General features: G+C 41.9%; 1 protein-coding gene and 2 long non-coding RNA genes across 15 annotated transcripts in view; 1 reads left to right on the forward strand and 2 right to left on the reverse strand.

Annotated features, from left to right (window-relative positions):
• LOC143940719 (uncharacterized) overlaps nt 1–11,380 on the reverse strand; it is a 60,671-nt gene extending 49,291 nt beyond the window's left edge. Inside the window, exon 1 of the long non-coding RNA XR_013263911.1 lies at nt 11,230–11,380. This is a non-coding gene — a long non-coding RNA (uncharacterized LOC143940719). The remainder of the gene's footprint in view (nt 1–11,229) is intronic.
• Nucleotides 11,381–22,358: 10,978 nt separating this feature from the next.
• NR2F1 (nuclear receptor subfamily 2 group F member 1) lies at nt 22,359–32,659 on the reverse strand. The gene is given in 5 exon segments (XM_077462397.1): nt 22,359–23,319; nt 29,857–30,384; nt 32,248–32,377; nt 32,379–32,608; nt 32,611–32,659. Coding segments are annotated over 5 exon segments (1,218 nt in total). The 3' UTR covers nt 22,359–23,038.
• Nucleotides 32,660–33,315: 656 nt separating this feature from the next.
• Nucleotides 33,316–180,356, forward strand: LOC143940721 (uncharacterized). 13 transcript variants are annotated; one of them, XR_013263919.1, is made up of 13 exons: nt 33,316–33,390; nt 33,433–34,132; nt 34,194–34,436; nt 42,752–42,866; nt 47,095–47,159; nt 87,183–87,216; nt 91,881–91,956; nt 95,909–96,062; nt 118,595–118,699; nt 120,384–120,470; nt 125,723–125,966; nt 127,047–127,173; nt 139,641–139,941. It is a non-coding gene; the product is annotated as an uncharacterized LOC143940721 (long non-coding RNA). The 13 variants fall into 13 exon arrangements; XR_013263913.1 differs by lacking the exon at nt 33,316–33,390 and having other exon boundaries at nt 33,668–34,090; XR_013263917.1 differs by lacking the exon at nt 33,316–33,390 and having other exon boundaries at nt 33,670–34,132; nt 42,752–42,815.
• Nucleotides 180,357–288,358: the final 108,002 nt, after the last annotated feature.

Consider the following 288,358-nt stretch of genomic DNA (forward strand, 5'->3'; position numbering starts at 1 on the left):
CAGATGTATTTACTACTTAGATCCTCCACCGTGAGACCACAACCTGATCAATACCAAGCTTTTCACTAACATATTTCTTTCCCCTCCACATGAGGAATCGCAGTAAATCAAGCACGGCATTATAAAGCAAAACGTGATGAAAGAGCAACCTAAATATAAAATTAGCCACTATTAATAAAACATCCAATTACGCATTTTATCACTTCCAGTTTTTTTTTTTTTTTTTTTTATTCATTAGAAATTGGCATAGATGGAGTAACTTGCTACTTTTATCAAATACAATTCCCTTTGTAAAGTCATAGCAAGGATCTTTATTTAATAACATCAAGAACAATATTAATGATAAAGAAGTATCTCATTTATAACCAGGACTGATGACCTAATGAGGAGCAGAGATTCAGTCTGTTGTGAGTTCAACTTTCTGAGTTTTATGAATGCTTGTTTTGGCATCTTTATCCACTTAGTTTAAGTTTTGGTTTATTAATATATGTAGAAGAATAAATAAACTGCAATATTTTATTAGGATCACAATCGTTCCATATCCATCTTTATACTTACTTACTCTCTCTCTCTCTCTCTTTGTTTATTATTCTACTATCTATTTATTTATTATTTTATTTTATCTATCTATCTATCTATCTATCTATCTATCTATCTATCTATCTATCTATCTATCTATCTATCTATCTATCTTTTATATATCTCTATCTCTCTATTTGTGTATTTATTATTCTACTATCAGAATAATTAATTGTATTCTTTCTATCTATCTATCTATCTATCTATCTATCTATCTATCTATCTATCTATCTATCTATCACTATTCGTCTACTTATCTATCTCTATATGTATGCATACATTCCATCCCTCTATCTATCTATTTTATGTCTATTTATCTATCTATCTAATTATTTTCTCTCTCTCTCTCTCTCTCTCTCTCTCTCTCTCTCTCTCTCTCTCTCTCTCTCTCTCCATCTCTCTCCATCTACTTATCTGTCTCTATATGTATGCATACATTCCATCTATCTGTCTACTTTATATCTATCTAATTATTTCATATCTATCTATCTCTCTCTTTATTTATTATTATTCTATCTATCTATCTATCTATCTATCTATCTATCTATCTATCTATCTATCTATCTATCTATCTATCTCTCTGTTTATTCTATCTATCTATCTATCTATCTATCTATCTATCTATCTATCTATCTATCTATCTATCTATCTATCTATCTATCTATCTATCTCTCTGTTTATTCTATCTATCTATCTATCTATCTATCTATCTATCTATCTCTCTATCTCTCTATCTCTCTATCTCTCTATCTCTCTATCTATCTATCTATCTATCTATCTATCTATCTATCTATCTATCTATCTATCTATCTATCTATCTATCTATCTATCTATCTCTCTGTTTTATCTATCTATCTATCTATCTATCTATCTATCTATCTATCTATCTATCTATCTATCTCTCTATCTCTCTATCTCTCTCTCTCTCTCTCTCTCTCTCTCTCTCTCTATCTATCTATCTATCTATCTATCTATCTATCTATCTATCTATCTATCTATCTATCTATCTATCTCTCTATCTCTCTATCTCTCTATCTCTCTATCTCTCTATCTATCCATCCATCCATCTTAATTTTGCTATTTGTGACACATCTTGGGGTCTGTAGATATAAACAAACTCCCAGAAGCCCCAGTGAGTGCATGGCCAATAATAGATGGCTGTGTTATTAATAAGCCATTGTCAGGGGGATTAGGCGACTAAACTGGCTTTTCAGTGTGGGGAGATGGGGAAATCTCCTCGCAGCTACGTGTCAGGTTTTGTTATCTAGAAAGTCCTGGAAGCTATGGGAGATATGGCATTTATTTTCCCATAAACACAGAATTGGAAATAAAGACCCCCTATCTCAAAGCGTGACTGCCCCTGCTGGCCTTGTCCACTCTCAGCCCTTTCCATCCACGTCAATGCCAACTTTTATTTCTCTCTTCCAAGATGTACCAATGCACAACAGAATGAGAGGGAGGGGAAAAAAAGCTGGAAAATCCCAAACCAGGGGTGTAGGAGAGTGTCGGCTCTCCCCTCAGTTCTGTGCTAGTAAACAAACTACTGCTGAGATACGTGGGAGCCAAGTGATGCCTGCAAATTCTCCTATTCATATTGGCAGCAGTGTGGCCTTTCTAAAGGGGTCCTGTCACTCAGGGAGAGGGGCATTTCTTTAACGTGCTGTCAGTACACCCACAAGGCAGACCCAGAAGCCATGCACACACAGACAGTGGGAAACAGGCAGACAGAACTGACAGAAGTGTACACCAACTATACAGACAGTACAAACACACACACATATAACAAGAGAACATATAGACAATATAGGCAGTGCAATACACACATAGATATAACAAGAGAACATATAGACAATATAGGCACTACAATAAACACATAGCTATAACAAGAGTACATATAGACAGTGCAATACACACATATATATAACAAGAGAACATATAGACAATATAGGCAGTACAATAAACACATAGCTATAACAAGAGTACATATAGACAGTGCAATACACACATATATATAGCAAGAGTGCCTATAGATAATGTAGACAGTGCAAAACACACACATATATAAACAGACAGTGCAATACACACATATAACAAGATTACATATAGACAGTGCAACACAGATATAACAAGAGTGCATTAAGACAATATAGACAGTGCAACACACACACATAGATATAACAAGAGTACATATAGACCATGTAGACAGTGAAAACCCCATAAATCTAACAATGGTACATACACAGAGAAATACACCGATGCTGCAGTAGAAAATATACAGATAGACCAAATAGAGAGTAATAAACAAAGACAGACTTACAATATTACAGACCCACCCCCCCCCCCCCTTTGAGGGGGGTAACATATATGTACCCCAATACACTCACAAGCTCATAGGGACACTATATGCCTTATTCAAGACTCAGTTTTTAATTCTTAACTGTAGAACAAATACAAAGTGAATTCAGATTGGTGACTACGGTTTAGTGCACTTAAGAATGAATAGTTAGGAATTAGGAAATCTGTATTGGATTTAGACCATATGTGGTCAAAGGGAAATAGGTTCATTAATTGACAAAAACACCGACAGAGAAAGATGACACAAATAACCGCAGGGTGACACTGTATAAACAATAACACATATACAGAACTGCAGGGTACCATTGTATATACTATAACACACACACACAGCACTGCAGGGTACCACTGTATAGACACTATCAAAAAAGTAATCCTGCAGGTGTGTGTGTCTTTTAGACAGTAACACACAGAAATGCAGGGTGAGAATATATAGACAGTAACACACAATTTCAGGATGACTTTTTTTATAGACAGTAACACACACACACACACTCACACACATGCAGGGTGACACTGTATAGACAGTAACACACACACATGCAGGGTGACACTGTATAGACAATAACACACACACACACATTCAGGATGACACTGTATAGATAGAAAACTACACAGTACCACTATATAGACAGTGAAACACACACACAACTGCAGGGTGACGTTTTATAGACAGTAACACACACATGCAAGGTGACAATGTATAGACAGTAACCAACATTAACACCGTGTGCATTATCACACTGATAACTGCAGGGTTACACTGTATAGGCAGTTACACACCACATACACACACCTGCAGGGTAACACTGTATAAATATCAATACACACAACTGTAGAGTGACTCTGCAAAGACAGTTACACATGCCTACTGAATGACACTTTATTAATAGTAATACACACACATACACAAATGCATACAAACGACTGCTGTGTGACCCTCTATGGACAATTGATGACAGGACATATACCAATGCAGTACAGAGGCAAACAATCACAAACACACAGATATACTTTCAAAAAATACACAACAGAGACAGTCAGACATACTGAGAGTAATGCAACGCACAAAAAGTGTCACAGTTACACAGCAACAGTGTAAAATGTAACACAACAGGCACATACAGACAGTAAATACCACAGTCCATGTATACACAGTGCAGTATACACAGTTTGTCAGGATTGTGTAGAAATATTATACAGAGAAAAACAGAGGACACACACACACACACACACACTAAATGTAAAATAAATACACGGAGGACATAGATCTACACATGCAGACACCCTGTGTACACACACTAACATATACACTGATCTGTACAAGCAGAATGGATATACACCAATCAGTTTAGTGGAGGGATTCCTCTCTCTGGCCCTGTAAACTGGTGACTAGTGATGTACAGGAGAGTCAGAGGAAGATCTCCTCCCTGTGATTGGATGGATGCAGAGAACAGACTGCCTGGGCTTATGAATAATGATTCCCTATACAGCACCAATGTACAGTACACTGTACAGGTACATGCTGGTCCGCATGACTCTCTCTGGACACACAAGAAAAGCTCAGCAGAAGTATACACACTGAGCATATACACCACTGCTGAACTACATATACATATTGTGGCAGAGGCTCACATGCAGCACTGTTGAAGATCATATACTCATACTGAAGCCATCACGGTGGAATATGAATATATATACACACTTCAGTTGGAGCTTATTTACCACTGGTAATGGTGAACGTGGTATACACACTCTCATGGGGTACATATACCTATGATATGATATACACACTATGGCAGAATTACACGTACATCACTGCTTATTGTATATACAATCCCAGAGGTACACGTACATCACTGCAGGGCTTGATATACATCCACAGAAAGAGGAACACATGCATCGCTGTATAAAATGTGTACACAGGTTAGGTTACACAGGAAAATAACTGCCAAGTATGATATAAATGCACTGGCATGGACTGGATGCATGAACACCACTGCAGAAAAAAAGATATACAAACATGTGTAGGGGTAAGCATACACCACTGCTCACTATGAGTATGATCTAAACATACCACTGAAGAATTTAAGAAATATACAAGGAAAGAGGTACACACACCACTGATTAATATTTTCTACATACACAGAAAGAGGGACACATAGCACTGATCAATAGAATGAACCTACACAGAAAGAGGGACATACAGTTTATGAATACAATAAACATACACAGAACGAGGCACACACACCACTGCTGAATATAATATACATACAAAGAAGAAGGTACACACACCACTGCTGAATATAATATACATACAAAGAAGGAGGTACACACACCACTGCTGAATATAATATACATACAAAGAAGGAGGTACACACACCACTGGTGAATATATTAAACATACACAGAAAGAGGTACACACACCACTGGTGAATAGATTATGCATACACAGAAAGAGGTACACATATCACTGGTGAATATAAAATACATATATAGAAAGAGGTACACACACCACTCCTGAATATATTACACATGCACAGGAAAGAAAATACACATACCACTGGTGAATAAAATATACACGCACAGAAAGAGATACACATACCACTAATGAATATATAACACACACACACACACACACACACACACACACACACACACACACACACACACACACACACACACACACACACACACACACACGTATACATAGCACTAATGAATCTAATATACATACACAGAAAGAGACACACGTATACACACTACTGCAAGACTATAATATACATACACAGAAAGAGGTACACATGCCACTACTGAATATAATATACATGCACACACAGAAAAGGGTACCCTTGTTGAATATAATGTACATACTCAAAAAGAGATAGACACCACTACTGTATATAACGTGTACACACAAAAGAGTTCACACCACTGATGAATATAACACAAAGAGGTGCACACACAACTGATAGATGTAATAAATATACAATAAAAGAACACATACCACTGCTGAATAATCATACACAGAAAGAAGTACACATACCACTACAGAATGTACCATACATACACAGAAGAGGATGCACACACCACTACAGAATATAACACACATACACAGAAAGAGGTACACACACCATGCTGAATATAATACACACGTAGTGGGAGTTACAGAAACAAATGGTTGTTTTTGTATTAAATATGATTTTCCACGCTTTTTGCTGTGAAAGTATCAGAGGGTTTGTGTTGTCAAGGTCAGTGCTATATAAAAGCCTCGAAGGACTAACTAGCAGCAAGTAATGCCCTCCCTGGGGTGAGGGATTTATCCTGTGTTCTCATCTGCCTCTCCCAGCACTGTACAGCTCTTCTTTACCCCTTCACTGCCAGGGGGCACCTCCATCCCTCACCCTCCCAGATCCCCCATCCATCCCAGCACACTGCACAGGGCTTCGGTGGGAGAATAATTTGGGAGGAAATTTGGGGTCAGTTCAGGTCTGAGTGGAACATCTGCAAAACATTGACACAGCCTGTGTAGACAAAAATGCCATTTGCTGTACAAACCAAGCACTAATGGCTGAAGTCCCCTCTCCAGCTCTAATGCCATCCTCTCCCTCTTTCAGGAAAGGTCACCATTAATTGCGTGAATAATATTATTGTGTTTGCCTAGCAAGTATAATAGCAATAATATGTATGTCTAAAACAAATAAAGGAGAAAAAAGGGGGTGCCCCCTGGGATCTGTAAACTTGTGTACATTCTCAACATGTCTTCAGATTAAATATAAACTCAAAGAAAATACATCTCCAGCACAAGAGGATTACAGGCTGTCTTGATATACAATTTAATTACAGCAAATTTATAATATCGTTTGATTCCCACTATAGGATTGGAGTATGGGTGAGGTTAAGTAGCTTTTAAAAGCGACACTTCGAAATGGCTTATTCAATAAATAGCACCTTTAAATCCTAAATTCCCCATTACAAACACGATCTACATATGGATGCCAGTTATATCTACATCATTTTTTTTTTCTTCAACGAGAAAAAGCATTCATAAAAATGCTGCTTGGCACTGGCTGCTTTAGGAAAGCAGATGTTAATTTTTTTCACGTATCTTTTATGGCCCTGTACATGTGTAACATTGGAAGCAATCCAGAACGCCTCTATTATTTGGTAAATGACTGTTGGTTGAAGCCCTACTATTCTCAGCAAAAAAACCCAACTATATTATATCAATAAACCAAGCATCTGGGCTCCAACCAGAGCTGCAAACCTGCAGGGAGGGCATTGGGAATTTAAAAAGGTAGACACCTTCAGCTGATGATCTTGTAATAATAATAATAATAATAATTATATATATATATATATATATATATATATATATATATATATATATATATATATATATATATATATATACTTGCAGTGGCCCATGCTATCTATGCATCTGGAGAAGAGAGGAAGGCGTTATGTAGTCCTAATACAGTGTTATGTAGTCCTTACACACTCTCTGTCCTAGGATGACAACGCTGCTCAGTATGGCTGTCACCCTAGGGCAGAAAGTATGTTAATGGCAGTGCCAGGTTCAAATAAAGAGTGTAAAAAATAAAAATAAAACTAACGCAGATACCACATCTAAGGACTGGCAAGTTGCAATATTATCAATTTTGGTTCTTGGGTTTAGATAACCTTTAAGAAGTTAATCTGGCACAGGTCTTTTTTACAAACTGTTGCCTGCAGTACTGGTCGGGTTAGTAAATATCAGCATTGTTCTTTTTTTTTGTATGTATAATCATTTGGGAATGTGGAATATATGTTGTATGTATGATCCTTAGGGATGTGGAATATTGTTTTGTATGTATGAACATTAGGGAATATGGAATTTATTTAGTATGTATGGTTATTATGATGATTTGGACTTTAATTTGTATGTATGACCATCAGGGGGGTGTGGACTTTATTTTGTATGTTATCATTAGGGGGATGTGGAATGTATTTTTGTAGGATCATTAGGGGAATATAAAAATAAAATCTACATTTCCCGAATGATCATAAGAAAATAAATCTTGAATGATCATACATACAAAACCAATTTCGCATCCCTAAATTATTACAAAAAATATTTGTATGTATGATAAATTGGGGATGTAGAATGTGGTTGTATATATGATGATTTGTGGATGTGGTCTTTATTGTGCATGTACGATCATTTGGGGATGTGGTATTTGGGTTGTATATATGATGATTTGTGGATGTGGTCTTTATTTTGTATGTATTTGTATTTTGTATGTAATTTGAGAAATGTGGTCAATATTGGATGTATTATCATTTGAGGAATGTGGTCTATATTGGATGTATGATCATTTGAGTAATGTGGTCTATATTGGATGTATGATCATTTGAGTAATGTGGTCTATATTGGATGTATGATCATTTGAGTAATGTGGTCTATATTGGATGTATGATCATTTGAGGAATATGGTCTATATTGGATGTATGATCATTTGAGGAATGTGGTCTATATTGGATGTATGATCATTTGAGGAATGTGGTCTATATTGGATGTATGATCATTTGAGGAATGTGGTCTATATTGGATGTATGATCATTTGAGGATTGTGGTCTATATTGGATGTAGGATCTTTAGGGGATGTGGAATTTAGGTTGTAAGTATGACCATTTGGGGATGTGGAATTTATTTTTTTATGTATGATCATTAGGGGTGTGTAATGTATTTGCATATATGATCATTAGGGGATGTTTATTCAGTTTTATATGTATGATGATAGGGGTGGGAAATTAATTTGTACATATGATTATTAAGAGATGTGGACTCTATCTGGTATGTATGATCCTTAGGGGAATGTGGAATTTATGTTGCATGTTTGAACATTTGGGGATGTGGGATTTGTGTTGTATGTATAATCATTAGGGGGATGGGGAATCCAAGTTGTTCTGAAGATCATTCTGCTTAAACTCCACTTGTTTCTGAAGGCACTTCGGTCGTCGTAATTTTGAGTGAATTATGTTACATCAGGAGTCTTGCGGTCGCCATTGACCTTTCCAGGAATGCATGTATTTATATTTAATGCACTTGGTGGATTCTCTCTAGAGTCAGCCTGACAGATCATGTCTGCCATGGGATGATGTACCCTTTGCATGGAGGCCGCAGAGAAAGGGTCTGAACATCAAATTTCTTCAAATATGAAAAATAGGTCACCAATAAAATTGGTCTCAGCATGGTGTGTAATTGCAACAAAATGCTGCTGAGTAAATGCTAAGAGCTGGCTGGCTGTGGGGACAGAGTCGCAAACCATCTGGTGTGTGTTAATGCAAGAGGCTCCTCAGCAATATTTACAACTCTGTGCTCTATCTGCTTTCTAGAAGTGCACAAGGCCTGCAAGCATCCCATATGTTGGCTGGAGAGGGGATGGAGGGGGACAGACTCTCCAGTACCGGGCTGGCTGGGGCAGGCACACTGCTTCCTAGCAGCAGCTGGAGAGCAAGGTAAGCACTGCCTGCCTGCCTGCGTCCACCCACCGGTCATGTGCTGCCGGCCGCCATAGGTTCCCACGGCGCTGACGTCACAGCACACTACAAGAGACTACATATTACTGAACCCATCTCTCATCTGTTTCCCATCACTTACACCGTGTCACCATTCACTGCAGGCTGGACAAGGGAACCTCTGCCGGCTATTTATATCCATTCCCAGGCCGGGTCATTGTGTCACCATCACAGATCACACAAATCACACAAATCACACATTCAAAGCAAGCAAAGTATAGGGAGCCTGGAGGAGGCAAACCTCTGCACCAGCCAGGCCTCTGACAGCTGATACCTACCCATCCATCCATCCATCCATTATATGTCTGTCTATCTATATACCAATCCATTATCTATCTATCCATCTATCTATTTTATGTCTATCTATCTACCAATCCATGATCTATCTATTTGTCTATCTATATATAATGGATCTATCTACCAATCCATGATATATCTGTCTATCTATATATAATCTATCTATCTATCTATCTACCAATCCATGATCTATCTGTCTATCTATATATAATCTATCTATCTATCTATCTATCTATCTATCTATCTATCTATCTATCTATCTACCAATCCATGATATATCTGTCTATCTATCTATCTATCTATCTATCTATCTATCTATTGTATGCCTGTCTATCTATCTATCTATCTATCTATCTATCTATCTATCTACCAATCCATGATATATCTGTCTATATAACTATCTATCTATTTATCTATCTATCTGTCTATCTATCTATCTATCTATCTATCTATCTATCTACCAATCCATGATCTATCTGTCTATCTATATATAATCTATCTATCTATCTATCTATCTATCTATCTATCTATCTATCTATCTACCAATCCATGATATATCTGTCTATCTAACTATCTATCTATCTATCTATCTATCTATCTATCTATCTATCTATCTACCAATCCATGATATATCTGTCTATATAACTATCTATCTATTTATCTATCTATCTATCTATCTATCTATCTATCTATCTATCTATCTATCTATCTATCTATCTATCTAACTATCTAACTATCTATCTATTTCATGTCTAACTATCTCTGTATAGCGATTTATCTACCAATCCATTATCTATCTATCTATCTATCTATCTATCTATCTATCTATCTATCTATCTATCTATCTATCTATCTATATCTATCCATCCATCTATCAATTTTCTATCTATCGTTCTATCTATCTGATTATCTATCCATCCATCTTTACATTTTCTATCTATCCATCTTTACATTTTCTATCTATCTATCTATCTATCTATCTATCTATCTATCTATCTATCTATCTATCTATCTATCTATCTATCTATCTATCTATCTATCTATCTATCTATCTATCTATCTACCTATCTATCCATCTATCTATCTTCCTATCTATCTGTCTATCTATCTATCTATCTATCTATCTATCTATCTATCTATCTATCTATCTATCTATCTATCTATCTATCTATCTATCTATCTATCTACCTATCTATCCATCTATCTATCTGTCTATCTATATGTCTATCTAATCATATTGATACCCCCCCCCTTTTGTCTTTGCCCCTCCCCTCTCATTACTTGGACTATGTTTAGTACAATGGAAGTAGCAGAGGCTGTTTTATTGTGTTTGGGATTAGTGATGACGTTAGACTCATAATAATAATTATAATGATGATGATGATGATGATGATGGAAAAAGATACAAAAAAAAAAAGAATAAAAGAAGGCTCTTACTTTTCTTCTGCGGGTGTGTGCCTCCTGCGCTGCCTGCTCTCATTATGTGGTCGGAGTTTTGGGTGGAAAGTGATTTGGAGTGAGGAGGGCTGCCCATGCCCACAGGCTCTGAGTGGAGTGCAGATTGAGACATATCTTGTTCCCTATAAAAGGATCATTTCATGTGGGAGGCTGGACACAAAGTTTGGACTCGTGACTGGCATTCCTGAGAGACATGCATATTTTACAACAACAAAGCAAGCTGGGAGAGGGCTTAGGGGAAGAAGCACAAAAAAAAAAAAAAAAAAAAAAAAAACTTGGGAAGAAGTTACTTAGTGACAAACATCTGTCAACATGGGGGTATTAGACTACAGAGACTGCTACAGCTCCTGGATGTAGACAGAACTACTTACCAGGTTACACCTATAATAAAAAAAGTTTATTAACTTTTACAAATAGACAGGAAAGTCACAAATAAAACAACAATAAATACATTTATAAATAGACTTTATTTAAACTTTAGTTTCTTAGTAGACATTGTACTGGATATCATATAGGATGTTGGGTATTGAAAACATAGCATTTGGTAACTAGGCTCTTGTAGGTAATAGTGCCTTGATAGATCAGATTTGGAATCCCCTGCCACATACCTAGAATCCCTTGGTGCAGATATGGAACCCCATGGAATTTATTCAAAACCTCTTGGCACTTATCTAGAAATCCCTGGCCCAAATCTAGATCCCCTGGCACAAGTCTATATCCCCTGGCGTAAATGTAATATCCCCTGGCACATATCTGGGATCCCATAGCACATATATACTGTAGAACCCCTGTCACATATGTGGGATCCCCTGGCACATATTTGAAACCCTCTGGCACATACTTGGAATCCCGTGAGACATGAGTAGAACCCCATGGCACATATCTGGAATCCCCTGGTACATGAGTAGAACCCCATGGCACATATCTGGAATCCCCTGACACATATATAGAATCCCCTGATACATAAGTAGAACCCCATGGCACATATCTGGAATCCCCTGGTACATAAGTAGAACCCCATGGCACATATCTGGAATCCCCTGACACATATGTAAAATCCCCTGATACATAAGTAGAACCCCCTGGCACATATCTGAAATCTCCTGGCAAACTGTAGAAGCCCTAACCCATAAGTAGAACCCCTTGGCACATATCTGGAATCTCCTGGCAAATTGTAGAAGCCCTAACCCATAAGTAGAACCCACTGGAACATATGTAGAACCACCTGGCAAATATCTGGAATCCTCTGGCACATATGTGTAATCCCCTGACACATATGTAGAACCGCCTGGCACATATGTAGAATCCCTGGCACACATGTAAAGTGTGCTTTTCATATCTCCAGTTGGGCTGAAGAGTATAGAGCACTTTCCAGCAGTGGCAGATAAATCTGTGGCTCTGAAGACAAAGGCAGACTAGGCCTAGTGGTGAGCTGGATATCTCTGTTAGTTGTCAGTGTAGGTCCATTGACAGAGAATGCTAATGAGTCTTTGCAGGGCTGGAGAAGACTGCATCTCTCTTGTCTCTGTCTCTCCCTGTCCCCTTATTCCCCTCCCCCACATCACTGACTTACATCCCACTCCCCTCCTCCTCCTAAAGCAGGGGGATCAATAACTGACCCCACCATTTTGCCAGTGCTTTATGTATCTGACCGAGCAGTGATATTATCAGTCTTAAACGTTATATACAGCAAATGTCTTCTTAAATCAACACCAAGAATCACTCAGAGCCTGGTTTGTCTTAAAGATCCCCCCCCCCCCCATCCTCACCCTTAACCCCTCATCCTCACCCTTGACCCCTCCTGCCATCTTCCCAAGCTGGAGAAATGTTTTATTCTTTACTTCTGGATCTGATCCACAAGAGGTTTGTGAAATCAAGAAGATGTATATGGAATTTTATACAGCCATCATCAGTGATTCTGCTGTCAGCAAGGTACAAATGCTCCACACTCCCCTATCATATCTATATTAGTAGCACAGAGCACCCACCAAGCCACACCAATACCAAACAGAATCATTTAGTCTTTCCCAGCAAATGGTTGGGAGTAACAAGCAGACCATTGCATTGTTTGCTGATAAGAATACAGCATGTTACATCTGCTGCTCACAACTGCTGCAAGCATTGAACATACAATATATTCAGGCACAGCCTCATGTCTTTGTTATGGGTCGTGGACGACAGGTTGCTGTGCAGGATATGAATCTATAGGGAGGACATAAGAAGGGATAGCATTAGTGATGACTGGCTGGGAGGGAAAGAGTTAACAGGTTAGGAGCCCAGGCCATCCAGAGAAAGGAAAAGTTAGGGGAGCAGATTTCCTGACAAGTTGGGATAATAAATGAGGGAGGCTTTCAGATAGATATCTCAGACGTGAAATTGCACCCAGCTGGTTGTGTAAGCAAACAAATAGTTTCATGTTAGAGAGCCTGGACTTGTGGCTTGATGAATGGAACACGACACAGGGAAATGGCACTTTAACTCATTTACCAATAAAACTGTTTGGCTTCCTAAGTAAAAGGGCCTGGTGACGCCATGTACCCCGAGCAAAGAGTTTAACAAGATTTTTATTAGGCCCCCCCTCCAAAACCAAGTGTTACATTACAGTCTATTACCAAGGATCATCATATGGGGGGAGCAAGCAAGCTGCAAGATCTTGTGCAATTCATATTAGTCTTCATGATCAGGAAATGCAGAAAATAAATCTCTACTTGACCTCTGGAGAGGAGGATTGTACATCAGTGTCATGATATAAGCTAGTTCGGTATGTCTGGGGGGTCACTGACCAGGAGGAGAAATTCAGACAAAACTTGAGTTTACAAATGGTAGTTAGATACAAATAGTCAGCCTCAAGTCTAAAAAAATAAAAATAAATAGTCTTGCTGCAGGGAAATTTAGGAATTAAAAAGTTTTCTTTGCTGTTGGCACCATGCACACTGGGCTTTAAAAAGTCTGTTCTCTTGGGAGTAAAAAAAACACTCATATAGAGCATTTTTTTGTACAAAGTTTAGAGGAGTTTAGAAGAGTTTTATGGGGTTTTTTTTCTGCCAGTAAGCTCCAATAAGAAACACCAGAACGGTTGAGCTTGAAATATGCCTGTAATCATCCTAATGTGTATGGACACATAGGGGGTTATTTATGAAAGGCAAATCCACTTTGCACTGCAAGTGCACTTAGAAGTGCAGTCTCTTGGGGTAAATCTGAAATGAATGTAAGCTCTGCTGATTTTATCATCCAATCATGTGCAAGCTAAAATGCGTTTTTTTATTTTCCTCGCATGTCCCCTTCGGATCTATAGCGACTTTATTTCCAAGTGCACTTTCAAATGCACTTCCAGTGCAAAGTGGATTTTCCTTTAGTAAATAACTCCCATAGGATAACAATGGGGGCTATTTACAAAAGACAAATCCACTTTGCACTACAAGTGCACTTGGACGTGCAGTCGCTGTAAATCCAAGGGGGTCATGCAAGGAAAATATAAAACAGCATTTTAGCTTGCACATGATTGGATAATAAAATCAGCTTCCCCTCATTTCAGCTCTTCCCCTCAGATTTACAGAGACTGCACTTCCAAGTGCACTTGTAGTGCAAAGTGGATTTGTCTTTTGTAAATGAACCGCATTGAGTTGCTTCTATAGGCAGAACACAAAACTCCCATAGAAGCAATGTTTTTTAAGCCATTATGCATGGAGCTGAGTTTAGGAGAGTTTTGCATTTTTTCTGCCAGAAAGTGCCAAACAAAAATGCAAACCAGTCAAGGTTAAGACTCCATGCACACTAGGAGCTTAAAAACATGACATAGACACAAATTAAAAGCATAAGTTTAGGAGAGTTTATGAGAGTTTAAGAGCATTTTATTTATAGGCATTTTTTGCACTACATGCCCCTCTGCAAAAGCCAGGAAATGATGTACAGTGAAAATACACCTTCTTTTTTTTTTTTTTTTTTTACTATAAAAGCGTTGAAACTCAACGTTCAGAAGAGATAAGAGGAGTTTAAGAGAGACTGACGTTTGTACAGCTCCTAATCTTCTCCAGAAAACGCCTGTAGTAGTCATAACGTGCAAAGACACATAGAACACAATAGAAGTGCTTCTAGAGGCAGGAGAAAAACACATCAAACGCCTGTAGAATCAATGTTTTTTTAAGTACAGTGTGCATGGAGCCTAAAATATGCCTTGCTCTATGGCTAAGGCTTAAAAAAAGTATTTTCTCTTGGGAGTAAAAAAACGCTCATAGGCTCCATACACACTGGGCTTAAAAAAAAGTCTGTTCTCTTGGAAGTAAAAAACGCTCATAGAGCATTTTTTGTACAAAGTCTAGAGGAGTTTTTTTTTACTTTTTTTTTTTACTTTTTTTTGTAAACTCCAATCAGAAACACAATCCAGAAGGGTTTTTTTTTCTGCCTCTATAATGTTTATCTCAAAATATGCCTCTTAACGTCCTAATGTGTATGGACACAAAGGATAATATTGAGTTGCTTCTATAGGCAGAACACAAAACTCCTGTAACCTTTTTTTTATGTTAGGCTCCATGTACACTGGACATTTTTTACAACCTCTCCTGAAAGATTTATAATTTCTTGACGATAGTAACCGAGGTTTAAAACGTCAGTTTTGCTGCGTTTACATGCCACATGTAGCGTTTAGAATTTTTTCAAATAGCCAAAAATGAAAAACGCCTGTAAATGAAATTACCGCGTTTACAAGCTGTTACTGGCATTTAGCATTTCAAATACCTCTGAACATCCCTCCTGAACGCAGTTTTTCCATTCCAAAAAATGCTTCCAAACTCATCTGCCTAGAAATGACTATCAACAACCCTGTGTACATGTACTGATAAGATAACATAGAGGAGAGTTTAGGGGCAGCTGAAACATACACACAACAGCTCCTAAACGTCCATTTACCAGCAACAGTGTACATGAGGCCTTAGGCTCTATGCATAATAGGAACAGAAAAAAAGTCAACGTTTTAGCTGGAAAATATGGCATAAAAAACACCAATTGAGAGCATATTGTACAAAGTTTAGGCAAGTTTTCCAGTAATTGAGTTTACAGGAGTTTTTGCACTTAACAACAATCCCCTCTGCAAAAGTTAACTCCCAAATAAAAAAAAAGTTAAAACCTTATGCTCAGGCTCCATGCACACTGGGCTCAAAAAAAAAGTCTGTTCTCTTTGGAGTAAAAAACAATAGAGTCATTTTTGTACAAAGTCTAGAAGACTTTTACGTTTTTCTGCCAGTAAGCTCCAATCAGACACTCAAACCAGAAGGGTTTTTTTTCCTGCTTCTAAACGTCCTAATGTGTATGGACACATAGGATAACATTGATCTGCTACTACAGGCAGAACACACAACTGTAGAAGCACCTTTTTTTTTTAAGCCAGTGAGCATGCAGCCCAAGAGATAATAGGCGTTTAGGAGCGATTTATGTTTTTACAGCTCCTAAACTTCTCCAGAAAATGCAAGAGAAGAGAGAAGAGTTTTTTTTTTCCAGCCTCTGATGTCCCTGTCAGAAAATGATTGTAGTCGTCATAATGTGCAAAGACCCATAGAATACAACAGAAGTGCTTCTATAGGCAACTGAAAAAACACATGAAACGCCTATAGAAACAACTTTTTTTTTTTGTTGCAAGTGTGTATGGAGCCTTAACGTCCTAATGTGCATGGACACATAGAATAACACTGAGCTGCTTCTACAGGCAAAGCACAAAACCCCTGTAGAAACAGGATTGTGATTATAATAAACAGTATCCACCAGTCTGCTAATGCACAGCATCCATGGCTGCTTCCTCCAGACTGGAAATCTTTATTACAATAGGGGGTTATAACTTACTAAAACTGGAGATGACAAAACCTGGTGCAGCTTTTCATGGTAGCCAATCAGCTTCTAGCTTTAGCTTGTTCAATTAAGCTTTGACAGTAAAACCTGGAAGCTGATTGGTTTCAGTGTAGAACTGCACACGATTTTGCAATGCCCAGTTTTAGTAAATATTTAAATAGATATATATAGATATATATCTCTATCTATAACAATATATATATATATATATATATATATTTCTGTATATAGATATATCTATCTCTCTCTCTATATCTATCTATCTATCTATCTATCTATATATCTATATATATATATATATATATATATATACATGTCTGTATATAGATATATATATATAGATAGATAGATAGATAGATAGATATAGATAGAGAGAGAGATAGATATATCTATATACAGAAATATATATGCGTGTCTGTATATATATATATATATATATATATATATATATATATATGCGTGTCTGTATATAGATATATCTATATATATATATATATCTATATACAGACACGCATATATATTTCTGTATATAGATATATCTATCTCTCTATCTATATCTAGCTATCTATCTAGCTATCTATCTATCTTGGGGAGAGATGTTGATATATATATATATATATATATATATATATATATATATATGCGTGTCTGTATATAGATATATCTATATATATATCTATATCTATATATCTATATATATATATATATATATATATATATATATATGCGTGTCTGTATATAGATATATCTATATATCTATATATATATATATATATATATATATATATATATATATATATATATATATATATATATATATATATATATATATATATATCTATCAACATCTCTCCCCAACAAAAAAGTAAAATAAATATAAATATGGTTGCACTTGTGTTTTTTGTTTGTTTATTTATTTTTTTGATTTTTTTTATTTTCACCTGGTGATGGGACCAGTAATACAGGTCTGTGTAGGGTGCTCCACTCTATGGAGTAGCAAATGGACCCTCTTTAGGCAGCAGTATCCTCAATATGGGGAGAGGGTGATGTTAGAAGTAATAGCAGATTTAGATTGACTGGACAAGCATTGGAGTTGAACTCCAGCTAACACCTTTTAATCGATTACTGCAAAAGTTTTTTTTTTTTTCCTTTTAGGACACAGGTTTTACAGAAATCAATGAAAACAGATCATGGTAAACACCCCTGTCAGTGTTAAATGGTTTGTCTCAACTCTCTAATTGCCACTTTTGCTGGACAGCTTGGTCTGTTAGAGAAAGATGGAAAATAACATACTTATTGGCAGGATCACCAGGTAAAAATAAAGGAAAAAGGAATGCAGTCACCACATCTAGGGATTGTTGAGATGCAGTTTAATCCATTTTTGTTTTGGGGTTTTTAATACCATTTTAAGTAAGACACTCAGTTCAAACCAGACAAGGCTGGTGCTTGACGCCACAAATCCCCACTCACATCAATTCGCTACACCAGTTGGCACATTCCCAACTACTGTTCCCATATTTACCAAAAAGAATACAGAAAGGGGGGGGGGGGGCTAAAAAAATACTCCAGCTATCATTTTACATTCCCACAAATGACATTCATTCCTTTGATGATTAAAATGGAGAACATCTAACCCCCCCCCCCCCCCCTTTCACTGTCCTAAATATGAAAGGTTGTTTGTACAAGATATGAACAACTAGAACATTTAAAAATTTAAAACACACAGTAATGTCAGCCTGTCTTTGCAATGTATAGTTTACCCACAGCAATTACATAGATGTGAGCTAATGCAATGAATGATGCGCTATACTGGCGCATAATGCTGGGCTACACATGCGCCACTTTCTTCAGCAGGTGACAACGCCCGCCGCAGCACACCTGTAAGGGAAGCAGGTTAATAATAAAGGGCACAGACATACATAGAGAATGTTTAATGACAGATAAAAGTCATTGTGCATTGTGCATAGGGAGATCGGAGCCGTGTGTCTCCCCACATCACGGGCGGCGGAGCTTTGACACATTTCCATGAGGTTTCAGCATGGACAGCTTTGAAATTGCCCTATTTATCAAAGTCAGAATATAATCCAAGCGTCCAGAGGAGGCTGGGGAAGTAAATCCCTGAATCAGCTGGGTAACCTTCCAATTTGCACGAGTACTGCTAAATATTTATCTGGAGTGGGTTGGCTGGTACTGGGGGAGCAGAACAGGCCATCAATAATCGTCATACACCATAGTGGGGAAAGAATCAGCATCTGAATATGGATTAGAGCCGCTGGAAGACACAAACCAGCTCACTATTGGCAGCTCAGTGGCCTAGGTTAAAAAATGAAATAGGAAAAAAATAAATAAATAAAAATTGCAAATAAATACCATACTACAGTATTGACAGGATTATACGTTGTAGGACAAATTAAAATTGCTGGAATAAATGAACAAAGAGAACACCAACACAATAATAAGGGATATGATATAAAAGAGCTTCACTAGTTAGGAAAGGAGCTCATAATGTAACATCAAACGGACGTGATTATACGTGTTCTGAGAAATAGATAAATAGCAACACATATAAGAAACAACAGAAAAGTATGTTCAGAACACGAGAAGCGCACTGTATAATGAAGGCTGATATCATGGGCGTATGGGCACTTATAGAATAGCCTATACACAATAATATACAATAGCACAGGCTATATAATATATGCTGAGGGGTATGGGGGTTTATAGCTATAGGCATAAGGAGAGAGGAAGAGGAATTCTGAGAATAATGGGGGAATGGAGACTTACAAGATAGTCCCTATATACCGTGGCACAGGCTATATATATATATATATATATACATACACATATCTATATATAGATATATATATATATATATATATATATATATAGAGAGAGAGAGAGAGAGAGAGAGAGAGGGAGAGAGACAGAGAGACTAATATATTTATATGTAAATACATGACAAAGTCAATACAGGAGTATAGGCTATATATATATATTCAGCTTGGGTATATATATATATATATATATATATATATATATATATATATATATATATATATATTATTTATACCCAAGCCGAAAATAAAAATTCTGGCACAGGCGAGAAAGAGAGCAAGAGAGAGAGAGGGGAGAGTCAAGAGTCACAAAAGCCATGCTGAACATGACAGTTTGGCAAAAAAGAATATATATATATATTCAAACATCACAAAGTCTGCACAGGTTTTCTCTCTCTCGCTATATATATATATATATATATATATATATATATATATATATATGTATATATATATATATGATGTGGAATCACCCAAGCAATATCCATTATATATATTTATATATATATATATATATATATATATAGTGACCCAAGCTATATCCATAATATATATATATATATATATATATATATATATATATATATAGAGTCACCCAAGCTATATCCATATAATATATATATATATATATATTTAGAGTCACCCAAGCTATATGCATATAATATATATATGTAGAGTCACCCAAGCTATATGCATATAATATATATATATATGTAGAGTCACCCAAGCTATATGCATATAATATATATATATATATATATATATGTAGAGTCACCCAAGCTATATGCATATAATATATATATATGTAGAGTCACCCAAGTTATATGCATATAATATATATATGTAGAGTCACCCAAGCTATATGCATATAATATATATATGTAGAGTCACCCAAGCTATATGCATATAATATATATATGTAGAGTCACCCAAGCTATATGCATATAATATATATATGTAGAGTCACCCAAGTTATATGCATATAATATATATATATATATATATATATATATGTAGAGTCACCCAAGCCCATGCTGAAAATGACAAAGTGTTGCTGCCTACACAACACGCAGTATATCAAGCTCACTTGTATAGCATCAAAAGACAAAACGCAGCCTTTGCTGAATAATTTGCAGGCTTTCTATTTATGAGACAAATGCCTAATTTGCACTTCAGTATTGGTGCTATGAGTAGAGGCCTCCCAAGATTATATCTCAATCTGAACAATACTTTGATGTGCCATCTCTCTATTCTACAGCCATAGCCCACTCCATGACGTCAGCCTTCCATCCTTCCAGCACACTTTCTTCATCTACCTGCCAAGTTTGGCCCGGGTTGCTTGAAAAGTCGCAGACATTTCAGTGTTACTTGGGCGCAGTGGTAGAGATTAACAGATGCACAATAGCAGAGTAGCAGTAAAAGCTCCAACACAAACGTGTAGACACCCATATATTTTCTAATGTTAAAAAAAAAAGTCAGCTTGTAGATTGAACAGCAGCTGACAGGAGGAAAACCATTGCCAATAACTCGTCAGATTGAAAATCCTTCCTTTCCGGGTGTTATTTTTAAAGATCCAGCGTTATTAATACGTTGAGAAAGGGCTCCCTTGGCAGTATGTGTTCTAACAGATCTGTCTCACATTCTATAAAACATTAATGCGCCCAAAGCTGTTACAGAGATCTGCACCAGGAGCCAGAAAGCATAGGGGAAGATTTTTACCTTCAAAGGAGCTCTATTATAAAAGCGATTTTTTTTTTCTAAATTAAAAATTGTGTGTGTGTGTGTGTGCTGGATGGGAACAAGGGAATGCACAGATCTCCCTTTCTCCATCCTACCAGCCGCAGTACAATGAGACCTATGGCATACATAGTTCTACCACCCAGTGAGAAAAACCTCGGGTAAGATATCTATATTAATAGATTGGGAATACCCTTTACACAGAGAGAAGAGAGCAGGAAATAATACGATTGCTCAAATAGGTAGCAAAAGAAATAGGGTCATATTAAGAAGCGCATTGTTAGCTTGTGAAAAGCCTTTTCTCAACCATTCTCATCATTCCCATAACTGTATCCATTACACTCGCCTTCTTTTTTTTCCCCCCTACAATAGCGCTCATATGTCGCATTAAAGCCCACAAACGTACAAAAAAAGTCAAACCAGCGACAAAATCCAACAATCACACAATTAGCAGTCAGCGCAATCCAAAAGCAATAACAAACCTGTTAAGACAAAGTATTTGTGGCCCTATGGATCATATAATTATAGATAACCATCAAAGCTTTTTTTTTTTTTGTGTAGCCTAACTTTGCAAGCTACATTATCATGTCACAACCCCCCCATTATCCAAACTAATTACATGACCCCCCCCCCCCCCTAAATTTATCAGGGTATTTTTTATTTTTTTTGGTGATGACCGTCCAGCAATAAACCACCATCTTTTGCTAAAGTCTTTTATTTTTGTTTTAAATTCTCACTTCAATTTTAATTCTTGAAGAACATAAGCTTGGACAACATATATCGCACTCATTATAAGAAGCAAAGGGTTATATCAAAAAATTATTAGTAGAGAATTACAGGAACCCTGGTTTAGAACCAGAAAAAAATACAAAACAGATATAGATACATAGACACAGGACGAGTTTTTTGTTTTTTTTGTTGTTTTTTTTTGTTTTTTATAATTATTTTGAATTATTTTCCCCCTAATTTTTTATGCCTTGCTTTCTTTATGCGCATACAATGTTTTCAATTTTACAAAAAAAAAATGAAAATAAAGACTAGTATATTACAAAATCAACAACAAATGTTCGTGGTGCTTATGTGCATGTGTAACTACACACAGGATTTATCACAAGTCTGTATTTTTTTTTTTTTTGTCTCCTGTACATAATAAATCCATCTCAGTCCACAGCGCATCCATTAGGGTTCTTGTCTGCATATTTTAATCATAGATCCCCTTGGTCCTTTTTTTTTTTTGTTTTTTTGTGTGTGTGTTCCCCAAAACACTCGGAGTTCATTATTGTTCACATCCTAAGGAGTTTTGTCTGTATTGTGTCTACGTCCACACCATGGTCGTTCGCACAGAGTTCTGTCGCAGGGATTGTCTCTCTGGCTGTTCTCTAGGAACACTGGATGGACATATAAGGCCAGTTGAAGCTACTTCCAGATAATAACATATCTCTGATGAGGGTCTCTATAGGGGTTTTACCTACCAAACGGACGAAGAAGAGCTGTTCAATGACTGAGGAGGATACAGTACGCAGGGAAGGCAGCCTCAGAAGAAGTTTGCCGAACCTGCTCGGTTGGTTGGGGTACTGGCTCCTGACATACTCCTCCAGGGCGCATTGGGACTTTTCCTGTAGACTCTCAATGTGAGCAGCATCTGAAAGGCCACAGGCGTCTGCATAGGAGCCCACCATGGAGGAGGAGAGACAGACAGGGCACACAGTTAGTATGGTACAAGGACTTTGTAGTCACATCATTCAAAAAAAAAAAAAAAAAAAAAATCACAAGAAATTAAAGGCTAAAGTACTAAACAAGTCATTTTTACACTGGCCAGGTCAATCTGTTGCTGATAAAAAAAATAACAAAAGCAAAAAAAATTAAAAATTAAAAAACAAACAAACAACAAAAAGAAAAAAGAAAAAAAAAAGCAATAATAATAATAATAAAAACTCTGGACCTGGCTGCATGTAAAAAATGCTCTTTTAGTAAATCAGATTTGCAGATGGATCTTAGCTTAAGAAATTATTTCATTTTCAAATACATTGTGCAATAAGTGATACACCAGTTTATAAGTATCTATTCTCCAAGTTCACAGTCATTGACTATAATAAATAAAAAAATAAATTAAAAAATGGACCTGGCTGTATGTAAAAATAAAATGCTTTTAATCAGATCTAAATATTTGCAGATGGATCTTGGCTTAAGGAGTGATTTCATTTCACTATACAATGTGCAATAAGGGATACTCCAGTTCATAAGTATCTATTCTCCAAGTTCACAGTCATTGACTATAATAAATAATAAATAAAATAAAAAATGGTTCTGGCTGTATGTAAAAAAAAAAAAATGCTTTTAATCAGATCTAAATATTTGCAGATGGATCTTGGCTTAAGGAGTAATTTAATTTCACTATACAAAGTGCAATGGGTGATTCACCAGTTCATAAGTATATATACCAGTTCTCCCAAGTTCACAGTCATGGAGTATAATAAATAAAGAATCAGAATAATGCAGTGTGATGTACTCCCTAGACACCAGAAGCACTCAGTCACTCAGACACTCATAAACCAGCGACCAGTCCTATTCATTAGTCCTACCACCCCCTCCCCCTTTTGCCCAATAGTACTAGCCCTATGCAGCCAATTCTGTAGCCCAAATGCAGCATTCTGGGTTTGTTTTGCTCTCTTATGATGGTGTAAATCACATCTTAGCTTAAGGTAGATGTAGGCATTAGCTTAAGGCACTAACTGCACCCCCTTCACCCAGTTTGCCAGCATGCATTTCATGCTGAATTTGGAAATCATGAAATGTTTATGGCTATAAAACACACCACGTGATCCCCTTAAATCAATCAACCCTCTCTGCAGGTTTCCCAGCTACATGGAGGCATAAAATCCACACTTCTCTATGGGATCAAGTGCTTGGATGGGGAACCCTACAGCTGACACTTTCTAGTAAAATGATATAATAAAGCAAGGATATATAATAAAGAGAATGGTGCCTCGTAGCTGTGCCCAGGAACTGTTTACAGCCCAGCCCAGGCAGTTGTAGGCATGCTGTACACAGACCCATGTCCTCTCCCTCCCATACACCAGCTATATCTGACCTCTGGAAATGAGGACCATAACAGCACCTATAAAGCTTCACCTATTAATTGCCAAGGGCTGCCAGAAGCATAAGGCTTGCTGCAGGAGGGCATGGTGGTTTGTCTCCCTCCCAGTCAATATTTTAAAATAAATTAAAATAAATCGAGCCAAGAAACTGTGACAAATTGGTTTCAAAGAGTGTGAACTGGAAAATAAAAAGTTAGATCTGATGTAAGCTATATCATTCTCCCTCTGCAAAAAGCGAATAACACACGACACATTCCAATAACAGGCAAAGTAAATAAATACAACTCATCATAAAAACTTCACAGTCGATAAAGGTTAGCTTGGTGTTATCTTTAAAAAAAAAGAAAAAAAAAACAAGAACAAGGAATGCAAAAAAAAAAAAAAATGATGAAAAGATGATCTCGGTTTGATATTACTAAAGCAAGGGATGAAAAGATTTGATGTAATTAAATTTATTTTGGCAGATCACTCCCTAAATAATTATTTTTTAGCCCAAGGCTAGAAATGCAAATAAAACAAATGACGATTCAGAACCTCTAATCAGTCTTCAGATGTATGTAATGATCCAGACGTGTTTTGTAGTGTTGATGTAATGTATGCATGTATATTTTATTGAGAGGAAGGGGAGATTGGTAAGGCCTGAGTCCTGGGTATAGCACACATCCACCCCCTGAACACTGCACTAGGGGGGCAGCTGACAGTCCTTTCAGCTAGCTTACCCTCTGCATGGATCTCAGCCTGCTTGCTTAGCTACCAGCCTAATATAATGCCTGTAATAGTCATCTGTATAGACATTTAGACCTCGGAGTATATTAGGAATACAGAGTGATGTTAACGTGATCTGAGTCCTATATCAGCATAATGCACTTTTTTTTTGCACTTGGAGATTAAGATCTAGCATAATCATGACAATGCAGGACTTTGTATGTGTCTGCATGTAGTTCCCAGAAACTTTCAACTCAGAGCAAACAGTTATGTCAATAAACTGAATAAACTGTGCAATCAGGTAAATAGCATTGGGAGGGGGAATTATAGACAGGAGAGGAGGCAGGACTGATCTATCCAGGAGAAAGTCTTCAGATTACATTCAAGTTCCACTTTAAATTGAACAATATTGTCAATGACAACACCACTAAAGGATGTATTTTTGTAGCAACTGCCACTAAGATCCTCTGATCCAATAAAATATAACACATTTTTTTAAATGCTCATTTTAGCTCATTTGTTTTATAGCAGTCTTGTAATGACTTTTAGTTCATTTTGTTGTTTTCATATTGCATCCCCTTCCATTACAGCCCTTTACACAGCATGTGAGCAGAAAGGGTTAAGTCATATGTGAGCTCCATAAATTAATAACGTTTAAAGGGGAAACACGGGTCATGACCTAACCCCTGGATGGAGTCCAATGTACAAAAGGTTGGAACTACTTTCCGGAGACTCCATGTGAAAACCACAAACTGAGCTCAGTGCCAGCTTTACATAGTTAGACCCTGCTAAAGTCGTTTTTAAATTATGCTTCAAAATGCTGTTTTCATCACTTGAGCCTGGTGGATGGGGTTGTAGGGGGGGGGGGTGTAGGGGGGATGTAGGGGGGGATCTCTCAGTAAATTCCCAATCGACTAGCAATCAAAACAAGTTTGCTGTAAAGTTGTAGTGTGCATAAGTGGGGGGAGGAGAATTTTCAACATAGGGGGGGGGGGGGGGAGAAAAAAAAATGCAACGAGGATTGACTGGTAAATCCAAGTTCAATTATTCAAGAGCATAAAGCACCCAATCCGTGTAAATCTGGCATCTTCGTGATTGAGCTGAATGGTGACAGAAAGAAATGCCCCTGTTTTCATCTTCCACATAAAATGACATTGGAGCTGATTTACTAAAGTAGTGCTATATTGCGCTGGGCGATAAGAGGACCTGTCCCTGTTGCAAACACCCATTTAGCTTAAATGGCCTTAAAAAATAACAGACATTTTCATGACATAACAGGCACAGGTTCGCCTGGCTAGCCTAACAAATGACATATTTGTATTTCAGACCCCCATATCCTACTAGCCAGAGGTATTCTTAACACAAAGGGCATTTAAAGTAAAATATTAGTGGTGTAACAGGCATGGGTTCGCTTGGCTAGCTTATATACGACTTATTTGTATTTCAGATATCCATATCCTACTAGCCAGAGGTATTCTTAATAATAAAAAAGCATTTAAAGTAACATCAATTTTAGAGCAATAACAAGCACAGGTTCGCTTGTCTAGCTTAAAATGATATATTTTGTAATTCAGACCCCATGTCCTGCCACTCAGAGGTATTAATATCAGAGAAGGGCATTTAAAATAATAAACATTTTAGTGAAACAGCAGGACCAGGTTTGCTTGACTAGCTTAAAAATGACATATTTTACATTACAGACCCATTCCCTATTAGTCAGAGGCATGGCAAAGAGGGCCATTTAAAGTAGCATCGTTTTTTTTTTACTGAAACAGCAAGCACAGGTAGGCTTGGCTAGCTTAAAAATGACCTATTTTATATTACAGACCCCATGGCCTATTAGTCAGAAGTACTCTTAGCAAAGAGGGACATTTAAGTAACAATTAGGTAACATCATTTTTTGTGAAACAGCAGGCTTGGCTAGCTTGAGATGACATATTTTGTATTTCAGAGCCCATGTTCTACTGTCAGGGGTATTAATAAAAAAAGAGGAGCATTAAAAGAAAACCGAAATGTTGGTGAAACAACAGGCACAGGTTCTCTTGGCTAGTCTAAAATGACATATAATGTATGTATTTGTGACAATGAGGGGCATTTAAGAACTCATGTTCTACTAGTCAGGGGTAATAAAAAATATGGGGGTATTTAAAGTAACTGAAATGCTAGTGAAACAACAGGCACAGGTTCTCTTGGCTAGCTTACGATGACATATTAGGTATGTATTAATGACAATGAGGGGCATTTTAAGTAACAGGAAATGTAGTGAAAAACAGGCACAGGTTCTCTTGGCTAGCTTAAAATTGCATATTAGGTGTGTATTAATGACAATGAGGGGCATTTAAGAACTCGTGTTCTACTAGACAGGGGTATTAAAAAAAGAAGAGTATTTAAAATAACTGAAATGGTAGTGAAACAACAGGCACAGGTTCTCTTGACTAGCTTAAAATGATATAATATGTATATATTAATGAGAATGAGGGGCATTTAAGAACTATGTTCTACTATTTAGGGGTATTAAAAAAAGAGGGGTATTTAAAATAACTGAAATGTTAGTGAAACAACAGCCACTTGGCTCCCTTGGCTAGCTTAAAATTATATATGTATATATTAATGACAATGAGGGGCATTTAAGACCCCATGTTCTACTAGTCAGGGGTATTAATAAAAAAATGGGTATTTAAGATAACTGAAACAGTGAAACGACAGGCACAGGTTCTCTTGGCTAGCTTATATTGACATATTATATATGTATTAATGGCAATGAGGGGGCATTTAAAACCCCATGTTCTACTAGTCAGGGGTATTAATAAAAAAAAGAGGGGTATTTAAGATAACTGAAATAGTGAAACAACGGGCACAGGTTCTCTTGGCTAGCTTAAATTGACATATTATATATGTATTAATGACAACGAGGGGCATTTAAAATAAGAGACACGTGTTTGCTTAGCTAGCTTAGAAATAAGCCCATTTATACATATACATAATGACCCCTTTTTTTTATATTTTAGACCCCATGTCCTACTCTTCTTAATAAGTGAATGTTTCTGATGACATTGTAAGCAGCACCTTCATTGCCCACACTGCTGCAATGCCTCCTATCACTGTACACTGTCTGTGTTCTACCCCAGCCCTGTCTGATGGAAGGAGATTATATGGGAAGATAATAAACAATATGCTGAAAACGTCTCTATTATCTTTCTGGATGTGACTCTCTATGGAAAGGCTCCCTTCAGAACTGCAGGGCTGCATTTGCACAGAATGTTAAAGGGGGGCAGTCAAAGTACACAGCTGCATCTGACCAGCCTGCATAGCAATGACATTCTCTAAAGAAATTATCTGATGTTCAAATCGATATTAATACGGCATTTGCTGCATTACAATATCGTGCACATTTAGGAGCCATTTAATGCAATGTAAATGTTATCCCCCCATGCATGGCATCTATGGAGCTGGGGGCTGGTGTGGGATCTGGGCCTTGCCATCTTTGTGTAGGGGGCTGATCCTGTCTTATTTATGTGCGGAATAAGCTCGCATTTCTAGAAATCACTGAATCAATATTGCAGAGAAAAAAAAAATATATCTCTTGGCATAATTAAAGGCGAAGCTAGGATGACCTTAAATGAATTTCAAATAGCAGCGTGCTTTTTTCCCCCCATCCTAGGCTTTGTTTACATGTGGCAGCCTAGCAAGCTGCTGCCTTCATTCATCTCTCATTAAAAATGTCCTTGTTCCTGTAATAGACACAGTTTAAAGGGCTGCCTTACTGATTACCTCTGAGATTGCTTTTTTTAAAAATCTAAAAAAAATATATATATATTCTACTGGGCGAAAATAAAAATAATAATAACAAATATTCAGTACATGTATGCATGCATGGAGTCGGTGCCTGCTCTTCAATTTGCTGTATTTTCAGACAATCTGTTAAATATTTAATAGGAGTATGGTTTCCATAGCAAAATGATTTATAACTGGAAATTGCCTGGTGTGTTTTTTTTTCCTCTACTGCCTTTATAGATCAGAAAGGATCTGAAGAACACAATCACAAGCGGTGGAAGGGGGGTAATAGTGGGGTTGATCTTTTGTTTTTTGTTTTTTTTTAAAACATGTAGGCTTCTCATTAATATCTGGATTAATATCTGGATAGAGATGCTTTAGGCATACATAAACATGCATGGCCTGCTGGATGGGATAATAAGGCACCCTTCACCATATAGAGCACCACATCTCCAGGGATGGCAGGGGAATGCCTTGTTTTGTGGGGGTGAGATATGGCTGGGGAAACATTCCAGCTGGGATGTGATTGCTGCCAACATGGGATTGAGGGGTGGGTGGAGGGGTGAGTTACAGTATTGTGTGTGCAATGGTCCCACCACCAGCCCAAGCTGTCTACTTACCTGATGTGAACAGGACGATGGCTTTGAGGCAGCTGTATTCTGCAGAGTCTACGTGCAAGGCCTTGAGCTTCTCCACCTGCTCCTGAAAGATACGGATGTGGTCCATAAAGGCCACCACTCGGTCGGCCGACATTGGAGAGGCATGGAGGCCAGCGGCGGCCAGTAGAGGGGCTACATGGAGAGGCATGGAGCATTGGGCTGCATTGAGGACAAACAGCTCACTCCAAGTCAGCCGGAGAAGAGACACCTGGTCAGTGATCTGAAGGTCGGGGAAAAAAGGAATATTCCTGGCCCATTCCACAGCACTGAACAGTAACCGGGCCGCCAGCTCGCAGATGTTCTCAATGCCCATGATGTTGTTGGGTTGCATGCACTGGCTGCCATAGCGGGAGGTGGGGTAGGGCTCTGCCCGAAGAAGGAGAGAGATGTATCCCGACAGATAGCAATGGCCGTTCAGGGGGTCACCATTCGTCAGGGCATATTGGCCTGGGTTCGGTTGTGTTGGAGGCATTCGTCCTCGCTGAACCGCTGACAAAAACAAAGAGAAAGAAGAGGAAATGTGCAACCAGGGCAGAAAATCACATCAATGGCACATATACAACTTTCACATAGACCACACTCTCTGCTATATATATATCTATATCTATATATATCTATATATAAAGATATAGATATATATTTATATTTATATATATATATATATATATATATATATATATATATATATATATATATATATATATATATATATATATATATTGCATGCATCATTTTTACAGCACAAGAAAACTCCACCATTATAATAATAAAAAACACAGCACACACAAAACACAATCACTTCATCATAACACAAAACACGATCACTTAAACATAACACAAAACACGCTCACTTGATATAAACACAACCGACTGATCAAAACACAATCACTTGTACACACCACAAAAAAAAAAAAAAACACAATCACACACTTGATCATACATCCTGACACCACAACAATACACTATGATATTTCTACACTGGGAGCCCTGAATAGGTTGTCATTTTCTGGATCCTCTTTTAAAAGATGATAAATGCTGCTTCTGATAATACTAATCTGAAATGTAATTAAAAAAAAAGGGCTCATTTAATGGAACATGCTGTTGTGCAACTTTAGCAATTCAGTTCATTGCTCAGCTCTAGGAGATGTCAGGATATGGTTAAAGAATAATAATAATAATAATAATAAAAAAAGGAGAACTTACAATAGTTAAACATTGTGGGAATTAATTCCTCAGCCAGCCAATTAATACAGGTAGTAATGCTTCCTGTGTGTGCAAAGCATACTATGAGGGCTGGCACACTGAGTGCCCACAGCTTTAGATGCAAAATGCTGTATTCATTAACTACACGGGAGCTGAACGTAAGCAAGCTTATTTATGCTTCAACTTGGTAAAGCTGACCAAAGTCTGATTTGTGTTTTTTTTTTTTTTTTTTTTTGGATGTGAGCTTATTTGACTCCAGAAGTGCCAGCTACCTCGCCATGTAAACAAGAAGTTTAACACACAACATGGCACACTTTGCTGTTTACATTTTTTTTTCCCACAGAAATTGGCAGCTTGGTACTATGTCACCTCTTCCATAAATCAGATCCATTTTTATCCTTGCTGATCCATGATGACATCCTTCCAGTTCCTTGGCCGTGACCCCCTACTTTTATTAATAAACATAAAATGAGATATTACACTCTTCCACTTATTATTAAAGTTATTTAAACACTTGGGTGATTTTAAGTTGCACAAGGTTTGGGAAAGGATGCATATCTGTTTTTAGTAAAAAAAAAAAATGAACTAATTCAAACTGATCTACATTTTTAGATGAAAAGGGGACATTTTTAGTTTTGCAAATGCTGAGTCAAAGAAAAAAAATGGAGACAAATATATCCCAGTGAGTTTCTCAATGGCTCATTAATGATGCTGTAAATTCCCCCCCCCCCCCCCCCCAAAAAAAAAAAATGATTCTTAGCTCTGCAGAGAGGGGTGGACGTTTTACAGCATGAGAATGGATAGCAGGAATGAAGTCATGTATAACAGAGTGCTGCAAGCCAAACTTCTCCCAGGGTATGTCATGGAGTGTGACAAGGCCAAATGCTGCCTGGAACAAGGGGCAAGGCTGATGTCACCCAAGTGTCAGCTCCAGAAGTTTGTGTTTATGGTGGAGGAGCACATCTCAGCCAACATCCCACAGCATGTATCCACAGACAAAACACAACACAAGGGGGGGGGGGGCTCTTATTATTAATATTAATGGCATCACAATGCATTAAAAAAAATGGGGGCACCATATGAGCATCAATATTTGAACAGGCACACCTAGCAGCAAAACACAGACATGTGCAGAGAAGAAATATTCACCTTCCCTCCTCATGCCCACTTTCAGGCACTTCTTGAGCCGGCAGTACTGGCACTGGTTCCGGTGGTGCTGGTCTATGGGACAGTTCCTATTGGCACGACATGTGTAGGTTAAGTTCCTGCGGACGCTCCTCCTTGAAGAAACTTTTGCAGCCCTCGCAGGTGAACTGACCGTAGTGTTTGCCGCTGGACTTGTCCCCGCACACCACGCACTCGATGTGCTGCTGGCTCTGGCCTGAACCCGGCTGACCCTTCTCCCCCGCCGCCCCGGGAGTGGACGGGGGTCCCGGCTGGCTGGGGGTCTGCGGCGTGTGCGGGGCGGCCGACGGAGCCTGCTGCTGCTCCCTGGCCGGGTTGGGCCTCCGCCGGCCACGTCCTCCTGCGGATCTCTCCAGCTGCTAACTACCATTGCCATATCTCGGGCCCAAAAAGTGCTGGAGAGCGAGGCGTGGGGGGGCTTGATCTTGGAGGAGGAGGAGGAGGAGGAGGAGAAGAAGAAGCTGGCCGTCTCTGCCGTGGTTGCCGCTGATGGGAGCCGTTTCCTTGGATGGGCTTTGCAGGGATTTCCCCCCCTTGCTTGCTAAAAAAAAGAGGGAAGAAATAAAAATGTAGCCGATGTGTGTGTGTGCCGATGGCGGCTCTCTCTTCTCCCCCCCTCTCTCCTCTCCTCTCTTCTCCTCTCTCCCTGTGTGTGTCTCCAGTGCCGGCTGGAGGAGGGAGCAGCAGTCTGATCAGACAGGGCTTGTCAGCCCCGATCTCCCATATAGGACGGCCAGGGGCAGGACCAATGTGGCTCAGCTTCTCCTGACCCCCGACGGGGTGGTGGAGGGGAGAAGAGGAGGATGCAAAGACAAAAAAAAAAAAAAAAGAGGAGAGCCGATCAGAGATTGTAAGTGTCCGGGGCCAAATCCAGGGCAGGAGAGCCATTCAGCTCCGAAGATCCAGAGGTGGCACACTCTTCTCTCTTTTGTCCTTTTCTCCTTTCCTCTCTCTCTCTCTCGCTTCCTTTCCTTTATGAGAAGATGCCTCGATGTGTCATGAAGAAGGTTAGCAAAAGTGATGAAAAGAACATTCCAAAAAAAAAAAAAAAAAGTGAGAGTCTATCCTGGATAAAAAAAAATAAAAATCAGACCATCAAGGAGGAAGGTGGTGGACTGAGTCCTGGGAGAAGATCAGGAGAAATCAGAGGTGGTGGACTGAGTCCTAGGAGAAGATCAGGAGAAATCAGATCATCAATGGTGAAGGTGGTGGACTGAGTCCTGGGAGAAGATCAGGAGAAATCAGATCATCAATGGTGAAGGTGGTGGACTGAGTCCTGGGAGAAGATCAGGAGAAATCAGATCATCAATGGTGAAGGTGGTGGACTGAGTCCTAGGAGAAGATCAGGAGAAATCAGACCATCAATGGTGAAGGTGGTGGACTGAGTCCTGGGAGAAGATCAGGAGAAATCAGATCATCAATGGTGAAGGTGGTGGACTGAGTCCTGGGAGAAGATCAGGAGAAATCAGATCATCAATGGTGAAGGTGGTGGACTGAGTCCTAGGAGAAGATCAGGAGAAATCAGAGGTGGTGGACTGAGTCCTAGGAGAAGATCAGGAGAAATCAGATCATCAATGGTGAAGGTGGTGGACTGAGTCCTGGGAGAAGATCAGGAGAAATCAGATCATCAATGGTGAAGGTGGTGGACTGAGTCCTAGGAGAAGATCAGGAGAAATCAGACCATCAATGGTGAAGGTGGTGGACTGAGTCCTGGGAGAAGATCAGGAGAAATCAGATCATCAATGGTGAAGGTGGTGGACTGAGTCCTGGGAGAAGATCAGGAGAAATCAGATCATCAATGGTGAAGGTGGTGGACTGAGTCCTAGGAGAAGATCAGGAGAAATCAGAGGTGGTGGACTGAGTCCTACGGTAGGAGAAGATCAGGAGAAATCAGATCATCAATGGTGAAGGTGGTGGACTGAGTCCTAGGAGAAGATCAGGAGAAATCAGACCATGAAGGAGGACTGAGCTTCGGCTTTTATTGTCAAGTCCAAGTGTGCGGTGGGGAGGACAGAAGTCAGCTCTGTGCGGTGGTGGTGATGATGGTTGCAGTCTGGAGGTGCGGAGAGGCGATCATCCCTCCTGGATGGAAGAAGAAGGAGCCCAGTGCTGGCTGGAAGCGAAGATCTCTGGGTGGAATGGAAGTGGAAGAGGTAAGGGGGGGGGGGGGGGGGGGGGGGGCGGTAAAAAAAAACTAAAAAAAAAAACTAAAAGAAAAACTAAAAAAAAAAAAAAAAAAAAGGAGCACAGCACTCACACACTAATAGAATATGCAATAAAGAGAGAGAGAGAGAGAGAGAGAGAGAGAGAGAGATGGGGAGAGGGAGAGGATGGCGGGGATAGAAGGAGACACACACACAGAAATGAATGCGTTTAAACGGGAAGCCTAGCAGAGCAATGTTTCCGAAAGGGGGATCTGCGCGAATGTCTGTATATAGTGAACTTTGACACTACTATTGAAACTGACACGTTTCTATGGAGATCGCTGCCTTATATGGAAGCTCATGTCAAGGAGCCAAGCGAGGGGCTGCTGGCAACTGATAATCAAAGGCGACTGACTGGTCAGAGCCCTGAATCGGGGGGAGAAGAGATGGGAGGTGAAGGTTAGCCCCGCCCCTCCTCACCTCATTGGTCGGATGGAGGCTGCCTCTTTTTTTTCTCCTCTTCCTCCCTTTCTCTCTCTATTGCCTTGTTACCTATGGCTGGAAGGAGGGGGGAGGGGGGATAGATGGGGGGTGACAACGCTCTGTGTTCATTCATAGCGCCCCCAGCCGCTGCTTATGGCTCCTCTATTGGGATCACTATTCTATCATAGGGGGGCATTAGGAGGAAACTTCACTGGAAAACTTCAACATGAAATAAAAAGTGCTGTGATTGAATGCAGAGCGCTGTGTAGTCACCTAGTGAGGGGATACAAGTTTCCCGGACCCCCCTCCCCATATAAAATTATCAGACTCCCCCTATATACAATGATCAGAACCCCATATACACAAGGATCAGCCCCCCATATAGAATGATCAGACCCCCTGTATACAATGATCAGTCCCTCATATAGAATGAACAGAACCCTATATACAATTATCAAACCCCATATATACAACAATCAGCCCCCTATATACAATGATCATACCCCCCTATATACAATGATCAGCCCCCCATATACAATGATCAGACCCCCTATATACAATGATCAGACCCCCTATATACAATGGTCAGACACCCTATATACAATGATCAGACCCCTATATACAATGATCAGACCCCCCTATATACTATGATCAGACCCCCTATATACAATGATCAGACCCCCTATATACAATGACCAGACCCCCTATATACAATGATCACCCCCCATATATAATGATCAGACCCCCCTATATACAATGATCAGCCCCTCCCTTATATACAATGATCAGACCCCCCACCATATACAATGATCAGCCACCCATATAGAATGATCAGACCCCTATATACAATGATCAGACCCCCTATATACAATGATCAGCCCCCAATATAGAATGATCAGACCCCCTATATACAATGATCAACCCCCAATATATAGAATGGTCAGACGCCCCATATACAATGATCAGACCCCCTATATACAATGATCAGCCCCCCATATACAATGATCAGTCCCCCCATATACAATGATCAGCCCCCCATATAGAATGATCAGCCCCCCCCATATACAATGATCAGACCCCCCATATACAATGATCAGACCCCCCATATAGAATGACCAGCCCCCTATATAAAATTATCAGCCTTCCATATACAATGATCAGCCCCCCTATACAATGATCAGCCCGGTGCTGCCTGCAGGGATCGGCGCTTTGTACAGTCCCAGGAAGAGGCGGAATTGCTGGATCGTGCTGCCACCTAGCGTCCAGTCAGCGTGGTGTATGCCAGCTCCCAGCATGGGCACCAGCACCATCCTCACACCTTACACAGCGCTACAGATCAAACTTTCCATCTCCTCCTCCTCCTCATACATGGAAGGGTCATCCTCATCCCCAGCTATAGAAGCACAGAGGACAAGTTCTGCACCCCCTCCCCCCCTCTGTGTACAGGGTGATGGAGGGTGGGGGGAAGGGGCAGCCTGAATCCATTACTGACACTTTCCGATCATTTCCAACCGAATAGTTACCGGTTATTTCTTCCCAGAAATAATGAAGAGATTTCAATGGGTGCACGGCCAGGCGCCCCTATTGTACGGCCATTGATAGCAAGGATGTTATTGACTATGCAACAGTGGGCTGCATTGCCGGCTCCCAATACTCCCCCCGTCTTCTGGCCACAGAAAAGGTGAAACCAATACGATTAAAGCACACAAAGATAACTCCCTGCCCATCACTTACATTGTAGTCGGGCTGTGAGGAGGCGCACTCACAGGAGGCTCAGCAGCTTCCACCCAGGGACTGCTATATACAGGGACTTCATACAGGGACTGCTATATACAGGGACTGCTATATACAGGGACTGCACTACAGGCTGCTGGACCACGAGCCGGGACCATTCATCCAACCCGGGACCGCACAGCAACCAACAGCTGCTTCCTTCTCCCACTGCAGGACCGACCACCTACCGGGCTCCTTTTTCCTCCCATCCTCATCCGTCCATCCTGCCTGCTGCTGTCTCTCTGTGCAGGTACAATGTACTCCACATCTGCAACTACACTCCTCTCACCATATATATATATATATATATATATATATATATATATATATATATATATATATATATAAGGGGGTGCACTTGATTTTTACTTTTACATTACTTGCTTGCAGAGTGCTACCCCCCCCCCCCCCCCCCACACATACACACACATCTTTGGAGAAAAAAAATAACATTGTGTTGTGTGTCTGCTCTGTGTACAATATACATATTTGAATTTACAACTGATAACACACACATACACACACACACACACACACACACATATATATATATATATATATATAATATATATATATATATATATATTTTTTTTTTTTTTATTATTCATTTCTCATTTAATACCCTGGGAGGAAAAAAAACGTCTGGGTTGTGTCTTTCTGTCGGTGTATGCAGGCATATTATAAATACATTCTATCTATCTATCTATCTATCTATCTATCTATCTATCTATCTATCTATCTATCTATCTATCTATCTCTGCTTTTCGGGGAGGGTGGTGGTTTATTGCATTTGATTTTTACTCTTACTTTGCCTGTTTGCAGAGTGCAAGTAACCCCCCCCCCCCTTCCACACACACTCACAGATCTTTGTAGAAGAAATGTGGGTGTGTCTCTCTGTGTATGCATGTGTACACCTGATTTACTATCTATCTATCTATCTATCTATCTATCTATCTATCTATCTATCTATCTATCTATCTATCTCTATATATTTTTTTATTTTCTTTACTTTTACCTTGTATAGTGCATGTACCCCCCCCCCCCCCCCCACACACACACACACACAGATCTTGAGAGAAAAATAGCTTCTGTGTTGTGTCTCTCTGTGTATGCAGGTACACTGTGAGTAGTTTCAATTACACTCTTTGCTTTTCTTGTGGGGATTGCATTTGTTTTTCTGCTTCTACTTGGCCTGTTTGTAGAGGGAAACTGTACAGACAGTTACACACACACACACACACACACACACACACACACACACACACACACACACACACACACACACACACATCTACTGAGTGACACTATTATTAAACACACTATTTATACACACACACCTACTGAACGACACTTTATGGCTATTTATACACACACACACACACTGTAAACTATTTATAGAAGATGAGTATAGAAATGTTTGTTTATATTGTGTTTTTATGGCACATATTACACAAGGGTACTGTATTACTATGTACTTTAAAAAGTAGTTAACGTTTCATATTATTTCCTTAAACAGTACAATTTCTATTTTCTACAGATTCTCCTGAACCTGATTGGATATTAGAAACGAATAGCTCAGCTGGGGGGGGGGGGGGGGGACTCTTTAGTAACTCAGCCCCCACCCCCTCTTCTCATCCTCACTTTTTATACACACATGTACTATGAGTATATACACACACATATGCATACATATGTTATATGTGTGTGTATGCATGCACACATATATAACAATCATACCAATAAACGATGTTCAATAATATAAGACACACACACACACACACACACACACACACACACACACACACACACACACACACACACACACACACACACACACACACACACACACACACACACACACACACACACACACACACACATATATTAATGTATTTGACCTTGATAATTTATTATTCTCCTCCATGTGTTGGGGCCCTGGGGCCTGACCAGGTATCCCAGTCCTAGCTAGATGAGCTGAATATCCATGTTTCAGTAATTAGTACAAGGGACATAAATGACATTTACCAATGACCCCAACACTCACCTGCATTCTACTGTTTGGCCACCGAATCACCGAATGTAAAGATCAATGTAGGGCACATTATCAGTGTTATAGTGCCAACAGATAAATGGAGGAGGCATATACACATGGAGGAGTGAAAAAGTGGAACACATGCTGACCTGGGTGTTTTTCATTTGTACTCTTCCTTTTTTTTTTTTTTTTACCATTGTTTGTATAGTAGTGTTATGATGTTATAAGCTGCATGTATTGAGTGCTGTGTCATTCCATACATGTGCTCTGATATTACAATGAACCTTCACTAGGGCTGCTCACTGATTGTGTAATGCACTCCATACACACTGTTTACCCGAGGATGACATACCTAAATATAGGCAGAAAGTCAAACATTAATCCAGCCTTGCTGTGACCCCTGGCTTCAGTCTGTTCACTTTTACTGGCATGCATTGATTTTGAAATACACTGGAAATATTAATGTATATGCTTCCATGTGACCACTGAGTGAGAAACTTACAGCTGAGTGTGAAAGTTTACATTGTGATGTCACTAAGAAATGAAATCATGCACATTCATATTACTGTCAGCGTAGAACAAACTGTAAGCAGTAAACAGACTTTAAAAAACAATTTGTCCTTTCTTAGTGAAATATACCCTGCATCAATAAGTTATGAAGGGGCTACAGTTACACTGAAAAACTAGATTGTTTATATCAGTTACACGTTATGCTGTATATATATATATATCAATTACACGTGTATAATGTTTATATTTGTTACAAGTTTTTATTGTTACAAGCACAGTTACAAGTAATTATTGCTACTATCAATTACAAGTTTATAGTAATTATATCAATTTATATCAAGTTCAGGTTTATATTGTTTACTATAACTTTATATCTGCAAGTTACAAGTTGCAAATAGTCAATGGCAGTTTTGTTTGGTTATGACCCAACCTGTAGTTATTAGCCTTATAAAATCACAACTATTGTGTTCAAAATAGAGACGTGGAATTAAATAGCTGTAAACTTTTATAAAAAGATTCACTGATATTGTTATAATAAACATTGTATATGCCTACACAAGTTATGTTGATCTCTTTAGATTGTATATCCAGTGTGTAAAGGCAAACTAAGTAAGTATATAATTTGCTTTTATATATATATATATATATATATATATATATATATATATATATATATATATATATATATATATATATATATATATATATATATATATATATATATATATATATATATATATATATATATATATATATATATATATATATATATATATATATATATATATATATATATATATATATATATATATATAAACTGTACATGCATGAGTTGTATTACTATGGAATTTATTATTATTATATGAATTTCACATACTTTTTAAGTGCTGAACTCAAAGCCTTGCTGATATTAATGCTTTTAGACAAACAATAAAAATGTCTCATTGTGTATAATCCACAATTGAATATATTAGATATGCATTGACACAGCTACACAAAAAAATAAAAAAATAAATAAAAAAGTTAACAGACTTTATTTAAAAGGAATAAACCTTTGATAAAACAAGTAGAATATACTAGCATGGAAGGGGAGACACACTGACCCATGTACAGGAAGGGAGGACCACAGGCTCAGGATGGGCAATTTAAATACGATATATTGCAATACAATTTAGTTAGTTAAATATGACATCATTATTACATGGTTTATTCCCACTCTTCATTAAAGCAAACATTCTCCTATTCTTTTTTTTTTTTTTTTTTATCACAGGGTATATCTGTTCTTATGTATTGTCCCAAGCAAAATATATATATTTTTTTTAAATATTCATAAAGTCAGCATCAATAGTTGTATGCAATTCAAATAGAATTTTAATAAAACTGTTCCCAGTTTTAAAGGCGTTTTCCCTTTTCTTTTCTCCTTGATTTCTTATAACCAGGACTTCTTCATTTAAATTCTATATCTCAATTAACTGAAGCAAGAAATCGCTTGAATGCATCTAGAGTGATTTTCCTCTCTCTGGTTCCATACAATAAATATACCTCTGCATTGTTGCCTGCTAGTTTTCTCTCTCTGGGGGAGAAAAGTGTGTCTAATTTAGCAGAACTAGTGAGGTCCTAAACAGCTTGAAGTGTCCCAACAGGTCTGCACAAAAAAAAAAAAAAAAGACTTGTGTGACCCGGCTCCAGCCCGGGGAGTGTGCTTGTTCTGTGTGTGAAAGTTGCAGGCTTGCATTAACCCTTCAGCCGGGTCCTGGGAGTCTGAAATGGAGAGCTCTATTGTAAGAGCTCAGGCTATTCTAGGCTCAGGTTGGTGTGAAAGAGACGAGAAGGTCACTTGAAGTCTCCTTTTATCTACTCCCATTTTCTCTCTGGATCAGCAACTCTGAATAGACACCATCTAATCGCTCTTAATAGGAAAAAAAGTCTGCCTCTAAACTAAAATGCCCTATTCTTTATAGGGCGCAAATGCATCTACACTGGGGCTCAAAGCAATTTAAACATTCCTTATTGAACCTCATTAGACTTAAAAAGAGAAAAAAAATCTATCTATCTATCTATCTATCTATCTATCTATCTATCTATCTATCTATCTATCTATCTATCTATCTATCCTTACAGTGTGCATTTATAATGTGTTACCCTTTAAAGTTTCTACAACTTTTATTTTGTTTTTTCATTGTGTATCATTTTATGTATAATTTATGTTTATTAGATTTTATACAGATAACAGCTTGAAGGAAATAAAAATAAATAAATAAAAAAAAACAAAAAACAATCTTGTGTGAGGGAGATAACTGTACAATATGTTATATTATATTATGGATAATTATGTTTATTACGTTTTATACATATAACATAATATAAAATGTATGTTATATAGGTTGGTATAGTATGGTATGGTATAAAGCAGGGACTGCACATTATATTATACTATATATTATTTTATGTATATGTTTTTCAAGTTATAGAGCACAGAGGAAATAAAAAAAAACATTGCATAAGGGAGAGACCTGTAGAATATGTTACATATTTTATGTATTATCTATGTATACAGGCATACCCCACTTTAAAGTACACAATGGGGTTTATTTACTAAAGCTAGAAAGTGCAAAATCAGGCTTACTTCTGCATAGAAACCAATGAGCTTCTAACTCCAGCTTGTTCAATGAATCTTTGGTAATAAAACCTGGAAGCTCATTGGTTTCTATGCAGAAGTGAGCCTGATTTTGCACATTCTAGCTTTAGTAAATAAACCCCATTGTGTACTTAAAAAGTGGGGTATGCCTGTATTAAGTCTTAAACAGAAAAGAGCATAGAGGAAAGCAATAAGACATTGTATAAAGCAGAGAACTGTACATGTTATATTGTATATCATTTTATGCAGAATTTATGTTTATTAAGTTAGATAACAGCATACATGAAATAAAAAAAGCCACACTATGCTATACTATGTATCATTTTATGTTTTATCTAAGTTCTTCAAATTTTATACAAATAACAGCATATAGGAAATAAAAAAGACACTGTATAAAGTAGAGACTTGTACAATATGTATATCATTTTATGTATAATTTAAGTTTATTAAGTTAAATAACAGCATACACGAAATAAACAAGCAATTGTAGGACCATACACTATGCTATACTGTATATTATTTTATGAATTAATCAAGTTTTATGCAGATAGCAGCATAGAGGAAACAAACAATCGTTATATAAGAGAGAAAACCGTTGCATTGTACATCATATTAATTGTACTATCAGTTTGATATTTTGACACACTTAACTAAAAAATACCAGGTTCAGCCCTAGTTTTGATTCAGCATGTATTATATTTGTAGGACACTGCATCTATTATTAAGTAAAAGCACTTGGTGCCTTTAGTTTGTATGTATTTTCCCTGTATAAGGGGCACAAATAGCGCAGCCCTATACTGGAGTGATGTCAGGACTCTCACTCACCCTGCCTGCCCAGGCACAGAAGAAATGCTGATGGTGTTTTTCTCTCTCTCCCCTTTTTTTTAGGTTCACAAGTTGATGTTAGAAGCTGACAAGCTGCCCCCAGAGCTCGGGCTACAGCCGCTATCAGGTCTGTCCTGGAAGGCAGTAAATTCCTTCAAGTGAATACTTTGTTACTAAGGTGACAATCCTCCTTCAGCTTTTTTTCCTAGAACCTTTAATTCACTATATATATATTTTAATCCTATGGGATAGTTGTGCCGAGGGAGCCTTGCTAAGGGATGGAAATAGTCAACCCTAACCCTGCCATCAAACTTATGCCTGCCCCGAATTGAACTGAATTGTATTTTCATTTTACCAGTTAAAAGAAAATAATGATGATTTCTGGATTTTTTTTTTTTTTTTTACACCACTGCTAATGATCTCACTATTTCTATTAGGATATTATTTTTGGAGGTTGTTAAATACATGTAGTTACTTTTTGTAATAGGCTTTTTGCTTTTTTATTTTTTACTTTTTTTTTTTTTTTACTTATTTTTTTTTGTAATGGAAATGTTACAGGCTGTTAAATTCTTAGACGTATTTTTACGAAATGCAATGGCAGTTTTTTTTATTTATTTTTTTTTAGACTTAACACAAACCTCAAAATATGGCATTTTGGACTCGTCTTGGCCAATAAGGTTGTTTTTTTTTATTTTTTTTAAATTTTTTTATTTTAGCCGACATACCACAAGTGGGCAAGTGATGGTGCGATCAGCAGAGCACATCGCTCCTGTTCCCTGTGATAACCTGTTGTTTATGGAAATGGTCAAATTAGCCTCAAAGCAGATAGTTGGGTGTAGTAGTTTAGCAAGACTAATTGGAGACAATGGAGATAAAATGACTTTTCCAATTAACTGCTGGTTGGAGTTTACTTAGAGGGACTGTCAGCCCAGGCGATGGGTAATTGCTTTATTGCTCACAAAACTATCATCCACTTAGAACATATGTGCTAATTATTCTGGCCGGCCTCAGGAATAGGCGCTACATATCTATTAATGTATATGGGTCCTTGCATGGGGAATCCAACACATCTATATGGAAAGGCATGGCAGCCTGAAAAGAGAGTCACTGGGGCTCAGTGAATAGGAGAACATGCGGTAACCCATAGCAACCCTACAAGAGTTCTGACTCTTCTGAAGTGAACAAAGCAATATGATTGGCTGTTGTGGGTAACAGGCAGTGGGGTTGATTTACTAAAACTGGAGAGTGCAAAATCTGGTGCAGCTGTGCATGGTAGCCAATCAGCTTCTAAGTTTTTTAGTTAAGCTTTGACAAAAAAAAAAGAAGCTGATTCGTCTCTATGCAGAGTAGTAGCAGATTTTGCATTGTCCATTTTTATTAAATCAACCCCACTACATTATAAAACATCTACACTCTTTTTTTTTAATGCACTTAAAGGCACAATGAACATGCCGTATGTATCCAGGGCACAATGGAGCACATATTTAAGTGATGGAGTTGATTTACTAAGGGCAAATAAGCTAGGTGGTGAAAAAGAATAGGCAATCACCTTCAAGAGAAAAAAAAAACAGTATTTTATTTGCACATGGTTGTAAGATGGAAGTCAGTACAGCTTCTCCACATCCACTAAGCTAAGGGAAAGTTCCTTGCAATGTGAACAGCTTATTTGCCTTTAGTAAGTTAAATAAAAGGGAAACTTTTGCCTATAGAATCCGATACTAATGGTTATTTGCCCAATGCTGTGCAACTGATGACCACAGGCAGCAGATACAACTTTTGTTTTGTTTGTAAACTTTTTTTTCCTTTATAAAAGTTTACAAACTTTTGTCTTTCATTTGTTACTTTCTTTTACTATCCACATCATCCAGTGTAAATAAATACGTTTAACCCTCTCAGTATTCAGTGTACTGATGACCGAGGTCTGTGTAGAGGACCATTTAGGGGTATTTGCCCATGCACTGATGGGGTTAAGCCTTGGCTTGCAGTCTGGGTGCGAAGCTTTGTGATCTGATGGCAGTTTCTGCCTCTCCTCACTATGAAGTCATCCTTTTTTTTTAAATAAACACTCACATTCCAAGCAAAGTTGAGGGTTTGCAGAGGGGGATGACGTCACACTAACACTTGTGTGTGCACAGGCTGTCATCTAATAGGTAGATCTCTTCACCCTGATCGCTGGAAGAAGTCTCCTGCCTGCCACATGGCAATGAGGATCAAGCTCCTTCATGCCCATGTGATTCCCAGACAGACAGGTGCATGCAGGGACAAGGACAGGCTGCTCAGGTGTCCCCATCAGACAGGGGGGAGAAGGGAAGCATATTGCCACTTACTGGGATCACCTTATTCTTCAGTTACACAAAATGCTTCATATACACCTGCTGTACTGGAGCTGAAATTATATGGTGTTCTATCCCCTTCAGAGCAGGTTTATAATATCTAGGGATACAGTTACCATGTTCTAGATATAATCACTGGGTGGGGAATGCTGGGTTATGTAGTATCACAACATCTGGCTGATAATTACATAGTCCATCTAGTTCAACCAATAGAAAAACATGAATCAATCAACTGAAATCCTGCTATATACAGTATACCAATAACATATATAACAATAATATTTAATTGTAAGCTCTTCTGAGCAGGGCCCTCTTATTCCTTTTGTATTTTATTGTATTATAACTGTATTGTCTCCCTTTTATATTGTAAAGCGCTGCATAAACAGTTGGCGCTATATAAATCCTGTATAATAATGATAATAATAATAATAATACCACTCACAGCTTATGAACCCTAAAGTGTAGAGCCATCTTTGCTGTCAACTTTGGGAAACTCCCATTATTTTTTTATGTGTCCGCATTCATACAGTATACCTAAAAATAAATTAAAACTATATATATTTCCTACCTTTTTAGTTGTTTCTTTGGAGCAGGATTATACACAGGACTGCAAGCTATTCTGAACAATTTCAGAGAGGCAAATTGGGGACAGAGTCAGACTGGCCATACATTATATCAATTTACAATTTTCCTTTAGATTTACCAAAACCATGATTTATGAGGTCAATCCTAAACACTTTCAATTTGTATGCAGTCAGGCAGGCCCTTGCACAACAGTTCAAGGTAAATCTAAATTGACCAAGAAAATTGTATAATGTATGTCCAGCTTCAGTCTCTCCTCATTAACATAAAATGCAGAATTCATTCCTCCGGGTCTTTAAAGCAGTATTAAATTCGAAAAACAAACATTTATTATAACGAAGCTTACCAATTCTTAGATGTGATGGCTGCATTTGTTTTCCTTTTTAGGCCTTTTTCTTCTATATTCTTCGGGTGATCCAGCCAGTAAGTCTGTTGTTTGTTAAAAATAACAAGCTCTATTCCAGATGTATCAGTTTGGAGGGTTGAGGCAAACCATTGTTAACTGGAGTTTGACTTCAGTTTGCTAGTGTATTTAAATCTGCTAGTTTAACATGACCCCCTCACCCCCAACACACACCCCCCTCCCCCCTACACTGAGCTTATTCAACCAGAGTGGAGTCATTCTAATACAGTAGGGGGTAAATGGGTACACACAGAACCAGGTGCAGCTGTGCATAGTAATTCATCTGATTCTAGGTTTTAGCTCTCGTTCACACTGAACACAGGGTTTGAAATCGTGTTCAGCTGAACTCGCACGATTTTCAACCCGCATTTCAGTGCGAGTTCAAGGGCGATTTGAAAGACATCTGTGCTGTTTCGTGCACAGATGTCTATTGAAATTGCCCCTGAAGTCACCAAAAGTAGTGCAGGAACTACTTTTGGAAATCGGTGCGGCGCCGCAAAAGTCGCATCACACTGATTGGAATGGTGTTGTTGCTGGCAATAGGCTGCGATTTGGCATGTCAAATGTGAATGGGGGCTGATTGTCAAAGCTTCATTGAACAAACTGAAGTTATAAGCTGATTAGTTACTATGCACAGCTGCAGCAGATTCTTTCTGCACCGGTTTTCGTAAATCTCCCCTGTGGGGTGCTACTGGCTAGATCACCAGGTGAAAACAGAGGGAAAAAGCCTAAAAAAACAAACAAAAAAACGAACAAATGCAACCACTAAATCTAATGATTGGTAAGCTGCAAATGTGTTACATTTTTGGTCTTGGGCTTAATATTACTTTAATCCTTTTTTGGGATTGATAGTATATACATCTAGTTTACAACTGATAGAGAGATCTGCTAGCAGAATACAGACAAGGTAATTGGGAACACGTAACAAAAAGTAGATGTTATCTTGATTTGACTGCAGACATGGAAATATATTTTAAACTGATGCACAGGAACAAGCTGAACATTAGGGACTTGTTTCCAGAAATGAAAATACATATTTTCATTTTTTTTTTTTTCATGCTTTGATTTTTCACTTTCTTTTAATACAGAGATCCGAAAATCCTGAATGACTTTACAGACCACTGAAATGCTCTGATTACACAGTATGTACAAAGTACGTGGAATATTTATAAGACGATCTTATTTGAATTACACCAAAATGGAATCCAAATGGTTGAAAATGATTTTGTGCTATATTACTATGCCTACATGTTTCTATGACTTATTAACCTTGAATCGTTTCCTATAACTGAACAAAGGGCTGTACAATTGTTAAAGTAAACCTGACCTGACTTAAAAATGTGTCTCAGGAAAGCGCAATGCTCTCCCGCAGAAACCTTGTGGTGTCCACATGTTTATGTGTTAAGGTGGCCATATGTCATGGAGTGACCCAATCCATTTATTTTGTATTTAGTCAGACAGGCCCTTGCACTGTATAGTGGTTGGTAGATCTGAAGAAGATTGTACAATCAGATTGCATAATATATGGTTAGCCTTTGCCTCCAAATTTATAACCGTGTCCCTGTGGAGCACTCAGGGGGGTTGATTTACTAAGACTGGAGAGTGGAAAATCTGGTGCAGCTCTGCATTGTAGCCAATCAGCTTCTAACATGAACTTGTTCAATTAAGCTTTGACAAAAAAAATGAAAACTGATTGGTTTATATGTACAGCTGCACCCGATTTTTGCACACTCTAGATTTAGTAAATCCATTGTCGTTAAAATCTAAAAACTTCACAGTGACAAAACAAATTAAGGGCTGATTCACACCACATACAGTCCAGTGCATTTTTCCTGCTTCAAAAATGCATGAATATTAGTAGTAGGTCATATGCTTTCCAGTGACATCATTTACACCAGTGAGGTCACTTCCAGGGTGTTCAAGTTCCAGACAAAAAAGTAGAACCTGCTGCATTTTGTTCTGCACTGAGCTGTACTGGGATGTGGTAAAATGCATAAAAATGCACCAGAGTGCACCTAAACACATAAAAAATGCACTTGTCCTTATTTAAGGGGAAGGAAAAAAAAGAGGGAAAAAATGCACTATAAAGCATCAAAAATGCATCAGAAATGCGTAAAAAACACACATGCAGAAGCACATCTGGAATGCATCCAGACTGCATTTCTATGCAGTGAAGAGCACTTTTTGCGATTCAGCACTGGATCGCTTTAACTGACAATTGCGCGGTCGTGCGACGTGGCTCCCAAACAAAATTCATGTCCTTTTTTTCCCCCACAAATAGACCTTTCTTTTGGTGATATTTGATTACCTCTTTATTTTTTGAGCTATAATAAATATCCCCAAAAAGTTTAGGCCGATATGTATTCTTCTACATATTTTTGGTAAAAAAAATCACAATAAGCGTTTAGTGATTGGTTTGCGCAAAAGTTATTGCGTCTACAAAATAGGGGATAATTTTATGGCATTTTTGTTGATATTTTTATTTTTCACCAGTAATGGTGGCAATCAGCGATTTTTATCGTGACTGTGACATTATGGCGGACACATCGGACAATTTTGACACATTTTTGGGACCGGTGGCATTAATACAGCGATCAATGCAAAAAAATTGCATTTATTACTGTAAAAATGTCACTGGTAGTGAAGGGGTTAACCACTAGGTGGCACTGTAGGGGTTAAGTGTGTCCTAGGGAGTGAATCTAACTGTGGTGGGGAGGGGCTGTGTGTGACACCTCACTGATCAGTGCTCCCGATTACAGGGAGCAGTATTCAGTGACAGTGTCATTAGGCAGAACGGGGAGGTGCTTGTTTACATTAGCAGCTCCCTGTTCTTCCTCACCATGAGACGATTGTGGGTATGCCCGCGGTCACCGGGCCCACGGGACCCGCGATCGCGGTCACAGAGCTCCCGGCGGGCACGTACGCTGGCGAGCCGCCTCTTAAAGGGCAATGTACAGGTAAATGAATCTGCCTGTACGTGCCCTTTTGCCGCAGTATATCTGCGTGAGGTGGTCGGGAAGCAATTAAACTCTCCATCATGTTATCCTATGTGTCCATGCACACATAGGCTATTATCAGCAATTTTGGGCAGTGGCGTTATTGAGCAGTAAAAAACAAAACAAAAAACTAGTGGGTTCTGAGACACGTTTTTCAGCTGTAAAAACGATCTAACGCCGATAAACGTTCATAAATGCTCAAAAACGTTTCTCACCAGTGTGTAACGTTTTTGACAAATTGAGAAAAGAAAACGCTAAAAAACACTATTGCAAAAACTTTGAAAAAAGTTGAAAAACTCACTGCAAAGCTACTGGCGTTTTTATAATGTTACTATACCGTCCAGCATGCATGAGGCCTAATTAAAGCATGGGAGGGGCTTTATGTTGACTTGGGCAGAAGTCAAGAAACCATGTGCAGTGTGGATCTAGAATTCAAGGGGCTGATCAATTTAAAGACTAAAACTGGCCATACACCTTAAGATTTGTCTTGTTCAGCCTCATGGGTTAAATGAGAGAAATCACTTATCCGCAATAAACAACTTTCATTCATGGAAGAATCTGCAGTGCTGGAGATTGTATTCTGTCAGAATACCCATATCTGATTGGATGCAGGCTGAGAATTTTCTGCTCCCCTCCTTCGACAAAATGTGATTTATTTATTTTTATTTCAGGTACTTATATAGCGCCGTCAATTTATGCAGCGCTTTACATATACATTGTACATTCACATCAGTCCCTACCCTCAAGGAGCTTACAATCTAAGGTCCCTAACTCACATTCATACATACTAGGGACAATTTAGACAGGATTCAATTAACCTACCAGCATGTCTTTGGAGTGTGGGAGGAAACCAGAGGAAACCCCACGCAGGCACAGGGAGAACATGCAAACTCCAGGCAGGTAGTGTCCTTGTTGGGATTCGAACCAGCAACCCTTCTTACTGCTAGGTGACAGTGTTATCCACCACACCACTGTGCCGCCCACAATTGAAAAATGTACTATTGTCAAACTGGGTTGTGATGACAGGGCCACCTACAGACCAAATTTCGGCTGATTAGCAGGAATTGGAAAAAAATAATAATGGGTGTATGGCCAGCTTAACAAGAGTTCCTGCAGTCAGCACAAACTATGCGCACTTGAGCACCTTCTTTTTAATTGACGTCAGGTTTGGAATCTTCAACACTTAAGTCCACAGTACTGTAGAGTGTAGACTGGAAGGGTACAGAAATAGTTATTATTGTAATTTGTGCTATTGAAGTGAATTGAATCTAGGAGTTGGGAGGGCCCATTTAGATATAGTATGTGTAGAGGTGTGTTTTTTGGAGTGTTAGGCAAGTTCTATGTCATGCGTTAATGTGTGTATCCTTTGTGCATTGACATGCATTGTTGATGTGTGTTAATGTGCAGGTTCAATGTGTTTTTCATTTTTGGTTTTGGAGTGGATAGAGTTCAAAGCCATTGACCAAGGCTTGTTAATACCTGTTACCATATTACATGCATTTTGATGCATTGCCTATGACTTTTATCAACCTCCCAGCACATGAAAAATGCAGGGAAAAACAGACATAATTCTATAAATGCACTGCACTAGAGAGATGAGATGGAAACAGATATTTATACTATTTTATACTATACTATTATACTATTTATATTATTTTTATTATGGAGAATTTGGACACATGCAATTTAACGTGTTGCAATGCTTGCATTAAAATGCAACCGTGTAAATGGACCCTTAAGGATATTTGGGAGATGGAACATACAGCAGCTCACTAATGAGATAAAATAAAAGATACATTTCTGCACACCCTGACAATGAAAAAAAAAAAAAATACAAAAAAAGCTTTGCATTTTTAAGTCCAAAAAACATCTGCAGTTGAACTATAGCAGGATTTCTCAACCAGGGTTCCTCCAGAGGTTGCTAAGGGTTCCTTGAGCAATGAGTAATTTCTGCCTCTCAGATAAGGTCCCACTGTCACCATTAATCTTTTTAGCTATCTGTAAGGGGGGAATTCTACCAAAGTCCACAAGTGTAAGGGCTCTTTCACATGGGACAGATCTGTGATGATCCGCCCCGTGGATATCCGCTTGCTCTGCGGGGATTGCTCCATCGATTCCCGCTGAGCAGGAAGATGACAGGTCCATCTCTGCTCACTGTGCAGGGACGGATCTGTCAGAGCGCCGCTCTCCCCTATGGGAGATCGGGTGACAACGGACCGCAGAGTCCGTTGTCACCCGATCTGATCCGATGACGGATGGAAAAGTAGGTTTTTCCTCCGTCACACTTTTTCGGATCAGAGAGGAATGGATGTCAGCGGACATGTCACCGCTGACATCCGACGCTCCAGTTAAGCTGGGGCAGGTCATATGTCCTGTGATGTTGCCTCAGCTTTTTCAAGCCATCTCCTCAGGCAGTGAATTGGAACTGTCAGTCAAGGATTTGATCCGTCCAAAGGTGTTGGTGGGAGGATCTTGACTGGCAGCTCTACTCTGATTTGCACAGCCTTGGGGGAGAGCTTGGGAAAAGCTTAATTGACTTCACAGGACACTTGAGCCACTTCAGCATAGCCCCACCTCCAACCTGGCCCATGCTACAGGAGACAAGGAACTCCACAAAGGACACTTTAAAAAGGTATTTAGCACAAAAATTCTACAGTATTTTGAATGGAAAATGAGTGGCTGCTAGTGTGCCCACTCCTGTCCTTTAGAGGTTGGAACACTGTTATGCCTTGTACTCACGGACGGACATTCCGACAACAAAATCCCTCGAATTTTTTCCGACGGATTTTGTCCGAAACTAGTCCTGCACACACATGGTCGCATAAAGTTGTCAGAAAATCCGATCGTTCGGAATGAGGTGACGTTCATAACGTACGACGGAACTACGTAGAGGCCAGTAGCCAATAGCTTTCGCCTCCAAATTGTTACTGAGCATACGTGGCACATTGTGCATCGGAATTCTCTACACACGATTGGAAAAAGTCCAATTGGATTTTGTTGTCGGAAATTTTTAGATCCTGCTCTCAAACTTTTTCCGTCGGAAATTCCGACAGAAAAAGTCTGATAGAGCCCACACACGATCAGATTTTCCGACAACATAATCCGATCGGACCTTTTCTGTCGGAATTTCTGACCATGTGTATGGGGCATTAGGGTTTAGATCCACTTTAAGTGCTCCAAATTGTTTTACCCGATGCCCAAAAATCTATAAATCCTTATTTTTAAAAGTACATGCTCATTCTGACTACATATTAGATAGATACCTGAACGACCGCAACAGACTTGTACCTACATTTTATTTTACAGTTTCAGATAGAGTAGGAAATGGCTGTGAGGTTATTATCTTTTATTATCTTTTAATAGGCTGCTTGTGTCCCTTTGGGAGATTTCCCTTCACTTTCTGTCCAATGTCAGACACAACAGGAAGTAAGAGGAAATCTCTACAAAGTGAAAGGAATTTCCTCTATGCCCTTGTACACGCGGTCGGAGAATCCGTCGGAATGTGTCCTATCGGACCGTGTCGTCGGATAATCCGACTGTGTGTGGTATGCATCTGACTGATTCCGTCAGAATATCCGTCGGACCCAATTTTCCAACATGCTGGAAATATTTCCCGACCAACTGGTTCGATCGGACATACTCCGATCATGTGTAGCGAATTTTGATCGGACCAAGTGCCACGCATGCTCAGATCAAATTCCTACATCAAAGCTATTGGCTACTAGCCTGAATGTAGTCCCATCGTAATGAAATTACGTCATCACGTTCTGAAAGATCTGATTTTTCGACAACTTAGTCCGACCGTGTGTATGCAACAGTTTCGGACACAATCCGTCAGACTACATCCGACGGACAAAATCAGACGGATTTGGTTGGCAGAATCTCTGACCGTGTGTACAGGGGCTAAGAAAGGTGTGCCCCAATAGAAGATTTTCACTGTACCTCTTTCTGGATTCATATTTCTTCCTGTCTCGGTGCCCACCTGGTCAAATAGAAGGGGTGAACCTACTTAGTTGGGACACAGACACAGCTTTAAAATCTTTGTATAACTTCCATGCTCTATCCAAAGAAAGATTTTTGGTTATAAATATTCTTGAGTGAATAAATGGTAGGCTCCATAACTGCTGGTCTTCAATTGCTGATTTGCTACACTTTAATATTCTATTTAGCTATGTAATAGCATGTTCCTTGTTTACATGAAACAATCTGTTCAAGCTGCCTACTCATATAACCAACCCAACACAGATTGTAGATTGAGATTCAGAAAAAGGTGATCATACATCCTATGGCCAAATCTTACCGATCCCATCTTAAAGAATCTATGGTGAACTTGTAATATGCAGGAAATCTATATTGGGGTTGATTTGATGCATATAAACCAATCAGCTTTGTTTTTTTTTGTTTTTTTCCAAAAGCTAAAGTCAGATTGGCTACAACGCAGAGCTGCAGCAGATTTGGCACTCTCCAGTTTTATTAAATCAACCCCATTGTTCAATAACTGCATATGCAAGCTAATGTGATCATCTTGTGACTTTACAACTCAACCCCTTGTCTTATGAGGAATTTACAAAACTGACCTAACTAATTGAAGGTAGGAGTATGGATTGCTTGGAGTGGTTTACTAAGGGCTGTCCAGATCACAGAATCTGGTTAATTTCATAGTTTTAATTAGGTTAACAGTATTGTCCATTTTTTATTTTATTTATTCTTTTTTATTAAGAGAAAAAAAATCAAATAAATTGATACACAACAGAGCATACAGACCGAATTAAAGTGCTGCGCAAACTGTTGGCGCTATATAAATCCTGAATAATAATAATAATATTGGACATACCCAGGCTCAATACATTTTCCCATTTCATTTCAATTCTCTTCTTTTCCTATTACAACTTATAAAAACAAACAACACCGACTAAAAACAAACAATGTAAAAAAAAAAAAATACACATTCTTCCCAAGCATATTATCACATCATAGCAGCATTTCATTGTTAGCTAATTTTTACTACCTATTTCCTTATTTTTCACCTTACCTTCATCATACACCTCTATATTACATCAATTTATATTCTTAACCCTTCCTTCCTACCTTCCTACAGAACTTACATCTCCCCTATATGTTTAAGGCCTATTTGGGGATAATTATCACTCTTAAATCCCCCTGTATCTTAAGGCTAATCTATCCACGCTTATTGTCCTGTCAGGTATTATGGAAAAAGGTGTCTAGCCAAGGCCTTACCATCCATGGTTCCCACATTTTTTGGAATTTATCTAGCAACGCCTTACTCTATTATACCTGTCTTTCTTTTAATAAGGCATCATTAACTTCTGACCTCCATTCCTCATCTGTAGGTGCACCAGAAGACACCTACTTTAGAGCTATCATTTTTCGGGCTCTAAATAACAACCTATTAATAGGTATTTTTACTTCCATTGAATATCTTTCCTTTTTTAATTAGCCCAGTATACACACCTTAGGGTTCAATTCTTTGCGGGTTTGATAAACACCATTAATGGTGTCTACCAAACTTTGTCAATATCGAAATAATTTAGAATATTTCCACAACATATGCAGTAAATATGGAGCATCTCGGGCAGTTTAATGTATTACGCCTACCCCACTTATACAGTTTAAGTGGAGTGTTATATACTCTATGGATTATAAATAGCTGAGATAAACTTTGTTGGGGTGATACAGACACCATGAGGGTTATTTACTAAAGGTAAATCCCTTTTGCACTGCAAGTGCACTTGAAAGTGCACTGAAAGTACACTTGGAAATAAAGTTGCTGTAGATCCGAGGGGGATATGCAAGGAAAATAAAAAAACAGCATTTTAGCTTGAACATGATTGGATGATAAAATCAGCAGAGCTTCCACTCATTTAAGATCTACCCCTTAGATTTAGAGTGACTGCACTTCCAAGTGCACTTGCAGTGCAAAGTGGATATGCCTTTTCGTAAATAACCCCCCCCATGGGTACTTGTTCTAATGTATCCTCCCATATTTCATCTGGCAGTGCACCCAGATCTTTTTCCCAACCCCGCCTACCCGGGTAGGTGGCTTTCCTCTGATATTGTCCAATCAAGCGGCCATATATAAAAGAAAATAGGCCCTTTCTAACCCATGACTTAGCAAATATATCTATAAGTGACATATTTTGTATCTTAGATTTTTTATCTTAACCCCCCCCCCCGGCGGTATTCCTGAGTCTGTCTCGGGGTGAAAATTCAGTACCATTAGCGGTAACCCCCGAGCATTGCATCGCTGAATCCAGGATGAGTGTGCTTACCTTGTCCCCTGGATCCAGCGATGTCTCCCCGCAGTGCGAGCGGCTCGTCCTCTGCTCGATCTGTCACAGTGCCGAGCTCCGTTCCCTGCGAGCGTTGTGACGCACGGAGATGGAGAACGGTGCCAAATTCAAAAAGTGAAACACACACATTACATTACTGTATATAATAATTTTACATCCCTTTTGTCCCCAGTGGTTTCTCCAGTGCCCTACATGCAGTTTTATATTATAAAAACTGTTCTTTCTGCCTGGAAACTGGAGATCCGTCATAAAATACTGAAAAGTAATAACAGTGACAATTCTGTAACTGAGTAAATTTCAGTATTTTTGATTTGATTACATTATTGAATAATTTTTATTATTATTATATTATTATTTGGTATAATTATTTAATTTTAATTTATGATTTTGTTTTTCAAACTTTATCATACCCGGGATGTCTAATAGACTCTTGTTTGGACAGATTTAAGTGAGTTATTCCTAAGAATTGCAGGCCTACAATATAAAACTCAAAATTTCCATGCAAAATAACTGTACCGCTTTCAGCACCTAAAATCCGACATAATCATACCGCCAGGGAGGTTAAACTGAGATTGTACGGCGTGTCACAACTGTAAATACTGAAAAAAAGCATGAGAGGGTAGTGCGTACATCGTCTGGAGATCCTGAAATGTTCCCAAGGTGTTATATTTATATAACTGTGCAATATAATGGATTCCCAGTGCACGCCAAGACTCAAACCCCTCTAATTTACATAATTCTGGATAGTTTTTATTTCCCCATATTGATGCATATTTTTTTTGCCATCTTTGTCCCATTGCAAAGATTTCCCTACACTTCCTGTCCCATAGCCAAACAGGCTATTAGGAAATTCCTTGGGGTCCCCCAGGTCACCAGAACTACTGTCCCCATTGAAAGATTTTATCAATTTTCTGGGGAAAATCCAAAATGTGTGATTTTGTATTAGTTTCTCTTTCAATGATAATATTAAACAGGGAAAATAGGGAGGGTGAATCTCCCTAATGGGGGAACAGCAATAAAAACTGACAGGGGTTCTAATGCTCTTTACGCTATCCAAAACTGCAAAAAAGTTTTGCCTTTAGTTATAAGCTAAACAAAAAGAGGGCACACTTCTTACAACTGCATTATTTTATATAGTTTTCTTTTTTCAGTTTTTGAAGGGATTGACTTACCTTGTTGGAGAGGGTACTGCTACTGGTTACCAGGAGCTATTGAAAGGTTAGGGGCCCTTGAAAGCTATAAGGTGGGGTAAACCTTTAAGGCAGTTTAAGACTTTTTTTTTCTAAGAAGCAGACCCTCCTCGCCAGTGAGCTGTGCCTTTGAAGATGTCTAGCCTCCCTTTAACCCCTCTGTATTAGTAAAATGATATTTAATGAAAGGTTTGGCCTTATTTCTTTGTGGGAAAAATATCTATAAAATGTATATCCAGCTAAGGCTTAAAAAAAAAAGAATAGAATAGAGCAGGGTTGAAGCCCCTGTCAGGCTATTGCAGCTGTCCATGGCTATTTTAGAGAGATTTACCCTTACTTCCTGTCCTGCTGACAACATTTTACTTGACAGGAAGCAAGGGGAACGCCAACACAGACAGAAATAAAATACTTTCTTTAATAGAGTAAAGCTGGCCATACATTGTAAATCTACTCCTATTCAGCCCTCAATTCCACCATCCAACTTAAACAGCCTTAAACCTGCAGCTGTTATAAATACCTACACAATGACTGTATCTGATTGGATGTAGCCAATGTTCAACTGAGAATGTCCCATCCAGCTCCTTTGATTTTTTTAGTTAGAAGGGCATCGGGAGGGAAAATGCCGATGGCCCCCGTCACAGCTTGGAACTCACCCAGTTCATCAGGAAATAGGCAAACTTCACTCTACCTATGGCTAGCTTTAGGCAGGAACCCTACCATATTAATATTTTCCTCACTTCCTGTCTGGTGAAATTGATGTCTGCAGATAAGGAAGTGAAGGTAAATCTCTCTCCCAAAAGCTCCAAATAGCATTAAAAAACCACCATAAGTTCAACTTGTGTATTCAACACTGTATTCAAAACTAAAATAAAAAGCTATTGGCTTGAAATATACTTTAAGGTTGAAATGGCACTCTTGAAAATTTGAACTTGCTGGGAAACTTCTGCAACACAAGAACATTTGACTTTAATTAACAGTTGATGGTTAACCTCTGCACTTACCAGATCATCACTAACACAGCTCATATCAGTCACTTAGCTCTCAATAACTGGATTCAATGGTCATCTTAGCTCTCTTGGGTTGGTTTTGATTTGAACAATTTATAACATTTTTATGCAGCCCTTACTATCTCTATTTATGATAAATGCCTTTTTAGTTTTAAACAGTGTGTTCAACCAAACACAAGTATACAACACTAATAATAATTAATAATTTAACAACCGAGATTCTTACCTTTCTCATTATCATTCTGCTACAAATGAACGTTAATGCATTTTTTTGTATGCATTTTCTGCTGATGGGAGAGTACAGAAACAATTATAGATATTGTTCTTCTGAATAAAACTAAAATTATTTAAGTGCACTAATCCAGAATGACAAGCCGCTACACGACTATGAATTCTGCAGAAAGAAATAATTTTACATTAATGTACATACATTGTTGAGAGATAAATCACTGGTGCTTCTATTAATTTTGTTGTCTGAGTGCTTCTCAAGAAGAATAATACATTTCAATTTTACTGGATGTTTTTCAGTAGAAAAAAAAAAAAACAGAAAAGGCTAATGGAAGTCCAGAGACGGAAATGAATAAAATATGAGAACATGGAGATACTCACGCGTATTGCAAATGGGAATATAATTTGGAATCAAAGGATACAATGACGAATAAGAACCAATTGGCCCATATAAACTTCAAGGCTTGCTTACAATCACAGAGAGGTCAGAATGCTAAGGCACACACACTGCATACAGATGTAGCTGGCACATGAATACAGTGAGCATGCATTCACACACAGACACATACTGGGGTTCATTTATAGAGTAGAGCCTGTTTACTTAGCTTAGTAAAAAAGACCAAGCTGTGTTCAATTTAAACACCCAATCATGTGCAAGGGAAATGGAAAAAAAAAACCTTAATCTTTCCCATGATTGCATCAATAAAGTGAACACAAAGAACATTCATTTTGAAAAGTGAACACACACTTTTTAGCTTGAAAAGGCTTTATTTCTTTAGTAAATCCACCCCACAGATTTATGGAGTTATCATTTGTAACGTTGGTTACACACAAATCCAGTTTTGGCCAATTCTTGTTGACTTGTCTGAAAGTTGATTCTGAGTTCGTCCTGCCAGCACCACCCAGCTCAACAAAGGAACTTGGTGAAGGATCAAAAGAGTTGGGTGAAAAAATGTCAATCAGCTGCAGTCACTGTACAGGTATTCCAATAGTCGTGGGAGCCAGCAAGAGTAAGAATGCAGTAGCCAGCATGGGAGGTTTGTCAATTTGCTCTGTTTAGCATGGATGAAGGAATCTGTTAGATTTCTTTTGGTTAGCCTGCAGGCTCAATGAAGAAGATGTATGCATGTATGGCCACCTTAAGTCTATAATATGACCATTATTTTTTCTTACCATTTTTTTCCCCCTATAGCAAGCCTGGACTGGAAAATGTCAGAACAAAAGTGCCACTTTAATAGGTTGCTATACAGTAATACTGATTGTTTCTATTTCAGACAGTTTGATAGACGAGGGCGTTTGCAGTTAAGGGTGTTCAAATCATCACACAATTATAATGAGAAACAGTTTTCAGAACTGTGTAGACATTCCGAAGTTTGAAATAAATTAGTTTTTTCCCCCACATCTGTCTTTAACTGTTTACTTTCCTGAGATTCATTTTCCTCCCTTCTTTCCCATCAAGCTCGGTTGCACCCATTTGTCATTAACATAAACAACCAAAAACAACTTATCTCACTTTAAAATAAATCAGTTTGTCATTCATGTTCTGAAATGTATCTCCTCATTGTAATGTCTGCTACATGCTTTTGTAGGCAACATGATCAAACAAAAATAATACTAATAAAGTTGTAAAATAAAAGTTCTCTATATTTATTAATCATATAATATGTTACTTGTTAAAGTGTATCTTATAAATTGTTCATTAATAATAATAATAACAATAATATATAATCATCAATTTCATCAGGTTACATTATTTTATACAACTTGTTAAGGAGTGCATAGACAATACAAATAAAGAGGTATCAGTTACATAGTTAGTCGAAAAAAGGACACCATTTTAATCTAGAGAGAAAAAAAAAAAACAAGAAAAAAAAAATCAGCTTAGAGACAATCTCTTGCAGAGATGTCAGGCTAATTTAATCAGTAGATCCAGCTAAATTTATATTACATTTTTTCTTAAAAAAATAATGCTTAACTCTGCCCTTCCCATCTACCAGGTTTTCCTATTGGTCCTTTTAATATGATGAACGGCCTCATTTTTCAATGACATGTTCAGTTTTTTAATACGTTTATTTGTCCCACCTCAAATCTTTTCCTAAATGATTATCTTTTTTATTTCATACTTTACAAGCTTTATCTTTCACTCTAAGCACATGTTTGTTTATAAGAGTAAATTAACTCAAGAAACAACAATGCCCCATGGAGGTATCTTATAATTCTGCGGGAAAGTTGAAGTTTTATCCTATAACATTAAGATTATAGCTCACATTTTTTTTTTACTACAGATTTAAAAGCTATTGGTACTAGGGATTTGATAGTTTGATTATAAAACTTCTTTGTACTGTAACTGAACAAAATAATAACATGAGATGCTGATAGCAAAAGGTAGGAGACACAGATTTACATAAGGAATAGAGACTGGGAACTTATTAAAGCAAATGTTCAGGCCGCTTAAAGTATGACTAAAGGCATAACTACAACCCCTGTCAGTTTTCATTGCTGTCTATGCCCCCCTTAAGGACATTCACTCTCTCTGTTTGTCCTGTTTACCATAATCAGTAAAAATTTAAATAAAGAAAAACAGAAATTTTGGTTTGTCCCCAGAAAAGTAATAGATGGAAAATCATCCATGGGGACACTAGATCTGGTGACCTGGGGAGCCCCAAAGAATTCTCTTAATTTGCAGGGATTTCCTCTTCCTGTTTGGCTATGGGACAGGACATGAAAGGAAATTTCAGAAATCTTGGAAATCTCGTAAATGGGATACAGGGGTTATAGCCATCCCTTACTCTATCCTAAATTTAAAAAAAATAAGATTTGCCTTTATTTTTACTTTAATAAATAAGATGAAGCTGTGTTCACTTCAATCAACCAGGTGCTAGCAAATATCATTTTTTTAAAAAAATTTTACAAATTGAGCACAGTTTCTTCCTTATTGACAATGTTTACATTAACAGCCTTTACCGTTAAATCATGCTCCACTTTTTTAATAAGAAATCTAGCATCAGGTTAACAAACGTATATACTGGTAATATTTGTATTTGTGATCAAGCTAAAGGATTTCTTTGTTGGAAACAAGGGCATATCAAGGGTCCTAGACGAGGGGCACCTCTGGAAACATAGAATACAATGTTAATGGGCTGGTAGGATACCGTGATGACTGAATTGGTCAAACTAATCAAACGAACTAAACTAAAACTAAGAAAATCTTTTTAACTGAACAAAAATGAACTGATCTAAAAACTGTAATATCACATTTAGATGACATGACTGAAATAAAATCAAATGTATTAATATTGCTTAGAAGGAAAAAAGGAATAACAATATGTATATATATATATATATATATATATATGCGCAAAAAATATTATATATATTATTATTATTATTATACAGGATTTATATAGCGCCGACAGTTTACGCAGCGCTTTACAACGTTTTATATATATATATATATATATATCTGTATATAATAATAATTGAAAAGTAGATAAATATACAATTTTGCAAAACTTGATTATGCATAATGATTCATCTACATTTCTAATGTGAGACCTGGGGCACTCAATAGAAGACTTGGTGCATATGCCCTGTGTGCTAGGGTCTAACAATGCCCCAGGTTGAAAGCTAGTACTAATATTCCCATGTAGAATAAAAACAGTATAAATGTATTTTGAAGGTGTACCTATAGCTACTATAACCCATGCTATTACTCTAGAACCCAACTACATCAGGGCACATTATCTATTATATGGATATATTTTACACGAACTCTGTGTTTGGATATAGGCTAATCATCATCAGATTATTATTATTTTTATTATTATTATTATTATTATTATACAGGATTTATATAGCGACAACAGTTTCCGCTGCTATAATATTTAATGAACAGCAAGGAATAAATAAAATATAGCTCTCTCAGATGACTAATTACAAGAAATGTGCTATAGGGTAAGAATGAGTTCAGTTAAAAAAAAAACTGTTATCTGTTAGCAAACAAATTTCTTACTTTTATAAATATAAATAATTTTCCTATAAATTTACAAAGTTTTATAGTACAACTGGCATAATATAATTTACAAAACATACCTTTCTATACTTTTGTTTCAGCTTGCTAAAAAAGAATATTAAAAGGAACTTTTTAATTGAAAATGTATTTGTCTACTGAAGATCCCTGGATCCACAGTGGAGGCAGTGAAGCTGATTGTTCACTTAGAAAAGTTAAGCTGTGCTCACTTCACTTATCTAAAATTTTGAAAAATAAATTCCTGTTTATTTATTTATACTGTACATAATTGGGCATGCATAGTGACCACAGCTAGAATTTAATAAATGAGAATTCCAAACTCCTTTACTAAATGAACCCCGTACTATGCATATATATGCTAGGTAGTGCAGTCATCATCGTGATAAACAAGTATGTCGCTGGTTTGCTACAATAATATAACAAAAATAAAATAAAAAAGGCAATGACCTTCCCGCAGAATCGTTCATTCCAAAAAATACACCAGTCAATAGAAGAATGGTGTGATCCTAAATAAAATGTGTGTAATATGTGAAGGGGATATTTTTTTCTTCAATTTTACAATTTGATGAAAAGTAGATATGGAACCCGGTTGCTATGTTTATCTTCCTATGTGTCTGAGACCAAACCACTGTGCTTGTGCAGAGCAAGACAGAGCTGACAATTTCGAGGCCGGCTAATAGCTTTATTTTGTGTTTCTTAGTTTTATCCGAGCAGCAGATAACTGCCTAATTTTCCTCAGGAGCTTTCGGAAATGATGGGTATCAAATGACAGACATCTTATGTGTAGAAGTATTAGTTGACCAATAGCTTTAGCTGGATGTCGTTAGATTTCAGCGTCCCCTGGACATCTAGTCACCGCAGGATGGATTTTCTGTGGACGGGTGGTTAGTGACACACATAAGCCTGGTACACACGATAAGATTATCGGACGAATAATCGTCTGTTTTTTACATTTTTTTTTTTGCATGCTAGTCTCTATATCGAAAAAGAAGAGGTCATTGAAGTTCAAAAAAATTCTTGTACGAATGAATAAAAATGTATGTAATGTATTTGTATTGTATTTGCAGAGGAAAACTGTACTGATTAAATGAAAATCATAGGATCAGGTATCGTTCGAGAAAAATTTACATGTTTGTCCCTTTGGATCATTTCAGACGAAAGCTGTGTACTAACGATCAGATTATCATGCGATCACTTTGAAAGCGGTATTTTTTTTGTACGATCTTTGGATCGCGGGTTTGGGCCTTTAGAGCCAAACAATTAAGTAACAGGGATAGACTTTAAATAATCTGATTGCCCAAGAGACCTCTTTTATTGTTTTTTTTTTATTTTCAATGGCTGCAGATCTCAGTTTTCAGCATCCTATCCAAAATAAATGACTGCATTGTGCTTACAACCGAAAGAAAAACGAGCTTAGTTTATGTTTGAATACGTAAGAAGAAATTACGTTTTTTTAACCCCTTCATGACCAAACAAACCTTAACACGCCAAAACCAGTTTTGTAATTTTGGCATGTGTTAGTAAAACTGTACATATTATGGCAACTACTTAGTGTATCCAAGTGGATTATACCTATCTTCCGACTTTCAACTGGGGGTTAATGTTAATGGATATCTCCTGATTTAGTTTTATTATCAAAGAAAAATCTGCCCCAAAATAGTAAAAAATATATTTTTAAAATTTAGCAGTATATTTTGATTCTGTTAGCATGATCCACCACCAAAAAAGTCAATTCTAAATAATTTCTTCTACACCTGAGAAGCACAGCAATACCAAATATATGAGCCTTATTTGTTCTTTGTATCTGCAGTAGAGCCCTCTATGTAACAATGCATTTTTTTTTGTCTTGCCTAAACACACTGGGGGAGAATTACTAAAACGGGTGCACACAGAATCTGGTGCAGCTGTTTATAGTAACCAATAAGCTTCTAAATTTAGCTGGCTCAATTAAGTTTTGACAATAAAACCTGGAAGCTGATTGGTTACCATGCACAGCTGCTCCAGATTCTGTGTGCACCAGTTTTAGTAAATCACCCCCACTGACACAAAGGGATTAGGCTACTAAAGGCAAATAGCTTGTGCAGTCTGCAAGTGCAGTTGCTCCAGAGCTTAGTAAATGAGGTAAACCTTCACTTTGCAAAGAGTAACCAATCACATGCAAGGAAAAAACAAAACAAAAAAAACAGAGTTTTTGCTTGTACATGATTGGATGTTGGAAATCAGCAGAGCTTCTGCTCATTTACTAAGCTCTGGCGCAACGACAATTTGCAAGGAGCACAGTATATCTGCCTTTAGTAAATCAAGCCCTAATACTCGCACTGGCACTAAATAGTTTTTACAAACTTCTCCTACAGTGAGTAGGGATGAGCTGAACATCCCACCCGGTTTGGTTCACACAAGAGCATGTGAACAGACAAAAAATTTTGTGTTCATTTTAAAGGCTTATATGCAAATTATTGCCATAAAAAGTGTTTGGGGACCTGGGTCCTGCCCCAGGGAACATGTATCAATGCAAAAACAAAAAATTTATAAAACTGCCATTTTTTCAGGAGCAGTGATTTTAATAATGCTTAAAGTGAAACAATAAAAAAATGAAATACTCCTTTAAATATTGTGCCTGGGGGTCCCCTTAGCCTGCCTGTAAAGTAGTGCATCTTTCACATGTTTATAACAGTATCACAGCAAAATGACATTTCTAAAGGGAAAAATGTAATTTAAAATTGCTTGCGGCTGTAATGTATTGTCGCTTCCCAACAATATACATAAAAAATCATTGAAAAAAACGGTGTGGGTTCCCCCCCAGTCCATTACCAGGTCCTTCAGGTCTGGTAAAAACAGGGTTCCTCAAAAAGTGGGACTTTAGAAATGTATCAAATAAAATACAGAATCATGTATACACAAATGTTTTGCCTTTTGTTTCTACTTTAAACTACTTTAAACTACTGGCGTAGACTGTTTATTACCCATATGTGAGCTTAAAGTGGTCAGAAATTCAGATTAACATTCAGATTTAGCAGCTAGATTTATTATATATGGGCGACTCAAAGTAGATCAAAACCCTAACTGGATGACATTTGGTATGCTAATCATGGTATGTTATAAACAAATGCATTTTCATAACATACTATTTTTACCTTTTTTTGTCTTTCTTTTGCATCTCATTGCTGCTGATCTCCTCTGGCCCTTTTCAGCTACTTCCTGACTGCACAGGGTCCCTCCAGTGTCAGCTGTATATAGGAACAGGCTTCCTGATAGTACCAATGGTGGGCCATGCCTTTGCTATGTGTGTCAGTACGGCTGCTTGTAGTCACCGGAATCCAATAAACAATGTGACAGTGCTGGAGCACAGTTGGGAGACAATTGTCACCTCATACCAGGAAATGCCTGAACAGGGACTTACTTGGCAGGATCACTAGGTTTATGTAGTAGAAGCTGCAGATTAAAAAAAATTAAATAAAACAACTTTTGAAAAGACATTAACATACTAAAGCTTTTATAAGGTTATAGTGAACAGGTTTAAATCAACTTTAAAGGGGTATTAAACTGCAAAGCAAACTTTTCTCATATTGGAGCTTACCATTTCCTAGATCTGATGGCTGCATTAGCTCTCTTTTAAAGCTTTCTTTCTTTTATTCTTCACCTGGTGATCCTCCCAAAAAGTTTGTTGTATTCCAACAGAACAACCTGTCCTTCTTGTAGCAGTTAGAAGGTTGAGACAAACCATTTAACACTGGGAGGGGTGCTTACAATGATCTGTTTTATTTATTTATTTCTGTAAAACCTTTATCACAAAAGAAACAAAACTGTTGCTATGACTGTTTATAAAATATTAGGTGGGGTTTGGCTTAATTTTTTTTTGATGAAGACTGACTCTAGACTGACTTTTCTGTTGTCCAAAGGTACCGCCCTGTGCTCCTTCATCCAGAGCGGGGCACCCTAATACGGGAAGTTTGTTACTGGCCAGATCACCAGGTGTAAACTAAGAAAACAAAGGCAGCCACCACATCTAATGATTGGTAAGCTGCAATATATTTACATGTTTGGCTTTAGGTCTAATATCTCTTCAGAGCAAATATGAAATTTCAGAATGAAACAATTTAGCAATAAATGTTGCTTTTCTAAACTGCAACCTTATCAGGTTTTGCAAAAACGTGTTACCTTTTCTAGGTAGTGAGCTACTATATCACTACTATATATTCATTAGGCTGATATATATTCTTCTACATATTTTTGGTAAAAAAAAAAAAAAAAAATCGCAATAGGTGTGTATTGATTGGTTTGCACAAAAGTTATCACGTCTATAAACTACGGGATAGATTTGGGGACTTTTCATTTTTTTAATGGTTTCTGCTGCTTACGGCGGCAATCTGCGATTTTTAGTGGGACTATGACTTTGCGGAGGATAAATCTGACCCAAATTACACTTTTTGGGGACCAATGCCAGTGATCAGTGCTATAAAAAATCTATGTAAAAATTACATTGGCAGGGAAGGGGTTAACACTAGAGGGCGATCAAGGGGTTAAGTATGTTCCCCTGGGTGTGTTCTAACTGTAGGGAGGATGTACTGCTTGGGACATGACAGAGATCACTGTTACTGATCATTGGGAACAGAAAATCTCTGACATGTCATCTGTCAGAATGGGGATCCACCTTGTTTACATTGACAGATCCCCGTTTTGCTTCTCCTCATCGTGATCGCACATGCCCGCAACTGCGCCTACGTGAGCCGACATACAATTAGGGCAATTCGCGCAGGAGAGCCGACCTGTCGCAGGAAAACTGTGGCAAGCGGTCGTTAACTGGTTAATGAGAGGACATTTTTGTCAGTCCTTAGGGTATGCCCTTATATCGGGGCCCCTATCAGAGCCCCCCTTACATCAGAGTATGCCCTTATATCTGGGCTTTCATCAGAGTCCCCCCTTACAGCAGAGCCCCCCTTACATCAGAGTATGATCTTATATCAGGGCCCTCATCAGAGTCCCCCCTTACATCAGAGTATGATCTTATATCAGGGCCCTCATCTGAGCCCCCCCTTACATCAGAGCCCCCCCTTTAAATCTGAGTATGACCTTATATCAGGGCCCTCATCAGAGTCCCCCTTACATCAAAGTATGACCTTATATCAGGGCCCTCACCAGAGTCCCCCTTACATCAGAGTATGACCTTATATCAGGGCCCTCATCAGAGTCAAACTCCCGCTTACATCAGAGCCCCCCTTACATCAGAGTATGCCCTTAAATTAGGGCCCTCTTCAAAGTTCACCTTACATTTGAGTTTTTTCTTACGTCAGAGTCCCAATCAGAGTCCCCTCTTACCTTACACACTTGCAGTGTATATCAAAAAGTTTACCAAGGCTCCATCACAGGATGGTACGTGGGAGACTTATTAGTAAAGCAGTGCCACGTTCTACAGATCAATTTTAAATAGAAGAATAATACAGAAAAAATTTACTTTGTAGGCACCAATTATAAAAAAAATGCATATTCATTTATTAAACATATAATACAAAAAAAAAAATCACATTTAAAAACGTTTTCGCAATAAAAAAAAATTGCAAAACTGACAACTCTCTAGCGCAAAAAATGCATGACATAGGACATCATTATAATCCTGCAATCAGAGCATAATATGCAAGAAAAAGAACTCTACATGTTTCACAATTGAATGCTTCTTTGGGAGCTAACCAATAATGGATGGATAGGTGGATGGATGGATGGATGGGTGGGTGGATAGGTGGATGGATAGGTGGATGGATGGATAGGTGGATGGGTGGATAGGTAGGTGGATGGATGGGTGGGTGGATGGATAGGTGGATGGATAGGTGGGTGTGTGGATGGATGGATAGGTGGATGGATAGGTGGATGGGTGGACAGGTGGGAGAATGGATGGATAGGTGGAAGGATGGATAGGTGGGTGAATGGATGGATGGATAGGTGGATGGATGGATGGATAGGTGGGTTGATGGATAGATGGATGGATGGGTGGATGGATGGATAGGTGGGGGGGATGGATGGATAGATGGGTGGATGGATAGGTGGGTGGATGGATGGGTGGGTGGATGGATAGGTGAGTGGGTGGATGGATTTAATGGATGGATGGATGGATAGGTCGGTGGATGGGTGAATGGATGGATAGGTGGATGCCTGGATGGATGGGTGGATAGGTGGGTGGGTGGATGAATGGATGGGGGGATGGATGGATAGGTGGGTGGGTGGATGGATGGATGGGTTTAATGGATGGATGGATGGATGGATAGGTCAGTGGATAGGTTGGTGAATGTATGGATAGGTGGATGCATGGATGGATGCATGGATGGATAAGTGGATGGATGGATGGATGGGTGGATGGATAGATAGGTGGGTGGATGGATGAATGGGTGGATTGATGGATATCTGAGTGGATGGATGGGTTTAATGGATGGATGGATAGGTCAGTGGATGGATGGATATGTGGATACATGGACGGATGGATGAATGGATAGGTGGGAGGGTGGATGGATGGGAGGGTGGATAGGTGGATGGATGGATGGGAGGGTGGATAGGTGGATGGGTGGGTGGATGGATGGATAGGTGGATGCAGGGGTGGGTGGGTGGATGGATGGATAGGTGAGTGGGTGGATAGGTGGATGGATGGATGGATGGATGGATGGATGGATGGATGGATGGATAGGTGGCTGGGTGTATGGGTGGATGGATGGATGGGTGGATGGATGAATAGGTGGGTGGGTGGATAGATGTGTGGGTGGGTGGATGGATAGATTGGTGGATAGGTGGATGGATGGATGGATGGATAGGTGGATGGGTGGATGGATGGATGGGTGGCTGGATAGATAGGTGGATAGATTTATGGATGGATGTATGGATGGGTGGATGGATGGACAGGTAGGTGGATGGATGGGTGGATGAATAGGTGGGTGGATGGATGGATAGATGGATGTATGGATGGATGGGTGGGTGGATGGATGGATGGATGGATGGATGGATAGATAGGTGGGTGGGTGGATGGATGGGTGGATGGATGGATAGGTGGGTGGGTGGATAGGTGGGTGGGTGGATGGATGGGTGTATGGATGGATAGATGGGTGGGTGGATGAATGGGTGGGTGGATAGGTGGGAGGATGGATGGGTGGATGGATGGATAGGTGGGTGGATGGATGGGTGGGTGGATGGATGGATAGGTGGATGGATGGATGGATGGATGAGTGGGTGGATAGGTGGATGGATAGGTGGGTGGATGGATGGGTGGGTGGATGAATGGATGGGTGAGTGGGTGGATAGATGCATGGGTGCGTTGGTGTTTGTATGGATGGATGGGTGGGTGGATGGTTGGGTGGGTGGGTGGGTGTATGGATGGATGGATGGATGGACGGATGGATGGGTGGATGGATGGATGGATGGATAAGTGGGTGTATGGATGGATGAATGGATAGGTGTGTGGATGGGTGGGTGGATGGATGGATGATAGATGGAGGAGTGGGTGGATGGATGGATAGGTGGATGGATGGGTTGGATGGATTGGTGGGTGAATGGATTGGCCTGGAAGGATGGCTGGATAGGTGGATGGATGGATGGATAGGTGGATGGATGGGTGGGTGTATGGATGGGTGTATGGATGGATGGATAAAGGGATGAGTGGATGGATGAATAGGTGGATGGATGGGTGGATGGGTGGGTGGATGGATAGCAGGCATGGACTGGCCATCAGGACTACCGGGAGATTCTCAGTGGGCCGATGGCTCCGTGGGCCGGTCAGGTGCAGTCCTGGAGCCGTTCCTCTCTGACGGTGAGGGATCGTGATTTCACACTCGTGTCAGGAGGAGCAGCTCCGTCACTTGCTGGAGAGAACATTAGGCGTTATTCTCCCTCCAGCCTCCAGGAGGAGATAGACAGCCGGCAGACTTTCCTTCCTCTCGCCCCTTATCACTTGTTATCACATGACTGGAGAGAGGAACGAAAAGCTGCCATCAAAACTGTGAGTACATGTGGGAGTGGGAGGGGGAGGAGAGGGAGGACACTATTATATGAAGGGGGCTGCTGGTGGAGACTCCTGATGGGGACTCTGATGTGAAGGGGGCTTCTGATGGGGACTCTGATGTGTAGGGGGCTGCTGGTGGAGACTCTGATGTGAAGGGAGCATCTGGTGGGGACTCTGATGTGAAGGGGGCTTCTGGTGGGGACTCTGATGTGAAGGGGGCTTCTGATGGGAACTCTGATGTGAAGGGGACTCTTATGTGAAGGGGGCTGCTGGTGGGGACTCTGATATGAAGGGGACTTCTGATGGGGACTCTGATATGGGGGGCTGCTGGTGAGGACTCTGATGTGAAGGGGGCTGCTGGTGAGGAGTCTGATGTGAAGGGGGCTGCTGGTGGTGACTCTGATGTGAAGGGGGCTTCTGGTGGGGACTCTGATGTGAAGGGGGCTTCTGGTGGGGACTCTGATGTGAAGGGGGCCTCTGATGGGGACTCTGATGTGTAGAGGGGGCTGCTGGTGGGGACTCCTGATGGAGACTCTAATGTGAAGGGGACTCTGATGTGAAGGGGGCTTCTGATGGGGACTCTGATATGAAGGGGACTTCTGATGGGGACTCTGATATGGAGGGCTGCTGGTGAGGACTCTGATGTGAAGGGGGCTGCTGGTGAGGAGTCTGATGTGAAGGGGGCTGCTGGTGAGGAGTCTGATGTGAAGGGGGCTGCTGGTGGTGACTCTGATGTGAAGGGGGCTTCTGGTGGGGACTCTGATGTGAAGGGGGCTTCTGTGGGGACTCTGATGTGAAGGGGGCCTCTGATGGGGACTCTGATGTGTAGAGGGGGCTGCTGGTGGGGACTCCTGATGGAGACTCTAATGTGAAAGGGAACTCTGATGTGAAGGGGGCTTCTGATGGGGACTCTGATGTGAAGGGGGCTGCTGATGGGGACTCTGATGTGAAGGGGGCTGCTGGTGGGGACTGATGTGAAAGGGGCTGCTGGTGGGGACTCTGATATGAAGGGGGCTTCTGATGGGGACTCTGATGTGAAGGGGCTGCTGGTGGACTTCTGATAGGTACTCTGATGTGAAGGGGGTTGCTGGTGGGGACTCTGATGTGAAGGGGGCTGCTGGTGGGACCCTGATGTGAAGAAGGTTTCTGATGCGGACTCTGATGTGAAGGGGGCTGCTGGTGGGAACTCTCTAATGTGAAGGGGTGTTCTGGTGGGGACTCTCTGATGTGAAGGGGGCTTCTGGAGGGGACTCTCTGATGTGAGGGGGGCTTCTGGTGGGGACTCCTGATGGGGACTCTGATGTGAAGGGGCAGCTGGTGGGGACTCTGATGTGAAGGGGGCTTCTGATGGGGATACTCAAAGTTAAAGTGGGCCGCTGATGATGAAGGCCAAATTTTTGTCCCAGTCAAGCCCTGATGGATAGGTGGATGGATGGGTGGGTGGATGGACTGGTGGATGGATAGGTGAGTGAATGGATAGATGGATGGATAGGTGGATGGATAGGTGGGTAGATGGGTGAATGGATGGATAGGTGGGTGGGTGGATGGCTAGGTGAATGGATGGGTGGATGGATGGGTGAATGGATGGATGGGTGGGTGGATGGGTGGATAGGTGGGTGGATGGGCGGGTTGATGGGCGGATAGATAGGTGGATGGGTGGGTGGATGGATAAGTGCAGGGATGGATGGATAGATGGGTGGATGGATTTATGGATGAGTGGCTGGATGATGGATAGGTGAGTGGATGGATGGATGGATGTATGGATTGATGGGTGGGTGGATTGATGGATGGGTGTGTGGATGGGTGGGTGGATGGCTGGATGGATGGACAGGGGGATGGGTGGGTGGATGGATGGATTGGTGGTTGGATGGATGGATGGATAGGGGATGGATGGATGAATGGGTGGGTGGATGGATGGATAGGTGGGTGGATGAATGGGTGGGTGGATGGATGGATAGGTGGGTGGATGGATGGATAGGTGGATGGATGGATAGGTGGGTGGGTGGATGGATGGGTGGATAGGTGGGTGAATGGGTGGATGGATGGATAGGTGGATGGGTGGGTGGATGGATGTGTGGATAGATAGATGGATGGATGGATGGATAGGTGAGTGGATGGATGGAAGGATAGGTGGGTGGGTGGATGGATGGGTGGGTGGATAGGTGGGGAGATGTATGGGTGGATGGATGGATGGAAGCATAGGTGGATGGATGGATTGATGGATAGGTGGATGGGTGAGTGGATGGTCGGATGGATAGGTGGATGGGTGGGTGAATGGATTGGTGGATGGATGGATAGGTGGGTGGATAGGTGGATGGGTGGGTGGATGGATGGATAGGTGGATGGATGGGTGGACGGATGGATGGATGGATGGATAGGTGGGAGGACAGGTGGATGGATTGGTGGGTGTGTGGATGGACAGATGGGTGGACGGGTGGATGGACGGATGGGTGTATGGATGGGTGGGTGTATGGATGGGTGGGCGTATGGATGGATGGATGTATGGATGGATGGGTTGGTGGAAGGATGGTTGGGTTGATGGATGGATGGGTATATGGATGGATGGATGGATGGATGGATGGGTGGGTAGCTGGATGGATGGGTTGTTTGATGGATGGGTGGATGCATGGATGGGTGGATGCATGGATGGATAGGTGGGTGGGTGGATGGGGGGATGGATAAGTGGGTGGATGGATGGGAGGGTGGATAGGTGGGTGGATGGATGGATGGATGGATAGGTGGGTGAATGAATGGATGGATAGGTCGGTGAATAGGTAGGTGGATGGGTGGATGGATAGGTGGGTGATGGATGGATGGATAGATAGGTGGGTGGATAGATGGATAGGTGGGTAGATGGATGGATAGGTGGGTGGATGGATGGGTGGGTGAATGAATGGATGGATGAGTGGGTGGATAGATGCATCGGTGCGTGGGTGGGTGTATGGATGAAAGGATGGATGGGTGGATGGATGGGTGGGTGCATGGGTGGAAGGGTGGGTGTATGGATGGGTGGATGGAGGGGTGGGTGGATGGATAAGTGGGTGTATGGATGGTTGGATGGATGGGTGTGTGGATGGATGGATAGGGGGATGGATGGGTGGATGGATGGATTGGTGGGTGGGTGGATGGGTGGATGAATAGGTGGATGGGTGGGTGGATAGGTGGGTGGATGGATAGGTGGAATGATGGGTGGATGGATGGGTGGTTGGATAGGTGAGTGGATGGATAGGTGGATGGACAGGTGGGTAGATGGGTAGATGGATGGGTGGATGAGTGGGTGGATGGATTGGTGGTTGGATGGGTGGATTGGTGGGTGGATGGATGGGTGTATGGGTGGATGGATGGGTGGATGGATGGATGGGTGGGTGGGTAGGTGGGTGGATGGGCGGGTGGATGGATAGGTGGGTGGGTGGATGGATGTGTGGATGGATAGATGGGTGGGTGGATAGGTAGATGGGCGGGTGGATGGGTGGATGGATAGGTGGATGGGTGGGTGGATGGATAGGTTGAGGGATGGATGGGTGGGTGTATGGATTGATGGGTGGATGGGTGGGTGGATGGATGGATGGAAAGGGGGATGAGTGGGTGGACTGATGTATAGGTGGATGGATGGATGGATGGGTGGTTGGATGGATCGATGGATAGGGGATGGGTGGATGGATGGATAGATGGATGGATGGATCGATGGATAGGTGGGTGGATGGGTGGATGGATGGATGGATAGGTCGGTGGATAGTTGGGAGGATGGGTGGATGGGTGGGTGGATGGATAGGTGGATGGTTGTGTGGATGTTTAGATGGGTGGATGGATGGATAGGTGGGTGGATGGATGGGTAGGTGGGTGGGTAGATGTATGGGTGGATGGATGGATGGGTGGGTGTATGGGTGGATGTATAGGTGGGTGGATGGGTGGGTGGTTGGCTAGGTGGATGGGCGCGTGAATGGATTGGTGGATGGATGGATAGGTCGGTGGGTAGGTGGGTGGATAGGTGGGTGGATGGGTATGTATAGGTGGATGGATAGGTGGATGGGTGGGTGGATGGATGGATAGGTGGATGGATGGGTGGGAGGATGGATGGATGGATAGGTGGGTGGGTGGATGGATAGGTGGGTGGATGGATAGGTTGATGAATGGGTGGATGGATAGGTGGATCGGTGGGTGGATGGATGGATGGGTGGGTGGATGGATAGGTGGGTGGGTGTATAGGTGGATGGATAGATGGGTTGGTGGATGGGTGGGTGGATGGGCGGATGGATAGGTGGAGGGATGGATTGATGGATGGATGGATGAATGTGTGGGTGGATGGATGGATGGATAGGTGGGTGGATGTGTGGATGGATGGATGGATGGATAGGTGGATGGATGGGTGGATAGGTCAGTGGATAGTTGGGAGGATGGATGGATGGATAGGTAGGTGGATGGATGGGTGGATGGATGGGCGTGTGGATGGGTGGGTGGATGGATAATTGGATGGGTGGGTGGATGGATGGATAGATGGATGGATGGATGGATGGGTGGATGGATGGGTGGATGGATGGATAGGTGGGTGGGGGGGTAGATGGATGGGTGGATGGATGGATGGGTGGGTGGATAGGTTAATGGATGGGTGGATGGGTGGGTGGATAGGTGGATGGATAGGTGTGTGGGTGTATAGGTGGATGGATAGATGGGTTGGTGGATGGGTGGGTGGATAGGCGGATGGATAGGTGGAGGGATGGATGGATAGGTGGGTGGATGGATTTATGGATGAGTGGATGGATGGATAGATGGATGGATGGATGAATGTGTGGGTGGATGAATGGATGGATAGGTGGGTGGATGTGTGGATGGATGGATGGATAGAGGGATGGATAGGTGGATGGATAGGTCAGTGGATAGTTGGGAGGATGGATGGATAGGTGGGTGGATGGATGGATGGGCGTGTGGATGGGTGGGTGGATGGATGTGTGGATGGATAGATGGGTGGATGGATGGATGGACGAGTGGGTGGATGGGTGGATGGATGGATAGGTTAATGGGTGAGTGAATGGCCAGGTGGATGTTTGGGTGGATGGATGGATGGGTGGATGGATGGATAGGTGGATGGATGGATGGGTGTATGGGTGGGTGGATGGGTGGGTGGATGGGCGGTTGGATAGGTGGATGGGTGGTTGAATGGATTGGTGGATGGATGGATAGGTCGGTGGATAGGTGGGTGGATGGGTATGTATAGGTGGATGGGTGGGCGGATAGATGGATAGGAGGATGGATGGATGGATAGGTGGGTGGATGGATAGGTGGGTGAATGGATGGATAGGTGGGTGGGTGGAGGGGTGGATAAATGGATAGGTGGGTGGATGTATAGGTGGGTGGATGGATGGATGGATAGGTGGGTGGGTGGATGGATGGATGTGTGGATGGAAGGATAGGCGGGTGGATGGAGGGATAGGTGGGTGGATGGATGGATAGGTGAATGAATGGATTGGATGGATGTGTGGACGGATGGATGGGTGGATGAATAGGTGGGTGGATGGATGCGTTGATGGATGGATGGATGGATGGATGGGTGGGTGGACGCATGTATGGGTGGGTCTATGGATGGATGGGTGGACAGATGGATGGATGGATGGGTTGGTGGGTGGATGGTTGGGTTGATGGGTGGATGGATGGATGGGTAGGTGGGTGGATGGATGGATGGATGGATGGATGGGTAGGTGGGTGGATGGATGGGTGGACAGAGGGATGGATGGGTTGGTGGGTGGATGGATGGGTGGATGGATGGGTTGGACGGATGGATGGATGGACGGATAGATGGGTGGGTGTATGGATGGATGGGTGGGTTGATGGATGGGTGGCTGGATGGATGGGTGGATGAGTGGGTGGATGGATGGATGGATGGATGGGTGGGTGGGTGGATGGATGAATGGGTGGATGAATGGGTGTATGGATGGGTGGACAGATTCATGGATGGATGGATACGTTGGTGGGTAGCTTGATGGATGGATGGGTGGATGGATGGGTGGGTGGATGGGTGGGTGGATGAATGGATGGATGGATGGGTGGGTGGATGCATGGATGGGTGGATCTATGGATGGATGTGTGGACAGATTGATGGATGGGTGGATGGATGGATGAGTAGGTGGGTGGATGGATGGATGGATGGGTGGATGGATGGATGAGTAGGTGGGTGGATGGATGGATGGGTGGATGGATGGATGGATGGGTAGGTGGGTGGATGGATGGATGGATGGATGAACAGATGGATGGATGGGTTGATGGATGGATGGTTGGATGGATGGGTGGACGGATGGATAGATGGATGGATGGATGGGTGGGTGGGTGGATGGATGGGTGGCTGGCTAGATGGGTGGATGAGTGGGTGGATGGATGGATAGATGGGTGGATGAATGGGTGTATAAATGGATGGGTGGGTGGGTGGATGGGTGGACAGATGGATGGATGGGTGGGTGGATTGGTGAGTGGACGGGTGGATGGATGGCTGGATAGGTGGATGGACGTTTGAATTGATGGTATGGATGGATGGATGGATGGGTAGGTGGGTGAAAGGATGGATGGGTGGATGGGTTGGTGTGTGGACAGATGGGTGGATGGGTTGGTGTGTGGATGGATGGATGGATGGGCGGATGGATGGATGGGCGGATGGATGGGTGGGTGGGTGAATGGATGGATGGATGGATGGGTGGGCGTATGGATTGATGGATGGAGGGATGGATGGGTGGGTCTATGGATGGATGGATTGATGGATGGGTGAGTGGATGACTGGATGGGTGGACAGATGGATGGATGGATGGATGGGTGGGTGTATGGATTGATGGATGGACGGATGGATGGGTGGGTCTATGGATGGATTGATGGATGGGTGAGTGTATGGATGGATGGGTGGATGGCTTGGTGGGTGGATGGATGGATGGATGGATGGGTGAGTGGATGACTGGATGGGTGGACAGATGGATGGATGGATGGGTTGGTGAGTGGATGGATGGGTTGGTGAGTGGATGGATGGGTGGGCGGATGGATGAATGGATGGATGGAGAGATGGATGGGTGGATGGATGGATGCGCAGACGGATGGATGGGTGGGTGGATTGATGAGTTTATGGATGGATGGGTGGGTGGCTTGATAGATGGATGGGTGTATGGATGGATGAGTGGACAGATGGATGGATGGGTTGGTGGGTGGATGGGTGGATGGACGGATGGATGGATGAGTGGGTTGATGGGTGGATGGATGGGTGGATGGATGGATGGATGGGTGGATTGGCGGACAGATGACTGGATGCTTGGATGGATGGATGGGTGGGTGAGTGGATGGATGGGTGGATAGGTGGGTGGGTGGGTGGATGGATGGATGGGTGGATGGATTGGTGGACAGACAGATGGATGGATGGGTGGATGGATGGGTGGATGGATGGATGGATGGATTGGTGGATGGATGGATTGGTGGACAGATGGATCGATGGATGGGTGGACTGGTGGACAGATGGATAGGTGGGTGGATGGATTATGGATTGGTGGACAGATGGATGGATGGGTGGACTGGTGGACAGATGGATGGATGGATGGGTGGATGGATGGGCGGATGGATTGGTGGACAGATGGATGGATGGATGGGTGGACTGGTGGACAGATGGATGGATGAATGGATGGGTGGGTGGGTGGATGGATGGGCGGATGGATTGGTGGACAGATGGATGGATGGATGGATGGGGGATGGATTGGTGGACAGATGGATGGATGGAGGGGGGGATTGGTGGACAGATGGATGGATGGGTGGACAGATGGATGGATGGATGGGGGATGGATTGGTGGACAGATGGATGGATGGAGGGGGGGATTGGTGGACAGATGGATGGATGGGTGGACAGATGGATGGATGGATGGGGGATGGATTGGTGGACAGATGGATGGATGGAGGGGGGGATTGGTGGACAGATGGATGGATGGGTGGACAGATGGATGGATGGGTGGACAGATGGATGGATGGGTGGGTAGATGGATGGGTGGGTGGATGGATTGGTGGACAGATCGATGGATGGATGGATGGATGGGCGGCTGGGTAGGTGGATGGATGGGTGGGTTGGGGTGTTGTATAAAACAAAAACAACTGCGGCACAGAATCCTCAAAACGAATAAACGGTGATTCCCCCTGCTGCTAAACCAAAGAAATCCATGTATGGTCCACTGATTGCAGTCCAGAAAGTCTTATAGTGTATGGGCGCTGGGTACCTCCTTATTGGTGACACTTAAATAAATGAATTAGCTCACATGTGAGACAAAATGGTGTGTTATAATAATACATTAACAAAAATCTCCATCTTTAAGTCCAACATGAAACCACCCACCAGGTGACCAGTGGTATATGGCCGCCTCCTGTTGGTCTATCTCATGCAGACAGTCGAGTTGTAGACTCGTGTATTCAGTGATCCATACCCCTTTAGACACACACTGCCACTCACCAGATTTTAGCGCCCAGTGTTTTGTGGGTCAGCTTGTACTTAAACACACAGTACCTCCAGACCACCTTGATACATAGCTCTAGGATAGAGACTAGTCTCTTCAAACCACCACTCCTCTCCTGATAAATGGCTGAGAAACAAAAGGCAGAAATGCTCCTCATAGCACAACCAGGCTCACATTTATTTAAAAGATACAGCGAAATGACAACTCACAATTGTTGGTGCCCAAGCTGGCACCCAGCGATGTCAGCAATGTCTAGTATATCTCCGGCTGCCTCCTCCCAGTATGGAGGTCCAGCGTGTGTTCCAGCAATAGAATGGAGCCATCAGCTTGTGATTAACCTCCCTGGCGGTATGATTCATTCTGGTTTTAGGTGCTGAAAGCGGTACAATTATTTTGCATGGAAATTTGGCGTTTTATATTGTAGTCCTGTAATTCTTAGGAATAACGCTCTGAAATCTCTTCAAACCAGAGTCTAGCAGACATCCCGGGTATGATAAAGTTTATAATATAATAAAGAATAATAAAAATTATTCAATAATGTAATCAAATCCAAAAAAAAAACTGAAAAAGGGACATGTTTTGGTTGCTATGGACAATCTCCAAATTCCAGGCAGTAAAAAACAGTATTTATAATATAAAAGTGCATGCAGGGCACTGCACAGACCACTAGGGACAAAGGGGGTGTGTGTTTTTTAATACAGCACTGTAATCTGTAAGATTACAGTGCTGTGTGTGTTTTGTGTGTTTTTATTTTTTTGAATTTGCCGCCGTTCTCCGCTCCCGTGCGCCGTAACGTCGCAGGGAACGGAGCTCGGCGGCATTCGGCACTGTGAATCGAGCGGAGGACAGCTCGATCACACAGCGCGGCGGACATCGCTGGATCCAGGGGACAAGGTGAGTAACTCTCCCTGTGTCCTCCCCTGCATCGAGCGATGCGATCCCGAGTCTGGCTCGGGGTTACCGCTCCTGTAATTAAAATCCCAACCCGAGCCAAACTCGGGATTACCGCTAGGAAGGTTAAAGGTTCACTCTTTGGAAGTACATAATGGGTATAAGTGTCAATCCTTCTCCCACTGATTACAAATGAATGTCTCCCTGGCTGTGACCACCAATATAAGGGACAATGGGGTTGACTGCCATCACCCAATCATGTGCAGGCAAAAAATGCATTTTTCAAAATGTTTCCTTCCATGTAATTGGGTACTGTGCAAAGTGAAACTTTACATCATTTACTAAGCTCTGGAGCAAGTCTGCAGTCTATTTGTCCTTAGTAAATCAACCCCAATATGTTGCATGCTGATAACTACTACCCTTACTATGCTGTGGTGTACATTACATTCTCTTGACCACTACACTCTCTATGTTATGGTGTACATTACATACTCCTGACATGCTCCTGACCACTGCACTATATACACTGTGTTGTACAATTAACATTTTTGGCCAGTATACTCTATACCCTATGCTATACATTACATACTCTTGACCCCATACACTGTACATGCTATGTTGTACATTACATACTCATGACCATTGCACCCTATAAGTTATGTTGTGCTTACATACCCCTAATCCCTGAAATATATATATTATGTTGTGCATCCCATACTGCTGAGTCTTGACCACTGAAAACCTATATGCTGTGTTGTATGTTGCATACTCCTAACCACTGCACTTGTGTTACGTTTTATATGCAGTGCAGCCATGACCTTTCAAGCCCCATCCATGTTTCATGGTCTGACCATACCCTCTGTTTGCCATAGCGTGCTACATGCAATGCTAATTTTATTACTTTGCTGTGCACAAGGGTGTCTTAAGGTGTTTTCCGTCCTGGCAACATTCCTGTTGATCAGCATAATTGTATGGTGTCCGTGACTCAAAGGGGCAGATTTACTAAAGGAGTAGAGAGTTTATTTAGAAAAATGAATGTTAGGTTGTTAGAAAATGTTAAAGTGATTGTAGCGTAGTGATTCTCCTTTTCTGGGGTCCCCCAGCGGCGCTCCTAGCTCCTCCTCAGCATTGAGTGCCCCCGCAGAGACCCGTATTCCATGGAGGCACCCGTGCAGGCCGTGTGTCCATTGACAAAGACAGCAGGACTCGGCCCCGCCCCCACCTCTCCCGTGTCACTGGATTTGATTGACAGCAGTGGGAGCGAATGGCTCTTGCTGCTATCAATCTATTCAATGAGAAGCTGAGACAGTGGCTGGAGCTGCTGGGCTCCTTCTCATCATTGGAAAGATCGGGTTGAGGTAAGTAAAAGGGGGGTGCATTTGTTCCCCCCTCACTTTTTCTTAGGGGCCAGTTCACACCACATGCAGTCCAGTGCGTTTCTTTTCTGCATCAAAAACGCATAGAAAGTAGGTTATATGTTTTTCAGTGGCATAGTTCACACCAGTGCTTACAGTTCCAGTGCGTTCCAGTTCAAGGAAAAAAGTAGAACATGCTGCATTTTTCCTGCACTGGACTGTACTAGAACGCTGTAAACATTACCAAAAACTCCCGGGAACGCACCAGAACGCCCCAGAACACACCAGAACGCACCAAAAATGCACTGGAACACCCATGTTCTTATTTAAGGTTAAGGAAAAAAAAGGGAGGGGGGATGCACTGGACTGCATCAAAAACGCACTGGCACGCATCAAATACGCGCATGCAAAAAGCATCTGGACTGCATCAAAAACGCACTGGCACGTATCAAATACGCATCAGATGCAAAAAAGCATCTGGACTGCTTTTTTTTTTCCTGCTTTTTTTTCTGGAACTGGAACGCACTGAACCTGCAAGCACTGGTGTGAACTATCCCATTGCAAACCATAGAACCTACTATCCATGCATTTTTGATGCAGAAAAAAACACACTGGACTGCATGTGGTGTGAACTGGCCTTAAACCTTTCATGGTTCACATTTATAAAATACAGGAAATAATACTTCATCTGAGTGCCTGCGGTCTCCTTTTTAGCTCTAAAAAGAGCAATGCCTACAAAACCCAAATACATGTGAAGTCAGGTCCTATGAATGATCAGCCGTTATACTAATTCAATATAGAATCCTTGGTTTTTAAGATGAAGAAAACGTAGAAAAGGCTAATTCATATTAACTTGCCTTAAGCAAAGTGAATTTCTGCATGTGCAGACTGAACAGCTTTTTCTTAATATGTCACAGAAGTCTTGTGGTGATGTGCAGGAAATTTCTATAGCCCTTCCCTGAGAATTTAATTTAGTACTTCTTCATTTCATTAGTCAAATATGGTCTCCATCAAAGTGGGACGGAGAAGCGCTTGAAGTAATTATGCTCCCCAATTAGCATAGCCAGAGTGACCCGCACTGCAATGCACCATATTGTAATGTATGCCATCTCTTCTACAATCAGGAGCTGGGTGTAGTTATTCTATTCTTCTATTATAGTGCTTAGAGCATGGATCGTCTTTCTTAACCTCAATGCATGCATACAGATTCTTATATACTTAAAGGAGCAAGTCCACCAAAGCACAACAATCACTGTTCTAATGCCCCACACACGCGATCGGACTTTCCGACAACAAAACCGTGGAATTTTGTTTGAAGGTTGTTGGCTCCAACTTGTCTTGCATACACACGGTCACACAAATGTTGGCCAACAATTACGAACGTAGTGACGTATAAGACGTACGGCGAGCCGATAAAAAGGAAGTTCAATAGTCATGTGATATCTCCATTAGGGACGCTAGTTTTACAAGAACGATCGCTTCCGGCTCGTACTTGATTCCGAGCATGCATGAACTTTTATGCAACGGACTTGTGTACACACGATCCGAAAGTCTGACAACAAAAATTTGTTGCCGGAAAATTTGAGAAGCTGCTAGCCAACAATTACAAACGTAGTGACGTGCAAGATGTACGGCGAGCCGATTAAAAGGAAGCTCAATAGTCATGTGATATCTCCATTAGGAACGCTAGTTTTACAAGACTGAGTGCTTCCTGCTCATCCTTGATTCCAAGCATGCGTGTTTGTACTTTGGACTTTTGTCCGACGGACTGGTGTACACACGATCGGAAAGTCCAACAACACACATTTGTTGACGGAAAATTTGAGAACATGCTAGCCAACATTTGCTGGTGGAAAGTCAGACAACAAATGTCCGATGGAGCATACACACGGTCGGACTTACCGCCAACAAGTTCACATTCAACATTTGTTGTTTTGGAAAACCGATCGTGTGTACGGGGCATTAGAGCCAGAAGAAAGGGTGCTTACCCGTGAATGAAATTTGTTACAGGATGCATTGGTTAACAAAAAAGGCTAAAAGCTTTTGAGAAGGACATCTCATTGTGTTAAAGCTTTTGTAAAGCTGGTCATATATTGAATCTTGGACGGTTCAGCAGGGACTGGCCGAGATACCAACCATGTATGGGCAGGTTAAATATACAGCAGCCAAGTTAATCCATTGATTGACTTGGGTACAACCAGCATGTTGGACTTCTGGCATGCAATTATTGCCAGCAGCTATAGCCATTAGCAATAAGCACTAGTGTTCTCCTGTCCGATTACTCTCCACGCCCCTTCCTGCCCCCCCCCCCCCCGCAAAAGCAGTCAAAGAAAAGAAAACACACCTGGTACCATTGCTAGGAACTTTAATCCATTCACCATTATTTATTGCATGCAATCATCTTTTTACGGGATCTTTTTTTATGGTCACTTAACTGCTTGCTTCCCTCTTCTCCCTGCTGTTTGAAGGGCTTATGCCGTGTACACATGATTGGATTTTCCAACGGGAAATGTTGGATGTGAGCTTGTTGGCGGTAAGTCCGACCGTGTGTATGCTCCATCGAACAATTGTTGTCGAATTTTCCCCCAACAAATGTTGGCTAGCATGTTCTCAAATTTTCCATCAACAAATGTGTGTTGTCGGACTTTCCGATCGTGTGTACACAAGTCCGTCGGACAAAAGTCCAAACACGCATGCTCGGAATCAAGGATGAGCCGGAAGCACTCACTCTTGTAAAACTAGTGTTCATAATGGAGATATCACATGACTATTGAACTTCGTTTTAATCGGCTCGCGGTACATCTTACACGTCACTATGTTTGTAATTGTTGGCCAACATTTATGTGACCGTGTGTATGCAAGACAAGTTGAAGCCAACACCCTTCAAACAAAAATCCATGAGTTTGTTGTCGGAAAGTCTGATCGTGTGTACAGGGCATTTGACTGCAGAAGACACTTGGGAGCCACTGTCAATCATAGTGATAAGGGCCTGGCTATGGGGACAGGAGGAGCCACTGTTAATTATGTACTCTAATCTAGTACACCCAATCAGAAAATCTGGTGAAAAATAACGATTTCAAAGCGATCGTATGATAATCTGAGCATGATTTTCTTTTAATCAGTACAGTAGTCGTCCGAAAAAAATAAAAAATTGGAAAGCCAAGACCACGCATGGGGGGAAATGAAAGAATACATTACAATACAATACAACACATTACATCACTTCTGAAGTTGTATTTTCTTGTACGAAAATGTTTGTAACTTTAGTAAACTTCACTAGTGTGCAAAAAAACAAAACAAAAAACGGACAATCATTCATCTGATATTCTCATTGTGTGTATGAGGCTTTACCCAACCCAACCCATTAGTCTTCCAGCTGCCTAGGTCACCAGCAGCACTTTCTGACAGGGCATATAAGAGTGTTTGATTGGCAGTGCCTCCTACTGTCATCATAATTCTTAGCAGGGCAGAGTTCCCATTCACTGCCCAGGCCATTCAGACGGCTGAGAAAACCTCAGATACCCATTGCATGTGTACAAATAATGGCAATGCAGGGTTCTGCCCACCACGTGGGCCAATTAGAGAACAGTGCAAGCAGCAGACACCCAGAGCATGCTCACAAGTTTTGGCGATGCTGTAGAAAAGCTTGCAGATCATTGCTGCTGCCAACAGGCAAGATGAAGTCACTGGCAGGATCAACGGGCATTTTAATATATATTAAATGCATAATAAAACGCACACAATGACAGTGAATTTATTGACACTTTGATATTGGTCTGCTGCTAGTGTGACCCCCCCATACACAATAAGAAGGGTGATGTGCCAAAGAAGTACATTTTTTTTTGCTTAGCCTATTCTATTCACTTCAAACAGCTAATAACTTTCAGAGAAATTAAAAAGAAAAACAGTAATTTTCTTTGCACGACTGGATGATTGAAATGGCATTGCTTCAATAGTCTCAAGTAAAGTTTAATTCACCTGTATGTGTGAACTGAAGCAAAGCATACAAATCTAAACACTGTGCTGGTGATAACTTTGCAGAAAATAGGTAAACAGATTCAGCAGACTGTAGCTTGAAGCAGAACTTCACTCCCAGAAATGAATACTTGGTTTGTAGAGCAATATAAGTAAAACAGGATTACATTTTTAAATATATTTTTTCCTTTACTGTGTTCATGTTTTCTTTGCTGTACAGATCCTGTAGACTCTTTACATTAACTTCCTGTGAATGCATGCATGGTCCATCAATGGTTGAACACAGTGGCGCTTGGAGGGGTTGGCGCAAACAAACATAAAAACACTTAAAAAAAACCCATCAATTACAGCATTACTGTGCCCATCAAATGCAGCCATTGTGCCCATCAAATGCAGCCATTGTGCCCATCATATGCAGCCATTGTGCCCATCATATGCAGCCATTGTGCCCATCATATATAGCCACATGTGCCCCATCAAATGCAGCCACTGTGCTCATCATATGCAGCCACTGTGCCCATCATATGCAGCCAATTGTTCCCATAATATGCAGCCACTTGTGCCCATCAAATGCAGACACTTGTGCCCATCATATACAGCCACTTGTGCCCATAAAATACAGCCACTTGTGCCTGTCAAATGCCACCACTTGTGCCCATCAAATGCAGCCACTTGTGCCCATCAAATGCAACCGCTTGTGCCCATCATATGCAGCCACTTGTGCCCATCATATGCAGCCACTTGTGCCCAATATATGCAGCCCTCGTGCTCGTCAAATGCAGCCCATTGTGCTCATTAAGGCCTAGATTAAGGCTTACCTGTAGATCCAAGAAATATCTCCTAAATGGTTTAGGAGATATTTACTAAAATACAGCGACAGCTGTCTATGGCGCATGCACCGCAGACAGCGGCACACAGGCGCACTATCGGCGTTAGCAGCATGCCGCTGCTTACGGCGATATGCTGTTAGTGGCGGCTCCCGTGCGCATGTGCAGGAGTGATGTCATTGCTCCTCCGGCGCTGTGAGTGGCTGGAACAGCGATACCCAGAAGAAGATGGAGGCTCCGGACTACAGGGGACAGCGGTGATATCGCTGGCTCCTGTGTCAGGTAAATGACACATAATGGGCTACTATGCGATGCATAGTAGCCCATTATGCTTTACTTTGCAGGGAGACAAAGAGGAAGTAAACCCATCAGGGCTTACTTCCTCTTTAATGTCCCCGAGCATAATGTAATTTATATAAAAATTCATGGGTAGTAATCACAGATCACAGACTGTCTCGAATGTCTAGGTCAAGCTTTCTCAAACATTTCAATGTGGAGGAACCCTTAACCTCCCTAGCGGTAATCCCGAGTCTGGCTCGGGTTGGGAATTTACTAGCAGGAGCGGTAACCCCGAGCCAGACTCGGGATTGCACCGCTGGATGCAGGGAGGACACAGTGAGACTTACTTACCTTGTCCCCTGAATCCAGCGATGTCCGCCGCGCTGTGTGATCGAGCTGTCCTCCGCTCGATTCACAGTGCCGAATGCCGCTGAGCTCCGTTCCCTGCGACGTTACGGCGCACGGGAGAGGAGAACGGCGGCAAATTCAAAAAAGTAAAAAGACACAAAACACACACAGTACTGTAATCTTACAGATTACAGTACTGTATAAAAAAATTACACACCCCCTTGTCCCTAGTGGTCTGTGCAGTGCCCCGCATGCCTGAAATTTGGAGATTGTCCATAGCAACCAAAAAGTGTCCCTTTTTCAGTGTTTTAGGATTTGATTACATTATTGAATAATTTGTATTATTCTTTATTATATTATAAACTTTATCATACCCGGGATGTCTGATAGACTCTGGTTTGAAGAGATTTAAGAGCGTTATTCCTAAGAAGTACAGGACTACAAAATAAAACGACAGATTTCCATGCAAAATAATTGTACCGCTTTCAGCACCTAATTCCAGACTGAATCATACCGCCAGGGAGGTTAACATAACTTTCAGGTCTCAGGAACCCCTAGATTATAATAACAACTGTATTTACAGCTTATGGGACATTAGCAATATGGTTAGAGGGCAGAATGCTCCTTAGGCCGCGTACACACGGGCGGACTGTTCGCCCAACTTTGTTCGTCAAACAATCCGACAAACAGTCCGCTCAAAATTTGCATGAACGGACTTGACCACACACGATGAACGAACAGTCCGCTGAAAGCGTGCGCGATGACGTGAACGGCACGTACGACGGGACGAGAAATTCGACGTCCAATACACTGCAATGCAACTTCGCCGTGTAAATCCTTTCTGAGCATGCGCGAAACTTAGTTTGTCGAACAAGCCTACACACGAGCGGACTGTCCGCTGAAACCAAGTTTCAGCGGACTGTCTTACGGAAATTCCGAAAAACTTTGTTCGTCAGACTGTCCGCTGAAACTGTCCGCTGAAGCCCACACACGAGCGGACTGTCCGCTGAAACACTGTTCAGCGGACTAAGTTGGGCGAACAGTCCGCCCGTGTGTACGCGGCCTTAGGTTTGTTGTCAATTGGAACAATCCCATTAGAGAAAACGAAGATCCTTTGGGTCAATGGTATCTGAGAAGTAAAAATGATTTAATGCTCAAGGAATTCCTAGCTACCCCTGGAGAAACCCTAGGGCCCCATAGAACCCTGGTTGAGAAAGGCTGGTTTAGGCGAGGAAGTGAGTATAAACAAAGCTACACTTATTAAACATTCACACTTATCATCTTTTGATTTTTCTGTCATTTTAGGATCTTCCAAGTTCAAGGAATTTGGATATAAAAGGTCAGTCCATCCACTCTTTTCCAGTCTCTGATATGTCTCAGTCACTCCAGTGGTGACATCTCTCTTGCTAAGTCCCCAGACTTGCACAGCTACTTTGGGTAGTACAGGAGCATTGCTATTCTCATTGTTGGAATTATTCTTATTTTTTAATGATTTTTACATTACACTATAGTACCACAGTAAGAGTGAGGCTTCACCACAGATGAGACAATGCTGATAACTCTGAGAGATCTTAGTTTCATGAGAGATAACTGTTATTGGGTGATTTAAAAGTCCAGTGTCTACCCTTACCTAAAATAAATGTATTCTAAATGATTTGAGGTTACATTTTAATTATTTTAAATTGGTGTCAAAATAAACATTTTCAAATATAAGACAGGCACCCACCAAACCTATTCCAAGTGATTAAAAAAAAAAAATACTTGATTTCCTGTGTGCGAATTAGCATGCTCAGGGGTGAAGGTAAGGCATATATCTATTTTTTTTTTACATTAAACCTTTTTTTTTCCTGTCAAGATTTTCTTGTTCTTTTTCACCAAGTTAAAATCATTTGGTGGTATGTCTACCTACTATTATTCAGATCCAAGTTACTATATAAGCTTAATCTGCGCTGCTATTTTTAACTCTGACTGTAGAGGTGCTGTACAAGTCTTTTTTGCAAGCAAAGGTTCCGACTATCTATTCACTCTGTGCTATAATATAGGTTGTCACTCAAAATTATAGCATGCAACTTTGCTTCATGCTATTTTTACAGAGAATTATTTTTTAACTTTCTCTATTTTTTATATATACCTTAGAGGTTATAATTCAATTCAAATAGAACTTCCTAGTATAGAAACTCTCACTAGCATCTTGCAAGCTTTAAAAGTGTTCCTAATGATTGCACCATAGTTCAGTTCTTTAAGCTTTAAAAAAATATAGTTGAAGAAACTGGAGCTTTTGTACATGACTGTCCTAAGGGTAAGCCAGCTAAAGTTAATTGGCATTCTGGGGAAAATTTGCGCAACATGTTCCCTTCCTCGGTGGCTGTAGGTGCCTCTAAAATCACCTAGGTTTCACATAGCTAAGGCTAACCATAGATGGGAAAATATCACTCTAAGCTTAATGATGGGGAGACATCTGGCCAATGGTCTGTGTTTTTTTTCCACAGACTAAAGCAGTACATGCATGCTAAAGCCCTTCATTTCCAAAGATATGAATGAAAGATTAGCAAGATACCATGGTGGTTCATCTACAATAAAAATGAATGACACTGGAAAGCACTTGGTCTTCCTAGATGGACCAATGCTGGACCTAGCATCAAACTGAGTATTTAAATCAGCTTGGGATCATGCCATTAATGATTAACCAAAAACTATAATTCTAAGGCAGAACTTTACCCATAACAACTTGATAAAAAAACAATATTTTTTAGCAAGGAACATACATCCCACATTAATAATTATGCTACTAAAATTAATGTGTGCTGTAAATTGCCTCCAGCAGTGACATTGCTATGAGGGTGAAGGGTGTGGATCGAACCCAGGTGACACCCACCAGAGGGGTGAAACCATGAGCGTAATGTCAGGGGTCACACTGGCGATCCTGCCCATTAGCCAGGGGACCTGTGGGGGCCTCATTGTAACTTGAGTTTCCATCTACTCAAGCAATCCCTGGCAAGCATGCCAGACATCAACAAAGCCGGCTGGGGGGTGTGGCCGGTAACACAGGGGTGTCCTGCCCACCCCCACTCAGCTGGATAATGGCTGGATCTTGGGGGTACTGCACCTTCCCCCCATGGATGCTGTATCTGAGTTGGTAAGCCCCTCCCCCTCCTTATACTGCACTCAGCCTCACTAACCCCACACTCAGCAGGGCTGCTCCAACCCACACAGCTGAGATTGGATTCTTGTACAGTTATTCTGCAAAGTGTGCAGCTGGCTGTTGCAGTTCTGACCTATGAAATCCTCAAATTGGAAAGGCAGCAGAGCTGCAACAGCCAGCTACATCAACCTCAGCTGTGTGCAGTGTGGGGAAGAGCAACTCTGCTAAGAGCCTTGCCAGCAGTGACCCCATCTTCTGCCCTGCTGACCTCTGTCCCATGCCCTTCTACCTCGTCCTTTTTCCTGCTGACCCAATCCTCTGCCCTGCTGACCCTGTCCTATGCCCTGCTGATACCGTCCTATGTCCGCTGACCCCCTGCACTGTTCCCTACTGACCTTGTCCTATGCCCTGCTGATGCTGTCCTATGCCCAGTGTCCCCTGCCCTATGCCCTGCTGATACTATCCTATGCACCACTGACCACTGTCCTCTTCCCTACTGACCCCTGTCCTATTCCCTGCTGATACCATCCTATGCCCCTCTGATCCCTGTGCTCTTCCCTACTTGCCCCATCCTATACCCTGCTGATGCCCGCTGACCCCTGTCTTATGCCCTGCTGACACTTGTACACTGCCCTGCTGATCCCATCCTCTGCAGTGCTGGTGCCTGTACACTGCCCTGCTGACACCCTGTCATCTGCCCTACTGACCCCTGTCCTCTGCCCTTCTTGCAGCTCTTGACCACCCTGCTGAACCCTGTTCTCCACCCTATTGACCCTTGTCCTCTGCTTTGCTGACTCCTGTACACTCCAATGCTGAGCTCCCATTCTCTGCCCAGCTGATCTCTGTAAACTACCCTATAAACTGACTGCTGACCCTATCCTCTGCCCTGCTGACTTCCTATCCTCTGCCCCTGACATTTTTTATTGCACCCCACATCAGATAGGCTAGATTTGGTCTTGGTGTTAAGACAGATTCCTTGAGCTGCCTGCTCTTATTTTGCTCTCATTTTGGACTGATAATAGATAGATAAAAAATCAGCTATTGGCAAGTATCAATTTACAGGTGCTTCAATTGGGACTGATCTGAGGTGTGAAGGTGCAGGAATTGGGCTGATCTGAGGTGTGAAGGTGCAGGAATTGGGCTGATCTGAGGTGTGAAGGTGCAGGAATTGGGCTGATCTGAGGTGTGAAGGTGCAGGAATTGGGCTGATCTGAGATGTGAAGCTGCAAAAATTGGGGTGCTCTAAGGTGTGAAGGTGTCAGAATTGTGCTGATCTGATGTGATGAGACAGGAATTGAGGCTCATACGAGGTGTGATGGTGCAGGATTTAGGGCTGATCTGAGGTATGAAGGTGCAGAATTTGGGGTGATGGGCAAAAGTTTAAATTTTGAGTTCCATTGTTTTCATATGATATTCTTACTCAAATTTGCTATTTGCTTAATAGTTGTTAACATCACTACTATTGCCATTATATGCAGTGGGGGTGACACCATGTTTCACTCAACCAGGTAACACCAACCCTAGTGATATCACTGGCCTCCAACATTGCTCCTGTTCCTCTTGCTGGAGGCTGCCATTTTGCTGTAGCCCAGAGCCCATGAACAGCATTAAATGATAAAGTGGAACTAACTAAACCCAAATATTTAACAGTTTCAAAAAACAGTTACATTCCTGGGATGCCAGGATTGCTAACTGTCATATTTGTTTGTGTCCTCAACTAAACTGCCAAACCATTAAATGGGTGGTGTCATAATTGAGCACGTGCAGCACCATGGCAGTTGTAGATCAAACAGAAGCAGCTTCCTTGGCTGTAAAGAATAGGAGGGTCTAATTCCGCTTTAAGGCTGTCAGAAGATTGGCCTCTACAATCAGCAGTGCCTAAAAATAGATAGCAACTGAGCATGTGCAGAGCCAGGTGAGATTTATGATTTTATGTTTTACATAGCTATACCTGCACAATGAGCCAACCTGAAGTGATCTAGCAGGACTTAATTTTCTGACTAAAGTTCCACTTTAAACCTCAAAGCAAGCAAAGCGCCTCTTGTCCCCAACCCCCACCATTTCTTTTTTACTAACTTTAGAAACTGATGTATAACACTTTGTGACATTTTTTTCTGGCATTGTACATCTGGTAAAACAAAGAACTGAAAACAAGTCTGACATCAAAGACAAGTAGTGGCGAAGGATTCCCTGAGCATCTTGGGTTTTCTAAAGGGAGCGCACATGATCTCCTCCTTTCAGACAGGTTGTCTCAATAAAATAACAGAGCCATACGACGGGGATGAGTCAGTTCTCCAATGTTTCTGTATTGAAAAGATTTTGCCCTGACTCCTGGCTATATTAAAGGAAATATGTACAAAACCACTGTAATTTCCATGTAATGTTTCTTTCCTATTAAAATAACTGCCAGAAAGATCCCTAGTAAGATAACACCTAGGTAACAAAGCTCAAGCTGTAAAATATGAGTATGCATTATTTTTGCTATACAAAAAAGTTCAGTGAAACAGCAAATATTCCCACTTTTGTTTTATTGAATCCTCAGATTAGTCTTGGATACATTGTAAACTCATGGTGCACATTTCGATTTATAGCTATCTATATAATCTTGCTTATTCAGTATATAGAGTAGAACGCAGTTTTAACACTTCTGAAAAAACGTAGCTTCAGAGATTTCCCTGTTTAGAATCGGAGTTTGCAGGAAGGGGAGTTGTTTTAAAAGGAACATTAACTGTAACAGACTGCAAGAATGACTAAGAGGAATGTGTCATTCAGGACGGGTAGCCAAGCTTTTACAGTTATGTAGCAAAACCAGCCTCCAGTATAGCTGACATTTTTTTTTTACAGTTGTGCTTATTTTACAGTTGCTCTTTTGGAAGTTCTTCTGCATGAGTGTGATCGGTTCAAGGATTATGGACCAAGATCAGAATAATTATGGTGGTAAAATATCATTCAATTCTTACAAACTAACATTTTATATAATAATATATATTTAAATGACTGCATTTTACATAGGAACTACAGTATATGTTAATTGTATATAGGCAATGGGGAGTGCCTGAGCCTCGTCACCATTGTACACTCCAGTAGGTTTAGAGAAACAATGTAACTGTTTGTGAGCTGTGCCAGACAAAGGAAATAATGACTCCAGCACTCCCTGAATATACTATATGTGTACACTAATGCCCCATACACACGATTGGACTTTCCAACAACAAAACTGTGGATTTTTGTTTGAATGGTGTTGGCTCCAACTTGTCTTGCATACACACGGTCACACAAATTTTGGCGAACAATTACGAACGTAGTGTGGTACAAGACATACCTGATATCTCCATTACGAACGCTAGTTTTACAAGACTGAGCGTTTCCGGCTCATACTTGATTCCGAGCATGCGTGGACTTTTGTCCAACGGACTTGTGTACACACAATCGGAAAGTCCGACAACAAACATTTGTTGGTGGAAAGTTGGAGAACCCGCTAGCCAACATTTGTTGGTGGAAAGTCCGACAACAAACATTTGTTGGTGGAAAGTTGGAGAACCTGCTAGCCAACATTTGTTGGTGGAAAGTCCGACAACAAATGTTTGATGGAGCATACAGTACAAAACATATTACAGTGCACTCATTCAAGAATGACATTTCAAAATGTCATTCTTGAATGTGTGTGCTGTAATATGTTTTGTACTGTTTGTTGGTCTTATAGCAGCACCATTTTGAATTTAAATGCATTAGGGAGTGCCCCCCAAATATGTTTTTTTTGATGGCACATACACACGGTCAGACTTTCCGCAAACTAGTTCACATCCAACATTTGTTGTCGGAAAATCCGATCGTGTGTACGGGGCATTACTCTAAAATAAGCATGTTACTTACAAATGAAGTTAAGGTGCTCAGGTGCACTGTTAACCCTATACTGGCAGAGAAGGGACCATTAGGAAATGAAGGAAAAATGCAAGAGAGTCATCATTTGGGTAGCATGGTGTAAGTGTGATCTGAAAACTTTCCTAATCCTAAAAGAGCAGCAGGTCCCAGTGTACAGAGGTATTGTTACCCAAGGAACAGTGCCTGACTGTTTTGAGGGAACAATGACCTTTACAGAGGATTACTTGCCCTTTGGTGATGACAGCTAACTTTTAAGGGATCTTGGGTACAACTATTAAGACAAAGTCCACCTTCTTAGAGTAAGTACTGATACCTTCTGTCATAAACTATAAGCATTGCGATCTTCAATGATTCAGGATGCCCAATACGTGTCTTTTTCAGGCACACTTATGCCGCGTACACACGATCAAACAAGCGGGTGGAAAAGTCCGGCAAACTCAAGTCCGCCAAACAATCCCCCCCGTGTGTAGCCTCCGGCATACTTTTTTGACCCGAAAGTACGGCGGACTTAGAATGTAGTTTTACACTCCAATCCTTCCGCCGAACTCGCATTTCGGCGGACAATCCGGCCGTGTGTGTGCCAGTCCGCCGTACTTTTGAAATGAACAGACTTTTCCTGCCCGGAGAAAAGTCAGCTCATTTCGAGCGGGTCTCCAGGTAGGCGGGGCCCGCGAAGGATACATCGCTGGCCCAGCCGCCTGGTATGGACTTAAAGGGAAACCCCAAAATCGGCGTGGGGGTCCCCCCAAAGTCCACAACAGACCCTTGTCCGAGCACGCTACCCGGCCAGCCAGGAAAGGAGGGGCGAGTGAGCGCCCCCCCTCCTGAGCCGTACCAGGCCGCGTGCCCTCAACATGGGGGGTGCCTTGGGGAAGGGGGGGGCCGCGCGCCCCCCCCACCCCAAAGCACCTTGTCCCCATGTTGATGAGGACAAGGGCCTCTTCCCGACAACCCTGGCCGTTGGTTGTCGGGGTCTGCGGGCGGGGGGCTTATCGGAATCCGGGAGCCCCCTTTAATAAGGGGGCCCCCGGATACCGGCAACCCACCCTATGTGAATGAGTATGGGGTACAATGTACCCCTACCCATTCACCTGTAAAATAAAGTACAAAAAAAAACACAACACACAAGATAAAATAATTTATTGCACAGCTCCGGGGGTCTTCCGTCTTCGGGGGTCTTCTCGCCGGACTCCTCTGCTATCTTCTTGTAGCTCTTTTACTAGCGGAGGAGCCCGGCATTCTTCTTCGTCGCCGCGGCCTCTCCTTCTGACTTCGGGGGTCTTGTCCCCCTCTTCGGGTCTTCTGCCGGGCCACCGCGCCTTCTTATAGCTCTTTCACAGGCGGTGGCCCGGTCTTCTGTCGCCGCCGCCGCCTTCCGTTCTTCTTCTTCTTCTTCTCCTGGAGATGTTGACTCGACGTTCTCTCCGGCCGCAATGCCAGGGACGCGCTGCGCTGCCACTTATATAGGGACAAGGGGCGGTGTCACATGGGTTGATGTCACATGGGTTGGTGTCACATGTGACCCCGCCCCCTTACAATGTCACAGTCCTGGAGGATGCTGGGACTGTCGCCATGTGACATCAACCCATGTGACCAACCCATGTGACATAAACCCATGTGACACCGCCCCTTGTCCCTATATAAGAAGAAGAATGGAAGGCGGCGGCGGCGACAGAAGACCGGGCCACCGCCTGTAAAAGAGCTATAAGAAGGCGCGGTGGCCCGGCAGAAGAACCGAAGAGGGGGACAAGACCCCCGAAGTCAGAAGAAGAGGCCGCGGCGACGAAGAAGAATGCCGGGCTCCTCCACTAGTAAAAGAGCTACAAGAAGATAGCGGAGGAGTCCGGCGAGAAGACCCCCTAAGACGGAAGACCCCCGGAGCTGTGCAATAAATTATTTTATCTTGTGTGTTGTGTTTTTTTTGTACTTTATTTTACAGGTGAATGGGTAGGGGTACATTGTAAGCCCCCCGCCCGCAGACCCCGACAACCAACGGCCAGGGTTGTCGGGAAGAGGCCCTTGTCCTCATCAACATGGGGACAAGGTGCTTTGGGGTGGGGGGGCCGCGCGGCCCCCCCTTCCCCAAGGCACCCCCATGTTGAGGGCACGCGGCCTGGTATGGCTCAGGAGGGGGGGCGCTCGCTCGCCCCTCCTTTCCTGGCCGGCCGGGTAGCGTGCTCGGACAAGGGTCTGTTGTGGACTTTGGGGGGATCCCCACGCCAATTTTTGTTGGGGTTCCCCTTTAAGTCCATACCAGGCGGCGGGGCCAGCGACGTATCCTTCGCGGGCCCCGCCTACCTGGAGACGCGCTCGAAATGAGCGGACTTTCCTCCACGTGTGTGGGCGAGTCCGTTCATTTCAAAAATAGGGCGGATAGTACGGCGGACTTAGTACGCCGTATTAGTCCGCTGAAAAAGTACCGTGTGTGGGCAAGTAGCCCGTTCGGAAAGTCTGACGGACAGTCTGACGGTAAGTCCGCCAGACTAAGTACGTCGGACAGACGGCTACGTGTGTACGCGGCTTTACTCACAGCAGCATACCCTTGCCATCCCCAGGCACAGTTTCCCCCGCCCAAAGCAGCCTTTCACACCAATATTCACCGGTATTCACCAATATTCAAGTTGAGTTAATGGGTCTAAGATATTCCCTGTGTTTGTTAAAGGGGACAATTCCCTATTAGTAATCCAGCTGCATGAAAGTAACATGGTATGTCTTTATGGAAAAGGGAGTAGGCACAAACTACTTCAGGAAAGGACCTTGCCAGGAAGTCCTGTAGATACTGGAAAGTGGCAGTTTAAACTACTTTGCGGTGCTGACCCAAAATTAAAATATTAGATTGGCTGAATTTCAGTTTAATTGAGCAGTGCAAGCATGAACATTCACTTATTTTAATGAAATAATGTTACATTTTACTGTGGTCACTGTACCTCTATTAACCTTCTCTTTTGCATGGACAGGGATGCATGTATAGGTGATTTATTAAAATAAATCTGTGTTTGTTTTAAAGGAAACCTGCGGTGAAACTACAGATGCTGACAATACTGATTCCTCCTTCACAAAATTCTAGTTACCTGGCTGTCATGCTGCTGCTGCTTTTTGAGTCACTGAGCCGAAACAAGAATGGAGATCTGGAGTTCTGCTTTCAATGTGACCTATTCCAGGTATGTGCTCCAGCATGCTGTGAAACCATTGTATATTTATAACAGCCAGACAACTAGCATTTTTAATCATAATCAATGCCAGCTTTGAATCTCTAATGGTACAGGTGCATTCAGTAATATGCAGGGAAAGTTACTATTTTAACCCCTTCCGGACCGCCGCACATCAATATACGTGCTAAGTTTGAAGAGGAATATCGTTGTTATGGCTAGCTGCCACAGCCCTGGTATCTTCTTTTTTGGCCGGCGGTCTGGTTTCTGATAATAGTGGTCTCTGTGGTGGATTCGTTGTGAGATCACTTTTGTCGGGAGAGGAGCACCCCTCCCGCCGAGGGCCGTCGGCAGCGGCAGAGGTGATCGGAACCTCTAACGTCAGTGGCATGGAGATGAGTGAGGGGAAGATGGCCCCCATCCATCTCCATACCTTTGCAGGGCGGAAGCGAAGCCAAAACGTCACTTTCACCCATAGCTCTTAAAGGACCATTTAAAAAAAATGAAAAATTTGAAATGACATTTTTCTATTTTTAATTGCCTTTTAGTATAAATGAGATCTGAGGTTTTTTGACCCCAGATCTGATACTCATATTTAAGAGGTCATGTTATGCTTTTTTTCTATTACAAGGGATGTTTACATTCCTTATAATAGGAATAAAAGTGACAAATTATTTTTTTTTAAGAACAGTGTAAAAATAAAAGGTAAAATAAATAAGAAATTTTTTTAAATGTGCCCCGTCACGCATACGTGAGTAGCACCCGCATATGAAAACGGTGTTAAAACCACACATGTGAGGTATCACCGCAATCGGTAGAGTGAGAGCAATAATAGCCCTAGACCTCCTCTGTAACTCAAAACCTGCAACCTGTAGAATTTTTTTAAATGTCGCCTATGGAGATTTTTAAGGGTAAAAGTTTGTCGCCATTCCACGAGCGGGCGTAATTTTGTTGGGTATCAATTTACTCGGCGTAACATTATCTTTCACAATATAAAAACAAATGGGCTAACTTTACCGTTGTCTTATTTGTTTAATTAAAAAAAAGGGTTTTGTTTTTTTTTCTCAAAAAAGTGCTCTTGTAAGACCTCTGCGCAAATACGGTGTGACAGAAAGTATTGCAAAGACCGCCATTTTATTTTCTAGGGTGTTAGAAAAAAAAAATGATAATGTTTGGGGGTTCTAAGTAATTTTCTAGCAAAAAAAATAAATGTTTTTAACATGTAAACAACAAATCTCAAAAAGAGGCTCGGTCCTTAAGTGGTTAATTATCCTGCATATCACTAGGCATGTGACGTATACACAGATTTAAGCTGGATTCACACCTATGCATTTTTTGTGCTTTTTGCATTTTGCAGATTTGCACTACAGTCCATTTAACATAGTTTCCTATGGAACACGTTCTGTAATACAAATCTGCAAAAAGCACTAAAAATGCATAGGTGTGACTCAAAGACCACCATTTGTGACAATCTATTGATTTACGTGCATGTATTTTTTACGTAAACTATAGATCATCTTGGGTATACAGTATATAACACTTAACAAATATATCACACTATAATAGTAAACATAAACATTTAGTGTAATTTCCCATTCATCTCTACTGGTGATTGATAATAAATGGAGGTGTAAAATCCTAAAAAAAAAGAATACAAACCCATAGGGGGAAAAATGAAAGTGCCACTTGCACTGGTAAGCAGGGGCCTCTAGGTACTTGCACACTGCTCTTGATCTCCTGTACAGCCTCTCAGTACCCCTAAAACCTGGGGTGCTCTGTAATGCAAAGCTAACCAGCCTTTCCTTTTACTGCCTTAATCACCTCTGTATGACCCATGACTGTGATAGAGCTTTAATAACTAATAGGGAGGCGATCATAGCACGGCACACAAACTATTGTGCAGCATTCTCTCTGCAAAAGAAATGTGACCATTGGCAGCAGGGGGCTTTAGAAGCTTATTCTCACAGGTGATGTGTGAGTTGGATAATTTCTTCTAATTAGCTCTTGATCTGTGCTTTACAGAGACAAGCAGTAATGAACTGACAGCATGCAGTACTGTTCAGGAGAAAGAAATAAGAAATAACCTGACATGCACTAAATAACAGGTGTACATGTCAGATGAATAGAGCGAAGTCCAAGGGTGTTATTTTTCCAAATATTCGGCCTCTTCTATGTATCCCAGGCTCACCTGATATCTCATCCTTGTCATACAAATCTATCTTCATTACATACAGTATATTATATCAGCTTGCATGACAGCATAATAGTTTGTGTTTGGGTTTGGATATGCTTTAGGCCTGGTTCACACTGGTGTGATTTCATATGCGACTTGAGTCACATGACGAGGGAAATCACATTGTTTTTACTGGTGTCCATTCACATCAATTTTGTAAAAGGTTCCTGTATTACATTGATGAGATTCCAGTGCAATTTTGGCCCCATAGAATATACAAACCTTATCAACGTTACATCACAGTTGCACTCAACTTGCACTACACAATCGCACTGAAAGTCAGATCAAAATCGTATTGCGACAGTGTGAACCTAGCCTTAAAGAGGAGCTCCAGTCTGGCCAAAAATGAATACTGTAGCTGCTGACTTTTAATACAAGGACAATTACTAGTGGCGGCTGGTGCTCACATTTTTTTTTTTGGGGGGATGGGTTGCAAACAAACTGAAAAATTCTGAAAAATACTGAAAAAAACTATCATTTGCAGCCACTATGCCCATCAAATGCAGCCACAATGCCCATCAAATGCAGCCACAATGCCCATCAAATGCAGTCACTGTGCCATCAATTGCAGCCACTGTGCCCATCAAATGTATCCACTGTGCCATCAATGGCAGCCACTGTGCCCATCAAATGCATCCACTGTGCCATCAAATGCAGTCACTGTGCCCATCAAATGCAGCTACAGTGCCCTTCAAATGCAGCCACCATGTCCATCAAATGCAGCCACTGTGCCATCAATGGCAGCCACTGTGTCCATCAAATGCAGCCACAATACCCATCAAATGCAGCCACTGTGCCACCAATTCCAGTCACTGTGCCATCAATTGCAGCCACTGTGCCCATCAAATGTATCCACTGTGCCATCAATGGCAGCCACTGTGCCCATCAAATGCAGCCACTGTGCCATCAAATGCAGTCACTGTGACCTGACCCATCTTGGTGGTGGGTCAGGCAGCAGGTGACAGCTGCGAGCTGTGGGACAGGCAGCGGCTAGTGAGCTGTGTCCTCCATGCATCTCTTCTTTCTTCCTGCTAGGCGTCCAATAGGAGCGCCTGTCCTTTCAGACACTCAGGTGATGATTATTAGACCTGCACTTCCTGATTGGCGGAGGGGCAGTTCAGTGTTAGAAAAGTGAATATTCATTTGCTTTTCTAATACATCTGGGTGGGCTCCGAGCACAATGCTCTGCGCCACGAGTCCACCCTGTTTTGAAGCCTATTAGAGTCCATGGCTCTAATCAGGTGCTTCAAAAAACACCCCCACCTCTTTAATTCAGGCGCCCGACATCCTAAAAGGGACCAGGCGCTTAAAAAGGGGGTGGCCCTGGCGGCCATGGATAGATTCATGCTATGCTTACCCGGAAGTGTGTAAAATCAGGCCCCCGCCCCCCCCCAAAAAAGTTCCTAATGTGGCAGTCTATGGGGGGAGGTTGCGAACAAGCGGAGCTACCCCTTTTGGGTGGAGCTACACTTTAAGTATGTAAGGAGGTTGCTGCCACTCCAGGGCAGTGATAAATTAAACATTGTTGTTTAAAGGAGAAGTATGGCTCTTCTCGCCCTACTTCTCCTATGGGTCCCAGGAGTGCATGTAGTTCTGTTCTCCTGTGACCCAAGTTCAGCTGACATCACTCCAGGCTATGGAGGGATCCACCGACTTTAACGTTGGTATCCACCCAGATGCCTGAGCAGCAGCTGGCTCAGTTTGTCAGTGCCAGCCACTCCTGCTCCTTCCACAGCCTTGATTTCCAGTGAGCACTGGAGGGGCAGAACAGAGAGCTGGTGATTGACAGTCCCCGTTCTGTGCTCACTGAAGACCAAGAACTGAGCATTCAGTGGTCTTTGATCACTAAGTTCTCCTTGTAGAAGCAGTGGGGGACAGATTCAGCATCCACCTAGGTGAGCAAAGTATATACATTTATTATTTTGGAACCCCAGACTACACTTTAAAGCAGGCCTATTGAAATTAACAAAAATGCAGAAATGCCGTAATGTATATATACACTATATTGTCAAAAGTATTGGGGCATCTGCCTTTACACGCACGTGAATTTTAATGGCATCCCAGTCTTAGTCCGTATGGTTCAATATTGAGTTGGCCCACCCTTTGCAGCTATAACAGCTTCAACTCTTCTGGGAAGGCTGCCCAGGAGTGTGTCTATGGGAATGTTTGACCATTCTTCCAGAAGCGCATTTGTAAGGTCAGACACTGATGTTGGTCGAGAAATCCTGGCTTGCGGTCTCTGCTCTAATTCATCCCAAAGGTGTTCTATCGGGTTGCAGGCCAGTCAAGCTCCTCCACCCCAAACTCGCTTGTCCATGTCTTTATGGACATTGCTTTGTGCACTGGTCCAAATCATTTCGTGGAGGGAAGATTATGGTGTGGGGTTGTTTTTCAGGGGTTGGGCTTTGCCCCTTAGTTCCAGTGAAGGAAACTCTTAAGGCATCAGCATACCAAGACATTTTGGACAATTTCATGCTCCCAACTTTGTGGGAACAGTTTGAGGATGGCCCCTTCCTGTTCCAACATGATTGAGCATCAGTGCACAAAGCAAGGTCCATAAAGACATGGATGAGCGAGTTTGGTGAGGAAGAACTTGACTGACCTCAGCCTGATAGAACACCATTGGGATGAATTCGAGCAGAGACTGTGAGCCAGGCCTTTCTTGTCCAACATCAGTGCCTGACCTCACAAATGTGCTTCTGGAAGAACGGTCAAACATTCCCATAGACACACTCCTAAACCTTGTGGACAGCCTTCCCATAAGAGTTGAAGCTGTTATAGCTGCAAAGGTTGGGCCAACGCAATATTGAACCTTACGGACTAAGACTGGGATGCCATTCAAGTCCATGTGCTTGTAAAGGTAGGTGTCCCAATACTTTTGACAATATAATATATATAAAAATGCACGCATGCTTATGAGTGAAGGACCCTAAAAATATATTTGAATATTTATACTAGCTGTGTTAGAAATACATTTAATGATTTTTAGTGAATACATAACTGGACTAAATGCTCCCTTCACATCTGTCTGTGGTTCAGCTTTAAGAAAATGTGCTGTTTCAACAGCTTTCCTGCAAATGTTGACAGTCCATAAATAATAGATAACAATAAATAGGATCCGAGCGCCATCATATATTCATAAGCAATGCTCAGCCCACTTTCATTAAACATACGGATAGTAATGTTTAACAGGCCAGACATTTTGTAAAGTCATTCATCACCACCTAATCCACATCAATATAAGTATAATTGTATGTCACTTGTTCTTTGGGACACCTGTTAGGGAAATAAACAATGTGTTTACCAAACAAAATGCAATATTTAGTCTTTGCGCCGCTTATAAGACGCGCTGACAGAAATCACTTGTGTATAATACACCACTTACTGCTTTATAGGTTTCATTTTGCGAACGTCAGAAAAAATGATTAAAGCGTTTTCAGAAAGGAAATGACTCATGGGTGCATCTGTGTGTTAAAGTAAACACTCGCAGTGTCCTGCTTTGCATATTCGCCTCTTTTTCCCTTCCTTCATTTCCATGGCATCTTTCTTTTTTTGTTTCTTTGCTATACATTTTGCTACTTTGTTAGACGTTATACATTAAAGGGTCCCATTCACAAAGAACGATTGCATTGGAAACACAAGAAAACAGAAATTGGGCTTCAAAATAAAAGTTTATTATTTTTAGATCAACAGATTTCACATGGGATTTCTCGCTGTAGACCCTTTTCATACTATGTCATTTTTTTATTTTTTTATCAAGAACAGATGTAGTATTACACTGATATTTTTTTTATACAAACTAACATCATTGCATGATGGGGAAATGGGTATGTTGTCAGTATATTTCAACAGTAAAATGAAATCTATTGATGAATCAAACATGTACATTTGTGTGTGTGTGTGTGTACAGTATATGCGCACAAATTGCTTATTTTTATTGTGTTTAATTTGTTTATAGAATCCATTCTGTACAGCTTTATAGAACATGTATAATACATGAATCACATTGCCTACTGTGCATTTTGATGAATTATTCCCTTTTTACACATATTTGCAATGATAAAAAAAAAAAAAAAGTTTAGATTTTTCGATATGATCAGATTGACCGGTTTAAAGCTTTAGAAATTGATTGGGTAATTTAGTTTTTCAGTTTTCTCTATCTTTGTTTCATTATAATTTAACTTTCAAATTTTAGAGCTATTGATTTGTGCTTTTCTGCTCATCTCTAGGTTAATACTGTTGCTCCTCCCATCCCCCATCCTAACCAATTTAAAAATAAATAAATAAGAAAAATCGTAAATGGCCTTTTAACTTACCTAAAGCTGCAGTCATGTGATGCTGTGGCCCCCAGCCTTTTCTCTTTCTTTGTTTACTTCCTGCAAAGTCATTCTTTTGGGTGTCCAAAAGATTATATTGATGCAAATGTCCTCATAGGGTGCCACATCCGAACTTAACAGACCAGAGAGAAATCCCCTAGGTGGACTTTTAAGGCACTCACATAGTTATAGAAAAAAAACGCATAACAAAAACAGAATATGTTGGAATGGTTACAAAGACTATATACTAGATACAGAGTCACCACAATGATTGACTGAAGGTTCTCGTAATTCACCCAACACGTTTCAGAGTATCTATGTCTCCTTCATCAGGGGTATTTATAAGAAGGTCAATCATACCTGTCTTTTATGCAGGTATGTGTGTACAAAACATTCAAATAGGACAATTAAAAACAAAAAGAATAACTGGAGATGTGTCCCCAGGTACCCGCCTATGAAAGTAGCTTGTTTTTCACAATGTATTAAGGTATACCATCTTTGAGATGTTTAGGTACATTTGTGGGACCATTTGTATGCAAGACAAGTTTGAGTCAACATCCTTCGGAAAAAAAAATCCACGATTTTGTTCTCGGAAAATCCTATCGTGTGTACAGGACATAAGAAGTTAATTTGTTTTTCTAATCATTAGTGAATCAAATTGATATCAGCAATGAGAAAATCTGAAGGAGCAGGATGGGAAATTTTTCTTGAAGAAAATAATTTCTAACAATCTATATGGTTTCCATTTGATAAAGTCGAATCATTCCAAAATTACAAAAATGTTAAAGCAAATACATTTTTTTGAATGGCATTAGAAAGTTTTGGGAATTTTGTATGAATTTTCCTAAGACTTCTGCTAAGAATTTTCATTTGAAATCTGTTCTTGCCAACTCTTAGCCCTTGTACACATGGTCGGAGATTCCGACGGAATGTGTCCGATCGGACCATTTTGTCAGATATTCCGACTTTGTGTGGTCTGCATCGCACTGTTTCCGTCAGAGTATCCAACGGACCAACTTTTCCAACTTGCCGGTAAAATTTTCCGACAAAATGCTCCGATCGGTCATACTCCGATCATGTGTAGAGAATTCCTAACGGACAAAGTCAAAGACAACTTTGTGTGACCGTGTGTATGCAACAGTTTCGGACAAAATCCGTCGGACAAAATCCGATGGACAAAATCAGACGGATTTGGTTGTCAGAATCTCCGACCGTGTGTACAAGGGCTTAGGTGACTATATTCTGCTTTCCCAGATAAGGCAAAAAAACCTCTTGCAGTATGAGTTAAAGCAGGGTGGGAGGTTGGGATGGAAGGGAGATCATATTTTGCCCAGAATTGGGCTTTATGGATTATCTTTACTCCTCCTTGTAATCTTATGCGACTTGTGATGTATAGTACCTTCTTTATAATCCATACTGACTGATTAGGTTTATAACTGATTAAGTCAACCTTTTGGAGCATGATAAACGTTACACCCGTGTATCAGGTGTAATATGTAACATATTCCAGAACCTCTAAGGCCCCCAATGGCACCCCCCCTCCCCCATGACAGTGGGTAGTGGTTCTTCTCCCCATACCCACTACTACATTTGAAAACAGTATGGATATGTGGGGCTCATTCCAAGTCCTGTCTGGCATTGTAGCAGACTGCTGTAGGCTTGTAGTTCTCAATGGGCTGCAAGGGCACTAATGAGCACCCTTGTAGTTCACTGACATATCTTCCAGTTTTCTAACAGAAAGCCCATACGGGGATATGGGAAGAAAGCAGGAGGACATGCTGCAGGAGCCTGACATTACACCCACAATCCACTGTTTGTGGGTGCAATGCTCTGCAGGCTCCTGTGCAAGAAATAAACAAGCAGGGGAATGCATTAAAGTAAAAAGGTTTAGGCTTTAGAACCACTTTACCTTTTTGGGTAAATAGCTAAACTATAGTATGTTCTCAGAGAGTACACACACTGATTGGTTGATGCAAAGTTTGGATGTGACTTTCACAGTATTATTACCTTGTTCTGTGATAGTTGGGCTTTCAATTACATTTTATGGTCCTGTAAAGCAAGCCTTTTTTTGCCTTCATTCATGTACGATTTTGTTGTCTTCTTTAGCTGCAGAAAAGAAAGTAGTGTTGGGAATACAAAATCTGCCAGGTCCTTTATGATGTTATCTTCCAAGGTGCTCTGATAACATTATTCACTCTAAAAAAATGTTTATAATGTGCAGCAATTTTATCTGCATGGTCCCCATTTATATATTAGCACTAAAACCATCAAACGTAGATAATGGGGTTGATTTACTAAAACGGTAGAGTGCAAAATCTGGTGCAGCTCTGCATAGAAACCAATCAGCTTCCAGATGTTTTTTTGCCAAAGATTAATTCAACAAGCTGAAGTTAGAAGATGATTGGCTACTATGCACAGCTGCATCAGATTTGCATACTCCAGTTTTAGTAAATCAACCCCATTATCTACATTTGATGGTTTTCTAACACTAGATGCTTATCATCTATCAGACAGCACCACATTGACTGAGGAGTCTTAAGCAGACCATAGACAAGTCAAAAACTGAACAAAAATTCTTGGTCATTCATGTTTCGCATCATTAGTGTTCCAGTTGCAAAACTCGATTTTCATGCCTCAAGCAAAAATTGCTGATCCAACATGCTGTTTTTTTTTTTGAAAAATGAATCAAATGATGGCACAATCATATGCGCCTTTTTTTGTGATAAACAGAATGTTTGGATTTTGACTCATCTATGCCCAGCTTTGGTGCCACTTTGACACAATCATAGCCACACAAAGCACACCAAGTTTGTGAGTATAGAGCATGGAAGGGTCCACTCTGTGTCAGAACATTTAAAACGAACAAGTATAAAAGTTATCAAAGTGCTAGCGTGAATTCCAAGTAGGTGAACTATAACTATGTAATGCACTACCTCACCAACAAAAATGCACAAACTGTGTATGGGCTCCCTAACAAGAAGAAATGTGATGCTTAAGCTGGCCACACATGGGTCGAAATTTGGCTAGTTCAGCAGGGACCAAATGACATTCGATCCATCTATGGTCAAGTTGATTGTACCCAAGTCAAGCCATTAATTGACTTGGGTACAACCAGCCTGTCAGATTTTTTACATGCAATTACTGCCAGTGGCTATAGCTAGTGATGGACGAACTTCCGACGGGACGTTTCGCGAACGCGAAACGCGAACGGGCACAAACGTTCGCGAAAACGACCGTTCGCCGCGGGCTCCATTGACTTCAATGGGAGGCGAATTTCGCGAACCTTTAGGTCGAATTTGCGGCCACGGGGTAATTATTAGGGGGTAGCACGTAGTCCCACCACCTGGACAATAGCATAATACATGTATGAGGTGAATTTGGGATCGATAACTACAAGCATTTTTTTTTTATTTGGGAAATTGTTCTGACAATTCAGGACTATGGAGCTAATGAAGGCAATGGAGGAGAGGGAAGGTCAGGGACCAGGGTAGGCAAACAAGAGGGTGCAGGAGATACAGAGCACTGACAGCAGCACCGTAATACAGAGCACTGACATCAGCACCGTGACATACAGCGCTGACAGCAGCTCCGTGACATACAGCGCTGACAGCAGCTCCGTGACATACAGCGCTGACAGCAGCTCCGTGACATACAGCGCTGACAGCAGCTCCGTGACATACAGCGCTGACAGCAGCTCCGTGACATACAGCGCTGACAGCAGCACCGTGACATACAGCGCTGACAGCAGCTCCGTGACATACAGCGCTGACAGCAGCTCCGTGACATACAGCGCTGACAGCAGCTCCGTGACATACAGCACTGACAGCAGCTCCGTGACATACAGCGCTGACAGCAGCTCCGTGACATACAGCGCTGACAGCAGCACCGTGACATACAGCGCTGACAGCAGCTCCGTGACATACAGCGCTGACAGCAGCTCCGTGACATACAGCGCTGACAGCAGCTCCGTGACATACAGCGCTGACAGCAGCTCCGTGACATACAGCGCTGACAGCAGCTCCGTGACATACAGCGCTGACAGCAGCTCCGTGACATACAGCGCTGACAGCAGCTCCGTGACATACAGCGCTGACAGCAGCACCGTGACATACAGCGCTGACAGCAGCTCCGTGACATACAGCGCTGACAGCAGCTCCGTGACATACAGCGCTGACAGCAGCTCCGTGACATACAGCGCTGACAGCAGCTCCGTGACATACAGCGCTGACAGCAGCTCCGTGACATACAGCGCTGACAGCAGCTCCGTGACATACAGCGCTGACAGCAGCTCCGTGACATACAGCGCTGACAGCAGCTCCGTGACATACAGCGCTGACAGCAGCTCCGTGACATACAGCGCTGACAGCAGCTCCGTGACATACAGCGCTGACAGCAGCTCCGTGACATACAGCGCTGACAGCAGCTCCGTGACATACAGCGCTGACAGCAGCTCCGTGACATACAGCGCTGACAGCAGCACCGTAAGCAGCCCCAGGAGGAAGTCAGCACAGCACAGGGATGGTGTGATCCCCTCATAATAAGAACCCCCAGGAGGAAGTCAGCACAGCACAGGGATGGTGGGAGCCCCTCATAATAAGAACACCCAGGAGGAAGTCAGCACAGCACAGGGATGGTGGGAACCCCTCATAATAAGCAGCCCCAGTAGAAATATGACACCGCTCAACCTCTTCAAAGAGGAGGGTAGGGGCATATAGTACGGTGTGCTTTTTTGGGTCAGGGAAGTGAGCCAAATGAATTAAGAAGGTCTGTGTGCTTGATTCCAAAAATTGTTTATAGACATATACATGGTCTACTGATCACATGTGTTGAATTCCTCCGAGATCCATGCCTCATTCATTTTTAGAAATGTGAGGTAGTTAACACTGTGGTGAGCTAGGCGAGTACGCTTATCGGTCACAATCCCCCCTGCTGCGCTGAACGTCCTTTCGGACAGGACACTGGATGAGGGGCAAGCCAACAGTTCGATTGCAAATTGGGCAAGCTCTGGCCAGAGGTCAAGCCTGCCCACCCAGTAGTCTAGGGGTTCATCACTCCTCAGAGCGTCCACATCGGCCGTTAACCCAATGTAGTCGGACACCTGACGGTCTAGGCGTTCCCTGATGCTGGATCCGGATGACACCTGTCGATGGGTCGGCTGAAAGAATGACCTCATATCCGAAGTCACCAACACATCTTCAAACCGGCCTCTTCTTGCAGGCGCTGTTGGATTGGTACCCGCAAATCCTTCTCTGGGAGTGGGAATTGCTCCTCTGCCAGCGCACGCAAAAGCAGAATGCAGCATTTCTCGAAGCAAGGCCTGGAAGTGCTGCATTCTGACAGCCCTCTGCGACGGCGGTAACATTTCCGCCATTTTGTGTTTGTACCGGGGGTCTAAGTACGTTGCCACCCAGTACTGGTCCTTGACCCTCATGCTTTTTATACGGGGGTCCCTATTAAAACACTGGAGCATGAAGGCCCCCATTTGCACTAAAGTGGAAGCGGTGTGGTGGCCTGGCTCCTGCTCATCATCCAGGATAATGTCGTCCTCTTCATTCTCCTCTCCCCATCCTCGCACAACAGGGATCCCAGAAAGGTTTAAAGCATGCTCTTCTTGCTCCTGCTCATCCGCCCCGGCACCATCCTCCTCTGACTCCTCATCAGACTCCTGTTGTTGACTTGTCTCAGATAGAGTAGCCCCCCCTGGGAATTCATCCAGCATTGCGACTTCCTCATCTTCCCGCTCCTGCTCCTCCACAGCCTGATCAATGACACGACGCAATGCACGCTCCAGAAAGAAGGCATAAGGTACCATGTCACTGATGGCGCCATGGCTGCGACTGACCAGTTTGGTGATCTCCTCAAATGGCCGCAGAAGTCTGCATGTGTCGCGCATGAGCAGCCACTGGCGCGGTGAAAAAAAACCCAGCTCCCCAGAACCGTTTCTTTCGCAGAGTTCATACAGGTAGACGTTAACTGCACGTTTCTGCTGGAGCAGCCTATCAAGCATATAGAAGGTTGAGTTCCATCGCGTCGGGCAATCGCAAATAAGACGTCTGACCGGCAGATGGTGTCGCCGCTGAATGTCAGCAAGGCGAGCCATGGCCGTGTAAGATCTTCTGAAATGGGCCGAGATTTTCCTTGCCTGCCGCAAGATGTCCTGGACCCCAGGGTATTTGACAAGGAATCGCTGCACGACCAAGTTTAAGACGTGTGCCATGCACGGCACGTGCGTGATTTTGCCCTGTTTCAATGCGCTAAGCAGATTGGCACCGTTGTCACACACCACTTTACCAACTGTCAAATTGAGCGGTGTTAGCCACTCATCTGCCTGTGAACGCAAAGCTGAAAGGAGTGCCGGGCCAGTGTGGCTCTTTGCTTCCAGGCACAACAGACGCAGCACGGCATGGCAACGTCTCACCTGGCATGTGGAATAGGTTCTGGGGAGCTTGGGCGGTGCAGTGGAAGAGACGCTAGCAGCGGAAAAGGAGGAGGCAGCTGAGGAGGAGAGGGAGGAGGATGGAGTAGGAGGAGGAGAAGAAGAGTCAGGCCTGCATGCAATCCGTGGCGGTAAAACCAAATCTACACGGGTGCCACGGGTTACATGCTTGACGGCCGTCAGAAGGTTCACCCAGTGGGCAGTAAAACTGATATACCTTCCCTGCCCGTGTTTGCTAGACCACGTGTCTGTGGTCAGATGTATCTTGGCACCGACACTGTGTGCCAGAGATACATTCACTTGCCGCTGAACATGGCCATATAGCTCTGGGATGCCCTTCTCTGAGAAATACTTCCTTCCTGGGACCTTCCATTGTGGTGTTCCAATGGCCACAAATTTGCGAAAGGCCTCCGAGTCCACCAGTTTATATGGCAGTAGTTGGCGGGCTATGAGTTCTGACAAGCCAGCCGCCAACCGTTGGGCAAGAGGGTTATCCGGCGTCATCATTTTTTTACGCTCAAACATTAGGCCCACGGAAGCCTGCCTTTTTGCAGAAAAATGTGAGCTTGGCGTGATGGAAGGTGGAGTGGAGGACAATTGTGAGGAGAGAGGAGAAGGAGAAGTAGAAGACGAGGCTGGACGGTGAGAGCCTGCAGTGTGGCTTTGTGTGTTCCGTTGCTCCCACTGGGCTCGGTGATGGCTGCTCATGTGCCTTCTTAAGGCGGTCGTCCCTAGGTGAGTATTGGGCTTACCGCGACTAACGCGTTGACTGCAAAGATTGCAGATGGCAACGCTATTGTCAGCAGCGGACACGTTAAAAAAAGCCCACACTGCGGAGCCATGTGCCGGTGTCCTGGGAGCGCCAGATGTGACCGTACATGGTCGATGACTCGCTCCTGATACATTTGCAGTCTGCTTTGTCCCTGCTGTGCAATGTAAGTCATTGCTGCTTCTCCTCCCTATCTGCTGGTCCATATCTCCCTCTGAACTCCCCTCCTCTTCCTCTCTTGTGGGCACCCACGTGACATCACTAGACACGTCATCATCAACGTCACCTTCCCCACCGCTATAAGTAGAGTAGGCAGCAACACCGGGGACCAACCTCCTCCTTGGGCTGATCTGGGTACTGGCGTCAGACTGCTGAGTAGCGCTTGTTGCTACCTCCTCTTCCTGATCCAATACCAAGAGTGGCTGCGCATCAGAAATGTCCTCTTGATATGGATCGGAAAATAATTCCAGTGACTCAAGCGGAAGGTATGTGGTGGTGGTGGTGGTGGTCGTGTTGTTGGTGGTAGTGTCTTTGGGGGTGCACATAGCAGAGAGTGAAGAAGAGGGTGCAGATCGAGAGGATGAGGAGGGTGCAGAAGAGTAAGGCTGAGCGAGCCACTCAACCAAGTCTGGTGCATCCTTTAAAGTAATTGAACGCACCTTCTGCAACTTCCCACTTTGGCTCAAGCCTGTTGCTCCTGCCCTACCCCTACCACCCCTGCGGAAGGGCCTGCCTCTTCCTCTGCATGTCATTTTTTAAATGACCCTGTGACAAAACTCTTAGTCCCTATACCGCTGAAGGACTGCTGCAGTATAGGTGAGCGGTCAGCAGTGGTGCACGTCAACCCTATCTATTGTGGACCTATAGCGGTCCTTACAGAACAGCAGACTGTACCGCACTCAAGCCTATGTACCGTAGCACCCTATACCAAGTTACCAGTCCTTATAAGAACTTTTGTGGAACAAGCAGGTTGTGTATTAGTGTTTAGCAGACTGTACGTCAGTCCCTATACCGCTGAAGGACTGCTGCAGTATAGGGCAGCGGTCAGCAGTAGTGCACGGCAACCCTATGTATTGTGGACCGATAGCGGTCCTTACAGAACAGCAGACTGTAACGCACTCAGGCCTATGTACCGTAGCACCCTATACCAAGTTACCAGTCCTTATAAGAACTTTTGTGGACCAAGCAGGTTGTGTGTTAGTGATTAGCAGACTGTACGTCAGTCCCTATACCAATGAAGGACTGCTGCAGTATAGGGCAGCGGTCAGCAGTAGTGCACGGCAACCCTATGTATTGTGGACCGATAGCGGTCCTTACAGAACAGCAGACTGTACTGCACTCAGGCCTATGTACCGTAGCACCCTATACCAAGTTACCAGTCCTTATAAAAACTTTTGTGGACCAAGCAGGTTGTGTGTTAGTGTTTAGCAGACTGTGCGTCAGTCCCTATACCGCTGAAGGACTGCTGCAGTATAGGGCAGCGGTCAGCAGTAGTGCACGGCAACCCTATGTATTGTGGACCGATAGCGGTCCTTACAGAACAGCAGACTGTAACGCACTCAGGCCTATGTACCGTAGCACCCTATACCAAGTTACCAGTCCTTATAAGAACTTTTGTGGACCAAGCAGGTTGTGTGTTAGTGATTAGCAGACTGTACGTCAGTCCCTATACCAATGAAGGACTGCTGCAGTATAGGGCAGCGGTCAGCAGTAGTGCACGGCAACCCTATGTATTGTGGACCGATAGCGGTCCTTACAGAACAGCAGACTGTAACGCACTCAGGCCTATGTACCGTAGCACCCTATACCAAGTTACCAGTCCTTATAAGAACTTTTGTGGAACAAGCAGGTTGTGTGTTAGTGATTAGCAGACTGTACGTCAGTCCCTATACCGCTGAAGGACTGCTGCAGTATAGGTGAGCGGTCAGCAGTGGTGCACGTCAACCCTATCTATTGTGGACCGATAGCGGTCCTTACAGAACAGCAGACTGTACCGCACTCAAGCCTATGTACCGTAGCACCCTATACCAAGTTACCAGTCCTTATAAGAACTTTTGTGGACCAAGCAGGTTGTGTATTAGTGTTTAGCAGACTGTACGTCAGTCCCTATACCGCTGAAGGACTGCTGCAGTATAGGGCAGCGGTCAGCAGTAGTGCACGGCAACCCTATGTATTGTGGACCGATAGCGGTCCTTACAGAACAGCAGACTGTAACGCACTCAGGCCTATGTACCGTAGCACCCTATACCAAGTTACCAGTCCTTATAAGAACTTTTGTGGACCAAGCAGGTTGTGTGTTAGTGATTAGCAGACTGTACGTCAGTCCCTATACCAATGAAGGACTGCTGCAGTATAGGGCAGCGGTCAGCAGTAGTGCACGGCAACCCTATGTATTGTGGACCGATAGCGGTCCTTACAGAACAGCAGACTGTACTGCACTCAGGCCTATGTACCGTAGCACCCTATACCAAGTTACCAGTCCTTATAAAAACTTTTGTGGACCAAGCAGGTTGTGTGTTAGTGTTTAGCAGACTGTGCGTCAGTCCCTATACCGCTGAAGGACTGCTGCAGTATAGGGCAGCGGTCAGCAGTAGTGCACGGCAACCCTATGTATTGTGGACCGATAGCGGTCCTTACAGAACAGCAGACTGTAACGCACTCAGGCCTATGTACCGTAGCACCCTATACCAAGTTACCAGTCCTTATAAGAACTTTTGTGGACCAAGCAGGTTGTGTGTTAGTGATTAGCAGACTGTACGTCAGTCCCTATACCAATGAAGGACTGCTGCAGTATAGGGCAGCGGTCAGCAGTAGTGCACGGCAACCCTATGTATTGTGGACCGATAGCGGTCCTTACAGAACAGCAGACTGTAACGCACTCAGGCCTATGTACCGTAGCACCCTATACCAAGTTACCAGTCCTTATAAGAACTTTTGTGGACCAAGCAGGTTGTGTGTTAGTGATTAGCAGACTGTACGTCAGTCCCTATACCAATGAAGGACTGCTGCAGTATAGGGCAGCGGTCAGCAGTAGTGCACGGCAACCCTATGTATTGTGGACCGATAGCGGTCCTTACAGAACAGCAGACTGTAACGCACTCAGGCCTATGTACCGTAGCACCCTATACCAAGTTACCAGTCCTTATAAGAACTTTTGTGGACCAAGCAGGTTGTGTGTTAGTGATTAGCAGACTGTACGTCAGTCCCTATACCAATGAAGGACTGCTGCAGTATAGGGCAGCGGTCAGCAGTAGTGCACGGCAACCCTATGTATTGTGGACCGATAGCGGTCCTTACAGAACAGCAGACTGTACTGCACTCAGGCCTATGTACCGTAGCACCCTATACCAAGTTACCAGTCCTTATAAAAACTTTTGTGGACCAAGCAGGTTGTGTGTTAGTGTTTAGCAGACTGTGCGTCAGTCCCTATACCGCTGAAGGACTGCTGCAGTATAGGGCAGCGGTCAGCAGTAGTGCACGGCAACCCTATGTATTGTGGACCGATAGCGGTCCTTACAGAACAGCAGACTGTAACGCACTCAGGCCTATGTACCGTAGCACCCTATACCAAGTTACCAGTCCTTATAAGAACTTTTGTGGACCAAGCAGGTTGTGTGTTAGTGATTAGCAGACTGTACGTCAGTCCCTATACCAATGAAGGACTGCTGCAGTATAGGGCAGCGGTCAGCAGTAGTGCACGGCAACCCTATGTATTGTGGACCGATAGCGGTCCTTACAGAACAGCAGACTGTACTGCACTCAGGCCTATGTACCGTAGCACCCTATACCAAGTTACCAGTCCTTATAAGAACTTTTGTGGACCAAGCAGGTTGTGTGTTAGTGATTAGCAGACTGTACGTCAGTCCCTATACCAATGAAGGACTGCTGCAGTATAGGGCAGCGGTCAGCAGTAGTGCACGGCAACCCTATGTATTGTGGACCGATAGCGGTCCTTACAGAACAGCAGACTGTACTGCACTCAGGCCTATGTACCGTAGCACCCTATACCAAGTTACCAGTCCTTATAAGAACTTTTGTGGACCAAGCAGGTTGTGTATTAGTGTTTAGCAGACTGTGCGTCAGTCCCTATACCGCTGAAGGACTGCTGCAGTATAGGGCAGCGGTCAGCAGTAGTGCACGGCAACCCTATGTATTGTGGACCGATAGCGGTCCTTACAGAACAGCAGACTGTACCGCACCCAAGCCTATGTACCGTAGCACCCTAGACAGACCAAGTTACCAGTCCTGATAAAGAGCTTTGTGGAACAAGTGAGTTGTGAATGATTAGCAGACTGCAGCAGAAGGGCAGCAGTCAAGTATAATATTCTTTCTATATTTGGAAGAAAGAATATTATACGTGTACAAGCCTATTACCGTACCACTGATACCAGTCCTGAAAAGAACCTTTGTGGAACTAATAGTAACAGCAAGTCTTTAAAATTATCCTCACTGCCTGACACACTGCTTCCTGCCTGTCCCTATACAAATTGGCAAAAAAGAGTAGGCTGGAACGATTAGCTGGAACAGCTCTTTTGTGGACCTGATAGTAACAGCTAATGATGATGATGATGATGATGATGAAGAAAGACTAATCTGGCTGAGCTGTCCCTAAAATAGCAGCATACAGCGCTCTGTCCCTTTATCTAAACTGACAAAAGAAACTCAGGCTGCTGACCTAACACCTATACCAGTCCTGAAAAGAACTTTTGTGTACCAAATAGCTAGCGTTTTCTCTGTCCCTACTCCACACAGGATCCTTTCCCTACAGTGACAGAAGAAAGAATGTAAAATGGCCACCGGATCGGGTGTATTTATAGGTTAGGGGGAATGTCCAAGTGTCCATGAGCTGTCATGTCTCAATTGGTTGTCCTGTAACACATGATAAACGTGTCACGAAAGGTTAAAGTTCTTGTATACATTAAACACGTAAGTCCGCCGGGGCGAACGACGGAAAAAGGCGTTCGAACCCGCGGACGGCGAAAGTCGGAAATTCGCCGCGAAACGACCGCCGGGCGAACCGTTCGGCCATCACTAGCTATAGCCACTAGCAGTGATCATTGTGTTCTGCCTTCCTTGATGGCTCCCCATTACCCCCTCCCTCAGCAGAACACAATACCACTGAAAGAGGTATTCCCACGTCAACACTGACTGTGTTGATGGGTGAATCAAACAGTTTTCTTTCCTTCCGCCCATGGTACAAGGAAAGAAAAACAAATCGTCTATGGGCTGCTTAAGAGCAACAAGATGTAGGTGTGGCTGTGTGTCCTTCACCTTCCTGGGAACCCTGCCACGCAAACCCTTTGCCTATGTTGTCTTTGTGGCAATCCTGGCCTGGTAGTGCCTAGTATGACACCATTTATACCCAGCAAATTGCACAATGTAGTGTTGTTGTGGGTTATGATTTCATCTTCCAGTTAACTACAGGTGAATACAAAATACAACTCACACTATGGCTCCTAAGGATGATTGGAGTATTGTATTGCCCTACCCCCCCCCCCCCCCCAAACACCCCATTAAAAAGCTTGCAATGACAGGGCAGGAAAAAGGCAAATTTGCAAACAAGCATCTTCAAGCACAGTGTACAGTAATACAAGTCTTTGTTTGTAGCTGCTCATCTGGAAGAAGTGGCAGGGTTAAAAATTGCTTAACGTAAATGATTTACTGCCAAATAAATCCCTTCAACTTTAAAAAATGATCGCAGCTACGTTAGTTACTTTAAAGCTAATAGTGCCACTGGCAACACATTAGGAGTAATCTGTATGCACAGTCTCATTGTCCTATTTCCTATGTGTTTTATTTGTTGTGGTTCACATCAGTGAGTTTGATGTAAACTTGAAGAGTTGTGTTTTACTATTCAGTCATTTACATTTCAGATCTTGATGCAAATGAATCTTTTAGTGTTTGTGGTTTGCGTGAGTTGTACTTGGCTAGATTCAATGATCCTTCCTTCCTTTTGCTGTTTCTTCAACCCAAATACACATTTCCCCCCACCACCAAATAGGGCCTAATATGTGCATATAACAGTGATAGGCACAGTGCAACTCCGATGGTAGGTAGGGACTGATAGAAATGCTTCAGTGTTTGTGAAAGTTAATATAGCTATATAATTGAATAAAGCTTTAATTTAATAAAGCTATATAATTGAATAAAGTAAGTAACACAATCAATGCAGACAGTATTCCTGAACACAGAACTCCAAAGAACCCCCATACTGCATAAGAAGAGTTCTAACGATTTAGCACCAATGGCATGATCTTTCTTATTGCAATGTAAGGTAAAACAGACATGTATGTGTAAGATCCCATGTCCAGAAAAATATAAATTTAAGTAATGGGCAATAAAGTAAATCATTACTCATTATTCATTTCTCAGACCTATAACAACAACAAAAAAACAAAACTGCCCACTAATGGCTAGATCTTCAATGGTACAAATATGTCAGTCATTGTAGAGCTTACTACATTAATTAAGCTGTTGTTAAATTTCTTAGCAACTCTTGTGAGTATTCTTGATATATGAAATCAGACTGTTACACCTTAAACATAATATTGGCGTTATCCTATGACAATCTTATAGAGCAGCCGTCATTAAATGGCGGCCCGCTGTCCGAGTCCGGACCGAGCAGCGCTTCTGCCCAGATCGTCATGCTGCCAGTGTAGTAAACGACAGCAATCACTGGTTTGCTGGGACCGCGGGTTTCCCCAGTAACCAGTGACGCTGCGCACATGCACCCGCCCCCTGCTCCTGGCCGCGTCTCTCAGAGCTGAAGAGACACTCACGGGCAGTAGGAGTGTGACGTCACGTGCGCGCCCCGCCCTCTGCTGCCAGCGATTCCCGGGTCCTGGATCTCATTGCGAGGCAGCTTCAGTTGTGCCCACCATCCTGCAGTTAGGGTATGTGGGCACATTAGTGATCTATAAATAAGAATGTTTTTATTGTGCACACTGTTGGGCATATTTTAAGGGGCACACTGGTATACTGTTGGGCATATTTTAAGGGGCACACTGGTATATTTTTAATATGCACAATGCTGGGCTTTCTTTTGTAAGGGGCACGCTGATGGGTATATTTTTTATGTGCACACTGATGGGCATGCTTTGTTAAGGTGCCCCTTAACAAAATATGCCCATCGGTGTGCACATTAAAAATATACCCATCAGCGTGCCCCTTAAAATAAAATGTGCCTATCAGAGTGTCCTTTAACATAAAATTTTCCCATCAGCTTGCCCCTTAATATAAAAAAAGGGTCACACTGATGGGCACCTTTTATGTTAAGGGGTAATCCGATGGACACATTTTATTTTACGGGGCACGCTGATGGGTATATTTTTAATGTGCACATCGATGGGCATACTTTGTTAAGGGGCACACTGATGGGTACAACAAAATGTGCCCTACAAAATATTCCCATCGATGTGCACATTAAAAATATAGCCATCAGCATGCCCCTTAAAATAAAATTTCTCCATCAGAATGCCTCCTAACATAATAGGTGCCCATCAGTGTGACCCTTATTTCATGTTAAGGGGCACGCTGATGGGCAGATTTTATTTTAAGAGCAACACTGATGGGTACATTTTATATTAAAAGGGGCACTTTGATGGGCAAATTTTAAGTTAAGGGGTACGTTTTGTTGTGTCTATCAGAGTGCCCCTTAATATAAAATGTGCCCATCAGCATGACACTTATTTTATGTTAAGGGAAATCCTGATGTGCACATTTTATGTTAAGGGACACTGTGATGGGGACACCTGATGTAAAGGGGCACTGTGATGGGGACACCTGATGTAAAGGGGCACTGTGATGGGGACACCTGATGTAAAGGGGCACTGTGATGGGGACACCTGATGTAAAGGGACACTGTAATGGGGACACCTGATTTAAAGGGGCACTGTGATGGGGACACCTGATGTAAAGGGGCACTGTGATGGGGACACCTTATGTAAAGGGGCACTGTGATGGGGACACCTGATGTAAAGGGGCACTGTGATGGGGACACCTGATGTAAAGGGGCACTGTGATGGGAACATCTGATGTAAAGGGGCACTGTGATGGGGACACTTGATGTAAAGGGGCACTGTGATGGGGACACTTGATGTAAAGGGGCACTGTGATGGGGACACCTGATGTAAAGGGGCACTTTGATGGGGACACCTGATTTATAGAAGCACTGTGATGGGGACACCTGATGTAAAGGGGCACTGTGATGGGGACACCTGATGTAAAGGGGCACTTTGATGGGGACACCAGATTTAACTTGATCTGGGGACACCAGATGTAACTTGACAATAAATATTGTTGAAATGCTAAGGAAATTGTACATTTCTCATGTTTTTGATAGATATACAGTTACTACAATATTTCTGAGTCATAGCACAGACTTGAGATTCAGACCTGGGCCCAAAGAAAATTTTGGCGACCGGACCTCCTTGAATTTTAATTCATTACCCCTGGTTTACAGTATGTTGGGTGAAGGGGGAAACACCTGCAGGACAAACTTTGGGAAGCATAGCTGGAGACTATAGACAACCTCTATACTCTGGACTGCCAACTAGAGTTTGCATGAATGGTAGTGGAAGCAAAAATAAGTGAAAATATTATACCATGTACTCTTCTGTCTATATATTTGCTTCATTTTGGAAGCCTTTTGCCAATCATTTCTTTGTGTCCACCTGCTTTGAGTATATAGTATGTGTATTGGAGACATTTTTCATTAAAATCAAGTGATGAATCTAACTGGAAAGGATTGGGAAAAAATGTTAATGGTAAGCTATTTCCATTTGTTTACAGGTGTGGACAGCAAATCAGTAATACTCCTCTGCGTTCAGCTGACAGGAAATGCTACTGTACCATAGAGGTACATCTGCTTTGGACAGGGTGAACTCCAGTGTTAAGGTACAAAAAACAGGCAGGAATAGTTTACTTGTGTAGATAGTAGGGATCACTGTTAAACTGGAACTTGCACCCACTGTACTCACCTAAAAGTGTTTTGGCATAACGAAGGAACCTCCAGGAGAATGTCCGTGGAAATGCTTGTTGAAGGAACCTCTTTAGGATAGTTGCTGCCTTGCTGCACTACTTGGCTCCCAATAAATTGCTGTACTCCCAGACGTGGTTGCAGCTCTAGGCCTGGCACATTACCATGTGTGATGCTCTGATGAGCATTCTGCTCTGGATCTAGTACCATCTCGGAAATCCAGGCTATTGAAACCTCCAGCATTGGCTGTGATATTTAACAACAATCATAGCTTATTTCCTTCTTTTAGTACACCTTAAGTCAGCAAATGCAAAATAATTGGTATCACTTGAAAAATTACTTTGATTAGTCCATATTTTAAAAATAAGTGACCCCAGTGTCAACAGTGCTGACTTGTATTTGCCAACTGTCTTTTATTTCCATTAACAGTCCCAGTTTTGATGAAAAATGCTTATACTATTCCTATCCCTGGAAAATCTCTGTTTTTTAATGTAACACAAATTACTCATTATGTATCTAAAAAATGTTAAGCCCCATTAACATTGGTAAAGTTATTTCCTCTGGTGCCATTAACACCAAGACATTATTTTTTTAACTTGCAGGCATGTAAAGACACAAATTAATTCAGTTATATAATTATTATTACATTTTGAAATGTACTTTACTTATTATTAATTGTATTTTTTTAATGTAGGCAGCGTAAGTACCTGAATTTGACTTTATATCAACCTCCCGCAATTCCTGTACAGAGTTCATACAGAGAGAGGGAAACGGCACAATGAGCCATCCAGTTGTGCTGTAGTGCTCATGCGATAACATTGAGCATACTGATAGCAGGAGAAAACAGAATAACAGGGAGATAGGCGATCAATGTGCTTCTACTTAGCAGTTCGCCTGGAGTTTAGGTTTTAAAGTATATTCCACCTTAGTTTCATGTTACATCCTTATTAGTGAGAGACATAAAGCATTGTCACATTTACCGGCCATGACCCTCAAAGCACGCCCTTTGCCCCCACTTACCTGAATCGCAGGGTTCTTCTCCATACACAGGCCTGTTTTTTATTCTGTAGAGCTGTTTATGGCTCCACCTGCATAGCTGATTTTTTATTCAGGGATCTGTGAATGTATAAGCTACATGTCCCATCTGCCACTGCGGTAGAGAGACTCATGGTTCTCAATGGAGCATACATGGGCGACATCACCACAATTGTAGTTTATTGTTACTTCCTCTAGCCCCATGACCGAAGGTCTGCCTCTGTACGGACCTGGGGCTGGGGAACAGTGTGCAGGAACCTATGCATTGCATTCAGGATACTCTGATCACAGTTGCAATACTCTGCAAAAAAATATTTTATTAATGTGGGGGCATCTATTAAATTCTTGCAACAGAAAATCTGCACTTTTTCTAACAATGATTTAATCTTTTATCATTTATTGTTATTAAAATTAAAATGGCAGTTTCAGTCTTCAGACAACTATTTTCTAAATCTTCCAAACGAAAAAAAACTAACATTTTTGCAATATTATAAACTGGGGGGATTTTATAATCTTTTCACAACCTCTAATTTTCTGTTTGTGTTATTGATTTACTGATTTTCCCAGAACTGACCATCAAACTGAAGGTATCCTGTGATATAGGAATTTATTCTGAGATAAGTCCTGGGACTCCATACATCTAAAGGGATACAGGTAACAGTTCTTTTGTTATTAGCGTATAATGCTGAGACTGATGAGGTGGTCATTGAAGGAAGACCCTCCAATTTAGTAGCTGGTTTCAAAAAGCATGTAGTAAGGAAAACAGCAACCTCTTCAGCACATTCATTGAAAACTCTACAAGTTTTAAAGAATCCCTGCAATGTTTATAGTTTATATGAAGAGAAAGTATTTTCTAGTGTACTTATCCCCTCATTTGGCTAACCTAGATCACACCCCAGTATGCTTACCTTGCAAATAATTCCTATGGCCTCTAAGGTTTATTTACACCAAATGATCTTCAGAAAAAAGAATAAAGCCACTATTTTAAAGTCAACTTATCCTTTAAAGCTATGTGAGCTAACCAGATTCAGAAAGTGTTAAATTTGTTGTCAGTGCCCTCAGTAATGAGTCACTAACACAGAACAACTACGCAGTTGAAAAACTCAAAACTGCTTATCACAGTGCACACAGTACTGGCCAATGGGATAGGCAAATCAGCTTTTCACTTTGTGAGGGAATTTGCCCCAGAGCTTAGTAATTGTGGTGCAGCTTCAGTTTGCAAAGAATACCCAGTCATGTGCAAGGAACATTAAAAAAAGCAGATACCCCACTAACAACCTTGGATGTAGATACAATTGACAACCTGGAAAATCTACTTAGTGAGGAAGAGGTTGCTAAGGCCATTGTTAATACACCAGCGGGTAAAATCTTGGGTCCTGATGACTTTACGCCTAAATTCTAAAACTTTTTGCTCCTATCCCTATTTCTTTGACTAGGGTATTTAATTATTTAGCAAATGATTCTACCTTCCCTACGCAAACCCTGGATACACACATTTCATTTATTCTGAAACCAGAAAAAGACCCCGCCCTCTCCAAATTATAGACCAATATTGTTAATAGGAGTCTATCTAAATTTTTTTGCCAAGGTTCTAGCTAACAGATTACAACTGCTATTGCAGCAACTAATACATCTTGACCAAGTTGGCTTCATCAGTGGACGAGAGGCTAGAGATAACACTCTTAAAGTCTTTTCGTTAACGGATTATCCCCACACCAGTGATATTCCTCCCTGCCTTGACCAGGTTAGTTGGGAGTTTTTACGACTCTCTCTTTAACAGATTGAACTAGGCCCTCATATGCTTTCATGGATTATGTCCCTCTACTCATCGCCTTCAGCTAGAATTAGGGTGAATGGATCTTTGTCTCCTGTGTTTACCATTTTTAATGGAACATGTCAGGGATGCCCCCTATCACCCCTTTCATATGTTCTTACAATGGAACACCTGGCAACTGCCTTGCGACAGAACCCAAACATCATGGATATTTCGGTAGGTTCTCTACATGCAAAAAGTCTCTATTTGCAGACGACCTGCTTTTATTCGTAACACAATCACATATTTCCCTCCCTGCCATACTTCAGGAATTCCAGAGATTTGGAGAAGTCAGTAACTTTAAGGTTACTTATAATAAATCAGAACTTCTCAATATTTCCTTACCAAAAACAATTATGACGAGACTCTCAATTAACTTTCCTTTCAAGACCTGTTCTTCCTCTATCCGTTATTCAGGGATTCAGATACCAGCCTTGGCATCACAATTGTACTCTTTGAAATTTCTTCCAATACATCAAAAAACTCAGATGGACTTGGCCTCCTTTGTTTTTTAGAAACTATTATGGTTCGGTAGAATCAATAGTCTTAAGATGGATAGCCTCCCTTGTTTCCAATATTTGTTCCAAACGATTCTTATCCACTTTTCTGGCTTCGTGTTATCAGAAAATCCATTGGATGTTTTCCAAATTTAACAGCTTGGCGTACCCGATATCTCTACTTACAACAAAGAAGCAATAGTTATATGATTTATCGACCGAATACATCACTATTCGTCCAAACTGTAGGTACAATTGGAGAGCTGTATAAACCCTATAGATCTTTGTACCCTTTCCGTGGATTTTACCAACTCTTCATAAAGGCCCTTTAATTCCTGTTTCTATTACCCAACGAACACTTCACATGTGGGACCTGGTGATACCCACTTTTGGCATATCCAAATACTTAGGCCCTATGACTGCTTTCTTTGGAACACCGGCTTTCTTACTAGCCTTTCGATCAACTGTGTTTGGCCCCTGGTGTAAACAGGAACATAGAAGACTCTTTCAAGTCCTCCAGTCAGACCCCTGGTAATTTCTTATGATAGCTTCTCCATTCGTGATGTCCCTATGTAGCTCTACGCATTGGTTACAGAGACAACAGGCTCTGTCTTATATACAATCTATCTCAACACCCTTAGACATCCTTATTAAAACAACTGTCTTTAATGCCTTCTTATACAGAAGGAACCACCTGCATGTACGGTTTCCTTACTGTACTCTATCCTTATGATGTTGGCACATCCAGGCCTTCCCCTGTATATGTGGAATTGGGAAAAAGACCTTCAACAGACCCTTTCCTTTTCGGACTGGCAAAAATGCTTTATTTTTACTCACAAAATATCACTAGCATTGAAAACCCAAGAGGGTATACATTGGTATCTAGATGGTATACCTCTGTCCTACATCACTTCAACCACAATATATCAGATATATGTTGGCAATTTCAAAAAGAAACATGCTCCATATTTGGTGGGATTGCCCCCCTGTGCGCATGTTTTGGAAAAAATCTTTTATCTATACTGTAAATTAACATACGCCTTTGTTCAACCATCACCCAGGGTGGACCTTCTGTCCATGATTTCTGGACTGCTTCAGTCAGTGAAATGGATGTGCTTAGGATCAAAGGATGCGCTTAGACACTTTCTCACTGTAGTCAGAGCCATCATTCCCCGATACTGAAAATCATTTTCCGTACCCTTCTTTGGGGAATGGGCAACTGAATTAGACTCCATCAGAACCCTGGGATGGCTGCTGGCACAGGAAATGGGAAAAGAAGATTTTTTTTTTACACACCTGGAATACCTGGTCCAGGTTTAGAGACTCATCTGAGTTTCTGACCTGGGCTAAAAGGAATTTGGTCACTGTCCCTAACCAGCCATGATGGAGTGCATCAGTAAACCAATGTCTCCCAACTCTGGTTTTTACCTTCTTTCCCCTTGATAGTTCCCTTTTTCCCCCTCCCTTTTTCTTTTTTTCTCCTCTCTCTTTCCCCTCTTTAGCGTTTAGCGTTTAGGGAGTGTAACACAAACAATATACACATAGATGTGATCCCCAAAACAAAAGCAGAATATATGATTATCTAAACCCTAACTATCATTTTGATTTGAGGTAGCGATGCTGCTCCAAGAGTGTTGGTGTCTCTAATAACCGATCTCTTCACTCACAACTTCAGGTGTAGGCTCTGCAATAGTGTAGAAAATTGAAGAAAACAGCTGAGCGGCCGCACTCCGAATAACACCTTTCATAAGCAAAACAATGTAGCAGATCCAAAATCTCTTACATCATGGTGATGAAAGGTACAGCCTGCCTGTTCCTTTCATCACCATGATGTAAGAGATTTGGGATCTTCTACACTGTTTTGCCATGAATAAAAGGTATTATTCGGAGTGCGGCCATTCAGCTGTTTGCTTCAATTTTCTATCATTTTGATTTAACTGAAGTACTTATTGTACATTAGTTGGGGAATGTATACCCTTGATATACAATGGATATACGTTGTACCTCAAACACTGGTAAATGTTTTTCTTTTTTATACACTGGATCTTTTTTGTTTACTATAAAAGTAAATTTTGTCTTAGGCCTCATTCTTATGAGGAGGATCTGCTTCCACGGTGTCTGCCTCTGTCCGCCAGCTCAGCGGGAGATCTCTCCGTTGATCTCCGCTGAGCTGGCGGATGACAGGTCCCTCTCTGCTCACTGAGCAGAGAGGGGCTTGTCGAGCACCGCAGGTTTCTATGGAGAGATCGGATGAAAATGAACAGCATGTCCGTTTTCATCCGATCTCACCCGATGTTATCGCCAGCGACGGATCCGAAAATAGGGCCATCTGTCTTCTTTTAGCGTATTGGACCAGGTCAGATGTCAGCGGACATGTCACCGCTGACATCCGTCGCTCCATAGACTAGCATGGAGCGCCCGTTCAGGTCCGCCGCCAAAACTGACAGTGTGAAAGGGGCCTTATAGAACTAAAAACTTTCAGAAAATAAGGTTTAAAGACAAAAAAAAAAAAGATTTTGACTTGTGCAGGATTGGCTAATAGAAGTCAGTAGAGCTTCACCTCATTCAGTAAGCTATGAGGAATGTGCAACTTCCCTTGCAAAATGAGCAGCCTATTCACTTGAAGTAAATCAACCCCAAATGTTTTAGAAAATGTTGAAGCCATTGGATCAGCATAGCAACCAGGAATAAAGCAGTGTAGCACAGGTTTTCTTTTAAGATTTATTTCTTCTCTAGGATCAGTAACTTTTCAGCCTAGTACAAATGTATAAGTGCTTCTAGCCTGGGCTAAAGATCAAACATGATCCTATCTTGTAATCCCACTGCACAGCCTTGCAAAATATGTTACTGCTTTATAAATATATAATGATGGTGGGAGTTAAATCTCATTTATCGCAGCCTTTGGCACAGAACCTCTATTGCAGTTTCTGTGGCCAGGCAAGAGAGGCACTTGGAGCAGCTGTGCAAGTGTAGGTGAAAATGCTTTCAGATAACCCTAATGATCTTCACTAGAGCAGTAATCAAGTAACAGCCTTATCTCTTCCCTATCAGCAGTGCAGATCATTGGCTCATCTACCGCTGAAACATTTGCTTTGTCACTCAGCAGGAGAACACAGTCAAGCACACTTAGCAGCAGGAACCAATAGAATTGATAAATTTTACTTAAACAGCATGCCAGGAAAGACTTTGGCTGGGAATGACAATATTAACCCTGCAGAAACTACAGCAACGAGGATATTTCCAACATGCCGATTTTTCCTACTAGCATATACATTTTAAATGATTTGTATAACATAGGGCTACATTTTTTTCAATTACACAAAGGATCTATGACCTCTTAAATTGATAAAAAAAAATGCAAAATTTAAATACTTTTAAAAACAAAAGAAGACATCATTTAAAAAAACAAACATGACAAACCTGAAAATTCCTTCCAGTATTTTCTGTGTACATAAAATCAAAGAGATGAAAAAAAGCATTCCAGAACAAAAAAAACTACTAAGCTTAAAGTGTGTCTAAAACCAAACAGTATAAAAGATATATTATAATTTGAGTTGTAATGAATTTTCTATTTCTGTTCTTTTTTTTATCTTCAGGCTTGCTTTCTGTAAAAACGAAAAAAGTTTTCAAAATTTTATCAAAGCCACTTCCTGTTTGGAGGTAACAATGCTGCTTTTTAGGTTAAGTATGCAGGATCAGTATTGTCACATGTATCTGACCACCCAGTTTGCAGACTGCAATATTCTCTCTGCTAGCGACAGCTCAATCGGCATTGCTCACTACTTTTCAGAATCAGAGCATATCTGTACAGCACGCACACAAAACTGGAAGTGCAACAAAGTAAGTACAACAAAGTATTTTTGCAAAAAAATCCAACAACACTTCTACCTTATTTGTGAAAACCCATTTTTTCATGACAGTTTAGTTATATTTTAAATGAACCCTAACCGTAGAAATGGTAATTTTTCAGTTGTCCTTGGGCTGTTGTTTTCTTCCCTTTCTAAAATGACCAATCTTCTCCAAAATGTTAGTTTAGTTACAGGCAGAGCCAAAGGGATCCTAGTGGACTGGCTTCTAATGTCTTGAACATCTTGAAACACCTGGGAGTTTTTGGTATCCCTGCACACCTTTGCCAGTTCCTTCTCTTACAAACTCTATAATATAAAATACTAAAATAAAAAAAAATATAAAAACACAAAAGACAGGGTAGGGGCCCTTATAGTATTAATTGTAGATGTGCAAACCCAGGAGCTTAAGCACAGAGATCTCGTTACTAGAGTCCCAAAAAGCTATATGAAATTGTAAATCAGAAATGTGATTTTTATAATAATTGCTCCTTTAAAGCGGGACTAAAATGCATCTGAGCACCACAAACTGAAAACTCTATTTAATTAATTTTTAATATTCAAAGCAAACTCACCCATCCATCCATGTCTCCATGCTTCATTTTGTTGAGAAATCACTTTATGTTTACAAATGGTCTTATTAGATGAAGTCAAGAAACATACATGTACAATCAGACAGGCTTTACAGAGTTACAGAGAGTAATTTAAAATCAAGCACAATAAATAAATGCCTACTCAAGAAAAAAAAGACCATACATGGAGCCACCTCAACTGCTGTACAACAGTGATGGAAAAAAATACACAAAAATTCAACAAACAAAAACTGTCTCTATGAGAGCATGAGGGTGACCAAAGTGAAAAAAGAGGGTGCAATTATAACTAATTGAACAGAGACTACCATACTTTAGGAATCGGGTCTAATAAAAAAAGTGTAATCAGAGTCATCTGATTAGTTGTTGTAATGAGATATTCTTTAAATAAATGTTTCAGAAGTCCAAATTTTTATTGAATACAACCATGGAGTCATGGCCAGTGTAATAAATATCTTCCATTAACTTTATTGTCTCCATTCTAGCCATGACCTGGGCCCAAGGGGCTTTCAAATAGGAACACCAGTTTAGGGCTATAACCCATTGAGCTACACTGAATAAAGCAGACGGGGGAACATCTGGGATGGGGAAAACAAAAGGCACATTGACAAGGTAAGAGTAATCGAGAAACCTGCTATACGTGCAGTTTTAGAAGTGATCTTTTTCCACAGAGGGCATAATTTTTTGAATCTACAAAATGTATGCCTGCAACTGGGCAACCCCTCAAAACAATGAGCTGGTATGGATGGATTAAAGGCATGTATTTTAGTTGGGGTCACATAACACTTTTTATACAGTTTTAGAGCTGTCTCCTGAACTGATATTGATAGTTTGAAAGATTTGTTGGCATTTCAAGCAATTTCTCTGTGTAGAAAGACGTATCGAAGTCCGACTCCCAGTGGGACATTGACACTAACTTCTCTAGAAGGAATAGATTGTTAAGATTCTAATATATTTAGGAGATAATGCCTCGTCCCTTAGGACTCGTTAGACAAAGCTGTTTGATTAAAATTAGTCAATGTTGATTGAGAGAATTTAGTATAATTCTCTTTAAATATGGATAGAGCTCTGTCTCTGCAGCTGACTTAATCAAATAATGACAAATCTTGAAAGAACAGGAAGTAAAAGAAAAAAGATAAGAGAATGCAAGTTTGAGAACAAAAACTGACAACACCAACCCCATCTTCATCAAGTTAACAATTGTAAGTACACACCTCCTCAGATACTGACTCAGCAATCACCTGTCTTACCCAAGAACTGGCAGTGTCTACAAATATGTGTCAAGCTGAAGATAGACGTGGCCATTATTCTCTATGGCTGGGGCCAGTGCACTATTGCAGATGCAGTTGGCTCACTGGAGGATGTAAGGGCCAGGGCAATTGAAACTCGGAAAAGTCTGCATTTGAGCTATTTTACTATAGCACAGTGGCTAAGTGGTTAGCACTTTAGCCTAGCAGCATTAGGGTCATTGGTTTGAATCCTAACCACGGCACTACCTACCTGTAGTCCGTATGTTCTCCCTATGCCTATGTGGGTTTCCTCCAGGTACTCAGGTTTCCTCCCACTCTCCAAAGACATGCTGGTAGGTTAATTAGCTCCTGTCTAAATTGGCCCTAGTATGTTTGAATGTGAGTTAGGGAACTTAGATTTATAAATTAGTAAAAATGCGGCGCTACCAAAAAATTGCTAAATAAAATCAGTGTATAATAATCTCAAATAAATGTGAATCAAATAATATACACTAAATATAAATATAATAAGTAATGAATAAATATCAAAAAATGTAAACAAATATACGTGTATACAATAAACGTGCAAAGATAGTGAATAGAAGTCCGTGATAAAATATTCAGACACCTAAACAGTTCACATAGACAATCCAGATGCAAACAAACATAATCGAATATCCAAAAAAATATTAGTGAAATAACGTGAAAAATAAATAGATATTTAGTCCATAATTAAAGTGCATTAGTGACTGATGCCATTGCAAAATTAATGGATAAAGTTCATGCAAAAAATGTGATCAGACGATTCCCACAAGTGCCAAATCACTGCAAGCTTCAGTGCTTAATGGGTGCACCACCTATTTCCCCCAGCCTCTCACCTCAAATAACTGGTATACAGGCACTGTATAAAGGGTAACTGCTGGCTTCTACTTTGTTCACACTGCTTCACCGCTGATACTGTGAGGATATCTATTACTTGCCCTCCCAATAGCTCCAGGGTATCCAGGCCATACAGGATAAAAAAACACAGAGGGCTCTCATGTGCAGTAACTTCGCTATTTTATTGAAAGAAACAGTAAAATCCACACTTACATTTAAAATATCAGCAAAATGTGCAGCAGACGCGGACTTCCGGTTTCGGCCGAAAACCGGAAGTGATGGGTCCGACACCGAATTCCTTCCCTGACGCGTTGCGTTACAGAACGTAACTTTTTCAAAGTTCTGTAACGCAACGCGTCAGGGAAGGAATTCGGTGTCGGACCCATCACTTCCGGTTTTCGGCCGAAACCGGAAGTCCGCGTCTGCTGCACATTTTGCTGATATTTTAAATGTAAGTGTGGATTTTACTGTTTCTTTCAATAAAATAGCGAAGTTACTGCACATGAGAGCCCTCTGTGTTTTTTTATCCTGTATGGCCTGGATACCCTGGAGCTATTGGGAGGGCAAGTAATAGATATCCTCACAGTATCAGCGGTGAAGCAGTGTGAACAAAGTAGAAGCCAGCAGTTACCCTTTATACAGTGCCTGTATACCAGTTATTTGAGGTGAGAGGCTGGGGGAAATAGGTGGTGCACCCATTAAGCACTGAAGCTTGCAGTGATTTGGCACTTGTGGGAATCGTCTGATCACATTTTTTGCATGAACTTTATCCATTAATTTTGCAATGGCATCAGTCACTAATGCACTTTAATTATGGACTAAATATCTATTTATTTTTCACGTTATTTCACTAATATTTTTTTGGATATTCGATTATGTTTGTTTGCATCTGGATTGTCTATGTGAACTGTTTAGGTGTCTGAATATTTTATCACGGACTTCTATTCACTATCTTTGCACGTTTATTGTATACACGTATATTTGTTTACATTTTTTGATATTTATTCATTACTTATTATATTTATATTTAGTGTATATTATTTGATTCACATTTATTTGAGATTATTATACACTGATTTTATTTAGCAATTTTTTGGTAGCGCCGCATTTTTACTAATTTATATATCTAATTCTGGTGCAGAGAACACTTTTTTATGCTGGCTGCTTCCTAGATACATTATTTCTTTCCTGTAGGTTATCTCAGGTGGAGCGCACTAGCATTTTCTTATTATAAGGGAACTTAGATTGAAATCTCCTTGAGGGCAGAGAATGATGTGAGTGCATAATATACAGTATCTCACAAAAGTGTGACAACACAAATTTTTCTACAATGTGAGTGTACGTGCTCAGCGTCATATCCAAAAGAGGTTGTGTTTGGAAAATAGACGTATGAGTGCTGTCAGCATTGCTGCAGAGTTTGAAAAGGTGGGGGGTGAGCCTGTCAGTACTCAGACCATATGCTGCACACTGCATAAAATTGGTCTGCATGGCTGTCATTCCAGAAGGAAGCCTCTTCTAAAAATAATGCACAAGAAAGAAACAAACAGTTTGCTGAAGACAAGCAGACTAAGGACATGGATTACTGGAACCATGTCCTGTGGTCTGATGAGATCAAGATAGACTTATAGATAGATAGATAGAACTTATTTAGTTCAAATGGTGTCAAGCATGTGTGATAGCAACCAGGTGAGGTGTACAAAGACCAGATGGTATCAAGCATGGTGGTGGAAGTGTCATGGTCTGGGGCTGCATGAGTGCTGCCGGCACTGAGGAGCTTCCGCCACTGGGGAGCTACATGTGTCAAGTCTGAACACTGTCACATGAAGAAGTGCATGCCATAAATAGCGTTGTGTAAGTTCAACACCATATGATACTGAGCTTACACAGGGTTAGAAGGGTGGAAAAATGGTGGAAAAATGGTGTGGGAGGGATTGCAGGGAAGACAGTTATTTTTGGGTTAGAGGGTGGGCTTTAAAGAAACTGTAACTTAGCCTTGAATGAGAAAAATGAGGGAGTCTTTTTAACCAATTTTTCTCCACTACCCTGTCATGTTTCACCTATACATGTGGCTTTCTGCAATCTATCCTTTCATCTTTAGATGGAGCCAAACCGAGGAAGGGACGGATATCTTGACGTGACAGCCTTTTATTTAACAAATACGTAACTTAAATAAATAACATTTAAAATAACCATCAGCCAAACTTCTCTATACCTTGGTGGTCTTTGAGGGCAATGACACACAACTTGGTCACTGCGACAAACTTCTTTAAACTTAGGCCTCCAGTCACAAGACACTGACTTGGAGGCGATACTCGTCATCCACAGTGACCTACATTTTACTCCTTCCTGGTTAAACCCCTCATTAACCGGAAGGTACCCAAGAACCCCATACCACAGATGAGTCCCAACCATTTTATATTCAAGCCTTTTTCTCTTCCTCCAAAGACCCACCACTGCCAGGCTGTCATGACAGCCTCACTGTAATACTGGCAAACATCGGGAGGGTGAATGGGAAGCTTCTCTCTTCCTTGCTCCCGACTGACTCCACAATACTTCCTCCTCCCCACAAAACTTCCCCAGGACCCCTCCCAGCCCTTAACCACCCCCCTTTCCTTAAAGGTGGCACTATTTCCTATACTACCCCATGCCTGTCCCAACTGTCTACCTATGTCATGCCATCCCTCCGCCCATTCCTTTCTCTTCTTTTACTCTGGGACTCCCTGTATTTTCTTTTTAATAAATTCGCAAACATTTCTAAAATTATTTTTTCACTTTGTCATTATGGGGTACTGAGTGTAGATTAATACAAGAAAAAAAAGTACATTTAAACAACTGTAGTATCAGGCTGCAACATAACAAAATTGAAAAAAGTGAAAGGGGTCTCAATACTTTATGAATGCACTGTATACCACTGGCCATACATATAGGATATGTATGCAAGCCGGAGCATTGCTAGTCATAGTCAGGTAGTATAGTGGTTATTTAGAGTGTTCCAATGAAACAAAGGTCTGCAGAGTAGGTTTCATGGTTGAAAAACTGTATAACTGAATAGCATAATCCTTTCCTGGTAAAAGTAAAAAAAGAGACACAAATCCCAGAGAAAAGTCAGAGTGTGTTTAATTACTCCTTAGTTCTTGTGACAATGGGCAGCTCTCTCATCTTTTGATTAAATCGTTTATAAATATGGTAGATACCGTGGGGGGAAAAATTATTATTTGATCCTCTACAGATTTTTTACATTTCCCCACTTACAAAGAAATGAAGGTCTTTAAGTTATATTATACGTGTTTTTTAAATGATAGAGACAAAATATTAACCAAAAATCCACATAAAACAAATGCTATAAATGAAGTTGCAGTTCAGTGAGTAAAATAGGTATTTGATCCCCAAGCAAAACCTGACTTAGTACTGTACTTGGCGAAGAAAAACTTGTTGGCAAGCATAGAGATAAGACATTTCTTGTATCTAGTGACCAGGTTTGCACACATCTCAGGAGAGATTTTGGTCCACTCTTCTTTACAGAACTTCTCTAAATCCTTAATGTTTTCTGGTTGTCTCTTGGCAACTCAAAGCTCTCTCCATTCATTTTCTATAGGATTAATGTGTGGAGACTCCATGACTCTAATGTGCTTCTTCTTGAGCCACTCCTTTGTTGCCTTGGTGGTATGTTTTGAGTTATTGTCACGCTTTGTTACCCATCTTCAGTGTTCTGGCTGAGAGAAAAAGGTTCTCATCCAAGATTTTACAATACATGGCTCCTGCCATTGGCCCCTCAATGTGACAAAGTCGACCTGCATATTTAGCAGAGAAACAGCCCCAAAGCATCATGTTTCCACCTCTGTGCTTGAATGTAGGGATGGTATTCTTAGGGTCATAGTCAGCATTATTCTTCCTCCAAACATGGCGAGTCGAGTTAATGCCAAAGAGCTCAATATTGGTCTCATCTGACCATAGCACTCTCTCCCTATCTTTCTCTGAATCATTTAGATGTTCATTGGCATGGCTGTACATGTGCCTTCTTGAGGAGGGAGACTCGCCGTGTTAGGAGAAAGAAAAATGCTGACTATGACCCTAAGAACACCATGCCTACAGTCAAGCACGGAGGTGGAAAAAAAATGAACCATAGGGGGCCGTGATTGGCACCCTCCTGCCCGTCATCCTTCAATCTAAAAATTTAACACAATTAGGAAGAAAATTGCTGACTGAACAACGACTGCATTCAAACAAATGCAGTCACTGTTAGGGTATTTTGACAGCTGCAGGTAGCCAGCGGGATATGTAATAGAATATGTAGCAAGTAATATGTGTTTGTACTAGTGTCATTAATATACAGTTTCTCACAAAAGTGAGTACAACTTTCACATTTTTGTAAATATTTTTATTATAGCTTGTCATGTGAAAACACTGAATAAATTACAAGGCCTGTTCTGAGTGGAACTTGTCCTGTTAAACTGCTGTATGGTCTTGGCCACCATGCTGCAGCTCAGTTTCAGGGTCTTGACAATCTTCTTATAGCCTATGCCATCTTTATATAGAGCAGCCTTTCTTAACACAGAGGAACCCTTGAAATAGTTCTCTGGTCTAGGGGAACCCCTGCTAAAAATTAGAAATCTGCAACTTGTGATACAATAGTGTGATGGTCAGTGGGAAGAATTGTCCTTACACAATGCTGAAGGAACCCCTAGCAACCTCTGGAGGAACCCTAGGTTTCCACGGAACCCTGGCTGAGAATCATTGATATAGAGCAAAAATTCTTTTTTCCAGATCCTCAGAGAGTTCTTTGCCATGAGGTGCCATGTTGAACTTCCAGTGACCAGTATGAGAGAGTGAGAGCGATAACACCAAGATAACACATGCTCCCCATTCACACCTGAGACACTGTAACACTAACAAGTCACATGACATCAGGGAGGGAAAATAGCAAATTTAACCCAATTAGGACATTTACCACTTAGGGCTGTACTCACTTCTGTTGCCAGCAGTTTAGACATTAATGGCTTTGTTTTGAGTTATTTTGAGGGGACAGCAAATTTACACTGTTATACAAGCTATACACTCACTACTTTACATTGTAGCAAAGTGTCATTTCTTCAGTGTTGTCACATGAAACGTAGAATAAAATATTTTCAAAAATGTGAGGGATGTACTCACTTTTGTGAGATACTGTAGTTCCAATCACAAATCTGTAGTATATACTATTAAATTGCTGGTCTGCAAGAAACTTTTCTCCGAACATACCCTGTTCCAGTATGTTTGCTTTTCACACACATTATTATTTGTGAATATGCCGTGACTTTTATAATGGAATAATGCATACAAAAGTAAGACTCGCAGATTCAATCATATAGTTGAAGGTAAGACTCAACATAATATAGCTGTATTTATAAGCTAGGAGTTGATACTCTTAGGCTTCTGTCCTGTGGCACTGATTGTAGTTAAACTATCATGCAGTCTTTGCATTTCAGCAAGAATCACTACAGCTTAGCGGTATTTGGAAACAGGGGTCATAAGGGACTCCCATGGCAACTGCATAGACTGTTCAAATAGCTACAGCAGCAACTAACTGAGCGTCTAAATATAAAAAATAGTTCAAGTTGTGTCTGGGGTCCTTTGAATGCCTATTCTGCGTTGCCTCTGAATTTGTTTTTCAGTAGCCATAGGGGTTTAATATGCTCTTTTATTTCAAATGTGGCTGCAGGGAGCAATGCAGGCCACGTATCCATGTACAGGGCTCCTTTATACATGATGTGCAAATGACAGTGATGCTTTTAGAGAGTCAAGTATATTCAGACAATATTACTTTTAAAGCAGTACTAATTGTAGGTTTTTCGATCAATGCCTTGTGAGGAAATACATATTTCAGAACAACATTGTCTAATCTTTGGAAATTTACTGGAAAAGTACACATGCATTTCTGAGGGGGTCATGTCCAATGGGCACTTTTTAAACTGCAATTAATTAAACATTACTGAATACTTTAAATATATTTTACTTAACATTTGTGATGGTCTTCTTTCAGTGAATTGTCCTACATATGTGACATCTACAAATTCCAGGGCAATTTTTAAAGAATGCCTTGCATCAAAAATTGACATTTTGTTTGTATGATCTTGATGGACTTTTATAGCTTTTCAAAGTCATTAAAGGATGTAAAATCATTATCCATATTAAGATATACATTGAAGACTGTGACCTACTAACTGTATGTTGCTGATTACACCTTGGAATGCATCTGTATATTAGACTGTCACCACAGGAACACAGAAAACAATTGCATTCTGTGTGTCCTATTTAAACGGCACACTTGGAACTGCACTGCAGCACGCTGCGATAAAATGCAGACATTATGCATTTTATTGTTGGGCACTGTACAGAATTGCATGGCACTGTACAGCAGCGCAGTGTATCGCGCTGCTGTACAGCAGCATGAATGAAGGGTACTTTTGGAATCTTTAAATAAAGTTCAATGAGGAAAAAAAAAGGGAGTTGTGTGATGTGCTGAATCAAGCAACATACTGCCCTTTACCGCAGCCAGAACGAACATCTGCCGGAAAGGAAACCGTTGCAGTTTACCGCTCGCTGTCAGTTGTGTGTGAATAATGCTATTACAACTCTACAGATATATAAGATATAAATATAAATATTTGCACCCAAAGGGAGGCTGCATCAGTCAAGGTTGCATTTTCTTTTTTATTACGGAAGCAACAAGGGAGGGCTGATTTAAAGGGCAACTCCACTTTCAAACAAAAATAAAATAATATAGCATATACAATTGCAACACAAGTTATATTGTAATTGAATGTTATTAAAAATACCCTTCCATTTTAATCTGCTGCTGTCTTTTTCTGTAAAATGCAATACAGTATGGCTACCTGAATATGTTCCATACACACAATATGTTCAGGACCCCCCCCCCCCCCCCCGGCAGAAACATAGTTTTCTATTTGTGTGTTTGGCTGACTGATTTCCCCAGAAGTCTGCACTAAGCTACAAATCAGATATCAGAAATTTCCTGCAACAAAAATGTAATTTTTAGTAAGATACTCGCAATAGGAAATCATGTATAAATGCAGACCCTGCAGTTTTCCTCATTAGAGCCCTGCAGGTGCAGTAGCTGATTGATAATTAACCGCTTGCTGACCAGCCATTGTCATTTTACTGTGGCAGTTCGGCACGATCCCACGAGCTGTTGTAGCTATACGTTGGCTCGCGGGATCGTGATAGCAGGCGTGCGTGCCGCTGCACAGCGGGGGTGCCAATGCTCATGGCCAGCGGTCACGATGACCGCTGGCGATGATGACCACCGGCCATTAATGTGGTCGTGGGCACGAGAGGCAGAACAGGGACGTGTGTGTGTAAACACACAAATACCTGTTCTGTTCTGTGAGGAGTGACAGATCGTGAGTTCCTATTAGCTAGGAACCACAATCTGTCATTAGAAACACACACAGGGAACACAGTTAACCCCTTGATTGCCCCCTAGTTCTAACCCCTTCCCTGCAAAGTGAAATTTTTACAGTAATAAGTGCATTTTTATAACACTGATCGCTGTATAAGGTCCAATGGTCCCAAAAATGTGTCAAAAGTGTCCGATTTGTCCGCCATAATGTCCCGATAAAAATTGCAGATTGCTGTCATTACTAGTAAAAAAAATAATAATAATAAAAATGCTATACTTTTATCCCCTATTTTGCAGACGCTATAACTTTTGCGCAAACCAGTCAATAAACGCTTATTGTGATTTTTTTTTTAACCAAAATATGTAGAAGAATACACATCGGCCTAAACTGAGAAAAAATTTGCTTTTTTTAAAAAAAAAAAATGGGGATATTTATTATAACAAAAAGTACAAAATATTGTGTTTTTTTCAAAATTGTCCCTCTTTTTTTGTTTATATTGCAAAAAATAAAAACTACAGAGGCAATCAAATACCACCAAAAGAAAGCTCTATTTGTGGGGAAAAAAGGATGTCAATTTTGTTTGGGTGCAGTGTCGCACGACCGTGCAATTGTCAGTCAAAGCGATGGAGTGCCGAATTGCAAAAAATTGCAAAAGTGGTTAAGAAACAATTCCCATTAGATTCCCTTACCACATGGGCACAGACAAACACACATAGATTTCTTCAGAATAACAAAAGGCAGGAATCTGCAACAAAGTTTGTTAAAATCCTTGTAAAGTTCATAGATCACCCAAAGGGGATTTTTTTTTCTAAACATAGGTGGAGTTACCCTTTAAGTTGAAATAGATTTGTATAATTTATTTGCACATTCAGAGCACAGAAAAAGTGTCTTTGCAAAGGGCTTTCTCTGACCCACCTACACTCATATTTCCAGCATTGGCTTATCATTCCTTCTCCCACCTGAGAAACTCTACTGTGCCATTGTTAAAGCAGGGCTCCACCCAAAACTGGAAGCTACGCTTGTTTGCTTCCTCCCCCTCCGGTACCACATTTGGCACATTTCGGGGGTGGGGGTTCCTGTTTTTGACAGGTACCAGTCACCCACTTCCAGGAAACATCGCTGTGTTGACCTCTTCCCTCCTCTTCCTTCCTCCGCTACCAGGCAAGTTAGAAAGCGCAGCGTGCTTCGTGCATGTGCAGTAGGGAACGGGCTGTGGAGCCAAATGGCTTCACTGCTGGTCTCCCTTACCACAAATGGCAGGGTCAGCACCCGAGAGCTGATTGGAAAATGGGCCAGGGGTGCCGACATCATGGGATCCCTGGACAGGTAAGTGTCCTAATATTAATAGTCAGCAGTATTTGTAGCTGCTGACTTTTAATTTTTTTTGGTGGGGGGACAAAACTCCTCTTTAAGGCATCATCTGTCTGATATTACAATGAAAATCTGGAAGAAGTTCTAACCCCTCGCCACGCCACCAGAAAGAAATGTTGTCTGTGTCCTGGTTGGGAACATTCCTCTCACTTTCTGCCTCAGGTATAAGGTTGCCACCTCATCCCTTTAAATCCGAGCACATGTGAATTACACAGGTTCTGAGGCTAATTTAATGCAGATAAGGCCTCAAGTGAGTTTAATTACCACCTGTGTAAATTCGAACCTGTGTAATTCATAGGTGTTCAATTTTAAAGGGATGAGGTGGCAACCCTACTCAGGTACCACCAAAATTAAAAAAACAGGACTTAAGCTGAAATCCTATAAATATTGTAGTAAAACCCATATGGGGTCCTAAATCCTTGTGTTCTTAAGGCCACATTCACACTTAAGAGTTGGCCCAACAGCATGTAGATGCAAGATCTCCTGGTAGTGGCTCCCGGTGATTAGTTGCTGGAAGTAGCCCAATTAAAAGCAACAGGAGGTTGTTGGCTCCCGCAACTAATTGCTTCTGCTCTCATCCTATTGTTATGCAGCGATTAACTGGCAGTGATCAGCCCTGGATGCAAACTGTATGCATCCAGGGATGATCACTCGCAAGTAATCACTGCATAACGAATGCATGCTAGTAGCTGCAATCCGCTGCGGGGGCCAGCAGCCTCCTATTGCTTTTTATGGGGCTGCCTACCACAGCTAATCGCCTGGACCCCCCCCCCCCCCCCCACATGGGTTCTCACATGTACATGTTGTCAGGCCAATACACAATTGTCAGTGTAGCTTATATCCTTACATATATATATATATATATATATATATATATATATATATTTAAAATAATCAAATTTAATTAAACTTCAGAAACTTAGTCGAAAGGTACACTTGTGCAGATAGCACACATGAAATATATTTTACTTTTCCTTACAAAATGCCTTGGCATGTATTTTACATGACACTTGATATAATTATACAGATATATATTTTAATTGAAATCATAGATATACAGTACATGAATTTAAAAAGTTTAAAGACTCCCAAAAGGATCTGTGAAATGTATCCCCCCAAGGGTCAGCTTGTGATGGAAGCAAAATCTTTATTTGACGAGTTAAGCAATCAACTGAAATCTATCCTCTTTAAATAAACTGATTCTCAAGTATTTTCCCAGTGTTAGTGTAAGTTGTTGTCTGTGATGTCCCCTAGGGCTTTCTCCTCTGCTCTCTGATTTGGTGTATAAAAGCAGCTTGGAATGATGGATTACTGTGTCATTGCGGCCTGCAAAGGATTAATTTGTTTCATTGATTCCTCTTTAGGCAGATTGCCAGGAATCTCTGCTTCCCACCTTTCTCCCAGACTTCCAGCAGTAATAGACAGTAATAGTCTAAGACAAATCTGCCTATTCTTGTAATAGCAGAACCACCAATTCTACAAAAGCTGCAAAAATGGCTTGAATTGAATATGTAGCTTTCCGTCTCTTACACCGACAGCATGTAGTGCTTTTCTTTCAGCCGTCATAATATTGCATAATTAGATTATACTGATACCAGACTGCTGTCCTCCATATTTATTTGGTTTCTATAGCAGCACATTTCATGTTTTTGAGAATTAAATTCTTAAAAAAAGAAGACAAATATATAAAAAAAAATACAGGTAATATGATATTTGATCACACTTCGCTCTCTAGGAAAAGCAATCATAACGTAGAAGAGAAGAAAAAAAAAAATGCTAAAGAAGCTTTGTGAATATTGTGCAATAAAATCTGTAGATGACAGATTAAAACAGAATAATATAACATAATCAATATAAATTTTGATGAGCAAAATTTATGAGTATCTGCGTATTCACTAAATAATAACCTTTATTTTTGTGTATACTATCAGGCATGTGTAATTGAAAACTGAACATTGAAAACCCCAGTAATGTTTTCTTAAGTTTGATAAGGGTGAAACTTGATTTAACCATTTTGTTATTCTCTTCAGCCCCTTTCTTTTAACAATTCAGCCTTCTTTCTTTTTATTACATTTAAAGCTGGACGCCATACTAATAATGCCTAACTATAAAGGTTGTATGCCTAAATATAAAGGTCGTATATAAAGGTTGTATCTATTCTTACTTAAAGCTTGGTGTCTTTTTTATGTATTTCTTCCAGATCTGTACAGTAATTCAGCACTAAAGAACTCCTGCATTTTGTGCAAGAACTTCCTTTATTAACACCGACTGGTCACTGCTGCTCTTTCCTTCTGTAGTTTGTCCGATCTTGTATTCAGTACCCTCCCCCTGTATTATTTTGCAGACAGCCTGTAGTGGGGGAACCTGCTGGAACCAGGCACAGCGATGATGTCACAGTTACTTTTACAAAGGTAATATCTGGGATTGCAAAGACATTTGGTGCACGCAAAGTCGATTTATATCCTTTGTAACTAATAAAGAACACATTTGGGTGAAATGTTTTCTGCTTGGAGTTCAGCTTTAATGATTATACACATTTTAGGAAACAAACACAAAAACAAACCAAATACATCTGAAATGGAAAAATCTAAAATGCCCATTTCAAAGGCTTATATTATTATTATTATAATACCGGATTTATATAGTGCCGACAGTTTACATAGCGCTTTACAACATTAGGGCAGACAGTACAATTACAATACAATTCAATACAAGGGGAATCAGAGAGCCCTGCTCGTTAGAGCTTACAATCTAGGAGGAAGGATCAAGTTATACAAAGGGGTAATAGCTGTGGGGGATGAGCTAATGGAGAAAATAGTGCAGTTGTTAGATGGAGGATGGAGGCTTCCTCTGAAGAGGAAGGTTTTCAGGGATTGCCTAAAAGTGGATAAATTTGGAGACAGTGTGACAGATTGAGGTAGGGAATTCCAGAGGATGGGCGAGGCTTAAGAGAAGTCCTGGAGGCTTATATGGGAGGAGGTGATGAGGGAGCTAGAGAGCAGGAGATCTTGGGAGGAATGAAGAGGGTGATTAGGTTGGTATTTTTAGACTAGGCTAGTGATGTAGCTGGGGGCAGAGTTGTGGATGGCTTTGTAACTTATTGTTAGTATTGTGAATTTAATTTGTTGGGCGAGTGGCAGCCAATGGAGGGATTGGCAGAGAGGGGTAGCAGACACTGTGCGGTTTGTAAGGTGGATGAGTCTGGCAGCAGCATTCATGATGGACTGAAGGGGGGGGGGGGATAGTCTATTTAATGGTAAACCAATGAGGAGGGAGTTGCAGTAGTCAAGTCATTGATTATATGCAAATTATTGGCATACAAAGGGTATTGTGGTCCAGGTACTGTGCTGGGGGACATGTATCAATAAAAAAAAGTTTGCAAAAATATAATTTTTAAATGAGTAGTGATTTACTGATCCTTAAAGTGAAAATTTCCTTTTAATATAATGCCTGTGGGGTCCCCTTAATCTGCCTGTAAAGTGGCACATGTACCATGTATAGAACTTGCTGCAGCAAAAATGAAATTTATAAAGACAAAACGTTTCATTTTCCCTTCAAGCGTTCCTCATTTTATAAACAACTTGGGGAACCAGTCTGTATGATGAGGCCACAGTTTAGTGCACAAAAAGATTAGAGATTTTTTGGATAAAGTCTGGTGTCTCTTTCGCAGATTTTGGATAGAAGTAACAGGTGAGGAAAATTTGGGCTTTGGGTTAGGTGATGCCACACTGTAACCCTATAAATGTACTCTTGATAAAAGCAAGAATTGGCTTTGCTGTCAAAAATGTAAATGATAGGCCCCGGCCAAACAGGTGCTGAAATATTGGGCTTTGAGTGTTGTTGGTGCCTTCCCACAATAACCAACACACTGACACTGATGCTGCTGGCCTCCTCACAGTGCCATGGTAATGTCTGCCTCTCAATGTTGACCTCCTAGACATGATGTGGGGGGCTTATTACCAAAATGTGATAAAGACAGGGAAATGTGTACTTGGATGTACTTTAATCAATGGAAAGTGGTGTTTGGTGCACTTTAACGTGAGTACTCACTACACAGACACACTCCACTGAAACACTACAATATACTGCAGTAAAAGTGCACTGACACACTTCAATATACTGCAGTAAAAGTGCACTAATTCACTTCAATATAATGCAGTAAACTTGCTCTGACACTCTACACTGACACACTTTAACCACTTGACCACTGGGCACTTAAACACCCTTAATAACCAGACCAATTTTCAGCTTTCAGTGCTCTCACAATTTGAATGACAATTACTCGGTCATGCAACACTGTACCCATCTGAAATTTTCGTCCTTTTTTTCCCACAAATAGAGCTTTCTTTTGGTGGTATTTGATCACCTCTGCGTTTTTTATTTTTTGTGCTATTAATGAAAAAATACCGAAAATTTTGTAAAAAAAAAGCATTTTTCTTCATTTCTATTAAAATTTTTTGCAAATAAGTAATTTTTCTTCATAAATTTGGCCAAAAATGTATACTGCTAAATGTCTTTAGTAAAAATAACCCAAATTAGTGGATATTATTTATTCTGCGTGAAAGTTATAGGGTCTACAAGCTATGGTGCCAATCACTGAAAATGTATCAATTTGATCACAGCTGATGTACTGACAGTCTATCTCATTTCTGGAGACCCTAACAAGCCAGTAATGTACAAAAACCCCCCAAATGACCCCTTTTTGGAAAGTAGACATTCCAAGGTATTTAGTACGTGGCACGGTTAGTTTTTTGAAGTTGTAATTTTTTCCCACAATTCTTTGCAAAATAAAGATTTTTTTTATTTTAATTTTTTTTCACACCAAATTGTCATTTTACCAGGCTATTTCTCTCCCACGGCATATACATTCCACAAATGAAACCCCAAAATACATTCTGCTGCTCCTCCTGAGTACGGTGATACCACATGTGTTAGACTTTTACACAGCATGTACACTAATCATTATTGTTATTTGCATTCACGGTTTATATTTCACTTACTTTTTTTAACATTTTTGTCACTGTTTGAGTGCACAGATGATTTATGTTTAGCACTACACACTGTCGTGGCACAGGCGGCACAGGTGGGCACTGATGGACACAGGCGGCACAGGTGGGCACTGATGGGCACAGGTGGGCACTGATGGACACAGGCGCCACTGATGGACACAGGCGGCACTGATGGACACAGGCGGCACTGATGGGGCACTGCAGTGGCACAGGTGGCACTGATGGGCGCAGGTGGCACTGATGGGCGCAGGTGGCACTGATGGGCACAGGTGGCACTGATGGGCACTATAGTGACTTTGGTGGCACTGGTGTGGCTCTGGTGGCACTGATTAGCACACAGATGGCACTGGTGGGCACAGGCGGCACTGGTGGGCACAGGCGGCACTGGTGGGCACAGGCGGCACTGGTGGGCACAGACGGCACTGATGTGGCACTGCAGTGGCGCAGATGAGCACTGATGGGCACAGATGGCACTGATGGGCACAGGTGGCACTGATGGGCACAGGTGGCACTGATGGGCACAGGTGGCACTGGTGTGGCACTGGTGTGGCACTGGTATGCACTGTAGTGGCACTGGTATGCACTGGTATGCACTGGGGTGGCACTGGGGTGGCTCTGCTGGCACAGAGGTGGCACAGAGGTGGCACAGAGGTGGCACAGAGGTGGCAAAGGTGGCACAGGTCGCACAGGTGGCACAGATGTGGCACAGGTGATAGATGGCACTGGTCTGGCACTGGTCTGGCACTGTTCTGGCACTGTTGTGGCACTATTTGGGCACTGCTGGGCACTGCTGGGCACTCACGGTTATTTTTTATTTTCACTGGAATGTTCTCCTCTCCTCTCACGCTGCATCGGTGTGAGGAGAGGAGACTGATGACCTTAGCTTGACCCGGCAAGCCGAATTGTTTACATTTGTGATCGCTCCGTCATTGGACGGAGCGATCACGTGGTAAAGGACCGCTGCCATTGGTCCTTTACCGCGATCCGTGTTGCGCCGGGTCCCGTGAACTCGGCGAGGTTCCGAACGATTCTCCGGGAGGCCGTTAATTAACGGCCTCTCAGAGATAGCAAACCGACCTATAGCCGTTAATCGGCTATAGGCCGGTTATTAAGTGGTTAATATACTGCAGTAAACCTGCCCTGACACAGTAAAAATGAATGATCACACTACACTGACACTGCACTATCACTATATTCACACTACATTGATACTTTACACTCACAGTGGAATCACAATAGCACACTATAGCACTGTAATACAGTGTATTTTAGGATTTTACAAGCACTTTTAAATAGGGCTTATTTTTGGGGTAAGGCTTATATTGCAGCGCTCCCAGAAAAATCACAGTGGGGCTTATTTTTGGGGTAGGTCTTTTTTTACCTGATTGGGCAAAACCTTAATTGCTTCAGACAATCAGGGCTTCCAGTGCACTGTGCGGCACGCAATGCATTGTGGGGTGTTCGGCAGGCCAAACAAACTGGTCGAATGCCCTGACAATTTGTGTGTTCGCCAAGTAGTAATGTTCAGGCCAAACTTATGCTCGGCTGGAACTGTTAACCCAACGCTATTCCTGACCATTTAACCACTTCCCGACCGCCGCACGCCGATGTACGTCGACAGAATGGCACGGGCAGGCATAAGGGCTTACATGTACGTCCTTGCCTGCCCGCGGGTCGGGGGCCCGATCGGGCCCCTGCCCGGTGCCTGCGGCGGTCGGTATTCGTTCGGGAGCGATCCCGGATGAGGGGACGTCCATTCATTCATGGCCACCCCCTCGCGATCTCTCCCGACGAATGAAAATCCTCCGTGACATCACTTCCTCTCCTGTAATGTAAACACAGGAGAGGAAGTGATGTAATCTCTCCTCCGTGTCGGTATTTTTCGTTCCGACACCGAGGAGAGAGGATCGGTGAGTTGCACCAACACGACACTACACAGTAGAACATGCCAGGCACACTCACACCCCCCCGATCACCCCCCCAATTACCCCTGCCCCCCAGTCACAGTGACACCAATGTCATTTTTTTTTTTTGCATTGGTGTCATTTGTGACTGTAATAACTGTTAGGGCAGTTAGGGTTAGCCCCCTTTAGTTCTAATGTACCCCCCTAACCCCCCCAATAAAGGTTTAACCCCCTGATCACCCGGCGGGTGTCATTTGTGACTGTAATAACTGTTAGGGCAGTTAGGGTTAGCCCCCTTTAGTTCTAAGGTACCCCCCTAACCCCCCCAATAAAGGTTTAACCCCGTGATCACCCCCCGTCGCCAGTGTCACTAAGGCTGGGTTCACATTGCAGCGGTTTATGAGAACAGATGTGATTCGCACCGCACTGCAGTGCAAATCACATCCGATCTCTGTGCAATTCGAGTTCAGCCATACAGATAGTATGGCTGAATTCGTGTCGCACCCGCCGCAAACTCGCACGGGACCCTTTTTTTGGTCCGCAGCAGAATCGGATCGCATGGGTGTTCACACCATGCGATCCGAGTTTGCAGATCGCACTGCGATATGCGAACTGATCTGGGGGTGTCATTAACATTTCACTGACACTCCCAGCAGTTCGCATAGGGCAGTGTGAACTGCCGCCGGGAGGCATGTGATGCGGGAACCTGCCGCGGATTCGTGGCGTTCCCGCATCGCTCCAGTGTGAACCCAGCCTAATAAGCGATCGTTTTTCTGATCGCTGTATTAGTGTCACAGGTGACGCTAGTTAGGCAGGTAGGTATTTAGGTTCGCCGCAGCTTTTTATACTGCCAGGGACCCCCATATACTACCGCATAAAGCCCCCTGATTGCCCCCTAGTTAACCCTTTCACCAGTGATCACCATATAACTGTTACAGGTGACGCTGGTTGGTTAGTTATTTTTTTATAGTTTCAGGGCACCCGCCATTTATTACCTAGTCTCACTAGTGTACCCCTAAATTTAGGGGTGTCTACTTTCCAAAATGGGGTCATTTGGGGGGGTTTGTGCCATCTTGGCATTTTATGGCCTTCAAAACTGTAACGCCCTTAGAAAGCCTGAAGGCGGTGCTTGGTTTTCGGGGCCCCGTGCGCGGCTAGGCTCCAAAAAAGTCCCACATATGTGGTATCCCCGTACTCAGGAGAAGCAGCAGAATTTATTTTGGGGTGTCATTTCACATATGCCCATGGCATGCATGAGCAATATATCATTTAGTGACAACTTTGTGAAAAAAAAAAAAAAGTTTGTAATTTTCCCGCAACTTGTGGCAAAATATAAAATATTCCATGGACTCAACATGCCTCTCAGCAAATAGCTTGGGGTGGCTACTTTCTAAAATGGGGTCATTTGTGGGGGTTTTGTGCCATCTTGGCATTTTATGGCCTTCAAAACTGTAATAGGTAGTGAGGAGTGAAGTCAAATATTTACACCCTTAGAAAACCTGAAGGCGGTTCTTGGTTTTCGGGGCCCCGTACGCGGCTAGGCTCCCAAAAAGTCCCACATATGTGGTATCCCCGTACTCAGGAGAAGCAGCAGAATTTATTTTGGGGTGTCATTTCACATATGCCCATAGCATGTGTGAGCAATATATCATTTAGTGACAACTTTGTAAAAAAAAAAAAAAAAAATTAAAGTTTGTAATATTCCCGCAACTTGTGGCAAAATATAAAATATTCCATGGACTCAAAATGCCTCTCAGCAAATAGCTTGGGGTGTCTACTTTCTAAAATGGGGTCATTTGTGGGGGTTTTGTGCCATCTTGGCATTTTATGGCCTTCAAAACTGTAATAGGTAGTGAGAAGTGAAATCAAAAATTTACGCCCTTAGAAAGCCTGAAGGCGGTGCTTGGTTTTCGGGGCCCCGTACGTGGCTAGGCTCCCAAAAAGTCCCACATATGTGGTATCCTCGTACTCAGGAGAAGCAGCAGAATTTATTTTGGGGTGTCATTTCACATATGCCCATAGCATGTGTGAGCAATATATCATTTAGTGACAACTTTGTGTAAAAAAAAATAAAAAAATTTTTTTTGTCATTATTCAATCGCTTGAGGCAAAAAAATTAAATATTCAATGGGCTCAACATGCCACTTATCAATTTCCTTAGGGGGTCTACTTTCCAAAATGGGGTCATTTGGGGGGGTTTTGTACTGCCCTGCCATTTTAGCACCTCAAGAAATGAGATAGGCAGTCGTAAACTAAAAGCTGCGTAATTTCCAGAAAACGTACCTTAGTTTGTAGATGTGACAACTTTTGCGCAAACCAATAAATATACAATTATTGACTTTTTTTTTACCAAAGACATGTGGCTGAATACATTTTGGCCTAAATGTATGACTAAAATTGAGTTTATTGGATTTTTCTAATAACAAAAAGTAGAAAATATCATTTTTTTTCAAAATTTGCGGTCTTTTTACATTTATATCGCAAAAAATAAAAATCGCAGAGGCAATCAAATACCATCAAAAGAAAGCTCTATTTGTGGGAAGAAAAGGACGCAAATTTTGTTTGGGTACAACATTGCATGACCGCGCAATTACCAGTTAAAGCAGCGCAGTGCCAAATTGTAAAAAGACCTCTAGTCATTTACCAGCAAAATGGTCCGGTCTGAAAGTGGTTAAGGTCTGCCTCAGACCACAATACTTCTCCAAGCCCCAAAGAGTGTAAGTTTTCTTTGTAACTGCAAGATGAATTTTTATATTGTATTCTTTTACATTAACAAAAGAAAAGCTGTGCACATGAATTAAATAATGTGTATCAATTGAGTGATAACAACTAAATATTGCTAATTACCATGATAGTATTAAAAAAATCCATAACAACCCCTTGAAATTAAAAAATATAGCAATCTGTGTGGATTATATATAAATCTATAACAAGTGTTGATATTGACAATAAATTAATAAATAACAAAATGATCCAGTAAAGTGATGAAAGATAGTCCAGTGAAGTGAAAATAGTCCAGTGAAAAATTATTAAATAAATATATGAATAATCCAGTGAAAATTCATAAAAATTGAGAAATAATATTAAATAATAAATAAATAAAACTTTTGTGCAGACAACAAAACACAGATGATCGTGACTGCCACCACACAAAGTATGAGCTTATCAAAAGGCAAGCGATATCATGCCTGTAATGAACCTCTGCAACGCCTCCTTAAACCATGGTCACAAATGGCTCTTATTAAATGAGACAGCCCGGGAACATCAACCTCGGCAGGTGAAGCAAACAGTCAGGGTCCTGTGTTTCTAGGCAGCAAAAAATGTTTAATAATCTGAACCAGAAGAAGTCCAAGTAAAATCAGTGAGAGAAAATCATAAATTCTCCAGGGGCTCAATGCTAGAAACCTTTAGAAAAGGGGATGTTACCCTCTCGTTGCTCAAGCATTTTTTACATTGCTACGTGGACTGAAGTAAGACACCTTTCACACTGATAGCGGGCGGCATTATCGGTTAGCATCATTTTAGCGTCCCTTTTCACCCCCGCTAGCGGCTGAAGAAAGGGTTAAAAGTGCCTGAAAGGCACAGCTGCCGAAGCTCTTTGCAGACGCTTCAGCAGCACTGCCCCTTGATTACAATGGGCAGGGGCGGTGGAGGAGCGGTGTATACACTGCTCCTCCACCGCCCCAAAGATGCTATTTGCAGGACTTTTTATAACGTCTTGCAAGCGCACCACCCCAATGTGAAAGAACTCAGGCTTTCACATTGGGGTAGAATAGAGGGTTGAGAGTCTGGTCCCCAACCAAGACCCACCAAAGAAAAGAGCACTTGGACTATCTCAGTACAATATCAAAGTACTTATGTATATGAGGAAATATATAAACAAACATAAAAATTCAAATTATTTATTAATACACACAAAAAACTATTTCTAAAATTAACGCTTCATAAGGAAATACAGGAAACACATCTGAAAAATATATATAAAAAGAGAAAACATTGATAGTAGAACGGTATAGATAATACAATATCTGTGATGGACACAGATTTTATTTCCATTTAAATTTTTTATCACATGTTACTTTCACAATTGTTCAGGACATATGTGAATGTATCCCTTCACTTTCAATTGCACTTGATCACCATTCATCACTTGCTCACAATTGTTTTTTATCCACTCGTTATCTTTGGTGGGCAATCAGTTTACCATATGTTATTTATTTAGATTTTAATCCTCTGGCCGTACATTATTTGCTTTCCCCAGTCGCCGCGGGAGGCTTACCCGGGTAGCCTCTATGCCCTCCTGGCACTGATGTATGGGTAAGCAGCGGCCTTTATATCATTATGCATATCCCTGTGTTTCCCCACAGATATTGTATTATCTATGCCTTTATACTATGAATGTTTTCTCTTTTTATATATATTTTTCAGATGTATTTCCTGATGAAGTAGTGAAAGCGCGAAACTAGTCAAAATACTACATCCTTTGTAATTTTAGGATTTTTTTTTGTGTGTATTAATAAATTATTTGAATTTTTATGTTTGTTTATATATTTCCTCATATACATAAGTATTTTGATATTGTACCGAGATAGTCCAAGTGCTCTTTTATAATAGATATACTGTACATCTTTGTGTATATTTTGTACTTTCTACATAGATCAGGTATTTTGACCTTACATATTTTACTTTTTAAGCAGAGTCAGCAAAGAGTTTATTTTTCATTTTGGTATAAGTTTTACATAAATAAAACCTAATCATTATAAGCACCTTTGTCAGTGCTAAATGGTTTGTCTCATCTCTGCAACTGATACATTCTGCTGGAGAGCCAGATCACCAGATGGATATAGAAAAAAAAGAAAGTCAACAGAACAAAAAAAACAAAAACAAATGCAGCCATCACATCTAAGGATTGGTAAGCTGTATTATAATAAATAAACCTCCAATGCTGTAACATACCTAGGTACTAATGCTTTGGGAAATCCAATATACTTTACTGTATATACACTCCTTAGTTACTGATGAATAAATAAGAAAGACTCAGTGGCAGTGCTTGCAAACATATGTCCAAAAGTGGGATAATTGTCAGGTCATACAGTATAATGAATCTGGGAAATCCAATAGTTTTTCTATGGTCTATTAGTCATTCAATTCCTGACAGGCTTTATGATTACAAACCATTTGATTGACTAACTAGACATTTGTAGAGTGATTTATGAATGTGGAAAACTTTGCTGAGTGAAAAGCTCTTACTATGCGGTGATATATAAATGTCTTGACTCAGTAATAAGTTACTCAATGGGAAATCTTAATTTACAATGGGGGAATATGTTCGTCCGTGCTGTGTATTTGCAAAGTGAAGACTGTTATTTTCAAAGTAAATATTCTTCTGAATGGTTCAATCATCTGATTTTCTCAAATTGATTTTGACTACAGAGGTGATATGAATGATGTATGTGGGATGTATTGGCAGTGGTATTCAGTCTATTACCGGTGTCTTGTAAAATAGTGTCCTCCATCAGATGCTGTCCCCTGCGTACTGCGCATGCGCAGTACACAGGAACACACATTCCGAAAATTGCCGAGGACGAACGGCGCCTGCGCCGTGAGTCCAGGTTCTATCCCCACTATCCAAGTGGACATAGAGTTAGAATAAAAAAGAGCCGAGCGGAGCGAGGCCGAGCCCGAAGCGTGGCGAGCGAAGCTCGCCCGCGAGGGGCCCTCTAAAATTCACTACCCTATGTCCGCTTGGATAGTGGGGCTACCTCCTCCACTCACGGCGCAGGCGCCGTTCAACTTCGGAGTTTTTCCGAAGCTTCGGCTGCTCCGTACTGCGCATGCGCAGTACGGAGCGGACAGCATTTGATGGGCGGACTGTATTAGGCAGAACACCGGCATTGATAAAGTAGTTGAATCTTGTACAGTCTTAGCCATCCATTCATGTGGAATGTCTAGAGTTTAAGTGATACCTTTTAATGATGAGGAACTAATCACATTCACAAGATACAACTATATATCTAACACTACAAAACTCTGGTTCAGCCACATCCTGAGTATGCTGTCCAGTTCTGTTCACCAATCCTCAATAAGGATGTGCTTGAACTGGAGAGAGTCCAGAGAAAGGCAACAGAGTGAATAAGGAGGCTGGAGGATTTCAGTTGTGGCTACGACTACAAACATTAAACTTACTCTCCCTGGAGAATAAATGCTTAAGAGCGGATATGATGTACAAATCTTTAAATGGTGACTAGTTTTAGGATGAAACTATTTGACCTAAGGTCTCTAAAGAAGACACAAGTTAGAGGAAAAGCAGATCAATCCTAAACTGCGTAAGGGGTTCTTTACTGTTATGCCCTGTACACACGGTCGGAAATTCCGTCAGAAAAGGTCCGATCGGAATATATTTTCCGAAAAATCCTATCGTGTGTGGGCTCTATCAGACTTTTCCGTCGGAAATTCAGACGGAAAAAATTTGAGAGCAGGATCTCAAATTTCCAACAAAAAAATCCGATCAGACTTTTTCCGATCGTTTGTAGATAATTCCGATAGGACAAAGTGGCACGCATGCTTAGATCAAATTACGAGACCAAAGCTATTGGCTACTAGCCTCAACGTAGTCCCATCGTAAAAACAAAAACAAATGCCATCATGTTCCAAACGATCGGATTTTCCAACAACTTTGTCTGACCGTGTGTATGCAACACCAGTTTAGGACAAAATCTGTCAGAAAAAATCCAACGGATTTTGTGGACGGACCGTGTGTAAAGGGCATTAGAGTGGTAAGGATGTGGAACTTTCTTTCACAGTTGGTGGTGTCAGCAGGGAGTTATATGTGTTTCTTAGCAAGCACAATGTTTATGAATATGGAAAAGGATAGCGACATTCTGGTTGAACTGGATGGGCTGGTATCTTTATTCAGCCTTACCAGCTATGTATGTAATTAGTGTTACTAAGTTAATGTGCACCTGTGCCCAGACTATTGACATTATTTTATTTGCATATTACTAACCAGCAGTAAGGCTCCATTCACAATGGTGGCCTGCAGTAAAAACAAGTGGTTGATTTGTATTTTTATAACTGCCCAGCCACCCACCTACAAGCAAACACAGTGCCACTCAGAGGAGTACACATTGCCGTGTCCACCATGCTTTGCATCGCGGTGTGGCAATTTTAAAGCTATATGCAGAATTTGATGGTTGGCACTGTCAATCAAACACTCCTATGTAAGTGATAAAACAGGCATCAGAAGGTGGCAGTATCACCTCCTGAAAACCTGCATTAGGCATACCTCCTTTCACCCTCCTCGGAGCACAGTAAACACTACTGCTAGCGTGAAAGGAGCTTTAAAATAAGTAATCCCTGATCTTTCTAGCTGATTATACTGTGAAGACATTCATTCTAATAGGTCTTCAAAAATCACAACAAAGAAGATTCTGAAGTCAGATTTCAGTGTTTCAAACAGCTTATGCCGCGTACACACGAGCGGACTGTATGGCGTACTTAGTCCGTCGAAACACATTTCAGCGGACAATCCACTCGTGTGTGGGCTTCAGCTGACTTTTTCAGCGTGCAGTCCGGCGTACTAAGAATTTTGTTTTTTTCGAAATTCTGTCCGTCGTACTTTGGTTTCAGCGGACAATACGGTCGTCAGTATGCTAGTTCGACGGACTAAGAATGGCGCATGCCCAGAAAGGATTTACACGGCGGAAGGGTGCTTTGCTGTGTCTTGGACTTCCTATTTCTATTCCCGTCGTACGTGCTGTACACGTCATCGCGCAAGCTTTCGACGGACTGTTTGTGCATCCGTGTGTGGTCAAGTCCGTTCAGTGGAAAGTACGACGGACTGTCCGTCGGATTGTATGACGAACTAAGTACGCCATACAGTCCGCTCGTGTGTACGCGGCATTAGAAACACCTGCAGAATTTTCACATTAGAGGGTTAGCAGTCTGCCAAGATCTGGTGGTATAGAAAACGCGTGTTGTGCTACAGTGATTAATATTGAAAATACTGAAAAAAATATATTACTGAAAAAACAGTCCAGAAAAATCAGTCTCTCAAATGGACCAAGATGGTCAAATAGCAAACTCCACGTCAGGTGGCTCCTGTGTACATCCCCAGTTGATGACCTCTACTAGAGCTGAAATTACACACTGCAGAGCTCAGTGAGGAAAGCTTTGATAGCCGATTGGAGGGAAGGGACACACTTCCCTTCTCACAGCAGAACAGAGCTGAGGCTGTCAATCAGCTGGAGGTCTCTCCCCTGTCACCATTTTTCTCTTGGTGTCAGGAAAACTTGTCAGAAGCGATTTATGCATATTTGTTGTTCTGTTCAGCCACCTTTTTAATACCCCATTGCAAAGTATATTGGATGGAAAGTGACACCACCAATCCAAGTCTGCAGCTGTGCTGTTTCCTCTGACACCTCTGTCATCTCTAGTATGTTTATTAGACAATGAACGAGCATCATGCTGATAATGAGGTACTATTGATGCTCTGCTATATACAGTATATTTCTCCTCAAGTTGGGTGTGTGTAAAATATATTACTGTACATAAAGTACAGAGCCTGGATAATTCTCCCATCATTTCTGGTGAATAGGAGATTAGTGATGGACGAACTTCCGACGGGACGTTTCGCGAACGCGAAACGCGAACGGACACAAACGTTCGCGAAAACGACCGTTCGCCGCGGGCTCCATTGACTTCAATGGGAGGCGAATTTCGCAAACCTTTAGGTCGAATTTGCGGCCACGGGGTAATTATTAGGGGGTAGCACGTAGTCCCACCACCTGGACAATAGCATAATACATGTATGAGGTGAATTTGGGATCGATAACTACAAGCATTTTTTTTTTATTTGGGAAATTGTTCTGACAATTCAGGACTATGGAGCTAATGAAGGCAATGGAGGAGAGGGAAGGTCAGGGACCAGGGTAGGCAAACAAGAGGGTGCAGGAGATACAGAGCACTGACAGCAGCACCGTAATACAGAGCACTGACATCAGCACCGTGACATACAGCGCTGACAGCAGCTCCGTGACATACAGCGCTGACAGCAGCTCCGTGACATACAGCGCTGACAGCAGCTCCGTGACATACAGCGCTGACAGCAGCTCCGTGACATACAGCGCTGACAGCAGCTCCGTGACATACAGCGCTGACAGCAGCACCGTGACATACAGCGCTGACAGCAGCTCCGTGACATACAGCGCTGACAGCAGCTCCGTGACATACAGCGCTGACAGCAGCTCCGTGACATACAGCACTGACAGCAGCTCCGTGACATACAGCGCTGACAGCAGCTCCGTGACATACAGCGCTGACAGCAGCACCGTGACATACAGCGCTGACAGCAGCTCCGTGACATACAGCGCTGACAGCAGCTCCGTGACATACAGCGCTGACAGCAGCTCCGTGACATACAGCGCTGACAGCAGCTCCGTGACATACAGCGCTGACAGCAGCACCGTGACATACAGCGCTGACAGCAGCTCCGTGACATACAGCGCTGACAGCAGCTCCGTGACATACAGCGCTGACAGCAGCTCCGTGACATACAGCGCTGACAGCAGCTCCGTGACATACAGCGCTGACAGCAGCTCCGTGACATACAGCGCTGACAGCAGCTCCGTGACATACAGCGCTGACAGCAGCACCGTGACATACAGCGCTGACAGCAGCTCCGTGACATACAGCGCTGACAGCAGCTCCGTGACATACAGCGCTGACAGCAGCTCCGTGACATACAGCACTGACAGCAGCTCCGTGACATACAGCGCTGACAGCAGCTCCGTGACATACAGCGCTGACAGCAGCACCGTGACATACAGCGCTGACAGCAGCTCCGTGACATACAGCGCTGACAGCAGCTCCGTGACATACAGCGCTGACAGCAGCTCCGTGACATACAGCGCTGACAGCAGCTCCGTGACATACAGCGCTGACAGCAGCTCCGTGACATACAGCGCTGACAGCAGCTCCGTGACATACAGCGCTGACAGCAGCACCGTAAGCAGCCCCAGGAGGAAGTCAGCACAGCACAGGGATGGTGTGATCCCCTCATAATAAGAACCCCCAGGAGGAAGTCAGCACAGCACAGGGATGGTGGGAGCCCCTCATAATAAGAACACCCAGGAGGAAGTCAGCACAGCACAGGGATGGTGGGAACCCCTCATAATAAGCAGCCCCAGTAGAAATATGACACCGCTCAACCTCTTCAAAGAGGAGGGTAGGGGCATATAGTACGGTGTGCTTTTTTGGGTCAGGGAAGTGAGCCAAATGAATTAAGAAGGTCTGTGTGCTTGATTCCAAAAATTGTTTATAGACATATACATGGTCTACTGATCACATGTGTTGAATTCCTCCGAGATCCATGCCTCATTCATTTTTAGAAATGTGAGGTAGTTAACACTGTGGTGAGCTAGGCGAGTACGCTTATCGGTCACAATCCCCCCTGCTGCGCTGAACGTCCTTTCGGACAGGACACTGGATGAGGGGCAAGCCAACAGTTCGATTGCAAATTGGGCAAGCTCTGGCCAGAGGTCAAGCCTGCCCACCCAGTAGTCTAGGGGTTCATCACTCCTCAGAGCGTCCACATCGGCCGTTAACCCAATGTAGTCGGACACCTGACGGTCTAGGCGTTCCCTGATGCTGGATCCGGATGACACCTGTCGATGGGTCGGCTGAAAGAATGACCTCATATCCGAAGTCACCAACACATCTTCAAACCGGCCTCTTCTTGCAGGCGCTGTTGGATTGGTACCCGCAAATCCTTCTCTGGGAGTGGGAATTGCTCCTCTGCCAGCGCACGCAAAAGCAGAATGCAGCATTTCTCGAAGCAAGGCCTGGAAGTGCTGCATTCTGACAGCCCTCTGCGACGGCGGTAACATTTCCGCCATTTTGTGTTTGTACCGGGGGTCTAAGTACGTTGCCACCCAGTACTGGTCCTTGACCCTCATGCTTTTTATACGGGGGTCCCTATTAAAACACTGGAGCATGAAGGCCCCCATTTGCACTAAAGTGGAAGCGGTGTGGTGGCCTGGCTCCTGCTCATCATCCAGGATAATGTCGTCCTCTTCATTCTCCTCTCCCCATCCTCGCACAACAGGGATCCCAGAAAGGTTTAAAGCATGCTCTTCTTGCTCCTGCTCATCCGCCCCGGCACCATCCTCCTCTGACTCCTCATCAGACTCCTGTTGTTGACTTGTCTCAGATAGAGTAGCCCCCCCTGGGAATTCATCCAGCATTGCGACTTCCTCATCTTCCCGCTCCTGCTCCTCCACAGCCTGATCAATGACACGACGCAATGCACGCTCCAGAAAGAAGGCATAAGGTACCATGTCACTGATGGCGCCATGGCTGCGACTGACCAGTTTGGTGATCTCCTCAAATGGCCGCAGAAGTCTGCATGTGTCGCGCATGAGCAGCCACTGGCGCGGTGAAAAAAAACCCAGCTCCCCAGAACCGTTTCTTTCGCAGAGTTCATACAGGTAGACGTTAACTGCACGTTTCTGCTGGAGCAGCCTATCAAGCATATAGAAGGTTGAGTTCCATCGCGTCGGGCAATCGCAAATAAGACGTCTGACCGGCAGATGGTGTCGCCGCTGAATGTCAGCAAGGCGAGCCATGGCCGTGTAAGATCTTCTGAAATGGGCCGAGATTTTCCTTGCCTGCCGCAAGATGTCCTGGACCCCAGGGTATTTGACAAGGAATCGCTGCACGACCAAGTTTAAGACGTGTGCCATGCACGGCACGTGCGTGATTTTGCCCTGTTTCAATGCGCTAAGCAGATTGGCACCGTTGTCACACACCACTTTACCAACTGTCAAATTGAGCGGTGTTAGCCACTCATCTGCCTGTGAACGCAAAGCTGAAAGGAGTGCCGGGCCAGTGTGGCTCTTTGCTTCCAGGCACAACAGACGCAGCACGGCATGGCAACGTCTCACCTGGCATGTGGAATAGGTTCTGGGGAGCTTGGGCGGTGCAGTGGAAGAGACGCTAGCAGCGGAAAAGGAGGAGGCAGCTGAGGAGGAGAGGGAGGAGGATGGAGTAGGAGGAGGAGAAGAAGAGTCAGGCCTGCATGCAATCCGTGGCGGTAAAACCAAATCTACACGGGTGCCACGGGTTACATGCTTGACGGCCGTCAGAAGGTTCACCCAGTGGGCAGTAAAACTGATATACCTTCCCTGCCCGTGTTTGCTAGACCACGTGTCTGTGGTCAGATGTATCTTGGCACCGACACTGTGTGCCAGAGATACATTCACTTGCCGCTGAACATGGCCATATAGCTCTGGGATGCCCTTCTCTGAGAAATACTTCCTTCCTGGGACCTTCCATTGTGGTGTTCCAATGGCCACAAATTTGCGAAAGGCCTCCGAGTCCACCAGTTTATATGGCAGTAGTTGGCGGGCTATGAGTTCTGACAAGCCAGCCGCCAACCGTTGGGCAAGAGGGTTATCCGGCGTCATCATTTTTTTACGCTCAAACATTAGGCCCACGGAAGCCTGCCTTTTTGCAGAAAAATGTGAGCTTGGCGTGATGGAAGGTGGAGTGGAGGACAATTGTGAGGAGAGAGGAGAAGGAGAAGTAGAAGACGAGGCTGGACGGTGAGAGCCTGCAGTGTGGCTTTGTGTGTTCCGTTGCTCCCACTGGGCTCGGTGATGGCTGCTCATGTGCCTTCTTAAGGCGGTCGTCCCTAGGTGAGTATTGGGCTTACCGCGACTAACGCGTTGACTGCAAAGATTGCAGATGGCAACGCTATTGTCAGCAGCGGACACGTTAAAAAAAGCCCACACTGCGGAGCCATGTGCCGGTGTCCTGGGAGCGCCAGATGTGACCGTACATGGTCGATGACTCGCTCCTGATACATTTGCAGTCTGCTTTGTCCCTGCTGTGCAATGTAAGTCATTGCTGCTTCTCCTCCCTATCTGCTGGTCCATATCTCCCTCTGAACTCCCCTCCTCTTCCTCTCTTGTGGGCACCCACGTGACATCACTAGACACGTCATCATCAACGTCACCTTCCCCACCGCTATAAGTAGAGTAGGCAGCAACACCGGGGACCAACCTCCTCCTTGGGCTGATCTGGGTACTGGCGTCAGACTGCTGAGTAGCGCTTGTTGCTACCTCCTCTTCCTGATCCAATACCAAGAGTGGCTGCGCATCAGAAATGTCCTCTTGATATGGATCGGAAAATAATTCCAGTGACTCAAGCGGAAGGTATGTGGTGGTGGTGGTGGTGGTCGTGTTGTTGGTGGTAGTGTCTTTGGGGGTGCACATAGCAGAGAGTGAAGAAGAGGGTGCAGATCGAGAGGATGAGGAGGGTGCAGAAGAGTAAGGCTGAGCGAGCCACTCAACCAAGTCTGGTGCATCCTTTAAAGTAATTGAACGCACCTTCTGCAACTTCCCACTTTGGCTCAAGCCTGTTGCTCCTGCCCTACCCCTACCACCCCTGCGGAAGGGCCTGCCTCTTCCTCTGCATGTCATTTTTTAAATGACCCTGTGACAAAACTCTTAGTCCCTATACCGCTGAAGGACTGCTGCAGTATAGGTGAGCGGTCAGCAGTGGTGCACGTCAACCCTATCTATTGTGGACCTATAGCGGTCCTTACAGAACAGCAGACTGTACCGCACTCAAGCCTATGTACCGTAGCACCCTATACCAAGTTACCAGTCCTTATAAGAACTTTTGTGGACCAAGCAGGTTGTGTATTAGTGTTTAGCAGACTGTACGTCAGTCCCTATACCGCTGAAGGACTGCTGCAGTATAGGGCAGCGGTCAGCAGTGGTGCACGTCAACCCTATCTATTGTGGACCGATAGCGGTCCTTACAGAACAGCAGACTGTACCGCACTCAAGCCTATGTACCGTAGCACCCTATACCAAGTTACCAGTCCTTATAAGAACTTTTGTGGACCAAGCAGGTTGTGTATTAGTGTTTAGCAGACTGTACGTCAGTCCCTATACCGCTGAAGGACTGCTGCAGTATAGGGCAGCGGTCAGCAGTAGTGCACGGCAACCCTATGTATTGTGGACCGATAGCGGTCCTTACAGAACAGCAGACTGTACTGCACTCAGGCCTATGTACCGTAGCACCCTATACCAAGTTACCAGTCCTTATAAGAACTTTTGTGGACCAAGCAGGTTGTGTGTTAGTGTTTAGCAGACTGTGCGTCAGTCCCTATACCGCTGAAGGACTGCTGCAGTATAGGGCAGCGGTCAGCAGTAGTGCACGGCAACCCTATGTATTGTGGACCGATAGCGGTCCTTACAGAACAGCAGACTGTAACGCACTCAGGCCTATGTACCGTAGCACCCTATACCAAGTTACCAGTCCTTATAAGAACTTTTGTGGACCAAGCAGGTTGTGTGTTAGTGATTAGCAGACTGTACGTCAGTCCCTATACCAATGAAGGACTGCTGCAGTATAGGGCAGCGGTCAGCAGTAGTGCACGGCAACCCTATGTATTGTGGACCGATAGCGGTCCTTACAGAACAGCAGACTGTAACGCACTCAGGCCTATGTACCGTAGCACCCTATACCAAGTTACCAGTCCTTATAAAAACTTTTGTGGACCAAGCAGGTTGTGTGTTAGTGTTTAGCAGACTGTGCGTCAGTCCCTATACCGCTGAAGGACTGCTGCAGTATAGGGCAGCGGTCAGCAGTGGTGCACGTCAACCCTATCTATTGTGGACCGATAGCGGTCCTTACAGAACAGCAGACTGTACCGCACTCAAGCCTATGTACCGTAGCACCCTATACCAAGTTACCAGTCCTTATAAGAACTTTTGTGGACCAAGCAGGTTGTGTATTAGTGTTTAGCAGACTGTACGTCAGTCCCTATACCGCTGAAGGACTGCTGCAGTATAGGGCAGCGGTCAGCAGTGGTGCACGTCAACCCTATCTATTGTGGACCGATAGCGGTCCTTACAGAACAGCAGACTGTACCGCACTCAAGCCTATGTACCGTAGCACCCTATACCAAGTTACCAGTCCTTATAAGAACTTTTGTGGAACAAGCAGGTTGTGTGTTAGTGATTAGCAGACTGTACGTCAGTCCCTATACCAATGAAGGACTGCTGCAGTATAGGGCAGCGGTCAGCAGTAGTGCACGGCAACCCTATGTATTGTGGACCGATAGCGGTCCTTACAGAACAGCAGACTGTACTGCACTCAGGCCTATGTACCGTAGCACCCTATACCAAGTTACCAGTCCTTATAAGAACTTTTGTGGACCAAGCAGGTTGTGTGTTAGTGTTTAGCAGACTGTGCGTCAGTCCCTATACCGCTGAAGGACTGCTGCAGTATAGGGCAGCGGTCAGCAGTGGTGCACGTCAACCCTATCTATTGTGGACCGATAGCGGTCCTTACAGAACAGCAGACTGTACCGCACTCAAGCCTATGTACCGTAGCACCCTATACCAAGTTACCAGTCCTTATAAGAACTTTTGTGGACCAAGCAGGTTGTGTATTAGTGTTTAGCAGACTGTACGTCAGTCCCTATACCGCTGAAGGACTGCTGCAGTATAGGGCAGCGGTCAGCAGTGGTGCACGTCAACCCTATCTATTGTGGACCGATAGCGGTCCTTACAGAACAGCAGACTGTACCGCACTCAAGCCTATGTACCGTAGCACCCTATACCAAGTTACCAGTCCTTATAAGAACTTTTGTGGAACAAGCAGGTTGTGTGTTAGTGATTAGCAGACTGTACGTCAGTCCCTATACCAATGAAGGACTGCTGCAGTATAGGGCAGCGGTCAGCAGTAGTGCACGGCAACCCTATGTATTGTGGACCGATAGCGGTCCTTACAGAACAGCAGACTGTAACGCACTCAGGCCTATGTACCGTAGCACCCTATACCAAGTTACCAGTCCTTATAAGAACTTTTGTGGACCAAGCAGGTTGTGTGTTAGTGATTAGCAGACTGTACGTCAGTCCCTATACCAATGAAGGACTGCTGCAGTATAGGGCAGCGGTCAGCAGTAGTGCACGGCAACCCTATGTATTGTGGACCGATAGCGGTCCTTACAGAACAGCAGACTGTACTGCACTCAGGCCTATGTACCGTAGCACCCTATACCAAGTTACCAGTCCTTATAAAAACTTTTGTGGACCAAGCAGGTTGTGTGTTAGTGTTTAGCAGACTGTGCGTCAGTCCCTATACCGCTGAAGGACTGCTGCAGTATAGGGCAGCGGTCAGCAGTAGTGCACGGCAACCCTATGTATTGTGGACCGATAGCGGTCCTTACAGAACAGCAGACTGTAACGCACTCAGGCCTATGTACCGTAGCACCCTATACCAAGTTACCAGTCCTTATAAGAACTTTTGTGGACCAAGCAGGTTGTGTGTTAGTGATTAGCAGACTGTACGTCAGTCCCTATACCAATGAAGGACTGCTGCAGTATAGGGCAGCGGTCAGCAGTAGTGCACGGCAACCCTATGTATTGTGGACCGATAGCGGTCCTTACAGAACAGCAGACTGTACCGCACCCAAGCCTATGTACCGTAGCACCCTAGACAGACCAAGTTACCAGTCCTGATAAAGAGCTTTGTGGAACAAGTGAGTTGTGAATGATTAGCAGACTGCAGCAGAAGGGCAGCAGTCAAGTATAATATTCTTTCTATATTTGGAAGAAAGAATATTATACGTGTACAAGCCTATTACCGTACCACTGATACCAGTCCTGAAAAGAACCTTTGTGGAACTAATAGTAACAGCAAGTCTTTAAAATTATCCTCACTGCCTGACACACTGCTTCCTGCCTGTCCCTATACAAATTGGCAAAAAAGAGTAGGCTGGAACGATTAGCTGGAACAGCTCTTTTGTGGACCTGATAGTAACAGCTAATGATGATGATGATGATGATGATGAAGAAAGACTAATCTGGCTGAGCTGTCCCTAAAATAGCAGCATACAGCGCTCTGTCCCTTTATCTAAACTGACAAAAGAAACTCAGGCTGCTGACCTAACACCTATACCAGTCCTGAAAAGAACTTTTGTGTACCAAATAGCTAGCGTTTTCTCTGTCCCTACTCCACACAGGATCCTTTCCCTACAGTGACAGAAGAAAGAATGTAAAATGGCCACCGGATCGGGTGTATTTATAGGTTAGGGGGAATGTCCAAGTGTCCATGAGCTGTCATGTCTCAATTGGTTGTCCTGTAACACATGATAAACGTGTCACGAAAGGTTAAAGTTCTTGTATACATTAAACACGTAAGTCCGCCGGGGCGAACGACGGAAAAAGGCGTTCGAACCCGCGGACGGCGAAAGTCGGAAATTCGCCGCGAAACGACCGCCGGGCGAACCGTTCGGCCATCACTATAGGAGATTATAAAAAGCCATGGCCATGTAACATTCAGTTTGCTGAAATCAGACCTGTACAACATAATTTCTGATTGGTTGTTATGGGCTTCTGTACTTATCAAAAAGTGTACTTGTAGGCAAAACATTTTTTTTCTAGTTTTGGATAAATTAAAGGATGGTTAGAACCCATGCTGATTTTCCTTTGTTTCTTTTTCTGGATACATAACAAGAGAATGGAAAGCTCTTTAACATGATAGGAAATCCTTCTTCAGACAGCTGTCACAGGAACAGATGTGCCAATCGGAAGGTCTACCCTTGGCTTTCTGTTCCGGTGACAACTGCATGGATTTCCCATCACGTTCTGTCCTGGTGACAATGGCCACAGGACAAATAGTAAAGGTTAACCTCTGATAGCATTATATATCCAACAGAGGTTTAAACATTTCCCACTCTATTTAAAACAAATAAATATAGAATATAGTGACAGTAGAGAATTCTCGATGAACATTGTTGCCTTTATAAAAAATGATGTTAAAGTGGTTGTAAAGGTTAAAGTTTTTTTTTTACCTTAATGCATTCTCTGCATTAAGGTAAAAAACCCTCGAATAGTAGCCCCCCCAAGCCCCCTAAATACTCACCTGAGCCCGATTTTGGTCCAGTGCTATGCACATCTATAGCAGCTATTCTCTCCTCTCCCCATTCTTGCAGTCTTGGCTTAGAGCTTTGGGAGCCATTGGCTTCAGCTGCTGTTATTCCAAACCTGTGAGCATAGAGCGGGGGGTGGGGCTGAATCGGGCTGTGTGTCTGAATAGACGCATACAGCCTGGCTCAGGATCGAGCATGCATGAGGGTGTGGAGGAACCAGGATATCCGGCGCGGACCCCAGAAGCAGAGGAATGGGGCTGCTTTGTGCAAAACCATTGCACAAAGCAGGTAAGTAGGACATGTTTATCATTTTAATGAAAAAAACATTTAAAGCTTTACAATTTACAAGTCATCAAAAAATATAATTAAAGTTTAACTAAAGGCAAACTGTTTGGGATTAGAACACTTTTTAGGTTTTTATTGCTGTCTGTGCCTCCATTAGGGGGATTCAGCTTAATTTGCCCTGTTCATTATCATTGAAGTGAAAGTAAAATAAAATCACAAATATTAGAGGGGACACTAGTTCTGGGGATCTGGGGGGTGGGGAGGGGCAAGGGATTGCCCTAATTTGCACGAATTTCCTCTTCTAATTTGGCTATGTGGCAGGAAGTGAAGGTAAATGGAACACAGATGGCAAAAAAAAAAATCTGACAATGATTATAACCCTCCAAAAATGAATAAAAAAGTTTTGACTTTAGTTCTACTATAAATCTAGATTCCAGGCAATATAAAAAATATACCAATGAAAAAACATATATGGGGACTGTTTTATCTCCTAAAAAGTTCTGAAATTTTGACAGCTTTGCCATAAACCACAGCCCTTGAGCAAAAAAGCCTTTGAGCAAAAAAGGAGACCTGGAAGAGACTGCTGTAAAAGGAAACCATACCTGCCTACTCACCAGCGGCGGCCGGTCCATAAGGGGCACTGCCCCCCTAATTTCCATACGGGGTGCCAAACTCATATGTTTCTATGAGCTTTTTTATGGAAGCATGTGATTAGAGCCTGAGGCTCTAATTTCACACACTTGTGACACCAGCAAATCAGTATTCACTTTTGTCTTCCGGTTTCTCCTCCCGGCATTTAGAACAAGAGCGGATCTTAAGACCAAATTAAGATCAGCAGACCTGGTGGGGGGTTTGTTTGCCACCCCCCCAAAAAACTGAGCACCAGCCTCCATTGCTATTTACAGTAGTAAGTGGGGGATTCCTCCATTCACCATTCACCTTGTTTGTGTCTGTAGCACTGACCCCCGAAGGAGCTGATAATTTGAACTGGGCCTGCACTTTTCTGAGAAACCCCCCTTCTGTGTAACTCTGTCCCCTTGGCACAGCTGTGGTGCTATAATAATACAGTACAATATAAACACTATAAGGTACCTGTACCGATCCCTCAGGATCCTCTGGCTCCACCTGGTGGGTAGAGATAGTAAACCACACACTTGTACTCTTAACCGGAAATACGTTTACTGAAAATATAGCAAATAAATGGTTACAGGGATTGTACTGTCATCCCAACTTAGAACGTCAGTACAACATGAATCAACAGTCAGATACAATGAACAATATGCAAGCACATTATTATCTAAACCTGGGAGCTCCCCTTACTTAAAGTCTATGTGAGGCCTCACTTAAAGTATTTCCTCCTTTATCTTCTTCCTTCACTAGCTTAAATGGTTCCTCGGGTAATTGTAATCCAAAAGGGTAAGTGGAGAAAGTTAACTTAGAATACTCCAGGTATAACTCCAAGAACTTGTAATCACACTTGGGCGATAAAGTAAACCGGGCCTCAAGCCTACTAAATGTCAGTTGCTCAGTTTCACTTCCGTGGAACAACAGGTTCCAGCAAGGCCTGTGAGTAAGTCTAACTGTGTGCAATAGTATTAAACGATGGGCCATAACCCGCTCACCAACTGGATCAGAGTTTGGGGTGATGGCTTTGGTCCGATAACTGCAGCTTGCTTCCGCTCAGGCTGGGCCAGATGCTCTGTATCGCTTCACCGACTGGGTCTGGTCCTCCACTACTCCGGCAAGCGCCTCCGAACCTCGTCAATCTGAACACCAGCTCTCAGGCTCTGTGAAGTCACCTCACAAATGGTCCGGTTTGCACTCCGCAGTGACTGTCTGCCAATGCGTCCGAGAACCTTCAACACAGTTCCTCACAGGCAGGCAGCATGGTCCCAAGAGGCCAAATTTGGCCGCTGCAGCTCCTTTTATCCCCTACCCAGCATGCACTGCGTATCAGAGTGTTCATGGGTAGGTCATACGGATTCCTGGGTAACAAAGGTCGATCCTCTTACCAAAACAAACATCACTTCCTGTCAAAGTCTTTAGTGTTTTAGAATCACCATATCTGTGTATTACCAGATTGTATCAGTAAATGGCTCCAGACACTGAACCATCGCAATGTCCACAGGTTTAGCATTGATATGAACATAATTACCTTAATACACAATTATGTCCCTGCTACATGTCTATGGACGATTCTGTTTTTTGAATGAATGAAAAAAATGACAGTGTATATCCAGCCTGAGGGCAAGTTCACCTCAGAATCATGCAGGAGAATGGTCTGCAATTCCTGTGCATTCCCCTGCAGTGTGATTTGGCAACCCATTCATTTGACTGGGCTGCAAATCACACCAGACCAGGCAAAAAGTAGTGCATGCATAACTTTTGAAAAATGTGCCGTACCAAATCACATGGCACTGTGGTACCATGCGATCTGGTGCCTGCAAACATGCTGTATTAGCGTTCGGCATTTGGGGTGCCATTAACAATATATTTCCACCCAAAGCAGATTGCAAAGGTAGTGCATTTTGAACAGGGTGCCAGAAGCGCGCCTTTCCCGCACCGCTTTCTGGTGTGAACTGGCTCTCAATGTGTGTTTTTAAAGTTGAGCTTTAATATTTTCCAAGTAATATATGAATGAAACAAAAAGTATTTCCTGTTATGACTGTGAAACCAACTATGATATAGATCTAAAACCAAATTGTCAGTCAAGTAAAAAAAAACAATCCTCTTCTTTGAAGTGGTAGAGTAAAAACAAAGTTTTGGTGGCTCCCAGCAGAGTGGAGGTGACAAGAGGTGTATGGCCCTCTGTGCTCTCACGTCTCTAAGTGAACTTTACGTTTCTGGCAGCAGGTGCTTGACAAGTATCTTGTGGTGGAATTTTTGTTGTGCGATTCTGTGTAATGATTGACTAATGAATTTAGTTTATTGACTATTTTATTGTTATTCCAGAGCCTTGGGGGGGTCAGCTAAATTATGTCTCCAGAGGGTCCTGGCTAGCCCAGCTGTATTCTAATTACATCTCAGTAATAAAAATAAATAAAACAAATAATAGCTTATGAGGCTGCTTGACAGTTAGTGAACTAATTAGTGAAGACTGTCAGGAAATATCAACTGAACATCCTGTTGTGATGCTCCATCTGAATATACAAGGCTCAGTCACCTGATCACACTTAAATGACTGAATCAGAGAGCTGCTGATCACAGAGATAGCAGCCATTTGTAAGCAAGCATAATGCTCAAAAGTTCAAAAGCAAGGGAAACTAAAGATTTGATAAATTAGTATACACAGTGAACTACGGTTATTTATGTGATATCATTATTGTTAGTTCTGTCCACACAATGGTTACCTCCACTATAATATATACAGTATACTATATATGTATACATATGTATATATATATACACACACACACACACACACACACACACACACACACACACACACACACACAGTTTTTTTTAATTCAACCAAGGCGAAAACAAACTGACAGATTGCTGCATCCACACAAGCAATGTGGATGCATGGATTTCTTATGTAGCAGTATTTCGTAACTGCCCCAGCGAATTCACCTGTGCAAAAAATATATTTTTAAATTCATTTTGGCCAGTGGGGAGCTGGAGGAAAGCTGTACACATAAGGTTTTTTTTTACCCTAATGCTGAGAATGCATTAAGGTAAAAAAAAGTTCTGCATTTACAACCAGAGGTTACTTAGAGAACTCAGTCAAGTAATTTCTAGACCATTGTTCCTAATTTTTACTGACAGTCTACTGACTGGAATAGTACCAGCTGATTGGAGAAAAGCCAATGTAGCACCAATATTTAAAAAAGGGTCAAAATACATCCCTGGGAATTACAGACAAGTTAGCCTAACATCAATAGTATGCAAGCTCTTGGAGGGGATGATAAGGGACTATATACAAGATTTTAGTAATGAAAACGGTAAAGTAGTAATCAGCATGGATTCATGAAGATTCGTTCTTGCCAAACCAATCTATTAACCTTCTATGAGGAGGTGAGCTGCCATCTAATGTAGATAAAGGAAGGCCCGTAGACACGGTGTATATGAATTTTGCAAAAGCATTTGACACAATTCCCCATAAATGTTTACTGTACAAAGTAAGGTCTGTTGGCATGGACCATAGGGTGAGTACATGGATTGAAATCTGGCTACAAGGGCGAGTTCAGAGGGTGGTGATAAATGAGGAATACTCGGAATGGGAAGTGGGGTCAGGGAAGTGGGGTCCCCCAAGGTTCTGTGCTGAGACCAATTCCTGTTTAATTTGTTCATTAACGACCTGGAGGATGGGGTAAACAGCTCAATCTCTGTATATGCGGATGACACTAAGCTAAGCAGGGCAATAACTTCTCCGCAGGATGTGGAAGCCTTGCAAGAAGATTTGAATAAATGAATGGGGTGGGCAACTATATGGCAAATTAGGTTTAATGTAGAACAATGTAAAAGAATGCATTTGGGCAGAAAAAATATGAATGCAATCTACTTACTAGGGAATGAACCTCCGGGGGGAATTTAGGATGGAAAAGGACATAGGAGTCCTAGTAGATGATAGGCTCAGCAATAGCATGCAATGCCAAGCTGCTGCTAACAAAGCAAACAGAATATTGGCATGCTCTCCCGCTCTACAAGACTCTGGTCTAGCTGCACATAGAGTAAGCTGTCCAGTTCTGGGCACCAGTCCTCAGGAAGGATGTACTGGAAATGGAGTGAGTACAAAGAAGGGCAACAAAGCTAATAAATGGTCTGGAGGATATTAGTTATGAAGAAAGGTTGTGAGCACTGAACTAATTCTCTCTGGAGAAGAGGTGCTTGAGAGGGGATATGATTTCAATTTACAAGTAACACACTGGTGAGTGGTGACCAAACAATAGGGATAAAACTTTTTCACGGAAGAGAGTTTATTAAACACTTGGCCACTCACTAAAATTAGAAGAAAAGCGGTTTAACCTTAAACTACGTAGAGGGTTCTTTACTGTAAGAGTGGCAAGGATGTGGAATTCCTTTCCACAGGTGGTGGTTTCAGTGGGGAGTTTCAAAAAACTATTAGATAAGCACCTGAATGACTGCAACATACAGTGATATACATACTGACATATAATCACACACATGGGTTGGACTTAATAGACTTGTGTCTTTTTTTAAACCTCACCTACTATGTAACTATGTAACCACTTTAAATTGCCATCAATTAATTTTCCCTACCAACTTCTATTTTGTTTTAAAACAGCACACAGACCACTCAAAAAGTTCTCCATATTATTTTTGAGACCTTTGGAGGGGTTTGTGTGCTGTTTTTTAAATTTATTTAGTGTTTTACCAAAGAAGCTGGCAAATTAAATTTCATTTTGGACATTTAAACTGTATAATTTTTTTTCTTTGTAAATATCCCTTTTGCTGTAGCACATCTTGCAGCATACCCAACCCTTTGCTTTTCCTATGGATTTTAAGAAGATAGCCATGCACAAAAAAATAAAAAAATCACATGAGATCCGCATAGAAATTCATACCAGACTCTTCATTTGAGCATGCAGCCTTGTTGGCCAAGAAAAGGGGGGATGAACGTGAGACCCCCCTGGCAAAGTGTCTTGTCCCCATGTTGATGGGTGCAAGGGCCTCATCCCCACAACCCTGGCCTGGTGGTTGTAGGGGGTCTACAGGTGGGGGATTAGCAGAATCTGGAATCCCCCTTAAAAAATAAGAGGCCAGATACTGCCTGATGTCTCTGCTATCCCTGGCCTTTTGCTTGCATGGCCAGGGATTCCTGGTGACATTGGCATTTGCTTGAGATGCAGCAGGTAATTTCCTGAAACTGATGGACAAAGTCTGTGCAATGCATGCTGACATGACTGCTTGTAGTTTTCACCATAGTTGCATGTAACAGGGTGACAGTGCAGGAGAATCAGGAAACAGTTGTTTTGCACAGAGCAGCCTCCGATCCTCCTGTTCTGGGGTCCCCCCCTGCCAGTGCTCCTGGGTTGCCGAGTGCCCACCATAGGAAGTGGCTTCCTGTGAGGGCATTTGTGTGGGTTCACTGCCGAGTTGGGATGGTGAGGCCAAGAAGAGGGTAGAGAGGCTGCTGCAGATGTGCACAAAGCTGGACTGAGATCGGGCTCACTAAGTTAGGGGGATGCTAGAACTCCTGTCAGCTTTTCATTGCTGTCTGTTTATCTGTTGCAGATTTTCCCTCCTTTTCTGGTAAAAGGCTGTCTCCAAAACAGAAAGTGAGGGAAAACCTCTTTAAGGCAGTAAAACCCAAAAGGGCGTTTAAACCTTCCCATTTTATCAAAAACAAAAACAAATTAGATATAGATACACTCTAACGCACACTAAATTTACCTCTGCTCCAAGATGCATTATCTGTAAGCTCCCTTGCTGTCCCCTTCATGTTTGCCTGGTTGTTTTGCATGTTCAGTTTCCTCAACCATCTTGAATGCCTGGCCCTGGATAATGTAACTTACTTTACTGTTCACTGAGCTTTGCATTCAGGCTCAATTTACAAACTTTTAACACAAGAATTAGTATGTATTTATAGATTATAGTATAGATTTGTTCCAGCCATTTGTCTGTTATTTTCAGATATAATTTGAGTCAACTAATAACTGTCACTTTTTGAAAAATAAGTACCCTTATCCTGGTGTGTTAACTTTGTGACTTGATGTTTCTTCTACAATAAAAAGCCTTCCTGCTGGCAAATGTTTTCTATTTAAGTATTGTTACACTTTACCATTTTAAACCTAAAAAAAACATTAAATCTTATATAAGATTCCAGTGACTAGGTTTTGATCTACTTTAACTATCTGCTGACCAGCCGCTGTCGTTATGCGGCGGCATGTTGGCTCCCCTGTGTGAATAGCCTTAGCTGTACAGTGGCTGCTTTAAGGGGTATAGGGGGCACGCGTCTGCAGCGTGACTCCAGATCTGATGCGTGTGGCTGGCAGCCGCAATATCCACCGGCAACCTGAGATTGCTCCTCAGAGAGCTAGAACGGGGATCTGTCAATAGTGATGGCCGAACGGTTCGCCCGGCGGTCGTTTCGCGGCGAATTTCCGACATTCGCGGTCCGCACGTTCGAACGCCTTTTTCCGTCGTTCGCCGCGGCGGACTTACGTGTTTAATGTATACAAGAACTTTAACCTTTGGTGACACGTTTATCATGTGATACAGGACAGCCAATTGAGACATGACAGCACATGGACACTTGTACATTCCCCCTAACCTATAAATACACCCGATCCGGTGGCCATTTTACATTCTTTCTTCTGTTAAGATAGGGACAGGTTCCTGTGTGGAGTAGGGAGAGATAAACCACTAGCTATTTGGTACACAAAAGTTCTTTTCAGGACTGGTATAGGTGTTAGGTGTTGATAGGTTTGCTGTGCTGCTGATTCTTGCAGCAGCCTGAGTGTCTTTTGTTAGTTTAGAGAAAGGGAAAGGACGGTGTATGCTACAGGGACAGCCAGATTAGTCTTTCATCATCATCATCATCATCATCATCATTAGCTGTTACTATCAAGGTCCACAAAAGAGCTGTTCCAGTAACCACTAATCGTTCTCTTTTTTTGCCAATTTGTATAGGGACAGGAAGGAAGCAGTGTTGTCAGGCAGTGAGGGTAATTTTAAAGACTTGCTGTTATTATTAGTTCCACAAAGGTTCTTTTCAGGACTGGTATCAGTGGTACAGTAATAGGCTTGTACATGTATAATATTCTTTCTTCCAAATATAGAAAGGATATTATACTTGACTGCTGCCCTTCTGCTGCAGTCTGCTAAACATTCACAACTCACTTGTTCCACAAAAGTTCTTATAAGGACTGGTAACTTGGTATAGGGTGCTACGGTACATAGGCTTGAGTGCGGTACAGTCTGCTGTTCTGTAAGGACCGCTATCGGTCCACAATAGATAGGGTTGACGTGCACCACTGCTGACCGCTGCCCTATACTGCAGCAGTCCTTCAGCGGTATAGGGACTGACGTACAGTCTGCTAATCACTAACACACAACCTGCTTGTTCCACAAAAGTTCTTATAAGGACTGGTAACTTGGTATAGGGTGCTACGGTACATAGGCTTGAGTGCGGTACAGTCTGCTGTTCTGTAAGGACCGCTATCGGTCCACAATAGATAGGGTTGACGTGCACCACTGCTGACCGCTGCCCTATACTGCAGCAGTCCTTCAGCGGTATAGGGACTGACGTACAGTCTGCTAAACACTAATACACAACCTGCTTGGTCCACAAAAGTTCTTATAAGGACTGGTAACTTGGTATAGGGTGCTACGGTACATAGGCTTGAGTGCGGTACAGTCTGCTGTTCTGTAAGGACCGCTATCGGTCCACAATAGATAGGGTTGACGTGCACCACTGCTGACCGCTGCCCTATACTGCAGCAGTCCTTCAGCGGTATAGGGACTGACGTACAGTCTGCTAAACACTAATACACAACCTGCTTGGTCCACAAAAGTTCTTATAAGGACTGGTAACTTGGTATAGGGTGCTACGGTACATAGGCTTGAGTGCGGTACAGTCTGCTGTTCTGTAAGGACCGCTATCGGTCCACAATAGATAGGGTTGACGTGCACCACTGCTGACCGCTGCCCTATACTGCAGCAGTCCTTCAGCGGTATAGGGACTGACGTACAGTCTGCTAATCACTAACACACAACCTGCTTGTTCCACAAAAGTTCTTATAAGGACTGGTAACTTGGTATAGGGTGCTACGGTACATAGGCTTGAGTGCGGTACAGTCTGCTGTTCTGTAAGGACCGCTATCGGTCCACAATAGATAGGGTTGACGTGCACCACTGCTGACCGCTGCCCTATACTGCAGCAGTCCTTCAGCGGTATAGGGACTGACGTACAGTCTGCTAAACACTAATACACAACCTGCTTGGTCCACAAAAGTTCTTATAAGGACTGGTAACTTGGTATAGGGTGCTACGGTACATAGGCTTGAGTGCGGTACAGTCTGCTGTTCTGTAAGGACCGCTATCGGTCCACAATAGATAGGGTTGACGTGCACCACTGCTGACCGCTGCCCTATACTGCAGCAGTCCTTCAGCGGTATAGGGACTGACGTACAGTCTGCTAATCACTAACACACAACCTGCTTGTTCCACAAAAGTTCTTATAAGGACTGGTAACTTGGTATAGGGTGCTACGGTACATAGGCTTGAGTGCGGTACAGTCTGCTGTTCTGTAAGGACCGCTATCGGTCCACAATAGATAGGGTTGACGTGCACCACTGCTGACCGCTGCCCTATACTGCAGCAGTCCTTCAGCGGTATAGGGACTGACGTACAGTCTGCTAAACACTAATACACAACCTGCTTGGTCCACAAAAGTTCTTATAAGGACTGGTAACTTGGTATAGGGTGCTACGGTACATAGGCTTGAGTGCGGTACAGTCTGCTGTTCTGTAAGGACCGCTATCGGTCCACAATAGATAGGGTTGACGTGCACCACTGCTGACCGCTGCCCTATACTGCAGCAGTCCTTCAGCGGTATAGGGACTGACGTACAGTCTGCTAATCACTAACACACAACCTGCTTGTTCCACAAAAGTTCTTATAAGGACTGGTAACTTGGTATAGGGTGCTACGGTACATAGGCTTGAGTGCGGTACAGTCTGCTGTTCTGTAAGGACCGCTATCGGTCCACAATAGATAGGGTTGACGTGCACCACTGCTGACCGCTGCCCTATACTGCAGCAGTCCTTCAGCGGTATAGGGACTGACGTACAGTCTGCTAAACACTAATACACAACCTGCTTGGTCCACAAAAGTTCTTATAAGGACTGGTAACTTGGTATAGGGTGCTACGGTACATAGGCTTGAGTGCGGTACAGTCTGCTGTTCTGTAAGGACCGCTATCGGTCCACAATAGATAGGGTTGACGTGCACCACTGCTGACCGCTGCCCTATACTGCAGCAGTCCTTCAGCGGTATAGGGACTGACGTACAGTCTGCTAAACACTAATACACAACCTGCTTGGTCCACAAAAGTTCTTATAAGGACTGGTAACTTGGTATAGGGTGCTACGGTACATAGGCTTGAGTGCGGTACAGTCTGCTGTTCTGTAAGGACCGCTATCGGTCCACAATAGATAGGGTTGACGTGCACCACTGCTGACCGCTCACCTATACTGCAGCAGTCCTTCAGCGGTATAGGGACTAAGAGTTTTGTCACAGGGTCATTTAAAAAATGACATGCAGAGGAAGAGGCAGGCCCTTCCGCAGGGGTGGTAGGGGTAGGGCAGGAGCAACAGGCTTGAGCCAAAGTGGGAAGTTGCAGAAGGTGCGTTCAATTACTTTAAAGGATGCACCAGACTTGGTTGAGTGGCTCGCTCAGCCTTACTCTTCTGCACCCTCCTCATCCTCTCGATCTGCACCCTCTTCTTCACTCTCTGCTATGTGCACCCCCAAAGACACTACCACCAACAACACGACCACCACCACCACCACCACATACCTTCCGCTTGAGTCACTGGAATTATTTTCCGATCCATATCAAGAGGACATTTCTGATGCGCAGCCACTCTTGGTATTGGATCAGGAAGAGGAGGTAGCAACAAGCGCTACTCAGCAGTCTGACGCCAGTACCCAGATCAGCCCAAGGAGGAGGTTGGTCCCCGGTGTTGCTGCCTACTCTACTTATAGCGGTGGGGAAGGTGACGTTGATGATGACGTGTCTAGTGATGTCACGTGGGTGCCCACAAGAGAGGAAGAGGAGGGGAGTTCAGAGGGAGATATGGACCAGCAGATAGGGAGGAGAAGCAGCAATGACTTACATTGCACAGCAGGGACAAAGCAGACTGCAAATGTATCAGGAGCGAGTCATCGACCATGTACGGTCACATCTGGCGCTCCCAGGACACCGGCACATGGCTCCGCAGTGTGGGCTTTTTTTAACGTGTCCGCTGCTGACAATAGCGTTGCCATCTGCAATCTTTGCAGTCAACGCGTTAGTCGCGGTAAGCCCAATACTCACCTAGGGACGACCGCCTTAAGAAGGCACATGAGCAGCCATCACCGAGCCCAGTGGGAGCAACGGAACACACAAAGCCACACTGCAGGCTCTCACCGTCCAGCCTCGTCTTCTACTTCTCCTTCTCCTCTCTCCTCACAATTGTCCTCCACTCCACCTTCCATCACGCCAAGCTCACATTTTTCTGCAAAAAGGCAGGCTTCCGTGGGCCTAATGTTTGAGCGTAAAAAAATGATGACGCCGGATAACCCTCTTGCCCAACGGTTGGCGGCTGGCTTGTCAGAACTCATAGCCCGCCAACTACTGCCATATAAACTGGTGGACTCGGAGGCCTTTCGCAAATTTGTGGCCATTGGAACACCACAATGGAAGGTCCCAGGAAGGAAGTATTTCTCAGAGAAGGGCATCCCAGAGCTATATGGCCATGTTCAGCGGCAAGTGAATGTATCTCTGGCACACAGTGTCGGTGCCAAGATACATCTGACCACAGACACGTGGTCTAGCAAACACGGGCAGGGAAGGTATATCAGTTTTACTGCCCACTGGGTGAACCTTCTGACGGCCGTCAAGCATGTAACCCGTGGCACCCGTGTAGATTTGGTTTTACCGCCACGGATTGCATGCAGGCCTGACTCTTCTTCTCCTCCTCCTACTCCATCCTCCTCCCTCTCCTCCTCAGCTGCCTCCTCCTTTTCCGCTGCTAGCGTCTCTTCCACTGCACCGCCCAAGCTCCCCAGAACCTATTCCACATGCCAGGTGAGACGTTGCCATGCCGTGCTGCGTCTGTTGTGCCTGGAAGCAAAGAGCCACACTGGCCCGGCACTCCTTTCAGCTTTGCGTTCACAGGCAGATGAGTGGCTAACACCGCTCAATTTGACAGTTGGTAAAGTGGTGTGTGACAACGGTGCCAATCTGCTTAGCGCATTGAAACAGGGCAAAATCACGCACGTGCCGTGCATGGCACACGTCTTAAACTTGGTCGTGCAGCGATTCCTTGTCAAATACCCTGGGGTCCAGGACATCTTGCGGCAGGCAAGGAAAATCTCGGCCCATTTCAGAAGATCTTACACGGCCATGGCTCGCCTTGCTGACATTCAGCGGCGACACCATCTGCCGGTCAGACGTCTTATTTGCGATTGCCCGACGCGATGGAACTCAACCTTCTATATGCTTGATAGGCTGCTCCAGCAGAAACGTGCAGTTAACGTCTACCTGTATGAACTCTGCGAAAGAAACGGTTCTGGGGAGCTGGGTTTTTTTTCACCGCGCCAGTGGCTGCTCATGCGCGACACATGCAGACTTCTGCGGCCATTTGAGGAGATCACCAAACTGGTCAGTCGCAGCCATGGCGCCATCAGTGACATGGTACCTTATGCCTTCTTTCTGGAGCGTGCATTGCGTCGTGTCATTGATCAGGCTGTGGAGGAGCAGGAGCGGGAAGATGAGGAAGTCGCAATGCTGGATGAATTCCCAGGGGGGGCTACTCTATCTGAGACAAGTCAACAACAGGAGTCTGATGAGGAGTCAGAGGAGGATGGTGCCGGGGCGGATGAGCAGGAGCAAGAAGAGCATGCTTTAAACCTTTCTGGGATCCCTGTTGTGCGAGGATGGGGAGAGGAGAATGAAGAGGACGACATTATCCTGGATGATGAGCAGGAGCCAGGCCACCACACCGCTTCCACTTTAGTGCAAATGGGGGCCTTCATGCTCCAGTGTTTTAATAGGGACCCCCGTATAAAAAGCATGAGGGTCAAGGACCAGTACTGGGTGGCAACGTACTTAGACCCCCGGTACAAACACAAAATGGCGGAAATGTTACCGCCGTCGCAGAGGGCTGTCAGAATGCAGCACTTCCAGGCCTTGCTTCGAGAAATGCTGCATTCTGCTTTTGCGTGCGCTGGCAGAGGAGCAATTCCCACTCCCAGAGAAGGATTTGCGGGTACCAATCCAACAGCGCCTGCAAGAAGAGGCCGGTTTGAAGATGTGTTGGTGACTTCGGATATGAGGTCATTCTTTCAGCCGACCCATCGACAGGTGTCATCCGGATCCAGCATCAGGGAACGCCTAGACCGTCAGGTGTCCGACTACATTGGGTTAACGGCCGATGTGGACGCTCTGAGGAGTGATGAACCCCTAGACTACTGGGTGGGCAGGCTTGACCTCTGGCCAGAGCTTGCCCAATTTGCAATCGAACTGTTGGCTTGCCCCTCATCCAGTGTCCTGTCCGAAAGGACGTTCAGCGCAGCAGGGGGGATTGTGACCGATAAGCGTACTCGCCTAGCTCACCACAGTGTTAACTACCTCACATTTCTAAAAATGAATGAGGCATGGATCTCGGAGGAATTCAACACATGTGATCAGTAGACCATGTATATGTCTATAAACAATTTTTGGAATCAAGCACACAGACCTTCTTAATTCATTTGGCTCACTTCCCTGACCCAAAAAAGCACACCGTACTATATGCCCCTACCCTCCTCTTTGAAGAGGTTGAGCGGTGTCATATTTCTACTGGGGCTGCTTATTATGAGGGGTTCCCACCATCCCTGTGCTGTGCTGACTTCCTCCTGGGTGTTCTTATTATGAGGGGCTCCCACCATCCCTGTGCTGTGCTGACTTCCTCCTGGGGGTTCTTATTATGAGGGGATCACACCATCCCTGTGCTGTGCTGACTTCCTCCTGGGGCTGCTTACGGTGCTGCTGTCAGCGCTGTATGTCACGGAGCTGCTGTCAGCGCTGTATGTCACGGAGCTGCTGTCAGCGCTGTATGTCACGGAGCTGCTGTCAGCGCTGTATGTCACGGAGCTGCTGTCAGCGCTGTATGTCACGGAGCTGCTGTCAGCGCTGTATGTCACGGAGCTGCTGTCAGCGCTGTATGTCACGGAGCTGCTGTCAGCGCTGTATGTCACGGAGCTGCTGTCAGCGCTGTATGTCACGGAGCTGCTGTCAGCGCTGTATGTCACGGAGCTGCTGTCAGCGCTGTATGTCACGGTGCTGCTGTCAGCGCTGTATGTCACGGAGCTGCTGTCAGCGCTGTATGTCACGGAGCTGCTGTCAGTGCTGTATGTCACGGAGCTGCTGTCAGCGCTGTATGTCACGGAGCTGCTGTCAGCGCTGTATGTCACGGAGCTGCTGTCAGCGCTGTATGTCACGGTGCTGCTGTCAGCGCTGTATGTCACGGAGCTGCTGTCAGCGCTGTATGTCACGGAGCTGCTGTCAGCGCTGTATGTCACGGAGCTGCTGTCAGCGCTGTATGTCACGGAGCTGCTGTCAGCGCTGTATGTCACGGAGCTGCTGTCAGCGCTGTATGTCACGGAGCTGCTGTCAGCGCTGTATGTCACGGTGCTGCTGTCAGCGCTGTATGTCACGGAGCTGCTGTCAGCGCTGTATGTCACGGAGCTGCTGTCAGCGCTGTATGTCACGGAGCTGCTGTCAGCGCTGTATGTCACGGAGCTGCTGTCAGCGCTGTATGTCACGGAGCTGCTGTCAGCGCTGTATGTCACGGTGCTGATGTCAGTGCTCTGTATTACGGTGCTGCTGTCAGTGCTCTGTATCTCCTGCACCCTCTTGTTTGCCTACCCTGGTCCCTGACCTTCCCTCTCCTCCATTGCCTTCATTAGCTCCATAGTCCTGAATTGTCAGAACAATTTCCCAAATAAAAAAAAAATGCTTGTAGTTATCGATCCCAAATTCACCTCATACATGTATTATGCTATTGTCCAGGTGGTGGGACTACGTGCTACCCCCTAATAATTACCCCGTGGCCGCAAATTCGACCTAAAGGTTTGCGAAATTCGCCTCCCATTGAAGTCAATGGAGCCCGCGGCGAACGGTCGTTTTCGCGAACGTTTGTGTCCGTTCGCGTTTCGCGTTCGCGAAACGTCCCGTCGGAAGTTCGTCCATCACTATCTGTCAATGTAGACAGAAAGATCCCCGTTCTGATGGGAAAGTAGAGAGAGATCTGCTTTTTCTATTGATCAGACACAGCGATCTCTCTCTACTCCCAGTCAGTACACTGCCCCCACAGTTAGAAACATCTCCCTACACTTAACCCCTTGATTGCCCCCTAGTTTTAACCCCCTCCCTGCCAGTGACATTAATACAGTAATCAGTGGCTATTTTTAACTCTGATCGCTGTATGTCACTGGTCCCAAAAAGTGTCAAAAATGACCAATCTGTCCGCCGCAATGTCGCAGTCCTGCTAAAAATCACAGATCACCGCTATTACTAGTAAAAAAATAAATAAAAAATGCCATAAATCTATCCCCTATTTTGTAGACGCTATGACTTTTGTGCAAACCAATCAATATTCGCTTATAGCAATTTTATTTTACCAAAAATATGTAGAAGAATACATATTGGCCTAAACTGATGAAGAAATTTTTTATTTTTTTTTATTTTTGGGATATTTATATTTATTATAGCAAAAAGTAAAAAATATTGTTTTTTTTTTCAAAATTGGCGCTCTTTTTTGGTTTATAGCGCAAAAAATAAATACCACAGAGGTGATCAAATACCACCAAAAAAAAGCTCTATTTGTGGGGAAAAAAGGACATACATTTTGTTTGGGTACAACGTTGCATGGCCATGCAATTTTCAGTTAAAGCGACGCTGTGCCGTATCGCAAAAAAAAATGGCCTAATCATTAAGGGCACAAATCCTTCCGGTCCTTAAGTGGTTAAAGATTTACTAAACCCACAACAGTAAAATAAGTCTGTACGTGCAGTAAAGCGTGCTTGTTATACTCACCGTGGAACCTAAGGGGTTAATCCTCTGCGTTGTGTAAAAAGGCCAATTGATCCTGTCTCCTCTGATCCTCTCCTTCTTCCACTGTCTCCAATATACCTCCTGATATTTATAGAGCTAGGGGACAAACTGCACATGCTCAGTTTGGTGTGTATTGCTAGAGAGTTTTTTTTTTCTTGGAAAAGTGCATGCGATCGGCACAGGGCCAGAGAGAGGGTCAGGGGTCCTGTAGCCTGATAGGACAATCTTTCGAGAATGAAAACTCCTTCTACAAGATTGTCTTAGTGAACTGTATGTGGGGAATGGGGGGACAATGCTGAATTTTACACACCAGCAGGCATATAATATTCCATGTGCTGTTTTTTGTAATGGAGATTCAAAATTTAAATGCTTGCACATATCTTAAAAATGTTCCTCCTTTTTGACCTCATTCTTCTTTTTGAGGTAAAATGTTGTCTTATGCGTGCCCTAGGTTGTCAATGTGGAACTTAAATAAAATATAAAAAATGTCAAGCACTGGGGTTCTTTAATGCTGAAGAGACTTGTGTCTTCTGCAATAAAACAAACTTACTTGCCCATCTGCAATCTTTTCTTTTTAGAGTGTACACTTGTACATGTCATTGTACAATCTCAGCACCCTTTGGAGCCGAATTGAATGAAAAATCATGCACATGTGTGGGAGTTACCTAATTGTCTTCAGGCTAATCAAGATGGACAAAGACCTGGCACCCAGAAAAAACAAAGGAGAAGATGCCAGTGTTCGGCAGTGAGTGGGGGCAGGGGGATGGTGAGTGTTTATAGACTTTAGTTCTATTTTAAGTTTCAATTTACAAAACTAACACACCCGCTTATCCTTATTTTCAAGTCTATTGACAGTTACATGGCTGGGGTAAAGCTTTTTGAGCCTTTACTGCAATCCGAAGACACAAAAGCAGCATCATTTGGATATTCAATGTGCATGGTAAGCTAAAAGCACAGCGTACACATTGAATATCAGTGTATCAGCTAGATAGGTTCAGGAATCACGATTGCTATGCAGGCCTATAAGGCAAGTATGCTCCAACAAGTTATCCCTGCTCTGGTTCATTTGCTGTAATAAATTAGATACAATTTGCATTTGTCTGTATACAGATCATTTAGTACAGTGTCAATTGACCTTTAAATTTACAATTGGAGCTCTGTATATCCCATTCTTCCCCACTTTCTTTCTAGGCCTATATTTTTTCTAAATGTAGCACCCTCTTAGGTTGCTAGTCAATAGGACAATTTCGTTTATGGCTGGGTGGTAGTTATCCCAGTTTTTGTATATTTGTATAGTTGTGAGCGCTGTTTCTCCCTAAGCTCAGCGGGATTGTGATTTCTCACTGTTGTCAGTAGGTGTCACTGGCACCACTGATTATAGTATGAGGTTTCACTGACAGGCTGTAGTGATGAATAAAAATATTTGGGAGAGGCCATGTGCTTGCTCTCTTGCCTTAGGCCGAGGCCTGAGAAGCTGCTGTTGGACCATTCATGCTGTTAGGGCCAGGAGCATCACTAGACTGTCTTTTTGGAGCTCAAGCCTACACATCTAGCCTAGGAGATTCAACAGCTTGGAAAGCTGCATCTCTTAGTCAAGACACTGGTTCATTTGCTATTCATTAGGATCCTGGCTGTGACATAGCCTCTATATATATATATATCAGAGCAAAGTTATGTGTTGACATTAAGCCTTGATGATTTATCTACTGGCCTTGTGTATGGAACACTTCTACACTTTGTGTTTTTTTTCTACTGTATGATATTTTGTATAAATAAAGATTGAATTAAAAATACATTTATAATTGGCTTTAGCAACTTCACTCTGGCATCCACTGGTTGTGACTGATTCATTTATGCATAGAAATGTTCCTCAGGTGAAGTAACTCTCTTTTTTTAAAAGATGCTTGCTTGATTTCATTAGTTCATATTTCATAACATACATAGTACTAAAAACACTTTGTAATATCAACATATCATACAATAAACTATATTAAATAAATAGTCTCATGTGCTTCATTGCTAATGCATAGAAAAGTCAACAGTAAATGTGGTTGATTCAAAGAACGCAAGAAATAAACATACTATACAAAATCATATTAACAATATGGTCTCCTGGTTCTAATTGAGTGAAGTAACTCTGCTCCTACAAAGTTCTCTCCTTGCATTAAGGAAAATACAACACCTCGAACAACTAGTAATCTCCAGATTGGCTATTATTTTACTGCAACTTTTCATTTACATTACTCTTCTCTTACAAAACGGGGAAAGTGGATTTCAAATTTTATTATGTTCAGTTACAAATGTGTGCAATACTAATCAAAGGATATTACATTTTAAAGTATTGAACCTATTCTTACAACATATGTGGCACATTGACCAACCATTTAGTGGAAGAACATATCAATTATTAGGGATATTTGCTGGGCTTAAATAACTAATACATGAGTACTTAGCTTCAAATGACATGGTCTTAGGTTAAACTCTACAATCACACACCTAAACTAACAGAAAAAAATTAAACCATCACAGGAGAGAATTTGAAGGAGGAAGTGGCTAATCAGATAAATGTGAGGAAAGTTAGAAAAAAGCCTGCTAAGGGGTAATAGGAGATATTGCTAGTGTGTTCTTTGCACTGCTCTTGTTTTCTTTCAGTAAAAGTTCTATCAGCTGAAGGAGTCGCTGTATTCTTTGAAGCTGGCTCCTGTTTCTCTGAAATCAGATTCCCTATTCCCTGGGCTCCACTCTGCCATGCCAGCACAAACACACATCAGCAGCTGCACAGCACTTTAAAGAGTTAGCAAGGAGTTATCAAGCGATTACTTCTTCCACTTAAGAACTATGCCTATGATTTTACGATTCAGGTTAGAGGTAAGGAGAAGAGCCATGAGTAAATGAGAAGATAATACAACAAAAAATCTAGATGATTAATTTGTTTTCATTTTAGAAAATGAAAACCATTTAACTTGTACACAGAAAAAGGCAGTTTAAGTGCTGAGAAAGAAACATACATTTTTGTATTTATGTTTTTATTCGTGAATATGTTCACCATCCTTTGAGAATTTTGGAGGTCAGTGCTAAATTATTTATATACAACAAAAGAAGAGCAGAAGTTCAAACACAAAGAGCAAAGCAAGTTTGATCTAAAGTTTATAAAACCTATGTCAGCTAAAAACTCGGTTGAAGTATACATATAACACAGCAAAAGTCCAGCTTAGCCTAAAGCATATTGAGCGAATAATGGCCATTAGAGAGGGATTGAAGAGGCAACGCTGATCCTACTTCAGAACTCCTGGAGGAATGTGTAACTCCTATGGGTAGATTAAATATTAGCTTTTGGCTAAGGATGGCTTTTAATATTATCTGCATGCAAAAGTCTCTTGTTCTGGATGTTCCCACTAACTTCTAATATTTGGTAAGTACTTTAGGAGGGCAATTACATTTATGAGTGTCTCAGTTCGGCCCTCAGTTGTGATCATGCTTTATACTCAGCTTCCAGGTTGGGTCAGGTAACCATGTCACAAGTTTATGTCTGTCGAAAATTGCAAAGGAGGAGTTGCTTACTTGCCCAATTAGATAAGAAAATATCAATGCTTTAGGCAAGCTTATTCTTTAAAGAATTTATGGTTGTAGCTCTGGTGTGTTCTGAGTAAAGCAAATGAGTATCAAAAGCAGAAAGTTAAATAAAATGTAACTTTAATTACCAACCACTTGACTGGCATGGTGTAGGATCCACTATAAGTCAAACAATTGTGTTTAGCTATAGATAATAGGTGGGGTAAAGGTGGTCTATTTCAGTGTGGAAAATGGCTGACCAGCTGAAAATAGTTTTTCAGTAACTCACTGAACATAAGAAACCCATAGATGCCAATGTTCTTTTCACTGAAAATGGAAAATCTCTTGACACTATAATCAATTTTTATTATCTGTAATGTATGTAGTTGTCTTATACTATCTTATTTTATAAGGGCACTAACCTTTTCTTCTATTTACCTTAAACTGTTATTGCTATTAATTCTAACACATTTTTGAACTTATATAAAAATACGTTTTTGTTCTATAATCAAGGCTTTAGAAAAGAAAAAAGAGTGTTTAGGCATATATATTTTAATTATTTTACATACTCCATTTATGCCACTATTAGTACAACCCTTGTGATTTTCTGAGAGTTGGGTATATACATTTTTCAAACTCAGGCCCTCTAACACTCTTGGTAGTTTGCAGGTACCTAAAATATTTTTTATTGACGGACACATAAGGAAGTTAGAAGTGGGGTAAGGTTCAAGAACAACTAGCTAACCCATGTTTCCTACATGGAGGAAAGGAGGAAATTATTAAGCATAAATGATATCTCCCCTTATCGTTAATAAGTATTTGAGATGAACTAGACTGGGATAAAGCTTTTGTTTAAAACCTATAAGCCCTTGTACACACGGTCGGAGAATCCGTCTTAATGTGTCCTATCGGACCGTTTTGTCGGATAATCCGTCTGTGTGTGGTATGCATCGGACTGTTTCCGTCGGAATATCCGTCGGACCAAATTTTCCAACTTGCTGGAAATATTTTCCGACAAACTGCTCCGATCGGACATACTCCGATCATGTGTAGAGAATTCCGATCTGACAAAGTGCCATGCATGCTCAGATCAAATTCCTACATCAAAGCTATTGGCTACTAGCCTGAACGTAGTCCCATCGTAACGAAATTACGTCATCACGTTCTGAAAGATCGGATTTTCCGACAACTTTGTCGACCGTGTGTATGCAACAGTTTCGGACACAATCCGTCGGACAAAATCCGTCAGACAAAATCCAACGGATTTGGTTGTTAGAATGTCTGACCGTGTGTACAAGGGCTAACACCTGAAATATATCACAGTAACAGCTCAGAATACTGGCAAGTCATGTTATTACATTTATTGCATTTCGTCATCTGGACAATTGGATCTGTATTCAAGCAAGAGATAAAATTAAAAAGCAGACAAGAGTATTTGTGAACCCACAATGTTAAATTAACTACTACAGGCAAGATACAAAATTCAGTCATGCAATTTTTTTTTGACATTTACATTCACTCAGCTAATTGAACAAAGTAAAGTCATATTCACGTCACCCAATAATGTACACGTTAAAACCATTTTTTTTTAAATCCCCTACATGTGTTTGGATATTTTTATTGGTTCAGTAAGTTAAGTCTCACCCTGGCTTATAAATCAAGCATATTACAAAAATTCACATTTTCTCATAACCAATCACTGTATGAAATTAATCTCCCTTCTACCAAATATGAATAACAAATGTAGCCAGCAGAAAGCACAATGTCCAAACCATAATGGCATAACTAGAAAAGATTACAGAAAATGAAATGATACCTAGGAACAAAGCACTTATAGCTTTGATGCTGATACCAATAATCCTTTTAACAATGCATCGCTAAAAAGAGCTGATGGTAACAACAAAGTTTCTGAATAGCCAATCAATGGTGAGAGCTGTGTTAGTTGTATCTGCAATGTATTAGCCAGCAGGATCAAGCTGTGCAAATAACTTTTTAACAATGCAAAATGTCCTTCATGTGTATATGTTATTCCTCTCTTTTTTAAAACAATGGAACATTTTAGTAGTAGCTGTTATCTAATGCAAAATTATCCGGTGTTATATATAGTTGATAGAAAAAATTTGTACATATTCCAGGTTTAGAAAACCTAGTAATCTGCTGGTCCTTCCACTATCCATTATTGTACACTAATATGGTAATTTATTATTATCACAGGCAATGGAGTCATTTTTAGCTGCGCTTTACTGTCAATTTTGTGGTGCTATTCGACCGATAGCGGGGTGCTTTTAACCCCCGATAGTGGCCGAGAAAGGGATAAAACCACCGGTGGTATAGCCATGCTGCCCATTGATTTCAATGGGCAGGAGCAATGTGTATATACACTGCTCCTTCACCACTCCAAAGATGCTGCTAGCAGGACTTTTTTTTAGCGTCCTGCCAGCGCACCACTCCAGTATGAAAGCCCTCGGGCTTTCACATTGGAGAGACCGGAGCAGCTCTTTCAGGGATCTTTGCAGGTGATATTTTTAGTGCTGTAGCGCCTGCAAAATGCCCCAGTGTGAAAAGGGGTCTTACTGTCTGTCCCTGTGATGCCCATGCAAGGAATGGGGGGGGTCATACAACCTCACCCCCCAGGTGTAGACTTTTTTTCCATTAACAAGTCCCCTCCCCAAATCCTCCTTCTCTCACTTCCTAACAATTCTAATCAAAAGTTATCTTTCGCTTTCTAAATATTGTTTATTTGGCTCATACATTTTTTTATTTGACCGTCATGCCCTTTTTATCTTATTATCCGTAAAAAACGTAATATTAAAACGTATTAAAAACGCACTGGACAAAAATAGTGGGAGTCACCAGGACAGCAAGGCACATACAATAAGTAATACATTGTTAAAAGTTCTAACCCTTTCACCACTCAGCTAAAATGTATTATTTTTCTTGTTCTTGTCCCAGCTGGAGAGATTTCCTATAATTTCCTGACCTGAAACAAAGTGAGGGTAAATCTCCCTAAAAGGGATACATACAGCAATAAAAACATGATAGAGGCTCGAACCCTTCCTTACTCTCCTTATTTTGTCCAAGACTGAAAAAAGTTTTGGCTGGGTTTTAACATGTGCAACAAGCACAAGCAGCATGAGCAAAAAAGGCAAAAAAATTGATAAAAAAAGACTATATGCTCAACAGGCTCAGTGTAATTATTAATAAATTCACTGAGCCATAATCTTTATAACAGTTAAATTAAGATAAAAGTCACTAGTGATGCACCGATACAGAGCATTTTCAGGAGTACTCGTGAATATTCTCCTGATACTGAAACCGATACTTTGTGGTGCCATTTGCATCAATACAAAATGAATGGGCACAAAGCACTGCGAAGAATTGCATGGGATTTGAATAGGAATGTGGCGCAATTCCTATCAGAATTGTATGCGACTTCCCCCACTGCTTGTGTGTGTGTGTGTGTGTGTGTGTGTGTAGAAAGGGAAAAGCACCATCTATTGGGCATTTTAATCAAAATGTTAGAACTCACATTAAAGCAGAACTCCAGCTTTTTCTCCCCAAAACCACAGATGCATTGTGCATGTAAATGAATCACAACCCCACTGTCATTTTATCTGTATCTTATTTAGCTGTAAAAAAGCAAATTTGTGTGTCTGTGATGTCACTCCTCCTCCTGGTTGAATTTTAAAGTTCTCTGACTTCCTGTTTCCTTCCTTTACCAGTCCTAATACTACATTTCCCATCATGCTTTGAGTCTCTGTAGTTTCAGGGCAGGCTATGGGAGTCACTTGTAGCAGTTCTGGGAGTTGATGTGAGTGGGTTAGAATCACTCTTCAGTCAACAAAGTAGGTGTAAATGACTGGAAGACTACATAGGAAGGGCTATGGGATGTTATTATGAAAGTGTTTTCTTCATATGTAAATGAATCAGATCGCAGAGAGCAAGGCTCTGGGAGGGCATGATCTGAGGGGCGGGACCTGTTCACACTGGTCGGCATATTTCACTGGGCATGGTTGACTTCTAATTGTGAATCATTCGATCCTGCCCAGCAGCAGCACAGCTAGCTTTCAGAACAGGCTGTGTTTGGGGAAGTTTGCTTTTGAATAAAGCTGTGATCTGTGAGGTGGGACTTTGGATGTTTAGACTCTTCCTGTAGGTGTGACTGGGCGGGATTGAATGCTAATTGGGATGTATTACACCCCACCCACCATCAGAGCTGTGAAGGAAGTTACTCATTTGCAGACTACAGAGGGGTGTGTTCTAGGCTAGAGATTGAGTAGGAAGTGGCTGGAAGGCCCTCAGCCTTCAACCAGACTAAACAGAATGTCACATGGTAAAAAGCCTCAACTAAACCCAGAATATCAGAGGATCTGCAGACAACAGAGCAACTTGGCACAGAGGTATGATCTATGCTGGGGCTGACCATCCCATTCAGTTCTAATGATAATTAAAGTTGAATTTCAGTACAGTTCAAAGGCAATATCTGCATTGGCATCCCAGTCCCACTGATGAAAGAAAATCACGACCACTGAAGGTGCTCATAGGGCTGGAGGAGATGTATAGGCGGTCCTCCCCCAAGCTGACATCACTTCTGCCTTATACCAATGGGGTTCTGGAACTTCTCCATCAGCCTTGTGAGCACCTCCAGCAGCCATTATTTTCTATCATTAGCATGGCCGGAACAGCTATGCAGATTTTGCATTTGACCAGATATGTATTAATGTGGATGCTAACATTTTTAATAAACTGCCCACTAGGTGGCGCTTTTCCCTTTCTATACACGCACACACACACTAAGGAGAGGTGGAGGAAATCGCATGTGATTCGGGCAGGAATTGCAGGAATTCCTGTTCAAATCGCATATGATTCTTTGTAGTGCAATTTGCGCTCACTTATTATGTATTGACACAAAATCGCACCGCAAAGTATCGATATGCAGTATCGGCGAGTACTTGACCAGAAGTATCAGGACTTGTACTGATAAAAAACTGGTATCGGTGAAACCCAATAAGGCACTCTGGAAATGCACTGTTGTCAATGAATCAGCTGACTCATGTACTTACATTGTATAAAGGAGCAGTAAAGCAAAACCATTAGGTAGCACACCTAAACAGGAAGCAAAGCCTGCATGTGTCATACACACAAATGGTAGCTTCTGTGTACATACTGTATCAAGTTATATACAAAGGCTAATTTAAATATTAACAAACATTGATACAATTTTTTTAATCAAGGTGGTCCCTTCTTCATGTTTACCTAAACAGATACTTAAACGACGTTACATTTCTGTAAGACTGTCAAGCAGTCTTCACTTCACCTCAGCTATCCTTGTGATAACTGCACTTGGCTGCAGAGACTCCACATCAAAATGATATGCATAACAGTTGCATTTCTCAGGAGGCCGAACACCTGTTCTCCAGCAATAAACAAGCCACTGGAGGACAAATCACGAAGTATCATTTTTAGGTATGCACTAAAGCTGTCTGTGTGAGAACATTTTGTTAGTTTTCCCAAACAATCTCCATAGCAGGGTTAAAAGTGTTGGAGAAGAGATTAGCACAAAGGTGAGAGAGCTTCATATGTACCATACAGCACAAAGCTACAGAATGTGTCTGAGACATGAATACTGTAATGATGTTTTGAAAACATTAATATTGTGGGAAAGAATTAAAGTATATCTATAGGTAATTGTTTTTTTTTTTTGGATAGAGTAAAGAAGGCTCCTTATGATTAAGTTCTGGTACCCAGACAACGTATAGCACGTATTCTCCCTCATAAAAGGTTGTATAAGGACCAAGGGATGGGGCTAGTGTGTAGTGGAATGTGCGGTAGCGCTTCTCCTGTCACAATAGGCCATAAATTATGCTGCGTCATAACTCTTTGGAGATAACTACCTTGGAAGACAAAGAAAGACACCTATTTTTTGCGAACTGGTTGAACGAGAGAATAACGTTGCCTCTTAGAATGGACTATTTTGCTATTTTGCTGAAAAAGATAAGAAATCTTTTCCTTGAACTACCTAATGTCTGTTGGCACATTTTGTAGAGTAAAGACTGTGTTTAGTCATTCAGACTGGGTATTTTTAGTTATTTTTTGCTGAAGAGAGAAGCCTAGCACGCGAGAGGGCTCTGTGCAGAGGTTTGTTGCATCTAGTGTCTGCTCTGTCCTATGAAGAGATGAAGTAAGTGTTAAAGATTATTTTTAATCAGATAATTTTTATCAAAGATTTTTTTCAATAAACAATACTTAGTTTAAACAAACAAAAAAAGAGTTTCATTATTGGTGTACAAAGGTACAGTTATTTCCAAGACAATAATTATACACGTAATGCTCAAGATTTTTGAGGAGCAGCATTAGAGAAGACCAGAGCTGGCCAGGAAGACCATAGTAGGGAGTGTTTATTGACTGAACCCCTAGAGTGATATGTATTTTTGGAAAAGTAATAATCCCATTTCCAGCAACCATGTTTTCCAAAGTTGGAGGATGATTAGTTACCCATTTCAGTAAACCATTCTACATGCTATGAATACATTTCTAGAAATGGCCAGGGAGGTATGAATATTTAGTAGAGAGCACTCAAGAGGAGGTCCTGTCTTAGGCCTCTTTTGTGGAGAAATTCAGGGGTTCAGTAAGTTCTATGCACAATGAAAAACTGGGTCAGCCAGTGAGAGGCAGAGAGCAATGTTCTTAATTGTTCTTGAAAAATATCATCACATTCATCATCAAATATGTTTCCTAGGTCAGATTCCCATCTCTGGTTAGACTTTAGTAGAAACTTAAGCCTGGGCACAGACGGAGCAATTTTCTTTCCTGCAAACATGGGCTGTGTTGATGCCCCAATTGAGCTTGCAGTGTTGAGGGTATTTATGAAAGTCCTTTTTGTGCAAAGGGAAAATAGATAGTAATTGTTAAAAAAAATAGAGGAGCCCCTCTTTGTAAATCTGCAAGATGGTTTATACCAGCTGCCTTCCAGTTGTGAAGGTCTTGGAATATACTGTAAGTACTTCAGACAGATTGTCATTCTCCAACAAGCATGTATAGAAAGTTTTTGGGCTGATTCCTGGACCTTACCAATGATATGTGCAGTGGGCATGGCTGTGAAGGTTTTTATACATACTGCCTGCCATCATTTCTAATTAATATAATGAGTTTGAACCATTGAATAAGCGCTTAAAGGGCATTTTCACTTTTGCAGTCAAATTGGGATAATGCTTATTTTTATATTTGTTACATGTCCCCATTCACATAGCATAAAAATTGCAGCTTACCTGTTTAGATGCTCTTTTCTGGAACTTCCAGCAAGTACAAATTCCACTTAAGACTCTTTGTTATGTGGGAAGAAGCTGTGTTTACCTTTATTAACCCTGTCCGGAGGCAGATTTTTCATCAGTTGAACTGGATTTGAACATAGGCTGTCTTAACCAAAGGTTAAAGATTTAGTAGTAATGCTTCCCCATTGTATGTTAATGAGAACTTTACTCAACCAGTCCCCAGCCCAGCCACTGGCACGATTATGCTGAGATAGCTGTGGTGAAATGCTTGCATTCAACAATGATATCTTCTCAGAGACATCTGAAAGGTAAGACATATTTTTAAAAACATTTTTATAGCATTGCACAAGTTCTATGTTGATAGATAACTTGAATTAAAAAATTACTTACCCCGCTCTAATATTTTAATCTTTGTTTTGTATCTATTAAATGACAGGTTACTATTACTGTCCCGAACACAGTTTAGCACCCATAGGGGTGTTCGGGAATATATTTAGGTTCACCATCTTTGAATTACTTGAATTGGCAGTATATAAATATATGAAGATAATATTTATATTACTTTTGTGCATTGTCTCCACAATGGATGTATTAATAACCTCCCGATCGTTATATTTATTATCCATATTATAATTGAGATAATTAACATGGGTTTCTTTATATTATATTTTTTTATTATTTTTGGATACTATTATCTATGTATCTAAATACTGTAACTAATCTGTTATTTAGTCATAATTTCTGTCATTTGTCTTGATAAAAATTTAAACTTTAATAAAAACTATTGATTAAAAAAAAAAACATTTTTTAGGTATGCTGTGTCAATAGGTACACAACAAATATATGGTGGGGGTTTCTCAGACTTGACTTTAAAAGTGGAAATGCACTTTAAGGGCATTGCATGATTGGGGGTGAATACCTCTCTTTCTCCAACCTGCAATATGTTGGAGTTGGGATGCAATGAAATAAATGCAGGAGCTGGGGACATTAAAGTGGTTCTAAAGGCTGATGTTTTTTTACTTAACTGAACAAATATTGAAAAGTCACACAAAGGCTGGTATTAAAAAATGTCTTTAGGTCTATGCCGGACAATAAAGGTAACGCTGTCCAATATTTTCAGAAACATTTTAGCAGCAGTTTACCTGGCCGTGTCATGATTTGTTCTTTAAGCATATAAGATTGTCTATCTGACAGGAGAAGAAAGATTTCTATTGTTTTACACCGTACAGTGTATCTCTACAGCATTAGGTGCTCTGTAGAGGGGAACTATTAAATAACTGATCTGGGAACATCAAGAGCTTTGGGCTCTGTTTGTATCACAAGATGTACAGTAAGTGCATTATGGCTGCAGTGGAAAAATCCTGATTGCTGCATCTTTGATGCAGTCACCAGTAAAATGTATATTACTTAGGCGCCAATCACTCTGGGCTTAAAAAAAAACGCCAGTTCCCTTGGTAGAAAAAAATGCTAATTTAGAGCATTTTTGTACACAGTTTAGGCGAGTTTAGGAGAATTTCGAATTTTTTCTGCCAGAAAGCTCCTATCAAAAATGCAAACCAGAAGAGTTTTTCTTTTTCCTGCCTCTAAACATTGGGCTTTAAATATGCCTGTAATGGTCCAAATTTACATGGACAACAATGAGCTGCTTATACAGAAAAAACACAGCAATTTTTAAATAGACCCTTAGGCTGGATGCACACCTGTGCAGTTTTAGTGCTTTTTGCATTTTGCAGATTTGCACTACAGTCCATTTAACATGGTTTCCTATGGAACACGTTCTGCAAATCTGCAAAATGTACAAACAATGCATAGGTGTGAATCCATCCTCAGAGTTCTATAGTAATGTTTGTAAATTGTACATCATTCCTACTACACAAAACATCCACAATGAACCCTAAAGCCCCATACACACTATCAATTTTTCTGCTGAGTTTTTCCTTCAGATTTACCAAAACCATATAATATGAGGTCAAACCTTAGGAGTTTCAGTGTGTATGTAATCATGCAGGCCCTTCTACTACATGGTTTTAGTAAACCTGAAGGAAAAACTCAGCAGAAAAACTGATAGTGTGTATGGGGCTTTAATGTACAGATGTGAACAGGGGCGGACTGACAACTCATGGGACCCCCGGGCAGCTATAGGAGATTATGGGGCCCCACAGTATACATACAGTATACACACACAGACACACAATATACACACATAGTATACACACACAGAATACGCACACACATCAAAAAGGTACTGGAGAGGCGAGGCAGCTATTATCTTGGGATTTTTTTAAAAACACAGATTTTTACATACTGTCCCTGGTTTTATTGAGGCTGGCAACCCCGATGGGGCCCCTTAGTGGCATGGGTGGCCCTCGGGCAGTGCCCGAGTGCCCGAATGGTCAGTCCGCCCCTGGATGTGAACATCAGCACAGGAAGGACATTAGAATTAAAATTATGAACTCTGAAAGCCAAAGAAAAGACGGGAAGCGATGGACTTGTTACCATTATTGCCTGTGGTCTCCCTGAGGTTGATCTTTTCTGCACTGTGTCTTTGTGTGGAGGTGACCATTCTGGTAGAGGCAGAGCTTTGCTTACCACCATCCTCACCAAGCGGAACAGTTGTGATATCACCAAATCTCACTCTAAATCTGCTGACACCTAGCAGTCAGAGGCAACAGTCCTGGATCTGTCACTACAGATATACAGCATGACGCTGTGGGCACAGGAGTGTCTAGGCACAGTCACATGTTATTTTGTAGGAGGAATTTAGGACAAAAAGTTATTTTTTCAGGATACTGTTAGGCATAATTAACATTTCTAAATGTTTCCTATAACATAGCAAATCTTAATTTTTTTGATTTCAGTTCCACATTAATCGTCATAATAAACTGTTTAAATATATACAGACATTAGAAATAAATCATCAGTTTTTTCCATGTAATTCTAGAATGCAACAAGTTTGTAGACAAAATGGATATTTCAAAGTTAAACATCTGCTAAGAAGATGCTACGTCCAACAACAGAAAATATAAAAGGCACATGTGGCCCACATGCCACTAGCTGGCAATAGCTGCCTAATATAATAATCAGAACAAGTACTGTAAGTTATTACCAAAAGGAAGCAAAATCACCCACCTGTGGTTGTTCGTACTCTTATCAATATACAAAGTCATAGACATTCTTATGAAATTTTCTGTCATTAAAATGCTGATAAGGAAACACAAGTTTTTCCTTTTAAGTGTCATGGCTTTTTACTGGGCTTGCCTGTTTTATTATCTTTTAACACCATTTGCTACCCTAAAGCAAGTATACAAAACATATCTTTCATGGATCCCCTGTAATAAATCAATTAATGTGTTCCAACATGACTTTTAATCTTTTATGTCTAAGCTGGCTAAGCCGTGGCCTAAATGCATTGTAAATGGCATTTGTTTGTTTAGAAAGTGTACGATTGAAAATTTCAAGAAACTGTAATTTTCCTCTGTTAAATCAATGTCAAGAGAGCTCTGATCTTCTTGCAGTTGTCTAATCTCCAGACTCTATTGTTTTATCATCATCTTTGCCCAAAGATCAGGCTAATAATAATTTTTTTCTTAAAGCTGTGAGACAGTACATCTATACAGGTTATAGGGAGGTCGGCCAAAAGGAACCAGAAAGCCCTCCACTAAAATACTGTGAAGTGCAGCTTTGCCTTTTTACAACGGAAGATATTGACATTTAATGAGGTATTTAGTTTCTTGTTTTCGGATAGTTGGCCGACAAACGCAAATTATGTGTTCAAACTCCTTTTTTTTTTTAGCTTTATGATTTAGATAAACGCAAACGTGTGGCTTTCTAATCTATGGTAATCAGGCCAGACTTTAGAGAAGTATGGCCAAAGCTTTTTTGGCCATGCTTTTTTTCTGGGTCATAGGCGTGTACTTACCTGTGCTCTCCTGTGACCCAGAATCAACCAACAATGGGGTAAGGTCTACTGTAGGCTGACCTCACAGAGCCCTTCCATTTATTTTTACCCCTCCAACTAATGGAGAATTTTTTATCTTTTATTCTGTGACTGATTTTTATATATTTAATTTATAGTGGTTCCATTATTTTTTTAAGATATTCATTAGATGAGATCTTTCAATAAATAATAAAAAACAACATAGCTATATATAATTCTTAGGGACCAGAAGGATTTGCCCCTTAATGACCAGGCCACTGTGTCACTTTAACTGACTGTTGTACCCAAACAAAATGTATGTCTTTTTTTTCCCCACAAATAGAGCTTTCTTTTGGTGGTATTTGATCACCTCTGCAGTTTTTATTTTTTGTGCTATAAACAAAAAAGCAACAATTTTGAAAAAAACAAACCAACAATATTTTTTTACTTTTTGCTATAATAAATATTTAAAAAAAAGTCTTCATCAGTTTAGGCCTTCTACATATTTTTGGTAAAAAAAATGCAATAAGCGTATATTTATTGGTTTGCGCAAAAGTTATTGCATCTACCAAATAGGGGATAGATTTATGCCATTTTTATTATTTATTCAGTTTTTACTAGTAATGAAGGAAATCTGCGATTTTTATCGGGACTGCAACATTGTGGCAGACAGATCAGACACTTTGACACATTTTTGGGACTAGTGACATTTATACAGCGATCAGAGCTACAAATAGCCACTGATTACTGTATGAATGTCACTGGCAGAGAAGGGGTTAACACTAGGGGGAGATCAAGGGGTAAAGTGTTCCCTGGGGGGGTTTCTAATTGTGGGGGCAGTGTACTGACTAGAGTAGGAGAGAGATCACTGTTCCTGATCACTGGGGACATCAGATCACTCTCTACTCTCCTGTCAGAATGAAGATCTGTCTGTTTACATTGACAGACCCCCGTTCTGGCTCTCTGAGAAGCGATCGCAGGTGGCCAGAGGACAGCCACGTGCATCTGCTCTGCTCTGGCATCACGCACGCCTCCGACGGCTGTGTGCATGCGCCCCCTAAAGCGGCCCCTAAAACAGCCGATGTACACCTACGCCGATTCGTGCAGCCGTTCCAACATGCCACTGTATAATGACGACTGCTGGACGGCAAGCAGTTAAACTGGACTTTTAGTGATCCTGCACTTTGTTTCATTTGTGTGGTTTCAGATCGAGAATCTTTTCCGTTTTAATAAGTTAAAACTGAACTTCAGCCAAAAGGGGAAGTTTCACTTTTCCTCCTTCTCCAACCTTCTTCTCCCATGCTCATGTTTAGAGTGTCTTTGGGGGGGGGGGGGGGGGCAAATACCTGAACTTTGACAGGTACCTGCTACTACTACCACTTCAGCTGCCTAGGTGAATGGAGCAGAACTCCCTCACCCCTGCTTCCCCCCACAGCCTCTTGGGGCAAATCAGAGGTCCCAGGAGACTGTGAGACCAATCATGGAGTGCAGCACAACTTGCACATACACAGTGGGCAGTTGGCTGTGAAGCTGCAAGGAGTCAAAATCGGCTGCCCACAGTAAAGATGCTAGCACCTGGACCCAAAGACTGGATGAAGATCTGGGTTGGATGAGGACATTGCTGGATCCTGGGACAGGCAAGTGCATGTTTTTTAAAAGTCAGAAGCTACGGTATTTGTAACATCAATTAAATCTGTCCCTTGTGCTGCTGACTCCTGGTTTAGGTGAAATCTTCCTCCTTTGATGATGCCCCCCCAACCCCCACCCCTTAATCTTTTGGTGTGGCAGGAGTTTAAAGAACTGGGGTACTGGTGACGAGCACTCATCAAGAATGTCCAATTATACCTGCCCTTTCTGCTCAGCGCCTCAGTTCTTAGACATGGTACTAATGTACGCTAGCTGCAAAGGAATTGCATAAATTGGCCCAGATCCTCCTCTTCTGGGACTCACCTTGTTCCTCCTTTTCCCCCATAGCAAGCTGCTTCATATTACAGCACATCTGATGGCTTGATCCTGAGCCATGATGCCTGTGTACATAGGCACAGACATTGCAGCTTGGTCCCACTGGACCCGTCACTGGTTCCTCATCACAGCATTTGGCTGATAGAAGTAGAAGCTGATGGCTCCCGCTGCCTCAGCAAATCCTGTGGGAGAAAGAAAGAGCCGCTACAGACAGGCAGAGCACTTAATTGAATGAGGGCTCAGAAAAGTATAAGGGGGGGGGGGGTCAGGGTTAGGGGGCAAAATTATTATTTGAGCATTTTTTACATTACTACAGGGAATACCTTATGTCACTGTCTAAACTAACTAGTTATACCTTAAAATAAACTATTGTTTTGCAGTGGAGCACTGTGGTTTAAACTCCAGGAGTGGGTGAGTATATAAAGAGGTGCTGTGTTACCATGCAGCCAACCCGTTGATGAAGTCAATCAACGAAATTTAGGGTGGACCACATGGGAACCGGAAGTGCTGTCAAGACTCCCACTGGAAGTGATGTGGTAGACGTCACTGTACAAGGACGGGGTGATCAGAGGGAGGCTGACATAATGCTATTTATGTGTACAATCTAATGTTTGTTTGTAAATAGTTTTTTATGATCTATAATAAATCTTTTTTATTGAATGGGATTATACTATGTGGAACATTCTTTTTTTTCATGGTCAACCTGAGTTAATTAAGGAAAAGGTGGAGATGAGCTTACCACAGGGGGAGCTGCTGGATTGATTAACACAAGCTTACTTGGCAATCATTTATTTAAGACACAAATCCATCTTGTGAGTGAGAAGAAGTGCCTGGGAGTGGGTACACTAGACAATGGGTGTCAGACGAGATTGCCGGTGGATTCTGTGTGAGCAGTGTCACTGTGGAGCAAGATTCTGTTTACCATCACTGGTGTGGTGCTCTTTGTACTTTATTATTTAATGGACTATTACTACATGGACACTAATGCCGCGTACACACGAGCGGACTTTTCAACATCCAAAGTCCGACGGACTGAGTCCGTCAGACTATTCGATCGTGTGTGGGCTGCAACGGACTTTAGCTTCGCAAAAGTCTGACGGACTTTAGAAATGAAGCATGCTTCAAATTTTCCCGACGGAACTCCGCCGGACCCGGTCCCCCTCGAAAAATCCGCTCGTGTGTATGCTACTCCGACGGACTAAAACCGACGCTAGGGCAGCTATTGGCTACTGGCTATGAACTTCCTTATTCGAATCCAGTCGTACGTCATCACGTTCGACTCCGTCGGAGTTTGGTGTGATGGTGTGTGTCCAAGTCCGTTCGGTCGAAAAGTCCGCCAGAACTCCGTCGGAACTCCGGCGGAACTCCGGCGGAACTCCTTTGGAAGTCTGCCGGACATAAGTCCTCTCGTGTGTACGGGGCATTAGATTTATATGTTCAAATTGATTGTTGGATCTCAGCTCTGCTTTACAGCCAATTATTGGGGAATGTGGTGAATATGGGCAGTTTATAGTTTACATTGGTCTTACAATTAAGGACTTATTTCTGTACACTCTAAGCCCTTGTACACACGGTCGGAGATTCCGACGGAATGTGTCCGATCGGACCGATTTGTCGGATATTCAGACTGTGTGTGGTCTACATCGGACTGTTTCCGTCGGAGTATCCGACGGACCAAGTTTTCCAACTTGTTGGTAAAATTTTCCGACAAAATGTTCCGATCGGTCATACTCTGATCATGTGTAGAGAATTCCGATTGGACAAAGTGCCACGCATTCTCAGATCAAATTCCTACACCAAAGCTATTGGCTACTAGCGTGAACGTAGTCCTGTCATAGCGAAATAACGCCATCACATCGGATTTTCCGACAACTTTGTCCGACCGTGTGTATGCAACAGTTTCGGACAAAATCCGACGGACAAAATCCGACGGATTTGGTTGTCGGAATCTCCGACCGTGTGTACAAGGGCTAATAGTAGTGCCATATTTTGAACATATTCAGATGCGGATATAATTTGGTAAAGTTTTGCTACCCATTCCATTCAACACAACTGTTGCAAATAAGATGCTGAACTTTAATAACAGTGTTTTCTAGACCCACCGACGTTCACACTTGTGTTCTAAGCCAATTAGCTCCAAAATAGCCTAATTGGCCACCAAATTCTCAGTGTAAATAGGCACTTAATGTTATTTAAGATGAACTACGTAAGGAAATCCTGAAGCTATAAATTTACCTCAAGTAGTGAGGGGGGAAAGTGGCTTTAAAAGGTGCATAAATTCATAAAATCATTGTATAAATATTTTATATATAAAGTTTATTAATGCCTTTCATCATTAGAAGCACATACAGTAATAAAAGCAAGCCATAATTTGAGAACCTTAGAAGCATATCGAAGCCCTGGTTTAATGAGCCAGCTTACACCTCAGCGCTTTATTAGCACTTGATAAATGATGCAGTGCCATAAGGACCCCCTGCCACAGTATTTACTGGAGAAACACTTTTAATAGTGATTTATAGCCATTTAATAAAGTCAACCTAAGCTGTCTCTCTCTACACAGTCACCAAATTTACCCCTAATGAAAAAATGATTCCCAGCTTGTTCCTTGACTTACCACTATGTTTCTTAGCAGGTTATGTAAGTTGATATTTAAAGCTGAACTCCAGGAAAACAGCTAAATACACAGATAAATGCATATAAGGGAGGTGTTCTACCTGCAAAATGACATGTATATTTGTCCAGCTGGTGACACAGCTCTGCAGTACAGACCTTTCTTGCAGAGCAGGAGACCTGATTTTTCTTTGCTGCAGGACTATAAGTAATACTTATAAGCATTGGACCATTTCCTGTGACTGGATAGTAAAAGGAGAAGCAGCACTCTAGCTAAGGTCTCTGTCACTTTGCTTTCATCACCTATCAGCATGTTTCTTGTTAGCACATGAGCACTGCAGCAAAACTGATTGGCTCCTCGTGCAGCTTCTCACTCCCCAAATCTGCTGTAAAAGAATTGCGGGTGTTTGATACCAAGACAAATTCAAGTACTTACACTGTTTGCATTAAAAAACATTTGATTTTCTGGTTTATTAATTAATACAGAGCTGCATTCATTTGTGTCTTTTATATTTGCCTGGACTTTAGCAATAATAAAACTATCCACCTGTTGTATAATGCTAGGCATGCCCTAAAAGCGCAACATTTTTTCTCAACTTTTTTTCCAAATATACCCCTTCAGGACGGCCAATGTTTAGCTAGTTTTTCCTGGAGTGGGTCACCTAATCTTGAGCAATGATGTGGGTACATTTATTGCATTTGCAACCTATATATTGGTTTTCCAAACAATGAATAACATTTTTAAATAACTGAAATACCTACTGACATCTATATTATGAATAATTTATCATTTGGAAAACCCCTAGATTCCTATGAAGTAGAAGTAGAAGCATCCCCTTGGGTATTTGTGCCATAGTGCACATAGGATGTGGAAAGCAGCCAGTGGCATTGGATGTTAAAATTTGTCAGAAGGGTACTAATTACAAAGTACATGGTAAGGGGTGTTAGAATGTCATTGGTCAGAAAAGTGCTCTTTACAATGTACATGGTATGGGGTGGTGACATTTGTCAGAAGGGTACTCTTTACAAAGTACATGCCATGGGTAGTGACATTTAATATGTCAGAAAGTACTTTTTACCTAATCTGTGGTAGAGTGTGGTAAAAATGAATTTGTCAGAAGAGTACTCTGTCTTATATAATGTGTAGTCTGTGACATAGGGTGGTAAAGTCTCATTTGTCAGAAGCATACTCCTTACAAAGTACATCGCATGGGGTGGTAACATTTAATATGTCAGAAAGTACTTTTTACCTAATCTGTGGTATAGTTTGGTAAAAATGAATTTGTCAGAAGAGTACTCAGTCCTATATAATGTGTATGTATGAATGTGAGTTAGGGAGCTTGGATTGTAAGCTCCTTGCGGGCAGGGAGTGATGTGAATGTACAATGTACATGTAACGAGCTGCCTAAATTGACAACGCTATATAAGTACCTGTAATAAATAAATAATATAATAACATTTATGCCTTATGGTGCTCATTAGCAGATTTTGTGCTCTGCTTCATTCAGGCTAATTGAACTGAAAATACTGCTAAAACATTCACACAGGACAGAGTTCACTCTACTTTTGCCCTCTGGTGTGGATCGGTACAGATCTCCCTTCTCAACTTAGAGTCCTTACTGCTTCACAAAAGGACAGATTGAGGAACTGTCTACTTTTTTGTTGAAAATTCAAATGCCTTTAAATATTATTGGGTACCTGCAATGATTGTAAAAAAAAAAGTGTTTCAGAAATAAAAAGAGAAGAAATAATATTTACTCCAACTACAGTATTTTCTTGTTTTACAAATATTGCAATTGAAAAACTACAAAGACTCCATGGTGTATTGAATGCTCCATAAAAATTTCATCACATAATTTTGTGACTTTTTTGACCTTTACAACAGCAGTATTGTTTCATAAATCAGTTGTAAACGAATGTTTAGCTTAACAAGTACACCAGTATGTGAGCAGTTTATAGCAGATTTGTGTTTAATTGTAGCTTTAGCATGTGTAGTGTACCATCCCATTGAGCAGACAATGACCGTGTTTACTGCCAAGAAATTTTACTCGTAATTAAGCAATACATAACTTCGATTCCATACTCGGCTGGAGGTTTAATTTTGGCTTCTCTCTTAGATTCTCGGGGTCACTAGTTTAAGCTCCCACACCGGCTGCACTGTGTAGCTTAATTAAAGCTGGGAGGTTTCATTACATACACATTGATGTGCTTGTAGCATTTTATAACGGTAATCACCATATGTGGATATGTAACCTGTAGCTGAGGTTTCTATTAAGAACGATAAGCCCATTAACATAGTGATGCAGGTAATTAATAATAATAGCTGCAATGATTCTTATAAAAGTAGCAATATATTTCATAAAATATTTAAATTATGCAATAAAATGTTTAGCAAACGTCTGGTGGAAAATTGTAAATTAAAAGTTTACCGTGTTTAAGATAAAAGTGCTCATTGCTTTTTTGCCATTGGCTTGATCATCATAGACCTTTTAGCTGACTAAGAACTTTATAGCCAGTATTTGCTCTGAGCCATGGAAAACATTAGCTAAAGGAAGGAACAGACATTGGCCATAATAACCATTATAAGAGCAACAGACAATATTGCAGCAATTTGATTGGGAGAGGTTGGCAAATATATTCAGAGCTCAACATATGTTGTTTTATAATTTTTCAGAAGCAAAAATAGAATTTAAAGATCAAAGTTTTTGAAACAAGTAAATATGAAATATTACATTTGGTCAGTGGTTCCACCAATTTAAGTAAAGAACCAGCAGAGAGGCTTATAGGAAAGAAGGCCCACAAACAGCATATATTTGAAATAAGGCATCACGTGAAAACCAAATAACAAACAAAATCATTAAAGCTCCATTCTGACCTAAACTATTTTTTCACATCCCTCCCTCTCACTCCTCCTCTAACCCAACTTGCTAGCCATTTTTTTACCCTTTACCTGTAAAACCAGATATACTCACCTAATTCCTGCCTCCAGGTTCCTCACCACCAATTCTGGGCTGGGGGGCTTGCTAATTCAGTGGTGCAAATGGAGTCCAAGATCACTGTTTCCCTACTGTCCCATTGTGATGATGGTTCCTTTTGGATTTACAGTGGCAAGGTCCACTCAGAATCCAGATGAGGACTCTGAATGAACCCTGCCACTGTAAATCCAAAAGGAAGGGTCCACATCATGCAGGCAGCGACATGGACACCTGAAGAAGGACGCAAGCAAGATGTAAAAAGAATAGGAGAAGGATGCAGTATCGTATGACCAAGGCTTAAGGTAAGTAAAAATAAAAAATAAAAATAAAAATTCAGCAACCAGATGGAGGTGGTTGGGAAGGAAGGGTATTATATCCTGAAGTGCATTCCTTTTTCAACAAAATGTGGAGTTCTGGAGCTCTTTGAAACTAAGACAACCCTTCCTTTCAAATATAATCAAATGGATTTGCATTTTGATGCTTTAATGCTTATTTTTAATGAGCACTAATGATTTCTAGTAAAATGCAGATAACGGCAATGCAAAAAATATATAAAATTTTGTGTACAAAAGAACATTAAACACATGCAATATTTACAAATAAAGATATGAGTAGGCCCTGTAGAACTACCTTTTTTAAATAGGTTACTCTTTGTATAGACTATGGAAGAAGCCAGCAAACACAAGCATGAGAGTCACATCAGAAAGTACTTTAGGGAAACCAATATGCAATAATAACTCAAAGTGCATCCTCAACAAAAATATGCTATAGGTTCCATAAGGTCTAGGTATGGAACAATTACTATTTTGGGAAAGCCCATCAACCATTTGTACATACAGACCTACCGTAGGTGTTCTTTGAGTTCTGAGCAAGGAAAGACCCTAGCTAAATGATAATAAATATGTTTTTTCGGCATACACCTAGTTGCAGGTTGCAATGAATGCATTTGAAGGCCCAAGCTGTTTCTTGACATAGAATCTTTGAAATCTATGACCACCGCTGGATGGGACAGAATCCTTACAAGTATTGTACTGAGAAACAAAACACAGTGACAGGTGTGTAGTATCTGAGTACTCAGTACAGTACTGTAGTATCTGACAAAAGTGAGTACACCCCTCACATTTTTGTAAATATTTTAATATCTTTTCATGTGACAACACTGAAGAAATTACACTTTGCTACAATGTGGGCATGGGCATGAAGTTCACCAAAGCTTCACAGGTTACCACTAAAGTCCTCTTCCACTCCTCCATGAGGACATCACGGAGTTGGTGAATGTTAGAGACCTTGCACTCCTCCACCTTCTGTTTGAGGATGCCCCACAGATGCTCAATAGGGTTTAGGTCTGGAGACATGCTTGGCCAGTCCATCACCTTTAACCTCAGCTTCTTTAGCAAGGCAGTGATCGTCTTGGAGGTGTGTTTGGGGTCATTATCATGTTGGAATCCTGCCCTGCGGCCCAGTCTCCAAAGGGAGGGGATCATGCTCTGCTTCAGTATGTCACAGTACATGTTGGTATTTATGGTTCTCTCGATGAACTGTAGCACTCCAGTGCCGGCAGCACTCATGCAGCCCCAGACCATGACACTTCCACCACCATGCTTTACTGTAGGCAAGACACACTTGTCTTTGTACTCCTCAACTGGTTGCTGCCACACAAGCTTGACGCCATCAAAACCAACTAAGTTTATCTTGGTCTCATCAGACCACAGGACATGGTTCCAGTAATCCATGTCCTTAGTCTGCTTGTCTTCAGAAAACAGTTTGAGGCCTTTCTTGTGCATCATCCTTAGAAGAGGCTTCCTTCTTGGACAACAGCCATACAGACCAATTTGATGCAGTGTGTAGCATATGGTCTGAGCACTGACAGGCTGACCCCTTCAACCTCTGCAGCAATGGTGACAGCACTTATACGTCTATTTCCCAAAGACAACCTCTTGATATGACGCTGAGCATGTGCACGTAACTTCTTTGGTTGACCATGACGAGGCCTGTTCTGAGTGCAACCTGTCCTGTTAAAGCACTGTGTGGTCTTAGCCACCATGCTGCAGCTCAGTTTCAGAGTTTTGCCAATCTTCTTATAGCCTAGGCCCTCTTTATTTAGAGCAACCATTTTTTTTTAGTTCCTTATGCCGCGTGCACACGGTCGGAATTTCGGCCAACAAAAGACCAATGAGTAGTTTTCGTCAGAAAATGCGACCGTGTGTATGCTCCATTGGAATTTTGCTGGCTGAATTTCCCCCAGCAAATATTGAGAGCAGGTTCTCAATTTTTCAGATGGAAAAAGTTTTGGAAATTCCGATCGTGTGTATGCAATTCCGATGTGCAAAAACTCAGGCATGCTCAGATTCAACTACGAGATGGAAGCTATTGGCTACTGGCTATTGAACTTCCTTTTTCTAATCCCGTTGTACGTGTTGTACGTCAACGCGTTCTTGATGGTCGGAATTTGGCAAGACTGCTTGAGCGAAATCCCGTTGGACATTTTCACTTAGGAGTGTACTCACTTGTGTTACCAGTGGTTTAGACATTAATGGCTGTGTGTTGAGTTATTTTGCGGGGGAATCAAATTTACACTATTATACAAGCTGTACACTCACTACTACACTCACTATTTTGTAGCAAAGTGTAATTTCTTCAGTGTTGTCACATGCAAAGATATAATAGAATATTTACAAAAATGAGAGGGGTGTATTCACTTTTGTGACATACTGTATCTTGAAATCTTATTTTTATATTGTTTTTTGTCTGTAGATTTTATGTTAGGCCAGCATGTATCTATTTGTTCATCTTAGGCCGCGTACACACGGGCGGATTGTCTGGCCAACTAAGTTCGTCAGACAATCCGACAGACAGTCCGTCCAAATTTTGAATGAACGGACTTGACCACACACGATGAACAGACAGTCCGCTGAAAGCGTGCGCGATGACGTGTACAGCGCGTACGACGGGACTAGAAAAACGACGTCCAATACACTGCAATGCAACCTTCGGCCGTGTAAATCCTTTCTGAGCATGCGCCATACTTAGTCCGCCCAACTTGCCTACACACGAGCGGACTGTCCGCTGAAACCAAGTTTGGACGGACAAAATTACGGAAATTCCGAAAGACTTAGTCCGTCAGACTGTCCGCTGAAAAAGTCCGCTGAAGCCCACACACGAGCGGATTGTCCGCTGAAACACGGTTCAGCGGACTAAGTTGGACAGACAATCTGCCCGTGTGTACGCTGCCTTAGTTTGCAGCCTGTTCCTTCTATTATAAATGAATAGATTATGCATTATATTGGGATATTTTAAAATATCTCAGAATGCACTAGCTTGAATTTTACTACAGAGCAGCAGATGAAGTGACAATTTTTGGCAACCCCCCACCCCCCCCCCCCACCCGTTTTTTTTAAACAAGGAAAATGAAAATCTATTCTAAGTGTATACAAAACAAGTGAATGTGAACAGGCGGATATATTCAACAATAAAAATAAAAATAGTGATGATCAGTTGGGAATTTGAGAAGCCGTAGGAAAGTACTTTCTATAATGTGGCAGGCCCAGCACACACAGTTGTCACTTGCGAGCAGAAAGTTAAAAGACAAAGCTACATCTTGCATCCAGTTTAATTTGCTAAGGCACATTCTATCTCCCGTGCTCTCAAAGGGGGAACACATCTTCTATCACAACCTGTAAACCAGCTCGCTGAAAGATTGACAGCAAGGTGAGGAGAATGCACACCTAACACTTTGTTCAGACAGGCAAAGTTTTAATCACAGCCATGGTGATGAGAGGGTTGCAAGGGCTCACTTTACACATTGCTAACCTAAACAAACAAAACATCATGCCTCCCCCACTCCTGTCCAATTTAAATCATTTTCTCCAGCAGCATTGTTGTTTTACTCTGTGCTCATTGCATTATTTAAAGGGTGGTAGCAAACATACACTGCCTTGCATTGTTTTACATCTCTATGTGTAAAACTGCTCTTTAACACTGGGTTTCTATATCCTGGTACATAGGATATTGCATTTATACATTTAGGCAAGCCATACGTGAAGGATCTAATTGTACAGAAACAAAATATCAGAATATTTGGCAACATCCCCTTATATCTACATTTTGGCTCTTGTCAGGCAGTTTCTCCACTACTGCCTCGTAACACCAGGTTATCTCTGGTAATCTCATTTTGTAGATTTTGAGTTTTTTTATGTCTTTGTCATAAACAACGTTAAACCCAATTAATGCGTGCAGTGCTCGGTCACATAACTTGTGAATATTATGCTGGTCAGTTTAGTATGTTGTAACAGACCTGCATTATTTCCCTTATAAGATAAAATGTTATCATATATTCAATTATTTTTTTAGAAACTCATTTGGAAGAGATTGGCCTGATGTAAACAGTATTATAAATGCTGCCTTCATTTGGCAATTTGTTTACATCTTTTCACTGTCCTGCAATAAAATAAAAGCTAATGTATAATACAATTTTTTTTTGATCAGATTATATTTATTGAAATTAATTAATTCATGAATTAATTACATTTTTAATGTTGGAAAACAGTCCAATAGTGCAAAACACGTCACAAAGGATGGCACAAATTCAACACCAACGCACAGAAAAAAAAGAAAGAAAAAATTAACCACTTAATATGTACATATATGTACATTGGCCGGGTGGGAGCTCTCTACTTCTGAGAGGACGTTCAGGAACGTCCTTCAGAAGGACGCAATCCCACGCAGCGGCGCAATCCCGATGTGCTCGTGTCACCCGGACACGGCGCATCTCGGATTGGCAGGAGGGCTCTGTGATTGGCCCTCCTGATCACATGACGGCCGTGTCCAATCATGGCCGTCATGTGATGTAAACAAACAGTCGGTTGCTAGGCAATCGGCTCTCCTCACACGGAAGTCGTTGCTGAGGAGAGGAGAGCAGATCGCTGCAGCCGGCTGGTGATCAGTGAGTATGAGCTGTTTTTTACAGCTTTTTACTAACTGATCACCAGTCTAGTATAAACCTACAATGTAAACACACATATCACCACAATACACATGTCACCACACATGTCCCCAAAACACACATGTCCCCAAATAATAAAACACATGTCCCCCCACATATGTCCCACTAAAATCACATGTTCCAATGATTATTGGCACACATATGTACGTGATCACCTGCACACATATGTACATGATCATTTGCGTACATATGTTAGTGATCACACAAACCAATTATTATACACTTAACGGAATTTTTTTTACCAAAAACATGTAGCAGAATACATTTTGGCTTAAATTTATGACAAAATTTGATTTTATTGGATTTCTTTTAATATAGAAAAAAGAAAATATTGTTTTTTTTCCAAATTTCCGCATTTTTGCGCTTATATCGCAAAAAATAAGAAACGGAGTCGTGAATAAATACCACCAAAATAAAGCTCTATTTGTGCGAACAAAATGATAAAAATGTCATTTGCGTACAGTGTAGCATGACCGTGTACTTGTCATTGAAAGTGCGAGAGCGATGAAAGCTGAAAATTGGGCTGGGAAGCAAGGGGGCGAAAGTGCCCTGTATTTTAGTGGTTAAAGACACCTAAGAAGATAAAGTATACATATAAACAACAATTGCTAAGGTACAACTTGACCTATGCCAATAAGAGGGACATAAACCTAAGCCATTGTGACCGGTGTCAAACTTCTTCATTGATTTTCTTAGAAAATATGTGTTTTTCAAAAGAAATAAGAGTTAAGGTAGCCCAATAGGCATGTAAGTGGTTCAACAGCAATGTTTACATACAAAAGCCCATTAAGTGTACCAACCACCCCTGCCCAATATCTCTGGCGTTTGGGGCACCGTCACAGAAGATGTACCTGGATTGCCACACCTAGTACAAGTTGGATCGAATCTCAGGCGGGGTTCTATATACCTTATGAAGAATAAATATCCGAGTTAATCTGTGTGATGGAGAGAGGGAGTGTCAGGAACTTACCAGCAATGGATAGGCACAGCTGCGTGCACACAGGCGTCGGCACGTGTTTCCTGCGCGTTCGCATGCGCGTTCGTTTACGCGTTAGTGTGCACGTTCGCGCGAGCGTTCGTGCACGCGCTCGTTTGCGTGGTCGTGAGTGGTGTGCGTGCGCTACTTGCCGCCACTGAACACTTAAAGGTTCCCCAAGTGCGCTGGTGCGGCGCTGTTTCGTCTCAGCTCCTGTGTACCTGAATACCTGATCCTGTACCTGATTACCTGCTACCGTTACCGACCCGGCTTCGCTTGACTTCTCTGCCTTCTCCAAACCCGACCCGGCCTGCCTGACCTCGCTACCTCTCCTGCCTGTGATTCCGTTGCCGACCTCTGCCCGTTTTACCGACACCTCTTTTGCCTACTGATACCACCTGTCTGCTTGCCTGCTGACCCGGACCGTCTGACCCTGCTCCAGCCTGCTGCCTGTTCAGTCCTCGGCTTCTGAAGCTACTACTTGCATTTCTCAGCCTTCTAGCAACCTCCAGTCGCTCAGCCTTCCAGAGGAATCTCCGCTCTGCTATCAGTTCCAGCGGCCCTATCCAGCAGGCACTCCTACCCACTGTGCTCTCGAGACCGCTGTTCCCATTCCAGCGGCTCCTGAACCAGCGTTGTAAGAGAGGTCTCCTCCTACAAGTCGGGCTTCAACACCAGGACCGTAACAGTACGAAACAGCCATGACTGAGCCCGCAGGAGAGACCTCTCCCATGAAGGAGATTTGCACGCATCTGACGGCCCTTACCCAAGCCGTAAAATCGCTGCAGGATGGCTACGCCAGACTTGAAGGACAGGTCCAGAACCTTACTGATACTGGTCACGCGGCTTCTGCTCCTTCCCCCCCACCAGTACAGCCTGCCGCCTCACCATCCGTTGTCATGCTTCCACCTGAACCAAGGGTGCCCATCCCAGAGAGGTTCTCTGGGGATCGAACCAAATTTCGGGCTTTCCGGAACGCCTGTCAGCTCTATTTTGCCCTACAACCACGGACTTTCTCCCTGGAAGTCACTAAAGTAGGATTTGTAATCTCACTCTTACAAGGAGAACCCCAGACCTGGGCCCACCGTCTACTTGAAGGAGATTCAGTCTCGACTTTCTCTCTGCAATCCTTTTTTGAGGCCATGGCCCAGCTTTACGAGGACCCCCAAAGGACTGCCACAGCTGAATCTGCCCTGTTTTCGCTCCGGCCGAGGACTACATCACGGACTTTCGATGCTGGAGCGCAGACACGGAATGGAATGATGCGGCTTTGAGGCATCAATTCCGCATGGGATTATCCGAGGGGCTTAAGGACGAACTTGCTCGAGTCGGCATACCAGAAACCCTGGAGGCCCTGATCTCCTTGGCAATCCAGATTGACCGTCGTCTCCGAGAGCGAAGATCAGAGCGCTCCGCCCAGCAAGCCCACCCAGTTTGTATGACAGCGAAAGCCCCAATGCCTGCTTCCCGTTATTTACCTCCGCCCAGCTCTATTCCGCCCTGCTCGGCTCCTGACACCTCTGAGCCCATGCAATTGGGTCTAATGCGGCCTGCTTTACCTCCAGAAGAACGTGCACGTCGCCGGCAGCAGAATCTCTGCTTCTACTGTGGTGGTTCGGGTCACTATGTCTTTAACTGCCCTGTCAAGACAAGTAAGTGTCTATCTTCTGCCTCTACCAGTCTCTCTGCATTGTCTGCCAATTCAACCCACCTTGCTGTTCCTCTTTTACTACAGCTCCAAGGAAGGACGGTGACAGTCAACGCTATCATTGACTCCGGGGCGTGCAGCTGCTTTATTGATTCCACCTTTCCGGGCCAACAGGGCATCCCGTTACGAGACAAGGCTCATGGACTTTCAGTTTTTCTGGCTGATGGATCTAGCATCAGTTCTGGGAAGGTAATTCAAGAGACTCTTCCCCTGCCTGCCATCATCTCCCCTCAGCATAAGGAATTCCTGACCCTTGATGTAATTTCCTCTCCAATGTTTCCCATCATTCTGGGCATACCCTGGCTCCAAGCCCATAACCCCTACATCAATTGGGTTACTAGAGAAGTCACGTTTCCTTCTTCCTATTGTTTGAAGCACTGCCTAACAGACTCCACCAAGCCTTCTGCCACCCTTTTATGTGTAGACTCTGATCAAGATCTACTTCAGACTGTACTCAAGCACTACCACGAATTTATTGATGTTTTCAGTAAGAAGGGAGCAGAAACTCTACCTCCTCACCGCCCCTATGATTGTCCTATTGAACTACTCCCTGGGGCCGAGATTCCTTTCGGACGTATTTTTCCTCTATCAGAAAAGGAGCAGGGGGCACTTAAGACCTACTTGGATGAGAACCTAGAGAAGGGGTTCATTCGCCCTTCAACTTCCCCAGCAGGAGCCGGAATCTTCTTCGTCACTAAAAAAGATCAGACCCTCCGACCGTGTGTGGACTATAGAGAGTTAAACAAGATTACGGTTAAGAACCGCTACCCCTTACCTTTGATACCCGAACTCTTCCAGAGACTGAGGTCCGCTATCATATTCACTAAGCTTGACGTAAGAGGAGCGTATAACCTAGTTCGCATTCAGGCCGGGCATGAATGGAAGACAGCCTTCCGGACCCGATTCGGGCATTATGAATACTTGGTAATGCTCTTCGGGCTCTGCAACGCCCCGGCCACGTTCCAACACCTAATTAACGACGTATTCAGGGATTTTCTTGATGTATTCGTGATTGTCTAACTGGACGACATCTTAATATTTTCCAGTTCTCTCGATCAGCATCGGGAACATGTCCGCAAGGTCCTGAACCGTCTTCGACAACATCGACTCTACGCAAAGGCTGAGAAATGCGAATTCGAGTTACAGAGCATCCGATTCTTGGGACTAGTGAACTCCCCAACGGGCATCAAGATGGATCCCCAGAAAGTGTTTGCTGTGCTAAACTGGCCAGCGCCTCTGGATAAGAAGGGCGTACAACGCTTCATCGGCTTCGCAAACTTCTATAGGAAATTCATTAGAGGCTTTTCAGCTATAATTGCGCCCATCACGCAACTGACCAAACAAAACTCTCGCTTCTGCTGGACTCAGGAGGCCCAGAGTGCCTTTGAAGAACTTAAGCGACTTTTCACGTCTGCCCCAATTCTCAGTCATCCGGACCCGTCTCTACCCTTCATCCTCGAAGTAGACGCTTCTGAAGTGGCTGTAGGAGCAGTCATCTCCCAACGTCGAGGCAACAAGGACCTAATGCACCCTGTGGGGTTCTTCTCCAGGAAACTCTCTTCCGCAGAGAGAAATTATGACGTGGGCGACCGAGAATTGCTCGCTATTAAAGCTGCCTTGGAGGAGTGGAGATATCTATTGGAGGGCGCTGCTCACCCGGTACTAATATATACCGATCATAAGAACTTAGAGTACCTAAGGTCTGCCAAACGACTGAGACCCCGACAAGCCCGCTGGGCCCTGTTCTTCTCACGTTTCTCCTTTCATATCACGTACCGGCCCGGATCGAAGAACGTGAAACCGGATGCGCTGTCACGTATGTATGACAATCCAAAGGACTCATCTGTTCCTGATACCATCCTGCCTGCTGGAAATTTTTTACTTTTACAGTCAGACCTTCTCTCTGTGATCAAAGAAGCATCCTCTGACTCCTCAAAACCCCCCGGGATCACCTTAATGTCCAGAGATGGCTTGTTCTGGAGGGGAAGTCAAATCTTTGTCCCCAAGAATGCTCGAGTCAAAGTGTTGTCCCTTCTTCACGACCACCCGCTGGCAGGCCACTTTGGGGTCCGCAAGACCCTTGAGCTCGTACAACGCACGTTTTGGTGGCCCAATTTGAAGGACTTTTGCGAGAAGTACGTCAGCTCCTGTCCTGTTTGTATTCAGAACAAGACGCCAAGAAATCGGGCTTGGGGACTGCTGAAACCCTTACCTGTGCCCGATAGACCCTGGAGAATGATTAGCATGGACTTTATCGTCGAGCTCCCATGTTCTGAGGGGTGCTCGACTATCTTTGTGGTTGTAGACCGGCTGTCCAAAATGGCCCATATTTTACCCCTAAAAGGGACCCCATCTGCTGTGGAGACTGACCGCGTATTCATTAAGGAGATTGTGAGGTTACATGGAATTCCAGCAAATATAGTTTCCGACAGAGGAGTGCAGTTCACCTCACGTTTCTGGAGGGCCCTGTGTGAGATCCTGAAAATTGAGCTGGCCCTGTCCTCGGCCTATCATCCCCAAACTAACGGGCAGACAGAAAGGACCAACCAGACTCTTGAACAGTACATTAGGTGCTTCACATCATTCGTACAGAATGATTGGGTGTCCCTGCTGCCTTTGGCAGAATTTGCCTACAACAATGCTTGTCATTCGGCCACCGGTCAGTCCCCTTTTTTCGCCAATTATGGCTTTCATTTAACTTTTTTGCCTGACTTTCTTTCAGAAACCTCAGTTCCAGCGGTCCAGGAGACAGTGGACTTCCTCAGCCACAATAACCGGGTGTTGCAGGAGGCAGTGGCTAAAGCCCAGGCAGACAGCAAGAGAGCCTTTGACCGGAGAAGAAGAGGGGAACTGACCCTACAACCTGGCTTTCTACCAATAACATTAAATTGGCTTGTCCTTCCAGGAAACTTGCACCTAAATTTATGGGACCATTCCCGGTAAAGAGGAAGATCAATGAAGTTTCCTATGAGTTAACCCTGCCCGAGTCGCTTAGGATTCACCCGGTGTTTCATGTGTCACTGCTGAAACCTGCCGTCCCTGACCCTTTTCCTGATAGAGGAACTAGACCTCCAGAGCCCATCTTAGTGGATGGAAACGAGGAGTATGAGGTGGAGGCCATCCTCGATTGCAGAAGAAGACAGGGACGTATTCAGTTTTTGATTAAATGGAAGGGGTTTGGGCCGGAAAACAATTCCTGGGAACCTGACAGCAATATCAATGCCAGGCGGTTAATTCGTGCATACTTATCTGCCCATCCAGAAAAGAGGGACTTGTTGGGCATCCGGAGGCTGCCCCTTGGGAGGGGGCAATGTCAGGAACTTACCAGCAATGGACAGGCACAGCTGCGTGCACACAGGCGTCGGCGCGTGTTTCCTGCGCGTTCGCGTTCGTTTACACGTTAGTGTGCACGTTCGCGCGAGCGTTCGTGCGCGCGCTCGTTTGCGTGGTCGTGAGTGGTGTGCGTGCGCTACTTTCCGCCACTGAACACTTAAAGGTTCCCCAAGTGCGCTGGTGCGGCGCTGTTTCGTCTCAGCTCTTGTGTACCTGAATACCTGATCCTGAACCTGATTACCTGCTACCGTTACCGACCCGGCTTCGCTTGACTTCTCTGCCTTCTCCAAACCCGACCCGGCCTGCCTGACCTCGCTACCTCTCCTGCCTGTGATTCCGTTGCTGACCTCTGCCAGTTTTACCGACACCTCTTTTGCCTACTGATACCACCTGTCTGCTTGCCTGCTGACCCGGACCGTCTGACCCTGCTCCAGCCTGCTGCCTGTTCAGTCCTCGGCTTCTGAAGCTACTACTTGCATTTCTCAGCCTTCTAGCAACCTCCAGTCGCTCAGCCTTCCAGAGGAATCTCCGCTCTGCTATCAGTTCCAGCGGCCCTATCCAGCAGGCACTCCTACCCACTGTGCTCTTGAGACCGCTGTTCCCATTCCAGCGGCTCCTGAACCAGCGTTGTAAGAGAGGTCTCCTCCTACAAGTCGGGCTTCAACACCAGGACCGTAACAGGGAGAGAGAGAGCTGTGCATGATGCCAGAAGCCTAGGCTTTTTACCAGACGAGAAACAGGAAATGGGCTCTATAAGGTATTTACTGTCAGAAAAAAATGTTTTACTATTCAAAGTTAAAACAACAAGGGCAGAAGATTTAATAGATGGAAAGAAGAAAAAATGACCAAAGTTCCGCTTTAACTTGACTACAAGAGATTTTAAATTCACTGGCCTGTAATTGCCAGCTTTTACCTTGCTACCCTTTTTGTGGATACATATAATATTAGCTGTCCACCCGTCATGGGGAACGTCTCCTATTAAAAGGGATTGATTAAAAAGATAATTTAGTGGCCCAACAACTATATCACAAAATTCTCTAATATTGTGTACACACGACCGGACTTTCCAGCAGACTAGGTCCGACCGCTTTTCCGGCTGACTTTTGGCGGACTTCCAACAGACTTTCCAAACTAACGGACTTGGACGCACACAATCACACCACAGTCCGACAGATTCGAACGTGATGATGTACGACAGAACTAGAATAAGGAAGTTCATAGCCAGTAGCCAATAGCTGCCCTATCGTTGGTTTTCCTCCGTCAGACTAGCATACAGACAAACTGACTTTTCAACCGGACTCGAGTCTGTTGGAAAGATTTGAAGCATGTTCTAAATCTAAGGTCCGTCTGATTTTTCGACAGCAAGCGTCCGGTGAAGCCCACACACAATCGAATTGTCCGATGGATTTGCTCCGTTGGACCTTGCTTGCGACCTGCTGTCGAAAAGTCCGGCCATGTGTACATGGCATTAGAACTTTGGAATGAATACCATCAGAACTTTATTGCTTTATTAAGCTTTAACTGAGCCAGTTCCTCTGCTACCTCTGTCTCTAGAAATCCTAAAAATGAACCGTCATTACTAGAATCAATATGATTCCCCAACTTTTCCTTCCATCATTGATGTACCACAAAAGGTTTTGGTCTCCTTGCTTAATAGTTTTAGACATTACCTTGTCATTCTGTGCTTTGACAGCACTGATAATGTGTTTGGTTTCCTTTTGCCTATTGTATTTGTTTCCTTGAATCTCCTCCTACTTTACTATTCTACTTACTTCTACTTTAGTGAACCATATTTTTTCTTCTATTTATTCTTATTAATTTGCCTGATATATAATCTAGTTGTCTTAAAGTGGTTGTAAACTCATTACAACAACTTTATGCTACAGGTAAGCCTATAATAAGGCTTACCTGTAGCTACCCAGGATATCTCCTAAACCATGCAGGTTTATATCCCCTGTCTCCTGCATGTGCCGATGACATTGGCACATGTGCACTGGAGCAAACTGAAGCATGTGCTGTTGTTTCAGTCTGTGTGCCGTTACCGGCGGCTCCTGAATGCATGCGCCGGAGCCACATTATCGTGGCTCTGGCCAATCACAGCTCCGGAGCCTTGATGCCCGGAAGTAACCCCCCGGCAGAGATGTTGCCGGCCAGGGGGGAGAGGGGGACGGCTGCGGGGGCTTCGTTCTCTGGTAAGTAATTCATAATGAGCTAGTATGCTATGTATACTAGTTCATTATGCCTTGGTCTTGCAGGTTTTTTGTTTTTTTTTACCATGGTTTACAACCACTTTAAGAATAGCAGACTTTAACAGCTCCCGCAAATTACTGACTTCTGACATTTTATTTCATCCATTTAATAAATTTTTTTGAAAGGCATCCATTTCAGCAAAATTTGCCCTCTGAAATTCAAAACTTTATTCTTTGTACATCATTTTTCAGTTCTTGTTTTAATATCAAACCAAAGACTTTAGTGATAACTAGAACTAGCTGAGAATCTTGGTCCTGAGTTTTGGTGGGTGTTTCAAAAGCTGTGTGCACAAGCACTGTGTATCCCTAGAAGAATTGATGTAAAGGGAGCCCATAAAGATTATAGCGTTACTATTTTAATCTAACGGAGCCTAGACAATCTTGTGTTTTGTATTCTATATGGGATGTGTTATTATGAGAAAACAAGCACTGGTTATTACAATTAGAGAAAAAATATGAAAATTGACAAAACTTGTGTTTGTAAAAGATTTTTTCCAATAAAGAAGAAGCAGCACATTGTAAATGTAATTTGTGATTTTTAATCTTATAGCCCTTTTTTTGAACCTTGTTGAAAAGTGCAGCGATAGAGAGTTGTCATCCCGACACTGTTTTGCCAGTGTCCATAGGAGGAGTTTCTGAAAACCTTTTATGATTTGTGATCTTAAATCTTTTTATTTTCCAGGAGCAGACCTCAAGTTCCATTTGTATTCAGATTAGCAACTGCTGTAACTGTCCTATAGTGTTTCAGCGCTATAGTGTTTCTAGTGTTGACTAATGCATAAAGAAATATTTATGATATATTAGTGGGTGACCCAATTTTATTTCTAAAGCCCTGGGCATAATTCATTATCTACCATACAGCAAAATAGATTTATGATAATGGATTGTTTTCTAGGTATGACAGTGCTGGTTCTTTCAAATGTGATATATATAGAAAGTAAGAAACAAAATAAGCTTGGTATAACACCTCATTTACTAAAAGAGTATTGTTCCAGGAACTGTATGTTGTTTGAGTCAGCCTTTTGTTAAGTTAGTACTATAGATCTAGAAAATAATATTTGAGTAATATAGACTAGTCTACAACAAATGGCACCAGTCAAAAAAAATAAAAATCTAAAACTCGTAGCAATTTACTAATTGTGTAAAGTAAAATACTACTGACAAACCCTTGGGTATGCAAATAAATGTTACAATGTAATTCCACATTTCCTGTAGGAATGGCAATGTAGTACCCTGGCATAGAGCAGCGTTACGTATAATAGGAATGTATAGTAATTTTGCACAAATTTTCTAAATCTTTTAGTCAGCTAAACAAGAAATATAGCATATTAATATTGTTTAGTCTCCTTTTCAGATAACAGGTACAGCATTAGGCTTCTTTTAACCCTTTCATTGCCAGAGTCATTTCTGCTGTTTTTGAATTTTAGCCCTAAAGATTGCATAAAACCCCCAAAACATTACATATTTTTGAAAAGCAGAAATCTTAAAAAATAAAATAGCGGTAGTTCCATTTTTTTTATTATACATGATAATGGCGGCAAATTTCAATACCCTATATTTTCCATAGGGGATGCTTTGAAAGCTCCTACAGGTCAAAACTTTAAAGTTATGCAGGGACTTTGGTGCTAAAATTATTGCTCTCACTTAGATGTGCATTGCAAGGGGTGTGGCCTGGGAAGGCATGTGATAGGACGTCTTTCCAAGCAGCTCCAGCATCTCCCACAATAATCCTGCTCCATCCTGGGTTGATCTCACCCGAAACACTGCAACAAAGGTGCCACTGGAATCGGGGGAAAGTCCTACATCATTGGATGGTGAAATCGGTGGATGGGCAAACGAAGGAAACAACCACTGGCAAGAATGAGTATCAACACACTTTTGGGCAAAGATGGCCACCGCACCGCTAATAAAGCATCATGTCTATCACCTGCCTCTTACCTGGATCTCTTTGAGGATGCTTCGGGCACTTCTCCGCCATCCTCCCGGGACTGCCGGACCCTCCGATCTTGGTTTTGCAAAGGCCAGCAAGAGAGAAAGAGGTGGATGATGAGACTGGCCTACACAGGCTGTTCAATACTCTATGTTATTTTTGGCCACTCTGCATTTCGTCCTTCAAGAGAAAGTTAATTTCTTTCAGTCCCCAAAGAACATCATGGCATGGTGAGAATCGCTGCCGCAACCTCCCAGTGAGCCTGCATGATGGCTGCCTGCCCCTGCTGATATCAGTTTTGTTTTTTCTTTGTTCTTCTGTTGTGTGCAGTGAACTTTACAACAACTTAACTGAGCATACTGGGATCAACCACAGTTACTTATTTTGCAGAAGAATCCACAACCCTCATCGGATGAGCAAGCAAGAGCTGCACTGAGAGAATGATGTCAATCCACTCAGTAGTAGCGGAATTATTTTGTTGCAATTTAATCCATGGGTAACAGGTCATGTGCCCCATGCATGGCCCCAGTTTTGGGTATAAGCCTACTCCGATTCCGTGGAAGTTGGGCAAGATTGTTGCTTTTGTTATGTGTATATAGTTTTGCAATGGTATGCATGGAGTGTGGAAGGAAGAATGAATGTGTGTCACTTTGTCCCACTGGTAATGCTGTGGCTTTGGCTGGTCCAAAGGGGAATGCTCAAGGGTCCCCGGGTTCGGTGCACCCCCCCACAAGCTCTGTGATGAACCTACACTCAAAATGGCTGAGGTAACCATCTGATCATGGAACGTACGCGGGCTAAATTCAAAATTCAAACGAGCACTGGTATTTGAGCAAATTAAAAGGCTTAACCCACATATTCTCTGCTTACAGGAGACCCACCTTATGGCTCGAGAAAATTCTAGTACTAAAAAAAACACTGGGTTGCACAAAACTTCCACTCCACGTATTCCAATTATGCCCATGGAATGGCTATTTTAATCCATAAGGGACTCCCCTTTTCATGTCACCAGGTGATTTCGGACCCTAAGGGCCAGTATCTTGTGTTACATACTACAGTGCAGAGAACTTCTATTATTCTGGTCACGATATATATTCTCCTGCTGGCCACAGCCAAAGTATTTACAGAACTGAGCGCTAAACTCTCATCCCTACCTATATGTCCTACGTTCATTATTGGAGATTTTAACTCGGTACTGCAACCATCCATGGACAGGCTAAAACCTCAAGTAACTGAATCAAAACTGTTTAGCAAATGGTGTGAGGCATATGGATATGTAGATATATGGCATTGGAAATTTCCTAATGTAAAAGTATTCTCTTGTCAATCCAAGACATATGGTTCCCTCTCTAGGTTGGGTTATGCACTTGCCATCAAAGATCTACTACCGTTTATGAGGCCGATTAAGTATATTTCAAAGACCGTATCAGACCACTCACTTATACAGGTAACCCTCACTTTGGGTCATAGACCTTCATTTCGGGTTTGGAGGCTTAGTCCCTTATGGATATCCACACCTGAGATACAAAAGTCTACGACGGACATTGCAAATTATTGAGCCTCCAACTCTGACACAGCAATGCTGGGACCAGTATGGGATGCCTTTAAGGCAGTACTACGAGGCTCATACATATCCCGCATTAAACATTATAGATTAACTAGGAGGGCTCTACAGGCTGCATTTGAGCAGTCCTTAGAGGAGGCAAGGTCCAAACATACGGCAAACCCGTCAGCTATGACTGGAGGGGAATTAACTGACACCCACAAGGCACTACAACTACATCTAGTGGACATGACAAAAAAGCAATAACTATATCAGACAGCTAAAATACACGAGCGCGGGGGGAAGAACAGGAGATTGCTTGCCTTCCTTGCTCATACAGAATACTTAGACAGCTCGATACCAGGTGTACAAATAACTGATGGTTCTACTACTACAGATCCTTTGACTATCAATCAGGAGTTTGCATCATATTACGGAAAACTCTACGACGACACATTACCACCTTCAGAGACCACCTGTATGGGTATTTTCTCCTCATTAGTCTTCCTCACACTTAGTGACACCCAAAGGGACCTCTTAGAACAGGATATAGCAATAGAGGAAGTTGAAACAGCCATTTGTTCCCTGCCATCCTCGAAAACTCCAGGCCTGGACGGTATTCCTTCTGCATGGTATCAGACATATACTAAATCAAGAGCTCCCAAACTTTTGACCACCTATCACGCATCCTTGGACCAGGGAATTATCCCTGATTCAGTGAACGAAGCCTTAATTGTGGTCTTACCTAAACCAGGCAAGGATAAGCTGCTATGGGGGTCTTACCAACCTATTTATGCCCAAGATACTTGCCACTTCACCTTCGGAAGGTAATACTATCCCTCATACTATCCGACCAGGCAAGGTTTATACCTGGGCGAAGCACTTTTGATAATATTCAAAGACTATATCTACATATCCATAGAGCATACAAGGACAAACGTAGTGGACTGGTTATGTCATTAGATGTGTTGAAAGCATTTGACACAGTTTTTTGGACATTTCTGTGGGAAACTATGTCAAACATGGGTTTCGGCTCACAGTAAATGGTTGGTATAGCCTATATCTTAAAATTCCAGCTACTCATCCTTGCTTACAAAATCGATGTGTATGTAATCATAAAGGGTATACAGTATACTTTCTGTGTAAGAAGACATACTGCTATACTGTTTGTACTTATATTGTACTGCTGAAAATTAAATTAACACCTTAAAAAAAAAAAAAAGATGTGCATTGCAATACGTGTATATTATAGTCAACGTATTCGTGCCTAGGAACCCCCTGATGTGTGAGTTTATGTTCACACATACGTGAATGTGGGAATGGAGTGAACTCAAAACCAATTTTTTGGGTGTTATTTTATATTCTTTGGTGTAACTTTACTATTTTACAATTAAAACATTTTTTTTCATCATGTGATAATTTTTTGATGATAGGTTCTATTTAAGACCCTTGGCGTCTCACCTGTCCTCCAAGGAATCTAATGTAGTGCAAAGTGCACTGCGTTAGATTCTTCCTCAGCCATACAGGTTGAGGATAATGAAAGGGGAACCCGGAATTGGCGTTTTTACACTAGCTCAGCAAGAAGAGGGGGAGGAGAGCAGACACATGTCCATTTTGCACCTTCCCCTCTGTCAGGCAGCACCTGACATGCTATTCCTGGGTGCACTGATGGGGATGTGGAGCTTGGGATACAAGTCAGGGTGGGCATTATAGGGGGTATTTGGCAGCCTCTGGATTGCTTCCATCTGACAGCTGGCAGTCGGCTTGCAAGATATACACAGCAGTCAGGGACGTTTTTAAGGCAGGGCAAAAGGGGCAGCTGCCCTGGGCCCTGTCATTGTTGTGGGGCCCAAAGCAGCTGCCTCATACTTGCCAACTATCCCAGTTTAAATTCCCTTGCCTCTTGAAATTTTAGTCCTGTGCTGTGTCCTGATATCTCAGTATGAAGTGCTGCTACTAATGCTGCCCAGCTCTGCCCTATTGTTTTGTACAAATTACTCACCTACAGACCCTGTGTTTACATGTAAATAACCGGCAATCATATGTAAATAGCGGCAACATTCATATGTAAATAGTTGCACCCGGCGGCATAGATATGTGAATAAAGGCAGCATTCATATGTATATCCCGCCCCCTACAGTGAGGAGATGATGTGCTGTAACCTCTGGCAACCAATCAGTGAGCAGTATTACTGTACAGTAATCTCTAGCAACCAATCAACAAGCAGAAATCGTGCTGTAACATCTGGCAACTAATCAGCGAGCCTTAATGTGTGCTGTCAGTAAGCGGTAATGATATGTAACCTCTGGAAACCAAACACAGTCGCTGCCTGATCTGACACAGTAAACTGATTTGAAGTCTAGCTGCTATTTATTGTATGTCTCAGAGCAGGTGGAGCGCAAAATTGTATGGTGGGGGGGGGGTACAATCAATATTAAAGACGGCCCTCACAGCAGTGTGTAAATCTCCCACTGTCATGTCCATATGACATACAACCTGTCAATAAAAGGGTTAAAGATTAGCTCAAGGTTTTATCCAAACATAAGTTCAGACTGAACTTTGGCTGTTCATGTGTTTGTACAAAAGCCACATTTTTTTCCCTTTATAAATAGTAATGATATTTCTACTGCTACTATATATAACAGCTTCCTTCTTCTCAATGGTTGTTAAGGAAGCTGTGAGAACAGGAACCCTACTTATTCCCATGGGGGGGCTGATATCTGGGTGCCGCCTCAAGTTAAATTAGATTTTGTTAAATCCCCCACAACCAACAAGCCGGGGCAGTGGGGAAGAAGTGCTTGTATTCATCAACATGGGGACAAGGTGATTTTCCAGCGGGGACCCCCTTGTGGAGGGCATATGGCTTAGCATGGTTCAGGGAGGAGTGGTGCACACCTACCCTCCTTCCTGGCCATCCAAGCTACATGCCTTTTTTGTGTGGAGTCCCCCTTGAACTCTATACCAGATCATGATCAAGGATAAGGGTCTAGTATGTATGTTCAGGGGGAACCCCATTCCTTTTTTGTGTGGGGTCCCCTATTAACATCTATAGCTGACCATCAAGGATAAGGGTCTAATATAGATAAAGGGAATCAGCAGCCATTTGTTTACAAGCAGAAGTAAGTGGCTGAAGCTGTCATTTAACCACTTAATTTAACCACTTCCTGACCGGTGCACGCCGATGTACGTTGGCAGAATGGCACGGACAGGCAAATGGGCGTACCTGTATATCTCTTTAAATTTGCGCCTGTGCCATCGCATGGGGATACCCTCGATTGTCTCACGGGGAGGAAGAATGGGGAGATGCTAATGTAAACAAGCATCTCCCCGTTCTACCTAGTGAGTGTTACTGATCTCTGCTCCCTGTCATCGAGAGCAGAGATCAGTGACATGTCACACACAGCCACACCCCCCCACAGTTATAAAAACGGCCCAGGACACATTTAACCCCTACACTGCCACCTAGTGGTTAACCCCTTCACTGTCAGTGTCATTTACACAGCAATCAGTGCATTTGTATAGCACTGATTGCTGTATAAATGACAATGGTCCCAAAAATGTGTCAAAAATGTCCGATGTGTCCGCCATAATGCCGCAGTTAGGATAAAAATAGCTGATCACCGCCATTACTAGTAAAAAAATAATATGAATAAAAATGCCATAAAACTATCCCCTTTTTTTGTATAACTTTTACGTATTGGCCTAAACTAAGGAAAAAAATGTTTTTTTATATATTTTTAGGGGATATTTATTATAGCAAAATGTAAAAAATAATGTATTTTTTTCAAAATTGTTGCTCTTTTTTTATAGCACAAAAAAGAAAAAACGCAGGGGTGATCAAATACTACCGAAAGAAAGCTCTATTTGTGGGGAAAAAAGGACATCAATTTTGTTTGGGAGCAACGTCGCATGACCACGCAATTGTCAGTTAAAACGACGCAGTGCCGAATCGCAAAAAGTGGTCTGGTCTTTGGCCAGCAAAATGGTCCGGGGCTTAAGTGGCTAAAGGCAATTTAAACAAAATATTTTTCTTTGTATCTGTTATTTCACAGTCAGAGTCAAAGTATCCCTCAGTCATGTTATTTAACTGCTTAAGCGCAAAATCACGTACCTGTATGTGATTCAATCTTTGGCTCCTGGGCACGCGCATGCGCCGCCGGAGCCCCGCTCCCACTGTGATTGTACACATCGAGAGCCAATCAGCAGTTTTGGTGGCTGCGATGGCTGCTGGGACCCGCCGAACATTCACAGGAAAGGCAGAACAGCGATCTGCCTATGTAAACAAGGCAGACCGCCATTCTGTGAGGGAGGAAGATGGAGATCTTGTGTATCTGCTAAGCAGAAATATGGATCTCTGTTTTCCTCAAGTCACAGCATTCCCCCCACACGTAGCCCTTTGATCGCCCCTGATGTTAACCCCTTGCCTGCCAAAAATATAGCTATGCAGTGGAAGAAACCCTCCTCCCCATCTCTGTCTCAATGGAAACATTTAGTGAATGACAGTCTTCCCCTATACAAAGATATATACATGAACAGGGGTTGTCCCAATAAATATGACAAGATATGGCGTACATGGTTGGCTGAACCCTCTACAGTTTGACTAATGCAATAAGTTACTATGCCTCTGTATAGATCTGTTGTCTCGGCTGATTCTAACTACCCAACTAGGACAACTAGGAATAGTTGTCATTTTTACTATCGTGTCTGTTAGAGGATACCTTGTGTTATTAAAAAGATTGGCACTGCCAAATTTGGGGTCGTCCTCAATCCCCTTCCACACATCCAGCTATATAGTTTTATATGATTGTAGGAAGCACCCTCAAGCAGTTGTTCTACTGATTGTTTCTGTGTTTAAAATATTAAATGTGTTTTGTTTTTGTGTATGTTTGTACAAAAAATTTAAATAAACATATTTTTCAGAAATAAAAACAGTGAACAGCTTTGGTGTGCTCTCTCTTTTGAAAGCCTATAGTGCTGTGACAATCATTTGTGTTTATTTGAAAAACAAAGATTGTAGTGTATATATAGCAAAATATATGGTTGAAAAATTTTTAATAAATAAAACTGAAAAAAATGGAACTAAAACCATTGTAATTTCCTTTTAAATAAAAGGCAAAAATATCTCAAAGAGTGTCAGAATAAAGCAATTTCCTCAGTGTTTCAGTTTGTTGTAGAACACTTAATATACTTTATATGTGGCAGCTTAGTTCATAGACACTTAGTTCATAGAGTCATCCACTGATAAAAGACTAAATCTGGTCATACACTACACCTTTCTAATACTTTTAGCAAAGAATCAAAATCCTAAGCATTTGAATTGACCGCTCAAACCTGGAGAAAAAAATCTCATCCCTTTCAATCTATAGCCCAGTTCAGTCTATAAAATTAAAGTGGACAATCAAACTTGTCGGTGGTTTCAGGCAACCATTTAAATTTCATGTTTGCTTCTTGGTTCATTTAAAAGCTGTTGAGATTGCCTTAAGGTTGCCACATATATGGCCTAAACTGAGCAAGAAATACATTTTTTGGGATATTTATTATAGCAAAAAGCAAAAAATATTGTTTTTTTTTTTTTTTAAATTGATGCTCTTTTTTTGTTGATAGCGCAAAAAATAAAAAACACAGAGGTAATCAAATACCACCAAAATAAAGCTCTATTTGTGGGAAAAAAGAACATAAATTTTGTTTGGGTACAGCGTTGCACGACCGCACAATTGTCAGTTAAAGCGGCGCATTGCCACATCGCAAAAAATGGCCTGGTCAGGAAGTGGGTAAATCCTTCTGGTTAAAGCATTATTAAAATTGTTGCTTGCACCAAATGGAATTTTTTTAAACTTTTTATGCTTCGATACATGTTCCTGATGGCAATGCCCAACTCCCAATGCCATTTGTTTGATAAATCCTTGCTACTAGTTTCGAAAATGGCCAACATTGTTTTCTTTAACATTTAGCTCTCATTGACCTCAACACCTGAACTAGTAAATTTTGTCAAACCTGCTTCAAACAGAACCCAGGTTCATTCAGCTCATTCCTATCTCCATTCTATTTTCAAAGACTCAGATAAAGTCAATCACTCTTCAGCAGAGACTCCAGACACAGACTCATCCTTTTTTTAGAGGGCTCAGTCTGAAGTTTCAGCCATGCAAGTATAGGTAAAAGCGAACAGCTTTATTTATAGCTGCCTCACTTCATCGGTGCACTTAGGCGTTGGTCTGTCTCACTCTTTCAGACTATACAGGGGAACTAGACAGCGGTGCCCTCCCTCTCCAGAATTATTTGCCTTAGCTATTGAACCAGTGGCTGAGGCTCTTTGCAGCTCCCCATTGATCAGAGGTCTATGTATTGGCTTGCTGGAAGAAAGGGTAGCCCTATATGCTGATGACATTCTGCTCTTTCTGGATGACGCAGGTCCATCATTGCAGGAGGCCCTACAGACTTTGAACTCCTTTGCCACATTCACGGGCCTTAGGGTCAACTGTTCCAAGTCTCTTTTATTTCCGATTGACCAGGCAGCTAAATCAACAGCCCCCTAGATATTTCGCGACAGTCAGTGGAGACCTTTAAATACCTTGGAGTTCAGGTTTCTGCCCAGGTATCAGACTTCCTCTCCTTAAATTTATTTCCAGTTATATAGGTAGGGGAGGGCCAAGCTGATGGCATGGGAGAGCTTACCATTGTCCCTGTTGGGGCGCATCAATTTAATAAAAATGAAAATTATCCCCAAACTCACCTATATATTTAGACACTCTAAACAGTGGTTACTCAAGTCTTTCTTTACAAAACTGAACAAAATTTACTCATCTTTTCTCTGGGGTCCTAGACCAGGATTTCTCAACTCCAGTCCTCGAGGCACCCCAACAGGTCATGTTTTCAGGTTTGCCATTATTTAGCACAGGTGATTTGATCAGTTTCCCTGACTTAGTAATTACCACAGCCATTTCACCTGAAGGAAATCCTGAAAACATGACCTGTTGGGGCGTCTTGAGTACTGGAGTTGAGAAACACTGTCCTAGACCACTGAGATATAAGCTGAGCACATTGATGCACATTTACACAGGGTGGTATGGTCTTTCCCGATTGTTACAAGTATTTCCTAGCTACTCAATTGCTAACCGTGGCCTGATGGCTACACCCTGATTTGTTTAACACATCAAGATCGCTGGAGGCTGCAGTAGTTCGATCTTTGGAGGCACCTCAATGCTTGGTCTATAGAGGACCACAAGCCCCCTATGATCTAACCACACTGCGGGTATGGAGGGCAGGACTCCAATGTGAGAGTTATAAAAAAACAGCAGTTTCTCCTAATGCACAAATTTGGATGAACCCCAACCTGGTTCAAATCCATAGGATCTCGGATCCTTATGCCTGGACCAAACATGGCCATTAAATAATGTCACAAATAGTATCACACCAGTCATTAATTCCCCTTTCTCAACTTTCCACTGTGTATAATATCCCCATTTCCTATCGCTTTAGGTATCTGCTACTCTTCCATGCCTTTGCAGCTTAATTTTCATGGTCCTCCTGCATGGTTGTTCAGTCGGAATTGTAACGGGTGCTCCGAACGTGTAGTGAGAAGCCTGCCTCACACCTGTATTCTCATCTGATTGTTGTGTCACGACCATCCCTGGATGGGCTCCGATCTCAGTGGCTATGTGACATTCCTGCTCTGGACAATGATGACTGGGATGATGTTTGGGATTTTCCTTTTAAATCTTTGTTCTCCTTATGTGACCGCCTTGTGCAATTTAAAATAGTTCACAGAGCATACTTTACACCCCACAGGCTTCACATAATGAATGTGGATGTCTTAACAGAGTGGTGGCGGTGTAGTAGCTCACCTGGAGACTTTTCACATATTTTTTGGCATTGTCCTAAGATCAACACATATTGGCAAGAGGTTCTGGCTCTGATTGATCTAGTTGCCCCAATTTCAATCCAGCCCTCGATGAATGTATGTCTATTGGGGCTAGTTGAAACTATTGTGCCGACTGTTCCTAAAAGAACGTTGAGCGAGATACACCTTTTCTATACCAGGAAAAATATAGCTATGCAGTGGAAGAAACCCTCCTCCCCATCTCAATGGAAACATTTAGTGAATGACAGTCTTTCTCTATACAAAGATACATACATGAACAGGGTTTGTCCCAAGAAATATGACAAGATATGGCGTACATGGTTGGCTGAACCCTCAACAGTTTGACTAATGCAATAAGTTACTATCCCTCTGCATAGATCTGTTGTCTCGGATGATTCTAACTACCCAACTAGGACAACTAGGAATAGTTGTCATCTTTACTATCGTGTCTGTTAGAGGAGACCTTCTGTTATTAAAAAGATTGGCACCACCAAATTTTGGGTCATCCTCAGTCCCCTTCCACACATCCAGCTTTATACTGTAGCTTTATATGATTGTAGGAAGCACCCTCAAACAGTTGTTTTACTGATTGTTTCTGTGTTTAGCATACTAAATGTGTTTTGTTTTTGTGCTTGTACAAAAAATTGAAATAAACAGATTTTTCAAAAATAAAAACAGCGAACAGCTTTGGTGTGATCTCTCTTTTGAAAGCCTATAGTGCTGTGACAATCATTTGTGTTTATTTGAAAAACAAAGATTGTAGTGTATATATAGCAAAATACATGGTTGAAAAAATGTTTAATAAATAAAACTAAAAAAATTGACCTAAAACCATTGTAATTTCCTTTTATATAAAAGGCAAAAATATCTCAGAGTGTCAGAATAAAGCAATTTCCTCAGTGTTTCAATTTGTTGTAGAACACTTAATATACTTTATATGTGGCAGCTTAGTTCATAAACACTTAGTTCATAGAGTCATCCACTGATAACAGACTAAATCTGGTCATACATGACACCTTTCAAATACTTTTAGCAAAAAATCTAAATCCTAAGCATTTGAATTGACTGTTCAAACCTGGAGAAAAAAATCTCATCCCTTTCAATCTATAGCCCAGTTCGGCAGACAATCCGCCCGTCTGTGTGCTAGTCCGCCGGACTTTTGAAATGAACGGACTTGCCCACACATGGAGAAAAATCCGTTCATTTTGAACGTGGCTCCAGGTAGGTGGAACTAGCGAAGGAAGTCAATGTCACCGCCTCCATCGGCGAGATGGACACCTCGTGAGCCCCGTCACCTGGTATAGATTTAAAGGGGAAGCCCTACACCGAAAAAACGGCGTGGGGGTTCCCCCAAATTCCATAGTAGACCCTTATTTCCACGCAGCCCGGCAAGTCAGGAAGGGGTTGGGGATGAGCGAGCACCCCCCTCCTGAGCCGTATCAGGCCGTGAGCCCTCAACATGGGGGCAGGGCCCCCCTTCCCCAAAGCACCTTGTCCCCATGTTGGTTGTCAGGGTCTGCGGGCGGGGAGCTTATCAGAATCCGGGAGCCCCCTTTAATAAGGAGGCCCCCAGATCCCGGCTCCCCACCCTATATGAATGAGTATGGAGTGAAGCAGAAGAAGCAGAAGGCGGCGGCGACGGTGACAGCAACAGAAGACCAGGCCAACGCTAGTTAAAGACCTGGAAGAAGAACCGAAGAGCGGGACAAGACCCCCGAAGAGCGGGCAAGACCCCGAAGTCAGGAGAAGACTCCCGGATGGCGGAGGCGACGAAGGAGAAAGCCGGGCTCCTCCGCTAGTAAAAGAGATAGCAAAAGAGCAGAAGATAGCGGAGGAGTCTGGCGAGAAGACCCCCAAAGACAGAAGAAGAGAAGACCCCCGGAGCTGTCTAATAAAGTATTTTTTAAAGTCCGGTTGTGTGTGGGCAGGTCCTCTCGTTCGAAAAGTCCGGCGGACCTCCGCTACAAAGTCCGGCGGGTTGTTCGATTGTGTGTACGCGGCATAAAGGTGATGGAAAATTAAAATTTTTTGTTTATTACGGGAAAGGAATAGTAGATAAATATTCCATTGGGGATATTTGTTCCAGAGACAATTGTCTTATGCCCTGTACACACCGTCGGATTTTCCGACGGAAAATGTTGTCGGAAAATCTGACCATGTGTGGGCTCCATTAAACTTCTTCCGTCTAATTTTCTGAAGCACAAAGTTGGAGAGCAGGATCTAAAATTTTCTGACAACAAAATCCGATTGCATAAATTCTGATCGTGTGTAGACAATTCCGACGGACAAAGTGCCATGCATGCTCAGAATAAACTAAGAGACGAAAGCTATTGGCTACTGGCCCGTTTATAGTCCCGACGTACGTGTTTAACGTCACCTAGATTTGAACGATCGTATTTTCCGACAACTTTGTGTGACCGTGTGTATGCAACACAAGTTTCAGCCAAAATCCACGGACCGTGTGTACAGGGCATAAGAGTCGATTTACTTCACATAGGAGGGATTTCCACTTCTTTCCTGTTGCAAATCGGGCAACGATTTTAGCCATTCCATACTTTATCCCAAACAAATAAAAGTGGCTATAGATATACTCAAGAGACATCCAGACAAACTTTCAGTTCTAGGTAGAGCTCCAATTAGTTGAAACTTTTGCTCTCTCTCTCTGTTGACTTTAACCTAATTTAGTGTAATCTTCTAAATATATGCTACCCATTCTACAGTACTAGTCTTTATTGGAAACTCTCAGTTTTAAAATCCTGATGTGACAGAATACAAAATACATAGAATGATATATTAGAACGTCCGCATTACTCATGTATCTCTCTAAATCATATAAAACCTCCTAAAAGTTTGTGTCATGAGAAGCACTGTTTCATTTAGGCTCAGAATATGTAAAGAACACTCAATAGAAATCATTTGGAGTCTTACCAAGAATGATGATGAAACAAACATTTGTAGAACTGATAGAATACATTTTTGGCTCCAAGATATATAGAATGTTTGATTTTTTTGGTATTATTAATAACATTGCAAATTCCTCCCCGTGAGAAAATCTCTAATAGACCCAACAAAAATAAACAAGAGCACATTAGAATTAGGAATATGTCTGTGCCTTTTATAAAGTAAAATATTGTGTCTAAATATTTTTTTTGTATTATGTAGAGATAGCAATTTGGTTTTGCATAATGCAAGAATAGTTGAGACTTCTAATGCTCTATCAAACCTATTTGTGCTTGCACACACGCACACATACTATAATATATATGTATAAATATATTGATATATCTACTGTATTTATCGGCGTATAACACGCACACCAAGTTTAGGAGGGAATTTTAAGGAAAAAACTTTTAGGAGGGAAGTTTAAGGAAAAAAACCTTACATTTAAATGCACATCAATGCAGCCTTATCAGTGTCCATCTGCAGCCTTGTCCATCATTGCACCCTTGTCAGTGTCCATCTGCACCCTTGTCAGTGTCCATCTGCACCCTTGTCAGTGTCCATCTGCAGCCTTATCAGTTTTCATCTGCAATCTTGTCATTGCAGCCTTGCCCCAGTGTCATTTACAGACTTTAAAAATGGCACCGCCAAGATACAGCTTCGGATATCCTGTGTATCTTGGCGGCTTTCAGCCATTCTCGATGGCTTTCGCCTGCTTTTGCCAGTTCTTGGTGACTTTCGGCCGCTCTTGCCAGCTTTCGCCGCTCAGCAGCTCTCGGGCGCTTGACGGCTTATATATATATATATATATATATATATATATATATATATATATATATATATATATATATATACCAATATGGGGTCCCTACATCAAATAGATACATACCCCCTTCACAAAATTATGGCAATACCCCTGATACAGGATATGATTACCACAAAGGGAGTTTTGGACTCTGGGGAGAACCACAGTTATCAAAGCAGAGGAAGGAGGAAGAATCCCAGAACTGGGGAAGGGACAGAAGAGACAGAGAATATCAGAGCCCCCCCCCCCCCCCAATGGTATTCCAGGGAAAGAGAGGAGAGGGGGTGCAGGAGTGGACAGAGCAAAAAGAAAACGTGAAGATTAGTTCAGGGAATTTCTAATCTCAGTGATGCTATATTGCCAGAAAAAGAATTTAAAGACTTGGATTTGGGTATAAAATATGCCCCTGATAAAAACTTGAACAAATTTATTGCATTTATAGACGTAAAACAACATTGACCAATACTATTTAAAGATAGGGTTTGGGCCAAAAATGTTAACAATAACACCACACTTTGTACTGTATACAGGGGGGATCTTGGCCTGAGAAGTAAACGTGTGCATAATGTACTAGATCCCCCCAAAAAGCAGGTCAGTTGTGACAGATGGGTTGCCTGCAAAATAGTGCCTAATAGGAAAAAGAGAAGCACCATTTTTAAATCATTTTATTTCCTGTAAGCACCCATGCCACATATTTGTTGGATTGTCAATGGGAGATTCAATACATGTGCAGAACTACTAGAAAGCTGATGGAGTTTCACGCCACATACATATGTGCATGCGCAGACCAGCAAGTGGCTGGGCAGATGTGCCTAGTGCAAGTGTGCATGTGCATCGGTGCACAGGTGTTTATCAATGCGTGCACCTGTCACTAATACTGGCACCAAGCGGGCTATTCAAACAGGCTTCTGTATGAAATTATTGCTGAATGGCCTGCAGCTTCTGACTGTTTTCTAGATTCCTGTGTTGACCTCTGATCCTGATCCGGCTTACTTCTGACCTGCATTTGTCTGCTACCTGCCCTGACCTTGGCTTGTCTTTGGATTCTGCTTCTGCCTTCTGTCTCTGCTTGATCAATCTCCCATTGCTGACTTGACTTGAGACCTGACCATCCTGCAGTCTGCTTTCTATGCCTGATCTGCCCAACTGTTATCGGCCTGTCTTGTCTGACCCTGCATCTTGCTTATCCAGCATGCTACAGCTCTCAGTTCCTGCTTCCAGCTACCTACTGTAGTCTGCCACCAGCTAAGCCCTGTGCCAGCTCATCTATTGTCAGCCTGCTTTGCTGCCACATCTGCCTGCTAACTGTTGCCATGCAGACTAGTGGATTGGTTCAAGGCACTCATATGTCACTTTGCTACTTTGGCTGCTGTCTCACTACCAGTGGCCCCCGAGCCAGAGCTGTATGAGAGGCCTTCCTCTACACATCAGGCTCACTGACCAGGTACGTGACACACGGGGGTTATTTATTAAAGGCAAATCCACTTTGCACTGCAAATGCATTGTTAGTGCACTTGGAAGTGCAGTCACTGTAGATCTGAGGGGGACATGCAAGAAAAATAAAAAAACGCATTTTAGCTTGTACATGGTTGGATGATAAAATCAGCAGAGCCTCCACTCATTTCGGATCTACCCCTTAGATCTACAGCGACTGCAGTTCCAAGTGCACTCTCAATCTATGCATTAAGATAAAAAGCCTTCTGTGTGCAGCAGCCGTCCTAGCACCCCTAATATTTACCTGAAGTGCCTCTCTGTACAGCAATGTCCACGAGTGTCTCAGCCATCTGAGATTCTTTCTCCCTGATTGGCTGATACACATTGGCTGTGGCTGCTGTCAATCAAAGTCTGCTAGCCAATCAGGAGAGAGTGAGGTCGGGCTGGGTCAGGGCTCCGTGTCTGAATGGACACAGGGAGCTGTGACTCAGCTCCCGTGCCCCATAGCAAGCTGAAAAGGAGAGAGGGGCCAGGAGCACAGAAGAGGGACCTGAGCAGAGTAGGATTCAGGCTGCTCTGTGCAAATCCACTGCAACATAGCAGGTAAGTATAACATGTTTGTTATTTTCATAGGAAAAAAAACAAGACTTAACAATCACTTTAACCGCTTCCCAACCGGCGCTCGCTGATGTACACAGAATGGCACGGACAGGCAAATGGGCGTACAGGTACGTCCCTTTAAAATTGCCGCCATGCCATCACACGCACGTGCAGGTCGGGACCTCTGTGAGTCCAACCGCAGGTCCCATGGACTCGATCACTGCGGGGATACCCACGATCATCTCACGGGGAGGAAGAACGGGGAGATGCTGTTTACATCTGCCTAGCAACAAGCCACTGCCACTGATCTCTGCTTCCTGTGATTGGAGCAGAGATCAGTGATCTGCAAAACACAGCCACAACCCCCACAGTTAGAAATACGCCCCTAGAACACACTTAACCCCTACACTGCCACCTCCTGGTTAACCCCTTCACTGCCAGTGTCATGCACAGGAATCAGTGCATTTGTATAGCACTGATTGCTGTATAAATGACAATGGTCCCAAAAATGTCCAATGTGTCCACCATATTGTCGCAGTCACAATAAAAATTGCTGATTGCCGCCATTACTAGTAAAAAAAAAATTATTAATAAAAATGCCATAAAACTATCCCCTATTTTGTAAAAGCTATAACTTGCACAAATTTTTTACCGAAAATATGTAGAAGAATATGTATTGGCCTAAACTGAGGAAAAAAAATGTTTAGATATTTTTTGGGGATAATTATTATAGCAAAAAGTAAAAAATAATGCATTTTTTTCAAAATTGTTGCTCATTTTTTGTTTATAGCGCAAAAAATAAAACCCGCAGAGGTGATCAAAAACCACCAAAAGAAAGCTCTATTTGTGGGAAAAAAAGAATGTCAATTTTGTTTGGGAACTATGGGCGGAAGTGACGTTTTGACGTTGCTTTCACCCTGCATTGTTATGGAGATGGGTGGGGGCCATCTTCCACTAACTCGTCTCCATGATCAGCAAGAGTGAAGATCCAATCACCTCTGCTGCTGCCAAAGGCTCCGGTAAGCTGCAGAGGGCACCGGAGCACGACGAGGGGGCCCTCTTCCACCGCCAATAAAAGTGATTTTGCGGCCAAACCGCTGCAGAGTCCACTTTTATCTGAAACCGGACCGCTTACTGAAGAAGAGAATACTAGGGTTATTGCAGCTAGCTGCTGCCATAACAACAATATTCCTCTTCAAAGTACTGACGTATAATGACCGTGGGCAGTCCGGAAGTGGTTAGAATATAACCCCCCCCCCCCAAAAAAAACTACAAACTCTATTGGCTGTAATCCCATTGCACATTATACCTGAATATATTACCAACATTAAATATCAATAAAAAAATTAGAAAACCCTTTTTCTTAATTTCTTTTCTTTCAGCAGCTTAGTAGATGCTCCCTACTTATTCTTATGTGGCAATGCAATACATGTTTAACTGCTTCCGGACCAGCCGTTGCATGTTGCACTGCGGCAGGTTGGCTCCCCTGCATGAACTGCTGTCATTGTAAGTCGGCTGCTTTAAGAGGAATAGAAGGCGTGCTCCGCGACTCTGTAGCCAATGCAGTAATGTCCGCCGGCCACCCGCGATTGCTCCACAGAGAGACAGAATGGGAATCTGTCAATGTAAAGAGACAGATTCCTGTTCTGTCAGGGGAGTAGAGAGAGATCTGCTGTTCCTAGTGATCTGGAACAGTGATCTCTATCCTCCTCCAAGCAGTACACTCCCCCTACATTTAGAAACATCTCCCTAGGGAACACTTAACCCCTTGATCACCCCCTAGTGTTAACCCCTTCCCTGCAATTTATACAGTAATCAGTGGCTATTTTTAGCACTGATCGCTGAATAAATGTCGGTGGTCCCAAAAATGTGTCAAAAATGTCCAATCTATCCACAACAATGGCACGGTCCCACAAAAAAAAAATTGCTAATTATCGCCATTACTAGTAAAAAAAAATAAAAAAAAATAAAAATGACACAAATCTATCCCCTAGTTTGTAGATGCTATAACTTTTGCGCAAACCAATCAATATGCACTTTTTTTTTTACCAAAAATATGTAAAAGAATACATATTGGCCTAAACTGATAAAGAAATCTTTCTTTTTTAAAACAGTTTTGGGTATTTATTATAGCAAATTTTATTTTCAAAATTTGAAGTCTTTTTTTGTTTATAGCGCAAAAAATAAAAATCGCAGAGGTGATCAAATACCACCAAAAGAAAGCTCTATTTGTGAGAAAAAAGGGCACAATTGCACGTCGCATGACCGTGCAGTTGTCAGTTAAAGCGATGCAGTGCCGTATCGCACAAAATGGCCTGGTCAGGATGGGGGGAAATCCTTCCGGTCTTTAAGTGGTTAAACTTTGATGTGCTATTAATATAGGCTAGGGATAGAATTGCATTGCCAATTTAGAAAAGGTCAGCAGAGGGTGTTAAAGCGATAGTGGGAATGAGTGTAATGTGTGCAACTGCATAGGAATGGGAAAGACTTGATGGGAGGCTGCATTTTTCAGCCAATACAGCTTGCCGAAAATGTCACGGGATTGGGGCTTTAGCAGACAGGTGGGCAAACGTCCCTCCCTCCCATGTTCATTGTGTATTTGCTTGTTGATGAAAATTGGAATTGATATTCGTCATAGTTTTCTTCAATTGACTTAATTTGAATCGCATTTTCGTTTAGTTTTCATCACTGAAAACGTGCACGTGACAAAAATTGGGACAAATATTTTCCTCGACAAAATGAACACTGGCTCTATTGCCTTAATTACCCATCCATGTTCAGATGCTTGGAATCAGAGCTTCCAAATGGTCCTTGTTTGATCTCTCATGATTAGGGTGCTTGCATTCAGTTAAAATTACAATCTTCCTGAAGTTGTTATGTCTCTTTCATTCTCTAACTATAGTGATCAACTGACCTGACTTGCTCTGATTCCAGTCTCACTTGATCAAGTTTATCTGGGGCCACCTAGCAGGGCCAGCACAAGGAGTGGGCAGGAGGGCAACTGCCCTGGGCACTGTGGTATCATGTGAGGTGGGGGGCACCGCAAAGAGATTGGGGGAGACGGGATTTGTGTTGGAAGGGGGAATTTGGGGGGCCAAACGTAAGTATTGCTCTAGGAGGGTACATTTTGGGGGGGTGCAATGAGTCATGATCTAGGGAGATTTGTCAGGATGGTAGGCGGAAGATTTGTGCTAGGAGGTGCAATTGGGGGCGGGGGGATTTGGGGTGGGGGGAGAATATGTGTACAGGAGGGGATATTTTAGGGGTAAAGATGTTGTGCTGGGAGGGGTGATTTTTTGGGGGGAAGGGGCATTTGAGCTGGGGGATTTGGGGGATGGGGGGAATATTTGTGCTGGGAGGGAGAATTTCAGCAGGGGGTGGCTTTGTACTGGGAGAAGGGGGAATTTATGCTTGGGGAAAGCATGCAGGTAAATGCCTTTTTTTTGGGGGGGAGTAGGGATTTTTGCTGACACATAATATTCATACATCTTCGGGGGCATGGTTTGGCATGTTCACCCTAGGCTCCAGATGTTCTTGTCCTGGAACTACCAGTATGGACATAGATTTGCGAAGAAGATCTTACATGCTCTCAGGACCCAGGATGGCCTGGGAACCCTAAATTTGTGGCTGTATTATCAAGGAGTGTAGCTGACACAATTATCGGTAGTAGACTCCCCTCGTGAAAAACCACACTGGGTACAGATGGAAAAACAAGCTATCTGACCCTTTACTGTGGACTGTGTGACATGGCAAACCCCTAGGGCCTGCTCTGTGATTATGTCCCCCACATTATCTCATTCTTTAGCGCTGTGGGTCAAATTATGGACTCATGATAATTTCATATTTCAGTTTAACCCCTGGCCCACATATTTTATAACCTCATATTCCCTACAGATAAAGGCACTAGGGTGTTTAAATAGTCATTAAATAAAGAACTTTATAGAATTGGGCACTATTTTACCCCAACCAGACCCTTTACCATAGTCCACTGTGTATCTAAGCTTGAATTACAACAATCTGATTTTTTTCAGTTCGATCAAATTTCAAATTTTTTTTTAAACCCATATGCCCGGTGGGGAAAGAAGGCCCTCCCTTTTCCCTGTATGAAAAATAGTGTAATGCTGATAAAGGCCAGAGGTGAGGAATCTCACTAATTTATGGTTTGTTGTTAATTTCTCCTGTAAAATTATCTTACAACATTGGTAGAGTGGCACACTCCTCTGTTTTCCAAGGTATTGTGAACATCCCCCTCATTGAGGCGAATCTTAAAGTTATTGCGCAGTGATGCCTTGTCCTGACCTACCTAGCTAAGATGTATGGGGGCTCATCCCCCTGGTACTTTCATGGCTGTTCCATGACGGGAACCATGTGTCTTATCTGGTGGGAGTGCCCCTGCTTCAGGGGGTATTGCAATATGATTTTTTCAATGCTCCGTAAAACCATCAATCAACATCCCCAATATGCTCTATTAAAATAAGCTATTCCTGACTTTTCCCATAGTCAACAAAGACTAGCCTCCTTCATTGTTTTAGCAGTAAAATGTATAATTGTGGGTGCTTTGAAAGACTGTTTGTGTCTTTTACCCATACTAAACACAAAGTCTCATGGATTATGATTCCCGAGAAGGTAGCAAGTGTGCTAAATGATATGGGCAAGCATTTTCAAAACATGTGTTCACCTTCGGCTTTGTATAAGCACATTCAATTGAAGCACTGAGTATTGTCTCTGTATGGTCCCGGAGAACCCTAGGTCTCTTTTTTCCTCTTCCTTCTTTTTTTTTTCTGACTTCCTCCTATTAGGTACTTTGCCTTTAGGTTTGTAATATAAAGCAAGGGGCCTTTTGCTCCGCCTATGTTGAGAGATCAAATGAAAGAACCGAAAAAACTCTGGATAGCTGCACTCCAGATCAGGTAAAATAGGTTGTGCCTTTATTATTTCCACTAAAAAACCTTCACATCATACGAGTCACAACAGCAAAGAGAATGTAGAACAGGGAATGCTGACGCGTTTCACGCTAAAATTAGCGCTTACTCATAGCTATGTTGAGAGATCAGGCGGACTTTGTTTAATTTGACATCCTTCAATTAACAAAGGAATCACCCCTGGGACTTTGTGTGAGGTGAGCATAGTAAAAATGACAAAGATAAATGCAATAAGAACATTTATTATAAAAATGGTGGTACATATATACATACCATAAAAATATTAAATAATAAAATACATGTAAAAAGCTTGGACTATATATCTATATATATATCTATATATCTATATCTATATATATATATATATATATATATATATATATATAGATATAGATATATATATATATATATATCTATATATATATATATATATATATATATATATATATATAAATATATATATATATATAAATATATATATATATATATATATATATATATAGATATATATATAGATATATAGATCTATATATATATATATATTAGGGTACTATATATATACATATAGGGTACAATTTGCTATTCCAGTAATTGACTTAAATACATACATTTATGTCATCCAGCCTCATCTGGATGGATAAAACAGGACTTATAAGGTTCCACATCATCACCCATGCCATGTCTGCCCTCTGATTGTCCCTTGGTTGGGGTTGTGGTTGGATTCATCCCCTCAGCTCCCCTGCCATGCATGTGCAGCCGCCGCCTTTGGTGAATTCAGTTCCAGGCATTTTGGTTTTGCCGATTAGTGAGTATGGGGTCTTATTTTTCTAGGCCCCTCCCACCCATTAGTCCAATCTTTTTACATGTGTTTTATTATTTATTATGGTTTATTTTTTAGATATGTTTTACATGCATTGGCCCCTAAAGAGCGAGCTATGTCTCGTAAAACACGTTGGGTATTCCAGATGTTATGCATATCCATGTTATTCCATTAGTACCATTGTAACCTATAAACATGTGCTATATTATATCAGCTCAGCAATTGTTTATGCTATGCATAAACTACAATTTTTCATAATAAATGTTATTATTGCATTTATCTTTGTCATTTCCATTGGCCCACTGTGCACACTTCACACAAAGTCCCAAGGGCTATTCTTTGTTAATTGTTGTATATTAGGGGTGGATGTGTATCAATGGTGACCCCAGTCCTTTCTGTTATCTAATTTGATATCCTTGTTTATTTTCATGTTTGACAATTTAGTGAAAAATAGCTGTGATAAAGCTTTTTTCTGCTATGACATGCTATGCTCTGATATTTTATAAGTGCAGACAACAGATTTTTTTCTGCCATTATTGGATATGGTTGTATTCCATTCTCTGTACCTGTACAATTTATAAAAACCTGCAATAAACACATTGAACGACAGATGGTAGAAGTCAGCAGAGCTTCATCTCCTTCGCTAAGCTAAGGAAAAATTGCTATTCAAATTAAAAATTCTCTTGCAAAGGTATAAGCCTATCGCTATACAATGTGTATAATTCAGTTTGTAAAAAAGTGTAGCGGGCTCAAATAATAAATGCAAACTTGGTGAAAAATTATAGTGAGAAAAACATGTATGTCATCCCCTTGTGCAACCACGTGGATTTTTGTGCTATCTATTCATAGACACCAGAAATTAACAAAGCAATTAACATATAGAATAGTGCTTATATATAAAACAAAACAATCAATATTAAACAAAATATTTTAAACATAAAGTCTCTTTGTTTAGAAGAAAAATGTTCAAATCCCACGTGTGTAGTTAAGTTTCGAATACACCATCCGATTTTAAAGGATTAACATGCGAACACCCATGTGCCAATCCCACCACCTCTGTGGATGCGGGCTTACCAGATGTATCTGACCCAAAAGAATGTATATTCCAAGGGTCATACACGCTTTTTCAATATCTGCTGGAATTCAAACTCGCAGGTGCAGGAATGCCAAAAAACGTCAGAGCAGTCTTTTCGCCAACACACCAGGTAACATTAGGTTTAGGTTTTCTCCAGTCACATAGAGGTCCAACTCAGAGTGATGGACACATAAAATGGAAAGACAGGGCCATATAGCGTAATTCCATTAAAAAGTAAAATTTATAAAAAAAATTAGAACAAACTCACATTTATGAAGTTAATCAAGCGCTTTCAAATAAAAATTGGCGGCAGTGGAGTCCTCCCGACGCATTTCGTCCTCATAGACATCGTCTGGGTTGTATATGTTGTGTCTAATTAACCTAAAGAGAATTGTGTTCCAATCCACACAGCTAAAGTTATACTATAAGGGCTTGCTTATATTGGCCGCGGTTTATCTGAGCATGGTTGACAGCTAGGCAACTGGGAGACAATATTTTACATGCTCAGTACCTGATTTAACCCATAAAATCTTGCACCACTGCACCTCAACTGTGACCTACAGGTAAGCCTAGATTAAGGCTTACCTGTAGGTCCAAGAAATATCTCCCAAACCTATACGGTTTAGGAGATATTTGCCCGAAGACGGGCACTGCTGTCTACGGCGCATGGGCCGTAGACAGCGGCGCACTGAGCGTGGCATCCTCGATAACGAAGATGCCGCGCATCTCGGCACCCGTGCGCATGCGCGGGAGTGACGTCATCGTGGCTTCGCAGAATGACAGCGGCGGAGCTGCGAGACCCACCGAGAAGATGGATGTGGCAGACTACAGGGGACAGCGGTGACTTCGCTGGCTCCTGTGTCAGGTAAGTGACACATAATGGGCTACTATGCGATGCATAGTAGTCCATTATGCTTTGCCTTTGCAGGGAATGAAAGAGGAAGTAAACTCATCAGGGTTTACTTCCTCTTTAAGACTTTGTTGGCAGACAGAAATGGTACATGCGCTGTCATTTGTTTTGCTTTCTTGTCTCATTAAGCAGAAGCTGTTCAATGTTGTGATGGTCTGCAGTGTTTGTTACTACCAACCTCTAAGATGGTACTGAATGGCCCGATGCTAACATATGTATCAGAATTGACATTTGGCCCATTTACATACATCCTTAAATTTGCATACTGACAAGTTCTTTACATCATATATTGATTGCATTCACAAATACTTCTGAAAAAAAAGACAAAAAAGTATTTTAAATGATTGTTCCACTGACATCCCTTACCTTCACAAAATGGCAATGCTTTGCCCATAAACATTTTTTTTTTAAAAGCTACTGGTTGTTTTTGGAATCTGCTTGTGTAGTCACATCCATGATGACAGATATTAACTTGCATTCTCTATTTAAATTGTACTCAGCACTCCTGAGAAAACGTCAGTGTTAACTTTGAAATTGACATTCATGTAGAATAATTTATCTATTAAAAACCTTTGGTGCGTTAAACCATAAAAGTAAGTGTTTCTGCAAAGAAAACTAAGTAACACATGAGTAGTAGAATTTTATTGTAATTCATGTACACAGAGTACTAGTTTGGATGTGGCTATTTATGTCCACAACTTATAAATACTTTACAAATATCTTTTTCACCTGATTTATCTAACTTACATTGCCAGCAAAATACTGTTTATTCGTTAGAAAATTAAGTCTGTAATATTCATATTACTTAAAGCAAACCAGTGTAAAGTGGCAGGTTTATTTCTTACCCTGCTTCACCTACTGGCTGTACTTCTCTTTGAAGTTCCAAGATCTCGGTGAAATAACTGGTATATTTAGGTATGGGTTAATATGGGACTCACTCTTCTGCTTCCCATGAGTTTGGATGCCTAAGTAGCCAACCATCAGACTTCAAATGACATGGAGCTTATACAGGGCATTATCCTTTATCTCAAGTAGCTGAACTGTTTGGCAAAGAGACAGAAGAGGTTTTGGCCAGATGGACCAAGTGTAAGTACCACAGTCCCCGTCTAGAGCCTAATTCCCCGGGGGATCAGGGAAAGGTCCTTCATTCACAGAGGACTGTATGTACACTTGTTGCACATTTTGTGTTACATTCTTTATGTGTGTGCACTTTTTTTTGGAACATGGTGGACTTTTTGGGAGTGTGATCACACAACACAGGCTTTTCAAAGATAAAAAAAAGAAGTTTGGCAGAGAGGTATATAGCAAGGTACTAGCAAATAAGATTGGGTACTTTTAAGTGATCATATTACTTTACCCTGAATGTTTCACTTTGAAGTAAAGCTGTGGCTAGACTATGGTAAAATATTTACATATTCTTAACAAGCCATTAGGAAACTTGAAAGCAAGCTCTTCTCACTCACCTCCGTAATTACAGCCACTGTGAAGTAAATCATTCTTACATTTCACCATAGAAGCGCCAAAGTTGTTTAACGTAGACTTATGGTCTCCCTTTTAAATAAACAAAAAAAAGTGCTACAACACTTAATTATAAGTGCATCTGTACTTACAGTTTTCTCTTAGCCTCCCTAAAAAGTACTATAATTATCTGTTTAGCCTGCCAGTGAAGTCCACTTAATGCAGCTTTCTGTGCTGATGTGGCAACAATGCTGCACTGCTTCTAAATTCAGAATATAATTGGCATTCCCATTTAGGCTGTGTCTGTTTGAACTACAGTGGGAAGCAAAAATGTTGTAGGAGACATACCTATTAGCATTTTCACTTCTGATTCACAAGCTTATAGGCTGTCAATCAACACCTGGCCACACCTAGTCCTGCTCACTGTAGTCAGGGAAGGAAAGGGACGTTTTATGTTTACTTTATGAGGCTTGTGCACCTTGTGGTAATTGGATTTGGTACATGTTTGGTACTTGTCAGATTGTGTCAGTCACAGTCATTATACTGCTAATGCTGCAGCAGCTAGATAGTAAATACTATAATTTTCCCATTTAGGAAAAATATACCCCAAGGCTGCCATAGACACAGACCCTTTAAAATGCCAACATATTTAACGGTATGGAAGTATGTTGATACCCATTATTCTACAATTCTGTGATAGACATGCTAATTAACCAACAGCAGAAAGGTAGAAGGAGGAGGGAAGGGGTGCAGTAGGAATAGGAGGGGGAGGAGGAGAGGGTGGGGAAGAATGGAATGGTATCAGGAGTCCCTGTTTGTATCCTGACCCTGAAGAGTTTATTTACTAAAGTTGGAGAATGCAACACCAGGCTCACTTCTGCATAGAAACCAATCAGGTTCTAACCTCAGTTTGTTCATTTAAGCTTTGCAATACAACATGGAAGCTGATTGGTTTCTATGCAGAAGTGAGCCTGATTTTGCACTCTCCAGCTTCACTGAGAATCAAGCCAACTATATCTATCCAAATTTTGACTGTAGTAGGTTATTTTGTATAAGGTTAACACATTATAAATATAATTTCTCCAGGTATTCAGAGTAGGAGGGGTAGAGAGTTTCCAACGCAACAGAATTTCCTGCATTGCATAACAAATTACATAGAAAAGGAACTGTTTAAAATGTTTGCTGACTACCACACCCTCCATCACACCCAGCATGATGCCTCTTGTTGCAAAGTAAGATCACAGATATCATTAATGCCCTGTACACTGTCCGTATTTCGGATGGATTTTGGCCCAAACTTGTCTTGCATACACATTTGTTGGAAAATCCGATTGTTCAGAACGCGGTGACTTAGAACACGTACGACGGGGCTATAAAGAGGGCAATAGCGAATAGCTTTCGTCTCATAATTTATTCTGAGCATGTGTGGCACTTTGTCCTGTTGGAATTGTCTACACACGATCCGAATTTAAATGATCCGATTTAGTTGTCTGAAAATTTTAGACCCTGCTCTCAAACTTTGTGTGTCGGAAATTCAGACGGAAAAAGTCCGATGGAGCCCACACATGATCGGATTTTCCCACACCAAGATCCGATCGCACATTTTCCATCGGTAAGTCCAACCGTGTGTACAGGGCATTAGAGTGTCAACCACCAAATCCCAGAATGGACAGATAAGAGGGCATGACCACACCATATGTATGAACATAACAATAGAAAAGTTCCACCTAATGTACATATGGCTCAAAGTTGGATAAATATTTTCCAGTTTCTGAACAATATAATAGGTCCTGTGAAGGCATTTAAATTTTATGAATCTGTCTTTAGCAGATATAGTAATATATGTGGTTATAATGTCATCCCAGTACTCTTTTGAAAGCTCAGGAATATCCTCCCTCCGCCTCACATAGGTCCAGGTCAATTTAAAAGGTGAGCTACTGAGAGGTAAAGACAAAGAGAATACAGCTGTTTCCCCATCACACTCAAGGAGACGTTCAGTAGGATCAGACTGCAGGTTAATAGTTTTAGGAAATTGAGCGCTGACAATGGGCTGAGACTGCAGATATAAAAAAGTAAAATGTATTGGGTAGAGAATATTTAGACTTCATTGCAGAGAAGGAGAATATTCTGCCTTGAAAAATAATATGCTTTAGAGTTTTAATTCCCTGGGCAGCCCACATCCACAGGTTTAGGACCTGATAGAGATGGGGGAGAGAAGGATTACACCATAGTGGAAGATGGGGTGAGTCTGCTCGATAAACCTCCCTAGTCTGATTCAACACTCAAATCATCATTTGCATAAGACAGGTAATGCACAGGTGGGATCGGGGTCCCCAGAACACCAAATTGCACAGAACTGTGTAGGAGCCTAGAAGTGCTGCCTTGAGAACCAATAGCGTACTGTGACCAGCACCACCGCCCAGTAATAAAGTTTAACGTTTGTCCTCCTTGGGACAGGGTTAATTGGAAGGTCGTCTTGCTGGAGGTCCTTCCAGCCCACACAAATGAAACTATAATTCCATCCAATTTGTTGAAATGGTCTTTGGTTATTGAAATTGGAGTATTTCAGAAGAAAAAAAGACAATTTTTATCAAATTTACTCTAGCAACTGAGGTTAACAGAAGGAACGTACATGAGCTGCATTATCATGTAAAATGGGCAATCAGGAGGTAAATATTCTTATGCAAATAGGAATTAAGTTCCCTACTAACACATACCACTAAGTGGGTGAATTCATCCAGCTATTATAATGGTGTATGCGTTACAAGTTTGGAGCTAGATGGATGGATCTTAAACAACACAGATTTTTCCCAATTGATGTGAATCCTAGAATAGTAGCCATATTGTTCAATAATATCTAAAGTTGATTGCAAAGAGGAGGATGCATAAGCTAGGTACAGAAGGGAGTCATTGGCAAATAGGTCCAGAGTAAAGTGGGCAGCCCTGCCTCATTCCTCTACACAGAGGGAAAGGAGCTACAAGAGTACCATTTGTATGCACTTGGGCCATGGGGCAAGCGTACAACAATTTAAGGCAGGAAATTAATTTAGGACCAAACCCAAAGCTATCCAAGACCAGAGGTATTCCCATTCAACAGAGTTGAATGCCACTACCCCAGGACTGTCTGGTGTAATCAGTACTGTATGTGTGTAACCCATCCCTGGCATGAACCCAGGCTGATCTGGTAGAACCAGTGCTTTAAGAACAACATTAAGGTGATTTGCCAGGATTTTAGTTAGCAATTTAGCGTCCACGTTTAACAACAAAATGGGACATTAGTAAATGCATAAGTCAGGGTTCTTGACAGGTTTTGGGACCACTACAATCACTGCATCACTCAGAGACAGGGGGAGGAACTCAGTAACAATGAGTGGAAATGGGAAGTCAACTCCTCTGCACATGTTTTGTAGAATTCTGCTTGTAACCCCTTAAGGGTTCCATTACTTAGGTAATAACAAATGGGTACAACCGAGGCCAACTGGCACCTGTATCACAAATTCTCAAGGGACCACCCTGACCCTCCAACACAGAACAAACTCAAGAGGAGACCCAGTTGTATGGGCAAGAGTGTCAAAAAACACTGACAACAGACCTACATAACTTCAGGGTTGAGAACTTTAGTAGGTCAGTACTTATGGCAGGCATCACAGTCCTGGGTACTTAAGGACAATAGCAAAGAGCAAGAGCATAGCATATGACTCAGTATGCCCTTAGCGCTGCTCAGTGGCAGAAACAACAACAGGAGAGTTAATAAGACTTGCAAATATTATTCAGCCAGGTGGCTGCTTTTTCAGGTGAGGTAAAGAACCAAACCTGATAAAAACGAAGGGGTTTAGGTCGCGCTATGGATTGTAATTCTGGTAAAAGCAGCCCCTATTTTAATTTCAACCCAATGAGGATGGAAACAGAGAGGTGAAGTGGGGGGGGGGGGGAATAGGTTTGGCGCTATACCGTTTAGTATTTAAAATTCAGATAAGCAATAAGCAAGAATTTTCCAGCTTGCTGGATAATAAATTAAAATAGAGATAGAAAAAAATAAAAATAACAATAAATATGTGTTCCCAACTGGTATAAATGTGCTTATCAACAAACGATCATTATATCTTAAAAACCATAAATGTCATAGAAATCATAAATTAATGAGCCATAAATTAATTAAAGCAACATACAGTTACTAAATACCAATATTAAAGTGCAGAGTGCCAGTGACAAAATGCAAAAATATAATTGCTAGTAATGTGAAAAAAGGAACTATAAGGGTAAAAAGGTGAAGACCAATAATATGAAGATTGAAATATAAAACATATAATATATATAGTCCGATTATCTGTTCCATATATCGGGTCCTCACATAGTGCAACTGTGATTAAAAGTACGTGCAAAAAGTAATTACATAGGGTAAAAATGCATAAAAATGCAAAAGGTGAAAAATGGTAATATTTAAAAAGTAAAAAATAAAAATAAAAATGACACTAAAGTTGAAAAGTAAAAAATAGAAAATTAAATGAAATAATGTCCCAAAAAGTGGTGAAAAAAGTAGAAAGATCCAGTTTGGAGGTGTATGCTGTCTGGCCACGCCCTACGCGTTTCGTCATCATCCAGAGGACGTCTTTGATGACGAAACGCGTAGGGTGTGGCCAGACAGCATACACCTCCAACTCATACGGCGAGGCAGCCGAACGGGATCTTTACTTCCTTTCCTTTTTAAGCATATACGAACGGATGTTTGTGAGTAATTTTACCTATCTAATAAAAATGGAATTTTAAAAGACATACTACACCATGGATATGCCTCTTACTCATTACATATAATCGAGCACGGCATACGAACGGAGGAACGAGGGACTCCCAGAACCACAATAGAGGCAAGCCAGAGAGCAACACAGTGGCTAATACTGTGAAGGCTGATCCACCCCGGACGGGGTCATAACTCTGGTGAGAGCAATTGCATAAGTGGTCACAGAGCACCGGGAGCAACAGTTGAAGTCACCTTCCCTCTTCCCTTCACCTCCACTTATAGAGGATACCCCACTACTTTTTTCACCACTTTTTGGGACATTATTTCATTTCATTTTCTATTTTTTACTTTTCAACTTTAGTGTCATTTTTATTTATTTATTTTGTAATTACTTTTTGCACGTACTTTTAATCACAGTTGCACTATGTGAGGACCCGATATATGGAACAGATAATCGGACTATATATATTATATGTTTTATATTTCAATCTTCATACTATTGGTCTTCACCTTTTTACCCTTATAGTTCCTTTTTTCACATTACTAGCAATTATATTTTTGCATTTTGTCACTGGCACTCTGCACTTTAATATTGGTATTTAGTAACTGTATGTTGCTTTAATTAATTTATGGCTCATTCATTTATGATTTCTATGACATTTATGGTTTTTAAGATATAATGATCGTTTGTTGATAAGCACATTTATACCAGTTGGGAACACATATTTATTGTTATTTTTATTTTTTTCTATCTCTATTTTAATTTATTATCCAGCAAGCTGGAAAATTCTTGCTTATGGCTTATCTGAATTTTAAAGAACCAAACCTAGTCCCTATTCTGAACTCTTATGCCCCGTACACATGATTGGACTTTCTGACAACAAAACCGTGGAATTTTGTTCGAAGGTTGTTGGCTCCAACTTGTCTTGCATACACACGGTCACACAAATGTTGGAAAACAATTACGAACGTGGTGACGTACAAGATGTATGACGACCTGAGAAAAAGGAAGTTCAATAGCCAGTGCGGCTCCTTCTGCTTGATTGCGGAGTCACGTAAACGGATGACCCCGCCCCCCTCTGACAACACGGGGAAAGCCATACGGAAGTCCCCGTGTGTCAGAGGAGGGTGGGGTCACCGGGTAGCTATTTAAGAACTGTCACAAGAAGCGGAGCGTCACACTGCTGAAGACTCCCACAGAGGCGGAACGTGCGGATGGCGTGGAGAAGAAGCCGGAGTAAGATGCGGGACGAGAAGAGCGGAAGAAGATGAAGAAGAAGATGGAGAAGAAGAAGATGGAGAAGAAGAACAACACTAAAGGAAGACCAGAAGAAAGAAGAAGCCCATCGAAGAAGAATTTAATAAAAGACTTGTCAAAAACTGTCTTTTTTAACTTTTTTGTCACTTTTTTTGTGAAATGGTAGGGGTACATTTGTACCTCATTACCAATTCACACCGGGGGGGCCGGATCTGTGGGTTCCCTTGTTAAAGGGGGTTTCCAGATTCCTATAAGCCCCCCGCCTGCAGACCCCCTCAACCACTGGGCAAGGGTTGCGGGGACTAGGCCCTTCTCCCCATCAACATGGGGACAAGATGCATTGAGGGGCTACCTCAAAGCACCATGCCAACGTTGAGGGCATGTGGCCTGGTACGGTTCAGAAGGGGGGGTGCTCTCTCACCCCCCCTATTTTCCTGCAGACTGCCAGGTTGTGTGCTCGGATAAGGGTCTGGTATGGATTCTGAGGGGGACCCTCACACCATTTTTTTTATTTTGGTGTGGGGTTCCCCTTAAATTCCATACCAGACTTGAAGGGCCTGGTATGGAATTTAGGGGGACCCCGCACATTTTTTAAAAAATTTTGTGGGGAAATCCCCATGCCGCTTTTATCAATGAACTTTTATGTGTATTGCAGACCGACAATTCATTACAACCGCAAGTAGTTTTAAATTACTTTTTTTCCTTTCGAAATTTAATTTTGCTGTCAGACTGTTCTAAACAAGGGAAACATGCACCCCTTTACAGTCATACTATAGACACCCCCAGGTACGAAATTTAAAGGAATATTACACGTTTATTGTTTCACTTTAAGCATTATTAAAATCACTGCTCCTGAAAAAAACTTCAGTTTTTAAAACTTTTTTTTGCATTGATACATCTCCCCGGGTGCAGGACCCAGGTCCCCAAACACTTTTTATGACAGTACCTTGCATATAAACCTTTAAATTTAGCACTTTTGATTATTCATGTTCGTTTCCCATAGACTTTAACAGTGTTTCCGTGTTCAAACTAATTTTTTGCCTATTCGCATGTTCTGGTGCGAACCGAATGGAGGGGGGTGTTCAGCTCATCCCTAGTTACCACTGTACATCTTCCACAGTAGAGACACAGTTTTCCTCTTTGGTAAGACGTTTACGGAAAGTATATAGGTTTCTCCAAGTCAGACCAATTTCAGTGTGCACATGGACAGCTGGTGATAGCTTGCATTAGGGTGGAAAAGTTAGGGGGATCCGAGGAGGCAGGTTGCAGCCGCCCATCTGCTGCTTGTAATGGTGGAGGGATCTCCTGCCAAGTCCTGAGCACTTGCGGGATCACCAGTGCAACAGGTCAGGATGACTTATCTACCTCTGGTTATAACCCCAGTGCCACCGAGAGAAGGCTAGCCAAACAGGATAAATTAAAGTTATCCTGCACTGATAGGGCAGCTGAACTGGCTCCAGAGAGTGGAGCATGATGGAAAGATGTCTGCTCCCTGTGTCATCTTGGAAACCCCAGCAAAACATTGTAATTTACACTTTTCCTGGCAGGCAACAAAAAGTTAAAAGATAAATATTTCACCTATATAGTTGATTTTCTGGAGTTCCGCTTTAAAGACCAGTTTTATTCCCTTATTTTATCATATGGAACCATATCATCATAATAAGCATGTGCGGAACTCTAAAATATCAGCACCTTGCAAAGCATTTAGAAATGTTTCTGTTTTTCTTCTTTCATTTTGCAGTGCTGGAACTTTAATAAGTGTATTTTTTTCAAGACTAACAATTTTTTGGCCCTTTACTAAACTGATTTTCAACTAAACACATTTTTACCTGGCAACCCTGGTTGGTTTGCATGGGTAAGAAAGCATGATTAAAAGGATGTGCTCTGTTGTGTAAATGCAGGGTTTCATTCCAGCTCTTTTCTTGGTGAAGGCCAAAGATGAAAACACAGCAAAGAATTTGTTCTGTAGTGGTATACAATTACCTGTAAGCCTGTACTGAAAGCTTTGACTCACACTAATGGAGAACACTTGTTGAAGTCAGCAATTAGTAAAGATATCAATACTTAAGAAACATTTTATTCTTTACCTTGAAAAGGGGGTCAGTTTATCTATATTAACAGCAGAAAGGATGACAAAGGATTTACATTATCTTTTGTGCTCAACCTGTATATAGTGTCCTGTACTCCGCTTGCTGAAATAATGAGGTACCTGTCTTAATCTGAAGAAGATGGATGTCAGATGGTTCTTAAATAGTGTAAAGGATATAAAATGCATAGAATGTGCAAGATACTAAGCACAGATTATATTGCTGTAATGTGTATTAGTAGATTCTTAATTTCCTATTAATTGAAAAAGACATATTGACTTTAATTAGAGTCATTTCACAGGAACTGTCAATTAGCACTTGTCAAAGTCGTTAATTCTGAACAGAATTCTTTTAATTAGGGTCTGCTTTTCCTTTACAGTGGAGGCCAATGGAAAAGCATAATTTTTCTAAGAATTTCAAGTTACTGCAATATACACCAGCTAGTGTCACCTATTAGGTGCCCATATGGATTTCATTAGGAAGATGACATTAGGTTTGTTTCTTTGGCATGCACAGAGGAGGTATGTGACTAATGATGAGCCATCCTTATAATCAATACAAAACTGTTATTAAAGGCATCTTTACCCTTAACTTTGATTAGGCCTGTGATGTGCAGCTACATGCAGCACAGAGCAGGCACGGTTTTTATTACATTTGTTTAAAAACTGACAAATTCTGTAAAGATTTTCTTTATAAGGAGACTATTATATGTCTGAGCTTTTATCCTGTTAAAAATGCAAAAAAAAAATACTAATGTTTTAAAAAATATTATTTTAAAGGCTGAATTAACCTTTTTTTTTTTTTTTAAATCCAGCTCCCCTATGTACCAATATACCAGTAATGTACCCCAGTTGCAGAAAAATGTAAGCTTTCTTTATTTTGAGAATAAGGCCTCATCTTAGCTCTTGCTGTGTTTCTTATAAAGCTTCATCACATCCTGACATTAGATGTAGGATAGAGAAACCAGTAAGACACAGGAAGGAGTTTACCAGCTGACCTCATTAGCACACCTTCACCCATCAACTAGGTTTTCACACCTGAGACAGGGTAAGTGACGGGCATATGGCGAGTGGGCGGGGGTGCATTCGATAGGCACAGTGGCAGCATTCGATGGCACAGTGGCAGCATTCGATAGGCACAGTGACAGCATTTGATGAGCACAGTGGCAACATTCAATGGGCACAGTGGCAGTATTTTGTGGGCACAGTGACAGAATTCGATGAGCACAGTGGCAACATTTGATGGGCACAGTGGCAGTATATTGTGGGCACAGTGGCAGCATTTGATGAGCAGCCTGCCTGATTGGATACAGAGTGATTGGATATATGATGTGTTCTCCTATTATATAGTATTGGTACATCTAAAGGAAATTGTACAGAGATTGTACAATCAGATTGTACAGTGTATGGCCACATTTATACACCTACAATTACCAAGCTGTGCTTTCAGTTTTTTCTGTTTCAATATGTTTATTGAAAATTTGAATAAACAGAAATAAACAAGAGATTACAATCTGCTCCTTGAGTGCCCTCACAGGGGCCACAAAACATGAATACAAAACCAAAGGGCAAACCATCACATTATACTTCTAATAAACAGAAGATAAGGAAGGGAAATGAGTAGGGGATGAAATTGAGACTGGTTCCAGTACCAAACAACTTGTTCCCTTGTTGTTTCCGGAGGGTGAGCCCTTTTCCTACTACCCCCGTCCACGGGTGGCAGCAGTATTTATTAGCAATGGGAGAGATTACAAAGGAGAGTAAAGAGAGATAGGGAACAGAAGAAGGAAGGGTAAAGAGAAGAGAGGGGGAGGAAAGGAGGGGGGAGAAGCTCGGGCGTGGACGCCCCGCCAAGAGAAATTAGACCAGGCCCAGGCATGCCGCTTGGAGCGCAGGGAACTCATAGGAGATCCACGGCTTCCCGATTTTTTGAAATTTAGCATGAGAATCATGGACAATACTGGACATACGTTCCTGAAGTAACATAGCAGTCATGCGGGTCTTAACCCCTTGAAAATCTACCTGTTGTGACTTCCAGGCTTGGGCAATGGTCCGCTTGGCCGCTATAAATAGATAGGTAGCCAGCTTCTGTTGAGGGCCTCGCAAGCCAGGAACCGGGCAATGTAGGAGAGCTAGCTTAGCATCCCTTCGGATCGTTAGGTGAAAGAGTGTCTGGAGCAAGCCAAAAACCCTAGACCAGAACCCCATCAACCTTGGGCAAGCCCACCATGTGTGCATAACATCACCTCGCTGTCCACAGTTGCGGAAGCATCTCTCAGTACTCCCAGGGAATGCCCGAGCTGTGTGGGCAGGTACCCAATACCATCAGAACATTACTTTATATGCGGCCTCTAGGGTATTTGTGTTGAACGAGCATTTGGCGACCGTTTTCCAGGCCCTGTTCCAGTCCTCTGGGTATACTGGGGCCTGAAGGTCCTTTTCCCATTGAGTCATATAAGAGAGGGGTGCTGATGGCAGGCGACCATTCAGGGAGGCATAAATGGCCAAAATAAGGCCTGGGGACCCAGGGGTGTGATGGCATGTATGTTCAAAAAAAGTTTTTTGGAAGGGATAGGTGGACATGCGGCGCAATGTTGCAATCCAGTGCTTTAATTGGATAAAGTGATAATCCTCTGTAGCCGACGCCCCTTGTGGCTAGCCAGCGGCTCCAATGCCAGGATAAACAGTGCCGGGGACAGGGGGCAGAAAGGAAGCCTGCATATTTTGCAGACGCCGACAGTGCGGAATAGAGGGACTGGATCCATTGCAGAAAATGTGGACCAAATCCCCATTTGGTTAGAACAAAATAAAGGTAGTTCCAGGAGAGCAAATCAAACGCTTTATAAATATCTAGGGAAAGCAAGAGTCCTGGTATTTTATGCTGACTAAGTATATGGAGGAGATGGACCACCTTGCGGACATTGTCCCCCGCCTGGCGACCAGGCACAAAGCCCACCTGATCCCTGTGAATGAGGGCCTGAAGATATCTGTTGACTCGCGTGCTCAGGACCTTTCCCAGAACCTTCAGGTCAACATTCAACAGAGAGATGGGACGAAAGGACTGCGGGTCTGTGGCTTCCTAAGGTGACTTAGGGATCATAGAGATATGGGCTTTCAGCGAGTCTGACGAGGGTCTCGCACCTTCCCACCAAGCGTTGAAATAAGACGTGAGATGGGCCTGAGCAGGGATGCAAATGTCTTATAGTATAGACCGGTAAAGCCGTCCGGACCAGGGGCCTTGGAAGGCTTAAGGGACTTTAGGGCTTGGGCGACCTCCATTTAAGTTATAGGAGCATTCAAATTATCTTGTGCCGCCGAAGACAATATAGGAAGGTTAATCGATTGGAAGAATCTCTCAGCCTTGTCTCGGTCGAAGGCTGCCGGTCTATTATATAGGGATGAGAGGAAGGAGGCAAAGCCTTCCGCTACTTTAGATGGATTTGACGTAAATCCCCCTTCCTGTCACCTGTAGTCGAACCGGCCTGCCTGGACGTCCCACCGAATTAAGTTTCCTAGCCAACATAGGACCAGGTTTGTTCGAGCAACTGTAAAATTTATACTTGGATCAGCGCAGGGCCTTCTCTGCCTGAGCAGAGGCGATCAAGTCCAACTCAGTGGCCAATTTGTCACGTGTCCGCCTATGGGTTACCGTAGGATGCGCCTTCCATGTCGCATCCGCCGCCTCTAACAAGGAGATAAATTCCTGTATCCGCTGCTCCCTGGCCCGCTTTGTGCGGGAAGCGATCTGGATCAAATGTCCCCTGACCGTCGCCTTGTGGGCTTCCCACAAGACAACTGGAGAATCGACTGAGCCTACATTTGTAAGTTTGGATATGTGTTTCTATCTGGGAGGATGTAGCTTGCGTACTCAGGAGGGATTCGTTAATCCGCCAAAGGTAGGCCGGGCGGGAGAATCCCGCTAAGGAGATTCCGAAAATCAGGGGATCATGATCTGACCATGGAGAGGCGGCAATAGCGATCTTATGTACCAATGGCAGGGAGCTAAGTTGCAGAAACACATGGTCTATTCTACAAAAACTCTGGTGGGGGTTAGAGAAAAAGGTAAATTCCTGAGACAATGGATGTTGCTCGTGCCACATGTCCACCATGCCATATGATTGGAAGAGATCACGCAATACTTGTTCTTGAGAGGCATCACAGGACGGAGGCACTTTCCTGAGACTACGCCTGTCCAAAGAGGAGTTAAAAACAGAGTTGGAGTCTCCCATCATAATCAGAAGGCCTTTTTGGTGCCTGGTGATCACTTGGAATAAATGGGAGAAAAACCTCTGCTGAAATGAATTAGGAGTGTAGTATCCAACCAAAGTGACCTCTTGGTCCCACAGAGTGCCCTGCAAGATCAAATATCTACCCGTAGGGTCTGCTATTTCCTTAGAACAGGTAAATTGGAGGTTACGCCGAAAGGCCATCAGCACCCCTCTTTGCTTCTCAGAGGCGGAGGCTGTAAAAAACACTGGATAATGGGGGGACAAATATTTGGGGGATGAGGATTGGGAGAACCTGGTTTCCTGCAGACACACCACATCAATAGATTGAGATTTTAAATGGCGGAAGACCTTTGACCTCTTAATGGGGGAATTTAACCCATGGATGTTCTGCGAGAATATTTTCAACACATTCTGAGCCATCTGGGGGGTAAAGGAAGGTTCCTATAATTATAACGCGGCCAACAAGGTACGTACTTACCCTGATCCCATGGTGAGGCAGTCCGAGCCCTAGTAGGGGAGTGGGAGGGAGGAGAACACAGAGGAGAAGAGAAAGAGAGAGAAAAGGAAACACTGAGTAGACAAGTAAAACACATAAACACCACAATGGGTGGGCATGGCATCCTGCTACAGGACACTAAAGAGGTGGCTCCACCACCAACCACAAGGTTAACAAATAGTAAAACATAACAGCATTAACAACAATAATACTACAATATTACTAGAGCATTACTACCTTATTACCCTATTACCGCCCCTGCACAGGGCTATTAAAACTAGAACAAAAACAGGCGAGACGAGCTAAGCCCATCTCGTAGAACCACTACCGGGTAGCAGTGAATAGAAATGACAATGGGGCTAAAGGTTCTCCCCACCTGGCGCCGCCCTGCAGGGAGCGCCCGAGGAGAGAACGCAACCCCGGTTCCCGAACGTGACCCCCGCGCTTGAGCGCCGCCAGGCCCCCGGGAGTCCACCAAAAAGAAAGGGGACCCGCAAGGCCCAGGGCCACAGTCCAGCGGGGAGCCACCAGCGTGGATCATGACCCGTCCCCTTAAGGGGGGGTATACCTAAAATAACCCATGGCTTGACCCAAGCAAGGAAGGGAGGATAGGGAGGAAGTGGAGGGATTGGGTAAAGAAAAAAATAATAAAAAAAATAGAAAAATGTATAAGAGGGAGGGAGAGGCAAGGGAAGGGGAAGGAGTTAAATGGAGAGGGGGGAAAGGGAGTTATGAGGAGGGGGGAGGGGGAAGTAAGAGGGGAAGCTGGGGGGAGAAGGGAGGGGCAGGAAGGGGGAAGAGAGGAGCAGGGTGTGGGGAGCAGGGGAATGAAAGTGAAACGGGGAGGGGGCATGGGTAAGGAGAGGAGGGAGTGGGGATGAGGGGGGAAGGAAGGGTAAAAAATGGAAGATTGAAGCCCCGTATGGTTCTCAGGGTTCAGAGAACAACCAGCATACACAAATAATTAGACATTACACACAGTAATCCCTGGAACCGGCCCCCCAGACTGCCCCTATCCCACCATGGGTATGATCCTATTTTACTTTTTTTTTTTTTATAAAGGAAGAAAAAAATTGTCCTGATAGAGGGCCCTCAGATTAGCTGAGTGGTCTGGGCAAAACTAGGCAGTCTTAGCAGGGCTGGATCACCGGCAGAAGCCTAAAGTCTAAGGTGAAGGTGCATAAGGCCTTTGGATTAAGTGAAAACCAAAAGTAAAACCAACTATAAGTTTGTAAAATAAGAACAAGGAGAGGGGGGGGGGGTATGGACAAAGAGGGCCTGGTCACATCATCTGGTATAAGTCAAAATCCCGCACCAGGAAGAGACAAAAAGTACTTCAAAGGCCTGGGGAAGGCAACCGAGCAAAAAGCAAAGAATCATGGACGAGCTCACCCGTGCGGTCGTCATCCTGGATCTGAATAGGGGGATCGTGCATGCGGCTGGGCATCAGGTGGGGGTCGTTTCCTGTTGCTGACTGGTTCCCATACATGGCCTAAGCGCCTAGAAGTGGGTTTAGGACCTGAAGCCCTCTCACGGAGGCTGGGGTCATCCGAAGGGGGGAGCAAATGTAGTGCCTCAAAAGTCGCCTGAGCTTCCTCCGCGGTGCGTACAGTGTAGCCCCGACCTTGGATGGTGAAAGCGAGGCGAAAAGGAAAGCCCCATATGTATTTAATGTGGCGATCCACCAGAGCTGAAGTGTATGGTTTTAGTTGACGCCTCTTTTGCACTGTGGTGGGGGCCAGATCAGTATAGAGCTGGTACTTGTGACCTTGGAAACTGAGATCAGGCTTGTCCCGTGCTGCTTTAAGGAGCGTTTCCTTAGTGCGGTAGTACGTGAATTTGATGATCCGAGGGGGCCCCCCTCCTTCCTCGGCCCCATCTTGCGGCCATCTTGATTCTTAGTTCACGAGCGCCCCCAGTATGTAATGATTTCAGATAATGTCAATGAATTACATTCTCCCCTCACACCAACAGGCTGTGGTAAGAAAAGCTTTAGGGTGCTGGGTGTAGCAAGATGGCCGCCGTCATCCAGGACAGGCCGGAGCCAGGGCCTTTCCTGAGAAAAAGGGCTGCAGCAGAATAATACGTGGCTCAGGTTCAGGAGGAGTTATCAGGGCCTGTTCTAATTCGGCCTCCTCACAGCCCAGGAAGATAGAGCCCGCCCGGTGGGGATAGATTAGCCTGGGAGTTTAGATGCAACCCTTCATGGGACTCACCAGGCCGAGGGAAGTCCGTGGAGGGAACCGAGCGGCGGCTCCCGTTTCTGAGGCTCGGCGACTAGGGGGATCCTCTCCTGATGACCACCCGCCGCCAATGTGATGAATCCCGGCGGTCACGGTAGGCAAGGGCGGCGATCCCGGAGGCCGAGTAGGCCGCAAGATGGCGGCCGGCGAGCTGCCGATGGGATCCGCGGCGGGCCGTATTGTTCAGTCTGCGGGTTGTGGAGAGCAGCCAAACTCGGATGGGGCTGTGCAGGAGAGCCCAACAGAGCGGACGAGTTGTTTTCTGAGGAAGAAAAGTCAATCCACAGCGGAGGATGGCTGCAGCCACAGTGCATCCTTCCTCATTGCCGTCCAGCCACACCCCCCGTGCTTTCAGTTTTTTTATTGTTAATGGCACACCAAACACAGAAGCAAATGTAAATTTTGCCACAAGAAAAACAAGTGACAATCGCAGCAGTAAATAAAGTGAAACTTGCACCATGCCAAAATGTTCCATTAGCTACTTTGCCATGTGTAGCGCAGCCCATTAAAATCAATGGGCTGCCCTATGCGTGCCACTGGAAAAATGAGCCAAAAAACATGCGCTACCTTACTGTAGGTGTGAATGGGGCCTGAAAGTGAAAAAGGTGTGTTTACCCAAGAACAATGAGGCTTCATTCACATCTGTGTGTTTTTGAACAAATGGCAAACCACACAGAAAATGCACGCTTTGCCATGCATTTTAGAAACACGCTACCAATATGCATCGTGCTTGTGTTATCATTACATGTTAAAGGCACCCCAAGTTCAGCAAACGCACCAAAAACTGCGGTAACGCACCATGCATTGCTCAAAAAAAGTTCTGGAGCTTCTCCTGGGTGATTGTTGCGTGTAGGGCAGCCCGTCCAAGTGAATGGACTTCGCTATGCATGACGAGTGAATGCAGATCAATCTTGGCTTACTTGTGTTATCATATCATATCACTTGACAATAAAGTACCCAAATTGTTGCAAGTTGTTTGACCTGAGAGAGAGGGATCGGAGAACCTCCCCAGGTATGGAATGTAAATTAATTTATCTCTGGACATCTAAAGGTTGGTGTTGGTCTTGCTAGCTGGGTGTGGTAAAAAATCCCATCAAACATTATATAAGCCTATGGATAAAGCAGACATTAATATTCATAACAGAGCACTCTGTAATACTGACTCGAGGAGACCATCTAAGGGAATTGGTTATATATAAATGGTCAGATAGGTATTTTAAACAAAGAACTTAATTCAAACACACATTATATGAAACGTAAGTACTAACTGACCATGAGCTCTTAAAATTGTTTGTAAATGGATACATGGATAACGGAAAAACAAGATTACCGTAAATGATCTTGCAGTGCTGCTATCAACTAGATAATCATGTAATGAAAAGCCTGTACAAACACTGTATGGAAATTCATTTATGTAGTATTCATTATGTCTTAACAAATTCTGTATTTTTTCTACCTATTAGATAATTTTGAGAATCCATTTTCAAATGGAATAAAAAGCTCAAAACATGATGGATGTTGCTTAACTTTAAATTTATATCCTGTTTATGATCATGACAAGGCCATGAGCTTCCTATTTTATCAGTTTTGAGAAACATATTCTGGGAAGATTCTAACTGTCTGCTGCAGTGTAATATCACCTCTACAGCAAGTACCTTGTACAGATTTTCCAGCTCTGCTAAGTTTGATAGGTTCATAGTCATGCATCTTAATAAATCTGACATGTGCAGAGCGTAGACAAAGTGTGTGAATATTTTTGAAATCTTCTCATTATACCTGTCACCTCTAAATACCTGTGTCATTTTTATAATGTCACGCCTATTTTCCTATTTTAATAAAAGAAATATATGATCAAGTCTATCAACACATACAGTTCTGAGATATACAGATATTTCTACATTGGCTAGATTACCTAGATTCTTGTCATAATGGTAATCTATGTGGATAGATAAATCATATCACCAGTGTGTTTAGTTCTTTTATCCTGCAGTGTTTCAGTCCTGGCTTTGAATGGCAATCTTCTACAATTTAGCGGTATCATTGGCTTTATCCCCTCTGACAGCGTAGTGCCACGTGTAAGTACCTAAAAAAGCCTCTTAAAGTCCTGGGGATCCATTCACATTTTTCCAGGTCATATCACATGCCACATAATGGCAGCAGAAGACCTTTGTTGTGTATTGTATTGTTCTGTGAAATATCTTGTTCATGTGCACCTTAGGTAAGTCATGCACGTTTCAAATCTCGTCCGGTTCAGCAGGAAGGATTCGAACCTTGTATGGGCAGGTTGAATGTACCACGTTAATCAATCGATATAGCCTCTAACAATAATCACTGCCCTCTCCCAGCGGGGATGCCCCCCCATGAGAAGACAATGACTTGGCAGGAGAGATTCCTGCATCAACACTGTTGTGGTTGCAGGAAAAAAAAAATTCTACGTATATGGCTGGAGTTAGTTTAAAAAGTTAGTAATAAATTCATTGGAGCAGTTGCAGCCCTTAGAGTTAAGCTACCCATAGACAGTTCGAATCGTGTATGGGTAGGCTGAATGTACACAAATTGCTTGATCAATCAACATGGGGACAACCAGCCTGCCGGATTTTAAATGTTATAGCTGCTAGCAATACTAATTGTGTTCTCCCAGTGGGGACAGCTTCCCCTATCCCCCTCCCAGGAGAACACAATGGCTCAGCAAAAGGGATTCCCCTGCAAACCATGAATGCAGGCACAAAATTCACTCCATCGATGGCTAGCCTTAGGGACCACAGTGCACATAAAGGCCTTGAGAAGGCTGTGTGGCTTCACCATTTAGTTGTAAATATATACAACTAATACCCTATTTTAACCAGTTAAGGACTGGAAGATTTCCCTCCTTAATGATCAGGCCATTTTTTGAGATATGGCACTGCGTCAATTCAACTGACAATTGCGTGGTCATGTAACGCTGTACCCAAACAAAATTGACGTCCTTTATTTCCCACAAATAGAGCTTTCTTTTGGTGCTTTTTGATCACCTCTGCAGTTTTTAAAAAAAGCCTGACAATTTTGAAAATAATTTTTTTTTTTACTTTTTGCTATAATAAATATTCCAAAATGAAAAAAATTCTTCATTATTTTAGGCCAATATGTATTCTTCTACATATTTTTGATTAAAAAATCTTGATAAGCATATATTGATTGGTTTGCACAAACGTTATAGCGTTATTTTTTTTTCTAGTAATGGCGTGATCTGTGATTTTTAGCAGGACTGTGACATTGCAGCGGACAGATTGGACACTTTTGACACTTTTTTGGAACCAGTGACATTTATACAGCGATCAGTGCTATAAGAATGCACTGATTACTGTATAAATGACACTGGATGGGAAGAGGTTAACACTAGTGGTGATTAAAGGGTTAAATGTGTTCCCTGGGAGGTGTTTCTAACTGTAGGTGGACTGGATTGACTGAACTCTAATCCCCTGTCAGAATGGGGATCTGTTTGTTTACATTGACAGATCTGCATTATGGCTCTCTGTGGATCGATCGCGGGTGGCAGATGGACATCGCGGCCCGTGATCGATCCACAGAGAGCTCCCCCACTGTGCAGCGGGTGCTTGCACACGCCTCCAGCAGCGTGAACGCGCCTGCTATAGCACCTAAAGGAGCCCATGTACACCTATGGAGATTTACAGGAACGAGCCAACCTGCCGCCGTATAATGACGGCAGTTGGTCAGCAAGTGGTTAATTCAAATTGCTAAAACAGTGTACTATTTGCTTCTTCTTGCTGACATGTACAGCGCAATGGTAACACCACTGCTACATTTGCAATGTAACATTTGGGTGTGCAAATGCATTTAGTGCACACAAAGTTTATTTACATCATGTGTGAATTTGTATCATTTGTGTATTTGAGGAATATATATATAAAAAAAAATGTGAATGGAGTTTTTCGGGATATCAGACCCAAAGGATATACTAAAAGCATTTATACAGAATGTCACAAAATTGAGTACACTTCTCACATTTTTGTAAATGTTTTATTATATCTTTTCATGTGACAACACTGAAGAAATGACACTTTGCTACAATGTAAAGTAGTGAGTGTACAGCTTGCATAACAGTGTAAATTTGCTGTCCCCTCAAAATAACTCAATGTCAAAACCGCTGGCAACAAAAATGAGTACACCCCTAAGTGAAAATGTCCAAATTGGGCCCAAAGTGTCAATATTTTGTGTGGTCACCATTATTTTCCAGCACTGCCTTAACCCAATTGGGCTTGGAGTTCACCAGAGCTACACAGGTTGCCACCGGAGTCCTCTTCCACTCCTCCATGATGAAATCATGGAGCTGGTGGATGTTAAAGACCTTGCACTTCTCCACCTTCCATTTGAGGATACCCCACAGGGTTTAGGTCTGGTGACATGCTTGGCCAGTCCATCACCTTTACACTCAGCTTCTTTAGCAAGGCAGTGGTCATCTTAGAGGTGTGTTTGGGGTCATCATCATGTTGGAATACTGCCCTACAGCCCAGTCTTCAAAGGCAGGGGATTATGCTCTGCTTCAGTATGTCACAGTACATTTTGGCATTCATGGTTCCCTCAATGAACTGTAGCTCCCCAGTGCCGGCAGCACTCATGCAGCCTCATACCATGACACTCCCACCACCATGCTTGACTGTAGGCAAGACACACTTGACTTTGTACTCCTCACATGGTTGCCACCAGACACGCTTGACACCATCTAAACCAAATAAGTTTATCTTGGTCTCATCAGACCACAGGGGATGGTTGCAGTAATCCATGTCTTTAGTCTACTTGTCTTCAGCAAATTGTTTGCAGGCTTTCTTGTGCCTCATCATTAGACGAGGCTTCCTTCTTGGGGTGACGACAGCCATGCAGACCAAATAGATGCAGTGTGCAGCGTATGGTCTGAGCATTGATAGGCTGACCCCCCCCTCAAACTTTTCAGCAATGCTGGCAGCACTCATACGTCTATTTCCCAAAGAAAACCTCTGGCTATGACGAGCACATGCACGCAACTTCTTTGGTTGACCATGGCGAGGCCTGTTCTGAGTGGAACCTGTCCCATTAAACCGATGTATGGTCTTGGCCATCATGCTGCAACTTAGTTTCAGGGTCTTGACAAACTTCTTATAGCCTAGGCCATCTTTATGTAGAGAATTTTTTTTTGTCAAATCCTCAGAGAGTTCTTTTCCACGAGGTATCATGTTGAACTTCCAGTGACCAGTATGAGAGCGTGAGAGTGATAACACCAAATTTAACACACCTGCTCCCCATTCACACCTGAAACCATGTAACACTAACGAGTCACATGACACCGGGTAGGGAGAATGTCTAATTGGGCCCAATTAGGACATTTTCACTTAGGGGTCTACTCACTTTTGTTGCCAGCGGTTTAGACATGAATGGCTGTGTTGAGATATTTTGAGGGGACAGCAAATTTACACTGTTATACAAGCTGTATAACAGTGTGCTTGTATAACAGTGTAATTGTGCTGTTATACAAGCTGTACACTCACTACTTTACATTGTTGCAAAGTGTAAGTGGGGTGTACTCATTTTTGTGAGATACAGTATATAAAATCACATTACAATATCTACAGTAACATACATGTTGCTAAACACTCTTTCACTCAGTTATTTGTAAAGCTGCCCATAGGCGGATCTAAATCGAACTGGAGGAATTTCACTCCATCTCTGGGCAGGCTGGTTGTACTGAAGTTGATCTATCGATCATTACAACCAGCCTGTTGTTTTTTTTGTTTTGTACAATCATGATGGTGGTTATATCCTCCAGCAGTGATCATTGTATTCTGATGGCAGGGAAACCTCCCACTGTCAGAATACAATAGCACAGCCTGTGTTAATGGAGGAATCAAGACTTTTTTTTCTTTGAACCCATGGATAAAAGAGTTTTATCAATTAATCCTCCTCAAAAGCAAGCATAGTCTGTGTTGATGGGGGAATCAAGCATTTTTCCCCTTCAATCCATGGTTGAAGGCAAAAAAACTGAATAGTCTATGGCTTGCCTAAGATATGGATTCCCGCTTTTAGTCAATATTTTTAAAAATCCAGCTAAAGAGGGAGGACTAGGTATATTTTATCAGGAAATATATTTCATGTAAAACAAACAACTTTCACCGTTTTCAGAGCTACAGCATTGCAAAATATTTATCTCATTACGGTATGTTAGTTGCATAAAGGACAAAATAACTCTTATAACTTTTTTAAAGTCACTTGCCCTTTAATAGGCATCCTCCGCTCTTAAGTTGAAAGTCAAAAACAGACAGTAGTTATTTCCTAGGGCTGAAAGAGTGTCAAGTTGACCTATATCAGATAAAGGATTACAGAGATTAGCAACATGGATACTTAATAGCTGACCTCTTGCTTCCAAAGAGGATTGTAAAGAGGATTATTTGATAAAAATATTTTATTCTATGTATGCTCATCAAGCTTTGCTTATCATATCATGAGGCCGATTAACGGAACAATAGCATCCAAGTCAAAATCATGTACATTTTCCTATCTACCCCAACTTTTACATACATTTTCTTGGCAAAATTAAAGCAGATGAGTCACTTTGAATAATTTATATTTGATATCAGAAAACAACTTCCAACACAATGACTTTAAAGGAAGAGATATTTACATTTGTTGTTTTTAAAGCTAAGGCAGACCATGCATGTCAAAAAATTATTTCATGATATGGACATTTTCAGTACCAGCTGTATGATGAAAAACATTATTGAATTAGTGGATCCTGTGTTAATTTTGCAGTGAATAAAAAGGTTTGGACAATATGGCCTGATTGCTAATATACAATAAATATACACTATATTACCAAAAGTTTTCGACACCTGCCTTTACACGTACATGAAATTCAATGTCATCCCAGTGTTAGTCTATAGCAGGCTTTCTCAACCTTTTAACCCCCAAAAAAAGAGGAACCCCAAAAATAATTTTTTCGGGCTCGAGGGAACCCTTACTAAAACCAATTCATCAAGGCTCAATAGCCCCTTATACTGGTGTTCAATAGGAAGAATGTTCCCCTTAAAATGGTGCTCAGAATGCCACCCTTAAAGACAGCTAAAAATATATATTGTGTCATGCTGCTGGCTTTGCTAAGTAATGCTAAACCTTGAACTCTGTAGGCACCATCAAAAAGGTGGTTCATCAGCCACAGCTCAAGGAACCCCTAGCAAACTCTATAGGAACCCCAGGGGTCCACGGAACCCTGGTTGAGAATGGCTGGTCTATAGGATTCAATATTGAGTTGGCCCACCCTTTTCAGCTAGAACAGCTTCAACTCTTCTGTGAAGGCTGTCCACAAGGATTAGGAGTGTGTCTATGGGAATATTTGACCATGCTTCCAGAAGCACATTTGTGAGGTCAGGCACTGATGTGGACCAGAAGGCTTGGCTCGCAGTCTCTGCTCTAATTCATTCTAAAGCGAGTTTGGGTTGGATGAACTTGACTGGCTTGCACAAAGTCCTGACCTCAACCCGATAGAACACCTTTGGGATAAATTAGAGCAGAGACTGCGAGACAGACCTTCTCATTCACATCAGTACCTGACCTCACAAATGCACTTCTGGAAGAATGGTCAAACATTCCCATAGACACACTCCTAAACTCCAGAAGAGTTGAAGCTGTTATAGCTGCAAAGGGTGGGCCAACTCAATATTGAACCCTACGGACTAAGACTGGAATGGCATTAAAGTTTATGTGCATGTAAAAACAGTCCCAATACTTTTGGTAATATAGTGTATATATAGTGCCTTGAAAAAGTATTCATACCCCTTGATTGACCCCTCCACATTTTGTCATGTTACAACCAAAAATGTAAATGTATTTTATTGGGATTTTATGTGATAGACCGACACAAAGTGGCACATAATAGAAATGGAAGGAAGATGATAAATGGTTTTTAATTCATTTTTTTTTTTTGTAGAACCACTTTTCACTGCATTTACAGCTGCAAGTCTTTTTGGTGATGTAGTTTTGCACATCTAAAGTGTGACATTTTTGCCCATTCTTCTCTGAAAAATAGCTCAGACTCTGCCAGATTGGATGGAGAGTGTCTGTGAACAGCAATTTTGAAGTCTTGCCACAGATTCTCAATTGGATTTAGGTCTGGACTTTGTCTGGGCTATTCTAACATATGAATATGCTTTGATCTAAACCATTCCATTGTAGCTCTGGCTGTTTGTTTAGGGTTGTTGTCCTACTGGAAGGTGAACCTCCGCCCGGTCTCAAGTCTTTTGCAGACTCTAACATGTTTTCTTCTAAAATTGCCCTGTATTTGGCTCCATCCATCTTCCCATCAACTCTGACTAGCTTCCCTGTCCCTGCTGAAAAAAATGTGAACAAATATGTGTAGCGCTCAAACATGTAACCCCATGAATAGGCACATGACAACAAAGGTGAAAATAAGTTGATATGGGGAATTGCACAAACAATATAATGTTATAATTAGTCCACAAAAAACAACGAGGTGAAAACACTGTGAGTGCTAATAGGACTCAATAAAGTGTAATAGTTCATAAATACAGACGTGAAAAAGTTATTTGAAGCCTCCCTTCCAGAAGGACTTGACTGGAGTGTAATTCGGACTATATGATGAATATGTCAATCAAAATCTGACAATGGTGTACACACGATAGGGTACTCTTACCGGCTGAGATGGACACATGTACCATATGGCAGTGGGTCAGAAAGCTTGTAATTCTCCTGTTAGTGCCACTTAGGGTGCGTTGATGGACAGCTCCCAATCCCAGGACCATGGAAGTCCGCATAGAACCGTTAAGCAGCAGCCAAGGATGTCCCCGGTTTAATCCACATAGGAATGGACAGGCAGGGATCAAAAATGGCAGGATGAAGGATGGAAGGGAAAAAGAGGAAAAAGCTCCATATGGTGCAGATCAACCAATAACCATTTATTCGGCTTCAAAAATCTCACAACAGTTTGCAAGATACATGATAAAATGAATCCAAAATACAATGGAATAAAATAAAAGCAATGTGGGAGTCACAAATGTGCAACCCCGATGCGATTCGACACAAGGGGTCTTCAACGGGGGCATCCCTGCTCAAAAAAGCATGGTGATTTTGCCCTATGAGTTTATGTGAAATCTCCATCAATAGCTGTAAAAAATTGTAATCATGAATATATATCATTTAGATTTGTATCAATGTGGGTTGGTTAGATAGCTTCCCAGAAAGCCCTGTTATACAAACAAGTTGGTGCCTAAGCTTGTATATCTAAACAATGGGACCTAAACTTCTTTGTTTTACAAATATTCACTTAAAAGGATCCCTTGTTTAGATATGCAATGAGGGTGGACAGCCCTGAATACTTAATTTCTCTAACTTTAATATAGTTAAAGATGTAGTTCTACAAGTGACAAGTATGAAACATACTTTAAATCCACAAATGTGATTGCGTCATTAGTAGGTAACATTGTGTGTCCTTCAAAAACCAATATTTCCTTGATATGCTTCAGTGTAGTACTCACACCAAACTATACACCATAACTGCAAGAAATGATTCTAAAGGCCTATGCAGCTCTTGTTTTGTTGGTATACCTTTTTCCATGATTATATTCATATTCTATAAGACCATTCTACAGATATTCATTAGTAAAGACATTAATGTTAATATAGGTGTTTGGAGTGTTAGTTATTCAGTTCACAAAGAGTATGAAAAGACTTTAATGGAACACATAGATTTTATTCTTTCTTTAATTCACACCAAATAATTACTGGGAAGCTAAAGGGAGCTACATTTAGTGCATGAAGTGATGAAATGCAGAATTTCAAATGAGAAACAAGCCAAGAATGAACTCATAAAAGAAATCACACATCATGCTGAAGATCCCAGTGGAAAATGAAGAAAAACTCGATAAAGTGCTTGTTACATGAATACATTTTCTTCATAATTTCTACAGAGGAAATTCCTATGGATGATTACCATGTTGCTAATATATTCAATTCCATTTAAATATTAATTTAGGTATTAGATTCAGGTCAACTAAGTTTCTAGAAAATGTATTGATGCTAATAGGTTATTTAGAAAGATTTAAATATCGAAGAGGTGACATGAGGAACAGCACTTTAAAGTATTTTACATGAACAAAAATGATATAATCAGCTGTCCCATTTCACCAAAGCAGCACACGACATGAAAGAGGAAGCTAAAACTCATAGTACTTTACCAGTGGTTAACTTGTATTTCATTTTAAAACATTTTAAAGGTTAACTTACATTTAATTTTATTTAAATTCAGTTTCACACAGTTTCAGCACTAGCCACATAAAATAATTGTGCACAAATCAAGTCAGAAATAGGTATATGAGCTCTTTTCTGTTTTGCCCTCCCTAGGCAGAAGGCCAATATCAGAGATGAGAAGAGTGTTTTTGGCTAAGTGTTTTTTGCTATGAAATGATCGATTTTGCCATCTAAAACATTTGACCAAAGCGGAAACTCTTAGGCCGCGTACACACGGGCGGACTGTTCGTCCAACTTTGTCCGCTGAACAGTATTTCAGCGGACAGTCCGCTCGTGTATGGGCTTCAGCGGACAGTTTCAGCGGACAGTCTGACGAACAAAGTTTTTCGGAATTTCCGTAAGACTGTCCGCTGAAACTTGGTTTGAGCGGACAGTCCGCTCATGTGTAGGCTTGTTCGTCAAACTAAGTTCCGCGCATGCTCAGAAAGGATTTACACGCCGAAGGTTGCATTGCAGTGTATAGGACTTCGAATCTCTCGTCCCGTCGTACGTGCCGTTCACGTCATCGTGCAAGTTTTCAGCGGACTGTTCGTTCGTCGTGTGTGGTCAAGTCCGCTCATGCAAATTTTGAACGGACTGTTTGTCAAACTGTTTGACGAACCTAGTTGGGCGGACAGTCCGCCCGTGTGTACGCGGCCTTAGTTTTGTTCATTGAGCTCCTTAGGCAAAAACATTTTTAAGTATTTTTTTTTTAAAGCAGCAAATTCACTGCAGGTTAATCAATCACTCTTATTTAAAAACATGCACCAGAATAATACACCTGCAGTAAATGTTTGACAAATTCACTGTCTTGTAAATATACACTTTTTTTCTTTGTCTAGACCAGCCTTTCTCAACCAGGAACTCTAGGGTTCCTCAAAAGGTTGCTAAGGGTTCCTTGAGCAATGAGCAACTTTTTCCTCCCACTTGAGTACCCATTATCAACAATGATCTTTTTAGCTCATAGGATCAAATTAGACTGGTTCAGCAGGTTTGCTGATCAATCAGTGATACTGGCTATAACCGGCAGCACCGATCATTGTTTTCGTTTAGTGCTTGTGCAAACATTGTTTGGGGGAACTCAGGAGGTAGGTTGTTCCAAACATCTTGGAAAACTAACCACAGATCTTCCGTGTATGTAGGCTACCTCAAATCTTTTTGTCTCTTCGTGTAATTCCAGGCAGATTCAATGCTGAGTAAATAACAATGCTAAGTAGCAAACAAACAGAATATACACTCCTGGATACATATATGTACAAGATGTACCTGTCACGATGGCAGTCTCAAATCCCACTGCTACCATTAAGATGTGACAAACCAGACCCTGCAGAGATTTTCAGGCTTGCAGGTCAACAATCTATATGCCAGTAGACTGAGAATGATCATTACTGAGGTTGGTTAATTATGCAGTTAACCCTTTTTAAACACCCAAACAGAAGCTGATGCCATGAGACACACACACACCATACACAGTATCTGTTGTAGCAATTCTGATCTTTAAGAAATGTCCACCAGACAGACATACAAAATATATGGTAGCTTTCCTCAAAGAGGCAAGGCTACTTACATTTTTGTTAAAGTAACTTTAACTTCTGATTAGAGCATTTTGATAGCTTAGCAATTTGAAAACATTGTTTTGATGAAAAGGAAAAAAAAATGCAAAAAAGTATTAACATACATTTTTGCAGATCTTCTAAAGAGTGTGACAGAGCCATCCCTCGCCCAATCAAGAGAGGAGAAGGATGAGATTATGTTTTTCTAACTTACAATATTTCTAGATGCTCATATTTCACAATCTGAAATAACTGATAGAATGTAATCATGATTTGATAGATATCAAACATGATATTGCTTTTATGTCTATACTCATGTAGATGTTTATTATGAATGTAACATTATTGTAACTGTGATTATGGATTTTGTGTAGAGTTGTGAAGAGCTCAGAGATGAATGAAGAGGGCACTGGCAGTTTCAGGTTAAGTAGAGCCAGACTCCAAATGTGTATAGATTCTAAATAATTTTATGAAAGCCAGTTATGAATCTCTGGCTTATTGGATTTTTATGGCTGTTATTAGCTCTTTAGTTTCCAAGACTTCTTCTAAGTACGGTTTACAGTGGGCATGTTTAGAATTGTTTAATGTATTTGCAGACCCTGCTAGGTTCTGTTTTTACATTTCAACCTGACATACTGTATCTCGAGCTGCTTATTTTCTACTGTGGGGTTGTTCAATCTTGTATGTGGCTTTAGAAGTTGTTGTCCCTTGTGAAAATGCAAACATCAGATTTAAATCTAACCTCTTTGTTGCAAACTTGCGAATTCTATACTGCACAATATTAATGATGCTGCCCACTTCTCATTGGTAGCTGTATTTCAAAGCATGAATTAGATTAGGACCTAAAATAGCAAAACATTTCTTCTATTCTTTACCCTTACTATTTAAACATATGGCAATATACACTTTGGAAGGACTAATTTGCACATTGTTACACCTCTCACTTCTAAGCCAGGGTTCCGCCATTATGTGAAGTCCACATGAAGTCCCCTGCCTGGTCCTGGACATTGGTGAGTGCATACACAAGAAGAGGTTGCCCCACATGCAGGGTAAGTGGCCCCACCTTCATGCTTGTTTACCTCTCAAATATATTTAAAGGGACCTTTTTACCACTTCTGACTTTTCTAATTGAGCATAGTTTTGGAAAGGGAAGAAATGATACTCACCAATGAGTAACCTCAGTTGAACAAAACCAAATTTGACCTTTTTCGAGTTCATGATAAGCATAAAAGTAAGTTAACTCACTTTAAATAGTTAAAATGAGCTTTAAGGGCAAACTTGTGTGGACTTAAAGTGGACCCAAACTCAAGAAGTGAAGATCTACTATTTTATAGGGAACGTCTAGAACTGTTAACTGTGCCTTGGCATTACCCTGAGAAATGTATCATTTCTTTGGTATTCCACCTGAAAAATGGCAGTGCACTTAATTGTTTGTAAGGTTCCCTAGCCTCATAGCTCTATATCTGCTAGTGTCATGCGATTTTGCGTGAGATTTATTGATATTACTATTATGCTGCTCACTATTCTCCATGCTGCAGCACTGACCTGAGGAAGCAAAGCCCTCCACTCTGACCTGTTTGTGATGAGATCTCCACTGTGTAGATATTCCCCCACCTAACACACCATGTCTACCACCACATTCAAATCTTTCCTATTTTGACCAAGTTATCACAGAGAAGGTTGTTACATTTTTATCTAAGGCCCACCTAACCATGTATCTCCTGGGCCCTGTTCCCTCACAACTACTCAAGTCACCCTGTTGCTTCATTCTACATTCTCTAATTCAAATCTTCATACTCTCCCTCTCTACTGGCATCTTCCCCACCCCTCTAAAGCATACACTGGTCACCCCCATACTCGAAAGCACTCACTGGACACCACCAGTCTGAACAACTTAAAACTGATCTTCTTACTCTTGATTACCTCCAAACCATCTTAGCTACCACAAGCTAAGACATTTTTCTCAACCTTCTGTCTTTTGCCCACAACACTCCATAGAAACTGCCCTCCTAAAACTCACTAATGACCACTAGTCTGTATGCGTACTCTAAGACCTTTCTACTGCCTTTGATACAGTTGACCACCTGTTCCTCCTCAAAGACTCTGTTCTCAGACCCCTTTATTCTCTATCTATACCGCTTCCCAGGGTCAGTTGACAACTTTCCATGGCTTCCAATTCCTTCTCTATGCTAATGACATCAAAATATATTTCTCTGCTCTTCAACTCACCCCTTCTGTCTCCTCTTGCATCACTGTATTACTAACAGAAATTTCAGCATGGATGTCACACCACTTCTTCAAACTCACTCTTTTCAAAACCAAGCTTGTAATATCTGACAACAAGATCAATGGCATGACTTTTAGTCTCTCTCCTCATGCTAGGGGGGTAGAGGTGATCCTGGACTCTAATTTCTCCTTTCAGCCCCACATCCAATCAATTTCCAAATTGTGCCACCTTAACCTCCATAACATTTCCAAAATTTGCCAAAACTCACCTTGACTATTGCAACACCCTCCTCATTGGCTTACCTTTACACAAACTATCCCCCTTAATCAAATGTATTCATCTTACCCACTTCTTAGTCAGCTACCCTTCTTTAGAAACTCATTCACTGGCTTCCAATTGTCCATTTCAAAATACTAACAACATTTAAACCTATCCACAGCTCTACCCCAATCTACAAACCTATCTCAAAATATTATCCACATTTTCCCCTGTGCACTCAATACTTCCTGCTCTCTAGCCCCTTCATCAGCTCCTCTAATGATTGCCTTCAGGATTTCTCCAGAGCCTCTCATATTCTCTGAAACTCCCTATCCCAATCTGTTGGCTATTTCCTACTCGGTCTGCCTTTTCAGTGAAACCTTTCCGATCTTCACCTAAACATTTTCTCTGCCAGCTCATCTCTCACAGGTACTACCTGTTGTATTTGCCCCTCCCTCTAGATTGTAAGCGCTCATGAGCATGGCCCTCCTAACCCTTTCCTCTTAAATTGCATTGTAATGGTACTATCCCTCTTTATGTGTGACACTAGATGAATCTGGCATATCACAAATAATAACGAACACTTCCAAAATAAGGTATATAAGGATCTTCACCAGCACCCTTAGTATAGTGATAATCTTGTCCTTTATTTACAGAAAGTAACAGACATCATGGGCCATGTTTTGGGACCTCACAGGATGCCCTTTTCAAGGCAGAGTGATGCACTAACATGAGACATAGAGCCAACAAGTAATCAGAAAAGACACATCACAAAGCTGTGATGTAAGAATGACACCATAGCCCCTCCCACAATAAAAGTTAACCCTTTGTTTTTGTGTTTGTGTGCGTGTGTTAAATAATTAGTCTGGTTGCAAAAAGACACAATTCTATCCAGTTTAACCAACAGAGAAAAGAACAAAACACATACACAAACCAAAACATACACATAAATAGAAAACCTCCATATACACAATCCTACACCCACAGTTGATCCAGAGGAAGGAAAAAAACAAACAATAAAGCATGATCCAATTTTAACCAGTGAGGAAAAAAAATCTTCCTAATCCCCCCAAGAGGCAATTGGATATTACCTGGATCAACTTTACCTTTAAATGTTAGTATACAGTTATATTTTGTGCATTTAGGAAAGAATCCAGGACTTTTTCAAAATAATCTACTGAGCGGGCCAGAACCAGCTCTTTAGGGCATCTATTCCACATTTCACAGCTCTTACTGTGAAAAAGCCTTTCTGTAATTGCAGGGTAAATCTCTTTCCCTCCAGACATAAATAATGCCCACTTGTACTTTGTAATGACCTTAAAGTAAATAACTCTACACCAAGTTCACTATATAGACCACTTATGTATTTATACATGTTAATCATATCCCCCTTAATCTCCTCTTCTCAGCAGAAAATAAATGCAGTTTAGCAAATATTTCCTCATAGCTGAGCTCCTCCATGCCTCATCAGTTTGGTTGCTCTTCTCTGCACTTTGTCCAGTTCCCTGATATCCTTTTTGTGAACAGAATTGCATATTCAAGATGAGGTCCTGATAATGATTTGTACAGGGGAAAAATGATATCTCTCTCTCTGCAATCCACACCTCTTTTAATAAAAAGAAAGGATTTTGCTCACTTTGCAAATTGCAGCTTGGAATTGCATGCTATTATTAAGATTATGAGCTACCAAAACACCCAGATTCTTCTCTACTATGAATTCCCCCAGTTGTACTCCTAGTATGTATGAAGAAAGCATATTTTTAGTCCCCAAGTTCATGACTTTACATTTATCAACATTAAACATCATTTGTCACATAGTCGCCCAATGAACCAGTGCATTGAGGATGGCTTGTAAATTGAAGACATCCTGTAAGGACGTTATTTCACTGCATAGTTTGGTGTCATCTGCAAAGACTGAAATTATACTTTTAATCGAGAACTTTATATCTTTTATATATATATTAAAAAAGTAAGAATCCCAAAACAGAACCTTGGGGTAAACCACTGATAACCTATGTGTGTTTAATCAAGAATATGCCTAAATAACTGTCCCTCAATGCAGTATATGTGATTTATGTAAACAGAGACTCCAAATTGGCTAGTGTATTATCTGCGTTTAATAAAAAGGTGATTTTATATAGTGGTTACTAGAAAATCATGTCCATAGGTTGCCATAAGCAACCACATGTATGGATTACCATTAGCAACCATTATGGTGCAGGGGGAAATTACTGCCCTAATTTGCATACCCTCTGTTGTCTTGCAAATGTCCAACATTGTTATGGCAACATATGTGGTGCATGCACTTCTAATGCCCACCACTGTAGGTACAGTATGATTGCAAATGCATTGTTGTCTTGTGCTTACCCTAAAAATGCTGCCTAAATGTGGATATAGAAGGAGGAGTGTAAAACATGTGTAGCAATGGAAAAGGTGTTGCAGCATCAGAGTATACACATGCAAATACATCTGGCTAAAATCATCATGAGGGGTTATATTTTTTAACCTCCATACAGAGACACAGTGCAGAACAATTATAGTGCATGAAGTGATTTTTGTGCAAAACAAAGCCTCTTTTCTGTTCAATAAAATGCTGTCATGCTCTGTTCCCAGCATGATATCTGTTCATCCACCACGTGAAAGACTGTAAACACTCCACACTCAGTAGATATAGTTCACTACCCTACCTTATAATAAGGAAAGTCTGCTGGGCTTGTAGGTCTTTTTTTTTTTTTTTACTTTTTTTTTTAACTTCAAATTTTTATTCTGAAAATTTCAGACTACAAAAATAATACGACAATTTGAATTACAGCAATGATTTTTAAAAAATTGGAGACTTAGTACAGCAAATATAATTTGTGAACTTAAAACAAGTAAAGGGTAAGTAATGATACTTCAAGTATTAGGTATCAGTAGTAGAGGGGTGTTCTTGCATTTTAGAAACTGAAAGGTGTGCTTTTGCATACATAAATTCCAACTGAAAGTGTTGATCTAGCGTGTCATGCAGGTGCTGACTAGAAGGAAGAAGATTGCTTTTCCATTTGCCATCAAAAGCCATGCTGCAATGACGATATGAGTAACAATGGAGTGATATGGAGTGGGCCACGCCTCAAGGTGTAGCCCTAGTAAGGCTTGTTGCGGGGAGAGCGTATTGTTGATTCCTATGATTTTCCCAATAAGGGTTTGTACCGCACTCCAAAAAGGGAGAAGTAAAAGGCAGGACCACCAAATGTGAGTAATGGATCCTAAGGCTCCACACCCTCTCCAACAGGTGGCTCAGTGCGTGGGGATACAGGCTAGCTTTGTTGTTGTTAGGTTCCAATGGTATAGGAGTTTCTGTGCAGTTTCCCAATGAGTTAGGCATCTGGAGAATTTAATTGGGGCTTTTGCGGCGTAGTGCCAAGTTATTATATCTGATGATAAGTTGAGAATTTGCTCCCATTTGGCCATTGAGGGTAAAACTGAGCGCTTTGTAAACAAGTAAGATCCCTTTATCGGGGATGAGTTTTTTTCAAAAAATCATAGAATATCAGCTGTGAGGGTGTTGTCTGACCATGTAATTGTTCAGAGAGTGTGGCGTATTCGGAGGTATTTGAAGAACTCACGGTTGGGGATCTGGAACTGCAAGTGAAGGTTTTGGAATGTGCACAAGGCACCCTTATTGTCTAAGTCCCCAATAGTTGATATTCCAGCAGCTGACCATGTAGAAATGGATAAATCAGCACACATTCCAGGGAGGAGAGAGGAAGGAATTTCAGAATCGGCGGTGTGAGCCCCCTGGCATGTTAGCTGCAAGATTTCTAGACTTTAATTGTGGCTTTCCCTGAGTTGAGAAAGGAGTGGCGTGGATTGTATTGAAGCCAGATTGCAGCCACTTCGATGTGGACTCATAACAGGCGCTCCGATAGTGACCACCTGTGTTTAGTTTGACTAAGGAGAGTGCCTTTGTAGTACTTCTTAACATCGGGTACCAATCCAACTTTGGATGTTGCTGTGCACATAGTGGAATTTTTTATTCTGGGGTGTTTGTTATCCCATATGAAAAAGTTAATGACTCTTTGTAGAGTAGACAATTCAGTGGATAGTATGGGAAGAGCAAGCGTGCAGAGAAAGTACAATACATGAGGCATTAGGAACATTTTTGTCATTGCAATTTTTCCAGCCCAGGAAACTCTGATTGAGTGTAGAGAGGAGCTGAGTTTTTGTATTTTACTGAGTAAGGCTTCATAGTTTAATCAAAGGATTTTGTTAGAAGGGGTTGTTAGTTGTGTTTCTAAATATGAAATGGTGTGAGATGCAGCCCAGAGGAAAGGAAACGCATGTGAGAGACAGTTTTTTGTGGTTTAGTCTAGGCCTATTCCAAGCATGGACGATTTAGTGCAATTAACTTTATAAAGGGATATTCGACCAAAGAGCATTAGTAGGTCATGCAGAGCCGGTAGAGATGGTAGGGGGTTAGACATGGCTATAATAATATCATCTGCGTACAGTCCTATTTTGTGTGGGACATCTCCGACTTGTATGCTAGAGATGCAAAGGTGTATTCTAATGCCTTCCGCTAGGGGTTCCATTAGGAGGGAAAATATCAGTCTGACCATTTCCTCATGCGCTTTGACCACTTCAGTAATTTGGCTTTCCATATGTTCAGTACGGTCATCAATGTTATCAATTCTTGTGATAAGATGAGTTATGGAGGAACGCAACTCATTTTGCAATCCTATTTGGAGGGAGAGGAGCATGGCTTTCAGAGTATTCTCAGAGACAGGAGAATCGGATGTAGGGAAAGCCACTAGGTGCGCTGTATGGTCTCTCTGCAGCTCTGCCTGTGAGCCTGAGGCGTCAGCCCAGTGAAGCTTTTTGGCTGAGTGGAGCTTGTGAGGAGAGTGTGCAGGGGAATCTGCAGCAGCTCTTTTACCTCAATCAGCTGGAGAGGCTGAGGAGGGCTGGGGAGGGGGTTCCTCCATGTCAGTGAGATTCTCCAACTCCTCCTCTGATTGTGAGGGAGGCAGAGGAGGTGAGCGGCTATTCTTCTCAGCATTCACCATCTTGCAAGTGTCTGCCCACTGACAGCATGTAGAAGTCCGTGAGGCGGCTCGGTCCTGGCGTATTGTTTTTCTTACAGGACATACCCGTTCGTGTCCCTGTGCTATGGGATATCTAGTATGGTAGCTGCGGGTGGCCGTGATAGAGAGCTGTAGAGAGCTGAGTATCAGCGGAGCTTCACAGACGAGCAGCCATCTTCAGTAGTGGCCAGGACACGCCCCCCATGTAGGTCTTTTTTTGGGAGACCTATCCCACTGCAGTGTCCTCAGGTGGCTCCCACTGGCTCCAGAGCTCCAAAACAGGGTTATATAGGTATGGAATGCATGGAGAAAAAGCTCCTCATGGTGTAAAATCCATTTTACAGGGTAAAAACAAATGGAAATGAGTTGTGTAAAACTAAAGGTAAAAAAAAGGACAAAACATCACTAATAAAAATGGCCTCTATAGATTAAGAGTAATGGACGCTGCCAGCTACCTGGCATGTGTTCCACTCTCTAGGCTGGAGAGTCAGCTTGATGCGTTTTGTCATCTAAGTGCGATGTTATCAAAAGCAGCCTCTGTTGACCTTTTGTTCGGGTACAGCTTCTTGAGTTTACTTCTATTTTAAAGCTGATCTCTAGCCATCCCAATAATGTGATGGCCAATTATGTTTGTGAAATGTATTTATTAGTTGTAAAACCAAAGATTTCATAGTGTAAAACCATGAATAGTTTTATTTCTTTAAACACAATCCAGAAAACTTACCTTGAGCGGTGTCACCACCAACACTAATGAAACAACACAGAATTGTTTTACCAAGCTATGAGAAACAGACTTGGGTATGTGCGATGACGTTGTGTCCAATCCCTTACCTACGCATTTCATCATCCGACATCCACCTGGGTGGAAAGCCCTTTTTATGCTATGATACAGTTTTATTTTCCTTGGGATTGGATTGATACTGAGTGGGTGATGGAGTTCTAATGATGAAAGTTCCAAAGTGGGATTAACTGAGTCTGGATAAGTACATCTGTATTTGCTTTTTGCTGGTCACATTTGCTTGCCAGCATATTAATCTGGTGATTGTTTTGACATAATTGGTGGTGGAGTGCACTAGTGGAGGTGAAGCATGAGAAATAGGAGAATCACAGTGTGCGCATGAATGTGCATGCAACATTGCAAAGTGGTCGTCAGCTTCTGTGACCTGATCTTGTGCTTATGCAGTGCAGTGCTCTAACATAAAGAAATAAATCAATAAATGTGTATTCTTTCATATGTGCTTTATAAACCATAAATCAATATATATATACAGTAATTCCTTTTGTGCAACTTTGCAATGTGCTTCATGCCACCAAACTCTGTGCTCTCAGTTTTTGTGAGCTATGTGTGCTTTACACAAAACCCTTTCATGAACCTCACTCACTGGACTATATGTGACCTCCTATAGAAATAAGAAGTTATAAGATGTGCTTTGAAACTTGCAATCCAGCTCCTCCATGTTTCCCCTGTGCCACTCTCTTTGCAGGAATTCATCATAAAAAGAAACCTTCATCTATCTCCATAAATCCAAATACATATAGCCAATATGTGCACTTGAAGGTCATGAAATATACATATAGCCCCAGCCTGGAAATATCCCAAAACCTTTAAAGCTTGGTCTAAGGCTGGTATCACTTGTCTATATAATTTAACTTCAACTACATCAATAAAATCTTTTACAGATCTATGTGAATTATATAAGCTTCCACAATCAGAAATATTCAGATATCTCCAAATCAAAGATTTTTATACTCCTCTTCTCAATTTAAATGTAAACTTACATAATATTTCTCAATTTGAAAGATTTTGTCTCAAGGAACCACATGCTAAAGGTCGTATTACATCATTGTATACACAATTGATATCTAATTCTAATACTGTTATACCTAAATATGTGGCCAAGTGGGAAAAAGATTTGGATTGTACGATCGATTCTAGGTCTTGGTCCAACATATGGTCTTTCACAAAATCTTCCTCTATAAATATATTAGCGTCTGAATCATCATATAAAGTTCTCACACGCTGGTATTTGGTTCCTGTGAGAATCGCCAAATTCTCAACAAACAACACTGGCCTCTGCTTTCGTGGCTGTCCAGAAAAAGGTACCTATATACATACCTGGTGGCATTGCTCAATTGTACAATCATTTTGGAAAAAGATCTTTCTGATAATTACAAAATTTTTTGATCGTCCAATTTTTCCAGACCCAATTATAGCTCTCCTTAATTTAAAACCAGCCTTTCTGAATCAGAAACAATTCAAATTAGTTCTTACACTCCTGATAGCCGCAAAGCAGACTATAGCCAATGCGTGGAAAACAGATGTGGTGAATATTGCAGAAACCAAACGTAGAATGAATCAATCTTTCATCCATGCTAAAATGGACGCTATAGATAAAAACCAGATGACAAAGTTTGATATCATATGGAAACCCTGGATAAAATATTATACGTCAGATAATATTGACAACCGAGTTTTATTGTTATGGTGATTAAGATTTTTTATAGAATTACAACATTAGATGATATATAAAACCTCCTCCGGAGAATTATTCCCTCCCCTTCCCCTCCTATATACCTTTTATGTTCTTACCTTACTATATAATACTTACTATAAACATACTTTAGAAGTTATGGTCAAAACTTTAAAATCATATATTTTCTTTTAGACATATTTATATTTTCTTGGGATTAAAATGTTTAAATCTCAGCTATAAGAATGTTTTCAAATTCTAAAATATATAAAGGCCATTTATTGTCATTCCCACGAGAATATCTGGAAATTCTTCTTTGCTTTGTATCTTCAATATGTCTACTTTTTATTTCTGGTATCACATAATTTGTCTTATATGCTGTACATGTAATTTATTTTAACATAAAATAAAAAATTTTGAACAAGAAATATACATATAGCAAATATGTGCACATGAAGGTCCTGAAAGAATTAGCCCATTTTATAAACACCACCACTCCAAATAGTGGAAATGACATCACTGATATGGCCCCACCCAATACGTTGTATTGGTAGGATGTTTTTAGGGATCTGTCCTACCAACAAAATGAGTGACATATTTACCTTCCTTTCATGAATGAGTGATCAATACCAGTCGCTCTGGTGTTCATTCATAATTAAAGCATATTATATTTACTATACTTCAGTTTGTGAATGAACAAGAAACCACTCTGTATAGAATGCTTTCTGTTCAGAATAAAGCTGCAGAATATGGGTCAGAGTAATATATTTCCTCAGTCCGTTTCTCTATCTCAAGACTGAGAGATTAGAAGTCTGTTTAGATCTCTTATATTTCACATGTCACTAGTGAATGTGGTAGAGCTCTGCTGATTTCCATCATCCAATCATGTGCAAGCACAAACTAATTTTTTTATTTAAATTGTCCTTGTACCTGATTGGGTATTCTTTAAAAAGTGAAGCTTCACTATATTTACTAAGCTATGGTGAAAACGAGTGCAACCACACTTGCAAATATGCACAGCTTATTTACCTTTAGTAAACCATTCCCAATGTGATAGACCTTACAGTTAAGAATGAAACCCAGCAGGGGTACCCTCTATCTCCATTAATATCTATCCCTACCTTGGGTCTTGAAGATTGATCCTAACATAAAGGGCTTCACCACAACTCAAAGGGAACATAAAGCCTCCACTAATGATGTGTTGCTGTTCCTCACAGAACCCTGCAAAATGCTCTCTATTATCATACACGTTCTGGAGGAATTCCAGGGTCCAATTTAGAAATTAACTTTAGCAAAATCTTTTCCTTAAACATAACCCTTCCTGCAGTGTGACAACAACATTTCATTTTGTGTGATGGCCTGATGTAATCACTCACTTAGTCATACTTCTCCCTTCTGACCTAACTGAACTATACTCCCATAACTGCACTTCATTTATGTGAGATCTCCAAGAAGATCTGAAACCATGGGACATACTACATTTCACCTGGTTCCTAAAGATTAATGTCCTTTTGAGACTACTCTCTGAATTTCAGACCAGCCTTATAAACCTACCCGAAGTCTTCTTTGCCTCTCTGCAAAGGACCTTTCACACATTCCTTTGGAAAGATGCTAACTCTAGAATAAGCCTAGAACACTTGTCATTACAAAGAAGCAAAGGGGGATTAGACCTCCCAGAACTAGAGAAATATTTGTGAGTGTGTCAGCCCACCAGATTAGTAGATTGGAATATTCACCCCACATATACGGATTGGGGGAACATGGAGCAGGCCTCAGTGCATCCTCTACTGGGCATTTAACATTAAACAAGTCAACAAGATAACTCCACCGCTTATGGGTTCCACTTTAAAATGCTTTTTTTCAACCTGCAAATCCCTATCCCATTCATCAGTGAACACCCCCAAACTTTCTAAAATCTTATTGACCCATTCTAAATGGATCACATGCTAATTCTTTGGGAATGCATTCCTCTGCTATAAAATCTCTTTGATGGACGAAACTCCTGCAGTCCAGATTTCCCTATTGTATCGGCAAATATGACACTTCTTGAACACTCCCAAATCACGACACAGACACAACTGGAATGGGTCCATCCTTCAAACACTGGACCAGTCTGTAGGACCTGGGAGAATGACAAGCTCTTATGCTGTCAGAGAAGGACCAAGGGAATGCTAATGTTACAAATGCTTTCTAAATGTAGTCCCTAATGAAAATGGCCACTGCGGTCATGGTGGTATAGAACTCTATAGCAAGCTGTGCTAAAGGGAAACTGTTGCACATATATCTTCAATTACTGGAAGAAAATTAACCACATTATTTTTACTGTATCCAGTAGTAGCTCGGACTTTACACTGGCACAATATTTGCTGGATCATTCTTTCCCTCTCTCACAGGAAAACTACTGAATACACAGAAACCTCTCAATACACATGAATAACGTGGCTAAAATGCGGATACCTCTACATTGGTTATCCAAACAACAGCTCAGTCTTTTAGACTGACAGCCCAGTCTTGTAGACTGGCCTGCTGTTTGGACAGCCAATGTAGAGGTATACAGATTCTAGCTGTGTTGATGATATGGGCACTCGACACTGGTTATCCAAACAAGACTAGGTCGTTGTTTGGGTAGCCAATGTAGAGATATACACATTCTAGCTGTGCTGATCATGTTGATGGTTTATTTTGTTGTACTAAAAAACATTTCTGAAATGGAGCAATGTATTCATATAGCACAATACAGGTTGTTTAAATACACTCAAACATATGCCTGTTTGGAACCACGAAAACCACAAAATGACAGCCCCTAGCTCAACCGGAGACAAATATTACACCAGACTTTTATGCATACATGGCATAGAGGTAAAAGATCCATCTCTGGATAGTGAACTACACCCCACACAAATGAATACCTGAACCACTCACCTCTCCTTTCCTTGGGTAACTCCCACACACTTAGCAGCACCCTTGTTTAAACCATCCCACCTACTAGCAATACCAATGTACCCTCCCCCCCCCCCATTCCCCCTCAATTTCACTCCCCCCCCATGCCCCTATATCCTCCTTTCCCTTATCTCTTCCAAATGATCCCTTTTCTTTTCTCTCCATTTTTTTGCTTCCCCCAATCTTTCCCTTAAACTTATAACAGAAAAAAACAATGAAGAAGATGCCGCGCAAATGATGAAACAATTTTTAAAAACAAGCTGTGCCAAAAAAATTTATAGAATAAACATCCATAACAAATACCTTTTTCTGTAGGATGCCGTGGCTAACAGAAATACATGATTAATTGAATACCATAAAAATTATAAATAAATATAAATCTGAAGTGAATAGTGAATTATATAAATTATATAAAGAAAGAAAAATTAATTAACCATAAAAAAATTGTCAACTGATTTAGGAAGCCATGTCTTCTGCTGATGTTGGTCCGCTGTGTTTTGTCAAGTCCAAAGTCAGCCCAGTCCTCTACCAGGAAATTCCACAGCACTTCATGCTTCCCTCTGCTGACCAGCTTTATGGAGATGCTGATTTCATTTTCCAGTGGGACTTGGCACCGGCCCACATTGCCAAAAGTATAATTAAATGGGTTAATGATCATGGTATCACTGTGCATGATTGGCCAACAAACACGCCTAACCTAAACCCCATAGAGAATCTGTGGGTATGGTCAAGGGGAAGATGAGAGACACCAGATCCAACAATGATGATGACATAAAGGCTGCTACCAGAGCAACCTGGATTTCCATAACACCTCAGCGGTGCCACAGGCTGTTCACCTCCATGCCACGCATCGATGCAGTAATTCATGTATAGGAGCCCCGACCAAATATCGAGTGCATACTATACTTTACATGGTCATACTTTCAGTAAGCCAACATTTCTGTATTAAAAATCCTTTTTTTTATTTTTTTATTGGGCTTATGTAATATTCAAATTTTCTGAGATTCAGAATTCTGGGTTTTCACTAGCTGTAAGCCATAATCATTAAAATTAAAAGAAATAAATACTTGAAATATATCACTCTGTGTGAGACACATCTATATAAAATATATGAGTTTCACGTATTAAATTTAAATAATTAAATAAATTAACGTTTTGATGATATTATTTTATAAGATGCACCTGTATATATATATATATATATACATATATATATATATATATATATACATATATATATATATATATATATATATACACACACAGTATCTCACAAAAGTGAGTACACCCCTCACACTTTTGCAAATATTTTATTATATCTTTTCATGTGACAACATTGAAGAAATTACACTTAGCTACAATGTAAAGCGGTGAGTGTACAGCTTGTATAGCAGTGTAAATTTGCTATCCCCTCAATATAACTCAACAAACAGCCATTAATGTCTAAACTGCTGGCAACAAAAGTGAGTACACCCCTAATTGAAACCGTCCAAATTGGGCCCAATTAGCCATTTTCCTTCCCCTGGGGTCATGTGACTCATTAGTGTTACTGGAAGTTCAATATAGCAGCTCATGGCAAAGAACTCTCTGAGGATCTGAAAAAAATAATTGTTACTCTACATAAAGATGGCCTAGGCTGTAAGAAGTTTGCCAAGACCCTGATATTGAACTGCAGCACAGTGGCCAAGACCATAAAGTGGTTTAACAGGACAGGTTCCACTCAGAACAGGCCTCACCATAGTCATCCAAAGAAGTTGAGTGCACATGCTCAACGTCATATCCAGAGGTTGTCTTTGGGAATTAGACATATGAGTGCTGCCAGCATTGCTGCAGAGGTTGAAGGGTGGGGGTCAGCCTGTCAGTGCTCAGACCATACACTGCACACTACATCAAATTGGTCTGCATGGCTGTCTTCCCAGAAGGCAGCCATGATGCACAAGAAAGCCCGCAAACAGATTGTTGAAGACAAGCAGACTAAGTATGTGAATTACTGGAACCATGTCCTGTGGTCTGATGAGGCCAAGATAAACTTATTTGGTTTAGATGGTGTCAAGTGTGTGTGGCCAGTTGAGGAGTACAAAGACAAGTGTGTCTTGCCTACAGTTAAGCATGGTGGTGGGAGTGTCATGGTCTGGGGCTGCATGAGTGCTGTTGGCACTGAGCTACAGTTCATTGAGAGAACCATGAATGCCAACATGTACTGTGACATACTGAAGCAGAGCATAATCCCCCTCCCTTTGGAGACTGGGCCGCAGGGCAGTATTTCAACATGATAATGACCCAAAACCCACCTCCAAGATGCCCACTGCCTTGCTAAAGAAGTTTAGGGCAAAGGTGATGGACTGGCCAAGCATGTCTCCTGACCTAAACGCTATTGAGCATCTGTGGGGCATCCTCAAACGGAAGGTAGAGGAGCGCAAGGTCTCTAACATCTACCAGCTCAGTGATGTCGTCATGGAAGAGGATTCCAGTGGCAACCTGTAAAGCTCTTATGAACTCCATGCCCAAGAGGTTTAAAGCAGTGCTAAAAAAATAATGGTGGCCACACAAAATATTGACACCTTGGGCCCAATTTGGACATTTTCACTTAGGAGTGTACTCACTTTTATTTCCAGGAGTTTAGACATTAATGGCTGTGCATTGAGTTATTTTGAGGGGACAGCAAATTAACACTGTTATACAAGCAGTACACTCACTACTTTACATTGTAACAACATTTCTTCAGTGTTGTCACATGAAAAGATATAATATAATATTTACAAAAATGTGAGAGGTGTACTCACTTTATATTAAACCACAGGAACTTTAATACATATATTTTTTTGGCTGACTACTGTTATCAGATTTTGTGCAATAATGTACCGTTAGCTGCTTTTTTCTAGCGAGTGCTAATTGTATTTTTTAAATATATTTATATATATATTTTACAATCTTTTTCTATTTAGTTATCACTAGATGGCACAATATTGCAATGAAACAGGCTGATTACCTGTGCTCCTCCCTGTTATGGGATTGTGTAAAAAGCAAGTGGCCATGAGTCATGGCTTTTTCCGGGCTCCTGATGACATAATTTTTGACGAAAAGTACAAATCGTGACATCATCATGCATGAATGGTCACCACATTTCATTGTGGCAATTGTAGTTCCTTTGGAGAGATCCTGATTGTTTTGTACACTTTCTAATGTGTTTTTAATAAAGTACTACCCAGGATTTTACACCATGGGAGCCTGGTACTCTGTCATTCTTAATTTGTGGGAACCCTAAACAGTGGAATATCTGTCCATGGAGGCTTGCTGGAGGATTGTGGATTACACAGGGAAGTTTTACCCACACAAGCGGTTTTTGACTTCTCTGCACACAGAGTCACACAAGCTCTGGTAAGCATACATGCATTTTGGGTGAAAGGACAAGTGGTGTTTTCTCCTTAACTTATCTACTTAGACGTGTTGCCTATGACCCAGGGCACCAAGAACTCTCTAAACCATTTAGGGGGATCAACAACTGAAAAGTTACTTGCCCACTTGGCATGCTTTTCAGGTTCCATTAATAAGTGGGATCACTGTTGAGCATGATGGGCAGCACTATCATATCTTCTCAGCTCAACCAGGGCCAATATTCAAATTCATGGCAATCTAGAAAATGACTCCCTCATGCTTAGCTACCACAGATCTACCACAAATTCTAGCATTCCCAGGCCCTTACAAGTTTCAATATTACTTTTTCGAGGAAACAGCAATTGGCTTATCTTGGTGAAAGAACCACTAAATTTTCTGTCCAAATCCCTGTACTTTTATTCCATTATAATATGTGTTTTGGACATGGGAACGTAGGCCACAATATTTCCATATCAACCAACTGTATCCCCCAAAGACAACAAATTTTGGTGAAAAGTTTTGCCCTTTATTTTGGTTTGAAAAAATAAACAACCATACTTTAAATTTAAACCTCAAAGCATCAGTAAATAACACTAAGTGCTTAGTTGTCAAAAACTCATGCACAATCATGGTTTATACAATAACAAAGTCCCCCCCCAGGTCCGGGGGTGACATAACCACAAATAAGGGCTCACAACAGGAGGGAGGGAAGAGAAGCTCTCTTGCTGATTGACCAACAGGCACCTGTAACAAGGTAGCAGCCCCTTATATAATGAGCCCCATACCTTCCAGACAGAATTTTCCACCACACCTGATTGGACACCTTTACCTGAGCACCCAGGTGTGGGGGAAATTTAAAGGGGCAGTACACCAAATATTGCCATATCACTTTTAAATATTAAATTAGCTGGTTCAAGCAGATGGCCACGTGCCCATACAAATGAGACCAAACATTGGTCCTACTTTTAGCATTCTCTCCTGGTATGCATTTCGGAAAACTTTATTAAAACTTATATATATATATATATATATATATATATATATATATATATACATACAGCATTTGTTGTATTCCTTTTGGTCTATTTAGAAATCCCATAATGTTTTGGGAATCAAAAGTTTATTTGCAAAACAAAGATAATAAATGTCTAAAACAGCAGTTTAAAAACGTGACCACATAGTAGCTATTGCAGTGGAAATGATATCAGCATAATTGCTGTTATTAGTGGGAATTATGTGCTAAGAGTTGTTGGTGAGGTACATAGTGCATCAATAGATGGCTCTAGTAAGGTGGTCATTATGTCTCCTACATGCACACTATTGCTAGTTTATGAGGAAAAAGGGATGGTGGGTTGAATAGCCAAGATTTGTTAGGAGACAGGAAGCTTCAAGGGGACCTGTGAGGGCAGAAATATAGAACCTGACATTGTAGGTCCCAGAGCCATAATCCTATTAATTCTAGCCTGGAGAAAGTATGCAGAATTGAAGTTCATACTTTCTTTGGCTGCATGTTTGTTCCAGGTCACTTACTCTCGGCATAGTTTATCCAGGCTGAGTGCTAACTGTACCTTTAAAAAATCTGCAGTGGTAGCTGCCATATAATTCTATCCTTGGGTTCAGTGCAGCCCGGTTTGTTGAAATCATTAACAGTATTTTTTACATGCCGAAGAAATGTCAGCATCAACTTACCCAACCTGTTTATTACAAGTGGATTTCAATAAGCAATGCTCTCTTCACTGAACCTTAAAAGAAGCATTTGAAAAATATAGGATGCATTTGCAAGCTGCAATATATGACATGCAGACTTGGCAGGCTGCCTACTTTAGACTTAAAAGATTGTCATTCAGGGAAAAATAAATTTCTCTAACTAGACAAAAGTCAATGTTTTCATGTTTTACTACAATCAAACTGATATGCTTGACAATTTAATGCCTTAACACATAAAATATCTGTGGATAATCAAAATTACCTCAATCAATCATAACCATAGAGTTTTTTTTCATCTCCTTTACATAACGCCCATACAGATTAGCGTAAGACATTTAATAGTTTTGTTTAAGAAAGAAAAAAAAAAATCCCGATGTTTCATGCATTCAGGCATATTTTATATTTGTGTGCATTTGGAGATAGTTAAAAACCATATGCCATCCCATTTTAAACCTTTGTTTTAATGTTGTGTTTTATTTAATTTTATGTATATTTTATAGCCTTCTTGCCTGTCAAGAAGATGTGGAAATCTGTTGGCATCCACGCTGAAGACATCATTATGAAAAAACGCTCAAGGCTTTTTCAAAGTGGGTGCTGAGACAAGACATTTTCTTTTTTTGACTCCAGGGGTTGCTAATAGGAGCCCTTATTGAAGGCTATTGTCGGGTCAATTGGTAGATAGGCAGAGCACCCTGAGGACTTTTCAGCAACTCTATCAGGTAGCTTCTTAAAATAAATAAGAAAAGATTTACATAAAAAAAATAAATGGATTGTAAAGAGAGAATGAATTATGGGTAGTGGAAGACTTGACAGGGCTAATTTTAATATGTGACAGGTTGAATTCAGCAAAATTTGCCACTGATCCTGATGGAAAACTTCATACAGCTTCATTCTTGTATCTATTAAGAGATGTCTTGGTGTTCCTACAACCTGAGAACAAGTTCACTAGGGCATGTGATTCTTCTTCCTCCATAGTAAAAATTGATATGAACTCTTTCAAACCACTTCCATATAATTACCCAGAAGACCCAGTTAGGAAAGACTATATCTTTGGAGTATTCCTTTATCTTTTCAAATAAAAAAGTTATTTTTTTCTCTCTCTCCCCCTTCTCTTTTGTTTCTTTGATTACTTCAGGCCTTGTAATCAAACTAAGCTTAGTTTCAGGGCCCTTGGGGCAGCATATCTCAGCTCCTGTCAAGCTGCGTTGCAAAACAATCAATCATGTTCTCGCACTAACTTGGCGGAAGTGCCACGACAAGAAGAGTGCGATCCTTTGCTCTTGCCATGAAGTCTCGGTGACAAAAGTTTTTTTTTTCTTCCTCCATACAAGAAACTGACTGCATTTGGGGTTATGAATATGCAATGACTCTCATTAGTATTGAAACGCAGGAGCAAGAGCTGACATCCCCCGCCACTTTTGCTGCAGCAGAGTCGTCTAATGAATTGTCTCACTCTTTCACAGGCACGTTTTTTTTTTCTGTTGTGGCTCCCAGTTCCAAGGGGAGTCACCCGGTTTGAGAATACCATTGACTGCGGAAATTAATTGCTGAGGACCTCTCTTGATTCTGCTAAACATTGTTGAGACGGTGTTTAAATTGTCAAAACAGAAAAGCGTTAAACTCTGCATGAGGCAAAATCTTCATAAAGCAGAAAACCCTAAAATAGATATATAGCGCACGATAAGTCATACAAAAATCTGACATCCTACTGGTTTGTTTATTAGATGGCTGAATGGGGGGAAATACTGAGCCGAGAGCAACTTTCTTCAAATGAATGGGCTGCTAACACACAGCTTTTCTCTGAGTCTTTTACTATTTTAATTCTCTTTTTGTGTCCTTGGTCCTCTGCCAAATATTTTAAGGCTAAGACAAGCAATCTTTCATGAATAAGTTACAGATAACGGTATGCTTTTCAAACACTGATTAAGATATTCAGGCGAAGTGATGTGTATTGCATAAAGAGATACCAGATACATTCAGGACTAGCTGGCGTTTTCTTTTTTCAATGGAAAATGTTATGTCGATTCTTTAGTGTCAGTCTTAAAATTAGAAGCTTTCTTGCTGTGTGATCACAAAGTACAGAATGATAAATGAGGTAGAAAAAAATTGTATAGGGGTATAATGAAATAAGATTAATAGATAATACATTATATAAACCAATGTGATTGTGAAGATTGTGATTTCAAGTGAGCATTCATTTATAAATAACAATTTAATTGGAAGTAAACATAGATTTTTTTTTATGCTTGGGAAATCTTCCCTTGCCAGTTGTATATTACAGTGCAATGCTACCAAGAACCTCCCTTATCATGGTATTTTAGGTGGTCCATTGCTTAGCTGACACTGTAGAGAACAGTGTTTCTCAACTCCAGTCCTCAAGGCGCCCCAACAGGTCATGTTTTCAGGCTTTCCATTATTTTGCACAGGTGATTTGATCAGTTTCACTGCCATAGTAATTACAACAGCCATTTCATCTGAGGGAAATCCTGAAAACATGACCAGTTGGGGCACCTTGAGGACTGGAGTTGAGAAACACTGGTATATAAGATACCAGTCATTGCAACACCAAATGAAAACCAAGTTAGATATATAATGTCCAGCACTTCCTGTATACAGGCAGTCCCTGTGTTACAAACATACAACTTACAAATGACTCCTACTTACAAACAGAGGGAGACAACAGAAAGTGAGAGGTAATCTACCTCCAGGAAGGGAAATTCACTCCTGTAAGAATTATCATGAGAAAAAGATGTCTCCACTGAAGCTTTATCCTCAATCCTTATTTCCTCAACAACCCAAAATATTCAAAATCCAATTGTCATAGGGACTGAAAGTGAGGAGAAGTCTTCTGAACAGGGGCACAAACAGCAAAACAAACGTTACAGGGGTGTTAACTCTTCCCTATGCAATCCAAAAAAAGTACAATTATTTTTTTGGCTGGAACTACACTTAACCGGTTCCCGACCGGCGCACGCCGATGTACGTCGGCAGAATGGCACGGGCAGGCATATTGGCGTACAGGTACGTCCAATCTTTAATGCCGCCCTGCCATTGCAAGCGCGCTGCTGCCGGCGTGCTTGCGTGCCAGTCGGGACCCCCGTGAGTCCAGTCACGGGTCCCGTGGACTCGATCGCTGCGGGCTTACCCGCGATCATCTCACGGGGCGGCTGAACGGAGAAATGCCGTTGTAAACAGCATTTCCCCGTTCTGCCTAGCAACTACTGATGCTGATCTCTACTCCA

The sequence above is a fragment of the Lithobates pipiens genome, unplaced genomic scaffold, assembly GCF_037356315.1.
Source record: "Lithobates pipiens isolate NorthernLeopardFrog02 unplaced genomic scaffold, aLitPip1_a1.2 Scaffold_3, whole genome shotgun sequence".
Lineage (NCBI taxonomy): Eukaryota > Metazoa > Chordata > Amphibia > Anura > Ranidae > Lithobates > Lithobates pipiens.